The sequence below is a fragment of the Typopeltis vanoorti genome, chromosome 6 (genome assembly GCF_054136105.1).
Source record: "Typopeltis vanoorti isolate ZY-2024b chromosome 6, IOZ_Tvanoo_1.0, whole genome shotgun sequence".
NCBI classification, from domain to species: domain Eukaryota; kingdom Metazoa; phylum Arthropoda; class Arachnida; order Uropygi; family Thelyphonidae; genus Typopeltis; species Typopeltis vanoorti.
Window position 1 is genome coordinate 45,507,794 of NC_143554.1, and position 249,707 is coordinate 45,757,500.

Here is a 249,707-nt window from a genome sequence, read left to right on the forward strand (position 1 = left end):
AAAGTAATCTAATATTGATTTCCATCCTCTTGCTGCCCAAGTATATTTATGTATGTCTTTATGTTTATAGAAAGAATTCATTATTTTAGGTTATTATAAACTACAAATTCAATCAATTTTTTACCATTCCTGTTTAGAGTATGCTCTCCATATATTCCTATATTATTATTAATTTTCGTGTTTCAAATTCTTACATTTAAGTCTCCTGCTAAAATTACATAATCGTTTTTATTTATTTTATATATATTTTGTAGCTGATTATAAAAATCAATATTATCCTGTTCTCTTCCCTCTTCTGGGGCATATAAACCAATTATTGTTAAGTAGCCTCTATCTATTTTTATTCTAGCTTCTATTATTCTTTCATTCCATAATTTATAATGTTTTAACTGTTTTGAAAGGGAGTAATGAATCCAAATCATGACTCCTGCTTGTGCTCTTTGGTCTCTGTCAACTCCACTGTATATCACATTAAAATTTTCAGTTCTCATGGTTCCTTTTAATTTCTTTTTTGTTTCAGTTATTACTGCTATTTTAAATTTTCTTTCATTTAATAGTTGGTCTAATTCTATTTCTTTATATGCTATTCCTCTTACATTCCAGTTTGCTATGTGTATTATATTTTGTCGTTTCCATTTTTGTTTTACCTTTTCCATTCCAGGGTCGTTTCCTATAGATTCAATCCGATTATCTTTTTCTGTCAGCTTACTAGTAGAATTATGTTCTACTAGTAAGTTCTACTATTATGTTCTAACTATGCCATAAGGGACAATCATCTTGATTGTAAGGGAAGCGGCACTCCCATGGACCCCTAGCTGGATCTATCTCCTCTCCTTCTACCACTTACTTTAATCTTTCCTATAAGGCCTTATTAGCCAACTCTTCTTATTTTATGACCCCTATGCTATTAGAGTACTCGAGGGCCATGGGGTCTTTTCATTTCTTGCCTTATAACTATGCCCTCTCTATAAACCTTACTGTAATTCTTCTATAATCTACTCTTTCCCCCTTCAATATACCCTATTCCTCCTATGGGTTTAAATTCGGAAGAAGGCTAGTTTAGAAGCCTTAAGGCAGCAGCCCTACCATTGAACTATTCCATCGTCAGGCGAGTCCCCTGACATGGAGAACATAATTCTATTTTTAATGTATTCTTTTTTTTCCCCAGATATATTTTAATATAATTCTACAACACGCTACTGCATGCATATTGGGATTCCATTGTAATCATGCGCCCTAACTGTACGTAATTCGTAGTATTGTTTGAATTAACTGTACTGAAGATGTCCCGTGATACTTAGGACGAAATATTTACTTATTAAAAATCTTATTACTGTGGTCACGTGTTTACGTTTAGTCATTTACGTTAGTACGTTTAGCCAAAGGTTTCATTATACAATAAAGGTTTCTCTTTTAGATGTAGCACAAGATCACCACAGCCAGCAAAATGCAGATAGAAGAAATAGGCACAAAGTTCTTGCTAACCGACAAAAGAAACATTGTAGGACAAAACAAATACAGCAGGTGTTCAAAATGATCTTCGTTGCCAGAGACGCAGCTGCTGTGGCCCTTCATCAGTGACAACCTCACTCACTCTAAAATTCCTGGCTGATACCTGACGGCATTGTAGGCAAGTTTAACACGTTCTTGTAGTCCATCAACATTCCACACTGGGATAGAGCACACCAATGATTTCAAATCTCCGTACAAAAAATCTACAGGATTTAAGTTATGACAGAGAAGTCCATGTAATTGGTCTACTCCGACCAATATGTCTTTGAGGAAACCTTTGATTAAATGAAGTTACCTACCCTCAGGACTCACGTCGCAACTGAAGTGTGGAGGATCTTCACCATGGATGAACCACATGAGTCTCCTGCTAAGTCAAGAAAAATCTAGCATATCATGGATGAAGGTTTCTTCCAAGTTTTGCAAGAAGTCAAGGGATAATAGCCCCGTAAACCTGTTTGGTGATCTGCCTCTAAAAATGCCTGCCCGTATATTGATGGACAATTTTTCTATACCTTCACTGCATTAAATGAATTTGGATTTTGATTGTAGTTGTCCACGTTTAGTTGTTGTGATAATTGAAAATGCCATCTCGAGCGAACATCGCCTCGTCTGTGATAAGCATACAAGAGAGAAATCGTTGATCTCCAGGACCCTGTAGTAAAATCCACTGACAAAATGTGGCAGGGAATCCTCAGAGTGGATTTCATCCCATTCTGAGGAGGATTCAATAGCATTTCTGTTGTCACGATCATAATCAAAGCGCATATCAGCCATTTCAGTAAACGTGAATTTACCCTACATCACAAAAAGCTAACGCGCGATTGGGAAAGAAATAGCAATGGCCACTTAATGGAAAATCGAACAGCCACTCTATGTCTTGAATGTGATTCTGGTTCACCTGATTCGTGAAATTGCAACCTTGACGGATGCATTGTAAATATTTCGGAAATGTGAAGCTCTCTGACTCATTAGGACCTTTTCGTTAGTGCTGAGGTATAGAATACACCTTATAAATAAGTACTCAGCAAATAAAATCAACATTAATATTTGATACATCGACCTATTTGCTACTGCGAAATCGTAGCAAAAGATGAACTTTGCATTCCTGAAGAAAATCCATTTTTTCGGTTAACTTTTTCATGTTACCTAAACTAACACTGTTTTTATGATAACTGTGATGATACTGTGCAACCAAATCTCATTATGGGGTTGGAATCATCCACAAATGAATGCAAAACAGTTTTTAAAGTTTTGCAAGAAACATAACCAAATATTGCACTTATTAACAATGAGTTTGTTTGTGTTACCGAAATTTGAGAAATTTGCAATAATTTCATCCATCTCGAGATCGGGCTTTATGATTATTGGAGAGTTAACATGGATAATTGTTTAAAGTACCAAACTGCTTCGAAATTTTCAACAAATACAAAATTCTAAGAAGCGAGTGGCCTTGAACCAAGGGGAAGGTACTACATAAACTGCAACTAATACCAATCTATTCCACAATCTTCTTATAAGCTCCTGACCGTCAATCAAAAAATATTGTTCTAAAAAAATAACGGAACATTCGACAAACAAATAAAAAAAAACAGTTTAAAAAATGAAAAAGAAAAAAAATTCTAAAAATTAAAATCCACTCCCCTACATTCAAAAAATTTGAAACGCAGTTACGTAGAAATGCATGCAAACGACTCTACCGAACTGAATTCGATAACGAAAAAAATAAAAGAAACAAAATGAATCCGTGCATCAAATGTTGCGACAATTACAGCAACGAATTTTCTTTTGCGTTTTTATTCCTAAAATGGAATAAGCCGCATTGCGTCAGCCGTAACTTTTTTGGAAATCGGCGTGCCAGATAAGATGCGATGATCCTAATCTTAAGCAGTATTATTAAAAGTACCTTGTGTGTGTGTGTGTGTGTTTTGCTGCTCGCCGAGAGACACCCTCTTTTTGGCAGACTGGCTAACGTACTTGCTCTTCAATCAGTAGGCTGCGAGTTGGAATTCCGCCGTGAGCATATGGATCTTTGTTCGAATCTCCATGGAATATATATATTTACCCTAAATACGGTGAGTAATTTGAAACTCTTAGACGAGTTTCAAATCTCGTCTTTCCAGCCAGCAGAAAACATGTTACCACAGACTGACCTAAAGAGTTCCTCATACAGAAAGTTTCGTTTCTATTTATGAAATGACTTGTGAAAATGAAAAGTTCCTGCAGTGTGTATGTATGTATGTATGTGTGTGTGTGTGTATATATATATATATATATATATATATATATATATATATATATATATATATATATATATATATATATATATATACCGGGTGATTATAAAATAACGTCAAGTGTTCAGTGCCCTCTAGCGAGTAATGTATTGGACGAAACACACCAATATTCGGTAGACTTACACAGTGGAACATGGGGATTCGATTTAACGAAGAAAAAAATAGTACCAAAAGTCGCCAACAGGGGAAATTTTGGCACTGCCAAATTAAGTTTAGTAGGTGTAACTAATGAATGACTAAATGGCAAATGAGAGACAGCACACATCAATATCATGACGTTTATTGTTAATTACAAATGAGATTCAATATGACCACCATTCTGATGTTCCAGGAACTGCATACGGTACGACATTTTCCACAGTGGCTCGCAACATATCGGAATTGATTTGTCTCACGTGTAACGTTATTCGATCTTTCAAAGTTGGAATATCGGGTACATGTCCTTGATAAGAAATAAGAAATCCCCACAGCCAAAAGTCACAAGGTTTGAGATCAGGCGATCTCGGTGGCCATGGCATGGGAAATGCACGACTAATGATTCTTCTGTCAGAGAACTGTTGTCGCAAAACACGCTGTACCTGAAGTCCGATGTGGGGTGATGCACCATCCTGCATTAAGATGGTCGAATCGAGACATCCTCTTTGCTGCAGTTGTGGAACCACAAGGTTCTGTAGCATACTGGCATACCTGTTAGCATTGACGGAACAGGTCAGTGGTCCATTTTGGCGATTTTTCCTCGTAAAAGTATGGACCGATGATAAAAGATGCCATAAATCCGCAGCACACTGTGACTTTGGGCGAGTGGATAGGCATCTGCAGACACACGTGCGGATTAGTTGCAGCCCAAATGCGACAGTTGCGTGTGTTAATATCGCCGTTCAACTAAAAGTGCGCTTCGTCACTCCATAAAATCTGCCACGGCCATGCATCATCCACTTCCATGCGCGCAAAGAATCTCGAAGATAAGTCGATTCGTGTGGTCGCGTCACCAGGGCGCAATTCTTGAACATGACTGATTTTATAGGGGAAAAACTTCAACATCTGATGTAGGATTTTCCAAACCGTTGTGTATGCGATATCCGTTTGCCGGGATATTGCTCGTGCACTGCTGGTACCCTGCACATTCGTCATCTTCTGTTCCACAATAGCAGTTGCAACTTGTTGGTGATTGATTGGTTTGCATCCCCTGCCTACCTGCACTGCTAGAGTTCCAGTAGTTTCATATCGCCGAATCAGTTTTCGTAAGTTTGTTACGCTAATCGGTCCTTTTCGTAAATTTTTCATATGCCTAAAATCGCGAAAACAAGCACTGGCATTATTGTTCCACTGATAATAGAGTTTGACTAACAAAACACGCTCACGTAAGGTAAGAGATATCGAAAAGCAGTTCGTCTACGAATGATAAGAAATCTCACAGGCTTTCCATTTATTGCATGATCGCTCACAAGAAACGCGATAATGCAAATTAATGCATTTTACTCGGTAAACAGCGCCAAAATTTCCCCTGTTGGCGACTTTTGGTACTTTTTGTTTTCGTTAAATCAAATCCCCATGTTCCACTGTGTACATCTACCGAATATTGGTGTGTTTCATCCAATGCATTACTCGCTAGAGGGCTCTGAACACTTGACGTTATTTTATAATCACCAGGTATATATGAGAAAAAAATACTTCCAAAATTTACGAAGGGAAGTAGTAAATACCAAATGCATGGAATTTGCAAATCAAGCAACTGGACATGTGCCATGAGGATTTAAAAAGATGGAGATCAGATTTTCCCCCCTTCGTTCTGGTTGTTAATACCGTCCACAGTGATGGCATTAATCTTGCTCCCATGTGCTTTGGTCGTGAAGCTGTCCTACCGAAACAATTGTAATGCTGTTGCTCAACTTCGCGAATTTCGTCGCCTGAACAAATGTTGACGAGGTCCACTATCTCCACGTGCTCTGCGACGAATGAGTAGTCGTTCTGAAGAAACGGGATCGTTGCGAATTCAGACCTGGCAGAGGTCGCAAACTAAACAGTTCGAAACAAGTGAATGAAGTGCTACCGCCGTTGTAAAGCAGGCCACAAATAAGAGCGTTGGTTCTTGCAGTGCACGAGCTGTATTAAGACACATGGATGTGCCTTGCATTTCTACCCATTCAAGATAACGCTGATAGAGGAGTTGCACCCAGGTGACTTTCGACTGAAATTCTCTTTAACATTCCTTGCTCAAGTGGAATTGGACACTGTGTGGCCATGGATGATTTTGTGGGGAGATAAGGCTCGCTTTCAACTGAATGGAGCTGTGAACACGCACAGCCGCGTATGGACTACGCAAATCCGCAATCAATCCAACAAATTCCTTTTCATTAACCCAAAGTTACTGTCTGGTGCGGGTTTACAGCTCCATTTATCATTGAACCATTCTTCTTTGAGGACATTCGCCAGTCGGATCCTGTGACCTGCTCGGTTACTGCAGAGAGGTATCGCGATATGATAAACAGTTTTGTTGTGCCACAACTACAACAGTGCCTGTGCATGGATTTAGTCATTTCCATACAGGATGGGGTCCCTCCAGACATCGGTTTATCATGCAGGAGGTTCTTCGAGAACATTTCACGGAAGCCAGAGTATCAGCCGTGCATATCCCACTGCATGGACGCCTCTTTCACCTGATCTGATCCACCTTGTGCTTCTGGCTTTGGGGATTTCTCAAATACACGACTTATCGGGATCATCCCGATAACTTGCCAGCACAGCATAACGCAGCATGTGGGTTCTGCCGTTGAACACGCTGTGCAAAGGATGCAGTTTGTGGCATACCGAGAAGAGCAGCACATTGAACATTACAGCTCTTGAATGCATAATGGAAGTGAATAAAAATATGTTATTTATGTTTGTGTCGCTTTTCCTCTTCTTGTACACACACACAGAAAAATTACTACATCTACATTTGGTGCATCGTATAGCGCCCTTGGTGGTAAATTTTGGAACTACTTTTTTTTTTCTCAGATATCGTTTTCGTATTACGCACAATATATTGCTGAAAAGTTTCGCATCATTTCAATCAGTGGGTGGCACTCCAGAAGGCCTTAAACAGCGATACTTTAATTTCGATCGCTCTGTGTGTGTGTGTGTGTGTGTGTGTGTGTGTGTGTGTGTGTGTGTGTGTGTGTGTGTGTGTGTGTGTGTGTGTGTGTGTGTGTGTAAATTAATGTTTATAAATTTATTTTCGCCAATAACCACTTCCTTATTAAATGAACATTTATTATAAAAGCAATTCTGCGTTATCAATAAAAATATTTAACGAACAATTCCTAATGCAATGAATGATATTGCACTCGAGTAAATATCAGTCGAGTCTGACTTGTCTGCTGTTGATAATATAACAACTGAATATTCGCATTGTTGCCTTGCACAATAATGCTTGCAACAAAGTGGGCGGGAAAGAGTAACACGAGCTGCTGTTAATTATGTGCACATATACATTTTAATCAAGATTAATAACTCCTATCTTGCGCTATAACTAGCAATGGGTAATGTTGCACCGCGCGTGCAGCGTATAGTTCCAAATGATTATTGCGTGCAAATAAAACCATAGGATATAAAGGGGATTTCTTTTTCACAATCTAATTAACTGAAAACAAATATTTGCTAAATTAATTAACCATGGAAAGTGTATCGATTTTGTAAAGCACAAAATAAATTAGTTCCGTCGGAGATTATATCAACGCAATCTCTATTTTGGGTCAGATGCCTCGGCGATGTTATTTTTTCTTGAGGTAATCCTAGAAACACGATCCAGTAGAAAGAGAGACGAAGTCGAGGTAGATAATAGACGGAATTAAAGTTATGATAGATCAGTCGCATGCCAAGAAATGAGTCGGTCTTGGATTGGAGAAACTGGAGACCCGGAAGAATGTTTGTTGCGGTATAGAAGTATAACATTTAATTAATTATTAAATTATCAGTTATCAAAGTATAAACTTATTATTTGTATTTAAATTTAAAACGCATTTAAAATTTTAGTTCTTACCAGAGTCTTGCCCAATGATTCAAGAACTGCCCTTACGTAGATAACGATGACTTAGCAACAAGGCTAGAACATTTTGCCTTCCTCCTACAAATGAAAAGAAATAAAATGGTCATATCGATTGAACCATAACAACCTTAAGAGACTAACTTCCCACCTTCGATTTCGTGCAACACACGATGGTGTTTTAGGAAAATAGTGCAGTGGGCGTAGGGAGTTCCTGTGATGCTGTCTATACTCGTTAAAGATGCTATTAATCACTGGAGATAAAGAGGAGGGGAAGCCAGGAAAATGTCATGGGAGAATGGAAAATTCTTTTTTTTTTTCTGCTTTAAAAGAAACACGGCATTGAGAAAGATGTGTGATTTAAAGGGACGGTTTTATTATTATTATTGTGTAATATTTATCCCTAAAAGTTGTAATAGGAAGAATGGCACACACGCTCGCTGTCGGAGCTGCCAGTTCAGAGTTGTTCTGTCACATTGTTAAATTATTCGAAGAAATAGTTCTCAACTACTGAAAGGTGAAGCACTTAGTTCTTTTTTGTCACTTACGATTTTACAGCGTGCTCAAGAACTTCCTGTATAAATTTAGACACGACCCCCTGCAGATTTCCATGTTTATTCTTTGCCTTTGGGGGTAGGAAGATCTAGAATTGTTATGTCAGCGAAACTTCGAAACATTATAAAAGTCAAACGCATGGTCTCCTTCGAGATCGTGTCAAGTAGTGCAAAACCGATGTAACCCATCACGAGCACCGTAAGCCGTTCTAATACACCAAAAAATATTTGTGCCGTAGGCCAACATATTTCTCTTCTAAATACTTTATTTGCCTTTTATATGGGAGTCGGGGGGGGGAGATAAACCAGAGTTTCCATCTCTGTTTGCGAATGGCTGACTCACCTTTATTTCGTCTCAAACGGGGAACCCTTACAGGCGTCTTAGAAGATGAACTTAGTTCTTTCGCACTCAAAGTGCACTTGTTGTTCTTTAGACTACACTGTGAAAGCGTGAAGGGTTGGAAACTATTGTTGTGGTTGTAAATCCTTGAAAAATACTGAAAAAGAAAGCACTGCTTTAAAGAGGAGGATGAGAGAACAGAGGAGGGGAAGAGGAGGAGGAGGAAAGACGAATTAGCAGAGGAGAGCAGGAATGACATCTCCAGAGAGAGAGAGAGAGAGAGAGAGAGAGATGTCAGCAAAGCTGTTGACGTAATGTAGTTGTGCTACGAAAGATGGAGGTAAATGTTGGGTCGGTTTCGAACTCCATCACCTCGATATGAGAGAGTCGAACATTTTTTTTTATTTTAAGAAACAAGGCAGGAATACATTTTGTCGGACCAAAACAACGCCCATTTAGAAACAACGACAACATTAGCATTTAAGATGGTGATCGCAGGTGACTGCAGATGCTGATTGTTTGTACACTTCAATATTTCTTTCTTTTTTTCAAATGATAAGAGAACTATCATTAACAGATTCGATATGGAAAGGATCTGAACAATTTACATCCCATTAGAAAAGATCACACAGACGAAATAATTCTTACGAATTCTAAAGGAAGGAAGAACTTTCATCAGGGATTTTCAAATGAGTTGGCAGGTCACATACGGCGGGCGGTGACAGAGTTTTTTCCCTCGGAAACTCAGGTTTTTCTCCCCTCAACCAGGCAACCCGGCCAACAGACAAAAGAATACTTCTAAGCAGTGGTGAGCTATAAGGAGCTCGCCCGAGCCCTTTGTTAAATTTTTCTCAAATTTGCGAGCCCCTTGTTCTTCTTGTTTAATTTTTTTATTTTTTCAAAAAAAAAAAAAGAAAAATTTTTTTTTTGAAATATATTAAGTGACAAACTCATACGGTAACCTAACAAAGTGATTTTATTAAATAAAACATTATAGTTATTGACGACACCATTTTACAAATAAGAATTCACTTTTGGTAATCGCACATATAAAAAAAAAAGACTATAAAATGATGCCCCTTGATTGGTACCTTTGATGATCACTTGAAGTATAAAAACAAAAGAGAAATATAACGTACTTCAATATCATTGTTTTTAGATAATATTTATTTATTCTTTATAGATTGTTTATCATAAAAACTTCTATCGCAAACGAAAGAAATTTATTTTGTTTTTGCGCACTATTTCATATGTGCGATTATAAAAGATTTTATTCTTATTATATTTTGATAGTAAAAAAAAGTATGAAGGGATAACCTGTAAAGATTGTCCCTTTATACTTTTTGATTGACATTTGTACACAAGCTGTATTAATAAAAGTTTATGTGTGAAATACGGCTTCTTTTTTTGCTTGATGATGCGAGCCCTTTGTTAAAATTTCCATAGCTCACCACTGCTTCTAGGCAATACCTGGAAGGTCGTCATTTCAAATCTTTTCTTAACCCACACTTCAGAAAGCAAAGTTTGAACAGAAGATGAAAATTTCGAGTGAAATAAGAAACTATTATTTAACCAAAGATTATTTTCCTAACTCTGTTTTAAATCTTATTTTCGTCTCTAATTACCCTATGACATTTTTATTTTTATACAATATATAAGAAGTATATCTCCAAGCAAAATAATAATGGAATGTTAATGTAGGAATATTTACAGTCGAAATGCTCCAAGGTGGATGTAGAAAAAAATAATAAATATTTTGTATAGCAGAAGGAATGGACTTCACTTACAAATTCGTATTTTATCCCAATAACCATTGTAACGTACTTCGGGTTTCCAACCTTTGTAGGTGGGAGTCACATTTTTATTTAATATTTATTTTTGTCATTATTTATAAAATAATATTGGAATGTTTACTAATAAACATTTTTTATAATAATTCTTTAATAAACCATTAAAGAATGCTTTAATGTCTTTAAATATTATATTGTATATTAAATTACATATAAAACATTTAACATGTTGTACGGGATAATCTTTATACGCAGTTGGTGTAAAGAATTGGTTTTATTTACAATGATAATAACTCGTGCACTTATTATCAAAGCCAGTATTTTTAAAGCAATTTTTTTTTTAAAACAAAACTACTCATGCTTCATTTACTCTATCATATTTTTATATTCACATTCTTTTGGGGAAAAACTGCATAAGTGAAGTGTATTAGCTCCCTTTTTTTTATGTTATTTATCGCAACACAAAGTTGCAATAAATGAAATAAAAAGACATCAAATATTATTATTAGCAAAAATACATACTTTTAAATATGGATGAGATTTTCATGACTTGATAATAATGAAATTAGAAAGATTGCTATTCACATTTTATTAGAATTATTTTCGGAATCTCGCCGTGTCGGTATCTTTCATACCATTCTCACCTCGGGAGATGTGTGAACAACGCATGTGAATGAACAAGCTTCATCACTTTGCTTCTAACAAAAATTGTCGATAATTTAGGTCTCTTTTGTTTCACGTATTTAAATATGACGCACCGGTACACCGACAGTGCTCTATAAAACACAACAAGTAAATAAAATGCATTTTGATATTTTAACTATTAATTAATTAATAACTACATTGTTATGTCATATTTAATAGAATAAAATAAAGCTCGATAGTTAATTAGCATACTTCTGTTAGAGGTCGCTAAAATTTATTCTTTATCTTTAACACTAAAGTTGATTGTTACGTGTACTAACGCGTGCTTGAAGGGAAAATTTTACAACACATTGTTCAATGAAATCCAAGTGGTCTGCGATCAAATAATGGAGTTAGTTTAAGCGTTTATCCCGTGCATCGGAATGTTGCGAGCTAAGGTACACGCGCAGTGTAGTGTGGGCTTTCAAGTATGTTATTAAACAGTCCTCTTTACCCCACAGGGTGACTTCATTTATCTTACACTCTCACACAACACTCGCATGCCCCTATTACGGACACCCAAAGATCCAACAGGATCAGTCAGCCGTAGGGAATTAAAGTAGCACCCTGTGTTCCAGAGTATATAACGGGACATTGGTTGGGGGAAGGCGAGCGTTGCCCATGTGTTTGTGTGCGCGCCTTGCACGCGAACACGTGCCAGACCAGAGAGAATAGATTAATTCTCCCCCCAGCAATTCTGTTCTGGGTCGTCCATGTACTTTATCCTCCAACGCAAACTCATTACAACCCCGGCCTGCTACCGACCTTAGTTGATTACACACTATTCCGAGGTAGTAGGTGGTGGCCATGAGGGGGATGGAAGGGGAGGGGAAGAATGACTCATCCCACTGATAGTAGGCAAACAAAAAAAAAAAACACAATTTCAGTTTAGTATTCTTGTACGCACTCTTTTGCCTCCTCTAACATGTACATGAGTGATTCATTTTTAAACCTTTTAAGCGGTATCGATTAGATACGCTAACAATGTGAAAGCCTCCCAGTCAACTATGCACGTGATGGATGTACACGTGCTAGCTTACCATGGGATATGGTGAGAGATAACCTATCATAAAGAACTTTAAATTACTAAAAAAAGGGGGAAAAATGTGAATTCACGGTGTTTGCAAATGTATCGCAATCATATTACGATATTAATCATATCACAAGTATTGTATCGCATCCTACTAACTCAGATCTTAGTTGCGACATACAGTATTTAAATAATACTTCTCGCTAATTTCCTACATCGGATGATGACGCAACAATCAATTATAAGTGGATATTTATTCAGTTGAAGCCACAAACGACGTTATCATCGAATTCTGTTTGACATAAGTTCATGTAAGGGAATTATTCTCAAATAATGTCACGTTTTTAGTTGAGGGATGGTCTAGAAAAATGTCTCAATCTGTGAAGGAGATGGAATGAAGTCAAGACATCAAAATGTCAATCTCTTTTTGTGGTTTTTCATGTTTTTTGATGGCAAATGTAATTTAAAAATAAAAAAAACAGTTAAAAAGATAATTTACATAATAATAATTTTTTTTTCATGTCAAAATAACATCGTGAATTTCTGTTTCTATCAACGTTGTATTTCAGTAATTTATTACATTCCCAAATTCGTTCTCTTCTTTGACAGTCTTGTATTTTTTTTTTTAATGTCGGAATAAGAAATCGTGGATGTACTCGTTATGAAAGTTTTACTCCACTCAAAACAACTTTCAACTTCAAATTCCCTCCCCCCCAGAAAAAAAATAAAAAATATTTTTCGCCTGTGCTTTAAGTCAGATTTCAATACATTCTTATCAGTCGCAGTAGAAATATTGGTCGAATAAGGAGGAAAACCCAGCATCATTATCGAGATCAGTTTGGCTGTTCTGCGTTACCATAGTAACGTAAAGCATCCCTTCACACAGGTTTGGAAACAGAGCGTGCCCAAGACTATTTCGTCTTTCAGGACGAAATAGTAATAGCGAGTTTGCAAGTAATAAATGTTTCCATGCAAAAAAAAAAAAAAAAGAAGTTCGACTTGGAGCTTATTTATATGTAAAATTTATGAAAATAAAAATACAAATACACAAATAAATTTCATGTAAGTTAGTGTTAAGGGTATTCTGCACAAAATTTTCATTCTTATTTTAGATGCAAAATACACTCCGCACCTGAAAAGAAGTCCTTGAACGTGTTCAGATGCTAGTAATGTTGAAGAAAACCTTTTCAGTGAGGAATGAAATAACAACCCCCCCCTCCTGTTCTTTTTTAAGCCTGATGACAATGATGAACCCTCTTTCGACCGGTTTACTAAAGTATATAACGAATTTCGGTATTCTAGAAAATTAGAAATGTAGCATTAACGTACTATTATAAATCTATTACAAAACTTAACCACTTAAAGATGTAAAAGCAAACAAATAAATACTGATCTCGCGTCATATATACGAGGGATGTTCGAAAAGTTTGTAAAAAATAAGTAAATAAGAAAAAATCTCCTTTATTTCTCAACATGGTCTCCATCGAGGTCTACACATTTGGTCCAACGAGTTTCCAGTTTTTTCATCCCATCTAAAAAGTAGGATTTGTCAAATTGTGCAAAATAGTCATTGACAGCCTTGATGACATCTTCGTTCGAAGAAAATGTTTTCCCACAGAGCCAAATTTTTAAGTTTGGGAATAAGAAGTCACATGGGCCCAAGTCCGGAGAATACGGTGGATGTGAAACCAATTCGAACCTCATTTCGTGCAATTTTGCCATTGAGTCGGCAAATGCGTGGGATGATACATTGTCTTGATGAAAGAGCAGCACTTTTTGGCGCGTCAATCTTGGCCGTTTTTTTTTTTTTTCAGTCTTCTTTTAAACGGTCCAACAATGACGCATAATAGTTTATTGTCTTACCCTTTTCCAAATAGTCTATCGTGATGTTTCCTTGGGAATCCCAAAAAACAGTGGCCAGAACCTTCCCAACTGACAAAACGGTCTTCGCTTTTTTCGGTGCTCTTTTGCCGGACATTGTCCACTATTTTGACTGCTGCTTGGACTCAGGTGTGTAGTGGTGGATCCAAGAATCGTCTACAGTCACGAATCAACGGAGCAAATCCTGCGAATTGCGATTAAACATCGCCAAACACTGCGTTGAAATATCTTTCCGCATGCGTTTTTGATCGCCAGTCAACAATCGGGGCACCCATCGCGTACACAGCATTTTCATGTGCAATTTCGTGCACGATATCATACACCCATTCATTTGAGATGCTTACAATCTCAGCAATCTCGCGCACTTTCACTCGGCGGTCTTCCATAACGATACCATGGATTTTGTCAATCATTTTCTTCGTATTGACTTTAGTCAGGCATCCGGAGCCTCTTCATCTTCGATGGACTTACACCACGTTTAAACTCATTTATCCAAAAATAAATAGTCTTTAATGGTGGTGCAGAGTCCCCGTGAACTGCATCTAACTCGGCTTCGATCTGCGCGGCAGTCCACTTCTCCAAAAAAAAAAAGTGTTTTTTCACTGCACGAAACTCGTTTTTCTCCATTTTTATGAAAAATGCGAACACGGTCATTTTAAATGCTTGAAAAACGAGAACTACGCGTCGCACATGGCTAAACTTTTGCCAGGGGTCATGAAAAAGATGATACGTGCCAACACTGGCATGAATGAACGAATTGTTTCACTGTACCAAACTTTTCAAACAATCCTAGTAAAAACTAGGTTTCAGGGTTAGTGCGTAAAGAGTTAATCTAAGCTTAACTAATTAATTTTGAATATCCCCTCTCCCACTCCAAGAAGGCTCTTCATAAACTGTAGCGTTCAGAAATATTCCTACAAAGAATGCGACTTTTCAAACAAACAACAATGAAAGTTAACACTTCTGGCAACAATGTCGAACACGTCATAATATTTTCATGGCAAACTATGAATTTGTCACGCAGCTTTCCTTGTACTCCGTTGTGCACGTTTCAAGTCTCGGATGGGTGGAAACTAATCAATCCACAGAATGTTATGCACTTTATTCTATTCAAACACTTGTTTAGTTTCTCTAATTTAGTAAATATTTAAATTTTCCATCTCTGAGTCATTCTTTTGCATTATTGTGAACCTCCATTAATAACATCATTAAATATTTCTTTGGAATGAAATCACTTTGCGAATGGATACTGTCGAGGACAAATAACGTTGATAGGTGACTTTTGTGTAGAAGGGGAATCAACTATTGTTTGTAGGAGAGAGATAACGATAGCCAATTAATTTATTACTCCAATACCGGTCTAGGATGTCACTAAAAGCTCTAGAAGCCCCAGCTGTCAACGACAATTATAACATAAAAAGTCTCTTGAGACTGTACTCATAATGTTCCTTTGCCAATGATCTTCGTTAGAATACACGTGCTTTATGTATGCAGAAGATTCACCGAAAGACAACTCATTGCATAACAATTAATCGAGAAAAAAAATCACCCAACAATTGATCTAAAAAGAATTCATCCAACAATAGTTCATCTAATAATGGTTCAACAATAATTAATTATAAAAGTAATTCTCGAAAGGCAGTTGCTTAAACCTTAATTATGGGAAAATGATGGATTTCAGAGAAAAAATCAGTTCCGAAAAAAATTGATTGATACCTAAAATATTTTAATTTGTATTTAAATCTAAATCACTAGTTAAATTACTCAATGTGTTAATATGGAAGCAAAGAACCTAAATAAGGGCTTTTCAACTGACGGCGAGTTTACCGATCTCGTATGAAGATGGAAGAGTTCTTGATCCCGGCAAAACAGGCAAAATGGCCAGAAGTACACACGCAATCAACAGGCATATTGTAATGGCCTCATAGCTTTAGGATAATTCCAAACAATAACTTCGTACTAAATTGTAAATACTCATAATGGTGGTAGTAATTTTGATTATTAAGAACGTAACTTATTATTTCTTAAATTGTCATCTTTAATAATTCTTGTAATAAGCGTAGTCACTGCTTTTACTTCAGACGAAATTTCTATTGCATGCTTAAGGAATGAGAGCGGAAGATTGATGAGACAAGATACGACTAAGGTCTACCAATTTCCAAGTATTGTCGATAAGAGTTCCGCTTACTCCCTTTTGTAAATGAAAAGCTTTAGAGGATCGATATATTATTTATATGTAGAGTAGAGATAACATCAATCCAGAGGACGCCATCATCTATGCATAAATATCCGTTAGCTGTTGGATTTTTTTGGATACAACTTGAAAAGGAGATCTGTTTGGCCAAAAGTCTCTTTTGCAGTTTTCTTGGAAATTCGTCCGCTGTTCCCTACGATGCTCCAACCACGCTGAACTTTTTAATTTCTTTTCTTTAAATGCTAATTTTCTTCAGTCTACTATCCCTAAGTATTGAAAAGTTTGTATACTGAATACTGTTCCCACAATTTGGGTGCTAATCGTTAAGATCTAAAACTATTTGATTCATTACAGAAGAAGGCATTTCATTGATTGATGCTCCATTTCGCTCCCCCTCCCCCCTCCCCCACAGAGTTCAATTTCCGCTGCTTGCATTTTCTACAAATATTTTTGTGGTCGCTGCTCGTCAGAATTGGTATCCGTAATGCCCCTGCTATTTTTAGAATAATATTCTAAAATAAAATACACAGTATTGGATGATCGCCTGATCACGTGGGGTAAGGAGTTCTAAAGAATATGTATTCATATTTATTGTTTTTTTAAAGATATTAAGTAATTGCAAAGTATTTTTCCTAAATAAAAATTTGTTTTTATGAGAAAATGTGAAGCACTATTTGTTTAGTAGACGATTTTAAAAGCCGGTTATGAGCCTCCTAAGCTTTGCAACTTTCAAATATATCAACAAAGAAAGGACTACAAAAAAAATTAAAAATCTATAAGTCTCTAACAAGCGGACCATGGATGTAAGCCAACAATCGCATGAACAGATTAAGGGAAAGATTCAAACACAGTCGACATCCTTCCCAAAGTCTATCCGATATACAAAAGTTATCTTTTAGACCAAAGAACATGTTTGATATAGATGAGGTAAGGAGAATGAAGTCCCAGTAACAAACACGTGTTAACAACAAAGTATAAACATAGGACGGTACGCTAAAAGACAGTGTTGTACACAATGCTGAAAATGAGGTTTAGCACAGGATTAACAGAGAAGAAATGCTACAAAATAGACAGAAACAAGACAAGTCTATTCTGCCGGAGGATAAAATTTCACCTCTGTCGAAGACCGGCCATTCCATCTTCGCTGACAATCCCTTATAAATGTTTCACGCGTCCTAGAGGAGATGGTTGTTCCAGCCGCAGGGCATTGTTACTACCTGCCGCGCTATGGATTAGTAAATTAACATCGATCACTTAGAAGGGCTATTTCTGCGCTAGAAATTTTTCACCACCCATCTGGTGATGCATATTTATAACATAATCTTCTCAAGCTAAAAATAAAGTTATTTTCTTGTAAACCCACACTGACTCGCTAACGTGGCTGGTTTCCAATAACAACACCGTAGTAGCAAATGCTGACAAAAAAAGTACCTTCCTTAGATGAACACAAATTATGTTATTGGTTTCTAATCTTTCGTTAGAGGTTAACATGAAAAACATATCCCGCAGACTAACCACTATAAAATAATTACTATCGGGTCGGTTTGTACAAAGGGACTGAACTGATAGTAACTTGTCAAGTCTCCCGATCAGTTTCACATATTCCCTGCCACCTATTCCGAGAGAGAGATATTAAGTGTGCTAATTTCGTGTGTTCAGCGGCTGGTCTATATTTTTTGTGCTAATTAAAACTTTTCGCTTCCTTGTCTGTGTGCTTGCGCATATTACTAATTTCGAAAGTCATGCGCATTGCTCCTATAACGCTACGCAAACAGTTGATAGCCAACATCCTGAATATATATTTACTCACTGAAAAACACGCATTGTGTGCACTCTATTCATTATAAGTAATGTCATATTTTCAACGGAACAAATTCATCGTCATCTATCGTTTGAAACACGCAGCGCGTAACTGAGTTTTTGTTTAAAAAGAAAGATGTCCAGCCTGATGACAGTCATCTAGAACGGAAGTGGTTTTAGGAGACGAGTGTGTTCAATATTGACCGGCATCAAATGAGTAATATTCAGAATTTATGCGTAACCCACTAGTATCCGAAGAGTTCACTGAAAAACAATTTCGAAAGACAACTCATCGAACGACAATTTATCGAAAAAACAATTCACCGAATAACCAATTCATCGAAAATCAGTTCATCGAACAACAGTTAATCGAAAAAGCAATATTCTACTGATAGGTGAAAAGCAATTCACCTATCAGCAGTTAATCGAAAACACAATTCATCAAAAATACAGTTCACCGAAAAATGAATTATAAAACATGTGGGGTGAAGATGTGTGTGCAAAATTTTTTTTATTAATTGTTTTGAGAGGGATATATTTTTCAAGTCTCTTATATACGGTAAACTACTATTTACCCGACTTCGTTCGGAAAGCAATTTTTTTGTGGGGCATACTGGTTGCAGTGAATGATATCCACTGAGGCGGATAAGTTGAGATGTTAAATGAACATTTCATAAAGGATTTCATCCTCGTGAAAATAACATCCTACAGAACTTGGGAATATGAGCATCACGGGAAGTTGCAAAAATGGATGACACAAATTTCTTATGATACGAAGCTAATTTTGCTTGAACACGATTATGTGCCATCTCGCACACACCATCCAGCCAATGAGATACTTGGACCAACTGCCACGCAAATTTGGATCCATCGCCACCTGAAACTGAAGGAAAATTGTGAAGACATCACTTCTTAGAAGACGATGAAATCAGACATCGCTGAAAGATGGAGTTCTCTCGACAAAACACTTTGCAACAGGCAGAAAAATCGGTTGGAGATTATGTTCAGAAACCATTGGGTAAATAAAATTTAAGGGAAATGTCAGCTTTTGTTTCAATTAATTTTACAAAGAGAGGGTATGGAAAGTTCAGATAAACGTCTAGAACAAAAGTGATATAAAAGAAACTGATATAACCACAAGAAAGAACATACTGGTAGCAGAGTTATGAAGGAAACTTATGTTCTTATATTCAGTTGCTTTAATGTCATTTTTGTTCTAAGCGTTTATAAGAACTTTCCGGACCCCCACCCTCGTATTATATTAATTTCTGATTCTCTTTTACTGTTTAAATATATGAGTTTTTTTTAATTAAATGATGTAACTTATTTAATATTAAAAGTTAAATTAAAATATCACAATTTTATTCATTCGTGTGGTATTTCGCAAGGATTATAGAATTATCCAATCAGAGGAAAAACGTTCCTGATATGACCATATTTGGTCAAGTATCCATTTACAGAATTGAATATTTCAATAATTACACAAAGAAGACCCATTTCTTTAGCTTGCTTTTGTTTTCCTGTGTTTTATTTTATTTTTCTGAGCCTTTCTTCCACATTTTCCAACAAAAAATGAATAGAAACCCGATTTTTTTTATTGTAAACTCTTATGGAAAACAGATCATATAGGTTCTAATCTTTGACTGGGAAAGAGTTTGATAATCCCCCCCCCCACACACAAATGTCTATATAGGAAGAATAAAAACAACTTAAAGAGTCCAATTGGAGGGTCCCTATACGATAGTTGCATACTCTTGTATGCGACTATCATATCGAAGAGGCGTATACAGAATTATCAAGATGGAATCAGTGCCTGTATTTGGAATAACAAATTATATTTTAATAAATTCTTGTAATGTTTATAAAAACATTACTTTGGATTTTCGCATTTTGGGCTTTCTCAGTAAGTATTAAATAGATTTTTGTTCTCAGCCAATCTGATAGGAAGAAATCCTACTATTAATTTAAACGGGTGTATACCGCATAATTCTGTTAGCAAAAAAGACAATCTCAGTCTATTTCTAGAAATGTGGGTTTGTTAAACGAATGTCTGATTTCATTTTATACTTGAAGATTAGATCGAGTTCTGTCACGTCACAGAAAATTGGGAAATGTCTAAATGAGCCAAAACAAATACCTTAATAGAAAGAAGAAATGAAAGAAGAGTACAGAGATTGTCAGAAAGAGATTTCCAAACTCACGCTAACCTACCTCTGTCTGTCATGTTCTTAAAATCAAATCAGGAACTTCGCATTTATAGATGAACACTTTTACATCTATTGAAAAGGCTTCTCCGACTAGCAGGTTCTTGGTAAATAAGATTTCGCAGCCTATCTTAGAAAATCTTTTTAGATAAGAACCACACAACACCTGTGATGTTTTCCAGATACAAATCCACTTCATGTTAGAAAATAGTGTTGTAACATCTATTATTACACGTTACCAGCGCTGATTCGATTTACGGCATATAAATGCGTTTGTGAGGAATTATGATGTAAATCGAACTGGCGTAAAGAAATTTTCGAAAAGAACACGTGGATATTAAGAAAGTTCCATCTTCTCAACTCCAAGTTGTATAGTAAATGGCTATTTGCGTCATTTTCAAACAAATCTACTCTTATAATAGTCTACATGTAACGATAATAGTCATCTATGGGGCATTTAGTAGATTATATAGATAGACGGAGAGAGAGAGAGGGGGGGGGAATACTGTTTTTTTTCTCTCTTCGATCCTGCGTCGAACGATAGGCGAGAGAATTATGTTTTAGCACTAGAAATGGAGGACACGTCATCATTTTACTCCCTCGAAATGAACAATAGGATGTATGCATGCGTAAGTAATTGTTCATGGTAGCACTGATAATCTGAAAGCGATCAAGTTGGCGCAGATTGGATGTTATTTCTTCATTAAAAATAACGTTAAAATAAAAGCGCTTAAATCAAATTAGTGTATACTGACCATTCATCTGCATACTTACTAGAATTTAAGAGTCGGCCGTTTTAGTAACTAACTTGCATTTTACGATGCGTAAGTTAAAAGCATTTCCATTCCATTTAATTGAACAGTTTTTTTCTATAGAATCTCAGTTCTTAACAACTTAAATGAAGAACTGCCAGTTATTTTCTGATTTTTGGAAAACTGATTCTACATAATTTTGTATTTTTGCATGACTTGCCGATAGATAAGCCACTGAATGTTCACACCTGGGAGAGAGGGATGATGTACTGGCCGCATCGTGGCGCCCGTGTGAAAGAAAACAAACTTGAATAGATTCCAGGAAAGTAAATCATTTTTTAATTGTGGTCACACTCGGCGATGAAAATCATTTGGCCTGACCACAACTATATTCCACTTATTCCTATTAATAGTAATTGTAAATTGGAATTTAAGGAAGTCACTGCATCTGAGCAATACAATCTTTCCAAAAAAAAAAAAAATGATCAAGCATCTGAGCTGATTTAACTTAACTGGTATTTTTCTTTCTTTAATTATTTTTTTTTATAAATGCATTAGTGAAGCCTTATTGGCTGTCATGGTGCCCGTTGAGAAAGGTTGCTTTACTCATGTTCATGGGGAGTTTGCAAATGTGTTTGATGGTCATAATCGAAACAGTTCCGAGCTCTCTTTAAATTGATATTTTAATGCGAATGCGATTCCATAATTTATTATTGCTACAATAAACTCACGATATTTTTATATCTTAAAACAATATTTGTTCTAGAAATTTAGAAATACTGTATAATAAAATATTCACGACATATCAGAAAAAGACGTCAACGATAAAATATTCAAAAAAAACTTGCATTTGTAAAAATATTTAGAGAAAAAGATGAACTCACTGAATTTGTTGCTGATGCGCTTTTGTCTAACGAAATGATTAGTTGACAGAAAAGTCAATATTACATGCTGTGATTGCTATTTAAAATAAATCACTTAGTTGGATACAGAAAGGACTCAATTTATCATATTCACTGCCAGTTTTTGAAATTTTGAATTTTTAGTATATCATTGTAGTTTTTAGTGTAGTTATTGTACTAAAGCATTTTATAACATAATTTCAGAGATATTATTATTTTTATTACTCTTAAAAATGGCGCCGCAAACTCGTCGTAACATGCAGTGACTAAAGCTAAAGTTGTTGCTACTGAAGAGAACGTTTGTCCAGATGAACAAAAGTACTGCTGCAGTGATGATGATGATAATTTATCTGAGGATAAGTTGACATTAGAAATATCTCGATTAAAAGAAATTATTAGAAAATCGAATTGGAAAAGGTGGAAAAACATTTGACTAAACTTAGACGGGTAAGAAAAAGGATCAAAACAAGAGCAGGCAGGGAGTCACGACTTCTAGTTTCCCGGGAGCGAAAATTAAAAATATGACAAACGTAATTGAAAACGAAAAAAGAAAAGTAAAAGAAATGGTAGTTCTGGTAGGTACTGATAGTGGTGACAAATATAGAATGAGAGAGGATATCAAAGGTCTGTTGGAAGAAGCGAAAAAGAAATGTGGGAGAGTAAAAATTGTAGGATTAGAAGTTAAGAAGGAGGGCGATGATACAAATGATTTCACGAGCAGACTATGCAAAAGATATGGATGTGAGTTTTTAGACATGTGGGGTGTATTTGATGGCAGAAAAGATTTGAATAAGAATGATAACCTGCATTTGAATTCATTTAGCATCAGAAATCTATAGAAATTACTTGTTGGTATGAGACTTAATGCAGAGAGTCAGGGAAACTAGATCATCAAGGGAGGAATGGGAAAAATGCGTGTGAAAATTCATCTTTTTCATCTTTATCACGTTTGTACCAATCTATGGTATACAAACGTGATAAAGACATACATGCCTTTGAACATGGTTATGTATGTGGCGAAGGAGAGGAAAAATATGCTTTGGGTTCGGACCTTTTAAGTATGTCTGGGGAGGGAAAAAGAGAAAAATTCTAGAACAAGACCAAATAGATTGCATATCTAATTATAAGAATAGGCTAGGTTGTAATTTATTATGTCTATACACAAATACCAGGAGTATTAGAAACAAAGGGGTTGAGTTTGTAATTGCTTTATTGAATACGATGTGGCCTAAGATTGTTGGCATTAGTGAAACCTGGCTATCGGAATCAGATATGGTAAGTGGGATCGAGTGTAACGGATATACTAGTTTTAGGAATGGCAGAAGAGATAAGAGAGGAGGAGGAGGAGTGCTACTAATGGTATCAGATGACTTAAGTCCAGTTAGGGTAGAAATACAAGAAAACAATGATGGTAACAATGTCCTATGTAGCGATGAGTTTGAGTCTATTTGGTGTGAAGTGGAGAATAACAGAATGAAATATATGGTAGGCTGTTGCTACAGACCTGGCGGCTCAGGTCTGTAGGGGGCGAAGAAATACATCGCCAATTTAGCCTTATGGGTACCAAGCGAATAATCATTATGGACGACTTTAATTTTCCAAACATCCATTGGGTAGAAGAGAAATCTCATGATAAGAAAGAAGAGGAATTTATTGAATTGTTGCTGCGAGACAACTTTCTTAAGCAGCATGTGAAAAAAGGAACTCGAGGTCAAAGAGTGTTGGATTTGCTCATAGCGTCAGAAGAGATCTCTGTCAAGAATATGGCTATTTTACCACCAATTGGTGACAGTGATCATGCTGTACTTTCTTGGGAAGTATTAGGATATTTGTATTGAAACCCCGATTAAAACAGGCTACATGATGAAATACAAAGCTGGAAATTATGATCAACTTAGGAGAATACTATCTTTCATCTCCCAAGGTATCAGTTACTGAATGGGAAAATGTCAGCAATGCACTGAAATCTTTGAAAAAGTGCTTGAATGAGGCGGTACCTCAATGTATCCCTAGTTTTCGCAAAATAAATAGGTTGGGAGTGAAATGGGTGTGCAACCTTATTAAGCAAGAGATCCACAAGAAGAAGATGATGTGGAAAGAATATCGTGAGAATAAGAGTGAGAGGAATTATGAAATATATAAAGCTCAGGCCAGAAAAGTAACGAGTATTGTGAAGAAAACAAAAACGGAATATGAAAAGAAACTGGCCATGCAAGCTAAAGGCAATCCAAAAGAATTTTATCGTTATGCCGCAAGCAAAAGAAAGAATGAATGTGGAAGAATAACTTTATTGAATGCAGATGGTACACGAGTGTCAGAAGCTAAGGATATTGTTCAGTTAATGAGTGCTCACTTTGCTAAGATATATCAACCAGGTGTATGTAACATGATGCTACTGCTACGTTGAAAGAAGAGTTAGAGGTTCATGAAAATGAGGTTGAAGAGCTGTTGCATAACCTGGATAAGAATTCCATCTGTATACAGTGGGTTATACAATTGGAATTGTTTGCGAACCTCGACATGTAAAGATAAGGAAGTCATTCTGCTTCTTTATAGGGCTTTGATAAGACCACACCTGGATTATTGTGAGCAGATTTGGTCTCCCCAAAAACGGAACAAGGGTGCAAAGAAGAGTTACAAAAAGGGTGCAAAGAAGAGTTACAAAGATTATATTGGGATTTATGGGATTTAGATTATGAGGACAGATTGCGAGTAAGTTGATTACAGATTCTGGTTGACAGCAGAGAGAGCGGTTATATGATGGAGGTCTATAAACCTTTGAATGGGTGTTATAGTATTTCAACTGATGAAATGTTTCGTCATATAGAAGGCGGGGAGAGAACACGGGGCATCCATGGAAGTTGAATTTGTTCGCAATCAAGAAAGGGGTAAGAGCTAGGTTTTTCTCCCAGAGGGCAATGAGTGAGTGCAATAATTTTCCCTTAGGGGTAGTGAGTGCATCTGGTGTAAATGAATTTAAGGGAAGGTATGATAACTGGTTTGGGTGATTTGTAGCCTCTCGTGATGAGTCCTTGATTCCCTGGAGGTCTCAGATAATAATAATATCTTTTGGATATTTTTTTACTTCATCATTGGAGCTCATCTAGGAACAAAAATCAACTGAATCTGACGCAACACCTTTCAAAATTTATACCTTTTATAATTTTGTTTTATAGCAAAATTGTCCGCGCGTTTAGCCTAGTGGCTGTGCGCTTCGCAACCCTATGCCTCGGGAAGGATTGTCCTAGGTTCGATTCCCATCGACGACTTGAGGAGCTCAAGGATCTCAGCCATAGTCAAGTTAGCTGGTCTGGGAGTGGACAGCAGGGTTTTTTACGCCAGTTTAGCTGAGGTTTTTTATTCCCGCAAACCGCCCCGGAACATACACGGATTACAGTCAGGAATACTGACCCAGCCATAGGTCTGATTCGTTAGCCTATGCCGGTTCCGGAGCCCGGATAAAATTTGGGGGACTAGATGGTACCGTGAACTCTTGTTAAAAAGGGGAACGTTGTATCATCACACGGAATTTAATTTATAACAAAATGTATACATTTTAAGTGTATCATCAGCCTGCTTCAAGTGAAATTTTTCTCACACGCAGGAGGAAACGGTGTTTTACCTTTGGACACTCAGGTTTTTCATCCAACATAACATTAAGGAAAAAACGACGAGGCACTTGAGGCACACAATGGAGGTGAGATAATGCTTTTATCACTACACACTTAGGTTTACAAAAGGCTAAATTACTTGGTCAACCCAGCCATGCTTAATGAAAACTTGACATGCCGGTCCCAAGCCCGGATAAATGGGGAAGATTGAGCACAGGGCTAGCAACCCAGTCTTAGAAAAAAAAATCTTTGCTATTGAAACTGAAACGTTCCAAAATGTGATACCGGATGAAGAAAATAGAACACGAACTGCCATGAACACGAGGCACCTCTGTGAAAGCCCTTCTGGGGAATCAGAGGTGCGGAAGAAAGTGCCAGACACCTTACCAAAAGACAAGCTTAGACTGGGATGTTGGAATGTTAGAACCATGTTCGAAACTGGGAAGACATACCAAGTCTCGAGAGTTCTCGAAAAATACACAATAGAAATAATGTGATTAAGCGAAACGAGATGGATAGGAAATTAAATTAAACTCTGGTCACTTACTTAATCTACTCTAGGAACCAAAATACGAATGATCACACAAAGGGAGCTGCACTAATCATGACAAAGAAATCTCATGGTGCACTAATGGAGTGGAACCCAATATCCGAAAGAATACTAAAAGCTAGATTTAAAGCCGGCAAGCAGAACATCACAATAACTGCTATATATGCACTAACAAATGATGCGATTCAGGAAGAAAAGGATAAATTTTATAACATGCCAAAGAGAAGTATAGAAACAACAAATAAAAAAGATATACAACTTATAATTGGAAACTTTAATGCTAAGGTTGGAAATGATAATACTAATAAAGAAACAGTTATGGGAAAGTATGCAGAAGGAGAAATAAATGAAAATGGAGAATTACTTGGACTTTTGTATGTTCAACCAACTTGTAATAGGAGGGAGTCTCTTCCAACATAAAAAAATACACAAGTGGACATGGATGACACTAGACAGAAAGACAAAGAACCAAATAGACCATGTACTTATATCAAGGAATTGGAGAAAATCACTTCTGGATGTCAGAGTTAAAAGAGGAGCCAAGGCATATTCAGATCACTTTCTCCTAACAGCTACCATGAAAGTAAAAATATTTAAAAGTAAACAAACAGTGCGTAACAGGAAGAGGTTTAGAATTGAAAAACTCAAAAACAAAGAGATTAGAAATAAATTTATAACAACTCTACAGGATAAATGGGATAAACTCGAAAAAAAAGGAGATGACATAGAGGGAAAATGGACTAAGTTTAAAGACACTAATAAGCACATCACAAAAGATATTGGGATTTCGAACTAATACAGACAAGGAATGGATTTCAGAAAACACCAAATTAAAAATAGAGGAGAGAGATAGAATAAAAGAGAAACTGTTACAGACTGGTGAAAATGTTGAACAAGAACAAGCAGAAAGACACAGAGAAATTAACAAAGAAATAAAAAAGTGCAAGAAAAGATAAAAGAAAATACATAGAGAATCTAGCACAAGAAGAAGAGGATGCTGCATATATAAATGATACTAGAAAGTTGTATGATACTACAAGGAAATTAAGTGGAAAAAGAAACAAATGGATAGTTCCTATATATGGAAAAAGAAACAAATGGATAGTTCCTATATACAATAAAGAAGGAAAACTATTATTAAATGAAAAAGAACAGATAAATAGATGGATAGAATTCTTCTCAAAGAAATTTTAATAAATGACTGATGGTGGCCAGAGCCTAGAATTAAATGAACAGAATGCATCATTAGATATAAATTTGAACGAAATAACAAAAATGGAAATTACAAAAGCAATAACTCAGAGATCAAAACAGGTCAAGTACCGGGAACAGACGATATACTAAAAGCAAATCCAAAACTTATAGCAGAGATATTATATCCCTTACTAAATGAGACTTGGCAGAAAGAAGAGTGGCCTAAGGAATGGAATACCGGATTACTGGTTAAATTACCGGATTACTGGTTAGCCGATCTCATACGGAGGTAGCAGGGTTTTTTCTCCCGGAAACTCGGGTTTTTCGTCCCGCATACATACAAATCGGCCCTTCAGAACACACGCAATTTACAGACAAAAATTACTAGTTGTGGTGGTGTTGGAGTTGGGCGGTAGATGGCGTTGATGGAGATGATTCGTAGTAGAGGTTAGGTGTAGAGACAGTTGTAGATGTCCTCCCACGATGAGTCTTCGGACTCCTTGGAGGTATCAGGAATAATAATAATAATAATAATAATAATAATTACCCCCCAAAAAGGAAACTTACCTGAATGCAAAATTCGGAGCGGTATAACATTGTTGAGTGTAATAAGTAAAATACTAGCAAGGATAATACTAGAAATAATCAAAATAGAAAAACAACTAAGACCATAACAGGCAGGATTTAGAGCCAATAGATCATGCACCGACTACTTTAGGAATTATCATAGGACAATCATTAGAATGGCAGGCAAGCTTATATTTAAATTTTATCGATTTTATACAAGCTTTTGACAGTAAAAACCGATCTTCCCTATGGAAATTACTTAGAAATTATGGACTCCCAGAACAAATAATAAGAATAATAAAAAAAATTTTAAAAATGTATGATGATTTTGAAATTAAAGTAATTCATGGAAATACCCTCTCAGAACCATTTAAAAACAAAGACAGGAGTAAGGCAAGGTTGTATTCTCTCCCCTACTATGTTTTTAATTGTAGACTGGGTGATGAGAAAAGTATCTCATGGAAATACCGGATTATAATGATTATTTCATTGTAATCCATTGCAAAACCAACTCCACGATCTAGATTTTGCAGATGATATCTGTTTACTTTCACAGAAGCACCAACATATAGAAGAAAAAATAACACTTGCAGAAACTGCCAAACAAGTTGGTCTTAAGATAAATAAAAATAAAACAGTGTTGATGAAAATAAATGCAAAGCAAAATAAACAAATAACAATAGAAGAAATACTGCTTAAAGAAGAAGAAGAACAATTCGTATACCTTGGTTCAATAGTATCAATAAAAGGAGGAACTACTGAAGATATAAATAGAAGGAAACAGCTGGCTTATTCAACTTTCAACCAACTTAGAAATATTTGGAAAAACAAGAACTTGTCTATAAAAACTAAAATGAGAATATTTAACTCAAATGTGAAGGCAATACTAATGTATGGATCAGAAACGTGGATGTTAAATAAAAAAAAAAGGTAGTTAACAATGTCCAGGTCTTCCTAAACAAGTGTTTAAGAATGATACTGGGAATATATTGGCCAAAACAAACAAATATCAAACGAAGGACTATGGCAGAGAACAAACCAGAAACGCATGTTGCAACAGATACGTGAAAGGAAATGGAGATGGTTGGGGCATGTGTTGAGGAAAGAAGATAAAATAATAGTAAAACAGGCTCTAGATTGGAACTCACAGGGCAAAAGAAGATGGGGAAGGTCAAGAGAAACATGGAAAAGAACAATACTGAAAGAAATAACAAATATTAATAAAAAAAACTGAAACCAAATAAAAGCAGAAGCAAAAAACAGAGTCCGGTGGAAGACCTATGCTCCCAGGAGGAGTGAAGAGGATTAAGTAAGAAAATTACGTGGTCATTGGGCCTAATTCGTAGATGGAAGATAATACTTAATAGCCCAAGGATTCGATACAACAAATATAGCAAGAGGGGAGGAAATTTTAGCCAATTCCTTAATATTAAGAATTATTTCAAAACTTAAAAAAGGAAATATTTTGTTGTCATAAGGGTTATTGTGACGAAATAATAATAGTATTGCCTACCGTATTATCTCCTAGACGTGTCATGCGCCAAACCACTTCCGGATGATAATTTTCATTTCTGCTTTATTTTAGTTGTGTCACAGAATTAGCGAGTTTCTCATAATTATAGCAAAAGTAATTAAATTATTGACATAACAATTAAATATTATCTACGTCTATAATTATCATGAACGTAACTAGGTGACACTAATGCCATTTTTCTGGTCACTGGTTATATTTTAAAATGTCAAATATTTTACGGAAGTTCTCATTCTGAATCCGTAATAAGACGATTTAAGCACGTCAATATTCATATTATTTGCTTGCTGGTGTTTACCACATGCATCCAACTTGTTCTTTCTTTTGCATATATTACCTTAAACTCTTTCAATCAGGATTACATAAATGCAAACCTTATTCGAACTATCTTTTTTAATAAGACATGTTAACAATGCGATTTAAATGGGACATCATGGAGGTACAAGTATACTGCAACGCCAATGTTATTGTTAAATCTAAGGCCTCTGTCCCAAATCAGAAACCGAGATTTAAACAATCATTAGCCAGTCTGACAAACAAAATAACATGAAAAGACCAGCACAAACTTCCAAACCCACATTTCGTTGCGATGATTTCATTTGCTTTCGAACAATCTGAGTAATTGTCACGTGTCAAATCAGTCTAAGGTAAAGAGAGTGGAGGAGTACGAACCACGATAGATACATTGACTGACGTACACTAAAGAAGAAAGACAAGTTAAGGGTGTAATTACAAAGGGTAAAATGACAAGATAAAGAAGACATATCAAAAAACATGATGGGTGTGGGAAATTTAAAAAAAAAAAGGTCCAAAGTTTTTGAACAAAGTTTTCTTTCTAAATTTTTTTTATTAAAGTTGCTTTTTAAAATTATCATTATTTTTTAAATCTGTCATCACTTGATAAGGCGTCAGTTTTTTTTTTTTTTTTTTTTTTTAAATCCTGACGTCTTTTCAGGTAATGGCACTTACAGGAGGAAATCTCATTTAAACATGTTTCGTGTTAGACATACCAGCCAGAAAATATTAATTATTAAAATTAAAAATTATAACAAACGAATAAAACGATAGGAGGGATTTAGAAAGGCTTAATATGAGTTATATTTTTCCGAGTTACCCGAATTCATCTTATCTTTGTCTTATTACTTTTTGAAACCAACGCTTCAGACTATTCGACAATTACGGAGTAGTTTTATGGAACTCCCAGTTCTTTCTTGTCGTGGTTTCTTCCTGGGTGTGAATTCTTGAAGTCGGCAGTGCGGACTCATTCCCCCCCCCCTTACTTTGATCATGCTTAACGATCACATAACTGTAGGATCTTCCTTCTCGGCACACATCAAGAAGCTAATCTTCATTGTCCACGGCACGCATCCTACCAACCCAGAGAAGTGTCATTCAGACAGACTCAAGGTCATCGAAATCAATACGCCTTCGCAATACTATGTTCGTGAAAGAACCACACAGCTTGGCTTTGTAAGATAACAGTTTAAAAAAATAACGCAGCAGTGGAATTTAAAAAAGGTTAAACTAATACGCAGCGAAGAGGTAGATAAATATTTATACATTCCTGAATTCAAAAGACTTATAGAGTCCAATTAACTTTACTCTTGATGGGTATTTGAATATTTTAAACAAACCCAATAATTTCAAAGTCGCCATCAACCAACATGCGAAACTGAGGCAATGAAAATTATTAACGAGTATTGTGTGAGTGATAGAACGAAACTATTTGGTGTTGTCATCCGAGCAATGAGTACTTTGCAAGTGGGTGAAGACTTCTCACTGTTTTGTCGTCTATTCTGTTCGCGATGGGATTTTCTGTTCCCTAAGCGGGGGGGGGGGGGGACTGTCCCTCATTGACCTTTGTTATGAGTGCACGATTCGTTTTTTTTCAAGCAGATGGTGAAATTTTATTCCCACAACGTTCAATTACAGTCGAGTTGTGATTTTCATAAATGTCACTCGTTAGCTACACACACACACACACACACACACACGCGCCATAAAGTATTGATGGCGTGCATACTTTATAACATTTCCATGCATGATAGGTGACTTCCCATTTGTCACGTGTTCTTTATCATTGGATTTAATCCTGATGAGGGAGGCTGTAAGTCTGCATCATCTCTAACGCCAAGGTGGGGGTCGTTCGGTCTCAAACCTCCAGCGTTCCTTCGAAAAGTGTGCCCATACTGAGAGTCTCGTCCAATGAGGAGCTCGATGACGTCAGGTTCATCCAGTAATACGGAGAGTAGCCGACTACGCCGAATGTAGACCTCACCGTTGCTATAGCAACCGGAGCTAATGTAAATCCGATTTCGATCGGCACGGAGAGGCGCGGAAGCAAGACGACATATTCATTTCATGTATTACGTGTGTACGGTTTGGGTGTCGTCGCACGAGGAGTTTACCGACGTCTTACCTACCCGTCCGTAAAAATTTGGGAATCCTTTTTTTTATGTGCAATTAACGTCCATGGATATCTGTATCCGACAAGAATCCTCGCTGTGCCCATCGTATCTGCCGCTCCAAGGCCCGCAGAAAACAGTGGACTACGATCCAACCATCCCACCGTACCGTTAGGCCTAACCGTGTAGCTAGCAATGGGGACCGTGCTCAGCTTCTCTCCTCGGGAGAGAAAGCCGACGTATGGAGATTACAACTTGAACAGTTTCAGCTACGAGCAGTTGAATAACGCCAAGAATAAGGAGAAGAACATCGACAAGGGAACTACTGCCAACAATAACGGCAACCATAACATCAAGAAACACTCGCTGTTCATCAATGCCCTCAGCTGGAGACATTTCAATGTCAACAACAAGAAGAAAGCGGAGAAAAACAAGAATCTTGGTCCTCGTCAACCTCTTGACAATATCCACTCTTTGGTGGACAATAACAAGAACATCCAGAACTCGTTGACTTGCTACAATGTCAAGGCCAGCGGATTGGGTCCACTGGACGTTGTGGTAAGAAACAACAACAATGTGGACAAACAGAAACCGGCCCCTCCACCTCTCCCGCCCAAGCCAGCAATTCTGACAGCCCACAACCTGGTTCGACCCGCGAACCATAACGCGAACGGGCCTCTAGCTGCTTTCACATCAACCAGTAGCAGCGTCGGGCCTATCACAAGCACGAAGGCATTGAGTACCGTTACTGGAGGAGCCAGAGACGGCACCCATGGCGTCACTCCGAGCCCTCACAAGAAAACGGTCATCCAGGCATCCACCTCCGAACTCCTTCGTTGTTTGGGAGAATTCCTGTGTCGGAGATGCAGAAAACTCAAAGACTTTCAACCGAGCGATGCCGTCATGTGGCTCCGAACAGTGGACAGGTCACTGCTTCTGCAGGGATGGCAAGACATTGCGTTTATCAATCCAGCAAATGTCGTCTTTCTCTACATGTTAGTTCGGGATCTGGTCCGAGAGGATATCGAAACGGAACGTGAGCTTCAAGCAGTTGTTCTCACTTGCTTGTATCTGTCGTACGCTTACATGGGCAACGAGATTTCTTACCCCTTGAAACCTTTCTTGGTGGAAGACAACAAAGAAAAATTTTGGGATCGCTGTTTGCTCATCATCAATCTTCTCAGCGGGAAGATGCTGCGCATCAACAGCGAACCCGGATTCTTCACAGAGGTATTCACAGAACTCAAAGCGTGCTGTTCCGTGGCGGCATAACGTTCGTTGGACTTAGAACATAACGCGACCGTAGACATCGGAACAGATGTCTAAAATGGAATTCCAAGAACTCAACTCCATTGCCAACCTCTCACCCCTATTGCGACGGACGAATGGCACTGACATATGGATGAGGGGGTGCCAAAGACATCTTTTAGTGTTTTTCTTCCAAGTCGTTTTAGTAAATGGCCTAGTTTGAATGTGAAGTCAAAATTAGTCTATTACCACATAGCATTCTATTCTACTTCAGTAAACAAACAAACAAAGGGAAAATAGAGGACTTGGAGAATTATTTAAGACAGTGTTGTTGGAACTAATCGCGAAGCTCATCCGATACTATGTGTTCTCCGGTTATTTCTTTCTTTACGATTTGTTGAAAGGCCTACTGAGCATCTTTTGAATAATATTCGCATCTTAAACCCCTGTTCACTAACCAATACGGTAAGTGTAATGTACATAAATGATTGTTCCACTGTTACAATATTTATTCGTGTTTTTCTCGGTTATTTAAAAACCCTTTTTATTATTATTATTATTCATATCAAAACAAAATTATTATTGGAAACTCTGTTTATGCCAAATACGTACAAATTTATATGTTTAAATCCCATCTCAGTTTAAGGTTTTCAAAGATAATCATGAAGATATTCTTTCGTTATTGAATGTCACCCATAGTATGGGATGTTCAGAGAATGATCACGTGATAGCGCACTGTCCAAGTTGTCATGTCTGCCAATGACGTCACAATTAGCAAAGACAGCAGAGTAAGCGTTCTCCCCTCCCCCCTGCAGATGGATAGAATTTTCTTTTTTTTCTTTTTTTTTTTTTTAATGGGAGTTCGAACACATTTTAAAAGACGTAATTCTTAAGATTCATCTGATATTTAATTGGATATTTAGTGCTGATGTTAAACATAATTCCAATATGTATGGCCATACCATAATTAATACAATCAGCTAATTCAGATTTCTACATAAGATAATGTATTTAATAAACTACACAGTCCATATAATCAATTAAAACAGAAAAAGAGAGAGAGAGAAAAAAAAACAAAGAGAATCTTTAAAACAATGGCTTCTTTTGTCTCTTCAGCCTCTTATTTCTTTGTACCATAATGTGGTGTATCAAAGATCATCTCCGCTCATCTGCTCAGGAAGATTCACTGATAACCCCTAGTGGAACTTGACTTAATCTCGGTACTTCCATTCAGTGTACTCAGACGCAATATTGGAATATTTTTAATACGTACAGTCTTAATTATCTCATGGATAGTTAAGTATTTTGAGATGTAAATGAATGTAAAAGAAGTATCTGTTTGTTCAGAACGTAAATGTGAAGAAGTAATGTCATATTTTATTTATATGAATAATGAGTTTCAGATATCAAATGAAACCAAGCAAGCAACCTATTTTAGTGAAACTCCAAGTCCCTTTAATTCTTTAGGATACAAATATCACTTAGTTTAATTCAATTACTTTATAAGCTACTATCCTAACTGCACAAAAGTTTCGTATGTTTCATTTTAAATTTATACACATTGTCCTGAAAAAAAAAATACGCAATTCAATTACACTTTAAAGTAGAGGATAACCCAAAATGTATTTTTAAAATGTCATGTAGAAATGCACGACACGTTTAAAGTTAAAAATATCGAAAAAAATTGATAACATTCTTCCAAACATCAGATTGCTATTTTTCTAGTTTCTGACATCATTATTGAAAAGCATTGTAAATATTGTAAATAGATTTCCCACTAGTTCTTCCAACTTATGAAGATTCTCTTTTAAGAGATGACAAACAGACGGGTTAAAATCATTTCCTTTTCAAAAGCATACTTTCTGGTGTTGTCCACTATTAATTTCTTACTCATAATAATCGTAATTTCTTTATATAAGGATTAACAATAACTGGAGACATCCTGATCTTCTTAAGAGTTTTTAAGAATATAAAAATTTTAAGAAAAGAAAAAAAGTGGAATTATCTTTATGGTACAGGCAGTTAGATGCTGGTCTCTAGGTTGAAAATATCTTACTTGAAATCTTTTTTGTCAAGATCATTAATAAGAATAATATTAATAAGAACATTAACTGACATCGCATACATTAACAGGATTGAAAACGAATGTGGCAAATTTTAGACTGATAATTTTGTCAAAATCTCACAAAAGAATGGAGGAAATACATCTGAGTAATACGTCTTAATACCTCTGAGTAAAAAAAAACAGACGTAGTAAGACAACAATCACCATAGGAAACAAACATGGGAAACCAGTAGAACGTATTGCACAAAAGAAGTTCAATTTTATTTTTTGGTCATCATCAAATTAATTTCTGATAAGCATCCTCAAGGAGTGGTGGAAACAAACATTATAGTCTAAATTACGACTTTACGAATTTATTCTTCTGTGTTGTTTAGTATTTTTCGATATTTGTTCTGCTATGTGTGCAACTTTTCCATACCTGCAAGTCTACAATAAAATGACGGAGAGAGACGGATGGTGGAACGAATATGATAAAGATCTGTGTTTTTAATTTCTAAGGAGTAAAAAGGGAAGCCTATAATGCTGAGGAAGTCCAAAAAGGATCAGTTTAGAAATAGACATTAAAATATGACGTTTGTATAGAAAAAACACTTATAGTAGGGAGGTGAATGGCATATACGAAAAAAAAGTCTCTCTCTCTCTCTCTCTCTCTCTCACACACACACACACACAGTTTTCCTTGCTTATATATATATCGTTTTTGATAAACAATTCACAGAGCATATTTGTGAAACTGAAACTAATACTTTTTTTACTTAAACATAATATTGCTTTATATTAATTATTCGCCATGAATTGACAGTTTTAAATTTTAAACGAGAAAGCAAAAAAAAAGCCAAAATTTAAATTAATAATTAGAACAACAAATGTTTTTTAGAACAAAATGATTTCGCTGAATTAACAAAAACGTTTTATTATAGCCATTGAAGGAGTAACACAGTGTATTTAAAATGACAATAGCACAATGAAGGAGAAAGAACCTATAAGCTTATTTACTGTATGTCATCGATAAAAACTAATATACACAAAAGATAACACGCATTGTTATCACTCTATTTGCAAACAATGACTGTTCGATTTGTAATATTCACAACACATTAACCTAAACGATTGTTAACAGCTATGAAAACAAACAAGCAAACGACAGTTTTGCATTGTTGTTACGTTTGCATACCACAATGACAGACAAATAAATTACAAATCGACATTGTTCTAGGTTTTTGCTTAACACACAATGGGAAATTATAGATGGATTTTGTGTACCTTACATGTTTAAACACCTAACATTCAGATACGTTGACGTAATAATATTTTTATTTTATTTTATTATTGAAATTATTTTCAAACTTCATCAGAGTTATGTGTTATTTTGCAATACACTTGAATGCATACAAGGTCATAGAGTACGTCACAAGAGAAAGAACGTCTTCATGATAATTTTGAGGCCCTTGACTGTGATATTCAATGGTGTGTAATTCAAGAAAGCTCAAGCTTATATAAATATCGCTATTACCAGTCGTTAATATTGTGTTTGGTAACTGTTGGAATTGTTACTTAGTTGTAATGAACCTCTGACCCACCCATTCCTATAGTAGCAACATATTGGCCGCTATTAGCGGTAAGACAGTAAAAAAAAAAGATGAAATCCTTCTCCCTCCATAGTAAACGACAACCTATTGTTATCCTAGATACAGTCCATATTTACTACCTATAATACGTGATCAGAGGTACAGAGCAAAGCTCAGTAAAGATTGGAATGCTAGAAAAGTTCAATTGATAACTGCAAAGCTGTTTATTAAATAATTTAACCGTCTTTTATGTATAGAAAAGGCGTCCATTGAAATAACATATACCTGGTGAAGATAAAAGAAATGTTGCCTGAAACTGTATATTAAGACAACATGCTATTATGGTATTGGGTTATACTTGTGTGTGTGTATGTATGTATGTATGGGTGGGAGGGTGTGCGTGTGTACGATTATATATGTTTGAACGTAGATAGAAGGCTTAGGAATTCATTAAGTGTGTGATAGCAGTCCCAAATATGAAAATATTAATTTGAAAGGAAAGTTATCATTAATATCTAATAATATAAAAACGTAGAAAAAATTAGTTAGTAGATGTTGGATTATTACGTCACTGTATATAACAACGAATATTTAAAAATTATGCGCATGCGTGAATTTTAATCGAATATATGCTGTAATTTTGTATTTCATTTCAAAGAAATGAAAATTAAACTTCAACAATTAGTTTTAGATAAACGACAACAATTGAATATCACGTGTTAATTCATGCAATGTCATTTAAATAAACGTTTATTTGAAAATTCATTATTACTCAGTCTCGATTGTTGTTCTCTTGTAAAAATAGCTAAATAAACAGACGATTATGTGTTTTTGTATAAGTATGTTCATAGATTGGTGTTTATTTTATGAATATGTTTACATATGTTTCATGAATATTATGTTTTTATGAACAGTTTATGTTTAGAAGAAACTACTGTGTTTCTTGAAACGTGTTTTCATTGCATAAAGTAATTAACTCATAACATTTTCTAATTTTGTTTTATTATGTGTAATTATAGTTTTATATGGATATTGTGATTGTACAAAAAGGTGAAACTGAATCTTTGTAGTGTTAGTAATTCAACGGGTTAGTACTGAAAGCGAGGCTAGTTCCACAACATGCATTAGGTAGTTAAAGCCAATGATATATACTGATTTGTGCGATACGATCTCTGTGGTTTTTAATATTTAAGATATTCGTAATCCTCTTGGATAATTTAATTTAAATTCTACTTTCGTCCAGAATTAGTTCCATCCAAAATATGTTCTTTAATTTTAAAATAAAAAAAATAATTAGATGCGGGATGACACATTTAAGTGGACGTATATGGAAAGTGAAATACAGTAGGCAATGGGCTAGAAGACTTTTTTGTTACACCAACTTTATATATTCCATATACCAAGAAGACATTCTAGTAAACAGAGTAACAATTCGGAGAAATATTTCTGCAAATGTGATGTCTCATTTGAATAAGAAGCATCAATTAATTCAAAATATAATATCAAAGCCTATTATTTTAATTGATTATTCTGTTATTATAGTATTAAAATACGAAACATCTCTTTTAAAACGTCCTGTAATATAAATATTCCACTTTATTGCTATTTTTATCATTAACGTATTTTCTACATGCCTTTATTGTCTGTTATCACATATTAACACACAATAGTATTTTTCAGTATGATTGAGATAAACATATAACAATTATAAGCATGTAATTGTTTACGTCATGAAATGCTAAATGCCAAACGAGATTTAAACAATGAATTAGCACGTGTTTTCTTCTCATGGCTGCTATCACACAATGTATTGGATTGTGGCTGCTATTTATGTTAATTCATTTACAAATTTATGTATCTCTATGTAAAAGATGGTCCTTCTAAAAAAAGGCAGCTAGTACCTGTGCAATTTAAAAAGAAATATGATATAGGAAAAGTAGATAGAATTAAGAACAGATAATATATACATACGTATACATATATGTATACATTATTTAAGGTATTAGAAATAAAAAAAAGAACTGCTGTATTAAAGTTGTATATTTGAGATTTTATATTTCAATTGCTCAAAAAACAAAGACTAAATCCATCTCTATCTCAATCATACACCATGTGGAAAGTGAAAAGGCAATGAACACTCTCATGAAGGATTGCTGTTTGTCCCTACTAGGAGGATGTATGAACTTTCTATCGTTATACTTGTAAAATATAAGTATTTGTTGTATGAATCTTGTCAGGGAAGAAAAGAAAAAGAGACTGTGGTTCTATTTCCAGATGAATCAGTTGTAAGCTTAGTGTTGTAAGAAAATGAGAAATACGAAAAAAAAAACTATTATTTACAGAAAAAAATTAAATAAATACTCATACAAACTAGTTTTCCAAGTTATCATTAAGTGTTCTTCGCATTATTCGAAGAAACCTAGAAAATAGTAAATTTCCATGTGGCCTGTATAAAGATATGATTTTCTTGTGTGTGTGCGTGCGCGTGTGAGTGTGTGAGTGTGCGCGTGCATGTGTGCATGTATTGTCTGTTAGTAGGAATGTTGAATGAAATTCTTGTAAAGATGGTTTGCATTAAAAGGCTTAAGCCCATTTTGTATCATAGTGTCATTTATTATTATCTAATACAAATCTGTACCATCATAACCTGTCATGTCAGAATTAGTTATGGAACGTCGAAATAAGTTATGAAATAGCACAAATTCTATGAAAAATGCATCACACATAGAATTTGTGCTGCTTCATAACAGTTATAAAGCAGCACAAGTTACGAAATAATTATGTGCATTTTCATCAAAAGAGCTAACAATGAAAACTAAACAATATAACGCGTATCTCCCATTGTTACATTTCCTTTCTGTGTTGGTTAAGTTGATATGAAAAGTTGACAACCGGCTATCGTTTTGAATAAATAAATCACAAACAATGTACTGTTATAAGTAATGATTTTTGCAAATCTGATAGAATTATATACTTCCGTCAAACTTGGCATTCATCATGACGTTATGAAATAGTTTAAGTAGTAATTCTCATATTTAAATTATGTCCTAATCAAACTTGAAATTCATCCCTAAATTATGTGATTCTGTTAAAAGAGAGGTTTGAGAAATGTGAGACTATTGGAGGAGAGGCTGCAAACTATTTTTTTTATTTATTTGCCTCGTAAGTAAACTGTAACAATAGATTTTGTATAATCAGAAAAAAAAGAAGAAAAAAAAACGCATTTATTGTTGTATAGTAGGCTATTGTTCTGGAAGACAAACGAAAACAAACAATGCATCGTTATGTGTGCATGCGTGCGTGCGTGGTCAAGTGAGTCATTGGAATAAAATCAATGCATGTATTCAAGTTAATTCGATTGGTTATTTCGATACTTTTTTTTGTTATTGTCTACTTAATAAAATGTTATGAAATAAATAGACCAAAACAAATAACATAAATATGATTCCTTTTAAGTCAATCTTGCATCGCTGGGCTTGATGAGGAGGTTTATTTAAGAAACATACTCAACATATATTTTTAATCAATTTCACGAGACTTTAGAAAAAAGAAAACGAAGTACGTCTCAAAAGGGTATTGCCATAAACCAGAAAATGGCGTCGTGTTCTTTCAATGACCTTCCTCTCTCTCTTTCCCTTCCCACAAATCGATCGTCTGCAGAAATGCACGCATGCGCAGTACGTTGGCACAGAGTAACTCTCCTTCTAACATTTCTTTAGGGAAAAATTATAAAACGTATATGACAAATTAAATTAATTTATAATCTCGTTTAATAAAGGAAAATTATCCAATGAATTTGAATTCTCTGTTTTATTCCTTTCAACTTGAACAGAAACGTAAACAATTCTGTTTAGAGAAATTCTAGTGGAGTCACGACAACGCCTTACGCCCTCATTTCGTATAGCAGATCAATCAATAGCAGTGACGAACTCTGTTATATCCTTTCCTGCGCACACATATTTCTCCAATTCAGGGTTCATGTTTGTGGTTCAGATTACGGTTCCTGCTTGACGTAAAATGGGAGAAAAGAAAAGTTAGAAGTGGAGCCGAAATTAGCAAAAAAACTAACCATTAGCAAAAATTTGAAAAAGTGCGGAGCGAAGGCAATTTCTATTACGTTTCGGCTTCTTTCCAGAAGTGGTTAGTTAGCCTACAAAGGAGATTTTTGAACCTTTTAACTTAAAAAGTGAAATTTGCATGTTTAAGGGATAATAACAGAAGAAAAAAATCGATCTTGTTTTTTGTATATAAGTATTCTACAAAACCTAACTAAGTAATATGATGTCTAAGACATTAGCAACTGGTGTACTGGTTTTTTTATTTTTTCGAAATACAATGCAATGAAAATTCAAACAATTCATTTTTTGATATCTGAGTATGTTGCATACCCTGCAGATGTAGCTTTACTGCATAATACATTTGTCATACAGAGAAGCAACTCCTGGATGTGCAAACAATTAGTCTAGCTATTATTACAAAAATGACTTCTCAATGTTCATGCATTAAGGGCTTCTGTCATTTAATCTAATAGAGGTTAAATCAATAACTACACCACTATTATGAATCACCAATACCTTAAAGAAATCAACTTTAAAATATTCTTATGCAATAGATTCTTTTCATTTCTATGCTACAGAATAAGGAAACTGGTCTTCTCCTTTTTTAAAGAATCATATGAAATGAAGATTTGAAAATCATAGTACGCGAAAAAATATCTTTATATATACGAAAAAAAAATATCACAAACACACTGTTTTCAAATTACTAGAGTAAGTATGCTGCGTTTAGCTAACAGTGAGCATATTATTTCAGCTCAGTATTCAAAATAAAATATAAAAGTATTGAAATTAAAAATAAATATAAAACTAAAATAAAATATTTTATTTTTATTTTTATTTTTTTATTTTTATTTTATTTATTTATTTATTTTTATTTTTGGATATGGTATGAAGATATGGTATGAAGGTCAGCAAAAAAAGACAAAGACAATGAAAATAGGCAGAATTATTGAAAATGTCAACTGTGTTGTGAATGGAGAACCTGTGGAACAAGTAAAACATTTCAGCTACTTAGGCACAATTTTTACTGAAGATGGTAAATTAAATATAGAAATAGACAACAGAATCAGCAAAGCTGGTATGGTGGGAAGTCAATTGAATAAATTCATATGGAATAAGAGAGAAATTAGTCGGAAAACTAAATTAGCTGTATACAAGACAGTGTTCAAACTAGTTTTAACTTATGGATCTGGGAGCTGGATCAGAAGTAAAACACTCGACCAAAGACTAAAGATAGAGTCCTGAGAAAGATTATAGGTATGAACAGATGGCATCAATGGCAATATCATATTAAAAACGAGGATATTAGGAAAGAACTTGACATTGTCAGCATCCAGGAATGCGTTAGCAGAGCTAATCTCAGCTGGTATGGGCACTTAAGAAGAATGAGAGAGGAAAGATTAGCAAAACAAGTGTTCTCTGCCAGGTTGGCAGCAAAACGACCCAGAGGAAGACCAACATATAGGTGGATTGATACGGTACAAAGTGCCTTAGATGATAGAAGTATAAGATCTGATAATGTTGGAGTCTTGACAAGTAACAGACTGATTTGGAGGAAAATTGTAGATAGGAAGTTAGTAATGATGTAATTTTTTTTCATGTAGTACTATCATATCCTGTACACCCCTTGAGGGTACATGGCAGGAATTTGATGATGATGATGATAAAATAAAATATAAGAAATCGATTATGTTATTATGCTGTTGTTCTTTTGACCTGTGTGGAACAAAGTCGAATGTTATTTCATTTGTTGAACTATAGTTTCCAATATCCTCTCATTTTTTTAAATAAAAATGAATGCTTTTATATTCCAGATATGTTACAGCAGATCACTAGTGTTTCCTAATCCCTCCTGCCCGCAATGCCTTTGATAACCATAAAAATCGTTCTCCTTTTCCAGATATTTTATTTCAAAGTGAACAAAGTATCGTGATTTCAAAAAAGATACCAAAGAATCTCAAACAGTAGAAAAGCAAATATTAGTAGTGATCTTCATTTTTTACATCAAATATACATCATTATTCAACTGTTATCAATATAAGCATTGCAAATGTCGTTTACTACACTCCTTGGGATTCCAATTACTGTGGAATATGAAAAAGGTAGTCGATTACAACATAAATATTTAGGGATTCAAATGCATATCTATAATATTCGTTTTTTCCCTTCAAACCACACTTCCATAAGATCATGATAAGCTTGAATTTTCCCTTCAAATCAGCTTGGATGTTCTTCACTGAACCGAGTAGATATTACTCCCTGTACGAAGAACATGCAAGCAGTTCAGAATCACTATCCAATACGAAGTCGAAAGTACCACAATACAACAAGTTCACCATTTAGTACATTTAGTTACTAATATTCTGAATATCAGGATTATATCCCAGTATGTAGTGGTTCATTATCAAGCAGCGAACATAACACTATACGTAGCTATTTGCATGCATAATCCAGATAGTTGACTGATCAAAATGACTATCACAAAGTTAGAACTTCCTAAGACAAAAATCCTTATTTCAAAAATATCTAATCAGATGCCAAGCAGAGAGATTTTCTTTAGAAGAATGTAATACTTAAAACTTGATATTAGATGAAATCCTTTTAATAAATAACATATTTTACTCAAGTATTTATTATTATATAATATAAAAATCAAAATATAGGATTTATTTTGGAAGTAACAATTTATTATTTCTACTTCCGAAACGTTTAAGTGACTTTATGTTTTCTTTCTCGACGAAAACAAACAGGAAATGTTTTCAATAATTACAATAATCAATAATTTTCTATAACCACACAGTTACAGTACTCTGCTCCACTCTAAACAGTATAAAGAAAAGTTGTTGTTTTTTTTAAAAAAAAGCATACGCTGATCAATTATTGTAATGCGAACATCTAATTTAAGCAAGAAAGTCAGCTGAAATTTGGTTCATAAGCTTGTTTTTATTCTGCAAGTATTTTATACCAACAAACAGAATAACAATGCATCATCACTAATTCATTACATTTTAAAAATAAAATAAAATAACAACAATGCATTGAATGTGTGTGTGTGTGTGTGTGTGTGTGTGTGTGTGTGTGTGTGTGTGTGTGTGTGTGTGTGTGTGTGTGTGTGTGTGTGTGTGTGTGTGTGTGTGTGTGTGTGTGTGTGTGTGTGTGTGTGTGTGTGTGTGTGTGTGTGTGTGTGTCTGTGTGTGTGTGTGTGTGTGTGTGTGTGTGTATTTGTGTGTGTGTAATCTTGTTGCAAAAAAAAAAAAAGAAAGAAAGAAAGCAAAAGTGTGTTTTCGCAGTGCTACAGACTGGTAAGGATTCCATAGGAAAAAATATGCAATTAACAAAAGATAACACGAAGAGAACAAACGAAATGATGCAAGATCAACTAAGATAAGAACTCTCGCTCCAGCTATCTAGAATTAAGAGGTAAGTCCCCTTTTCCTAATTTTATTCCCTATTTTAAATAGCGAAGATGTTTATTTGCATTCTTTACTTACTCACCGATAACAGTAAAAACGGATTCTAAAGATTTGAGTTAAGTAAGAACAGCTGTGCTTAGTGTATTTCTGAAACGTGGTTCGAATCCAGTATAAGATGCAAAAAAAAAAACTTTATTCGTGTTTTTTAGCTGATGGCGAAGTAGCCTATCCACATTTACGGAGAAAGAATATAAACAGCTTAAACAAATTACGTTTATGTAAGTCTAGTAACTAGGCAACAAGCCAGTATGTTTAATGTCACTATTATGATGACAGCTGTTCCGCTCTGACCAGGCGATGCATTATTCGCAGTGATGAAGTAATTTGATAAAGAAACCTAGGCATCTTTTTAACAAATGTTATTGTAAAATGCGAGAGGCGCTGTCTGAAAATCGTATTAAGAAAAAAGTCTCATTTTCGACAGATATACAGTATTTATACCCAGCGTACTTGTGTTTTCTTTGAATTTCTTATGCGTCTTTCACTTATCACGTATACATGTGATTATTTCGGAGCTTGGCATTAGTCACGACTCACTATAGAAGAGCATGTGTTTAATTTTATCTCTTTTACTACAATATTTATCGTATTTTAAATTTTTAAATTCATTTTTATGTGATTCCCATCCACGCAAAAAAAAAAAAAATTAAATATTTATTTGATTAAAATTCGTAATATTTTATGTATATTCCAAATTTTTTTTAAAGTAAGTCTGTACACTAATTGTAATAAAAAACAGCAATACATATAAATAATTGATAAATTTTACAGCGACACAAACATCATCTCATCCAGGTGATGTTTGTGTCGCTATGAATAACAACAAAATGTAAACCAATTCTGTGCAGAACTTCTCTGTATACGTGTAAAGTATAACGGGGAAGCAACCTCTACAGGGACAGGTTACTCAGTTCAATTTAGAACTATTCGCCTTACGATGCAAAACAATAAATTGTTTCCCATGACGTAGAATTCCCCAAGAAGCATCACATTAATTATCTTTGTGCTGTTATGACATGTTTGCTTCACAAAGGTAACATTTGCTGAACCAAAATGATATATAACCTACTCTTCTGCTAAAATATTCAGGGAAGGAAGAGCGAACAACTTCTTTTATAGAAAAATGATATTTACTATTTGTATTTTATGAGATTTCGATAAAAATTTAAAATTCTCGCTTGAGTAGTTCGTGCGACGATTATTATTAATATTTAAATGCATTTCGACCGTTTCAGAAATAAAAGATATCGTTAGATATGACTTATCCAAAACACTATATTAGAATGAAACGTGATATATATATATATTTAATTTTTTTAAATGTTGATTTCCTCAGTTTCTGATGAACTAAGTACACAAACACTTAAAAGTAAACAAAAACAAGTAAACAAATCAACAAAATTAAGACTACGATTTGAATGCAGATATGTATTTGTATTTATAAATTAATGCATATCTTATATTGTAAAATATAACAGAGATTTAATATGAAAAAAGCAGTTTATTCTGGATACATAGAAGCGATAATGAGAGCGAATATATCAATTACTATACTGCAAGCATGAATTGTCACGGAATATTGCTAACAGAATCAGAGCCGAATATTAATTAAAAACAATAATATCCCATCGAGACTTTTTCAAAAACATCAGCGAGTTCTGTTCTTGTACTGTCTACAGTGGTCTGCGTACCATTGCTCTTTGTGTCAGGGACATTTGTCATTCAAAACCACACCATCTCTTTTATTCGATTTAGAAGAAATCCATCTGTTTCTTGTGAGAAGCAGAGGCAAATCTATAGTTTTTACAATAAATTTTATGATATTACATTACGAAGATTCTGATTTTATTCATTTTTTTTTTCGTTGATGAAACTGAACATCCTCGAAAGTGGTCATCATAAAAATTTCATCAAAATGAATGAATTGGTTTATGCAGGAATATTAAAGATAACTGGCAGGTAAACAAACAACATCTTCAAAATTTTCCTTGTTTTTCTTTAATATGAATAGAAAAATAATATCAGTGTATTTTAGCAGCATTAACAATTGAATCTTTAATTCCATATTTTGAGTGGAGAAATCAATAACGAATATCAATATTTAATTGGAAATTAACTGTCAACAGAGATTCAAGTGCCTGAAACTCTTAATCCACAAGCTAAATTACACTGTTTATTTTGAATGTAAAGGGTGCAATTTAGCTTGCAGATTAGGAGTTTCAAGGCGCTTAAGCTATTAATCCGACTCCTACTTCAAATTTAACTCTTATTCCAAACACAAATCCAACTCCTATTTCAACACTGATTATAATGAAATTACAGAGGGGGAAAATTACAAAGCCATCATTAAAGTATTTATATCTTTCTCCAACTGCTTAGATAAATTGGGTTTCAAGGTACTTATCCGTTTATCATTTGCTTTCTAAACGTAATATCAATAAATCTGATGGTTAATCGTAATAGACCTACAACATCTAGCCAATTTCATCATCTAGCCAATTTATTATTTTACTTTACTTAAAGCACTAGGATCCTTCCGGTTTCGATGATGCTTTTGGTTGGAAAGACTAGAGTCAGAGTTCGAATCCAGTCTAGGAAGCGAAGCACGTTTCTCAAGGCTTTTTTTTTTTATTTGAAATGAGTATGCCGGAATCATATGAATGTGGAAAAGTTTTTTTTTTTAATTCCAGAAACTTTAATCCGGCATTCTGGCTAGAATAATACGTACAGCATAGGACACTACGGGAATAAGGATTAACCACTATATCCGGTCGAATATGGATTCCAAGGCTTACATAGAATGCTGTGGGTCTAGCGAAAAAAACAGAACAAAATAAAAAAAACTATTGTTTTTCATTATTATAATTAAACCTTTTTATGAAACTGCCATTTCAGTGAAAAAAGTATCCGTTTCTGGAATGGTGTTGACTAATTATTTGGTTTAGTTGAATTGTTATTAATCTTATTAACTATGAATCCCCTATGGTACATAATCTTGAAACACTTCATCTAATTTTTGTTAATTGCAGCCAGTTTTTTTTAATTTAATCACAGTAACTCCACAGCTCTGCTTTTGTATCAAAACATCTCAAAACATTTAATTATTTTGTTCATTAATCATATTTTGTTTTGCATTTTGAAGTAGGTGATTTCTATTTTCTTCAAATTTGAGTTAAAAAATAGTCTTAAACGCTTAAGTATTTCAGAAAAATAAACTAGAAAATGTCATCCCGTTAAGATTTTTTATTATTCAGCACGAAAAAAAAAGTTACAGTTTGATTTTTTACTTACCGATAATTAAAAAATAAAGCCTTAGGTTAAACATTTTTCCAATTTAATTAACTAAGTGGAACTCATTAATTTTATTTCCTTGTGTGTGATTAACTTAAAAAAAAGTCACACATCATTCAAGCGCTTCGTATGAAATTAATAAAAAAAAGGGCTTTGAACTTCTTTCTAAGAACAATTGTTTCTTAGAAATAAAAATGCCTGATATAAAAATCAAAAGATCTTACAGAATTTATTATTCGTTCAATTAATATTTTTATTAAGAATTTAGAGTAAACATTTTATTTGTAAGCCTTTATAAAACTCAGTTCGTAGAAACACTAATGCAAAAATAACAGTTATGGAAATTAACGAAGAAAATATTTTAAAAAATTTCGTCATGCCGTTTTTGTGTAGTTAATGTCATTATCACAATGAATAAATGTAGAGACATTTCGGAATTATGCATACTTTTGGTTTTTAAATTAAGAACAAAAATATTCCAAAACATTATTTAAACTTCTAAATAAAACTTAGATTCTTATATTTACTCATAAAATAGAATACTATTAATAACTAATTTTAGAATGCCATAAAGAAAACAAGTAAAAATTAATACACCAAAAAATTCAGATAAGTAGAATTGATATTTTGTCGGCTACTGTAGAATCGAACTGGGTCGGGTTGGTCGACCGTGAGTTGCGGTGATTAATGATTAATACCCTTGGAGGGTAATGGATGGCAATGCTGTATCCAGTGAAGTTCTAACTGAGGCTTGGCTATTGCTGTTACTCTCCTGCCATGATCAGAGCTTTAATATCTCAATAACACCTTATCCCTATATGTCCCTACACTGTCCTCTACAGATAACGGGGAAGGTGAAAAGCATTCTTGCTTCGCTCCTTTACGCGAGTCATTATAAGGACTATAAGAATCGACCTACCCAGCAAATCCACAGAATTGTCGAATGCATCACCACCAGCTACAACTGGCGCCAGTGCACAGGAGCTGTTTTCCTAGACTTATCCAAAGCATTTGACAAAATCTGGCATTTTGGACTCCTGCACAAACTTATCTCAGCCGGTACCTCACTAAAAATGGTTCATTTAATCCATTCATATCTTCAGAATAGATCAATGCAAGTAAAAATCAACGGTTCTACATCCTCCCAGCGCCACATCTTTGCTGGAGTGCCGCAGGGATCTCCATGGCTGTTCTCTATATACATGTCAGACATCCGCACAATCCGAAGACTTCCATTTTGGCCCTGAATGTGGACGATACGGCAATACTAACCAGATCTCTCAGACCTCATTTCATTACCAGAAAGCTTCAAGAAAACATTCTAAAGCTGGAGGGTTGGTTCTCTAAGTGGAGATTGGAAGTCCACCCCCAGAAAAGCTCAGCCGTTCTTTTCTCAAAAAGGCCAATGTCTCCTGTAGGAGATGTGTTACTATTCAATACTATAATTCCCTGGCATACAGAAACAAATTACCTGAGTGGAATTCTAGACAAAAAGCTATCTTTCAATCAGCACACCAAGTCTGCGTGCACAAAGGAATCTAAAGCCATAGCTCAGATCTATCCGCTAATTAATAGAAATAGCAAGCTCAGGAAGAGAATCAAATTGCAACTATACCAGATGACGATTCGTCCTATAATCACCTATGCCTCTCCAGCCTGGAGCCACACCTCTAATACTAACATTATCAAGATACAAAGAGTGCAGAACAAGTGCTTGAGAATGATTCTGAACGCTCCGTGGTATGTTAGAAACAATCAACTTCAAGATACAAGTATTCCTTATATTTTATCTTTTCTACAATCCTTAGCATCTAAGTTTTTCCTAAAGACGTCCACACACCCCAACGATTTGGTTCAGCAAGCTGAAGCATACGAAGCAAACGGACATATTCAAATATAGAAGACCAAAAGCTATATTAGCATCCCATAGCGATGCATAATCTCCATGCCCATTCAGGGAGAGCACACTACTCATAAATTTTACCCTCATTGTAACCACAACAGATAGCGGGGAATATGAAAAGCATCTTGCTTCACCCCTAAAGACATAAATGTCAATTGTCAGAATCGAACCCTTGGAGGGTAATGGATGGCAATGCTGTAGTCAATGAAGTTTAACTGAGGCGCGGCTGTTGCTGTTACCCTCCTGCCATGACCAGAGCTTTAATAGCTCAATAACACCTTATCCCTATACTGTCCTCTACAGATAACGGGGAAGATGAAAAGCATTCTTGCTTCGCCCCTTTAAGCCAGTCCTTATAAGGAGACTATAAGGATAAGAATCGTGCAGTGCATTGACGCCAATTGAAGCTTGTGGTGATATATTGTACTAATCTGTATATTTGTTGCGTGGTGCTATGAAATTGGCGGAAGCCAAACTGCTCGCTCCTCAGGAAGGATATTTAGTTGGTGTACTGATTCTTGGAGTCTGGCAAGAATTACCTTCTCGGCAATTGTACCGAGGTTTAAGATGAGGCTGATTGGTCTGTAACTTTGAGGCAATCGAGGGTCTTTTCCAGGTTTATGGATTAGTATTATGTCCGCCAGTAGGAAGGGAAATATTTGTAGTGAAGGACGGAGATAATTATATTTGTCAGATGCACAATAGCTCTATGCGGTAGTAGCTTTATCACCTTGTTGGAAATACCGTCAGGTCCGGGGCCTTTTTGTTCTTACACTTCTTGATTACATCATATATTTCAGCAGATGATGTGGGTGCAATTTGAGTGGAATATGTGACAGAAGATTTGAATGAACATCTGACGTGATGGTGGATCTTGTATATGTGATTGAAATCCAGATGATCGTAGGAAGGTTTACATTGCATTTCTAAATGTTTTGCTATTGCTTTATCTGCACCAGTGTGGATAAGACCTGAATCTGTGGGGCTGTTTTCCTTGACATAGCCAGTGCATTCGATAAGATTTGGCATTATGGTCTGTTATACGAACTGATATCAACTGGTATACCAATGGGAATCATTCATCTAATCAAGGCATACCTCTCCGATAGGCGCATGAAAGTTAGGATGTGTGGGGTAGTTTCGACACAAAAACGCATCTTGGCTGGATTTCCTTATTAGCACCGATTCTATTTTCCATATACTTGTATGATATCCCGCACAAGCCATTGTCATCAATCAAAGCCCTATACGCTGATGATACAGAGATATTGGCCAGATCTTAAAAGCCGTACCTAGCCGTCAAGAAACTGCAAGAAAACCTATTGCTAATCGAACAATATTTCACCAAATGGTGACTCCAAGTGAATCCCCTGAAGAGCGTAGCCTTCCTATTCTTTAGAAGATCAATACTTCCTAAAGAGATATCCTCCTATTCAACACTAAAATCCCCTGGCTAACTGAGATCAAATATCTTCGCGTACTGTTAGACAGAAAACTGACTTTCAGCTCCCATATCAGGACTCTCTGTGCAAATACATCAAAAACCATAGCCCAGCTCTATTCGCTAATTAACAGAAACAGTAAGCTGAGCACCAGAATCAAACTACTTATATATAAATTGACGGTTCGTCCAATACTCACCTATGCTTCTCCGGCCTAGAGTCATACCGCTAATACTAATATTCTTAAGTTGCAACGTGTGCAAAACAAATGTCTCAGAATGATCCTGAACGCCTCATGGTTCGTGCGTACCGTGCAACTTCATCGCGACACAAATGTCCCCTATATTTACCTTTCATGCAGACCATAGCAATCAAATTCTTCTCAAAATCATCTGTGCACCCTAACAAACTGATCCAACTGGCTGCAGATTATGACGCAATGGACTATTTTAAACATAAAAGACCTAAAGCCATCCTAAACTACAACACCGAGGACTAATCTCCAAGCTCACTCAGGGCGAGCAATTAGCTCATAAAAATATCTCCACTCACAGTTTCTCTTAAGATAGCGGGGAATATGAAAAGCATTTTGCTTCGCCCCTTAGGTCAGTAAAGTTGTAAGAATCGTGCAGTAAGTGAAATTTCTTGTACAGATTACAACGCGCTCTTTCCTGGAATATTATTGATTCTCTTATGCAATACATTTAATAAGTAGCCGTCGCATATTTATATCCTCTTAGATGAGCATGTTTATCTTCAGCTAATTAGGCTGCTTGCCACAGGAGTAATTGAACACGTAAATCAGCACGATTAATAAGTGTAAGGAGGTGACGTTCAACCAAACGGTAGTTTAACTTAGATATTTCTTTCCACAATGCAAGTAAATCCATTGAAATATGAAAGAAGAAATATGAGTTAATTTCAACGCAGTTGTCTCATTTTATAAGCAATAATTTTACATCGAATATGTAAATATGTATTCTTCAGATTTATGAAAAAATCTTTTTGTTTTAAAAAGGTGCTTTTTCTTGCCTAACAAAATATATAAATCTACGTCTGACCTCCATAAAACACTGAGAGGCCAAATATTTTTTTTAAATGCTTGGTCTCTCATTTCAATGCTACGATATTGAACGTTATGTCCTGCTAATATTAACATTGAATTAACAACTCGCTCTAATTAATACAAAATGCATGTAAATATTGTTTGCGTTTCAACCTATCGGTTTATTAATCTGTTTAGTTCGACATACAACGTTCTTGTATTATGATTAAAAAGTTTTTTTACTGGCCATTTGATGACAGTGCTGCAGTTGGTACAACACTCCTCTACTAGATGTCGGTAGGTAGAAGCTGCTGTCATTTGTCATCCATATCTTAAGCTGCAGAATGCCTTACTGGGAAGTAATTCGTTGAAAAGTGCATTTCTTTCTCCCTCCTCCCCCCCAAAAAATCCAGACCTCAAAGAACCGCGTCTTGTCAAATTATATTTCGAAATGGGAAAAATACCATATCCCGATGTTAGCTATCCTTTCTGAGGATCAAATTATAAACTAAAATTTCCCTCCAATATTCCGTGACATATACGAGATATATATGACGAAAACGACACTGAGAATAACGTAATGTAGTATAGTATCCCCATGACAATGCTCCCGCTCACTGTGCTTTGGCCATGCTGAGCGTTGTCATCGTAGGGATAGTATACGACATACGCTTTTTTTCCCCAAAAAATTCGAGTTAGCACTGAAAGAAAGACCAGTTAATGACTGAATCATCATAATTAAAAAATGAACAATGGCGCAGAGCTCTCTATATCCAATCCCAAGGGAACTACTTCGAAAGAGAAGGCAAGGAACCGCATATAAATGCCGTTATTACAAATGTCATTCAGATTTTTTTTTAATTTATTATACTAATTTTTATTATATTAATTTATCACATACTTTGTTTTGTGTTAGAAATAACGTTGCATAATTTTGATTAGTCTAATTTTTGAACTAAAAAATTCGATTTTCATCTAAATGGAGATTCCCAGCAAATGTCTGCCCGGCCAGAGCGTGTTTATGTAAATAACCCAAGTGAAGCAATACGCACTTGAGCACTGCTGTGAAAAGAACCGAAAAATGACAACCAACAGATATTTCGAAAAGTAGATAACAATATATTCATCTAATAAAACAATTCTAGTGACAAGCGGTTTGGATAGTCAAACATTATAACTAAGATCGCATTATGTTGGCTATTTGCAAGCAATGATTTCCATAACTAATAAAATTTCCGTTCGCTTTGCCGTAGACTGCTGTTGTTCTGCAGCTTCTATCACGTAGAACACGTGGGCGAAAGCATCCCGCTGTACGACCAAGAGATGATCGAATCTGACCTTCGCAATAGCCCAGTTTAATGACTTGGAGATCATCTCCAAGCAGAGACAACCAAGACAGCGAAATCACGTGACTCGAAGATGGATAGAAAGGGCAAGGGAAGAGAGAGAGAGAGAGAGAGAGAGAGAGTTCTGCTAAAGATCATCTCCGGGCGCTTGTCTTTCGTGACTGCCCGGAAAAACGGTTCGTCTTGTGAAGATGATCCACGAATGACGCTACAAGGCTTTAAACCAGTGACGGAATATCGATTGGATTTTCACGACGTCGCTGCCGTCGCGATCAGAACAACCCTGCAATGCAGCATCGGAGAACTGCGCAGGAGTGTGTGCAAGGGACGGGAGGTCTAGGCGGCTGAATGTTAGCAAGACACTCTTCTAGACACGTGCTCGCCATGCAAGCAAAAATAGAAGTCTGGGCTACGCAACAAATTGTGCTGGAAATTAAGGAGGTGTGTGTGTGTGAGGGGGGGGGGAGCCCGTATGAAAAGCGTTTCAGCTGGAGTGTGTGCAAGGTTGCTCACTTCTGATAACCACCAATAGCAAGAGCAGATCCACTCGAAAGATATAGAGGAATACTGGAACAATAAAGACATGCACTAATCCATAACTATTCTTTCCGGATAATAGAAAATGTCTACTTAAATATCCAATCTTATCTTACATCTTTTTTATAACTGATCCAGAATTGTCGGTTAATTATCATTGCCATAAGATATCCTCCATTATCGCAATATAGTGGCTCTGGCAAAAGTTACTTTTCATGTTGTTTTTTTTTTGAGAGAGAGAGGATGTTTTTCCAATAGAAATATTACAGGAAGAAAATGCGTAAAATGTTACAAAAGAAAAATGTAAAATAATTATTATTAGATCAGCTACGCAAAATGAATAAGCAATTTGACTTATTCAAGAATGCTATTGTGAGATATTTCATTTCATGATTGCTCTGATCATTTCCATACTTGTTTATAGTAATTACCATCTATATTAATAACAACCTAAGGAAGGATCTCATGATCGAATCAATAACAATTCAATCAGTGAGCGAAAAGTTATATGTGTATGAAAAAGTGTAAAAAAGAGACACTCGAGAAAAATTCCGTAAAGAAGAGCACAAAAACTACATATACGTTTATCATTTACACAAATCGGGTTAGGAGATCATGTGCATGATTCAAAATAATTACAGTGTACGGGACAAAAAAGATGAAAATAGATTTGTTTTAAATACTATTCGAAGAAAGCTGGAATGCTTTGGGCTGTGCAATTATCCGTGATCATATTTAAATCAAATCGTATGTTTTAATATAATATCGTATAAAGTTCTTAACTTCTCTTCGAAACCTATGAAGGCATCGTTGATATCGTGAGACTGCAACAACAGTTTTAGTTATGCCCTTGGAATGCTGAATGTAATGGAGTGTTAGCAATCTTCACTAGCTTATATTCTTCCATTCTTTTTAAGGAGTCTGTTTTATGGGAATCCTACGAGGTGGCAAACCTTTCACGATTCATTGTAAACCGTTGTAAAGAAAGGTTCTAAACAGTACATTACGAGGGTGTGCTGTAAAGTTGTGGTAATCACCATGAAAGAATTGAGGCAGAACCATGTAACTTACACATTATTCCACATATTCCCCACGTGATACACGGCTGAGTTATGCGTTAGGTAAGAAGTCTTTCTACCAACCCTGGAACTTCTTCAAACCATTTCCAGTTTCCAATAAGCATGAGATTGGTCTCATATTGGATGATGAGATTCATCTGCCAGCTAAAGTCATTCACAAACATCCATGCTAGAGTGGGATTCGGACCCAAAGAGAAGAATTTTAAAATCATGCGTTCAGATTTAAAATAGCTAACCATTTGATCAATCATAAGAATAATGCCGGCATACATGCCCAATGTGAAAAAAAAAAAAAATCCACATCTGCTCCTATATAAATAGAAAAAGGTAATTAGGCTGTAAAATGAAGAAAAACTAGACCAAAAGGGGGAGAACTGTAAGGAAAATAAATAAGATTGACTCTCGTTGTTTAGCCACCTTTCGTTTTATGATTTTTGAAAGATCATTTGTGTCCATAACATAAAAAACCTCCGATAGATAAGGAAACCTTAAAATATACCATAATGCAGTTCGAAAGACACGATGCCTACAGCCACATGATATTGAAGTATTTTATCAAACGTTTTGGCTTTTTAGTGGAAACGTTTGCGTGGGTTCAATTAAAATCAAAGATGTTGTATCCTGTTTGACTGAACTTTGTAACATTGCCGAACAAGAAGCGTTTTGTCCCAACATCGAAAGCGTGAATTTTAGTCTTAATTCCAATATCATTCTACACATTACTATATCCACTTCTCAGGAGAAATATAAACGAAACATTTAATTATTTCAAATTGAGTTGTAGTTTAAACCTAACTAAACGAAGGGATAGGCACGAGATACTTTACAATCACTGTACACAAAATATGAACATGTACAGTGCTGGTACACACCCTGTACTGCATTCTATCCGTCAAAGATGAGAGCACGAAAAGTATGATGGATGGCACCACTACAATTTTTTTTAATCAAAATTGACGTAATAGACATAATCAATATGTTGTCTCTGTCTACACAGAGACAACATATTGATTTTTTAGGCAGTATGAATTTCTGATTAAAACAAAAATCTTTTTAGCACAAAACATGCTCAGTAAGTCGTGACGTATCTCCGTGTAGAATAAAAAAGGCATCGAAATAATATAACTGTAAATATAACACATATTCGTATACATGAAATGCGTACATGATAAGGAGTATCTGTAGCTCTAATGTTATCTATTAAATGTCCATACACTTGAAGCGAAATTGATGAAAAGAATTCTTTCTTTTTTCCTGAGCTTAATAAATAAGCTTCTGTTTACATAATATGAATAATAAATACAAAAAAAAATTAAAATTCGCTTTGAAATGCCACAAAAATAAGATCCATCGTGACGTAACAAATGATGATGACGCAACGTAACATTTAATAATTCCGTGTGTCTCTAACATTTCCTGAACTTCCTTCACGCAATCCATGATGTAATCGATGATTTGATCGTTGTGTTGCAATTCCCAGCAGAGCAAACTACAAGTCAATATAAAAACGTTCCTAAAAACGATTGTATACAAACATTGCATGGTGAGTTGCCCAATTCTGCAAATTCATCTAACATTTCTGTGAACAAAAGAAATCGTCTGCATGCTGGATTGGCTATAGTTTCGAAAAAAATGGATGCTGTATTCTTATCATCGTACCCTATAAAACTCCTGGAAGATTAAAGTAATATAACAAATATGAAATTATCACTGATGAAATCCGTGTACGAAACTATGCAACAAATAAAAAAAAAATCCAACTAGCATCCCTAAAATCATTAACAATATAAATGAACTCTCCACGTTTTGTTGCTAATTTAGTTGTGAAGATCAAGATGAGAATCGCTGTAATTTCCGGTTGACTGTTTCATTTTCAATGTAGCAATGAATTTCATTGTGACGTCATTGATTTGTACAGCGCGCGGTTTGACAGAACGTGAATTTCTGGTCGAGAAAATTGAAGCTATTAATTGAACTTTTATTATTTGCTAACAGAGCAAGCAATGAAATTTTCGTTGAAGCGGGAAAGTGAAATTGTTATTAATTTACGCAGTACAATCGGAGAATAGCTACCGGCAGAGAGGATGCTAAAAGAACATCCGTATTAAATTATTAGTTGTTTCATTTCAGATATTCATTTCGGCTAGGTAGATAGGGAAGCGAGAAAGTGTTGTAGATAATAATCCAGGCAGAAGTCATTAGCTTAAATAAAACGTTTAATTATTCATATGACGTATAAAATTCTGTTAAGAAAAACAGGCACGGAAATTTTACAAAACGAGAGAAAAAAAAAGAGAATTGAAAGCAGTATCCGAACTTCTTTTATTTTCGTATTGTTGAAGCAGCGTCAGCATCGGCGAACCATCTGTTCCCGATCACGGTGATTAGACAATAGCGGAAAGAGAGATTTGTAGACGTAAGAATTTCAACCCACTCGGCACACATGCTAATAACATCGATAAACTGAAATGTATTTCGCACGAAGGGAATTTTCGGAAGTAATACTTATAAAGAAATGACTTTCGCATCACCGCACAGGGATGAGACAGATGTCGGAGGAAAGTGGAGTATCGAAACGGAAGGAAAGAAAAGAGATGATTAATAGCAACTTCCTAATTCTTCAAAGAACGTATTCTTCTCCGTATATTATGTTGTTGTTTTTTTATTTAGCCATAAGCAATAACCATTAGAAGAATCTAATAGCCCCCAGAAGGACGTTAATGTGCACAAACGCAAACTTCTCCTCGCCTTGGCTAAACTATTTCCCATCATTGTTGTAGTGCTTTTGGAGTTTTTCCTACAACAATTGCAGTTACTAAAATGGTGTTACGTAAAGCTACAGAACTTTGTTCAATGCACTCACGAGACTTATATGTTGTTTGAAATAAATGCGCTCGTATGTGTACTTTTATTCAAAAGGAAAAAAATCGTATACAGCAACTTTATATGAAAGGAATGGGTAGTCAGACATTTCATTGACTTTTTAAATGTAAATAATAAATTGAAACAAAAATAATAATTTTCGTTTCGTTGTAGCAGACGGCTTGAATCTAATTGACACATTAAAACTAGGATTACTTTCAACATGAATTCAACTGCCATTTTTCTTTTTCCTGTGATGTCACTTCCGTTTATGCACAACGTACGGAAAGAGAATTACGAGATGAAATGGAAATATTTCACTAGCAGTAAAAAAATATATATAGGTGTTCTTACGCCACAAACTCCATTTACCAAATAAACTCGACTAACCCTAAGGTCAGAAGTGCATTTTTGAGCACGATGCAGATGAAACTGGCACATATTGCTCTCTGATCCCCGTGCTCCAAGCACCCAGATTTACGTCAGAGAAGAACGCACCTGCTTCTGTCGTCGATCTTAATTGTGCTGTTGCCACAGCAACCGGTGAAATGTCTAGCATATGTAAGGAAAACTAATAAGGTGTGGATTTTTCGATGTGTAGGTGGGTGTGTGTGCGCGCGCGTTTCTTCCACACTGCCATGTTGTTACTTCAAGCAATTACGGCTCTGATGGACCAGCGGAGAATATTTCTTTTTCCATTGTAGATGCTGTGGTTGTGATCAATCATTTTGTGTGATTTTATTTTCCTTGATATTTAAAATTCGGTAACTTTAGCATTTTATGGTTTCGTTTTAAAATTTAAAAAAGATATTTTGCATTTTTAATCTATCCATGCAAGCTAAAAATGCTTTAGCAAATGTTAAGAAAATGCAAATGATTGTTAAGTAAACAATGCAAACTGCATGCACACGATGTTTTTTATGAATGTAGAATAGAAAACGTTCGGTTATTACTATCAGTATTAATTATATATAAAAAGTTATTTTACATAATTAAGAAAAAATAAACAGTCAAGAATGTTGCAGACATGATTAATTTATTACTAAAGGTTTTTTACAACAGAAAAAAATCGAAACATAAAATATAAATTCATATGGCTGTTACCATACCGCATAATGTAACAGTACGTTACGGCGAGCCACATAAAAATGTCACATTGTATATGCAAATGATGGAAACGTTAAAGTATAGATTACAATAATCGGAGTCCTATAATGAAAATGATAATTTACATAAGCGTTATATCCACAGGTAACAAAACCTACGAACATGTCTCTCCAGTATTGTGTTGCAAGTGTGAATCTTCGCTTCGTAAATACTGTGATGAATATTTAAGAAAATTGCAGAATAGTAAAAGAACATCGAAAGTGGAATTCGGCATAATGCTGACGTCTAGATTGTTTTTCAGCTGTCAGACAAATCATCGTAAGTAGATCTATTTTAGTCTCAAAGGATTACAAGTAGGCGAATATAAAGGTCATCTCTAAAGTAATTGCAAACGCATAAGCTGAAACCATAAAAATGCACTGCCAATCAAACATAGGAACAGAAATAGGACTGCGAGAAATTGATCATAAAAAAGTTGGTGGTGCTATCCTTTAACATAAAAGCAAACAGTTATTTCTATTCAGAGCAGCCCTGTATTATTTTAATAGCACCTTTTTCAATACTGTTTAAATACAGCGCCCTCACTCCTTAAACTATGCAACTAAATCCTGCTAATCCGTTTGCACCGTACTACAAACACATAGTACGCATGCTCACAAAGCAGTTCAAATTTCTGGGACATTTCCAGATGACATCTGCAAAACATTGTTGACTGAGCATTGTTGACGCATATGTGGGTGGCGCACACACACACATATATACACAGCTGCCGTTGCTATTGCAACAAACGATACAGAAGCTAACGTAGCTTGGCATTTGGAAGCACCGACTGTGATTCCCATTTGCCGGTAAACCTCCATGCACATAGAAAACAAACTTAATCGCACCAGAAAATTAACATCTTAATTAGAAACGTGCCATTCTGCCTCCTTCATCAACAACGTTCATCTGTCATTTTATTTTTGGTAGCTTGTAATCGTTTCGCTGTGTATTGATTTTCCTCGCTTGGCAGTTCCAACGTCTGCACTCTTTCTACAGAAAGCAATTTTTTACGTGTTGATTCTTCTCCACTGTGCATCCCATTTCCAATAATTCACTTTATTATATGGAAGACCAAGGGTGATAGAAACGCACCAGTAAGCCAAATAAATGTATGAGATAAACGTAGAACTATTCCTAAAAGGTAGGCAGCTACCAATGACATTGCAGAATGTCCGAAATCTAGAGAGCGCATATAATCACAAGTGTTGCTTTCATAAATACTCCTTATTTATGACAGCAATAGGGTTTTCAATTTTTTTTTGCTATGTTGTGAACGGTTACACGCTCCCAAAATGTGTGTTGATCACAAAAATTAATCAACACACCGGATATTATACATCTATTTCATGATGAAATTATAATGTAAAATAATTTAGGTGGAAAACGATCATCGCAGTTCACCATCCTGCTAATTTGCAAGCCAGCTTGGTTGGTTTCTAGAGCTTCCCACATTTTTTAACCTTTAGTCCACTCACATATTAACGTACATCAGATTTTCAACAGTCTGATCCAAAACATTATGAGTTATATTATACAATATTCACCTGTTAGTCCATGCTGTGCTTTAAAGTAGTTCCTTTGTGACGTGTTGCAGCTAGCTAGTATTCATTGTTGGAAATATTTGCACACACGGTTGATATTGTGATTGCATGTTATTTTTTTTAATTAATTTTTTTCGCGAAAATAACATCGAATTTTCTTCCTATTTATTGCTAATGAATTTTGGAAGAAGAGAAAGAAGAAGAAAATAAAGTGTGACAGATAAACTTTTATGAACTTCGAATGAATTTCTTTTGGCGCGTTAAACCTTCTTTTACAAAGAATTTTATAACCGCACGATACTCAATTTTATCCATTTCAAGAGATACAGACAACATTTTTGCTTCAGACTGTATAAAACAAACTACTTGATAGAATGACTTGCAATTTCACATGCATGCTTATGACAGATGTATCAACTTAGAAAAAAAAAATTCGTACCGATATTCGTGCCATCTATGGTCGAGGCCGAGAACTTTTCAGATCATCCTCGTACATCAATGTTTTATGCAGTTTATTGAACAAGTTCTAAAACAATCTGCTTGAATATGAATTCCTTTTAAAGACTCAAAATGATTCTATAAGGAAAAACAACTTTGATCAAGTCAACATAAATGCTCAGTCCCGTCAGAATATTATAACCAATATCCTAATAGTTCGTAGGCCCTGCTCTTGTCCAGAATTTTTGCTACGCTGGGTGATATGATCTCTATAAGACCTTTAAACGTTGCAGGAGGTATGCTGTACAACCACCAGGACTGTTTCCGCTGGATCTTTCGTTCCACGTAATTCCAGATGTACTATGAAATTCAAATCCAGCGACCATTGCTAACAACTGGAAGTAACTTTTTTTTTTTTTTTTTGAGAACCACTCTTCATCGAAACTGCAACGTGGCACGGTGTATTATTTTGTTGGAGCACCGCACGCGTCCCATGAAGGATGCACCTGATCAGTGACAATAGATAACCATTACGGGTCCAAAATATTTTGAGGAAAACCTTTCTATTCCATAATGTTGCTGCCTCTTGCGGAATTTTGATTAACCCTGACATCGAGGTGATTCCTTTGCTCATATTTTCACCTAATTCTCGACCAACTGTCCACATTGCGTAGCCGTTAAAGAGATTCATCCAAAAAGGCAACTTGTTCCAGTTTTGAGTGATCCAGGGACATTTCTTAGATGCCAACTGTTGTCGATGATTAAGCGTTAACATAAGTACATGACTGGGCGTCTTCTTCAGGCATACGAAGGGAGGTGACTTGAATTGTGGTCCGGGAAACACTGCCATTCGTCTCGTTGTTAAATTGCATGGTTTTTCCGGAACTTGCACGAGACAGGGGAATAATTTGCTTTCAGCACGTATATCGGTAAGGCGTGGGCGCCCACCATTGACTCGACCAAATAAAAATATTATTCTCTTATTACTTTCGATTATTATTATAAAAACTGTGGAATCTTCTACTTTGCAGTTTTACAGATTCGCGCTCAAAAATATCGAATAAGGACATTTCCTGGAGTCAGTCGTCTTGTCAATAAAATAACTGACGAGAAATCCTAAAATCGGTTCCCACAGGTCTAGGAAATAGTCTGAAGTTCGTGCAATAGTCCGCAATAGTGTGAAGAATTAAAAAGTTATATTAGTTATGAAAAATAAGAAGTTATGAATATTAGTGTCTTTCATAGGATTCATTTTGTCTCTTTCTCACCTACACGTACTTTTCGAAGTCTCTGATCTATTCGAAGATATGACTCGATCAATGAGACGCACTCCAGACAGCTCTTACGACACACCCAAGGCCTGTAATCTGTCTTTCCTCAGAGAGAGCAAGATGCTATTAACGTTATCGTAACGTAAGGTCATAACAAACCACCAGTTCTGCCGACCTTGAGGTGAGTATCAGTTCAGTAGCGAACCGTTGTAAAACAGATTTACGGAAAGTCCCTTTCATTCCATCCCAGATAATTAAGCGAAGTCATTTGCAACGCAAATATGAAGCAATTAGACTTACAGTTGAGCGCACAACACAAACTACACTACGGGATAAAAGCAAGGGTGATCAGATATACGATTCAATAAGAATCTCAGTTTTTAATCTTTTTTTTTTTTTTGGTTGACAATTAATAAAAATTAATAAAGTTCAATATTTTTAATCTTTCATTTTTTTTTTTCATTTCTCCGAATGTGTGTAAACCTATCTGCAGATTTTTTTTAATGTAATCCTATACACGAAGGTTGTTCAGAGTAAATTCTTCATTACTTCAGTGGCAGGGCAGAAAGCTGAGGAGAAAAAATGACTTTAACTTTGACAATGACTAATTCCCACTAATGACTACACTTGCAAAGTGTAGTCATTAGTGGGAATGAATAAAGAGAAACAAAATGTATTCTTTGAGTTTGGAATTCAATTGCGAAGTGATGTTGATAGCTCCTGGACTAGTTTTAACAGATTTAGGAACAGTGATTATCCAATGATCAGTTGAACATCTGTGAGAAAAACGTGGAGTATACAAGTGAGAAAAAGATGAATCACTAAAGAGAGAATAATTTCACTCTCCTTCAATATTGAATCAAGGATTTTTAGAGTCCTTAGGAGAATCTGGGTGAAAAACGCCCCTGAAACTTTAATATGAGACTGGCTGAGTTGAAAGGAACTGATAAAGGTAACTTGCGTTCCAAATGAGAATTCGAACCTACGTGTTTCCAACTGAAGGGCTGAGTCTGCTCTTAGAAGCACTACCAAACGAAGATTTGTGATTGGTGTAGACTTAACAGTCCGCTCGGTTAGCCGAGTGGCTGGTTGCTTCTCATCCAGCCACTCGGAAACTTGGGAAAGGAGTGTCCTGGGTTCGATTCCTGTTGCTGACGTGAGGAGCTTAGGATCTTTCTCAGGCATAGCCAAGTTAGCCAGTCTTGGACATGGACTCCAGGGTTTTTCTCCTCAGTTTATCTGGGGGTTTTCATCTCGCAAGCAGGCAAATTGGCTTTGAGAACTCAACACTTCTACAGACATAGGATACACTGGGGGCATTGGGCGTTAACCACCTTATCCTTCAGTACGGTTGCGGTTAAATGAATAGAAAACCCTCGACACCGCAAGGTAAAAGAACGAAGAAGACAGTTATTTCGAAGAAATGCAAGTTGGAACGAAAGTAAAAACCTAATGGAAGTTCCTTAAGCTGAGAAGGCAGGCGATACTCATGTTTAGTCGAGAAAGATTGGAAGCTACGTTTATCCCAAGAAGTAAAATCTCACATTGTTCAGATGGTTTTGAATGGTTCCTTGCAATCTTCATCAAAAAAGAAGATTGCGAGGAACGATTCTTTTCACGAGAAATAAGACTGAATTGAGTCTTACTTGAATGTTAATTAACAAGGTTATCAGATCCCGCTGAAGAATGGTTTCAAGGTCAGAATTTATGTTTGATGATTTGTGTAGCGCAGAGGTGTCAGTCAGCATAGAAGATGACTGTTTATGGACTTTTTTATTAAGACTTAAAAAGGAATCAGCTGAGACGGTGATTTTTCTCAAGAAAAATTAATGAAGCCTCTAAATGGTGTGAGTTTAGAATGGTAAGAGGACATTTACTAAGATCGTTAGTATTCATAAAATACATGTATATCATAGTGGAAAAGATTCATTGTCGAGTGGATAGCGTATCTACTTTCCATCCAACAGGTGGTAGGAGATCGCCACCTGGTGGTGGAAATCTCCACGTCTTACTGAAAGCCTGAAATGGCTTGAAAAAAAAAATGTTTGATCAGAACAGGGAGAATCGGATTATTTAATCTTTATACTGTCCACTGCACTAGTGTACAGCTTCTAATGGGCAAGATTTTCATAAGAAATATTTATACCAGATTCCAAATATCAATTCCCCCCCCCCCTCTCTCTGACTGATTTGGCATATCAGATTTACTTGTTTTGTGTGTGATGAAACCCGACTTTCCGAGAGGAAAACCCTGTCACTCCCTTATGAGACTGGTTAACTCACTTTCATTTGAAAAGTCGTCCTTCTAACATTTTTTCACGTCCTAGTCGAACCCAGATATTTCCAAAGGACATCGTTGACACTTTCTGAGCTCTAAATGCTCGCGAGACAGGAACACATCATTAACAGATATGCGCAGGTGCGCCTATCTATTAACGGTGTGTTCCAATACCGTTTTATGTGTTATCTAAGACATAACAGACCTGCCATAGACTAGATAGCTCATCTTTAACTGAAAGATGAGCCTCATATCCTAGATGGAATTCAGAAAAATTCATTTCGAAATTGTCAACATTTTGTTTCCACCAGAAAGAACCCACGCATAGTCTTGGATTGCCATAAAAAGTTACACGAGTCATAATCCAAAACCAGAAAAGCTAATGGCAGCGTACATTAGCCACGATTACCCTTCTCATTACACAGAACTAATTTGTATCAATATTAAATACAATCAGAACGCATTAATTCAAAAATGGTCTTTATCTCAAATTTCACATTATACGGTTTAATAAAACCGACAGAATTTAATACAATTCATCGTATCATGGTAGTCTATGGTATAATATGTAGTTTAATTTAATACCTAATATGATACATCAACTTGGATGTTAAGTTTTAAACAGTTACAGTATCTTACTTCTGAAATATCAGGCAAATATCAAATTCAATACATATGTTAGACCTAGAGAAAATAATTAACTATCTAGTTACAATAATAGAATGATAAATATTTTATACGTATAATTAAATGCTTATTAAATATTATAATATATTAAATAACATATTTATAGGTTAATTAAAGGCTGGATGACAAAAACCTGAATAAAGTGTACGTTTTAAGTTTATTTTTACTGCTAGGAAAAATCCAATAACATCCCGTTTAAACTAAAAGTTATTGTTATCTGAGCGAGCTAAAAAAATAGCCTCCATCTCAAAGAAACTACAATCACCTTTTTCAAGTAATCCTGCAGATATCTTTTGTCTAAATCGGAATCGATGAAAATCGTTTTGTGAGAGTCCTGCAGGTGATAGAGGTGGAGGTGAGGCCCACACCATCAGTGATGGAACTATTTATCAAAAGATATGACGACAGTGAGAATACCAACATTTGCTGCCCTTCATACTGCTGGAAACTCGAAAGAATGAATAGAGAAGTGGGAGGTTGATAAATGTCCCGAGATGATAACCATTTTCCATTTCTTGAGAAGGTTTTATTTTCACAATTGATGCTGCTTCTGTTGCTCGATGGGACGGTTTTCACTTTGTATGAAGCTCTTGGCAGCTTTCCTTATGTCACTGAAGACGACATATTCTAGAAAATATGGTATAGAGGTAGAGTTAAGAAAGGGAATGTATTATCTGTCTTCGAAGTTCACATTCTTTGTGTAAATAAGAATATTTTCTTCTCTTTAGCAATTTATCTCAAAAAAGGAAACGGAAGAAAGTTATTATTATTTAACCTTAAGCACGCCATCATTTCAATATCTATTTAATCACAGGAAACCTGACTACTTATTTATTCTGGATTATTTCAAATATTTTTTGTTCCCCCCCCCATCTCTCTTTTGTGACGCATCTAATATATCGACTCCAGCTTAGACTCAAAAAGAGATGATGAGTCAGCAATATTGCTTTCCGTTTAGCCGAGATCTTCTTATATCACATTTCCATTCCACTGCACCGATCCCCTCATCATCTCCCTCTCCCTCTCTCCTTTCTTCTGCCTCTCTCCCTCTCTTCCCTCTATCACCACGATTCTTCACCGAACATATGTTCCGACAGTCATCCATCATCTTCTATGGGTATTTCACGAACACCCGTACATTCTTATTTCGTTAAATTCCACTTAGCATTCCGATAGTACCCCCTACCCAACCGGAAAGGAAGTTCGATCGATGGATTCTATTTGTCATGTGATAAAGGTCATTGTGGTACGATGGGCATGACAAGTTTCTCTGGATATGAACTTTTAAAGTAGGTAAAAGCGAAGCTTTTAACACGGAAAATATACATAAAATAGATTTGAGTATGTATATTCGTACATAGAAAAATAAGTCGCGTAATTATTTATATACTACTGCATTTATACAGGATATTATGAGTTGAAATATTTTTATTACATCTTTATTGGTGGATAACCGCTGATGAAAGCGACTGTGAGGAGAAATCACATTATTTTACGAAATAAATAAATGGCAGTGTTACAATCTATATTATAAAACTAGATTGCTAAATGGATCGCAAAAGGGCTATTCTATGCACGGGGATATTATTCTATTATCATACTAAATTATAAATGCAATAATAAAATGTTTTATCACAATTATGTTAAAATTCAGGAAGTGTCGAATAAAAAATACCCATTTTTTTATCTTCATTCATATTTACAATTAAATCTAATAAAAAGATTTACTGCATAATTTCTTATAAAAAACTATAGCGCCAAGTGCAGGATGTTATAGTAACCAGGTGGTCTCGTGATGTTTATAATGTGTATTGTTAGCAGAAAGGTAAAAAATATAATGGAAAATTGAACTTTGTTTTACAAGCAGATAGTTTCAAATAATAGGGTGATGTACAAAAGGGTGATTTATAAAAGTTGTTCAGTTGGAATAAAAATGATGTTAGATGATCATTTTCTGATGATAATTCTCATCATTTTCATATTTCAAAATGCTAAAACTAAGGAAGGTTTGAGGAGTCAAAAGGGTTTGACATCAAACGGTTCGGTTGTGTATAGAAGTTGATCTACGTCCACAGCTGGACAGCTATTTGGTCCACTGTTGATAGCCGGTTTTCAGACAACCGGCCAGCAACTTGAAAGGAAAGTAAATGAATGATTCAATTTTTTATTTAAAGATCGTTTATTTCGCATTTCATTAATAAACATTAATTCACAAGACATAACGAAATTTTTTTACTGTATTTTTATAAATTATTATACCCTCGGTTTTGAGTTTCACGCCTTAGTTATGACACTGCCAATGAAATCGCGCTATAACCATCGGACCGTTTCAAGTTGCTTCACTTTACCTTGAAATATAATCTCTCTCTCTCTTGTCAAATCCAAAATCTTTGTTATGGATGTGGCAGCATCTGCGCCACCTAGTGCTAATTTTTGTTATCAAAAATCTCTTAATTTTTTGAATAGGTTGCAACGACAGTCGGACTACTTATGCTTTGAATATTCAGTTTGAAATTAAGATAGAAACTTGAAACTGCTCACGATTTGAAAATCGGCAGAATAAAAATCTGAGAGCATATTCAATATTTGCTACACGAGCAAAGTAAATCGCTACGGCCCATGGGTAGAACACTAGCAAGTGCAGATAGACAAAGTGATGGGCAGTTTTTTATGTTTCTTTACACGCTCTTGTGTGCCAAGAAATTTCCCTGCAGTAATGAATTACAACATCTTAACTTCCAGCTGTCAATCATACTCTACACCTGGTCAATATAGGAAGAAAAAAGAAAATTGATCTTTTCGTTGGCAATTATCCGGTCCATTGTGTCAACACTTTTCCTCTCCCGGAATAATAAACTCGTGGCAAGTAAGGTTAGTGACCAATACCGGAAGAAATATTAGCGTGGTTCATACGAAAGTGCTATAAGGAAAAGGATTAACATGCGTAAGTGTTAAGAGAAGTTAAGTTATCAAGCATCAAGACTAGTTAAGAAGGCTTAACTACTCTTGATGCCGTAGGGTCAGAGGGAGGCGTGTATATATATATATATATATATATATATATATATGGCAGAATGATCATTGACTCGGTTAACATACATAGTTTTATGAAAAAAATTGAAGGACTAGAACCGAGATTTAATTAAAAAGGTTTTAATATAAACACACTACTAGTTTCGGCCTGTAACAGCCTTCTTCAGGTGACATTATAAAAGAAAAAACACTAAACATTGAGGGTTAAAAGACTATGAACAACACAGACAGTCTTTATACATAATTAGCATTAAAACGTTGTAGTTGTATTTGAAGCTGTTCTTTCATTTGTTGCATTGTTGGGAGAGTGCGTGCTTGCTGCATCACGTGAACGCCAGTACATGATTACAGCTGAATGACTATCTGGGAGGTTGTAGCTTAAGTTGTTATTTAGATGAACAGGATTGAAGATGATTTCTCTCGATTCCACAATTTTTCTCTCTATTTCGTCACTGCAACGGAAGATGTTTGTAGATTTTTCCCAGCAGACTTTGTGACTTTGGTTTTCATCATTAGGATTAGCCGAGAAGAGGATATGACTTGATAATGCACTCGCTCGTTGTCGCTTGTAAGTAATGTCTCTCATGTGTTCTTCCATACGCATTTCGACAGATTTGTCTGTCTGCCCGAAGTAAGGAATATCGCAGTCACATAATATTTTATATACGCCAGGGTATTTGAGTTGATGATGACAAGGTTTTGGGTGGCTAATCAAGGAACGGATCTTTGGAAGTGGAGTGAACAAGGTTCTGATATTGTATTTTTTTAGAACTTTTGCTAATTTATGTGAAACAGTACTTATGTAAGGAATAGATATATTGCCTTTGAATCTATTTGTTTCTTCTGAGTGATGTCTGGGAGGATTAAGAAGGAATTTGTTAATGATTTTCTTGGAATATCCATTAACTTCGAAAGAAGTTTTCAGATGGTTTATTTCTGTAAGCAGTTCATTTGGATCATCAAGAAGAGAACGGGCTCTATGTCCCAAGGTGGAAATTATTCCAAGCTTATGAGGAGGGAAATGATGGGATTGACTGTGCAGATATCTGTTGGTATGTGTGGGTTTTCTATATATCGATATTTTTAGTTTACCAGCAGAAGAACGAGTCAGTTTGACATCAAGAAAAGGCAAGGAATTATCCGTTTCAAGCTCAGCAGTAAACTTAATACTTTGATGTCGGCTATTGAGATGTTCGAGGAAAACCATAAGGGATTCATGTCCATGGCTCCAAACAATGAAGACATCATCCACATAACGTTTCCAAACTTTAGGTGTTAAAATAAAGGAAGAGATAGCTTTGGTTTCAAAATCTTCTAAGTAAATATTTGCAAGAACAGGAGATAAAGGATTACCCATAGCCAGTCCATGATTTTGTTTGTATATATTATCTTGAAATTTGAAGTAACCGGACCTGATGCAATGTGTAAGCAAGGTTAACATTTTTTTGGATAACAAATTCCTTCTTAATCCTCCCAGACATCACTCAGAAGAAACAAATAGATTCAAAGGCAATATATCTATTCCTTACATAAGTACTGTTTCACATAAATTAGCAAAAGTTCTAAAAAAATACAATATCAGAACCTTGTTCACTCCACTTCCAAAGATCCGTTCCTTGATTAGCCACCCAAAACCTTGTCATCATCAACTCAAATACCCTGGCGTATATAAAATATTATGTGACTGCGATATTCCTTACTTCGGGCAGACAGACAAATCTGTCGAAATGCGTATGGAAGAACACATGAGAGACATTACTTACAAGCGACAACGAGCGAGTGCATTATCAAGTCATATCCTCTTCTCGGCTAATCCTAATGATGAAAACCAAAGTCACAAAGTCTGCTGGGAAAAATCTACAAACATCTTCCGTTGCAGTGACGAAATAGAGAGAAAAATTGTGGAATCGAGAGAAATCATCTTCAATTCTGTTCATCTAAATAACAACTTAAGCTACAACCTCCCAGATAGTCATTCAGCTGTAATCATGTACTGGCGTTCACGTGATGCAGCAAGCACGCACTCTCCCAACAATGCAACAAATGAAAGAACAGCTTCAAATACAACTACAAAGTTTTAATGCTAATTATGTATAAAGACTGTCTGTGTTGTTCATAGTCTTTTAACCCTCAATGTTTAGTGTTTTTTCTTTTATAATGTCACCTGAAGAAGGCTGTTACAGGCCGAAACTAGTAGTGTGTTTATATTAAAACCTTTTTAATTAAATCTCGGTTCTAGTCCTTCAATTTTTTTCATAAAACTATATATATATATATATATATATATATATATATATATATATATATAGAGAGAGAGAGAGAGAGAGAGAGAGAAAACGCAATTCTTTTCGCTTTATGATGGCTGAGAAGTCACACTATTCTACAAAAGAACAAACTAAACTTCCCCTCCTTTTGTGAGTAAGAAATAAATAAAGACAAATACATCACCGACTTTGTAGATGGAAAAGACGTTTTCTAATAGATTTAGAGGGCATTAAAATCCTCATTTCTAAGAGCAAAGAGAAATTTAAAATAAAATTTCCTGAATTACATTCAGCCAGAACGCAGTCATCATAGGACAGAACTAATCGACCATCTGAAGAAATGCACTCAAAATGGATGTGTATTTATGCTACAAAAGTTATGGAGATACCAGTGTTTCATAAATCATTTATTTTACAAATAGTAAAAAAAAAAAGTTTGCCTTTCAGTTAGTTATTATAATGAAACTGGTCGTTAGTCTTTCTACCTCTGCTGACGTTCTAATTTTTCTTAAAGGTGCTCTTTACAGTAGAGATCGAAATCTTGTACTGGCAGTCTCGTTTCCGCAAACAACGCCCCTTAGATTATGACCTGGTGCATTCTCAAGGATATTCAGAGCGGCTCTTTCCATAGAATTTCCACAGCATAGACAAAATAGAATTAATGTTTATATAACGTACGATGTTCATTATTCTACGCACTCCCAACAAGGATCCAATCCAAATCAGGAAAAGAATCCAGACACACTTAACAACGGAACGACACATACTGGTAAATGAAATTCTATTTGTTTTAATAGCCTGGTTCGAGATTTTTCACCCCATACCACTCCTTTCCAATAATCTACTGTAGTTGTGTATAATGATGATGATAAGGTGGTTAGTTTAAACTCATCGGAATCTTTTGTTAATTAGAATTACAATTACAGCCGAAGCAACAAAGGCTTTGATTAGTTTAAAGTACTGTTGTTGTTGTTTTTTTTTTTGCCAGTGTATCAGTTATTTATTAGGGATGAAAACCCCTTCTACCTCTATTTTCAGTATTATACTCAGCTATAGTCACACCATTTAGCGAGAATATTTTTGCTTTTATATCTTTTGCCACGTGGTGTGTTACTAGGCGCGCAGTATTGGAGAAAATTGGGATGCCTATGTTCTTTTGGCAACATAAGAACATTATTTATTTATTTGATTGCTAGTGTAAAGTTTCATAACTGAATTTTGTCATTCTCCATTTAAACATCAGTTTTATTTACTTTTTGAGTTAAAGTGGGTTTGTTCATTATATATACATAGAGATTACTAACAAATTTCGTTATTTAAATATCTGATGATTAAACACCAGGGAAAAGCCAAATGAAACGAAAATTAACGCAAATGCAGAGAATACATAAAATGCATAAAAAGAATTGTTATCAAAACTAGAAATTACAAGTTTGATGTTCCATCTATTCATTGAACACCAACAGATGCCGTTTGGTCACTCAGATGCTAGCTCGGTGGTGTGTCACACCAGTCCTCGCCAGGTGGCAATGTTGAGGCTTCGACTCTCTGAAGATAGATTGGTCACTCCATACACAGTATCCATTCATCCATCTCATTGACGACCCACTTTTTTTTTCAGGAACTTTACCATCCATTACTGTCCTGAGAAGTCCTCCTTTCAATTTGTCCAAAATATTTTAACTTTCTTCTCTCAATTACCCATCAAGCACCTATCCGTTTGTCCGCCTTTCAGTATATGATATCCTCAACAGCGTTCTTTCACATCACATCTGAAAAGCAACTATACTTTTCTAATCGGACTTCTTTAGTTCCAAGTCTCACATATAAGTCGCTGTTGGAAAAACAGCTGCATCCAGAATCTTCAACTTTGTTCCTGTGGAGACAACAGATCCATCCTTCCAGATTTTAGACAATTCTCTGACTGTTGTTTCGTAATCTTCTTTTGACGTCTTCTGAACAGCACTTCTTTACATTAATAATAGATTCCAGGTATTCAAATTTGCCGACTTCCTCAATTCTTTCTTCATGAAGGGACAGTTGTTTCTCGGGAGCTTCCCTGTATGTATTTCCTTTCAAAACCATAATCTTTATCTTTGCTAGGATTGGACTGAAGTTCCCTGTTCTTACTGATCTAATTAACTGTGTCAAGGATTTTTCGTAGTTCTTCCTTGTCATTACAGAGGAGTACGGTATCATCAACATACCTCGGATCAGTCTTCCACCTATCCTAATGTATTGAACTCATCAGTGCTACATGCATGATGTCCTCAGCATAGATGAGGACATCATGTAAGGGGAAAGTAGGCATCCTTGCCTGCCTTTCCAACCTAAAGCCAGTCAGTTAATCCAGCACCTGTTCTCACCGTGGCTTCTTGCTCCGTGTACAAGTTAGCCATCAATCTGATAATATGTTCAGGAAAACCTATTATTTTCATTTTCTCCCACCCATAGTGTCACAAGCTGAATACAGTCAAAAGCTTTGGGGTAGTCTGTGAAACATATAAGCATGGGTGTCTAAATTCTTTGTTCTTTTCAATGATCATCTAAGGCAAAGGATCCTATCTCTGGAACTCTCGTCTTTCCTTAAAATTACTTGTTCCGCAGGCATCTGTGCCTCACCTTTGGCCTTAATCCTATTTAGAATGATCTTTAATAAAATCTTGCTTGCATTAGGGATTAAATTAATGGTTCTATAGTTCTTGCAATTCTTCATATCCTCTTCTTGGCAGTGGTATTCTTTCAGTTTCTAGGCCGTAATTGTGTCTCCCATTGTAATTAATCTATGAAGCACTCTTATCCCTACTGTTATATTTGCAAACCCCACCAAGAACCGAAATATTCAGCTACTATATCAATTCGAAAGATTATCCTGTGAGGGTTTTTGTTCACATGGAACTCTTCCATTCGCAATGCGAATGGAAGAGTTCCATGTGAACATAATTCAAGACGGGTATGAAGTAAGGAGCTTTTGTAGTGTTCAGTGCACATGTCAAAATACATTAACCTAATGAATCTAGATAATTCTTCCATCTCTTATTCTTGGAAGTCCTTGTGGCATGATCAGATAGAAAAGTTAGCAGATTATTCAAAGGGTAAGTTGGAAACCTTTTAAAGAGCTATCATTACATACTCGGACTATCCAGTTAATGATATTTGTCATGGTGCATTTTAGATTTGATTTCACGAGGATTCGCCACTTGTAATCTCTCCATAACTCAAAACAATCTCTCATTCCTGGAGATTATTTGGAGTTATGGATGAAGCAAATAAGTAAGGCTAATCAGGCGAGAGTATTGCGCCTGCCCAATTGGTAGGTTTTGCGGGATGAATAAAGTGAGTTTCCAGGAAGAAAAATCCTTTTATCTCCGTATGGGCGCGGCTAATTCACCTTCAGCCTAACACGGGATTCGAACCAAAGAGCATCGTCTATACCGACTTGATCATTACTCGAAACGTAAAGCTACTGGAGATAAGCAAAGAATCACAACAGACAATGCTAGATTTGAAAAATAGCGCACTCTGGAGAGGTCGAATATAAAGAAAACCGACTAAAAGGCTTTCCAGTTAAAATTATCGCTGGGAATTCGAGGTGGTCCGGGAAGGATCTGAATATTCCGTTTCTGCAAAATACAGAATTAATTTCAAGTTCTGTTGTTAATTTTATATTTCGTTTTTATTGCTTATAGGAAGAGAGCAGAACGCTAAGGAAATGGATAAGGACACCTTTCAGTGATTAGGATAGATCAAAATAAAGAAAAGTAGCAAAGAAATAGAAATTAGAGTCTGCCTGCCTGAGAAATACCCAGCACTAGCTAGTGACAGATGTGCTGTGAGCAGTTAGAATCTTGTGATTTCGGGTTCATTCCATTATTATTGAATAGCATAAACATCACCGAATAAAATATTTAAAGCATTCAAATTACTGAGCGCTCATTATTTGATTAACGAGTGTATTCTACTGTTGTCGAAATTCTGTGCAGCTAAATATGAAACCATAGTTTGCTTTCAAGGGAGACACTTTTTCAAATAAAGAAAGAAAAACAGCGGTTCTTTGCAAAAACATGTCTATTTTCTTAATCGAACAATTTCCCAGTATTATTGATGATAAGTGTTGCTAACGGCTGAGTTATGAAGATTCTTTCGTTGGAAAGACGTGGGTACAATTTTTATTGTAAAACCAGAAAAACATTGATTTTTCCCTAGGGAAGTTTCGTACCGAGGGGGAAAAAAATCAAAGGCCTTCCCTCCTTTCCTGAATATCAGAAGTTTTAATTCCAAAAAAATAAAAATAAAATAAAAAATAATAACAATAAAATAAAATAAATGTACATAAAAATAAATAAATAAATAAACAATCACAGCCGTATGGCACGGTGCATTGCCTTGCTGAAAAGAGACAATGGCCAGTTCAGTAGAAACTCCACAAAGTAGGAAATCAATATTCGTGACACCACAAACAGAGGTCAGAAGTCAAACCAGGAAAAACATACCACCACACCACCCGTTGTGATTAGGATGCCTGCATCATGGCATCCTCTCACAACGTCTCTTTCAAACTCCGTCAGTTCCCGTCTAGCAGCCGTTTCACCCGGACTCAGCTGCACTCACTTGGGAGCATCATATTCCTCCAATCTATATCAGCAATGCACCTTGTCCATGGGGATGTCCGTTGACTTCTTTCCAAGCAGTGTATATGTAGTGTTTATCTATAAGTCCGTACTGTGAGAAGTTTTGCTGACATTTATATCCCTATGCTATTGTGCCGTTATCATAAACTGTTTGCTTCAAAATAACAAAAAAATTGTATTATTTTTCTTTATCTAGCTCTCCTTACGAAGTTGATCTATTTTGATTTCAGATATCCATGCTAGTATCAGAAGGTTCCGTTTATGTCTCATCTTTATTCTTAAAGCGGGAGATTCCCAACATTTGCTTCTCATTATCAACAATTTTATGTATTAGACAAAATGACTTTATTTGAAAATATATTTTTTAATATTTGAAATAAAATAGAAATATAAATTTTTATTTGAATATCTTTACGTATAGGCCTATACTAACAAACATGTACTAATTCAATGCATTGCGACCTTTTCTTTATTTTAGAGGAAGCTGCTTCTTAGTGGGGAATTTCTATCAGTAAGCAGGCTCAAGTCAAGGCTAATAAAAGCTGCTTCTATTAGTTGTTTCATAGTTTTAATGAAAGAAACTCAACACATTTTACCATTTCCGTGACTTCGCTGCTCTGAACTTTAGTTCTATTCAGCGAAGAAACTGAATGCTATTCAGTTCAGCAAAGGAATGAATGCTTATGCAAACATTGCTTTGTATGTTTTCCTAACTAAATAAAATTTTAATAAACTTTGAGGAAATAAAAAACGGAATACATTTAATACTTAAAAGAACCTGCAGCAGAGTCTGATGTGTCTCTACGAATAGTTCTGATACATGTCAGGTGCCTTGTAACCAGTGGTGAGCTATGGAAATTTTTAACAAAAGGTCTCGCATCGTCGAGAAAAAAAAAAAAAACTTATTTCACACGAAAACTTTATTAATACAGCTTGTGTGCAAATTCCAATCAAAAAGTGTGAGACGACGATCAACCTGTAAAGGCTATCATTTTTAAACAAATATTTCATGATCTGAACATGAAATATTTGCACACAATCAACTGTGTTCATTTATCTTATATGAGAAAAGCATTATTTAAATATCAAAATATAATAAGAATAAAATCTTTTATAATCTTTTATAAAACATTTGATTGGCTATCAGAAGGGCAAAGATAGCTTCATGCGCTTATTTTATTTTCGAACTTGGGCGCATTCGTCATAGAGGAGTTGAAACAATAATTCGAAATGATCTATACACAGCCGAAGAGACTAAGTTTTGTTACGTTACCGTATGAGTTTGTCGCGCTTAATATGGGGCTCGTGTGAGCCCCCGCGAGCCCCTTATAGCTCATCACTGCTTGTAACAAACACGAGCTAGTGCTGTCTTACCAGATAAACCATTCGCAAGTGTTGTTTGCCCTTTGAGGAAAAGAATATGTGCCATGATATTAAGCAGAAGTACCAACAGGGATTCGCATCTCTACTCGATATTGTTTATCTTCTAGCTGTTATTTCTTTAAAAACAATTACGCTTTCGTTCCATTTATGCTTCGATTATACTTGACTCCAATTAACATAATAAACATCAAATTAACAAAAATAAACATCAAAAGAAAAAAATGGGCATTAAAACTTAAAGGAAAAAAAAACAAGTCTAATTCTTTGGTTTTTAAAATAACTCAAGAAATGGTGGATTTTAAACCACCATGCAGTAGTTCGAACTCAGCTCGTTCACTAGACCTTACAGCATTTTCAATCGCCAGAAGTTGATGCATCACATTTAACAAAAGCCTCTGAATTATAGCAGTGAAAATTGGGTAGTGTTAGACAGTGAGAATTTATCAAACGTACAGTGATTACCTAACTACAAAAAAATGTTCTGTCGATTGCTATTCATCAGCGAATGAAAGCTGCTCATGAGAACGAATTTTACCATCAACAGAGTTCAACAATAGACTTAAGATGTCTGCAATGCAAACTCCATCGCTGTCTTCTGATGTGAATCAAGTAGCGTACAGTAATACCAACATTAAGTAACGTTACTGCAAACATTAAAAAGGCATTTGCAGAGTTTCTTTCTCTGATTATGCAGCAACTTCCCCTTTAACAAGACAGTTAGTAGCATCACGCAAGTATAGTTATATCTTCGTTATTTTTCTTTCGTTATTGTTAAAGATATATTCCCTATTTTATTTGTATCTTTCTTTCACTCTTCCTTTTATATTTATTTATTTTTTCTCTTACTTACTTCACTGATATAATATACTAATACACTTCCTTAAGAGTGCCTTACTCAACTCTACCTAGGAATGCTTCCTTTTCGGACACTGGCAAATTTATTTTTTATTGCTGCGCCAGCCAGAGTCCTATAATATGAGCTTATTCAAAATTTAGGGAATATTCCTAGGTTAATTGGCATTCATACTAAATAGATACTGGTACTAATTGCAATCGTGGCCAATAATATCTTACTCAAACACTTTCATTCAGTTCCCTCCAGCTGTGGTGTTCTAAATTTTTGTAAGTGGTAATTTGAATTCTCGAAATCAGGCATGAGTCAGGCATATACAACTAAACATGTTTATTGGAACGAATTACGCTTTACAACTGTAATTGGAATAGGATAGTAAGCTTTTCAAAATCTCTTGCTAAGTTAGTTACTCAATGCTAATTTAACAAAACACTCGCATATCAAATTGCTAATCACACAGAGACTATAGAACATTGAAACTAGCTAACTATGTTATTCTAAATCAAACTCTTATTGCATGCTACATTAAAAATCATTTCACAACAACCCGTTACTATTCTGGTATAGATCATCTACAAAATTACAAATTCACATATAATCTCAGTCACATGCAGCTAAAATTTCACTCCTGACATTCCTTTGTTCAGCAGAATTACTCTATCTCAAAATACAGATCCTTATTATAGTCCACTATCAACTGTCCACTTAATATGAACTTAATATAATACACTCAGAATGCCTGTCTGGCATTATGGGACCCTCTCGCTCGTCCCTACTCCATCCGCTAGTCAGGAATCCTCGAGGTGAATTCAGGAACAACCAGAAAAAAGCCTCGCATTATCGCGCTCATTGCCTTATATTTCGTCCCTTCTTTTCCACACGACCCTTAGTTTTCATGCTCTCAAGATGATCCTTAAAGTCCTAGCTGCCATTAGGTGCTGTATTGTAGGGAATCCCGCTTGCGTCGTCTTCCACATGCGTTGTAGCTTGCGGCATTACGGCCGATGCGTGCGTATGTAACGACCTTGCACTCGTACTCTTAACTTCTTTGGCGACTTATTAAGTTTAAGACAGCTTAATGGGACAAGCTTATACTACTATTTCCTTATTACAAATTCATTAATCCGATGATCCTTCAGTTTAGTTTTCAACTACAAGATTTTTCTAGTGCGATTTACATGTTATTACACAACTTCCTATACAACAAAAATTCAGAGCTGTGTGCTGTTAACCAGGTATTATCTGAGTTAGCCAAATTCTTATGTTAGATTCTGAATGAATAATTTCTTGGAGTTCGTCCATTCAGGATCTAACAGTATACGAACGACTACACAGAGTTTACGCTATATGTCCACACACACACACACACATTGTCTTGGACATCGGGTCGTACAGTTTAGACTTGGCACAATCTTTTTGAGATCTCCGATGAACTAACCTAACGACGTCAATTTAGAGGAAGAAGTGTGTGCGTGTGTACGTGCGCGAGAAAAAAAATACCATACAAACGTGTAAAATTAAAATCCAAGTCCAAATTAAAACTAAAATCAAATGATTCGCATCCCTGCTTAAATAAATGCGACATTTTGGAATTATTATAATTTTTATTTAACCGTTAATATAAAGATTTATGTGAAAGTTTTTAAAAACATATCAGTCACCTGAGAAGAAGTCGCGTAAATAGAACATGCTCAGGTAGATCACATGAGCGCCTAACCGATGATGCAACTCTTTCATTATGCGCATGTGTAGAAAAACATTCTTCGTTCCTTGAATGAATTTAAAGAAATAGGGTAAGCAAAGATAAAAAAAAGTTTATGTGTTTACTCAAACAAGTTTATCTTCACCTCAGAGATAATTCTTTAAACTGCTTCCAACAACTTTTGTCAGTAACGAAAACACATTCAAAAGAGGTTTGGTTCGATGACTATAGCAAAACTCCTTTTGTACATTCAAAAAAATAATAAAAATAATAACCGCTATGGAAGTCCATTGTTGACCTTTCTCCTGCAGAAGCAGCTGTTGGGATATGCATACAGAGCAGAGCCATGTGAGGCGTTAAGAGAGCTATCGCTTGTTCAGGAACAACAAGAGTTTGCTTGTTGTTGTAGGTTTAGATTTCTTTATAAAACTAACAATGAAACGACAAACATTCCTTGTGCAATTTTACACACACACACACACACACACACTGTAATATTGATTACGCCTAGAAAGGTATACTTTGCACAGAAAAATTTGTATCTGTGATATTTGACTGAGTGCAACAATCATGCAATCCCAATGCCTCGCAATAAACTTGAATCTGCACAGGATTTTATGCATAGACGGATATCGAACGCAGATTCTATCCCTATGCATTAATTAAATCGTATCGAATTATCACAATTCAGTATTGAATAACTTATTCAAGCGACTTCCATTAAATGCTCTCTAGGAAAGAGAGAAGATAAACCACAAGAGCCTTTTTAACACGTTCATTGCCAATCACGCGATATCGCGTGTTACGAGTCCTCGCCCGTGTGGCCGATCACGCGTTATCGCGTGGACGTCGATAACTAAGTAAAAAAAAATTTTAAAAAAATTTGCCCACCACACGAAATTCCAATTTTCAGCTTGGCAATGAAAGTGTTAATCGGAACAACTTCTTCAAGTGACTATTTTCCCATGATCTTCAAGAATTTTGATATGCCTGTAAATTATTTTTTAAACTTACACTTCAGTAGTTTAGTATATAACAGCTAAAATAAGAGAAGAAGGTATTGGTTTCTTTTTAAGTAATCTATTACAATCAATTTGCTTAACAGCAATATTTAATCTTTCTTCTTTCAAGTGTCAACTGCAGGACGTAGCTTTCCACTTAACCATAATGTTATTTTCTGTAAGTACTTAGAAGTAGGTCAATGTATGATCGTTAGAAAGCGTTCTACAGATGTCTTATTATTATTGTTAGGAACAATTTATATTTTTTCGTAGTAAGAAAACTTTTTGTTCAGTGTCAGACCCCTAGATGTCGCTGACATTCATATTTCTGTTCCAAGTGGGTTAAATATAGAGAAAATTAGAGTTATTTCCCAATGGAGCCTCCGTACCTCAGTCGATATAGACGAAGACCTGGGTTCGATTCTCGTTTACGTGAGGAACCTTTATATGGTCTCTTTCGACTAAAGGTGAGTTAGCCGGTCTCATACAGAGGTAGAGGGTTTTTTCCACCGGGAAAGTCGAGTTTTTTTTGTTCATCAGGACAGGAAATTGGGCCCGTAAATACACGGATCTACAATCACACACACACACACATATATATATATATATATATATATATATATATATATTTAATCCCTCATTATGAGAGCCAACTTGTCCCCCCCAAGGGGACGGGGGATAAAGAGGGAACCTTATACAAATATTATTTTCCAATTGTAATAAATTAATATGATCGTCACCATTCCATGCTTATCTCACGCTTAGCCTAAAGGACACCATCTCTTCTGCTACAGATCTGATGGATGAAGTGTAACCGTTTTAATGGATTCAATAAAGAAAATGCATTAAGAAATCAGTTGTTAAAATTTTTTCTATGAAACTATTCACACAAAATTATACAATGCGAATATTAGACAATAATTCCACGCAAGTGCATCTTTCATTTCTATCTTAACCTTTATCTTAAGATATCGCACTATTAGAATCTTTAAACTCCGCCACACGTACAAGTTAATGTAAAGCACGAGAAGTATATCATGAAAGCACGCACACACACAGAGAGAGAGATAATGAATGTACCGCTGAGGATTGAAAGATAGATGAATATTCGGCATAATACGAATGGCAGCCATCCGCGCCGAGGACATTTGTCACCTATATGAGTCACGTCGTCCTTCCACATTACGGAACTCCCATAACCAGACGAATAACAGTTGAACAGGTATCGAAACTGCAGTGGGTTATTAGTAAATAGGATTCAAATATAGAAACCGAATGCGCTTCTTTAAAAGTTTAAATACCGGAATAAGTTTCGTAGTTTTATGAATATTGCAAAGCACGGAGACTGTGTTTTGATGAGTGAACTTCTTTGGCCCAAAAGTCGAGATTCGACGCACGGTCGATGGGAACATAAACTGCACCAACTGATAAGAACATTATTTCAAGTAATGTGTTTCATGATAGATTTAAATGTCCGGAAATGTCAACTACAGCATACACCGTTTAAGCCATTTCGATCGTTTCAAAACGATATTTCTTCTATGGGTCCATTTTCCGCACAAATATTCTTGATAACCAGGGAAATATGTAATAAAAAGCATGCATATATCTTCCTCCACAACCATCCCAGGATTGTTCGAAATTCGACCTTTTGATGGCTAAAAAACAGAAGTCGAAATCATTTCTCACAGATCGCAAATAAAAAAAAAGGAATTATTTCACTGTTTGAGAACCAATTAACAATTCATCACATGACAATGACGTGTATAATTTTAATTAAAAATTCATTAAGTACTAAATTTAAAGAATGATTATTGTATGCTTTGAAAGCACTTTGGGCACACACACACACACACACACACACACACACACACACACACACACACACACACACACACACACACACACACACACACACACACACACACACACACACACACACACACACACACACACACACACAGAGAGAGAGAGAGAGACCTAAGAGATAACCCCAAGGAGAAACACGATTCTAAATGAAGACAATGGGACAACATTCCGCTTCCTTTAACTTCAGACGCCCTAACTTTATATCCTTTATTGAGTTAATGAAAAGAAGAGTTTACAATAGTAGATATGCAGAAATACAGCACTTTTTTGGATATCCTTGCACTTCAGCAATTTGCTGAAATCATGAAGTCTGTGAAATCAGTCCTAGTCTTGACTTGAAAATAGATACCTCACTGATCTCAAGATGAAACTCAGAGCATAACAATTATTATGCTCTGAGTTAGGCTCTGATCCACCTCGATACATTCTTCTCGGCCAAAAATGTATTTTCTTCACAATCCAAAGATATCTAATGGGATTGATATCTATCGAATGAGGAGACTCAGGCAATCACCATCATGCTCCTATAGCCGTTCCTGTACAACACATGCCTTTGATATGGTGCAATATACTAATGAAGTGTATCACACGGAGAATAAATGGCCACTAAGAATGGATACACTCGGTCGGTCGGCATTGACACACACACACACACACACACACACACACACACACACACACACACACACACACACACACACACACACACACACACACACACACACACACACACACACACGTGGATCGCTATCCAACCTTTGCCCTTTTAGTATCAAGAGACAACTAAGGAATGCTGGAAAAATATGCTACTTATTTCACTATTCTATAATATTGAAACCGAAGCGGGTGGGGCCATGGCTTCATTATGTTACCACCAACGTTCTTCAAGTAGGTATGAAATACAGAAGCCAGGCCTGATCCCTTCATATCAGTCCTCAGGTACCCAATGCTGATGTTATTTTGTCTTACCTCAGCCGTAATTGGATACAATGAGTCACCTGAGGTCGAGACATCGTATTTTCTATTCAACGCAACATTCCCGGTATGCCGAAGTGTTGTTAAATATGTTTATCCTACCTAGCAGAACAATGGTTTTCGAGATACTCTCGCCGACCAGTGTAGTTCCCAGTGCCATCATCCATTAAGAGTAACTCAGATCATTACTTTTATCTATAGCACTTGATTGCAAATACCGTCTCCTCGAGTTAATGTGCGGCCATTTTAGCTGGTGTTCGTTGGTGTTATTACTGGTGGATTGCGTTCAACAAGGATATGAAGCCAATATTATCACCCTTCAGTGCAAAGTGTAGTAGTGCAAAAATATTAATTAGGAATGGATATATTTGTAGAAAATGTAAAAAAAAAAGCCTCGCTCTTCTGCTTAACCAGATCATAATATAGAACATGGTTGCCTATTTTACGAGAGACCCACGAGTTCTTTGTTTGTTGAATCAACAGTTGTACAAAGTTTTGAAAGGGATAGCGGAGCAAGTGATCAACAGTGGATAGAGAAGCAACGTCCACAAAGAGGCAATCTAATATCGGGTTCTTAAAGCATTCAAAGCGAGTTTGTATAATCCTGAAGAAAGCACCTCTTACCTCCAAGAAAATAGAAACTACTTTTATTGAAAGTAGTTTCTATAAAACTATTTCATGAAGTAGTTTTATAGAAAACTACTTGATGAAGTAGTTTCTATAAAAAACCTTACAACAATAAATTCCTTGCTTTTTTTTTTGCAGATGCAAAACAATAAAAATAATGAAGTTCAATGATATTCACATTAAGAAATTGGAGAATGTCGAAAAAGAACTATGTATTCAATTTTCTTAAAAAAAAGTAAACAAGAATTTTGAACCTAAATTGTAAAAATATTGTGAACAGCTTGCTAAACTAAGAATTGGAATGCAGTATTGTGCGTGAAAATTCATTTCTCTAGCTCATATTTGCAATTTTATTTCTTACCTGGAAAATCTCGAAGAGATTTTCCAGTTAAAATTAGGATAATCAATGAGGTCTGCGTTATTTAAATCGCAATGACTACAATACATTACTATTTATCCGAGTTAGGACGAGGAAAAGATCATTTCTGTCGTGAAGTGGGAGGAGGATTGATAAAAGTCAGAGTTCACAGTGTTTCATTTACTTAAATGTAGCACAATTGCATTTTAAGTAAATACGAAGTAATTAATACATGCGTTTTTTTAAAAATTCAAACCTCTCCGTGAACTATATGCACAGTTAAGTTTTGACCACAGTTACAAGGCGAATTACGATAAAAAAAAAAGGAAATGAGATAGTTAATATAAAGTATTATTATATTAATAAAGACTTACCTGAATCTTCTTGATGTAGCGGACTGCAGATTTCATCTCTTGTTGAGCTGTTAAACATAATTAGGCACAAGTATTCACAGCACGCACGTTCGTAATAATACTTTACGTAGAAATGACTATTATAGACAATTACAACCCGAGAAACAAAAAATCTTAATACTCATTCACATTAAAATTAAGGAAATAATTTTATGTAAAATATTAAAAATAATGTTACCAAAGAAGAAGAGAATTCTTCACCAAAAGGAATGTTTTTTTTTTTCTTTCTTTTCTTTTCTTTTCACAAATCTCAGCCACTTGATGGTAGCATTCACTTAGCAACAGATATTTACGAGTGAAGGCGAGTCCACTTCGTACTTAAGTAAGAGGGGGGGTAATGGAAGGTTTGTTGACTTATTTTTATCTTTAGCGATTTTTTTCTTAGGTCAGCATTGCTAATGAAAAAACGAAGGAAGATAAAGAACTGTGAGAATATTGATTGTTTAATATCGAGAAACGGCATTTTTGGTTGAAAGTGGAAGCATTTTCCTGCTGATTTGTTTGTAAAAACTGAAAATTAACTTTTTTTTTTAACACAAACTTGAAATATTTCATTTTGAATCGATTTTGAATAACTGATTTCGTTTAAGATGTTTAATTTTGAAAAGAGATTGTCAATTGAAGAAAGGTACTTGAAAATTAAGGAATATTATGAAATAGGAAATACTAGTAGGGATAGGAAGAGAATTCATTTATTTTGAATTAGAGACCAAACTATGACCCCAGTGTGTTAGTCACAGCATTGCGATATCCAGTGTACTGTGTTGATTCCGCCGTAGCTCAGTCGGTATAGACGAAGCCCTTAAGTTGAAAAGACTTGAATTCGATTCCCATCGGTGACGTGAGGCACTTTTATCCGATCTCTTTAGCGAAAGGTGTCAAAGGAGGTGGAGGGTTTTCCCCACCGGAAACTCGAGTTTTTTCGTTCCCCCAGAACAGGCAAACCGATCCCGTGAGCACACGGTGTGTCCTGTGTCTACAAACATAGGATACACTGGGAGGTATAGGGCTAACCACCTTATCCTCGAAGCGAAAGTGGTTGCAAATCGTAATAGGACATTCCTAATACGAACGTAACTGGCCAGTAGGCCTAACATACGTGAAAGGAGGAGTGTGTTGATTACGTGTCTTCTTATAGTTGGTTTTTCCTGTTTAATGAAAAACCCGAGTTTCAAGGAGGAAAAACCCATTGTCCCCCATAAGAGATCAACTAACTTACCTTGAGCTGAAAAATCCAAGGATTCGAATCCAGGCCTGTCCATCTCAAGGGCATCGTCAATCCTGACTGAGCTACGGAGTCTCTCATTACAAGAGAAGAAGACATTCGATATCTAGAGAAATGAGATTATCGCACTTGTTTGTATGTTAAATGAGAGATTGATTATCATAAATTTGGAGGAAATCAACAACCATTTGAAGAACGAAATTATCTATTTGGGAAATTATCGTTGCATCTTTTAGTGATGCTGTGGAGTGACTTCTTACATGTAATTTAACCTTGAGGCGGGGTGGGGGGTGGAGTGGAATGAGAAAAAAAAAGACGGAGGTCAATTTTTTCCTTTTTCCTGACCTTTTGTAATAATTCGGTGCTGCACAAAAGCTCAGAAAGAAGAAAAGTCAACAGCCTCAGTTGTTTATAATTAATTTTGGCAGATATTTTTTAATACGATAAATTTTAATTAATTTATATAAGCGTCTCATTCCTTCTGACTATATCGTTTCCTCTGTTGTGAATTACAATAACTTCCCAAGGATTTCATTGCCAATCGTTAATTTCCAGGTGTGTTTGATAGTAAAAGAACCCCGAAGTTAATTAATTTGTGGAAATAGAATTTGTGATTACGCGTGGAGGAAAATTTTAGTAGCAACTCACGTATGAAAACATTGCCTGCAGGCGTAATCCTTTTCTTAAACATTACATTTTAAGTGATGATTGTAATATCAATGATTAACTTTTGCCGATTGAGGGAAGTGTTTAAGATAACTTGTTTGTTATTCAATGTCATTTAAAGTGACGTCGCTTGTAAATGACCCAAATTAAGTGCATTATGAACTGAAAGAGTTGCTATTGTAACGTACGATTCCAGTGGCGAAATACTTGAACACCACAGCGAGAAATAGCTTTCTTAATCCACTCAAGGGCAGTGCACATGCGCAAACACCAGTTTGGCGCTGTAAAACATCGGGAGCACATGACAAATACCACTTTAAAGCGTCAATGGCGCTGAATATGTTAACATTCCTAACTTTGATCTTAGGAGATGCTACCTCAAGTTAGATATTGTAAAATATGAAATTAAGCGATCGTAAATATCACATTTTGATATAAATTATAAGGAAGTCTACACATTCCTTGCTATTCGTATAGATTTATTTTCTTTTATTTAAATGCAAACATTGCTGCACTGAAATCTAGTAAAAAATGACATTTGTTCTTTATTTTTTGTCCGGATTTTGTCTCTCCAAAGTTGTCTCCTGCAATGGGTGGCCACAAAGTCATTTTACTACAATAATAGTGTAGTAAAATAATACTACATTATTTAGACCGTAATTGCAAAAAAAAATAAAAAATAAATAAAATATATAAATAAATAAAAACAGCATCAGCATCAGGTTTCTTTGGGCAACAATTTGTAACAATATTTGTAATTTATGCCGTTGTCACGGATATTTACTGGCTTGAAAAGTTCCACGATTGGTTTCCAGAACAGGGTTTCTGGGCTGCGGAGAGCATAGCCTACCCACGGTCGAATAAATGTGGATATAAACCAGGATATAAAACATGCAGGCTTAGGCTTGAACAAATTCAAGGTTGATCAAATTTCTGCCGTTTTTCGTTAATAAACGAAAGGTCAAAGGTTTAAACGTCAGCTACTGAACCAACCTCGATGCTTCATATCAAGGTAAGAAGCATCAATGAGAAAGAGGTAGAACTAGGAGAGTCTTTACAGAGATATCATTTCAACATAAGCGGTGTTATGTTGACATGATCCGGTGTTTTGGATGAACACCAAAACAGAGGGAAAGTTTCTAAATAATAACTATGAAGCGCTATATTTAGACAGCGGTCGAGAAAACGAGATAGCTAGTGCATTCAGTACTTTTCTTATTATATATGTTTAGTATATAATAAGATATCAGTATGTTATTGTTCATACTGATATCATCCGATAGTTCAGTACACAAAGAACACAAAAGAACAAAAAGATATTTGAAATAGAAAGTGATCATCATTAGAAAAATATGTAAGAAATTTAAATAAAATCGAAGTCGAAAAACTCTCAGCGTCGAACGTACATTCAAATATCGAAATATCATTGAAGAAAAGTGACAGTTAAAATCAAGAAACAGATCTTAGAGAGAGAGAGAGAGAGAGAGAGATTCATGAAAACATTGTGGGGAAGCTATTTATAAGACAAAAAGCAAAACTTCATTGTACCCATAAAGTTAAGGAGGCAGTCTTACTAAAGAAAAAAATAAAGTGTCTAGCAAGGAAGTCACCATATGCTCTTAAAGAATACATAAACAATGTAAGAAAGCTAAAGTAGGTGTAAAATCAGCGAAACAAAAGTCATGGGGAAACGAAGAACGAAGATAAATGTAGTGAAAGTAGCAAATTGTTCTGGTGGCTGTTGAAAAAATATTAGAAATGAAGTGAAGAATACTTTAAAATAGATTAGAAATGATAAAGGCAAAGAAAGTAAGGAAAACCCTGGATATTTTGAGTAATTATCATGAAAAACAATTTTATTTATTTATTCGCATGGAGTTTCCTCCCTTTTTCTCCCTCATGGGGGGTTTAAGTATTTATGGCTGTAGATCCGTGTGTGTTCACGCGGCCGGTTTGCCTGCTCTTGGGCAGTAGGGAAAAAACCAGCATTCGCGTCCAAGACCGGCTAACTTGGCTATGGCTGAGGAAGATCCTCAAATTCCTCACGTCTTCGACGGGAATCGAACCTGGGACACTCCTTCCCCAGTCATATGGTTGCGAAGCGCACAGCCACTAGGCTAACCGCGCGGACATGAAAAACAATTAAATGTTAAGCATTGAAACAATGGCAGAATTATCCAAGAGAAGTGCAGTGATGAGTACATTTCAACATTGGAAATGGAAAAAGTTATGAAAAAGAAATATGAAATGGAAAAGCAGCTGAAGTAGATGATGTTCGACTAGAAAGGCTCCAATACGGGAGGTAAAAATTTCAAATATTTTCAATGGTGATTCTATACAACAAGTCAAACATTTTATTTTGTTAACAGCTAATAGAATAAACAGAGCAAATTATCATTTAAACAATTATCATAAAACAATAAAAATATGGCTACTACGTAGACGATATATTCATCATATGGCCAAGAACAACAGATGAACTCATTGCTTTCAAAGATTACCTGAATAATTTGCATAATAATATAAAATTTACTTTAGAACAAGACGAACTTAAGAAACTGCCTTTTCTAGACGCTCTATTAGAAGTCAATGAAAAAGATAATAAACTTTCTTTCTCAATATATAGAAAACCCACCAACACAGGAAGATTTCTTAATGCGGCCTCACACCACCACCCTTCGCAAAAAATAGGTCTAATAAAAACCCTAAGGGACAGAGCGTATAACATTTCCAGCACAGAAAAACAGAGAAATGAAGAATTAGAATATCTAACACAGATCTTTCAAAAGAATGGTTATGAACCCAAGACTATCAACAAAATTCTCCACACACACACCTCCTACAAGCATCTCTCAGAAACAAGATTTCAAAAACGCTATCACGCTTCCATATATCAAAATGTTACAGACACGATGGCTAAATTACTTAACAAATATAACATCAAAGTAGTCTTTCTGCAGCTGGAAAAAATTTCGAGATTTCTACATTCCCCGAAACCTCCTCATCATCCTTTAAAAAAACCAGGTGTCTATAAAATTTATTGTTCTTGCGGCATCTGCTACGTAGGACAGACAGGAAGATCTGGGGAAATTCGCATGAACGAACACCAAAAGGATGTGCAAAACCGAAGAGAACACAAATCAGGTCTAGCTTTCCATACCACTTCCATCGGCCACAATGTACTCTGGCAGAAAACAAACATGTCGTACACAGAAAAAACTGTTACATAAGGAAATGTAAAGAAGCTGCAAACATGCTTAAAATCCCAACACAATGCAATAAAAATCAAGGATTAATTCTCCACCAAGTTTGGTCAGCTTTAATAAAAAATATACCTCGGTCAGACCTCGGACATTATGAACGTGAACAACAGAACGTGACATCATCTAGCATTGTTTAAACTCAGCACTGCTTTGAATCTGCATTCTGATTTTTAATTTTATGAATAGTCAGACAGCTACAACTGTAGCTGTCTGACTATTCATAATTATCTGATTATTAGCATGAATTATTCATGCTAATAATATTCATAATTATCTGATTATTAGCTGTCTGATTATTAGCATGAACTATTACTAATAATTTCTCTTTTCTTTGTGTTTTAAACTTTAAGTTAACTTTTATCCCTGAAGATGTAAGTCAAACGACTTACGAAACTTATCGGGTCTTTTATTAATTATCTGATTATTAGCATGATACGGATAATTATAATGATACTGATAATTATCATTGTGTTTTATATAGCTCATTAAAAAAAAAAAGTGGTCCAATTACCCGAATATACCACGTGAACTTCTAAACCACAGAAACCTCTACTTATAAATTATGATTGTTTTGGAATTGCTGCCGAAACAACTAAGGCTGTAAGACCAGCGTCTCGTGTCTCTTAATCTCGTTCGTTCTTCTGGCCTGTTTGATGGTTTTGGGAATTGTATGAGACTGGCTAACTCACCTATAGTTGAAACAACACTTATGAAGGTTTTTAGCCTCCTAGAGGTGATTTGAACCCAGATCATTCCACCCAAAGAGCATCATCGATATCGACTGAGATACGGAGACAGCAAGTAAGGTGGGATGTGAGCAATTTTGTGAATATAAGGAATAAAGGAGCAATTATCCAGAAAACCGAACTAGCAGTACACATACACACACACACACACACACAAAAGTATAAAAATTGACAAAAAATTGAAAAAAAAAAAATTCTAAGCCCACCCACGGTACAAATATATTATAGGTTGAATAATAACCTTTAGTGGATAGTAACCAGTGGCGAATTCTCCATGCTTGCTATGCTTGCTGCGCAATCACATTAATTGAGAAAGAAGTACTATTTATTTGTTAATAAATGCATGCATTTATAAGCATTCCACTTAGGCTTTTATTTGTGTAGACAGAAGACGTCTTAAGCATGCGCGGCAATAATTGAGCTGAATTGTGTATCGAAGGCCGATGCTTGCTCGTCTAGTGAAAGATACCTTGGATTGCTCGGTTGTAGGAGCTTCCAAGTCCTCGCAGCAGACTGTGACTTCATGCGAGCGCATAGCCATTTCCGCTCCCTTCACATCGTCTTAAACACAGGCCATACACAGCCAAAGTTGCTCTAGCCAGTGAGCTTCAGCCAGCCTTTACAAGTGTGCGTGTTGCTTGGGAAAATTAAGTTACAACCAACTTTATATGACGATGTTATTGACCAGTTCATAAAGAAGAACCGTAGGGTAGAATTTGTATTCAAGTAGCTAAATTGAAAAAGATAGAATATCATTTGTAAAATAAATGTTGTATTTTTATGATTAAATGTATATAAATTTCTAAATATATAGTTTTAAATGATCAGTATAATAACCCTCGTATAACGCAGTACTTATACAACGCGGTCTAAAATTGTACTAACCCTTGTTCAACGTGGTACTTATACAACACGGTTTCGACAAAAACACGGTCTAGAAATTGTAGTAACCCTTTATCTTTTCATATATTTTTCACCTCGCGACTTAAAAATCAAATTTTATCTTCGTTAAATTTGTGTCTGCCCGTATCCCGCATGTAATTATAAGTAGCGAATTTATATTAGGGGAAATACCCTTTAGCACGCATGTACCTCAATTGTTTACCGTATAAAACGTTTATTGTTGAAAATTGTCCTCATTTCTGCCAGGAAAGTGCATTAAAAATCATAAGTATGTTCATCTCAAACTGAGCACTTTATTTTCTGGTGAGTTACATCCATAATTAATATGTGATGCTTTTTTATGCAAAAAAAATATTTTTATAGTAATGGCCACAATTTGCACTGAAAGGGAAAAAATGAATAGTGAAAAGAAAATTCGTCTCGAAGAAAATTTCTCTCGAAGAAAAAAAATTAAAATCATGGATCGGTTGAAAAATGGAGAAAAACCAGTTGTTGTAAGGACTTTGAATTTAAATGAATCAACAATCCAAACAATCAAGCAAAATGAACATAAAATGCGAGAAATGTTTATTGCTGGGTCAACCGTAAGTGCAAAGCTCGTTGCTCGTGTACGCAATTTTCTAAGAGAAAAATGAAGAAATCTCTAATGATTTTGGAAAGAAGATGCACTCAAAAGAAAATTCCTATGGATGGAAATCTTATTAAACAAAAAAACTCTCAAAGTTTATAAACATTTATAGTGCAGACCAGGTGTTCGATGCGGATGAATCCGGGTTATATTAGAAAAAAGTGCAAAAACGCACCTATATTTCGAAAAACGAAAGATCAGCTCCTGGATTCAAAGTTTCCAAAGACAGAATTACTCTACTGTTTTGTAGTAATGCATCAGGTGATTACATGACAAAACCAGTGTTTATTAACCAATCCTGAAATCCTCGTGCTATGAAAGATTCAAATATGCACTATTTTATTTTGCCTAAAACATTTATGCATTATGTGCAATGAAGTTTAAGTACCATTTGTAATTTTTATAATTTTATACTATGTATTTGTTTCATAGTTTATGTTTTCTTAACTTACATGAATTGCCTGAATTAAATAAAAATATTTTTTTGTTGGATATGTCATTGTTGTTTATATAATTTTGTTTTAAAAAAAACGATTTCAGAACATAACCCTACTTTTTTGTATGTGATCTGAGTCTCGCATAACGCGATTTATATAACGAGGCATTTCTGCGGAACCTAACATCCGCGTTATAAGAGGGTTACCTGTAATTCACTATTCCCCTAATCAGACTTCAATCACACCTCTCACTCCTTGAATGATAACAAGAGCAAGCGTGAATTTCAACACCAGCATTTGCCCTTGGTGGTAACCACATAAAAAAAAAAAAAAAAAAAAAAAATACAAGACATCTGGAAAGACTTTTAATGGGACTATATTGATCAAGTGCATATAATAAACAATTATCTCATACCAACTAGTTTCACCAACTGAGATCGTTGGCATCTTCAGGGTACATAACTGATGGTAAGGCACTAAAAAGCGAAAAAACTGTTACAAACTATAATCAACCGATTCCAATTATATTAAACAAAGAACAGAGCGCGTACAATACATGCATAGAGCGTGCATGATCTCACTTGTTGTTCTTTAGGAACGTTCTATAGTTGGCACAGTAATTCAGTTCCGGCGAGTTGAGAGATCTAATAAGGGTCTTCCAGATCACGGGCAAGATTAGTCCTTGGTTCCTGTTAAGGTTTTGTATACAGCGGGCAACTGCTGTGGCTTCTTTAAAAATTCGGGAGCGGAAGTCCTCCTCCATGTAAGGAATTGTGCTTCTATCCCACTCTATGGTATGGTTCGTTCTTGAGAAATGAAAAGCTAACCCCGATTTTTCTTCTCTGTTATTATTGACGTTACCAATGTGTTCTTTTTGCCTAATTTCAAGGCTCCTTGAAGTCTGGCTGATGTAATTCAAGCCGCACGAGCAGGTCAGAAATAAAACGGATGATTGAAGATCAGATATGTTAGTTCTGAGTAAGGTTTGCAAATTTCAGTTACCGGTAATTCAGTAAATTTTTTTATAAATATCAGTTTACCAGTAATTTACTGATGATTTCCTCCATTTCAAAAAAGCAGTATTGAAAGAAAATCAGTAAATATTAATAAACAAAAATTTTATTGATAAAGATATGAAAGTATAGATTGCAAAGAAAATATACTATTAATATTATTAATATAAATTATAATTTTTTAAAAAAATATAAATAGCCTTAAAGATAAAGGAGTAAAGACCGATGCGAAAATTTCAAAGTTGGAGTTGGACACGGGAACTTATTTGTATTTCTTATTTAAGGGTATCTGTCTGACATAAAGAAAAAGGTGATTGTTGATAATCCAAACAGCAGACTAAGAAATGAATCCCAGACATATAGAAATGTGCAGAAAAGAGGAATGACTAATAATAATAGCAAGCACCTGCTTAATTTCTGCTCATGACGTAGGAGGATCCAATAGCAGCTTTGTATTTTGTGAAAAGCGTCTGAGAACTGTCACGAGCTCAATTGTTGCGATAATGAATGTTGTCGTTATACAATAATGCTATTGTGAAGCAGTTTTTTTTTATGAATGTCTCCGAAAATTTCCTCATTTGTTTAATTTCAAAGCATAAGTGGTTTAAGTTCATTTAATTAAAGTTCAGAATCATTAAGTGTCGATAAGCGATATGAACTAAGAATATGGGTTCTTAAATGGCATTATTTGGCCAGTTGAAGCGTTTGGTTCTTTGTCCACGCGTAATATTTCGTCAATTCCTTTCGTTTATTAGTAGCAGTGCTGACCTCATAAATCAAGTGAAAATTCTTCGAAGAAAATTTACATTTAAAGCATGTGATTTCATTCTGATTCTTTTAGTGATTTTTTTAAAAAATATATGCATTGAAAGAAAGAAAAATTCATTCTCCCTTCAAAACATTTATGCCATGTTGTAAAAAATATACGAGTGACATCTATTTTTCTATAATACCGCGTATCAGTGGCAAACCACGTGATCATACGTCACGAAATAGAGGCGGACGTACACTGAATATTTGCAGTTATTACTCTACTTAATTCAGCGGGAAAAGTAGGTTCGTTGTTTTGATCGTCAAAACAACTAACGTGCTGTAGCGAGGTGTATATTAGTATATACTATGTCAGTAAACTGCATGCATTCTCGCTGGTCTTCATGCACTGAAAACCTTCTTCCTAAATAAATAAGAAACCGTTAGTTTACTTTTAGTGAAAGGTCGGTGTAAACGTTCTTACACTATGACAGGCTTCAAGCTGCAGATTATTCTATACAGGAGCTCACCAGCGAAGTTATTATGAGCTACCGTATTGGTTGCCAATCACTTTGTAGAAATTCAACTGTGGCGACATCATTAAGAGATAGAAACGTGATGGTGAAAATCAATATAAGAAACAGTTAGGCAGGGGCGAATGCTGGTCTTGAAATTCAGCTTTCTCTTGTCGGAGTGAGAGGCGTGATTGAAGTCTGATTAGCGGAATAATGAATTACTGACCATTTAAAACCATATATTTAGAAATTTGCACACTAACTTCTTTATGAACTGGTCAATAACATCGTCATAAAGGCTGAAGCTCACTGGCTAGAGTTACTTTGACTGCGTATGGCCTGCGTTTAAGACGACGTGAAGGGAGCGGAAATGGCTATGCGCGCACATGAAATCACAGTGCTGCAGCGAGGACCTGGATGCTCCCACAACCGAGCAAGCCAAGGTAGCTTGACTAGTGTCGACCTTCGATACACAACGCAAAGCTCAATTATTGCAGTGCAAGCTTAAGACGTCTTCTGTCTACACAAATAAAAGCCTAAATGGAATGCTTATAAATGCATGCATTTATTAAGAAATAAATATTACTTCTTCCTCAAGTAATAAGCTTGAGCAACAAGCATGGACAATTCGCCCCTGAGTTAGTCAGAATGCATAAACTTGTGGAAAAGCAAATGGTGCATCCAAAGCATCGTAATCACGTTTAAATAAAAATACACTATGAGTCGGCTGTTTGCAAGTATCTCTATCTGATTCGCACCTGATGAATACCCTTAAGTAGGTTGTTCCTCGCGAGTTTAATACTGCGCATGAGTATTTTACAGTTCATATAGCCATTACGTGTACATCCAACAAACTCGGCTGCACAGGAAAAAAAAAAATGTAAGGCTATTTTTACTTAGCGTGTTAATCATTTATTTTCTTTATTACATTTGTTATTAGAACCTTTAAATATCCTAAAATTAATTACATAACCTTAATTGATTGATGCGTTTTTAATTAAACGCACCTTTTGCACTTCAGCACATACATCATTAAGGAGAATATTGGCAATCTTCTGTTTTCTTAAATCGATTAAGTAATTGCACCTAAAACGTGGTTCTTCTAGGAAACGTTTTTAGGTGGGTTTCATAGCAACGTGGTAAAGCCTGATTAGCTTCGCTTTATTCATCCGCCTTAACATGCACCATTTTTGAAAGGATTTTGATCAAATTTCTCATAAAATGTATCGACCAAATACAACTACTTAACCAGAACTCGTTATACATTCTCTTCGTCTTCTTCATTCAATAAGCCTTTTCAGCATCTGAAGGGCTTACTTGCATTCTCTTTCTAGGGCTTCTTTTTCTCCTTCAGGTTAACATTTAATTACTCTTACCTCTTCCATTCGTTGTATGTGCTCAATTCTTTAAGTGCTAACAAACTCAGCTGCATGGGAAAAATAAATCTAAGACTATTTTTACTACATTAACCATCTAAATTAAAAGAACGCTAAGCATTCTTTTAATTTATTGCATTGATTTGTTACCAATTCCTTATTTCACAATTTCGAATTCCATCCTTTCTCGTAGCAATTAATTCCTCATTTCTGCTGCTTCTATTCTACTCTCATCTCTTTTCACCCTATCTAATATTTTAAACCATATAATATCGTTGGCATTCCCATGATTTTATAAAAATTTAATTGTATTTCATTTCATATTTTTGATGTTAGGCTTTTAGTAACACAGATTGCCTTGAAAATGTGTAATTTATTATCCACTTCGCCATCAGATGTTATATTTAAAATGTGTGTTCCACAGTTTGGTTTTCAATTACTGTTTTAGTTCGTATGGGATATTTACTCTCACACTTTTAGTTTTCTTTAATGAAATGTAAGTTATATGCACTATTTAGTTATGAATAGTAAACAGAAAATTCAATCTTTTTTTTTCTGTGATTTGTTTTATTGTAAATACGTCATCATTGCAGCGTTGACCATTACTAAATCTAGCTTGTATCTCTAATAACAAACTATCAGTAACAGTGGCAATAATTCTTTTATTTAAAAGCATACATCGTATACGCTGTATTTAATGAACTAATATAATTTTCACATAACATTTTATCACCATTCGTAAAAACGTATATTATTTTAGGGTTTTAGAACTGTCAGCAGAAAGTTGCACCATGTCTTAGGTTACCATGGCAGAGCTGCTGCGAACCAGCCACATCACCCCCATTCCACCTTCGACGTCAAACGACGTTTGGCGTCGTTTGACGTCAAATCTGGATGATTGGAAAAGGGAGCTGTGGTGAAGGCTCTGCTTCAGTTGGATGAGACTTGGTCAATTGATGGACGTCCCCCAAAACCATTACCTCTGATAGATACCTGGACATCCTGGACTTCATGCTTCCGACGCTGAGGAAGTACTTCGGCAGTGACTCTTGCATGTTTCAGCACGACAAAGCTCCATCCTATATTGCACTGCGTGTCCGAGACTGGATTAAACAAAACAACGTTGAAGTGTTAGACTGGCCTGATCAGAGTCCAGACCTCAACCCCTTCGAACATCTTCGGGACGAATTAGAACGCCAAATTCGCTTCAGACCACAGCGGCTGTCATCGTCATTAGTAATAGGGGGTAGCTTTGCGAGAGTAATGGAAGAATATTCATGTCGCGACGTATCAGAAATTGACTGAAATCATCTCCCGAAGGGTATTTACTGTGATTCAGGCCAAAGGTTGTCTCACTTCGTACTAGAAATGTAATTAAAACGCCCCTTATTTTTAACCACAACTATGCGTTCAAATACTTTTGTCATCATAGTGTAGTTTTATACAGGAACTGAATGATTTATTAAATAATTTCAAAGACAGTAAATCCATTGGATAGTAAGGAATTAACATGTTCAGATATGCTGACGAAACTCTTAAATTCAAGATTTTCTGAATAAAATATGGGAAGAGGATATTACATGAAGGAAGACTCACCAGAATTCTGACCTTAGCTGTTCCAGTTTATGAAACAAGCAACCGTAAAAACTGTGAAAATTATCGTGGAATAAGTCTTCTCAATAGGGTTATAAAATATATCAAAAAATAAACAAACAAGCAAATGAATTAAAGAGTCATTACACTAATAAGATAGGTGAGGGACAAAATGGAGTCCTCTCTAGGGCAGCTCCTGCGGAGTTTACTTTTTTATTTGAAATTATTAATTGAAAATCACTGAGGATACAAAAAAAAAATCCTGAATGTAATCGAAAAAAGAAGAAACTTGAAGCAAAACTTAAATAGAAAAGACGGACTAAACAAAATTACTAAAAAGAGAATAAGAAAAGAAATAAGAAAACGTAACAAACTATTGAAAAAAGTAAAAGCATCAGAACTACCATGAGAATACTACATGAAGGAAAAGCATAAAAATAATAGAAAGAATCGAAGAAATCTACAATAATTTATATAGCTCTAAACAGCCCAATCAGGGTATTGAAATCCACTACCATGTGTAAGTAGTATTTCTACTTATTTCTATTTTTTCGTTTTCTATTTATTCAATCAATATTGAATAAATAGAAAACGCTTTAAAAGAAATGACAAATAATAAAAGCCCGGAACCAGATAACATTAAGATATGGAGGAAGAGAATTACTGAAAAAGGTGCAAATGCTTGACAGAATCTAAAATCCCAGATGACCGAAACAAAGCACAAACAGTCTTAATATACAAAAAAGAGATCATACAGATCTAAAAAAGTACAGACCAATATGCTTGCTTTCAAGTACGTATAAATTATTCACCGACATACTAGCCAACAGGATGAAAAATAAACGGAATCCTCACAAACAAATGATGGAGCAGGATTCAGAAGTGAATATTCAACTAATGACCACCTCCCTCCAAACTCGTAGCCAGATAACAGAAAAAAAAACAAATGAATACAATATATTATATATTGTATTCATTTGTTTTGAAAAAGCATTTGATACAATAGAAAGAACAGCAATAATAGAGGCACTAAACTAATTCACCGAGGTATTGAAAATCCATACATACAACTAATACAACATATATACCAGAATGCACCAAGTAATATACCATTAAATAATCTAAAAGCAAAAATTAAACTAGACACACACACACACACACACACACACACACACACACACACACACACACACACACACACACACACACACACACACACACACACACACACACACACACACACACACACACACACACACACACACACACACACACACACACACACACACACACACACACACACACACACACACACACACACACACACACACACACACACACACACACACACACACACACACACACACACACACACACACACACACACACACACACACACACACAGATGCAATGTCACCAATAACATTCAATTCTTGAAAGGTCGGTATCAATGGTCAGTATGTAAACAATTTAAGATTTTCAGATGACATTGTAAACTATTTTCTAAAACAGCTGAAGAGCTAAAAGCGATGAATTCAGTACAGAAAGCAACAAGCCTAGTCTCAGCATAAATATTGAGAATGTACAATTAATGTACAACATTAATTGTAATAAAATAATGTACAACATTAATTGTAATATAAAATAATGTACAACAAAAATACAAACTACAACCAAAAGATAGGAATAGACAGAGAAATAGAAAATGTAACTAAATTCAAATATCTAGGTCAAATAAGTAACATAGATAGAAACTGGGAACATGAAATATACAGAAATAAAACAAGGAAGGAGACAATTTGGAAAACACAATAAACTTTTTAAAGAAACATACCTATCTATCTAAAAAGAAAAGCATATGAACAACGTATCATACTAATTATGACATTTGGAGCATCACAAGAAGACTGGAAAATAATTAGGAGCTGCCCAGAGAAACATGAAAAGATCAATGCTAGATATAAAAACATAGATATCAGGTTAAAAACAGGATTAAAAGACATCATTAAAGAAATGGAGATGGGCAAGACACATCGCAAGACAGGGAGACAACCACTGGACAAAACTTTGTACAGAATGGCAAGTACGAAAAGGTTCAAGAAGACAGACCACCAGCAAGGTGGAGAGATGAACTACCTCATTCAGTGGGAAACGACTGGAGATTATAGGACAGAGAAATGTGGAGGAGATCATCGTCCAGCAGTGGATGGATAAGGATTGATTATGATGGACACAATAAACCAAGACGTAGTTTATAGATTATAGCCTTTGCTCGTGGACAGAAACGTGATAAGCTATCGTGACAACTGTTAAATGCAGACGAAGATGTACTCCCGGCCAATAATGATGAATAGCAATACTCTCAGCATCATTTAAATGTTATCGTTGAAAAATTTAATATGGAAATATCAACTGTGAAAACCAAAATATGGCCTTTCACGAAAAGCTACGAATTCTAAGTAAAATATGCATTCACAATACTATTAACTTATGGGAGTGAAATCTGGACTCTGCAACTTACCTCTGCTAAAATGAAATTTATGAGAACTCTGTAATATATAATAACGTAATACACACTTTTTTTGAGCAATTTTAAAATAGTACTTATCCTAGAATGGGACAATTGAAACTGGGAGTAAGATCGATTCATTCCAGATTCTTGAAGGCTGAAAATTCTAATGTTAATGTTACAACAGTTCACTTTAACTGTAGGCGTCCGATCTCTACAGTTAAAGTGAACTGTTGTCCTATGAAATGATCTCAGTGATATATTTTTTTAAATAAGGAAGCATGCATACAATATTTTGTGACGTAATACTCAATCGCTCGATAAGTTTAACATTCTTTCGTAACATTCCTAGTCCATAACACCTGTGAAAATTTTAAGTGCCGGTGCTGTATATACAAAATAATTTTTTTTTTTAAATAATAAAAAATTATTTTTTTCCTAATCAGTAACGAATTTATTAATAAATAAATTTACATATTAAAAAATTGCTTTATTAAAAATATTTCACCCTCACCACGAACAAAACACCAATAATAAAAGTTTCGTATCTCACAGAAATAATGCGCGCAAGCATACGATACACTGCCCAACCAAGCAGTGTCGGAATGATTTGTAACGTGCAATCACAAGCACAAACGAATATCGGAGAGTCTGGCTGCGATTGGTCGATCGTGATAATTCCGACACTGCGTTAGATCGCAGTGCATTTGTTTCGTAATCTAAAGCGTTAATCGAACAATTCCAATTATCAACTATTCAATGAATATCGAAACATAAGCTGTAACCTTTAACATGTTGTACTGCATTTATATAATGTTGTAAGCATTGTTATTATTTATAAACACAAACAAAATTTAAAGTTTTCATTTTTTTCCTTGGGGATGCTGCAGTGTTGCAGTGCTCATGTACGGGCCGCCACTGCTTTCTGTGTTTTTTTTTTGTAATTAAATAATAAAACTTTTGAAACCTACGAATTACTTATTAAATGCTATCACATTTAATAAGTAATTCGTAGGAAACATTTTCCCCATCCAGCAAACGTTTTCTGGATGCAAACACTAGCAAACATTTTCCCCATCCAGCAAACGTTTTCTGGATGCAAACACTAGCAAACATTTTCCCCATCCACCGTGCGTGAAATATTCAGTTAAATATTCGCGAAACTGTTTATTATTATTATTATTATTATTATTATTATTATTTGGAAGCTTTGTAAAAGCAGCAGCACTTAAAATCACGAAAGTGCCTTTTTTTTTTTTTTAAATTCTCCACATGGTGAGTTACCTATACTGTATTTTAATATGTACTGTATTTGTATATTTATTCCTAACGATTTTCTATCCAGTACACTGCTGCCATCTATTGCACGAATACAAAAGTACAATAAATATGAATATTTCGTACTGAATTGATAAGTCTTGAAAACTTCTGAATGATGTGCCACAAACATGCTCTTCACACATTATTCAGAATATATGTACATTTGGAATTTTCATATTTTATTCTGATTACTTCATTTTAAGTTAAACAATTTTACTACATCAGTTATGAGCGATTCACAATTGAAAGCGTAATAAATAACAGCTAGATTAGCGGATTAATTAACAGAGGAATCCTTGAAATAGTATATCGCCACACCTAGTTATATTTTGGTTGATGTATGAAATCATCAAGGACGTTTTGCTCTTGAGGATCGTGTGTGTGGGGGGGGGGGAGCGAGTAGAAGAATGACAATAATTTGCCCAATTCGGTTGTCGAACTAGTCCGACATTGAATCTTAATTATATTTTGAATTTGATTCCCCCTAATGCAGCAATGGATTCAAGATTGACATTTGGTGATCATTCAGGAACAGGCAAAGGTTGAGTAGCTTCTCTTTAAAGAATCACAAACTCAGTTTAAGCTTCTCAACATCCCTTAAGTTCAGATTCTTTCACATCGTAATCGTAAGCAAGGTAAGTAAATGAATTCTCTGTTTCTAAGCTTATAATCTCCTTGTACAGACACATACACACACACAGAAGTGTCGTTTACGTTTTTCCTCCGTGGCATTTAATTCTTTTCTCTGTTGGCTGATACCTCAAGCTATAATTTCCTCTCACGCTGTTAAATGTATTCAGCAAAGCTTCGAATCACAAAATCTTTCGGTAAACTTTACGTTTCCTCTGGAGAAAATGTGCGTAAGTGCGATGTCGAAACACAAACAATCCTGTCAATAAACGTGATAAGAAATCTGAAGGCGTAACGACTCTTCCCTTCCATTTTAACAAGATTTTAATCCCTGAAGAGACAGTGCATTTCAAGAGTGCTTGGAAGTATCACGTAAGAAATAACAGTTTCATTGTTAAAATGACTCTTTTGTTGGAATAATTTAAGGAAATTTCGCTCTGCTCGAGCGATGTTAACCGAAGGTAACTAATGACCAGAAAACACGCATTTCGACAGCAAACAAATCTCAGATATTAATGCTAATTTTGCTTTGTTTCTATTTTTGCACAACGCCTAGAAGAGCATGCCCGAATGGCTTATACGAAGCAAACACCAAATGATGAGAAGAAGAAGCAATTCATTAATTGGGAAATTCGGGGAAAAGAAAAAAAACAAACAAAAAAGTTGGCATACATTTATTTTCCTTTATGTGAAGGTCACCAGTACATTACTGGTTCTGTAGTGCTGAATATATTATCACTTTTTAACTTTTAATTATTCTCATCTCATCAGTTTTAATACCAACTTCTTTGGATGATTTCTAAAATTAATACTCAAGAGCTATAGTTGCTTTACTGACGTCACCAGTTTTTTTTTTCTAAGGAACCTCTTGGTATTCTAAAAGTTAATATTGAAACCTTGCTCTCAAATAAGAAAAACAATATGTATATTCTTTTAATTATAGCGCCAGAAGTTTAAAAAGTATCTTCGGTGAAAGTCTAAAGATGTTGTAAACTAGTGTCCACTTAGTGGACATCGGCTATGCCCTTTACTTAGAAATGCTTGAGTTCGAATGCGATCTGTGACAAGAAGAACCTTAAAAGAACCAAGCTCATTGAGGTAGCATGGTTATTCTTTCCAGAACTCGCGTTTTTTTTTTCCCACAAAACCGATATATCGACCATAAGAAACGCAATTTTCAGACATGATACTGGTCTCATAGCCTGATTTTCTTCTGCCGTAAATTCCAAACAACCAACAAATCCTGAAATCTTAATGCACTAATGATGCTATTATGCTAGAAAATATTTTTTTTTCATAAATGGCAACGTTTAAAATATTCGAATAACATTTTTGAAGAAAAATGTAGTTTCTCATCGAAATAGCATAAAACCTTTTCAATGATAAATATTAAAAGCTGTTATATAAAGATCTAACAGATTACACATGCTGATTTCTATGAACCTATTTTTATGTGAATCCAACCTGCCAAAGTTTCTAAATCTATTATACATTTTTAATTGGAAAGACCTGAGTTTGAATCTGATATATGACTGGAAAAACCTTTATCACGGCTTTTCGGAGACGGTGCGTTTTCTTCCTGGAAAGTCGGTGTTTCACCGAATTTCGGAATCAGGCAAATCGGCCAGGAGAACACGTGCGATTTACATACAAATTATGTTTGTAAACACAGGGCTAACCACCTTATCTTAGTTTATAAGGTGGTTAGTGATCAGGAGATAGTTGGTGTTTAAGGCATGTTAGAGCTACTGATGATGATAATGACTGTAAATGTTTAACACCGTGGGACTAAAATGTGGTTCTTTTAGCCATTTAAGACCTCCATCTAAGTAGGGTTGAAGACTTGAAGACTTTCACAAACATCCATGCCACAGTGGGATTGGTTCGAGAGTAGAAATATCCATTCGGTTGACCAAACAGGCAAAAAACATTTGGTTATTTCGTATACTGAATATCGACTACCGTTTGACAAGTACTAAATTTTACTCTTATTCTTCTTTAGCCTCCTTCCATCCGTTGCAGGATATAGCCCCCCCCCCCACTTAACTTTCCAGTTCTGTCTATCTGTCTTTAGCCATCTCATGTCAAATCTTTGTAGGTCATTCCCCCATCTTGTTCTTTGGCTACCTTTCCTTCTCTTGGTATCCACTCAATGCTAATTTTGTCTACTTTTCATCCGGCAGTGTACTAATATGGCCATCCCATCTCTATTTACATGCTTTACAAAGATCACTTCATAATATCTTCTACTCCATCTCTCTAATTATCATCTCTCTAGTATCTCTTATTATTCTATCCCTTTTTGTTATGTGGAGCATTCTTCCCTCCAAGGCTCTCTGGGCAACACACAAACTACCTTCCTGTTTTTTAGTTGTTGCCCATGTCTCACTTCCATGGGTAAACACTGGAATAATGTATATATTAAAGCGCTTTCTTGTTAAGGCAAATAGACAAATTTCATAACAGATAATCTTTGTACAGACAAAATATTTTGTTTCCTTGTGTGATTCTTTTACTTATTTCTTTATCCTGTTTTTCGTTAAAACTAACTGACTATGGTCAGTTACTTTTAACGTAAATATAGTCCTCTGGTAAATATAGTCCTCCAGAATTTCAATACGACTGTCTGTTAATTTAAGCTCGATATGATCGGAATTCGTCATCAGTTTGGTTTTAGTTAGATTCATCTCTAACCGTTATTCTACTTTCTCTATCAAGGTCATTTAACATTGACTGAACTTTATTTTTTGCTAAAAGAAAAATATCATCTGTAAAACGTAAGTGACTGTAATTTTTTCCATTGATGCTAATTCCATAGTTTTCCCATGAGACGTTCTTAAAGACCTCTTCGGACGTTGCAGAAAACAATGTGTGATATAAGATCTCCTTGCCTTACTCCTCTCCCAATACCAAATCCCTTTCCCTGATGTTCTAGCTTTATACTGGCTGATGAGTTTGGATATACAGTTTTTAATAATCGGATGTACTTTGTTTGGAGATGGCCTGCCGTTTTAAGTTGTTTATAATTTCTGATTGATACAGAAAATCGAAGGCTTTTTTCAAAATCTATGAACACTAAATATGCAGGAAGGTTATTTTCATTTGCTTTTTCTATTACTTGATTTATAATGTGGTATGATCTATTGTAGAGAATCTTGATCTGAATTCTGCATATTCATACGAATGTTGCTTGTTCATGATTCGATTTAATATAAATGTTTTGTACATCTGTGAGAGCAACCTAGTTAGCCTATGGTAATGGATATCATCTCTGTTGCCCTTTTCATGTAATAAGATAATGAAGGATTTACGCAACTGTACTGGAATTTTTTCTGTCGTTAAAATATCACTGAACACGTCCAATACGACCTTATGAAAATATGAACCTTCTGATTTTATGTATTCTACCAATATGCCATCTTCTAGAGACTTTTATTATTCTTTACTGACTTGAAGGCTTTCCATAAATCTTCTATAACGATGAATGATTCTGTATCGGCCTCATCTAAATTTCTTTGAGATTTGTATCTGTTTCCTTTCCTGTACGTGTCCCTAAAAAACTCAATAGATACTTTCACTATTTCTTCTCTATTATATTGTAGCATCCCTTCCTTGCAGCCTCCGTAGCTCAGTCAGTATAAAATGAAAATTCGATTGAAATCATGGTATAACAATTATTGTATATATTGTATATATAATTCATTATGATGTAAATAATTGAAAAAGTTGATAATAAAGTTGTTAAAAAAAGTAGCTAAGTCAGTATAGACAAAGCCCTTTGGTCGGAAAGACCTGTGGGTTCGATTCTCGTCAGTGACGTGAGGAACCTCTATCTGGTCTCTTTCAACTAAAGGTGAGTTAAGCGATCTCATATCGAGGTGGCGAGTTTTTTCTCCTGGTAACTCGGGTATTTCATCCCTGAAAATAGGCAAACAGGTTGCGTGAACCCACACGGAAAAAAATCATAAAATATACAACAGCAAGGTATGCAACGGGAAACCACCTTACTCATAATCATCTCCCTGGTATGGTAGCATATAGCTACTCCCACCAGTCGTATAGCTGAGGGAATAAGATAGGATAGGATCCCTTCCTTATTTTTCAACTTGGAATCCTTTTTTTTTTTCTTCCATGTAACTCTTGTTTGATAATTTTAGATTTTTTTGTTTGCTATTACGTTCTGAATTGTGCTTAAAATTATATTTTCTGATATTTTTAATTTCTTTTCTAGATTTTACATTTCTACAAATTCTATCTTGTCTTTGCTACTTCTGTGTCGTTTTTTCCTGAATTCTATCCTTTTTTTTTTATTAGATCAAGTGTCCATAAAGTAAGTTTTTCTCTAGAAGTTCTATTTGCTGGTAATGATTTTCTGGTAACTTCTGTTACTGATGAAGCAATTTCTTCCATTCTCTCAGATATACCTGATTCATTCATACTTTTTCCCTTGAACATTCTTTCCATTATTTCCTCAATTTTTTCCTTATGGTTTATTATATCTTCAAATTATAGTGTGGGTTTTTTTCATTAACAATTTCAACTTCCTGAGCCTGTGTAGCTCAGTAGAAGTGGCGCTTGCGTCCTCTGAGCTTTGTTGCTCGAAGTTAGACTTAGGTTCAAATCCAGTCGCCAAATGAAGGAACTTTTTCTAAGCCTTTCTTCGACGGGTTCCCGAGTTAGTCGATCTCTGGCATGGGCAAGTGGGTTTTTCTCCCAGAAACTCGGGTTTTTAATCCTGTAAACTCAAACGAAAATCGACCACAGTACCCACATTATTTTAGACAGTAATTTAGGGTTAGGCACCAAAAGATGGCAGCACGTGTTTGCTGGTATCTTCATCAATAGCTGCCTATAATTAGTGATAGACATGGGCCAGCTATCTCTTATTGACTACCGGTGGAGATTGAACTGCCCATGCAGTCTCCAAAAGATAGGTATAAAGGCCTTGCCTACTCCCTATAAGGGAATAAAAGGTGTTGGCTGATTTATTTGTTTATTTTTAATATCTCCTTCTCGATATTTATTTTTATCCTTGCTCTCACTAGCCTACGATCAATATCATAATTAAACTGGTCGATAACAGCATCTTCTAGTAGTTCCATGTTTTTCATGATAATATAATCAATTTCATTAAAAACGTTTCCATTTGGTGATTTCCAGGTCCATTTTTGTTTAGTTCGCTTTTTAAAGAAAATATTTCCTATAAAGTCCCTCGTTTTCTGCAAATTCGAAGAGTCTTTGTCCTCGCTCTCATTTCTTTGACCAAACCTTACACACCTAAAAATCCTACACAGTTAAATTCGCCCATTACAATTTTCCAGCGACTTGTACTATCGGTGAGAGTTGGAGAGATTCTCATAGAAATCGTTAATTTCTTCATCTAAATGACAGAAGGTATTATTTGTATTACACTTAAATCACGCTGCTTACTGATTACTTTCGACTAATAATTACAATTCTTAGTCGAGAGAAATCAGAATTACAAATCTAAGAATTGCAATTCTCTGGGAGATTGTTTAAATTCAAGAATATTATTTTCTCATCTTTTATGGACCATAAGTTCAACTTCTCCTTGACTATGATCTCCTCCAGCAATATGCAAAATATAATTGTTTCATTCAGTATTTTTTTTTCTCTTCTTCTTTCAGAAAGTTCAAGAATCCGAATTTATTTTCCCCAGTACTTTACACATATCTTCTTTTTCTTTTTTCAAAGTTCTGCTCGTATACTTGGAAAAGAACACGCTGAGTACATCCCAACTATTACTCAGGATCAGATTTTTATGTTAAGACAAATAATTGGAAAATCACAGAATTTACCAAGAATACGTGTTTAAGTTCTTTATATATGGAAAATCATACGATAAAGTACTAAGAGAAAATATTTTCTAAATACAATTAGATGGGGGGGGGGGTAAATGAAACATGATATCCAATAATCCACAGTTTATATCAAAGCGATAAATCAACAGTTACAACTGGACGAGGTAAAGGAAGATGGTACCCTGTAAAAGCAAGAGTTAGAAGGAGACAATATCTCCAATCTTATTCATTCTATATCGATCATCTCATAAATGAAAGTTGAATCAACATGATATCAAACTTGAAGTTATTAAAGGCCTCGCCAACTCCTTCTGAGGGAATGAAAGGCGTTAGCTTATTTATTTTTTTTTTTATTCGGTTTGCATTCCATCTAGCGCTAGGAACATTTATAAGGACATTTCAAACGAATGGAGATTAACTAGTCTCATCTGGATATATCACGATTTTTCCTCTAGTTTTGGTGCCCAGACTATGCACTGCAACGCCTCTGGAAACCAATCTTATGCGCATTAAAGAAGCTGAGAATAATTCATTAGCCTCTCCGTTCTCCGAAGAACTAAGAAAAGCTATATGTCACCTGAAAGAGAATAGAGCTGCTGGCCCAGACGACATTCGGACAGAACAGATAAAGCGTTTCGTTCCGGTAACCATTGAATGGCTGGTGAAATTGGTGAATAGGTGTGTGTTGAATCTCTTCAGTTGCCCAAATTATGGAGGAAAGCTCAAGTGGTAGCTTTCCTCCATAATTTCCTCCTTTACTTAAACCAGGAAAGGAACCTACAGAGTCGAAGAATTTTCGCCCTGTTTCTCTCCTCTGCCACTTGTATAAAGTTTTTGAGCGAATGATTAGGGAAAGAATAGCAGCAAACATTGACGAGAAACTTATACCTGAGCAAGCCGGTTTCCGTCCCGGAAAGTCCTGCTGTGGCCAAATTCTGAATCTCATGCAGCACATCGAAGATGGTTACGAGAAGGAGCTTGTGACTGGAGCAGCATATGACACTGTTAATCACAAGAAACTGTTGGTTAAGCTATACCAAATAACTAAAAATTTTCACCTCATGAATGTAGTTAAAACCATGCTCCAGAATCAACGATTCTACGTAACTTTGCAAGGAAAGAAGAGCAGATGGAGAAATCAGAAGAATGGTTTACCTCAAGGAAGCGTAGTGACCTGATGCTCTACAGTATTTATACTAACGATCAGCCAACTCACCCAAAAGTGAGGAGTTTTATCTATGCCGAGGACACAGCTATATGCAGTCAAGCAAGGAGTTTTGAAGAAGTTGAGAAGAGGTTGACAGAAGCCTTAGAAATATTCTCAAATTACTATGAGACCAATTGCCTGAAGCCCAACCCAAACAAGACTCAGGTATGCACTTTCCATCTGGGCAACACGGAAGCAAAACGCCAGTCTGGAGAGGAAAACGCCTCGAACACTGCATCAATCCCAAATATCTTGTAGTTAAGCTGGATCGTACCTTGACATATAAGGTACATTGCCAGGAACTAAAAGGAAAAATCTATGCAAAAAATAACATCATAAGAAAAATGACCGACAAGACGTGGGGAGCTCAACCAGAGGTACTTCGCTCGACGGCTTTGGCATTGTGTTTTGCTGCAGGGGAGTATGCTGCCTTAGTGTGGGTGGTATCTGCCCATGCAAAACACGTGGATGTGGCTTTAAATTATATCATTAGGATCATAACCGGATGCCTAAGGCAACAAGCTGTATCCCTTAGCAGGCATAGTGCCACCAGGCATAAGACGTCAAGTGGCCGGTGAGATGGAGAAAAAAAAAGCAGATGACGGACGAAAGACATCCAATGTATGGCCATATCATCACGGCTTCTCGACTCAAATCGAGGCATAGTTTTATGCAAAGAACTAAACCATTGATCAATAAACCTGAGGAGCGACGCCTTGTTTTATGGAGAGAATCGGTTCAACTTCAAGAAGCCCCCATAATTAAGGAAGAGTTAACCAAGGAAAACTTAACCAAGGGATATCACGTACCCTATAGCACCAGGAGGACTCTGAACCGTCTTAGAGTGGGAGTGTCCAGATGTAGAAGTAACCTGATGAAATGGGGAGACGCCCAAACTGACGAACATCTTTTAAGTTGCTCAGAGCTAATCGATGTGTGCTCCACGGATGACATTCTGATGGTCAATGACAAGGCGATACAAGCCGCTGTTTTTTGGATGGAGAGGATATGATTGGTGTTCCGGACTCGGAAAGTAAAGTAAGTAACGCCTCTGGGCCCTGAGCGCAATTCAAAATTAAAAGAACAAAGTGATATCCTTTTTTTTTTGTTTGAAAAAAAAGAAACATCAATGCTTTTTAAAATGCCGTGCTTTGCTAGCATGCTACAAAGTGGCAAAGTCGCGAAGTGCATAAAACCTAGGATAACTGTGAAAAAAGTACTGAGACACTAAGCCTAGAGTCCTTAGAGATGAAACCCTAAGCTCAAAACAGGCAAATGTAACTTATAGCTTTTGCTAGCTGCGTAGCCTTAGCTGTGAGCTTCTTCGGCCCTAAATTCAACTAGTTTATGCAGTTCAGTAACTATATGGTAGTGAAGGTGAATACTCGAAGCGAATAGTCATTTCAAGTACTCACCTTAATTTCTGTTTAACGTAAAATGTCATACCAGTTAAAAAACTTGAAGAAAAATGGTGAGTAAACAATTCTTACTGATGCTAAACGTGTATAACACATGCATATCGTGCATAACAAATGTATAACTCGTATAACTAGTTAAAATACCTTTAAAGCTCAACAAAGCTACTCGAAAGTGATTACAGAAATGTTAGCCCATTAATATAACACATTAAAATGGCAATTTTATAAACAAACATACATTATAGCTACATGATAATATATGATAATTTCCAAATGATATTTTCACATGATATATGAAATATATCATATTATATATTTCATATATAATATGATATATAGTTACATGATAATTTCAATATATATAATAGAGATTGTTATAAGTTCGTTGTAAGCCAGAATACAATATTTGCTGATCTGTTTGGTCGAGTGGTTAACATATTCGTTCTTCAACCAACAGAGATTGTTCCCATCCCGCAGTTGCTATGACAATATTATTGACTATCTGAGGGAAGCTATCAATTTCATAGCCCAGTGTGACCACTGAAGTGCGTATTGGAGGCCGGAAGTGGGTTGATAGAGTTTATTGATATAAATTCTCAGCCTACCCACAGTACTATAGGTTTGCAAAAATATTTCTTAGATGGGAATCATATAAAAGGCAAGATTTTTTTTTTCCAATTGATTATTACAGCGTCAATCGACCTTTAGTGATGACAAACAGGGTCCTTTTGAAAGAACCTGGAATTTTTAATTCAGAAACTCTTCAAAAAGTCAGAGAACACACGTATAAGTACATACTAGTTAGAGATAGAAACGTCGCTTAAGTTAACATGTAGTTGGCCCTTGGAATGCATCCAGACTAGGGATGATGGAAAAGTACAGGGTGTCCCAAAATTCACGCAAGAGGTAATTTTGATAGAAAACACAGGTTTTAAATTAAAAATTGTAATTTCTTATTGATTCATAAAGTATACAGTATAGGGTTATGCATGGAATAGCATATCGGGTAAATGGCCTCCATGGCTTTGCTGGCACATACGCAATCTTTTGTCGAAAATTTCCATGACCGTTTGCATAAATGTGGCTGAATTTCGTTAATACAGCACTCAATTTCCTCCTTCAAGGCGTGGGTGGACGTGGGCTTGTTGACATAAACCTTTGAGTCACATGATCTGGGCGGCCAATTCAGATCACCAAAACGGGAAATTACATGACCAGGAAATGACTCATGCAGTAATTGAATTGTTTCCCGGGCTGTATGGCATGTGTCACCGTCTTGTTGAAACCACATGTCGTCCATATCCATATCTTCCAATTTAGGCACAAAAAACTGGATTATCTTGTCGCGATAGCGAGCACCATTAACTGTTATTGCCTTACCAGCCGCATTTTCGAAGAAGAATGGACTGATGATGCCTCCAGCCCAAAATCCGCACCAAACAGCGACACGTTCTGGATGCATTTGTTTCTCAGCAATCACTCGTGGATTTTCTGAACCCCAAATGCGACAATTTTGTCGATTAACGAAGCCATCAAGATGAAAATGAGCCTCATCGCTGAAGATGATTTTGTTCGAAAAATAAGTATCCACTTGTTGTTCCATAATCCATTCAACGAACTCTCTTCGCTCTGTGTGGTCAGTAGGCTTCAGTTCGTGAGTCAGTTGAACTTTGTAAGCATAAAGATGAAAATCTTTCGTGAGAATACGCTGTAGAGAGCATCTCGAAATGCCCAATTCACGACCACGGTGCCGAATTGATGTTCCTGGACTCTCAGCAACACTCTCACGAACTGCTTCGATGTTTTCTGTTGAACGACTTGTTGAAGGACGGCCAGAGTGTATAAGATCACTAATTGATCCAGTTTTCTTGAATTTTTTAAGTAATCTTTTCACAGTTGATGAAGTTAAGTCACCATTCCGACCATATTTTGTACGAAAATTGCGAACTGTAGCTGCCAAACCTTCATTATTTTTAAAATATTGCTCAACAATGAAAATGCGTTGTTCTTTCGTGTAGCGCTCCATTTTTAATAACCTTGAACTGTCAGCAGTCACGCTGTCTTTTTTTTTTTTTTTTATCGTTGGCAACACTTTACCGCACAAATGGCGCTAAATTTAAATCTTGCGTGAATTTTGGGACACCCTGTAGATTCGAGATTTCTAAATTCCCTATTAAGAAAGACAACTCTTGCTTCTTTAATTATAAATTAACGAATGCAGAACGAATACAATGACAATGATTTATTTATCATTGTCATTGAATTACTGATATGTTATCTTAAGCGATGCACATGACAGTATGAAAGTACTCAATAATTAAGTTTATATCATTATCAACAGCCTATTAACAATTTGCAATTTTCCTCCAAATTCATCTGCTATATGTCAGGACTACAACACTGCCAGAAATTATATATTAGTAATGTAGGGCACTTTAAACTGCACCAGTCTATCTACATCTTAGTATTTCTCTGGGAATAGATATCTTGCCATCTTGGTATCAAGCATCAGTTTGAATAAATATACTGCTTTAGATTAATTCTGTTCACAGATTTATGAATGCTAAGAATGTTTATTGTCTGTCTGTTCACTGGGCATCTAGAGATGCCGTATGGTCACTCCGATGCTCGATGATGTTCCACACTAGGCATCGCCATATAGTCCAGTTTGCCCTTCTGGCAGCCTCAACTCTCTGAAGATCAGTGACTCCACACACGCCATCCATCCATCTCATTGATGGTCTACCCCTGCCTCTTTTTCCAGGAACTTTACCTTCTATTACTGTTCTGAGAAGTCCTCCTTCCATTTTTTCTACGTGTCCAAAATATTTTAACTTTCTTCTGTCAATATCCATAAGGAGCCTAAAAGTTCTACTAATCTTTTCTAACACCCATTCATTTGTACGCCTTTCAGTATATGATATCCTCAACAGCCTTCTGTAATAACACCACATCTCAAAAGCAGATATCCGTTTCTTATCTGACTTCTTTAGGTTCCAAGTCTCGTATCCATAAGTCGCTGTTGGATAAACAACTGCATCTAAAATCCTCAACTTTGTTCCAATGGAGATAGATTCATCCTTCCAGATTTTAGACAGGTCTCTGACTGTTGTTTTAGCCATTCCTAAACTTTTTTCTGACATCTTCTGAACAGCAATTCTTCACATTAATAATGGATCCCAGGTACTCAAACTTGCTGACTTCCTCAATTCTTTCTCCATTAAGATACACTTGTTTCTCAAGAGCTTCTCTGTTTGTTTTTCCTTTGAGAACCATGATCTTTGTCTTGCTAGAATTGAGTTGAAGTCCTCTGTTATTACTGATCTTGTTAACTTTATCAAGAATTAGTCCTAGTTCTTCCATGTCATTACATGGAAGAACTAGGACTGTATTCATCAGCATAACTCAGATTACTGATCAATCTACCTCCTATCGTAATTCCTGTCCTGAGCTCATCCAGTGTTTCACGCATGATGTCCTCTGCATATATACTAAACAAGTGAGGCGAAAGTAAACATCCTTGTCTAACTCCTTTTCCAACTTGAAGCCAGTCAGTCAATCCAACACCTGTTCTTACTGTGGCTTCTTGTTCCTTATACAAGTTGGCTATCAACCTGATAGTGTGTTGAGGAAAACCCATTCTTTTCATTACTTCCCACAGTTTGACATGCTCAACACAGTCAAAAGCTTTAGAGTAGTCTAAGAAACACATTACCAGAGGGAGTCTGAATTCTTTATATTTTTCTATGATCTGTCTAAGGCAAAGGATCTGATCTCTGGTGTCCCTACCTTTCCTAAAACCTGCATGTTCCTCGGACATCTCTGCCTCAACTTTGGCCTCAATCCTATTTAGCATGATCTTTAATAAAATTTTGCTTGCATGAGGTATCAAACTAATAGTTCTATAATTCTTGTATGCCTTCATATCACCTTTCTTGTGTAGTGGTATGAAAACTAACTTCTTCCAGTCTCTAGGCCATGATCCTGTCTCCCATATCCTTGTAATCAATCTATGAAACACTCTTATCCTCCATTCCCTGTGGCCTTAATTAACTCTGCTGGGATTTCATCTGCACCTGGAGCCTTATTGCTGTTGAGCTGCTTAACTGCTCTTTCCACTTCATGCCTAAGTGGAGGAGGTTCCAAATCAAAATTTTCTTGGTGGGAGGACTCCATATTTTCTTTATCCACTCTGCTGTACAGTTCCTCACAGTATTCTTTCCATCTGTTTTTGATTTCCAACTCTTCTGTTAGTAATAATCCATTCCTCTCTTTGATGACATTCAATTTAGGCTTGAACTTGTGCTTTAAGTCACGAATTAAATGAAACATCCTTTTATAATTATGCCTTCTCATCTGGAACTCTATTTCTTCACATTTATTAGTATAGAACTTTTCCTTGTCCTGCTTGATGGCTCTTCTGATTTCTCTATGTAATCTCTTGTATTCTTCGGTCCCTGTGTCTCTTTGTTTTTCCAACCGCCTTCTTTTGATTAGTTCCCATGTTGAATTTGATATCCATGGGTCTGATATTATTATAGCAATGTTTATTGCTATAATAATAATAAGCGAACGCTTTTTTATTCACGTATAGGGAGTGGGCGAGGCCTTTAAACCCTATCTAGCTTTTGGAGACTGAGTGAGGAGTTCAGTCTCCATCTGTAGCCAATCAAAGATAGCTGGCCAACCAACTTTCACCAGATTTAGGATATAGTTAATTTTTACATTGTCATGGAGCTTCTTTTTCAATAGGTTTAATCGTTTATATATGACTAATCGGTTACTGTAATATGTGATATGTTTTGCACTCGACAAATGATTCTGTAGGAAAAAAAATGGGACTGCTCGTTATATATTTGTAGGTGTTTGAATGTTCCTCTGTTCATATACAGCCACCAAGTTTCAATGATATTTAACTAACTGATTATTTATTTATAAAAAGCATAAGCAGCTCGTGGGCAACCTATTCTACACAAATATAAGCTGACTTCAAAGCTTCAGCTAAAAATATGCAAAAAAATCCTTTATGGAATTTCTCTTGATATAAAAGAGAAACGATCCAAAACGTTCGCAGGTTTATTTATATCTATAAATTTCTCTGATAGCAATGCTTATTGGAATACTTGAAGCGTTAAAATCAAAACTTCTGCGGATCACATTTGAAAATTAATTATTTAATAGCCTATGTTATTAGTTTGATTCTAGTCGCCGGCTACAGAAACTTTTTATAAGCTTTTTTTCGACCAGTTTCCCGAGTTTGTCGATCTCTCCAGGTTTTGTCTCCCGGAAACTCGGATTTTTCATCCTGTAAACTCTAGAAAATCAACCATGGAACCCACACTGTTTCAGATATTTAGAATATTGTGTTAGGGTTAGGGACCATGAAATGGGTCCCTATCAGAGATGATAGCCTTGGGCTAGCATCTCTGATTGGTTTCCAATGGAGACTGAACTGCCCACTCATTCTCAAAAGAGTTAGATAGGGCTAAAACGGCCTCACCTACTCCCTATAAGGGAATAAAATGCTTAGCTGATTTTTTTTAATAGATAGCCATAGCCTTCATGCTGTATCTTTTAAAACACTCCAACTTTTCGGTTGCTTTTATAATGTTAGATATTGAAATACATCTTGCCATCAAACGCATTTAAGACAAGTTTGATTACCATCTATCATAGGTATAGAAATAATGTTAATGTTTTATTATTTTTTAAATTTATTTTTGGGTGTAACCATGTAAAAATGACACTGGCTTTCATAGCTCTAGACTTCAGAAAGAAATATCGTTATATGGTCCATTCTAGTTGCCTACTTGAAGAATTTTTCAGTTGTATCTCGATTTGTTGGATCTTTGGCATAGGCAGTTGGTTATTTCCTTCTAGAAACTCGAGTTTTTACTCCGCTAACTTAAGACAAATTGACCATAGATATTACAATTTTAGACAATAAATTTAATGTTAAGCTCACGGACACGAGATGGCGGCAATTGTGTGTCGTACTCTCCTCAGCAGATGAATACGAAAGTCATTAACCATCAGACAAAAGTTTCTGCCTTGTACAGTAGATGGGATCGCATCTGTGAGCAGGCGTTGTGTGGCAGCCAGAACAAAACAAAACAGACTTGATTCTTTTCAGGAATCTGTTCTTGGGCCACTGCTGTTTAATTTGTACATAGATGATAGGAAATTATTTGAGGGGTACCATTCAGTTGTTTGCTGGCGATGCAAAGTTGGGTTGAGCAATAGTTAATGCAGATGGTGTTAAAAATTTACAGAATAATTTGGATAAACTGATAGTCTGGGCAAAATAAGAATAGATGTCAGTTTAATGTTGCAAAGTGTAAAGTTATGCATTTCCGGGTGAAAAGTTTACCAGCTGTATACAAAATTGATGGAACCGTACTACAGGAAACTGACAAAGCCAGAGAGATTTGGTAGTGTTAATGGATTGTGAGTTGAAGTTTTAAGGGCACATAGCAAAAATGGCTAAGCAGTATCGAATTACTTTGTTACTGAAGAATACTTTGACGCCAGAGACTAGGAAGTTATTGTTCCTCCTTGTCGAGCCTTGATAATGCTCCATGTTAACTGTTGATATGGTTACCTGGGTTTCTTGGCCAACAGGAAAAGATGGAGAGAATCCAGAGGATACTGATCAAGATGATAGGGCTATGGAATTAACCTTACGAGAACAGGTTGAAGATCTGTGGGTTACAATTAATTAATTTATTAATTATCGTATGACGATACAGCGACCGTGAGTTCCCTTTTGCGGCAATGTACGGCACCATCTTAGTTTCCCCCAAATTTTATCCGGGCTCTGGAACCGGCATAGCTGACGAATCAGACTTATGGGTGGGTCAGTATTCCTGACTGTAATCCGTGTGTGTCCACGGGCCGATTTGCCTACTTGCGGGATGAAAAATCTCCAATAAACTAGCGGAAAAACCATGCTGTCTATGCCCAAGACCGGCTAACTTGGCTATGGCTGAGGAAGATGTTCCTCACGTCGTCGATGGGAATCGAACCTAGGAGATTCCTTCCCCAGGCATATGGTTGCGAAGCGCAAAGCCACTAGGCTAACCGCGCGGACTGTGGGTTACAAAAATTGATTGACTGGAGGGAAAGGGGTGATATGATTGAGACATACAAATTACTAAAGGGTTTCTACAAGATTAATGCAGAGGAAATTATTCAGAACAAGTATGGTGGGAGACTAGGAGCTATCATTGGAAATTAAGCAAGAGTGTAGTCAGCAAAGGTGTTAGAACTAGATATTTTGCTTGGAGAGTGGTGAATGAGTGGAATAGATTGCTAGAGTCTGTTGTGGATGCCATGACTATGAATAAGTTCAAAACAAAAATATGATAGATACTGCTCAAATGCTGGATAGTGCTTTTCATAATGCTTGAGCCTCCCTAGATTAGTCTAAGGCCTCCATAGAGTATCCCGTAATAATAATAATAATAATAATAATAATAATAATAATAATATAACATGAAATCATTTAACTTTGGTTTCTTTAATTATTTTATATGTATATATATATTTTTCTGTTTCCTGAACAGTCATCTGTCCCTCTACTGTCAACCATCCTAATTGTGCATAATCAATAAGATTACTGTTAGTGGTGCAATTTTCTGAATGTGATTGAGTATCGCTTTTAATTTTTCGTGTTTTTTTTTTTTTTTTTCCCGCTCTTCTTTTTTATATGTAATTATTGGTGAATTATGCCTCAGATGGTAAAATCATATCTGATTTATTTGATGTCAACATTACACACACACATATTCACAGCGGTTTATTCATCAGATCCTGTCCGGCATTAAATGAAAATTAGTTTATATCGTCGTCATTTTATTTAATTTGCGTATTAATATTGAATTATTGCGTATATTGAATTGTGCTGAATTTATCATCTAATCGATACATCTGATATGTAAGTTTTGCCCTCAATTTATTTAACCGTTCGTATAATTAAGTTATGAATTAAAATTATCAAAAACAGTTTTTCATTAATACCGAAAGAAATATAATAAATGTTTGCTTTCAGCCTAAATGCAGTGTATGCTTCTTAAATTGTATTCCGCAAGACCCAGGGATTCTCCAAATCATACTGACATTTATAACTTAGATGAGGTTTCTGAAAAATGCTTTCAGTGAATGGGGAGATTACATTCTGAGAGAAACTATGGACGTCCTCGATCATTGAACGTTAGGGGTTGTGATTCATCAGTTATTACGCACAGTGAAGACGTCAGTATTATAGTGTATTGAATTATTTTACCAATAAGAATAAACAGCATAAGTTCGATTTCTTTCGAAACGAAAATGTTAGTGGACCTATTATTGGCGTTGGAGTTGAATACTTCCAGTTTCAGCGATACAGTAAATGTACTTACGTACAAATGATCTCCCATAGATGGAACAAGTTTAGGAGATAGGCTTTTCATAGATAACTGAGAATTTGTTAAACCAAATATCCAGACTACATAGCGAGCATGGAAGAAGCATCAATCACATGACACTGGGAGAAGTAGGCAAAACACAAGACACTGGCGATTAGCAAACAAGATTACAATGAAAAAAAAGTACTAAAAATCAACAAAAACATCAAATATCACACAATACATGAAACAATAATAAAAAAGAAACCAGTAGTAAGTAAAAACCTGCGAAAAAAATACAGTATCGCTTAAATCACAACAGGCACCATGCTGGTGATGATCAGCCTGTAGAATCTACACTCCAGGGGAAGGCACCTTCCTAACGTGAGAGGGTTGAATCTCCTTATTCAAGTTGATTTGAACTCAGCCTTTTGGCTGGAGAACAGATATGCTAATCCCTTGGCTAGTGGCACACCCAGGGGGGGCAGCCCCCCCCCAAAAGAAAAAGGAAAAAAAACACTACAAAATTTTCCCAAAATCTTTTCCTAATTAAAATTCATTTTTTAATTTATGTTGTGTCTTGTCATCTATTTCTATACTACTTATGAATTAGCGATCATTGCAGATGCTCAGTCATAAGCCATATTCTCAAATCATCTACTCAACTCAGGCCTTCCCCAAGATTAAATTCTAAGTGTGCTACTGCCCTTGGCCAACTAGGCTGGTCTTCAATTACTTGAACAACCTAATGTCTTCCTGTAAATTTCATGCAGTTTTATAATAAGATTACCACAAAAACTCAACAAAATGAAAATCAAAATACAGTTAGATAAAAATAAAAGGAATTAGCTGATTTTTTTAACAGCTAACTGATGACTATATTACATTCTACAAAGAAACCAGCAAATATTATCATTTGACAAAAAAAAAAGAAAAAAAAACCCACACAGATACTAAAAGGTTTGAAAAATCACAATAATAATAATAAACCAGATAAACAAACAAACAAAACACCAGAAATCTAAATGCCAGATAAAATACGAAACCTAACAAACAATCTGACATTTTCAATGGAAAAACCCACCGTAAAACCCCATGCAAAACAAAAAACATCCATACCAGTATCAGAAAGAAACTACCAAGAAATGAAACACATTGCCAAGCACCTTAAAACTTGGTACCCACATTTCAGCTGTTGCCTTTTTTTTTTGGTATAGGTGTGTTTTTATGCATTTCTGGTGATATGTTGGTTTCAGTGACTTGAAAAGATCAGGTTAGATCTCTTGAAGGTTCCTGGCTTTTGAGAGAGGTATACCACATACATAAAGACACTCTAAATACACACACATATTACCATATTGAATGACCAAGATGAAGCATCTTTCATGTAAATAGTAACAGAAGCAGTTGATTCGAAATTTTTCTCTCAGTAACCTGAAAGAATTTTATTATTATGCATTAGAAGAAAGAGTGACTGTGGAAGAATAATTTTACTGAGTAATTTGCACCACCCTTCTGCAATGGAGTTATGATACATTCTTTCCATTCCTGTGAGATCCTGAGTAAGTTGAGACTCAAATTATACAAACAAATCCAGGGTCAAGTCAGTTTGGCTATACATTCCTTTAACATGAATGCTGATATCCCATTTGTTCCTATCGCTGAATTCTTATCCAGATTATGCAACAGCTCTAGAACCTCCTTTTCAAGCACTTTTATCTCTTCATCCAATGTAGTGGTAGCAGTGGGTGCTATTACACCAGGATGATAGATCTTGAAGTGAGCACTCACCATTTGAACAACCTCACCTACCTATTAGAAGTAGGTGAGGTTGTTCAAATGGTGAGTGCTCACTTCAAGATCTATCATCCTGGTGTAATAGCACCCACTGCTACCACTACATTGGATGAAGAGATAAAAGTGAACAACCTCATTTGAACAACCTCACCTACTTCTAATAGGTAGGTGAGGTTGTTCAAATGGTGAGTGCTCACTTCAAGATCTATCATCCTGGTGTAATAGCACCCACTGCTACCACTACATTGGATGAAGAGATAAAAGTGCTTGAAAAGGAGGTTCTAGAGCTGTTGCATAATCTGGATAAGAATTCAGCGATAGGAACAAATGGGATATCAGCATTCATGTTAAAGGAATGTATAGCCAAAACCGACTTTACCCTGGATCTGTTTGTATAATTTGAGTCTCAACTTACTCAGGATCTCACAGGAATGGAAAGAATGTATCATAACTCCATTGCAGAAGGGTGGTGCAAATACTGATGTAAAGGTTTTAGAGAAATTGGTGAGAACTCGCATATTGAAATGGATGGAACAAAATATACTTTGCAAGGAACAGTATGAGTTTACTAAAGGGAGGTCATAGCTGAACAATTTGCTCATATTTTATCATGTTATGGCTGAGTTGGATGAAGAGGATGAATACACTCTGATACTGTTGGACTTTGCCAAGGTTTGATAGAATACTACATGAAAAGCTTTTGCATAAACTAAATAATATGGGATTGGAATATAAACTATTGGCATGGATAAGGGGGGTGGCTGACAGCAGGTAGCAGAAAGTGGTATATAGGGAATATGAATCTGATTTAAGGTGACCAGTGGTGTGTTCCAAGGATCAGTCCTTGGATCATTATTGTTTAATCTAGATATTAATGTATGACTTATTTTTCACGGTATTAACAACACCACACAATTTTATCAAAGAGATGTTTTATTAACGCTTATATTTCGCTGATTTTCAACTCAGCATCATCAGAGCACAACACACTTGTCCATGCGACAGTGAGTGAGCAAAACAATATAATTGCAAAAGACAAAAGATCTAAAGTCCTATTTTTGGCACCCTCTGATGAAAAAAACAAAAAAACAACTATGCAGGAGTTTTTCTTAGGATAACAGTCTCCCAAATTTTTGGCAAATTAATGCAGCCATATTTGTTAAGGTTGGGAGAATTCTTCAAAGCCATTGCTGACTCAAAAAATAATCTTTCAGATCTATAACTACTAAATAGCACATACGTTTTCCTCCATCTAATCCTTTGTGAAGGAGTGTCCAAAGCGTGGTCTGCCAGTCCCGACTTGCCATAGTAATAGTAGCGAATGTATCTTTCATGTTCTTCCAGGTGGATGTTCACTGATCTTCCTGTTTGCCCATAATAGGCCAAGTCACAGTCACAAGGAACTTCATACACTCTTGGGTGTGCTAAAGGGTGAAGTTTATCCTGTGACTTGGCCTATTATGGGCAAACGGGAAGATCAGTGAACATCTGCCTGGAAGAACATAAAAGATACATTCGCTACTATTACTATGGCAAGTCGGGACTGGCAGACCATGCTTTGGACACTTCTTCACACAGGATTAGATGGAGGAAAACTAATGTGCTATTTAGGAGTAGTTATAGATCTGAAAGATTATTTTTGAGTCAGCAATGGCTTTGAAGAATTCTCTAATGCAACATTAACAAATATGGTTGCATTGATTTGCCAAAAATTTGGGAGACTGTTATCCTAAGAAAAAATCCTGCATAGTTGTTTTTTGTTTTATTTTTTTATTTTATTATTTATTTATTTTTATTATTTTTTATTTTTTCGTTAGAGGGCACCAAAAATAGGACTTTAGATCTTTTGTCTTTTGCAAATATATTGTTTCGCTCACTCACTGTCACGTGTACAAGTGTGTGTTGTGCTCTGATGATGCTGAGTTAAAAATCAGTGAAATATAAGTGTTAATAAAACATCTCTTTGATAAAATTGTGTGGTGTTCTTAATACCATGAAAAATAAGTCTTGAATAACCATCAACACCTAAGCTTATCTGTTAGACTATATATTAATGATATTGGAAAGGGGATGACAGGAGATCTTCAGTTGTTAGCTGATGATGAAGCATAAATAAACAGGGAAATCAGAGATGCTACTAATATGCACATTTACAGGGTTAATTTGAATAGGCTAGAAGTGTGGCAAATGAAAATGGCTATCAGTTCAATGTTAGTAAGTGTAAAGTTGTGGACTTTGTGATGTTAAGATTTCCATTGGCATGTTATATTAATGGATATGAGGTCACCCACCAATTCAGAGGAGACACAGCAAAAATTGCAAATACAACTCAGAGGAAAATTGTAGTGTTGAAACAAATTTTATAAGGTCTTGATACGACCACATTTAGACTACTATGCACACATTGGGTCTCCTGGGTTCCAAATGGATAAAGAAGCTGTGAAAATGTAAAGTTTCATTCTCCTGTCTACCAGTGTCTGGTAAACAGGATAACAAGAGGTGGTATGATAGAAATGTGTGAACTTGGGTGTTAGAGGATATTAGTTGATGAAAATTTTCATTGTATAGAAGGTGGTTAAAGGAAAGATGCATCCATGTAAGTTAAGTTTGTGTTCAGTTAAGAAAGAGGTGACAGATAGCTAGATTTTTCTCTTACAGAGCAGTGATTGGTGGAACATTTGCCTGTTGGAGTAGTGAGGGCATCTGGTGCAATTGAGTTTTTAAGAGAAAGTATGAAAGCTGATGTGTGACTTTCCTCAGGGAGTTGATGATTCCCTGAGGAAGGTCACACATCAGACACCTCCATGTGTCTGATCATAATAAAATCTAATATTAAGCACCTCTGTAGCGCAATTGGAAGAACGACGGTACATTGCGCCATTCGATTAGAAAAGGCCTAAGTTCGATTCTCGTCATGACAGGAGGAATCTTTATATGGACTTTTTCAACTGAAGGTGAGTTAGCTGATCTCATACAGAAGTAGCAGGGTTTTTTCTCCCAGAAACTCAGGTTTTTCATCCCGCATACAGACAAATCAGCCCTTCAGAACACATGCAATTTGCAGACAAAAAAAACCCAAAAAACTAGCTATAGTGGTTTTTGTGGTAGTGGTTGTGATGGGCAGTAGATGGCGTTGATGTAGGTGATTGGTAGTAGAGGTTCTGTGTAGTAGTAGAAGCAGAGAGTTGTACAGTGGGTGTGCCTCCCATGAATAATAAAAATAGTTCATTCTAAATGAAGGGTGATGAGCTGGCAATTTGGGATTTTGCTGTAATCAAATTTTTAACATGCATCATGCATTTTAAACTAATTTTTAAAGATTTTCTCAACTCTTCTTTACTAAATATTACGTTAAGAGAATAACGTAATATTTTATTAAGACTTTGTATTTTAGGGCAATGTATCATCCTTCCAGAGGTGGAGTCCGGGGAGGTGCCGATCAGTTCAGTTGGGAAAATGTGAAAGCAGACAAGCATAGAGAGAATTATTTAGGTAAGAAGTTAAACAGAAAAAGTGGAGTTGATTAATTAATCAATGTTTAATGCCAGTATGTTCCATTTTAGTTATCTAATCTTGACTACTTTCATCTTCCTCATATTCTATATATAACTGTTTGTTTATATTTTCATACAGCAGATGTGACATTTACAATAAATTCTAATAGTTCTTTGTCAGTGAACTAACTTTGAAATCACCAATTTGAAAGGAATGTACTAAATTGAAAACAAGTTTCTTAAATGTCAAACTTGCACATAAAAGATTGCAAAACTCATGGAATATTATTGCTTGGGGTAGGGGGTAAGAAGTTAAGATCAAAGTAGGAAGTGACACATTTCTTAAAAGGATAAAAATTGTATTCTTGAGGGAAAACACAATGAGGAATGATGTTCCAGAGGACAGAGATACAGTAATCTACCATTTATCTGATCTTCAAAACAAGATCTTCAATTAACCAACTCTTCTTAGATGTCAACCTAACCTCATGCAGCACCATGTAATTGTACCTTCACCTATCCAACCCTTCAGTTATCAGAATGACAAATTGCCTCCTGCTGTGGTCAGATTAACAAGTAGATTATTGTACATTCATAAGAGGAGTTCAGTAGGTATCAAGCTGGGCAATGAATGAATGTCGATTTGCAGCTGCTAATATTCTTAGTCTTGGAATAAAGTGGAAGAAACAAAGAAATGTCATCAAAATAACTATCAAAGTGACACAGAGTAGAACAGCTGAATGTCTATGAAAGAACGTTCATAGTGAACCTATGAAAGAGTCATCGCTTAATCATATTATGATCTTCTGGATAGCCAGAAAAGAAAAGAGAGCACTTGTGATGAGTGAGAATTTTTAGTTGACAAGTAGAAAAAAATTGGAATAGGAGTTTTATTTTACCCATCAGTTTTAATTACATAATACCAATTGTATGGCATGCTCTTTGTTTACCTCATCATGTGTGCTTTTTCAGTTATCACTGATTTGGTCGTATTTCATTACTGCACACCAGCCATTTGCAACATGGTAACCTAAAATAGATGTGCATTGGATAGCAGTAATTTGCTTATTTTGTATTTGAATAGGAGAAAAAAAAATTTCTTGCATGTGGGCTTTTCAGGGCCAGATATGAATTGTTGATAGTTTTTTAATTTGTTCCAAGTGCAGTGTGGGCTAGGTGGGAAGGTGGAGTTTTTGTCTCAGCCACTTTTGGAGATCCAAACGAGGAAAACAGTAATGTCTCTCTTTCTCTGATATTTAAATTAGTTAAACTTTATCAGGAGGAGTTTAACATTTAACATCAGTCTTATGCCTGTAATCTGCAGAGTATTAGAAAAGAGGTAGTTCATAAGCTGGTTTGCCTCTGCTGATTTACAAAGCTCGTGATATTACATTAGCTGGCTAAAAATCAGTTTCCAGAAAAAAAAAAAAAATCCTTTCCATTGTTATCTAAGACTGACTAACTTGACCTCATTAAGTGGGAATAAAGATTCCCATTAAATGTGATGTGAACCAGGTCTTTTTTTCAGGCAAGTAAGCATTGAATATAATCATAATAATGACCAGTGGCAGTTCGTCCATGAGGGCTGCAGCCCCTCCAATATAAAATGAAAGATCTTGTTTCATTATTGTCGTTCTTAAATTTTTATATATTTTTCTAAATTATATTAATTTAGAAAAATATATAAAAATTTCTAAATTTCTAAAAACCGTTATTTCTTGTTTGTAATACATTATCGCTTGATATTATTTTATATAATTCATTTTGTAGCAATAATTGTATTTTGCAATAGTCAATGTGCTGTGCAGGCTAGGGCTAGCATCAATACTGTCTAGTATACTCAGTGCTGTAGCTGCATTCAGTGCAGACCGCACTGCATAGTGGAGATAACACGTGATTTATGTGCAGTTTGGGCTGATAGCATTGCAGCCAGAGCCAGCGCTAGGGTCTTTGCTGCCCGCATGCAATGCTATCTAAGCGCCCCTGTAACAATCTGGGCATGAAAAAATTTAAATTATTTGAAATTTCTTAAATAAATTTTGACAGAACAGCCACACGTTGGTTCACTAAATGTAACGAACCGTGGGTGTTGATTAGGCAGGATAATCATTAAAAACCCCGAATATTCAAAAAATTCTCAAAAGTTAAAGCAAATTTTGATAAAGCCACTTCACTTTAATTGTTGAATATAATGATACAGGGATTATAGCCTTCTCACTGACCTGAATCGCTAACAAAATTAAAATGAATTTTAATTAAAGTTAAAATATATTTGAACTAAAGTTTAAAAAATTCTTCATTTTACAAGTTACTAAAATTTTTACAAGTTACTTGTAAAAAATGTTTAATAATTTTTATAAGTGGAACTATCTTTTAGGAAAATAAAAGAAACTCAAGATAGAATGAGAAAATAAGAAAAGAATTCAGAAATAATTAGAACATTTAATATAAGTATTCAAAAAATAACAACTTTACAGAATAAGAGAAAATAAATTAAATTACATAAATATGCTTGAAATTTTTTAAATTCAAATTTTAGGGTTTTTGATTTCATATTCACAAAATTAGAAATAATGGTCTTAACGTCTAATTCCGCACATATATCATTTTCAATAGCTATTAACGCCAAACTAACAAGCCTTTTTTGTGACATACTTGTTCTTAAGTAGGTTTTAATCAATTTCAACTTGATTAAAACCTACAAAGGAACGTTCACCGCCCGCTACACTAACAGGTAAGGTTAATAGTATTCTTAAAGCAATTGAAAAGTTATGGAAAGATAAATTATTGGACACAGTAAAATTAAGAATATCGAAAGGGTTTTGAATATTTAAATTATCCTTCCGAAAAATATCCCGGAAAGCACGTAACTCGTCATATAGTTCTATTGCATTTACGTCTTTATTGTCGCTGTCCTTCTCTAAATCTCTAGATCTTTCTTAAAACTTCATTATTAATTTGTAGTAATCTATACAAGAAATTGAAATTATCATATTATGTTTTTAGTTGTTCAAAACGTTCTATTAACGAACACATTGCAATGTCTAGAAGTGTATAAAACACATTGACTCTAAATTTATCTTCTGGCAATTGTGGTGTTTCGTCGTGATGCTCGTAGTCAAATTGTTGTGTCTTCTTCCGTCGTTGAACTTCTGTACCAGTTTTAAATTCTTGTTCTCCATCCACCTCTTCACTCAGTTCTTTTGCCGTTTTTAGAACTTCTTTAAAATTTGTATCTGATCGATACTCCTGTAAGAATATTTTTAACTTTCCGATAGATTCTAAATCAAGTGTAATGTTCATATTTTTGTCTTGAAGCATTTTACTCACAGGGTTTATTCTGTTAAGTAAATCATGCCAAGTTATAAGAGAGCAAATAAATTTGTAGTCCTTTATTTTAGCACATAATGTTTGTGCTTCATGCTGAGTTTCTTTATTAAGTTATATTTCCTATATTTCGTCCTAGTCACTAGGACATCTACGGGGATTACAAAAACAATTAACGTAACATATACACAAATAACAAACAATACTAAGCCCAACCACGTGGGTGACACTAAAGTCCTATCTAGGTAGAGCGCCCTCTAAGGGCAGTAGTAGGTGGCCTGGAATGTAAGGTGGGAACTCTGGTGATGAGTGTTTCCCAAATCTTCAGGAAGCTTAATGCAACCATATTTATTGAGATTTAGTTGGTTTTTGAGAGCTGCTGCTGCTTCTAAGAAAAGTCTGTCTTTCTTGAATTTGCTGTGGTGGAGCATGGTGGTTTTCTTCCATGATACTCTGTGGATGGTGTCCAAAACATGGTCAGCCAAGCCTGAATGGCCATAGTTGTGTTTGAAGATGTAAGACTTGTGTTCCTCTAGACGGATGGATGCTGATCTGCCTGTCTGTCCAAAGTACGCCAGCTTACAGGAACAGGGTACTTTGTAAACTCCAGGCAGAGAGAGAGGAGGGAGCTGATCTTTCGTAGAACGGATAAGGGTAGCCAGTTTGCAGTGGGGCTTATATGCTGTGTGTAGCTTGTACTGTTTTAGTATCTTGGCTATTTTTTCGGATGTGCCACGGATGTAGGGTATGGTGATGGCATTTTTAAATTCTTGTTGACGAGAAGGACGGGGAATGGGGGAGGAGTTGATTATTTTTTTTATGTGTTGATTATGTGGTTAAGCTCAGTAGTGAGGGCGGTTCCACTGGAACAAAGATTGTGGGCTCTCTTGGTAAGAGTTTTAATAATGCCATATTGTTGAGAGGGGTGGTGGTGGGAGAGTTTGTGAATGTCTCTGCCTGTGTGTGTGGGTTTTCTGTATACGGTGAAGGTAAGTGTATCATTTGGCAGGCGTGTGACTAAGGTGTCTAGGAAGGGTAAACAATTGTTCTTTTCCTTTTCCATAGTGAACTGGATTCTTGGATGTAGACTATTGAGATGACTGAGGAAGGAGTCTAACATGTCTGGGCCATGAGGCCAAATAGAGAACACATCATCTACATATCTTAGCCAGATAGAAGGTTTGAGTGGGGCTGAGTCTATGGCTCGTTTTTCGAAATCTTCCATATAGAAATTGGCAAGGGGGAGTGAGAGGGGGGGAACCCATGGCAATTCCCTCTATCTGCTTGTAGATTTTGTTGTTCCAAGAGAAATACCCAGAGTTAATGGCAAATGAAAAGAGATCTAAGATGTCAGAGGGAAAAACGTTTTCCAAGAGAGATAAGGTGTCAATTAAGGGAATATTGGTAAACAAAGAGGAGATATCAAAGCTTACCAATATGTCTGTCTTCTTCAAGGTTAAATTTTCTGTGAGGGCTTTAAAGTGGGTTGAGTTTTTTATATAGGAAGGGGACCTTCCGGTGAGGGGGATCAGAGAGTTGGCCAGCTGTTTAGATAGTCTATAGCAAGGTGCATTGGTAGCATCTACTATAGGCCTGAGTGGGGAGTTGGGTTTGTGGATTTTTTGGTAAACCGTATATTCGGGAGGGGGACGGGAGCGGAAAGGTTTAAGTTTTTTCATGACATCAGGGGGCCAGGAAGATACTTTTTTGAGTAAAATTTTTAGTTTCTTAACTTGTGTTTTTGTGGGGTCGTGTTCTAGCGGGATGTAGGTAGCACGATCGCAGAGGATAATGTTCATTCTTACAGTCGTTCTTAATACCAGTGAATACAATCGTAAGGTATCGTCATCACCAGAGCGGATAAGGGTAATGCCACAGTCGTTCTTAATACCAGTGAATATAATCGTAAAATGAACATTATCCTCCGCGATCGCGCAACCTACATCCCGCTAGAACACGACTCCACAAAAACACAAGTTAAGAAACTAAAAATTTTACTCAAAAAAGTATCTTCCTGGCCCCCTGATGTCACGAAAAAACTTAAACCTTTCTGCTCCCGTCCCCCCCGAATATACGGTTTACCAAAAATCCACAAACCCAACTCCCCACTCAGGCCTATAGTAGATGCTACCAATGCACCTTGCTATAGATTATCTAAACAGCTGGCCAACTCTCTGATCCCCCTCACCGGAAGGTCCCCTTCCTATATAAAAAACTCGACCCACTTTAAAGCCCTCAGAGAAAATTTAACCTTGAAGAAGACAGACATATTGGTAAACTTTGATATCTCCTCTTTGTTTACCAACATTCCTTTAATTGACACCTTATCTCTCTTAGAAAACGTTTTTCCCTCTGACATCTTAGATCTCTTTTCATTTGCCATTAACTCTGGGTATTTCTCTTGGAACAACAAAATCTACAAGCAGATAGAGGGAACTGCCATGGGTTCCCCCCTCTCACCCCCCCTTGCCAGTTTCTATATGGAAGATTTCGAAAAACGAGCCATAGACTCAGCCCCACTCAAACCTTCTATCTGGCTAAGATATTATTATTATTATTATTATTATTACCAAGGGCTACTCCAGGAGTCCTTAGACTCATCGAGGGAGGCCCTAAACATCATGTTCACACAGCTGTTCAACATTCTCACAGTATCTATCATACCTTGCCTTGAACTCGCTCACTGTCATAGCACCCACAACAGACTCTGGCAGCTTATTCCACTCATTTACCACTCTAAAAGTAAAGAACCCAGCTCTAACACCCCTGCTAACCACGCTCTTGCGCAGCTTCCATGGGTGTTCCCTAGTTCTCCCACCACCAGTCCTGATCTCAAAAATATTATCTGAATTAATCCTATAGAATCCTTTTAGCAATTTGAATGTCTCAATCATGTCTCCCCTTTTCCGCCTATCAACTAGTTTCTGCAACCCACAAATCTTCAACCTGTTCTCATATGGTTCATTCCATAGACCTGCTATCATCTTAGTCACTTGCCTCTGGATCCTCTCAACCTCCTCCCCATCAAGAAGGAACCGAGGTGACCAAATCTGGGCACAGTAGTCGAGATGAGGTCTTATCAGGGCTCAGTACAGAGGTACAATAACTTGTTTTTCTCTGCTCGTCAAGGTATTTTTCAACAACCAAGTGAGTTGATGAGCTGATTTAGCTACTTTCGCAATGTGCCCCCTAAACTTCATCTCCCTATCCACCAACACTCCCAAGTCACTGGCCTCATCAATCTCTTGGAGTACAGTTCCACCAATGTGGTATACTGCTGCTAATCTTTTCACTCCGAAATGCATAACCTTACATTTTGTCACATTAAATTGACATCCATTCTCCTTAGTCCAGAACTCTATTCTATCTAAGTCATCTTGCAAGACTTTCACATCTTCTGCATTCACTATCGCCCTACCCAACTTTGCATCATCAGCGAACAAATGAACTGTCCCACTTAGACCCTTCCCTATATCGTTAACGAACAGATTAAACAGCCGTGGTCCAAGAACAGAACCCTGTGGCACACCACTAGTCACAGGCCGTTTTTCGGACTCTACTCCTGAATAAACTACTCTTTGATATCTCTCCATCAACCAACCAGCTATCCATCTCACCAACCCTATATCCATTCCCATATGTTGTAGTTTACGGATTAGAATTCCATGTGGTATCCTGTCAAACGCCTTTGCCAGGTCCAGCAGTATCACTGTAAACCCATTTCCCTTATCCAGTTCAGCCGTCACCTTGTTATAAAACTTGAGCAAGTTACTGAGGCATGATCTACCCTTCACAATGCCATGCTGTCCTCTGTACAGTATCTCATTTTCATCAATCCATTCCTGTATTTTTCCCTTGACTACTTTCTCCAAGACCTTGACAACGACTCCTGATATGCTGATCGGTCGGTAATTTGCAACCATAGTCTTGGATCCTCCTTTATGCAGTGAAACTATTTTCCCCTCTTTCAAAGCCTTCGGGACTAAGCAAGACCTGAGACTCAGATTAAACAACATGGTCAAGGGCACTGATAATTCATTAGCCGCTTCATGCAAGACCCGTGCCGGTATACCATCCAACCCCAGAGATGTATTCACGTTAAGGTTCTGTAATAGACTATTCACCTCCACTTCATTCATCACAATTCCCATATAAACTAACGGTTCCTTCATTTTTTCAACGTCATCACCTGGATGATATACTTTTGCAAAGTGCGCGCTCAGTAACTCCACTATATCGACTGGTTCAGTGAACTCTTTACCATCGTCATTCCTTAAAATCATTTTGCCATGTACAGTTTTTTTCTTGCTTGCAGCATATTGAAAGAACTATTTGGGATTCTCTTTTGCTTGCATAGCTAGTTTCCTTTCATAATCGGCTTTTGCTGTTTTTACCACACTCGTTATCCTTCTGGCCTGTACTTTTATACCGTTCGTGTGCCTGCAGGTCACCCCTTTCTTTAAATTCCCTCCATAGTTGTTTCTTTTTTTGCAGCTCAAGCTTAATGGTGTTATTCATCCATTTAACCCCTCCTTGTTTCCCTATTCGGACCTTAGGTATACAATCAGCCATAACCTCCTGTAAATGCTCTTTGATCACTTCCCATGCTCTATCGACGTCCAGCCCTTTCAGTTGTACATGCCATGGCACTGATCCAAGCAATCTCCTAAGCTTGTCATACTTGCCAGCACGGTAATTCCACATATACCCTGTCTTAATCACAAATTTCACACCTTTAGCCACCTCCCAGGTCAAGACCTTATGATCACTCTCACCAATAGGTGGCAGCATGGTCATATTCATTACAGTCAAATTCTCAGATACTATTACCAGGTCAAGCACTCTCACACCCCTAGTATTTTCAATTACATGCTGTTTCAGATAGTTATCCCTTAATAATTGAATAAAATCCATTTCCTTCCTCACATGTGTCCTCTCCTCCTTCCAATCAATGTTACCATAGTTGAAATCCCCCATAATAATTACACTCCTTCCACTCATTTCATCAATTTGTTTATGCATACCATCTCCACCATCTATTCCATCACCTGGTCTATAGCAGCACCCAACTGTATATTTTATTCTGCCAGTATCAATCTCACACCAAATAGCCTCAAATGAGCTCCTTTCACTATCCTGCAATACTTCAATTCTCCTTGGCTGCAGTTCATCAGCTATCATCAATAACACCCCTCCCCCAATTTTATTTTCTCTGTCCCTCCTAAACATACTATAACCTACACATTCTATCCCACTAACTATATCATCTTCCGTCAGACATGTTTCACTAATGCCAGTAACCTGTGGCCAGGAAGAGCCAATCAAGGCCAAAATTTCTTCCTTCTTGTTCCTAATACTCCTGGAATTAGTATACATGAATTGCAGTGTTCCCTTTGTCCCACCCCTATCTTGATGCGTTATTTTAAATATCCCATTCCCATTTTTTGTCCTTATTGCTGGCTCAGGTATATTATATACATTTTTACACTCAACTGTCTCACTGATGTCTGGATATCCACTTCCCCCCCTCCTTGGTAGTTCTAGTTTCCCTGGTTCTGTACATCCATTTTCACTTCATTCAGCAACACTTTTTCCAGTCTCCGCACACCAAGTCCATTCAAATGCAGGCCATCCATCTTGTATAAGTCCTTTCGCCCATCATATGTAGATGATGTGTTCTCTATTTGGCCTCATGGCCCAGACACGTTAGACTCCTTCCTCAGTCATCTCAATAGTCTACATCCAAGAATCCAGTTCACTATGGAAAAGGAAAAGAACAATTGTTTACCCTTCCTAGACACCTTAGTCACACGCCTGCCTAATGATACACTTAAATTCACCGTATACAGAAAACCCACACACACACAGGCAGAGACATTCACAAACTCTCCCACCACCACCCCTCTCAACAATATGGCATTATTAAAACTCTTACCAAGAGAGCCCACAATCTTTGTTCCAGTGGAACCGCCCTCACTACTGAGCTTAACCACATACACAGCACTTTCCTCTCCAATGGCTACAGCGATCACAGTATCAAAAAATTAATCAACTCCTCCTCCATTCCCTGTCCTTCTCGTCAACAAGAATTTAAAAATGCTATCACCATACCCTACATCCGTGGCACATCCGAAAAAATAGCCAAGATACTAAAACAGTACAATCTACACACAGCATATAAGCCCTACCGCAAACTGGCTACCCTTATCCGTTCTACGAAAGATCAGCTCCCTCCTCTCTCTCTGCCTGGAGTTTACAAAGTACCCTGTTCCTGTAAGCTGGCGTACTTTGGACAGACAGGCAGATCAGAATCCATCCACTTAGAGGAACACAAGTCTTACATCTTCTAACACAACTATGGCCATTCAGGCTTGGCTGACCATATTTTGGACACCATCCACAGGGTATCATGGAAGAAAACCACCATGCTCCACCACAGCAAATTCAAGAAAGAGAGACTTTTCTTAAAAGCAGCAGCAGCTCTCAAAAACCAACCAAATCTCAATAAATATGGTTGCATTAAGCTTCCAAAGATTTGGGAAACACTCATCACCAGAGTTCCCACCTTACATTCCAGGCCACCTACTACTGCCCTTAGAGGGCGCTCTACCTAGATTGGACTTTAGTGTCACCCACGTGGTTGGGCTTAGTATTGTTTGTTATTTGTGTATATGTTACATTAATTGTTTTTGTAATCACCGTAGATGTCCTAGTGACTAGGACGAAATATAGGAAGTATTAAATTCTATTTTAATTCTTTTTGAGTGTTGTAAAAAATCCATTAAGCCTCCAACGTGATGTCCTCACAGCACTTAAGCCTCTACACACGTATTTCTTTATTAAGATTTTCATTATTTAAAATTTCAAAAAGTGCATTGTAAATTTCTTGTAACTGATATCTTAGAGGGTGGATTGCATTAATTTTACTTTCCCATCGCGTTTCTGATGGCTGTTTCAATATTAAATGTTTTATGAACTTTAAAAGGATTGCCCAACGTTTGTAAGAGAATGAAAAAAATTGTATATTTCTTGAATAATTGCAAATAAACTAATTGTATCTGCATTCAATTTGGCTGCATTGTTAATGATTAAATTTAGAGTATGAGCAGTACATGCACTTAAAAAGCTCAAGGATTTTTGTTCAGAAGCAAATTTTGGAGCCCATATTTTTTCCCTTTCATATTTGTCCCATTTTCATACCCTTGACCTCGAATGTCTTCAATGGGAATGATCTGTTTTTCCAGTTGTTTCATTATTGTTGCACATAAACCACGTCCTCTGGAATCTGATATATCTACAAAACCTAAAACGTTTTTCTTGATCTTGACAATTCCATTGTCACAGGAAACAAAGTGAATATTAATGGCCATTTGTTCAGTTTTATTTGCATCAGGTGTGCAGTTAAAATTATGGAATAATATTTAGATTTTCAAATTGATAATAAAATTGTATCCCTGATTGCGTTACTTAAAGTTTCCAATATTTCATTTTGACTGTCATTACTCAAATAGTGTACTCTATTGTTTCGTTGTAGGGCACTTTCAACATGAATTTCCATAACGGGATCAAACTTCGCAAACAGTTCGACTAATTTTAAAAAATTGCCGTTATTCCTTTCATATAAATTATCAGATGATCCGTGAAAAGCTAAATTTTGGCTACCAAGGAATTTTATAATTTCAATCAAGTTCTAAAACACTCGTCCAATGTTTCTTTTCCATTTCATACATGCTTTGAGTCTGACAATCAATAGTAGTTTTCTTTTTTAAATTTTTATCAAGTTCCTTCCATTTTAAGAAATTTTTCATGTGAGTTAAACTAGTCTCATTGATCCAGTAGGTGTGAAAAGTTTGCAACAAAATTAAAAAACAGAATTTAAAGTTTCGGAATAAATGAGCCATGTTCTTGGCACGAACTCCCCGTTTTCCATTTTTCTATTATAATACGTGTCGCCAAATTTATGACCATATGTATCTCTGGGGTATATTATATTTTTCTTTTGAACAGGCCCCATTTCAATTAAAATAACTTGTAATTTTTCATCAATATTTCCCCATTCACCTGGATCTTCTAGATTTACAAAGATTAACAATGTGTTAGTTTTGTGGTCAACTACAACTAACTCTTCTCCTAACTGTTTTTGACTTAAATCATGCGTCTTGTTATCTTGTTCAATAGTTGCAATAGTACTTTCATGCAAACTGGATGATGTGCACGGTTCTTCAACTCGGATTTCTGATGTATCAAGTTGGTTACAATCTGCATCAGAATATTTTAATATTTTAACAAATTTATTAAGAGCCCCATTTGGTGTCTTAATATCTGCTTCTTTTGCAGCATGACGTGCACTGGATAACTTTTTAAAATTTTTGATTTGATTTCTATTTTATACCCACAAGAAATTATTACACAACATGACACAGAGATGAAATAATAGTCCACACTGTCAGTAGCCTACTGAGATGCATACCATATCACTGGTTAACTAGCAACAAATGTTTTTGTACGAAAATTCGTTTCTGCGCATAAAAACCGTTCAACGTTTCACTTTAGATAGACTGCAGTAGACACAACATTCTGCAGGCAAGCATTTAGCCCTCTTGCTGCCAAATTGTAAACAGCCGGCTGATCAAAGAGGTGGCAACATACAATTTTTTTAAAATTTTTATTCGGTGTATCCAGCCTTATTTATTTTAATATTGATCATTCTAAGAATTTTTTGTTTTTATGATAAAAATTTTGTTTATTAAAAATGAACTAATGAACCGTGCCCTGGTGGTGGCACCCCCTTCGTAGCAGCGCCTGCATGCTCTGCATGCCCACTTCCGCTGGCCCTGATTGCAGCCCAAGATACATTGCTACTATATTGAGCACAAACGACACAAATTAACGTTGTTGTCATTGTCGTTATTGTAGGTAAATATTGTGGTTTTTCTTTTTTTTTTTAAATTTAATTCTAGCATTTAATTTATACCTTTGTAGAAATGAATGAAGAGAATAATTCTGTTAAATATTATTAAATTTTGTCATATTTTAGTTTTATTAATGATATACCACAAATTCTTATGAGCCACCACTGATATTAACATTAGTGTTGTTAGTAAAAGCAGGCATATTTCAAATTAATTTACCAAGAAAGATGTGCTTTAGAAGTTATATTATATAGTTGTTGTTATGTTATGTGCAGTAGAATATATTATATTCTAATGTATACATTAGATATATACAGTAGAATATTAGATATATGCATCTATTTCTTTGTTTTATAAATTCCAGCTCAAACAAGAACCGGAAACTAACAAACAAACAGCTTTAAACAAACTAATTTTGTGTGCTCTAGATACTAATAGTTTTATGGTATCATATTTTTGAGATGGATTGTAAGCTGATATATTATAACTGTCTTGTAAAACTCAATTTTTGATAGACAGAAGTAAAAAGTGATCCATCCAGTTCCTATTGTATGTGTACATCTAGAAAGGAAATTAATCTTAATGATTCTTTTTTCACTGTAAATTTAATTTGGGAATATAAATTGTTGGTATGGCTGATAGAAATTCTTGGACTTGAAATTCTATTAATCCAATATATTAAGAGGGAAACATCTTTTATTTGTCATGTGGACAAACATGAAGGTTAGTCAGTAAACATATTTCTGAACATAAGATTATATCCAACTAGTCATCATGAAACACTGTATTATTATGTAGATCCATGTATATATGTGAATATTTATTCAAGGAAAATGCTGAACCTTAATTGTAATGACTGTCTTACCATCCCAAAAGTTTGGGAAATTGTTATCCTCAACCAGTGGCAGCCGGGGAAAATTTTAAGTGGTGGTGCTGCATATATATAAAATAAAAAATAATAATAATAATAAAAATAAAAAAAAACTTTTTTTCCTAATCAGTAAAGAATTTATTAATAAATAAATTTACATATTAAAAACTCGCTTTATTCAAACTATTTCATCCTCACCACGAACAAACACCAATAATAAAAGTTTCGTATCAATAGCAATGACAAGCGCAAACGAATATAATCAATAAATAATTATATGTTATTTTAACAAAATAAAATAAGATTTACAAAAAAGTAGTTCACCATGCACACGCACCAATAATAAACGTTTCATATCTCTCAGAAATAATGCACACAATAATAAGATACACTGCCCAGATGGCAGTGTATCTAATGACGTAACGTGCAATGACAAGCGCAAACGAATATCGGCGTTAGATTGCAGTGCATTTGTTTATAAATCTAAAGCGTTAATAGAACAATTCCAATTATTAACTATTCAATGACTGTCGAAACATAAGCTGTAACCTTTAACATGTTGTATTGCATTTATATAATGTTGTAAGTATTGTTATTATTTATAAACACAAACAAAATTTATTTGTTTCAATTTTTCCTTGGGGTGCTGCATTGTCACAATGCTTATGTACAGGCCGCCACTGTCCTCGGCTCTGTTAAATAGGTTGTATGTTATTATTTTGTATCAGAGGGATTCTGATGTAACTCATGGACTCTACTGTGTTATTTGTTCAAATTTCTCACTGTTATTCTTCATTCACACTGATGATGTTTTATATGTAAAATTAAATATTTGTACAATAAATAATTTTCTACTGTGTCGTGTTTTTAAAGTAATTTCACTTTTTGTTTATGATGAAATAATATAATGTACAGATGATAGATAGATTTGCTGTATACATTATTGGACTGTTAAAAATAATGAAACATGGGGAATACAACAATGCTTCTCTGCACTTGCAGTGAAATAATCAACTAGAAAAACACAAAGTAAGATTAATTCTTCACAGCATCTGCATTATTAATTGGGTGATTCATTAGAGGAGCAAGGGAGGCTAGGTCATTAACAACAAATTTTTCAAATTCTGGAATTGTCCCAAAACAGTGGGAGGATGGATGGTCTAGGCCATAGATGGCGAACCTATGGCATGCGTGCCAGAGGTGGCACGTCAATGATTTACAGGTGATATCCTTTTATATGCTTATAAATTATTAACCTTTTCTTTTAATTGTTACAATACGTACAAGTTAAATATCGTTTTGTTTTACACAAGAGAGCAGTGTTAAATATTGTCGTCTGCGCCATTGTTATATTTTTTGCTACTTTTCCTTAAATAATTTACTTCCTTTATGAATTACAATAACTACAAGACTTACAAAATTTCCCTGACTGTAATATCTGTATCACTTCTTACGTGTTCATTCTATAAGGAAAGCAAATTCTATATCTCTTGCCAACTCCTAATTTTACTCACGTGCTTACCCTGACTGTTAAAGGTTATTCCTTACTAAAAGAAACAAATCCTCTAATTTCTTTCTGGAGCTGTCTCCTCTTCAGATATTGACAAATTTATTTTTTAAAGCTAGCCAATGTGTAAAGTGTAAAGCCAGCCAATATCTTAGAATAGAGGGGACTCTTATTCAGGGAGATTTTTCCAGACTTTTGGTGCACATAGATGAATAAATTTAGTGCTTAAACTCATAAATGCTTTACTGTGGCTAAGTAAATTCTGGTTTGCAGTCGTAACCTCTATAACAACATGTTATACCTTTCTTTCAATTTTTCCCTGCTATGGTTCAGATTAATGAGTGGTAGTTTTGATTCATATCACAGACAAAACTCAGGTATAGAAGAAAAAACATTTATTGGAATCTAAAGACATAATATACACTTAGACCAATCTCACTTTCAATTAGTTCAATGACATGCAAAATCAAACTGTATCAAACTGATTAATACTCTAATGCATGAACAATAAGTCCTTCTTTTAAGTTAGCGATTAAACACACATAATATACACATTATACACTTCCACTCAATTTTCTACCTACTGTGTTAGTCTTGCACATTACACCAGTTACAATCATCTATAATCATTCCAGACAATTTGTCTTATGGACATTAGCCACTGCTAAATAATCACTTAAAGTTCTTAAATACTGTCCATACTCGATTATTACACTACAATGATATTTTCCTTACTTTACCATTTCTTGGGGCAGGATCTCCGGGTCCGTCTGAACTGTCCTTCTTTGTTTGAATTACCTCTCGATACTTCCATAAGCCTGTGTCCACATGGTGGGTCACTATGGTCATCAGATGAAGCTATGCTCTGCACCTGGTGTTTTTCCCTCGTCTATTCTCGATCTGTTTCGGACCATTGTCGTTTCTACTGCCGGTTCTGGTATACGTCCGCGATGTTATTCTGTCGGAACTTTCAGGGAAGGAGTGAAGACAGCATATGCCGACATCGCACGCTTTCGTACTGTCAGAAATTCAGACATCGAAGGGAAAGGTGCACAGTCCGATATCATACCATCCCCAAGAAACACCATCAGGAACTTCCAGTCCACAGGAGAAGTCGAATCATCATCCAGCAAAATAGGTGAAAAAAAGCTCTGAGAAAGAGATGCAAACCCTTTTTATTTTCCCTTCACTTCCTCCCCCTTTTTAGCACCCTGTTACTCACTGCGATAGTGCCCTCTTCTTTCTGCGATCTTTTCCTGCCTGCTACTTCCTTCGTCTGCAGGGATTTCGGCACATCACGAGATCTCTAACAGCGTCTTCCGTGAAACAAATGTGCGTCGCTTTCCGAGATTGTCAATGCCTCAGGCCCGCCCGTGACCTTTGGACTACTGTTTACATCTAACTTACCCATTCATTGTATACATGATGCATTCATATAATACTAATTTATATACAAAGTTCTTTACATGGTATTACAATTCTACTAAAAGGAGGTAATTCTATTTCTATTTACAGTTAGTACTGCAAATAGAAATTTCTTCTGCTCGTGTACAAGTTTTTTCTGACTTGTTAAATCCTGAATGAATTGTTTCCTTTTAAAGGTTCTTCATTCAGGATGTAACAGCAGCTATGAAGATGTGCATATGATTGGTGCAGTATTAATAAAAGGTTGCGCAAGACAAAGGCAACCTACAATTGTTGAGTTGAAATGCTAACTCTCTTCAACCGAATTCCATAACATCTGAAACTGTCATAACAACATTCACTATATATTTCTTAGTTTTAACACATTCACGACGGGGTGTCATTTATCGTTCTGACGGAACTTCTCTTTATCGGTGGGCTAAACTCACACTAAGTTTCAACCTTTGGTTGAATTTTATTGCTGCTTGTTTGCATTTGAGCACAGGAACTCACACATGCATTATATGGCATATTTCAATTCGTGGTAGAATTTTATTTGAAGTTATCCTTTGTGATCTGTCATAATGACATTGAAAATTTCAAATGCTGAAAAATTGGACAATGGTTTTTAGTTAGATACCGTATTTCCAGTGCAACATATGGTTTTGCTTGAGTCTATACAGCATAGTTTCTGTGAGTGGGGACATGTAATTATTAGTTAGTGCCGTTTTTATTCCATCTGTCTCTAATTGCACTATTTGTTGAGAAATATATTACACAGACTGCAAAAGCCTCCATACCTTAATCAGGGATACAATAAAACTACTTGTTTTTCTTGCATCTGCAGTATAATAGCTGTTGGGGAGGGTGTATGTTGTTAACCGCAGGGAGCGAGTTATTATCACCTCAGCGTGAATATGTGTAAACGTTTTTTGTATGCAAGGCATATGCAACACTTTAATGTCTTTTTTCGTAAAGTAAAATCAGGAGTGCCAGTTATACGTGAGGGCGAATCATTTTCAAGTAAATATGGTAAGCGTTTTGCCGACAAGTTGACATCCTTCTGCTGCTTCCCTTGCTCAGCTAACTTCAATGGTGCATTACAATGCATAAATATTTTTCTCACTACTGTTATTTTTTCTTTTTTCAAACTAACTTAATGAAAATCAATTTAATAATACAATAATCAATTTTACACTGAATAACATTATAAATTTATATATACATATATATACAGTGGTATCTCGCTAATCCAAACTAATAAAAACCATGCTTGTTCGGATTAATGAATTTTCCCCCAAGAGACAACAATAACTAGCGTTTAAGACAAAAATAATTAGATTCTAATGTTACATCAATTTAATTCTGTAAATAAATTAAGTAACTGATGGAAAAAAACTACTGTACTGTAATGTAAAAAAAAATAAAAATTAATACAGCACACAAGTTTATTTTAGTAAAACATTTAGTTTGTATTACTATTATTATTATTATTATTATTTCGGGCAACTCCAGGAGTCCTTAGACTCATCGAGGGAGGCCCTAAACATCATGTCCACACAACTATGCGATTACATTCTCACAGTATCTATCATACCTTGCCTTGAACTCGTTCACTGTCATAGCACCCACAACAGACTCTGGCAGCTTATTCCACTCATTTACCACTCTAAAAGTAAAGAACCCAGCTCTAACACCCTTGCTAACCACACTCTTGCCCAGCTTCCATAGGTGTCCCCTAGTTCTCCCACCACCAGTCCTGATCTCAAAAATATATTCTGAATTAATCCTATAGAATCCCTTTAGCAATTTGAATGTCTCAATCATATCTCCCCTCCTCCGCCTATCATCTAGTTCACTTCACGCAAGACCCGTGCCGGCATACCATCCGATCCCACAGATGTGTTAACATTAAGGTTCTGTAACAGACTAGTCACCTCCACTTCATTCATCACTATTCCCATATAAACTAATGGTTCCTTCATTTTTTCAATGTCACCACCTGGATGATATGCTTTTGCAAAGTGCGTGCTCAGTAACTCCACTATATCGACTGATTCAGTGACCTCCTTACCATCGTCATTCCTTAAAATCATTTTGCCGTGTACAGTTTTTTCCTTGCTTGCAGCATATTGAAAGAACTGCTTGGGATTCTCTTTTGCTTGCAAAGCTAGTTTCCTTTCATAATCCGCTTTTGCTTTTTTTACCACACTCGTTACCTTTCTGGCCTGCACTTTATACCATTCGTGTGCCTGCAGGTCACCCCTTTCTTTAAATTCCCTCCACAGTTTCTTTTTTTGCAGCTCAAGCTTAATGGTGTTATTCATCCATTTAACCCCTGCTTGTTTTACTATTCGGACCCTAGGTATACAATCAGCCATAACCTCCTGTAAATGCTCCTTGACCACTTCCCATGCTCTATCGACGTCCAGCCCTTGCAGTTGTACATGCCATGGCACTGATCCAAGCAATCTCCTAAGCTTGTCATACTTGCCAGCACGGTAATTCCACATATACCCTGTCTTAATCGAAAATTCCACACCTTTAGCCACCTCCCAGGTCACTCTCACTAATAGGTGGTAACATGGTCATATTCATTACAGTCAAATTCTCAGATGCTATTACCAGGTCAAGCAATCTCACACCCCTAGTATTTTCAATTACATGCTGTCTCAGATAGTTATCCCTTAATAATTGAATAAAATCCTTTTCCTTCCTCACATATGTCCTCTCCTCCTTCCAATCAATGTTACCATAGTTGAAATCCCCCATAATAATTACCCTCCTTCCACTCATTTCATCAATTTCCCTATGCATACTATCTCCACCATCTATTCCATCACCTGGTCTATAGCAGCACCCAACTGTATATTTTATTCTGCCGGTCTCAATCTCACACCAAATAGCCTCAAATGAGCTCCTTTCACTATCCTGCGATACAACTTCAATTCTCCTTGGCTGCAGTTCATCAGCTATCATCAATAATTGTATGTATCTGTATTGTTGAGGATTCTGATTTAATAAAATTGCATAGTTCGGTACATAAATTAATTTGCGTAAAAATATCACTTTCTGGTACACAACACAAAAAAAAGTTTCACAAAATAACACAAAAAAAAAGTTTTTTGATTTCTTTGTAAAAAAGTCACTGATTTTCTTTGGCTTCTTGGGAGCTAAACTTTTTCGAATGCTTCTTCTGGGAGCTGCATTAGCAATAAAGTTTTGTGGAATGGCATATCATTCTGCTTAGCCCATTCTATACACATATTAAAACTGTGAGCTGCCTTTCACGTTTTACTTTTTATTTTCTTCAAGTTCTTTATCATCATCTAATTCATTCTGTAGTGTGATATTTATAATTTCGATTTCACTTTCGGTTCTACCTTTAATCCATTCCATAATATCTGTTTGAGAAATTTCAATAACTGGATTTATATTTTTAACCAAATTATGCACATTTTGAATTTCCTCTTTTTGTGTATCACTGTAGTTATACTGTATTGTAATAATAAAATAAATAATAATAGTTAAAATAATAATTATTAAAAAAATTAGTACACAAAATAATAATACGTCATAAATAAAATTTTTTTTCTTTCAATCCGCAGTTTGGATTACTGGAGGTGTCGGACTAAAGAGGTTCGGATTAGTGAGATACCACTGTATATATATTATAAATAAATTAATTAAGTTAGATTAATTTTCTGTTAATTTTCCTCCTATTAAAAACTGCCCGGCACGTCAGCAAATCAATTTGTAAATTTTTGGCATGCGCACATAAAAAGGTTCGCCATCACTAGGCTCATCTTTGGGGGGGGGGGGTGCTTATTTAAAATTTTCTACATAACTTCCAGCTTAATATCTCTTCATGCTGTGATCTATTGATTCAAACAACCAAATTGTCATATTAACAGAGGCAAATGCCTGTGCCATTTTTTTTTCACTCTAAATTTTTTTGGTAGCTTGGCTTCTTCTGCAACTTACTGATTAGGCTAACGAGCACTGAAAACAATATATACCGAATCTATACTACCATTGATATCTTATGCTATACCTGCCTGGAAACATGCACTAAAATTTAAAAAAAAAAAAGCTAAAAGAGTTCATCATCTTATACCATATGTATACTTAAAGGATACATGACAATATCTTTTGAGGCGGCTTGCATTATTGCCAGTCTAACACCGATCTGCCTGAAAATGCAAGCATTCTCTCTTATATATGAAATCACTTCTGGGAGATATAACGAAAACTCCAACATTGATCCAAATTGCTACAAATGTCCGCTTCAATTTCTAATTTACATCATCATGAAATTCCTGACAAATACCCTCAGGGGTTGTACAGGATCTTATGATAGAACTAATGAAAAGTCATATCCTCACCAACTTCCTTTCAACAATTTTCATCCAGATTAGCCTCTTATCTGTATACATTCCAGTATTATCAGATCTTATATTTCTGTCTTCTAAGGCACTTTTTACTGTATTAATCCACCTACATCTTGGTCTTCCTCTAGGTCTTTTTCCTGGTATACTGGCAAACAACACTTGCTTAGCTAATTTTTCCTCTCCCATTCTATATAAGTGGCTACACATCCTGAGATTAGCTCTTCTAACACATTCCTGAATGCTAATGATGTCAAGTTCTTTCCTAACATCCTTGTTTTTAATATGATATTGCCATTGATGCCATCTTTTCATGCCCATAATCTTTTTCAGGACTCTCATATCTGAGGTCTCCAGTCTTTGGTCAAGTGTTTTATTTCTAACCCAGGTCTCAGATCCATAAGTTAAAATTGGTTTGAACACTGTCTTGTATACAGCTAATTTAGTGTTTTGACTAATTTCTCTCTTATTCCATATAAGTTTATTCAGTTGACTTCTTACCATAGCAGCTTAGCTAATTCTGCTGTCTATTTCCAATTTAACTTTGGAAAGAGACTGCTGCTGGAAGGTAGAAAAATGAGTGCAGAGAATGATTCTGATCAAGTAAGAAGCAGTGTGAAAGAGCGGGAGAATAAGGAAGGAGAGATTGAAGTGGTGCTTATGAATGAAGAAGTAGTAGCATGAGTGTAGAGAATGAGAGAACAAGTGCACAAGACAAATGGAAACAGGGAGACTCAGGATGGAGAGGGGAACACAGTGTGAGAAAAGTTGATGCTCCAAGAGGATGTGAATGTGTGTGTGTAGACAAAAAAGGGAAGAGAATAACCTGTAATCAAGGGAAAACAGTTGGATTTGAAAAAGGTTCTGAGATGAATAAGGAGAAAAAGAAATGGCTTGAGGAAAGTATGGAGAAGTCACATCTATACCAGTAAAACTTGTTATAGGAATGAGTTGTTATGTTTGTATGAAAATGCTAGAAGTATAAGAAACAAGACAAATGAAATGGTTGCATTGATTGTTCACCCAAAAATTGTTGGGAGAAGTGTGACTTAGTTGGATGATGGTGACATTCTGACAAGAATAGAGATGGAAGGACATGATGTATTTAGTGAATATACAAACGCAAAAGAGAGGTGGAGTGCTATTGATGATAGAAAAAGAGTTGTGTCCATACAAATTAGAGATGCAAGTGGGAAATTTGCATCTCTGTGGAAGTTGTTTTGAGGAAGTATTGTGTGAGATAGAGATGAATAGAATGAAATACTTAGTCGGTTGTTGTTATAGATAGGTAATGTGGATGGTAGTGACCATAAAATGTATAATCAAATTAGTGAAGCAAATAAGAAAAGGGGGATCATTATGGATCTTAATTATCGCAGTATAGATTTCAGTGACGAGATTACACCCAGAAGTAAAGAAAATGAGTTTCTGGAGTTTTTGAGGGACAATGACCTCAGGCAGTATTAGAGGACACATGAGGATTGAGGGTCTTGGATTTGATCATCTCATCAGAGGATGTTATTATAAATTAGATTCTTTAGAGAAACTTGTGACATTAAGATTATAACATATAGACACGTTTACGCAAGAATATTATATTTTAATTTGCCAAATATTTCAGTCTGAAAATAACAGACTATCTTCAGTGGCTACATGGGAACAGTTTTTAACAAAGTGGAATACCAACAATTGATCATTCAAAAGTAGAACGAGCCGCTTGATGTTATATTGCTAAGTATTAAAGAGAGGAAAACATTTTTTTATCAGAGTAATGATTAAATTAAAGATATTAATTCACAAATTCATATAATAATCTTAATTTATAAATAACATTAGACTAATGTAAGAATTAAAGTCTTAATTTTAAAAAAAATTATATATATATATATATATTAATGTGTTATCCTAATTAAACTTTCCCATATTTTTGATGAAGATATACAGTCATTTCGATTGAAGTTAGGGCGTTGAAGTAAGGTCTCAGCACTTTCTTTAAATAAACATTCAAATTTATAGCGACATTTATGTAGGAGGCGAGTCTTGGACCAGAGGATGTTGTCGTTTGTCTCTATTCCATGCTGAGCAAATCCAGACTTATCGGATATGTTGTGCTGAATGTATGATTGATGTTCTTGAATTATTTTTTCTATAGAGAATCTTGTTTGTCCAAAGTAGGACAGATTACAGTTACAAGGAACTTGATACACACCAGGCAGAGACATAGTTGAGCATTTATCTTTAGAAGAGGGGAAATAGGTGGATATTTTGTTAATAGGTATATAAGTGACTGTTAAATCATATTTCTTCAGAATTCTTGAAATTGGTTCTGAAATTTAAGGTTCTTGAAATTGGTTCCTGGAAATATAAGGAATTGGAACTCGACATATTGAATCTTTGTTGTTTTGGATTGGCTTGTAAGAATCGAACAGATGTTGTGTACTCTTTTCGGAAAAGCCATTTAATTTCATGTGGTGTTTGACAGTTCTGTAATTCATGAGGAGTTGAACAATGAGTTCTGGCTCGTCGGATTAAACATTTTATGATTCCTGTTTTTTTGATAAGGATGATGAGCAGATTGTTTGAGAATATAACGTCCAGTGAAAGTGGGTTTTCTGTAAACTGTTGTTAGAATACCTGAAGGTGAATGGATGAGGAGGACGTCTAAAAAGGATAACTTGTGGTCTTTTTCAATCTCCATGGTAAACTTAATACGAGGATGCAAGGAATTGATTCTGGCTAAAAAGGAAGGTAAGGAATCTCTGTTATGAGGCCACACTGAAAAGATGTCATCTATATATCTCACTCAAAAGGATGGTTGAGGGAATATAGATGAGAACAGAATGTCTTCTAGATGTTCCAAATAAAAGTTGGCTAGAGCAGGTGAAAGTGGACTTCCCATGGCTGTTCCTTCCACTTGGTTGTAGAATTTGTTTTGACATAAGAAATATCCAGATTGCATCACGAAATCAAATAATTTTATAATGTCTTGTGGGAAGATGTCCGCAAGTAATTGTAAAGTCTCTTTAAGAGGTACATTAGTATATAGAGATTGGACATTGTAGCTCACCATAAGATCAGTAGGTTGTAATGAGATATTTTTTAATTTATTTAGGAAATCAGAAGAGTTTTTCAAAAAGGAGCAGGGGTGCTTAAGGGCCAAAGCTGTATAACTGAGAGGAGACCTCCACATAACCATTAAAGGAATGTGGAGAACCGACCAGGGCTTCTGACCTAATGTCCAATCCTCACCTTCTTATGGTGCAGGGTATCTACTTGGATACTGAACGAAAGAGGATGGGCTTGCAATTTGGGATTTAGCCGACCAAATTGTATTCTTATTGGTTAAACCAAAATAAAAAATGATTGTACAACATGACAAAATTTCATGCGGACTGGGGCATGGCCCGGTTAAACAAGGCCCCCATTGTTTTCGCCAGGGAACCAGGGCGAACAGTGAAAAGTCAGCTACTGGAACAAATCTGAAAACAAATCTCAACTCAACATCACCAGAGTTAAAGATCGGTATTGTCAACATAAGAAGCCTGAATGGCAAAGAAATGGAGCTAGCTGAGGAATTAGATAAGTACCAGATTGACATAATAGGGGTGACTGAAACAAAAAAGACAAAAACTGGTGAGATCTTTCTAAGCAACAAATACAAAATGTTATATTCAGGCAATGACAATCAAGGAAAAGAAGGAGTAGCCATAATATTCAACAGAAAATACGAGGCTAATCTTCTTGAATGGCAGTCAGTCTCAAGTACAGGAATGTGGGCAAATATGAGAATGGGGAACTGGACAATGAGACTTATTTGTGCCTATCGTCCCACAGAAGGTTCTACTAAGGTAGAAGTGGAGGAATTTTTTGAGGCTTTAGAAAAAGCAACTGACACAATGAAAAAGGAAAAGTTGGTCCTTGTTGGGGATATAAATAGCAGAGTAGGAAATGATTATCAGACATACAAAAATATTTTGGCAAAACAGCAAAGCTAATAATAATGGCAAATATCTATTGGATTTCTGCTCAGGACATGGACTGGTTATTACTAACACCATGTTCCAACATAAAAATGTGCACAAATTCACATGGAGAGAAGAGGCAAGGAATAAGAAAAGTCTCAATCACTATGTTATTGTTGATAGTGAGGTTTTCTTTCTGGTGCAGGACACCAGAGTGTACAGAGGATTTGAAATTGGAAGTGATCACTATTTAGTCTCGAGCAGGATAAAATTGAATTTCATATTGAAAAGAATAACATGTAAGAAAGTTTTAAAGCGAATAAAAGTTGAGCAGTTCTCAGATGTGAACTGTAGACTAAAATACACAAAGATTATTGAAGAAAAAATGAAAGAGTTTGAGAACAGGAATCAAATCTTGGAGATTCAGTGGCAAGCCTTGAAGAAAGCCCTGATTGATTCAGCTAGAGAGGCATGTGGTGAAGTTGTCTGCAAGGATAGAAAAATTAGAACTCCATGGTGGACACAGGAAGTTAAAGAGGCAGTGCAGGAAAAGAAGAAAGCAAATCAGAAGTTACTGGCAAATAAGTCAGCTTGTGCTCTTAGAGAATACAGAGACAGCTGCAAGAATGCTAAACACTGTGTAAAACTAGCTAAACAAAAGTCATGGGAGGACTTTGGCAAGAATATAGAAAATAAATATCAAGATGGTGGCAAAATATTCTGAAGGTTGTTGAAGCTTAGGAATGGAGGAAAGAGTGCTGTAAAAGGAGTTAGAGATGATAAAGGTGACATGAAAACGGGAGAAAAAGATATCCTTGAAGTATGGAGTAATTACTTTGAAAAACTGCTAAATGAAACAAGCAGTGATGACAGCACAGTGGTAAAAAACACTGACCAGGCATGCAGTCAGGAATACATATCCTTACTTGAAGTAGAAAAAGCCATCAAAGGATTGAAATGTGGAAAGGCAGCAGGAATAGATGATATTCGACCAGAAATGCTGAAGTATGGTGGTATAAGAGTCTTACAGTGGCTGCACTGCATAGTTCAGAAAGCCTGGACAGAGGGACGAATTCCTGATGTTTGGAGTAGAGCTCTCATAGTACCCATATATAAAAAGGGAAATAAAACTGAATGTGAGAATTACAGAGGTATTTCCCTGCTGAGTGTTCCTGGCAAGATCTATGCAAGTATACTTGAGAAACGGTTGAGAAGAATTGTGGAAGAAAAGATTGGTGAAGAACAAGCTGGATTCAGACCAAATAGAGGCTGTCAGGATCAGATCTTCACTTTACGACAAATAGTCGAGAAAGCACGGGAATATAACATAGATCTGTATTTAAGTTTTGTCGATTTGGAAAAGGCATATAACAAGGTGCCAAGAGAGAAGCTATTCAATACGCTACAGTTATATGGTTTCAATGGGGTATTATATCAAGCAATACTTAGTCTTTATTTGAGTTGTAAGTCAGCAGTTAGAATTGAAGGAAGTACAGGAAGATGGTTTAATGTTAAATCTGGTGTGAGACAAGGATATACATTATTCCCTCTGTTATTCATTATCTGTATGGATCACATTATGAAGGAAAGTGGTATTAAACATGATATCAAAATTGGAGATGTTAATGTCAGCTCTTTGCTTTATGCAGATGATGTTATACTTCTAAATAAATCTGCTACAAGTCTGCAAGATTCCCGATTCCCTGACTAAATTGAATAACTGTTGTAATAGATATGGTATGAAGGTCAGCAATAAAAAGACAAAGACAATGAAAAGAGGCAGAATGATTGAAAATATCAACTGTGTTGTGAATGAAGAACCTGTGGAACAAGTAAAACATTTCAGCTACTTAGGCACGATTTTTAGTGAAGACGGTAAATTAAATATAGAAATAGACAACAGAATCAGCAAAGTTGGTATGGTGGGAAGTCAATTGAATAAATTCATATGGAAAAAGAGAGAATTAGTCGGACACTAAATTAGCTGTATACAAGATAGTGTTCAAACCAGTTTTACCTTATGGATCTGAGAGCTGGGTCAGAAGTAAAACACTTGACCAAAGTCTAGAGACCGCAGATATGAGAGTCCTGAGAAAGATTGTAGGTATGAACAGATGGCATCAATGGCAATACCATATTAAAAACGAGGATATTAGGAAAGAACTTGACATTGTCAGCATCCAGGAATGCGTTAGCAGAGCTAATCTCAGGTGGTATAGTCACTTAAACAGAATGGTTGAAGAAAGATTAGCAAAACAAGTGTTCTCTGCCAGGTTGGCAGGAAATCGACCCAGAGGAAGACCAAGATTCATAAGGTACAAAGTGCCTTAGATGATAAAAATATAAGATCTGATAATGTGGAGTCTTGACAAGTAACAGATTGATTTGGAGGAAAATTGTAGATTGGAAGTTAGTAATGATGTGATTTTTTTCATGTAGTACTATCATATCCTGTACACCCCCTTGAGAGTACATGGCAGGAAATTGATGATGATGATGGTGATTTCAATAATTTCGCTATATATTTGGCTATGCGATAAGTAGGTGAATCAATGCAGTTCACTGTAGGATGAAGAGGAATATCTGTCTTGTCTATTTTAGGTAGACCATAAAATCTAGGAGGTCTTGCGAAAGGAGTTTTTAGCCTTTCAATCGTGTCTGCATCCAAACTTATCACCTCATCTAGAAGGGAATTTAATTTCTTCAGTTGTCTGTTGGTGGGATCGTGATAAAGTTCTTGGTATGTTGAGCGATCTCGAAGTAGAAAAGAAATTTTTCTTCTGTAGGTTGAAGAATCCATAATTACTGCCGCTTTCCCTTTGTCTGTTTTAGAGATGACAAGGTGACTGTTGCTTCTTAAGGAATGTAACGATTTCTTTTCAGAAGGAGATATTTTGGAAGGAGGAAGCTAAACATGATCTTGCTATTAACATTCGTCAAGTTTCTGATCTCCGTACATTTATCTCCACAAACGTAGACCAACATCTTTCTGAAATAGTTCTTAATGTGGCTAAACGCTCTACACAACATTCATATAAAAAACAGAATCAGCATTTAAACTGCAAATATAATGTTCTTATTTCTAAACAAATCAAGCCTTTCCAAGTTCCAGATAATTGGATCGTCAGCGTATCCGGTCACCCTTTAACTGGTAGTGAAATACTCATCCTCTCAAAAGAACATGATTTCGCTATAGTCCCTAAAAAGATTCCGTATCTAGATTTCCTTGTTAACATCAAATGGAACCTTAGTCATCTTTCCAGTGAAAAGGCTAATTCTCTCTGCCTAGAAGTTGCTTCTACGCTACTTAAAGCCAAGCTTCCTCCTTCCAACATATCTCCTTCTGAAAAGAGATCACTACATTCCTTAAGAAGTAACAGTCACCTTGTCATCACTAAAGCAGACAAAGGGAAAGCAACTTTCATTCTTGTGAATGTGACATCACAGGGAGTTTGGGAGCAGTGGATGATGAGAAGGAGAATTTGCCTTGACAAATTTGTTTAATATGAGTGTTACATTGGATCAAGTTCCAAAGGCGTGGAAGGAAGGGGCAAGATAGTGCCTTCCTTTTATTCAAGCATCAAATTATAGATCTATCTGTGTATCAGTTGTTGTAGTTAAAGTGCTGGAGAGGCTTGTGAGAACCAGGATCCAGAATTGGGTGACTACAGTGGTATTATCTTTGATGGACAGTGTGGATTTGCTAAAGGGAGGTCATGTTTTATTAATTTACTTATTACAATAAAGTGATAACTTCATTGGACAAAGGAGATGGATATACAGTAGTATACATAGATTTTGCAAAGGCGTTTGATAGATTATTATTATATGTGACACCTTCAGGGAGTCCGAAGACTTATCAAGGGAAAGTGTGGCAACAGCATCGAGCAATTGAACTCCTTCAAACTACTAACTGCACTCAAACTTGCTTAACTTTTTTGCGTGAGCCATTAGTAGCAGAGGCTCTACCAATCAACCAGCCTTTGCTGGAATGATAATATTACTGCATGATAAGTTAATAGCTAAACTAGAGCAGATGGAGTTGGATATTAGACTAGTGTATTGGTCAGAGATTTGCTATCTGATAGGTATCAGCAAGTTGTACATGGGGGGGGGGGGAAGCAATATCCTGGATGCAGGATATTGCTTTGAGAAGTAGAGCAGATTGTTGTGGCCTTACAAAAAGACTTGAATAGACTGAGTGCATGAGCATGGTAGTGGGGATGCCAGTTCAATGTTGCAAAATGTAAAGTTTTAAAATTTGCGAAACGAAGATGGGATGGAAATGTACACTTGGTGAGGATATATTGTTGGAGGTGGAGGAAATAAGAAATCTTGAGGTGATAGTGATCTAAAATTTAGAGAAGACATTGCCAAAAATTGTGAAAACAACACAACGAATTCTGGCAATGATGCAGAGGATAGTGACTTGTAGAAGTAAAGAGATTCTTGTCCCACTGTATAAGGCTTTGATTAGGCCACATACTGACTACTGTGCATGATCACTTGATTTTCAAAAGGACAAATAGATATTGTAAAGACTCCAGAGGCAATTGTCCAAAATAGTTTCTGATCTCTAGAGTGTTGAATATGAATCAAGGTTGAGACGATGCAATTTGCAAAGTCTAGTGGATGTGGGGAAGAGGGATGATATGATAGAGACGTACAAGTTAGAATGGGGTTATTATAGGATTAACATTGAAGAGGTTTTTCATAAAATGGTGGGATTAGAGGAGAACAAGGGGTCATCCCTGGAAACTGTATAAGGAGGATGTGAGCAAGGGAGTCAGAAAGAGGTTTTTTGCATGTAGTGTTGGGAATGATTGGAATGCATTGCTTGAGAGCATGGTGTCAGCAGAGAATTTGAATGTGTTTAAGATTTGAATTTGAATGTGTTTAACACATTCAAATTCTCTTTAATTTTTGTTACATTTGCTGGGAAGTGATGTTTGCAAACCAGAAAAAGGCCATCACTCTGTTAGTGAAAATGGCTTATCAGTTTTATTTTGCATGTAAGTTTGGGGCCCTACACATATGCTGCGGTATGTGCGTTAGAAGTCTTCTGAAGTGACTGAAAGGCGGTAAAGTGTCAATGCCATTTTCTGTTTTTATGGTTCGGAGGGAGCCAAGCAATCATGCAAATGACTGCTACTTCTGCATGTTACCACTTGTTTCAGGAGGCATCACAAGGAAAATGAAGTGGACAATAGCGTATTTGAATATACCATCTGCTCTCTGACCAGTTCTGCATGGCAAAGGACTTCCCATTCCTGAACCTCTGAAGAATTTTCCATCAATTCAGAGGACGGTGAGGATGGAGGCAAACTGATGTCAGGTTCTTCTGAGTCTTCGGCATCTAATGATGATCCATATGTTGGCCATGATGCGTCATCTGCACCACACATTCTCACACAAGAAGAACTGAACAATCTTGCACGCGATCTGGAGTTGTCCAGGGCTAAAGCAGAATTACTGAGATTAAGACTTCTACAATAGAATCTTCTCAAGGAAAATGTCTGAGTGACTTAATTTCGCACTGTCGGTTTGCACCTTACTTCCAAAAGGAAGATGACCTTGTGTTCTGCTATGATGTAGATCACCTGATGAATGCCCTTCAAATCAAACATGACCTGCACGAATGGCAACTATTCATGGACTCATTGAAATTGAGTCTTGAGGCTGTGCTGCTGCATGATGGAAACCAGTTTCCATCGATTCCAGTCAGACACACTTTCTACATGAAAGAAACCTATGACAATCTAAAACAGCTGTTAGATTGTCTTCAATACAGCAGTATGGCTGGCATCTCTATGGTGACTTGAAGGTAGTGTCTGTGTTGAGTGCAGCTGGGATATACAAAGTACTGCTATATTTTGTGGCACATCCCAGCAAGGCCTTTGTACTATGTGAAGAGAGACTGGCCTATGAGGAAATCTCTGAAGGTTGGAGAGAATAATGTGCAACACCCAGCACTGGCAGAAACATACTTTATTTATATTAATTTATACACAAAATTCTACTACCACCTTTAGACATCAAACTTGGTCTGGTAAAAAACTTCATAAAAGCCATGGATCAGACTAGATCAGCTTTCATGTACCTGGTTGACAAATTCCCTTGAGACAGTGAAGTGAAAATTAAAGAGGGAGTTTTTGTGGGTCCTCAGATCTGAGAACTCTTCATTGATGAGATGTTCAACAACCTGCTACAGGGTGATGAGAAAAAAGCTTGGGACGTGTTTCATCTGATGTCAACTAACTTCCTCGGAAATGTCAGGGCAGAAAACTACAAGGAACTGTTTGAGGACTTGTTGTCTCTGTATCACAAACTTGACTGCAGTGTGTCCTTAAAAATACACTTGCTGCATTCTCACTTGGATTTCTTCCCTGTCAACTGCTGCATAGTTAGTGATGAGCATGGTGAGTGTTTCCATCAGGAAATTGCAACAATGGAGAAACGATACCGGGGAAAGTGGTCCACTTTCAGTTTGACTGACTACTGTTGTACGCTCGCTAGAGATGATCCTGACAGCTATTCAAGTGACAGGCAAATCAACATTGAACGTAGAAGCAGACATTTATTGGTATATGATAAGTATGTATTACTCTATTATATAAGAAACTATGCTGATCTCTCACTGTATCCAGTTTTGCATTTTCATTGTCATATTCATGTTCAGTACCTTGAAATCTATAAGAAATTACTAAATTAATCTGGGGGTAGGGCATGACTTTTGTAAAATTTTATTGTCCAGTATTATCATTGGCAAATACTAGAGAGAGAGAGACACAGATAATTTGAATTTTGATATGATTTTTAAATACAGCCATATGAAATGCACAGAAATCAGAAAAAGTAATCACTTGGGAAATTATTATTATTTTGCATTGAACCAAAGAAAAGCTGAAATAACTTGTTTTACTTATTTATACATAGGTTCCAACCTCCTTCAACTATAATCATACAATTTGCAAAAGCTATGGCAGAAAATGGGACATTCAGTAGATTGTCAATAATGTTTCCCATTAAATATAAGCAAAAAAGTTTAATTATTTATAGAAAATTATATATCAGAAACTTGTCTATATTGGTGTCTTATCCTAAACATGTCAGTTTGCACTTCATGCACACAAAACACATGAAACTCAGAAAATAAAAAGAGCAACTCATCAACTAATCACAGGCACTGATTTTTGGTACTGTTGTATCAGTGCACACCATCCCTTGCTTTCTGGGGGGGGGGGGGGGTAAAACCACTGGACAACTAAGCATGTGACTCACTGCACCATCTGTATGTTTTGTTCAAAGGGTTCAGAGGTGTCCATATTTGTGACTGCACACCCAGGCTATTAACACAAATGTGATGCATTATTTATGCATTGAAAAGTGTCCTCTTCATGAAGCATTAGTATATTGTGTTTAATTTTAGGAATCATGCAAAGCCAGGAAACAATTAAGGGAGTCTTTAATTATATATTTATAGTTGATGTATATAAAAGCTGTTATATATATGTACAGCTTTTATTGAATAGAAAAGTAAAATAACAGTCGTAGTTGTAATGGTCAAACATTGTGATTAACAAAGCATTGAATTGACTCCCTTTGTTATGGGAGTGAAACGCTCACTCCCAAGGGCATCATCCTTCCTAATGTCCCCATTTGTTCAGACCACTACTTTTTCTCATATCTGTGGTCTCTAATATTTGAGCAAGTGCTTTATTTCTACCCAACCTCTGAATGTTTGTCTTTTATTAAGGTTTCATTGATCTAACAGTTGGTTAGAAAGACTCTGGTTGAAATCCCATTTAGAATACAAAGCACCTTTATCGGGGCTTTTCAGCTGAAGGTACTCCTCTTTAGCGGAAAAGCTAATATGAGGTGGTAGGGTTTTCATTCTCCAAAATATGCAAGCCTGCTAGTAGAAACACACAATTTACACAGCAGACAATGCAGATATGATTAATTGCCCTATTATAAGCAGTAATTGGGTTTCAAAGAAGCCAAGTTACTTGGCCATCACAGGCCATTCAGCCTAACATGGAAAGAAGGAAGATGGGATAGGATAACTTGATAGTAATATTTTAAAGTGGATATTGGTTCTCTTCAGAAGCCAAATAGAAACTTACCTGGTTTTAGAATTTTAGAATGTAACATTTTCTGATATTATAGTTGCATAGTTCCTTTCAGATACTGCTTGTAAACTATAATTTAACATGTTTTTCTTCTCCTTGCAGGACATTCTTTAAAGGCTCCAGTTGGCAGGTGGCAGAAGGGCAAAGACTTAACATGGTATGTCAAGGACAGGAACCAAGAAAAAGAAGAACAAAGACCAATTTCTGAACTAGCTGCAATAAAACAAGCAGAGGAGGAAGCAATGCTTATTGCACTGTAAGCTTTTTATCAGTGTGAAATGGTTTGTAACTAATTGCATTTAACTAATGCTGATTCTCTTCTGCATGTGTTTTATGTATTAAATATGAATCTCTTCCTTGGGAAAATTATCATTCCTCATCATCAGTTTCCTGATATGTATCCTCAAGGGGTGTTCAGGCCATTGACAGCACTACATGATTACGTTTACATTGTTATTAATCTCCTACCAACAATTTTTCTACAAATTAGTCTATTACTTGTCAGCACTCCAATAGTGCTGCATCTAACATTTTGTTCTTTAGGCATTTCTGACTGAATCAATCCACATGATCTTGGTCTTCCTTAGGGCCTTGTTCCTATCATCTTGGAATCAAGAACCTGTTTTGCTATTCTTTCCTTTCCCATTCTGTTTAAGTGACCATACCACCCTTGACTAGCTCAGCTAACACATTCTTGAATGCTAAGAATGCCAAGTTCCTTCCTAATGTCCTCATTTGTTCAGACTGCTACTTTTTTTTGCAGAAGTTGGTTGATAGGGGAAAAAGAGGGAATATGATAAAAACATTTAAGTTGCTTAAAGGGTTTTATAAGAGAGATGCAGGGGAAATGTTTCAGCACTTGGCTAGAGGGGACCAGAACAAGGGTCATCCCTGGAAGTTGAATACAGGTGTGATTAATATCACACCTTTATATTGCTTGGAGAGTTGTGAGTGAGTGGAATGGGTTGCCAGAGTCTTTTAATGGGTTCAAAGAGAGTTATGATAGATTGGGTTTCCTACGATGAGTCTTCAGACTCCATGTAGGTGCCTGTATAATAATACTTTTCTTGTTTCTTGCATCTTCTTTCCACGTGAACTTTGCACATTTTCATGTTGGAACACGGTGTTAGTAATGACTAGTCCATGTCCTGAGTCAGAAAGTTCAGCTTGTACCCCTGTAGTCTTTTTGGATACCACTGGGGGTATGTGCACCACACTTTGGTAAACACCATCCTTTAGGATTATTCATTTTTCTAGTATTGTCTGATTCATTGTGATAGTATTATCCTAATCTGCTTTAGTTATAATAAAATCTAAATTCTATTTAGATTTTAAGGAACATTTCTAAGTCAGATAAGGGTAATATTTATGATTATTTGAACTGTTATCAAAGTTTCAATGAAAACAGACAAACGATGGTTTCTAAAAGTAAACTTACTTATAGACACTTGAAATCGGCTATTTGCATTTAAGTGTGAAAAAGAGAAAGAAGTTTGATTCAGTATAGAGGCAGTAAATTGTAGTTTCAGTAATTTCTTTTATTCATTCTTACATATTAGCAATTTTAGATAGATTTGCAGTTGGAATTGTATTTACATATTTCTCACTGTGAGCCTACCTGAGTGCCTCAGTGTAGGATTAGTGAAGGATGGGAAGAGCAAGAGGCCAAAAAAAAAAAAAATGTTTGTCATTGCAATGGAGGTGCTGAAAAGTCATTTGCCCAGCTGAATTCCAAAGTTTTTAAGGATATTTATTCACTTAAAAATTGTAAAATTGTTGTAATAAATAAGATATGGTTGGATGAGGACAATATCCTGACAGTAATAGAGATGGAAGGGTATGATGATTCTCATGAAAATATAAAGTGCAAAAATGGGAAGTGAAGTGCTATTGATGATAGAATAAAAGTTTCGACCATGCAAGGTAGAGATGTATAGGGGGAAATAGTGGTACTTGTTTGAGGCATATGGTGTGAGGGAGAGGTGAATAGAATGATATATTTAGTTGGATATTGCTATAGACCAGATAATGTGGAGGGACAAATAGGAAAAGGGTGATCGTTATTGGCAAATTTAATTATGATAATATAGATTGAAATGACAAGGTAGCATCTGGAACTAAAGAAAATGAATTTTTCGAGTTTTTGAGGGAAAACCACCTTAGGCAGTATGAAACAGAGGACATGCAAGTATTCAAGAGTCTTGGATTTGATCTCATCGGAGGATATCATTATTATTATTATTATTGTTATTGTATGGTATCTCCATGAGTCTGGAGACTTATCGTTATAGGTCCTTAACTAACTGCTACACGCACGCACGCACGCACGCACACACACACACACACACACTCTCTCTCTCTCTCTCTCTCTCTCTCTCTCTCTCACACCTCTCCTTAAACTCATTCATGTCAGGGAACTCCAAACTAATTCTGAGGTTCTGAGATACTAGAAATATAAGGGATTTGAACCCTGTTGTCTGTTGAAGAATCCTGAGGTGTTGGAACATAGGAGTCAATTACCTGCTGGATTTGATTAGGATTGTAACCATTAAATTCCATTAAAGTTTTGATAGTGTAAGCTTGAGCAAGAGGAGCACACATTATGTGCAGTATTAATTAAAGACTTGATAACACCAATTTTTTTGAGAAGTGTGATGAGCAACTTTTGATGAATATATCTGAGTAAAGATAGTTTTTTGATAAACACTGGTTGATAAATTACCAGAGGCTGTGCATGTAAGAATGATGTCCAAGAATGGTAAATACCAGCCTTTTCTTTTTCCATAATAAATTGAATGTGTGGATGAAGGCTATTCAGCTGTTGTAGGCAGGTGATAAGTTCATTTTCAAAATGAAGAACAGTAAAAACACATCATCAACATAATGAAACCAATGAGAGGGTTGGAGATGAATGGATGAGAACTAGGTATCTTCCAGATGGTTAAAAAAATAGCTTGCCAGAGGTGGAAACAGAGGGCTACCCATGGCAGTGCCTTCATCCTGTCTATAGATCTTGTTTTTCCAGCTGAAATGTTCTGATTCTATAACAAATTGAACATCAGGAGGGTAATCATCACGTAGTACAATAAATTAACAGTGTCAGATAATGGAATTTTCGTAAAGAGGGAAACAATGTCAAAACTGACTAACCAATCTGACTCTTGTATTTGAATATCCTTGATTTTATCAAGAAAATGTGTGGAATAAAGGCCTTTTCAAAGGCCTATGAACACCTTTTCAAAGAAAGATGCAAAGCCCTTTTACTTTGGACAAATCTGAATTGAAATGATTGTTCACCTCTCCCAAAAGTTTGGGAGATTTTCATTTTATGTAACCATCAAAAATAGTTTTAATAATATTATTTATTAATATATCAATTTCTAGCACATGGCAACAGTTTTTAATTGGTAAACCGATTGTTGTATGTATCTTGTATTCCTGTTTCTTTAATTTGCTTGTTTCCATGCACTGATGATGTACTTTTATTTTCGATACAAAATATCTGTACTTTCATTTCATTAAAGTTAATTATTGTGGTTATTGTGTAATTTGTTGTTTATAGTCATGCCAGGTAAAGAATGATGGTAACAATATCCCATGTAGCAGCAAGTTTGAGTCTATCTGGTGTGAAGTGGAGGCTAACAAAATTGAATTGCTATCGAATTGCTGTGGGACAGCTTTCTCAAGCAGCATGTGAAAAAAGGAACTTGAGGTCAAGGAGTGTTGGATTTGCTCATAGAGTCAGAAGTGGGGGGGGGGGGAGTCTCTGTTAAGAATATGGCTATTTTACCACCAATGGGTGACAGCGATCATACTTTGATTTCTTGAGAAGTATCTAATTGTATTGATACTCTAATTAGAACAGGTTACATGTTGAAATTATGATCAACTTGGGAGAATACTATCTTTGGTCCCATGGTATCAGTTACTGAATGGGAAAAATGTCAGCAGTGCATAGGAATCTTTGAAAGAGTGCTTAAATAGGGCAGTATCTGAACGTATCTCTAGTGTTCGAAAAATAAATAGGTTGTGAGAGAAATGGATGTGCAACCTTATTAAACAAGAGATCCACAAGAAGGTGATGTGGAAAGAATATCATGAGAATAAGAGTGAGAAGAGTTATGAAATATACAAAGTGCAGGCAGAAAAGTAACAAGTATTGTGCAGAAAGCTAAATCAGATCTGAAAAGAAATTGGCCATGCAATCTAAAGGCTATTCAGAAGAATAGAGTCAGATGTAGGAGGTATGTATTAGTTTCTTTTAATTAATATTCCAGTATATGTTGTAAATTCCTTAAATAATTTAATAGCTATTCAAAAGAATTTTATTGTTATGCCACATGTAAAAGAAAGAATGAATGTGAAAGAATAACTTTATTGAATGTAGATGGTGCTCGATTGTTGGAAGCTAATGAGATTGTTCAATTAATGAGCGTTCACTTTTCTGCTACATTGGATGAAGAGTTAGAGGTTCATGAAAATGAGGTTGAATAGCTATTGCATAACCTGGATAAGCATTTGTCTATAGGAACAAATGGAATATCAGCCTGTTTGCTGAAGGAATGTTTAGCTGAATTGGCTAGGCCTTTCACATGTTTGTATAACCTGAGTCTCAGCTCAGGAATGATACCACAGGAATGGAAGGAATGTATGATAATTCCATACATGTATGAAGATTTTAGAGAAGTTGATAAGAACTCGCATACAGAAATGGGTAGACAAACATGCTATACTCTGCAAGAAGCAGTATGGGTTTACTAATGGAATATCATGTTTTAGCAATTTTCTCATATTTTATAACAATGTTATGGCTGGGTTGCATAAAGGGAATGGATACACTATGATAATGTTGGATTTTTCTAAGGCATTTGATAGGATACCACACGAAAGGCTGTTGCATAACCTTTCCAAAGACGGCTTGTGACTAGTGGTGTGCCGCAGGGTTCTGTTCTTGGACCACTACTTTTCAATTTGTTCATTAACGATATAGGAAAGGCTCTGAGAGGAAGAGTTCACTTGTTTGCTGATGATGCAAAGTTGGGTAGAGCAATCGTGAGTGCACAGGATGTCAAAATTTTGCAGGATGATTTGGATAGTTTGGAGGACTGGGCCAGGGAAAATGGATGTCAATTTAATGTGTCAAAGTGTAAGATTATGCATTTTGGAGTGAAAATATTAGCAGCAGTATATCACATTGGAACCGTACTCCAGGAGATTGATGAGGCCAGGGATTTGCGAGTGTTGGTGGATAGGGAGTTTAAGTTTAGGGGGCACATTACAAAAATGGCTAAATCAGCTCATCAAATCACTTGGTTGCTGAAAAATACTTTAACAAGCAGAGACAAACAAGTTATTGTTCCACTATATCGAGCCTTGATAAGACCCCATCTAGACTACTGTGCCCAGATATGGGTGCCAGGGTTTCTTCTTGATGGGGAGGAGGTGAAGAGGATTCAGAAACGAGTGACCAAGATGATAGCAGGTCTGTGGAATGAACCTTATGAGAACAGGTTGAAGATTTGTGGGTTGCAAAAATTGGTTGATAGGCGGAAAGAGGTGATATGATTGAGACGTTCAAATTACTGAAGGGTTTCTATAGGATTAATCCAGAAGATGTTTTTGAGAATAGGACTGGTGGTGGGAGGACTAGGGGCCATACATGGAAGCTGGGCAAGAATGTGGTTAGCAGGGGTGTTAGAGCTAGGTTTTTTACTTGGAGAGTGGTGAACGAGTGGAATAAGCTGCCAGAGTCTGTTGTGGGTGCTATGACCATGAATGAGTTCAAGGTGAGGTATGATAGATACTGTGTGAATGTTGAATAGTTGTTCTTGACATGATGTTAGGGCCTCCCTTGATGAGTTTATCGACTCCTTGGAGTTGCCCGAAATAATAATAATAATAAACTGGAGAATATGGGATTGGAACATAAACTCTTGACTTGGACCAGGAGATAGCTGACAGACAGATATCAAAAAGTGGTATACAGTGGGTGTGAATCTGCCAGATTTAAGGTGACTAGTGGTGTACCTCAAGGTTCAGTCCTTGGGCCATTATTGTTCAATCTGTACATTAATGACATCAGGCAGGGTCTAACATCAGATATGCAGTTGTTTGCTGATGATGCGAAGATAGGCATGGCACTCAGGGATGCTACTGATATTTAGCACTTACAAAATTATTTGAATAGGCTGGAACTTTGGGCAAATTTTCATTTGCCCAAAGTTCAGTTTAATGTTAGTAAATGTAAAGCATGTACTTTAGTGTGATGAGATTTCCAGTGGCATATTGTCTTAGCCAGGTTATGCTACAAGAAGCTGAGGTGGCAAGGGATCTTGGTGTATTGGTGAATAGGAATTTGAAGTTCAAAGGTCACATAGCAAAAGTTGCAAATACAACTCAGAGGATAATTGTGATGTTGAATATGATATAGGCTATAAACTTTTGAATGGGTGTTATAGGATATTGTCTGATGAAATTTTTCATTATATGGAAGGTGGGCAGAGATCCATGGAAGCTAAATTTGTTTACAGTCAGGAAAGGGGTAAGAACTAGGTTTGTCCTCTAAAAGAGCAATGAGTGAATGGAATAATTTGCGTTTAGGAATAGTGAGTGCATCTAATGTGAATGAATTTAAGGGAAGGTATCACAACTGGTTTGTGTAATTTATAGCCTCCCTTAATGAGTCCTTGACTCCTTGGAGGTCTCAGATAATAATATCTACATCATCTTTATCAGCTATTGCTTTCCACAGTTTTGCATCATCAGCAAACAGCTGAATATCCCCTCTTAAATCTTTCCTTGTATCATTGATATACAAATTGAAGAGTAATGGCTCTAGTACAAAGCCCTGAGATACTCCACTAATCACTCTCATTCTCCTAGAGCACTAGTTCCAAACCTTTTTTGGATCATGCCCCACCTCAATGCCTCAATGATTTTGATTCCCCCACTAGCATAATACTCAACCAAGTTCTGAAAAAGTATCATATGAATAGGTACTTCAAATAAAAAAAGGAACATAGGTAAAACTGTTTTTAATTTGACTTTCTTCAATGAATATAAATCAAACTTAACTTGGGAAAATAAAATCCAAGTTAATGTGATCCTTGAGTTTGATGTCTGCTGCAGGGAGTTTTTATTTGAGGTACTAATTTAGTCAATTTCAATCTCAAATCCCCATAGTTTGTAATATCCAGACAATTTCTTTTTTTTTCAGTAACAGTCATTTACAGCACTAAAGCCACATTCAACTAAATATTATGATGGGAAGGGCAACAGTAATTTTCTTGCAAAACTAGTTGAATTTGAGTAATTCTTTTCTGTCTAGTGACAAAGCTATGCCATTGTTCCTTTTATGTTGAATAAAGTTCTAATAGACTCATCATTTTGCATTTCTGAGAGTTCTTCTTAATACTGCATGGCCACAACAATAAAGTCCACTAGCATTGGCTGAGTTATCCAAGATGGAAAATTAATTTCTTTTAAATCAGAAAATCTGTCATTTAAATCACAGGCCATTTTGCTCAGGTGATCTGCAATAACAAGTACAACAGTATTAGTTACTTCACACTTAGCCTTTGCATCAACAAGGGTCTTATTTGTGCCTTGTAGTTGCTTATTTAACATATTCAGCTTTTCAAAGAAATCTGTCAAATAACTCACAAATGCTTGCTCATCTACTGTTTGTAGGAGTTTCATTTCAGGTTTGTCATTCAAAAACTCACTAAGAATATCAAATAGTTCCATGAATCTTCTCAGGCAATTCCCCTGTGACAACCATTTCACCTTGGTGTGAAGCAGTAGTCTTACATTGTCAGCAGTTTTATCCTCACAAAATTTTTTTGAAGAAATGCTCATATTTGGCATTAGCTTTGATAGTGTTGATACATTTTATAACTGAATTCAATATCTCATTTAGAACAGGTGAAATTTTTTTTGGAAACTAAATTTTCTCTGTGAATAACACAATGCACAAGCAACATTTGAGGATTGTCATCCTTCATTAATTTTAAACAGCCACTTTTCTTGCCCATCATAACAGGAACACCATCTGTAGCACAAGATGTAATATTTTTCATTGATATTTGAGCTTCATATATCTATATGAAGCTCAAATATCAATATATACAGAACAACATCTCTTCAGTAAATTCACCATTGTCAATATATCTTACATAGCCATCAGTACATCCTCATTGTCTCTTACAGTTGATTTATCCATCTGTATTGAGAATTTCCTTGAACTTAACTTTTCAACAAGTTGTGTTTCCATATCTTTAGCCATTTCATCTATTCTTTTGCTAAAACAGTGTTATTGCTCAGTGGCATTCCTTTTACATCTTTGTCATCATTTTCCAGAACTGTTTTGAGAAAAGTTGATATTGCTGGCTTAATTAAATCCTCTCCTATAGTATGATTTTTTCATGATTTAGCTGGGAGAAGAGAAATTTCATAACTAGCTTTAAGTTATGAAAGTATGATTTTGGGTAGCAGTTCGTACAAAGAACAATGCATCTATTGTTGATCTTTTCTCAAACTTCTCCTTCTCTATGTTCACTGGGCATCTACAGATGCCGTATGGTCACTCCGATGCTCAGTGATGTTCCACACCAGGCCTCGCCATGTAGTCCTGTTGTTTGCTTTTCTGGCAGCCTCAACTCTCTGAAGATCAGTCACTCCACACACGCCACCTATCCATCTCATTGATGGTCTACCCCTGCCTCTTTTTCCAGGAACTTTACCTTCTATTACTGTTCTGAGAAGTCCTCCTTCCATCCTTTCTATGTGTCCAAAATATTTTAACTTTCTTCTGTCAATATCCTTAAGGAGCCTCAAAGTTCTACTAATCTTTTCTAACACCCATTCATTTGTACGCCTTTCAGTATATGATATCCTCAACAGCCTTCTGTAACACCACATCTCAAAAGCAGATATCCGTTTCTTATCTGACTTCTTTAGGTTCCAAGTCTCGTATCCATAAGTCGCTGTTGGAAAAACAACTGCATCTAAAATCCTCAACTTTGTTCCCATGGAGATAGATCCATCCTTCCAGATTTTAGACAGTTCTCTGACTGTTGTTTTAGCCATTCCTAAACTTTTTTCTGACATCTTCTGAACAGCAATTCTTCACATTAATAATGGATCCCAGGTACTCAAACTTGCTGACTTCCTCAATTCTTTCTCCATTAAGATACACTTGCTTCTCAAGAGCTTCTCTGTTTGTTTTTCCTTTGAGAACCATGATCTTTGTCTTGCTAGAATTGAGTTGAAGTCCTCTGTTATTACTGATCTTGTTAACTTTATCAAGAATTAGTCCTAGTTCTTCCATGTCATTACAAAGGAGTACTGTATTCATCAGCATAACTCAGATTACTGATCAATCTACCTCCTATCGTAATTCCTGTCCTGAGCTCATCCAGTGTTTCACGCATGATGTCCTCTGCATATATACTAAACAAGTGAGGCGAAAGTAAACATCCTTGTCTAACTCCTTTTCCAACTTGAAACCAGTCAGTCAATCCAACACCTGTTCTTACTGTGGCTTCTTGTTCCTTATACAAGTTGGCTATCAACCTGATAGTGTGTTGAGGAAAACCCATTCTTTTCATTACTTCCCACAGTTTGACATGCTCAACACAGTCAAAAGCTTTAGAGTAGTCTAAGAAACACATTACCAGAGGGAGTCTGAATTCTTTATATTTTTCTATGATCTGTCTAAGGCAAAGGATCTGATCTCTGGTGTCCCTACCTTTCCTAAAACCTGCTTGTTCCTCGGGCATCTCTGCCTCAACTTTGGCCTCAATCCTATTTAGCATGATCTTTAATAAAATTTTGCTTGCATGAGATATCAAACTAATAGTTCTATAATTCTTGCATGCCTTCATATCACCTTTCTTGTGTAGTGGTATGAAAACTAACTTCTTCCAGTCTCTAGGACATGATCCTGTCTCCCATATCCTTGTAATCAATCTATGAAACACTCTTATCCTCCATCCCCTGTGGCCTTAATTAACTCTGCTGGGATTTCATCTGCACCTGGAGCCTTATTGCTGTTGAGCTGCTTAACTGCTCTTTCCACTTCATGCCTAAGTGGAGGAGGTTCCAAATCAAAATTTTCTTGGTGGGAGGACTCCACATTTTTTTTATCCACTCTGCTGTACAGTTCCTCACAGTATTCTTTCCATCTGTTTTTGATTTCCAACTCTTCTGTTAGTAATGATCCATTCCTGTCTTTGATGACATTCAATTTAGGCTTGAACTCATGATTTAAATGAAACATCCTTTTATAATTATGCCTTCTCATCTGGAACTCTATTTCTTCACATTTATTAGTATAGAACTTTTCCTTGTCCTGCTTGATGGCTCTTCTGATTTCTCTATGTTATCTCATAGTATTCTTTGGTCCCAGTGTCTCTTTGTTTTTCCAACCGCCTTCTTTTGATTAGTTCCCATGTTGAATCATTGAATCTAATATCCATGGGTCTCTTGGTTTTCTTATTGGGCCGAGATACGTCTTTGCTGTATCCTGTATTATCATCTTGACTCCTTCCCAAAGCATTTCTGGTGAGATTTCCTCATTGGTCTCCACAAAATCATCCAGCTGAGTTGATGTTTTTTCTGTGAATCCACTAGGAATTACTCTAACATCCAATCTAGTGGAATGTGCCTGACCTAGAAGTTTTTGGAGTCTTAGTCTTATTTTGGCTCTTACCAGCTGATGGTCTGTACCATCTGCTCCAGGACAAGTATGCACATCAGAGATGCTTGTCTTCCACTGCTGGAGAGCCAGGATGTAATCAGTCTGGTGCCTTGACCTATCGATGTTAGATGTCCAAGTATAGGTCCGTCATGGATGTTTCTGGAAGCAGGTATTGGTAATACCTAATCTGTTAGCACGGGCAAATTCCAGCAGTCTTTCACCATGGGTGTTACGTTCACCCAGACCAAACATGCCACACTCCAGCCTGACTCTCATAGTCTTTCCCACTTTTGCATTTAAGTCTCCTAAGATGTACAGTATGTTTCTCCTTGGTAGGCAGTCCAAAACAGTTTGTAAGTTTACATAGAATTCTTCACTCTCTTCTTCAGGCCTATCCGTGTAGGGTGCATAAACTACCACAATTGATACATTGGTAGGCTGAGCCTTAAGTCTAATGGAGAGTATCCTATCATTAATGTGATTATTACCAAGAAGGCTTCTTGCCTGAGCTGTCTTCAGTATCACAGCTACCCCATGATGTTTTGAGTCACCATCTGAGTAAATAACTAGCTTACCATCCTATCTTTTGAAGTGACCTTCTCTATTCCATCTGGCCTCTGTAATTCCCAAGATGTCAATTTTATACATATCCATCTCTTTACAGACAATCTCAAGAGTACCCATCTGTAAACCCCGGACATTCCATGTGCGTATGTAAAATTCCTTTCTAAGATTAATCTTATACATTCTGTGTTGCTCATTCACAGTATCACTGACTTTTGATGGAGACTGTAATATACTTCTCGAACAGGACCCTCTGCCTAAGCCCTGAACGCGGCTCCGATTATTCTGTGTGACAACCGATGCAGCATGAGATGCGTTATTAGGCACAATCATGGTAGCATTTTGGAGTGAAGCCACTGCAAGAAGAAAGTGGTAGGGTTGCAGAGGCCTTTTCCACATAAGATGAAATAGCAAAATAGGAAAGATTTTGCTATTTCCCCTAGTCCTTGAATACTCTAATGATATTGGAGGAAGGTAGCAAGAAGAAAAGAAAGAAAGAAGGAAAGAAAAAAAAAGGAGGAAGACCAGTCTACAGATAATATAACAGATGTATATTACATGAAGTAAGGCATGGTCCAGCATCAGGTACCTTGGGTTTGCCATGCCCGTACTTACTAAAGTGAGCCCTTGAGGACAACTTCTCCTTTAGAAACTTAAATTGGTTCAAATCATAGTTCACATAAGTGCTATGTTTTGCCTTCAAATGTGCTTTGAGATATCTTTTTTCATTGATTCGTTGGTCAAACAGTATTCACCCAATAGATATGGTGACCATTCATCCTTAGCAGGGCCAGTCCGAGAGTATCTGATGCCCCTAGGCAAAGAAAATTAGGCCACCCTATACATTGTCTCTCTATATATATTTTGTCATACTCACACAAGCACACGTACACCTACACATGTGGATATTTATAAAAAAGAATATTATTATGAACATTAAAAAAAAAGTATAAATTAAAACCAATACATTTGTATACATATATGATTACTCCTAATATCTGTATAGCAAGAAAATTATTACATCTTTATTAGCTTCAAATTATAGACCAATCTCTGTGTTTGCAAGGACCATGATCCAGAATTGGGTTGACAATGGTCGCATTCTCTTTGAAAGATAGGTGTGCTAAAGAAAGAAAGAGCATGTTTTAAAAAGTAATCTGCTTACTTATTACAATAAAGTGACATGTGCTTAGATTTTGCAAAGGCTTTTGATAGATTGCCACATGATAAGTTGATAGCTAAATTGGATGAGATGAGTTGGATAATTGATTAGTGCATTAAATTGGAGATTGGCTAGCTGATAGATATCAGCCATTTATATATAGGGGAAGTAATATCCGAGAAGAGGAAATTTACCAGTTGTATGACTCAAGGATCTGTTCTAGGACCAGTGTTGTTTAACTTGTATATTAATAATGTTGGGGGAAGGTTTGAATTGGTGATATTCAGTTGTTTGCAAATGATACAAATTTGAGAAAAAACTCTGATGAATAGAACAGGTGTAATGGCTTTAGAAGAGGACTTGAATAGACTGAGTGAATGGGCATGGCACTGGGGTTGCCAGTTTGAAAACAAAGATAGGATGCAGAGTATGCAGTTGATCTGGATGTATTGGAGGAGGTGGAGGAAATGAGAGATTTGGGGAGATGATGTTGGATAGAGACCTAAAATTTAGAGTACACATTGTGACAACAGCATAATGAGTTCTTGGAGTGATGCAGAGGACAGTGACTTGTAGAAGTAAGGGGATTCTGGTTCCATTGCCCTTTTTAAAGCCTTTTTTTTTGGTCACCTGTTTTCAAAAGGATTAAGAGATATTGGAAAGTGTCCAAAGTGATTGACTAAGGTAGTTTCTAGTCTCTGGAATGTTGAGTATGAAGACAATTGAAAAAATGCAATTTGCATAGTATAGTAGATAGGAAAAGGGGAAGGATGTGATAGACTTAAGTTGGTATGGGTTTTTTTATCATATTAACATGGAGGAAGTTTTTCATAGAATGGTGGGAGCTGAGGTAGAACAGTAGGTTATCCCTGAAAACTATATGTGTGGAGTGAGCAAGCGAGTGAGAAACAGGTTTTTGCATGGAGAGTGGTAAATGATTGGAATGCATTGCCTGAGAGTGTGGTGACTGCAGAGAATGTGTGTGTGTTTAAGGCATGGTATAATGTGTGCGTGACAGAGGAACCTCCCATGGATAATAATAATAATATGTATGTACAGGGTGTTCGGGATAAATTTGACATATTTATAATTAATTATATTTTTCCGTAAGTTACATGTATTAACACACACTTCTCTTCATTTAAAAGTTTGGACCCTTCTTCATTCATATACAAGATGTCAGAAAGGATGGATAGCTGGAACCCACCTGAATCATGGAAGAGAATAACTTGTATCATGATGATTCGTGCCCGCCATCAAAATAAGGATATTACGACTGCTGCCCAATGCTCCCTGAATACAGTAAAAATAATCAGGCATGAACTAGAGACTTGCAATGGTGACTACGAGGATGTAGCAAGAAGAAAGATCCCTAGCAGACGATCTGATTGCGTTCGTACAGCAGAATTCCTCGCAAATCTGCAGGAACAGGTGTTGAAGAACCCTGGCATTGGAATTCGGGCTTTGTTCGTGGAGTTGCTAACTGTAGTCAAGCCCTGGATAACAAGGGGAGCCAATGGTAGGCCGTATGTATGGCAGCAGGATTCGGCCCCTTGCCACACCTCTGGGAAAAGTCAAAAATGGTTGTCTGAAAATTTCTACGACTTCACCAGTCCAAATGTTTGGCCTCCAAACTCCCCAGACCTTAACCCCATGGATTATTTTGTATGGGGCGCAGTTGAAAAAGACACCAATCGCACTTCCAGTAATACAAAAGCCCAGTTAATGGATAAAATTAAAACAGTTTTTGCGGCCCTTCCCAGGGAGACTGTAGCATCAGCTTGTTCGAGGTTCCGAAGCAGAATTGAAGCTGTGATCGATGCTAATGGTGGTTATTTTGAGTAAATCTTGTTGATAGTATTGTAATTAACTCTGCCTGTAATGTTTTTTTGTCAATTCATTAAATTTAATAGATACAAAGAAGATTTTCTTTTTCCTTACGAAACTGTCAAATTTATCCCGAACACCCTGTATGTATGTTTATGGCAGAATTCCCTGATGTCCAGTGTTGGAAGCCACTCTAGAGCCTCCTTTGGCACTTTATGTTTCTCCTGCAGGTCGTCATGGAAACGACAAATGGGGCAGTCACTGATGATATGTTTTATAGTCTATAGGATATGAATGCAGTCACAGTGAGGGCTACTTGGCATATTCCATTTATGTAGGAGATAACCGCATCAGTCCTGATTCTGTTGATAGTTGTCCATATTCTTCTAGGGACGATGAGGCCGGTCTGGCAGCTGCAGGGGTCTTTCACAAGAAAGCCATTTGTTGGCAAGTTCATAGTCCATTGTTGTTTCCAAATGTCGTGAGTCGAAGATGTTGGACCAGAAAAGGCTCTGATTATGTCCCATAATGGGTGCCTTGACTTCAGTTGGGGTCGAAGAGGATTTGAAAGGGTTGAGTGGTGAGGCAGTAAAGAGTTATTTGTAATTTTCTCTAGTTCTTTTAGTGAAGCCTGCCTTCTTTGTATACATTTGACCCTTGAACAACATGGGAGTTAGGGACGCTGACCCCCTGCTTTGTTCAAAAATCTGCATATAACTTTTGACTCCCCAAAAACTTTATAACTACTAATAGCCTACTCTTGACCGGAAGCCTTACCGATAATATAAACAGTTGATTAACACATATTTTCTATGGTACGTATGTAATTATATACTATATTCATACAATAAAGTAAGCTAGAGAAAATAAAATGTTATTAAAGAAAACTGCAAAGAAATGAAAATACATATACAGTACTGTACTGCACTGTATTGTATTTATCGTTACTGTACGTTTACTTTGTCTGTTTTCAAGATGAGCCATCTGTCAGTACCTACATCAGTATTGTCTTATATGATACAAAACATTGTACATGTTATATGTATTACTAACACTAGATATCAACAATGAAAAGATAATGTGAAAAAGAAATTGTTCATATTTATTTACAGGTATAATGATTCATGCATCGATAACAAAGAAGCAGCGATATGATTGCTTTATGGTAGCCTAGTGTAATCAATACAATTGCTTTGCGGTAGCCTAACCTATACTCTGATGAATGAATCGTTATAAAATTTTTATTTTATGCTAATTAATTAACTAATTAATAACAGTTAATTTTATGCAATTATGATTTAATACTGTGTCTTTATGTTTGTTTACATTTCTCTCGACTGCAAATAAAATGTATGGTCTATAAGTGTTTTTCATAAATTTAAATTTTTTATAATAGATTTGTGTATATTTTATGGTAGTAAATGATAAAATACGCAGTTCGTCTGTGAGTTTTTTCACATTGTCAAAGTCTCTAAAAAATTTCAAATATGTATTTATTAAAATAAAAATGTGTATAGTGTACCCACTCAGTTCAAACTTGCGTTCTTCAAGGGGCAGTTGTATTTGGTGGGCTATGTTGGAAAGCACTGGTAGCCATGGCAGAGGGGTGGATTTCAGGGTCCCATTAATCATGCACATGGTTATGTTAAGTTGGAAGTCAATAATGTTTGTGTGAACACTTCTTTCCATGACTGGTGCACAGTACTCTGCAGCAGAGTAAACAAAGACCAGGTCTGAGATCCTAAGGTCTTGTGATAATGCTATTTCTAGGTTTTATTTTGCTTTTTACTTTCTGAATGTGATTTTTGTAGGTCAGACTTCTATTCAGGTTTACTCCAGGTATTGTGGATGAAGATCACTTGACTGAGCTTGACTGAACAGAAGAATAGGTTGAGTTGGCAGTTTACCTCCTTGTTGTTAAGATGGAAAGGTGTGGACACTGTTTTGGTGGGATTTGGCTTTAAGTGCTACTGCTTGAAATATTTTTCGAGAGTCTACAAATCTGTGTTCAAGGCATCCTCGGAGTTGAAAGAAGGCGATGGTGAAGTATCACCATGTCATCTGCATACATATATTTGCTTGATGATGGAGAATAGGACTGACAGCTATGCCTTTCTGTGCTGACCAAGGTGTTTAAGGAACTCAGGAAGGAGGCCATCAGCTCCAGCAGCCAGAGATCCTTTTCAGTATAACTCTTTCCAGGAGTTTGTAGGTTGAGCATGAAAGGGCAATTGGGTAAAGGTTTCTAGCAGAACTGGGGTCTTTCCCCTGGCTTTGAAACTGCAATTATCTTAGATTTTCACTAGAAGGTTGGTAGTTCTCCATTAAAGATGGAGAGCAGGACTGACTGCTTTTCTGTGCTGACCAAGGCATTTAAGGAACTCAGGAAAGAAGCCATCGGCTCCGGCTGCCCTTGCCATTCTTGGTATGTGATAGGGCTTCCTGGATTTCCTTTGTTGTGATTTTGATACAGAGGTTCGAAGTTTCAGGGCATAAGGATAAGTTTGCATCTCAGTGTAGTTTCTATGTCCTTCTTTCTGGAGGAATTTAGATTAATCTTAGATGTTGAAAATAAATGGGATGCAACTTGGTCTGAAGTCATCTCTGGAACTTAGTTCTGCATCTCCAAGCTTTCTCAGTAGGAATCAGCTTTTCTGACTAGATTTAGAGAAGTTGAGTTCTACCCTGGCTGATAGCCATCTCTCTCTTCTGTTTTCGTCCAGGAGCTGTGTTAGTTCTTTGGCCACTAATGGGTCACCAAATTCCTCTTGCAGGGCTAGCATATCTTCAAGCTCTTTGCTCCAGCAAGATGTATAATAGGGCCAGAAACCATGGGGGATGGTTGCTTTGGCTGCTGTTTTTACCAATTTGATAAATCTGGTGTAGTTTTTCCTTCTTCTGTAAAGTTTATGGAAAATCAGTTTCTTAAACTCTTACTTATTTAATTACGGTATGTGTTTTCTGATCCTAAACAACAGTCTAATTAATTCTGTATGCGATTCCTGACTGCAATTGAGCAAATTTTCTGATAATTTAGAACGTGTACATAGTCAGCAAAATAATAACATTTAAAGTATTAATTTGAATCATAATTCTCATACATAAAGCAATCAGAATTAAATGTTTTCTGTATTAATATTATATGTTTATTTATTTGTTGTGTTGATTGAAATTTTTTCCTTAGGGGTCACAAACCTGCAAAGCGAGAGGTGCAGCGACTTACCAAAGAGGTGTGTATATCCTGTGCTTAATGCTTCTGAAACTGATGGTATAAATAAATGTTTATGATTTTTTTTTTTTTTTTTTGTCTTTTGGTTTTCATTCTATGCCATTTATTCTTTCAGCTAAAGTTAGGAATATTTTTCTCTTTCCATTGACCATTTTTTTTAAAAAAAAATCTTCTAGGTCATTATGTAAAACCTTTAAATCACTATTAGTAATTCATTATCATTAAATTCCTGACTTGTGTTCTCAAGGGGGTATATTAGCATACTGTGATAATACTACATTAAAATTTTAAATTATTACTAACTTCCTATTGACAGTTTTACTTCAAATTAGTCTGTGATCAGCCATGACTCTAGTATTGTCAGATCTTTTATTTTTTCTCTTAAGGCACTTCTAACTGCATCAGTCCAATTAGATCTTGGTCTTCCTCTGAGTCATTTTTCCTGCCATCTTCACATCAGATACCTGAAACTAGATATTTGCTTACATATACTGAATGATAGGAATGTCAAGTTCCCTCCTAATATCTTCATTTTTAATATAATTCTGACATTGATGCCATCTGTGGTTTCCAGTTATTGAACAAATGTTTTACTTCTAATCCATTCTTGAGATCTGTAAGTTAAAATTAGTTTGAACACTGTCTTGTATATAGCTAGTGTTAGTGTTTTGACACTAATTTCTCTCCTACTTCATATAAATTTATTCAGAGACTTCTTACCATACCAGCTTTGCTAAGTCAGTGACTTCTTACAGGGTGCAGTGGATGTTTTCAATGTTTCTGCCTATTTTCATTGTCTTTGTCTTTTTATTGCTGATTTTCATTATTCAGTTTTGTTAGAGGAAATGGAGATTTGCACTGGATTTGTTTACAAATATAATGTCCTCTGCATAAAGAAAAGAGCTAAGTTTGATATTTCCAATTCTGTTATCATGTTTCATACCACTTTACTTTGTAATATGATCCATATAGATGATGAATAACAGAGGGGTAATGTACATCCTTGTTTGACACCAGATTTAACATCAAGCCATCTTCCTGTACCTCCTTCAGTTCTAACTGCTGACTTATACCTTAAACATAAACTATATACAGAGAAAGTGAAGCTGTTCAAAACTCTACAATTATCTCTCAGTAACACCATATAATTGTAGACTTTTGAATAGCTATTCTCTTGGCATTTTCATGTGCCTTTTCCACATCTACAAAATTTAAATACATATTCTTATTATATTCCCAGGATTTCTCTGGGTATATAATGTGCTGAAACATTTCCCCTGCATCAATCCTATAAAATCCTTTAAGCAACTTAAATAATTCAATCATATCCCCTCTTTTTCTCCTATCAACCAAATTATTAATATTATATGGGCACCTCCACTGAGTGTGAAGACTCATCTAGGAAGATCCAAGCTATCCACACAATCTGTCATACCTCACCTTGAACACATTAACAGATAAAGCACTCACAACTGACTCTGGCAACCTATTCCACTCATTCCCAACTCTCTAAGCAAAAAAATCTAGTTCTCACACACCCCTACTAACTACACCTTTATTCAACTTCCAGGGATGACCCCCCCCCCTTGTTCTGGTCCCTCCAGCCAAGTGCTAAAATATTTCCCCTGCATCAATCCTATAAAATCCTTTAAGCAACTTAAATATTTTAGTCCCCTCTTTTTCTTCTATCAACCAACTTCTGCAATCCACACATCCCCAATCTCCAGATCTTCATAGGTAACATTCCACAAAACACTCGCCATCTTTGTCACTTGCCTCTGAATCTCCTCAACCACTTCCTCATCCCCAAGAAACTCAGGAGACCAGATGAGCACAGTAATTCAGATGTGGACATATCAAGGTCTTATAAAGAGGAATAACAACTTCCTTATCTCTACTTGTTAATGTGTTCTTCAATAGCCAAGTAATCTTATGGACTACCCTAGCAACATTAGTAATATGTCCTCTAACTTTAACTTTGTCTACCACCATCCTTAAATCTCTAGCTTCATCTATTTCCTGGAGTACAGTGCCATCAATGTAATACATAGCTTGTAATCTATTTATCCTAAAATGCATAACTTTACATTTCTCGGCGTTAAATTGACACCCATTATCTTTTGCCCATACCGACAGCCTATTTAAATCATCCTGCAAGCTCTACACATCGCCTTAATTAACTATTACTTTATCTTTAATTTCACATTATAAGCAAACAACTGAATATTTCCTTTCAGTTTATTTCCTATATCATTTATGTACAAATTTAAACAGCAATGGTCCATCACTGAACCTTGTGGCACATCACTAGTAACCTGTTTTCTTCGATTCTGTCCCTCCATATACCAATTTTTTATATCTGTCCAGCAGCCACCCCCTTATCCACTTAACCAATGTCACGTCCATCCCCCATTTGTTCTAATTTGCATAACAGAGTTCCATACAGTATTCTGTCAAATGCCTTTGCAAAATTCAGCAGAATCATCTGTGTAGCCATTTCCTTTATCCAACTCTGCTGTCCTTTTTCTTCTTCTTTGAATGCCATCTCCTATCAGAGGTCAGCGACAACCTTGACATATTTTGAATAATCCTCAGCCACTCTGAACAGTCCTTCAGAGCTCATGCCAGTCCACGCTGATGTCTGCGAGCCAAGATTTTCTTCATTTTCCTTATCATCTGCTTCGATTTATCTTTTCTTTTATAATCAATTGAAGTATCTTATATTTTTCATTATGAAGCAGGTAACCAAGATATGCAGTTTTTCTTCTTTTTATGGTATCTAAAAGTTCACTTGATTTCCCCATTTGTTCAAGTACTTCTTGATTTGGACATTTCTGCTATCAGTTTCAAGTCTTTTTATTGATGTTGTCTTCAAGGTCCAAGTTTTTGCACTATACAGCAGTACAGACCATACATGGCATTTAATCATGCATACTCTAATCTCTAAATTTAAATTGCAGTTACACAGTGTTGATTTCATCAGGAGAAAATTTTTTCTTGCCATTTTAATTCTAACTTTTATTTTCATTTCTGGATTGCATTCTTCATTTAACCAGCATCCGAGATAATTAAATTTTGTCACCTTTTCTGTTTGTTCCCCGTTTTAAGAAAGTGCTGAATTAAGAGTTGGTTTCTTGCTTGTGGCTCTGAATTTAGTTTTGATGATATTTATTCTTAATCCCATTTTTTCACTCTCTTCATTTGCTAGTTTGAGAAGATTTTGAAAATCCTGAATATTGTCGACCAGAAAAGCTGTGTCATCAGCATATCGGATATTATTGATGATTTCACATTTACATTAACCCATTCTCCTCTTCCTTTTAAGATTTTTTGAAATATGGCTTTTGAGTATATGTTAAAAAGGAGAGGTAACAGTACACATCCTTGCCTTACTCTTTGTTTGATGTTAATGGAGTCTGTAATAATGTCATCAACTTGAACAGATGCCTTTTGGTTCCAATATAAGTTTGCGATGATCCTGATGTCTTTACCATCTACTCCAATTCTTTTTAATAATTTAATCATTTTCAATATGTTGGACTTTGTCAAATGCTTTCTCGAAGTCAATGAAGCAAATGAATCCTTCCTTGTTTGGGTCAAATGTTTTGAATAAGATTTGAGAACAGAAAAGAGCCTCTCTCTTTCCCAAACCGCTTCTAAAGCTGAATTGGGAATCACTGATAGTGTCTTTACATTTTCTGTATATCCTTTTTTGAATTATTTTCAGAAACATTTTGAGAACATGACTCATTAGACTGATCATTCTAGTCATTACAAGTTTTCGCATATGCTTTTTTTAGATAGCATAATGAAAGTCGACTATAACCAGTCTTGAGTGATTATGTGTTAATCTAATGATTAACCACCCTATTCCACTATTATTTCCACAACATAATTTTCTGTAGTGTCCTGTGTCTGTCTTCATGTTATATGTATTCTTCTGGCCTGTTTTGTAGGATCAAAATCCCAGGTTTCTGGTAGAAAAGACCTTTCCACTTCTAAATATGACTAACTAACTCACCTTCAGATGAAAAGCTTGGATAAAAGTTCTTTGCATCCTAGACAGGATTCAAACCAAGGTCTTTCCAGCCAGGGTCATCATTGACTGACTGAGCTATGGAGGCTTTACTTCATGATTAAGTCTATATTATTATTAACCCTATCAACAAATTTGTTGATTTCCTTAAAATTTATTAGTTGTTACTACTCCAATATTGTCAGACTTTATATTTTGTTTTTCTAAAATAGTTAAAACTTACACCAATTCATCTAGATCTTGATTTTTTTCTGACATCCTGGCATCAAACACCTATTTACTAATCTTTGTTTTGATAGGAGCACTACTGATATAAGAACTATTATTCTGCTTCGTCATCTCACATTTTATTTGTTGGTAACAATTTCAAACATCAAATTTTATCAGTAGCTAGATGGAACAGCCATGAATAGCTCTTTCTCACCAAGTACAAAATTTCCTTATGTGTAATTTCTTCAAATGTGTCACTTTAAAGAACGGTATGTTTCTGCAGCTTTGTGTTTGGTACCATTTTGTTAATGATGCCTTTGCCATATTGCCTAGCTCTGAAGATGAACTTCAAATTTTCCTTCACAAGATCAACATCAGTACATTAAATTTACTGTGCAGATGGAAAGTGACAACTCTTTAGCTTTTTTTTTTTTTTTTGAGTGTCTCATACCTTGTCTTCCTGACATATCTCTGTGTTTTTTTTTTCTATTTATAGAAGACTACTTTACCATAAAATATATTCTTATTGACTCTTTCTAGCCTTCCAGAAATTTGGCATTATTTAACCTGTTGTCCATTGAGCCTGTGTCATTTCTTCAAATAGTGTTAGTGCATGAATGTAATCACATATAGACTGATCGTTCTTTAAATTGCTATGATATATCCATCATTAATAACATACTAAATAATTATTTGCCAAAACAGCCTCTGATGAGAATAAAAGTCATGTAACTGTTTTTTATGTCAAAGATATTTCTGAAAGAATGGTATTCGCCCATTAAAATTCAACTTTCTGCTTTTTTTTCTTTTTTTCTCTCTTGTTCAGAATTTAATCTCCTATTTTCCTTTGACCAAAGAGTTATTCCAGGACTCTTCCTAGTATGTACAGAATTCCTTGTCCATGCAGCCTCATTACTGTTTTCAGACTGTTATTCTTCTTATTATTATTATCTTCTTGACCTCCATTGAATCACAAGACTCATCATGGAAGGTCAACACTAGTCAGTTTAAAGTCTGTCATACCATTCTTAAAATTCATTCACCTTTTTCACGTTTACCACCCTATCAGGTAATGCATTCCATGCTCCTGTCACTCTATGCAGAAACCTTACCTTCTTACTCACTACTTTGTTGGTTTAACCCGAAAGTTAACCAACAGCTTAAATGACTTAATCACATCCCCCCCCCTTTATTTCTTCTATTCACCAAACTCTGCAGTCCACAGGTCCTCGGTATGTCCTCATAATCAACATTGTACAGTCCTGATATTTTTATTACCTGTCTCTGCATCCTTTCCAAGGTTAATTCATCCCTTCAAATCCCAGTCACCAGATCTGAGCACAGAAATCCAGATGTGGTCTCATCAAGGCTTTATATGATGGGACCACCATCCTTTTATCTCTTGTAGTCAATGATCTCCTTGATATTATAGCAATGCTTTGAGATGTCTTCACAACCTTTCAGTATGCCCTCTTAACTTCAAATTTCTATCTACAATTATCCCAAGATCTCTTGCTTTCTACACTTCTTCCAGTTTAACTTCATGCAGTATGAAGCATTCCATCTGTGGATCCCAAATTTTAAAACCTTACATTAAGTTGCATTAAACTGAAATCCCCATTCATTTGCCCACCTTTCGAGTTTATTCAAATCCTCTTGAAGAGCCAAAAATGTCAGCACTGTTACTAATAACCTTCCCAAGCATCGCATAATATGCAAACAACTGAATATCTCCCTGTAGTCCCATGACTATATCAGGCATAATAGTCCCAGTACTGACCCCTGTGGAATTCCATTTGTAACTCTCCTTCTCACTGATACTGCTCTGCAATATTCATTACAGCTCTCTGATATTGATCAGAAAGCCAGTTTCTAATCCAGTTAACTAAGGTGATATTCAAACACATATATTGCTAAATGACCAATTTGGCATGTATGGCACCCCTCCAATGCCTTTGCAAAATAAAAATTAAAAAAATGTATTTTTTTTTTTAAATTTTATACAGCAATTTTGTTACTCAATTGTAAAAGATAATCAGATTACTAAAACAAGACCATCCTTTATCACATCCATCTTGGCATACATAAAATGATATTGCCTCATCTGTCCAATTCTGTATATGAGTTTTCACCAATTTCTCCAAAATCTTAACAAACACAAGAAATACAAACAGACCCTATTTTGATTCTTCCATTCTGCCACCACCACCTTTATGCAATGGCACTATCTTACCATCCTTCCACTCTCTAGCAACCTGTCCCATTGCAAGACTTTCATTAAACAGCCAAGTTAACAGCACAGTCAGTTCCATAGCACATTCCCTTAAAACACATGGAAATTTCATCAAGTCCCCTGCCTTACTGATATTTCCTCTTGCCCTTGCCTTCCTATCTCCCTTGCTCTATGATGCCCTTTTCTGACACCTATGCTCTTTCTTTTCACACACACACACTGCATCTTCTTCTACATCTCTAACCTCCTAATATCTTCATTCACCTGCCTCAACTCGGTCTGACACACACAATCATGGCCATTAGATATACCATCTCTCTCTCTCTCTCTCTCTGCTACACTGCCCAAGGTTAAATCCATGTGTACATCTTTAACATTCTCTCCACCCTTCAACACATGACTAGTATCCACAAATCAAATTTTACCCATTTCTGAAGCACTAGCTCTGCCACCATTAAATCCCAAGATCAAGATACTTATGTCCCTCCATTGCCTCCATTTCATGCACACATATGCATTCCTGTCCCTCACCTGCACATTTTTAAACAATGGAATGTGTACATGCCTCATGTGTAGCAAGCTACGAAAATCATCAACTATGCTACAAATAATGTAGTCAGTAAATGGTGATGGATTTGGCGACAACATATTAGAACTGGTACTCCCAATGTTGAATATGATTGATATAGTTGGATACAATACTGAGACAATAACATCCTAACAAAGGACCACACAGTCATACACAAAAATCATCAATTTCAATAGTGCAAGCTTAAAAAGCACTATTGAAAAATAGTGCAAGCTTAAAAGGACACAATAGTATCCTTTCTTATTACTAATACTTATCTTTCTTTTAAGGATTTTTCCCTATTAATTTCATATATTTTTTGTATTTATTTTTACATAATTTGGAAATCCTGTTCTAGACCAAACATTGAATTTTTCCAGTAAGTGGGACAGTAGTGACACACTGGACAATGAAATTCTCCCACTTGAAGACAGTTACAGACATTAGTCATGGAGTATAATATAACAAGATATTTATATATAATTTTATTTCAGTTAGTCAGAATGTTTTAGATTCATATTCGTGATGATGCATTAACTTCAAGGATTAACATCTGCATATTCAAAGAATGAAGCTCAATTATAAAAATAATAAAACTGTAAACATATAAATATATGTACAAATAGATATAATTTTCTATGCTAAGTAATTCTCCCCAAGAAGATCTGACATTGATATTTCTATAGAACTACAATTGGTAATTTTGATAATCATGATTATCATCAGTTATTTTAATACTCTCCTAGAATAATAGTTCTGACAGTAGATTGTAAGTCCTCTTCATTGGTTAAATCCACAAGACCTGTTAAAGTGGCTGAACAGATCAATCCGATGGTAATTTGGATAAAGTGGTCAACCCACAGTTTATTCATGGTGTTTTCAAGTTAAGTTAGCAAGCTTGTTCATAAGCCAGCTTCCTAGCTTTGCTTGAAAAGCCATATATTCTCCCTTGCCAGGCAGACTAGGTCTCTTACTAAAGCAAACAAAACATGATGAAACCACTTTTCCCAAAGACATCTAATAGATTTCATCACATCATTAAAATGTGCTGTGTGCAAATGTCAGCAGTTGATATTACTACTACAGCTACCAAATTAATGAAGATACTGTTTCCTTTTTTTATTTTTATTAGATGCTAAGATATAAAATCTTAGCATCTGCCATTCTAGTAGAATATCCTTGCTTGCATTATTGTGCAGTTAAGGAATATTATGTACAGTGTGTTAAAAAAAAAATGCAATCCATAAAAGACGTTACATTACTGATAGGAAACATTACATTACTGAGCCATGCATGAGTCTACATGATACCTGAGAAGAATTGTTGCTGTATATATGTCTGAGTGAATCATACTCTTGTATGTGAAGATTTAAATACATGCAAACATAATGACAGTTACAAACAACAACACTGCAGTACATCTTTGGTTTCCTGAAGGTTCGAAAACAGGAGACAGGAACCATACTTATGTTCTTAGTTGCTTCACCATAGTATTCAACTACCAACAAGTATATAAAAGATGACTGCAGATGTTCTGAGAAGTTTCAAAAATTTATTTACAGAAAACTGAATAGCATATAGAAATGAAACTACTATCAGAAGAGCTTTGAAGTTTTGGTATGCTGTTGGATTTCTTTGATATTGTTATTTTATTCACATTTTTGCATTTTCCTTGATAGAAATTGTTAATTGAAGTTTTTCATTTGTATTCCTTCTCATTATGGAAATAAATTTGGGACAGATTTGCCTGCTTGGTTGGCCAAGTTGTTAGCCTATCCATTCTCCAACCAACAGGATACATGTTTGAATCCCATCATAGGCATGGGTGCTTGTGACTTTTTTAGGTGGGAGATGAACTTCATCACCCAGTATGAGAACACCACCATCCTGATTATGGGTAGCCTGAAGTGGTTTGAGAAAGTACCTTATTTGGTTTCCAGAGAAGGATTTCCAGGCTATATAAATAAATAATAATACAAAAATTATACAATTTATAAAAAAAATAAATAAATAAAAAAAGTCCTTAGTCCATCCACATTACAAATATATTGTAGGTTTACAAAACACCTTTCGTGGCTTCCCCAAAAAATATTTCATCTGCACCAAGAGACTCCATCTTGTCACAACAAAATTCATAATATAACACTTGTTTGAAGTAATGCTTTATGACAAAATGGATAAGATATTTTCTCGGAATCTTCATGCTACTTGATGACTGCTATAGATACATTTTGTTGCACTCAATTAATAGATTCTGCAGTGTATACACTACTGAACACTGTCAACTGTATATCCACTGCTTTCTATCTGTTTTGAACTTCTTTTATGCAAGTGTAGATGGTGCTTTGAATTATCCATAGTATCTTGAAATTGAGCACTCACTCTTTTACTCATTGAACCAAAGGATACTAGAATTATGTAAGTTATTTAAATGCTGTGAGTTATATATCTGTATGTATCATTTAGTTTCTTAAAATAAATTTAACTTCTGATAATTTGTGTTCTGTATTCCTATAGCTGTTGGCGTCTGATAATATTTGAGCAGTATGCTTGGTATAGCTGATTGTACCAAAATTCCAAGGGAAAAAGTTTGAGAAGTGTGAAAGATGAGTTAAGTGAATGGAAGAGATGAATGCAAGGCAAATCAGAATAGGAGTGAGAGAGAGTTATGGGAATATAGAAGAGGAGAGAAGAGAAACAGTAGAAGAGAGGGAATGAAAAAGAATTATGGGAATGATAGAAGAGGAGAGAATAGAAACAGTAGAAGAGAGGGAATGAGAAGAATGCAAGGGAGTGCTGGAATCAGGGATAGAGAGATGCCAAGATGGCAGCTAAGTAGGGGAACACGGAGAAAGTGTTAGAGGAGAGAGAGAGAGAGGGAGGGATGCAGGTGAGCAATCAAGGAACAGAGTGGTAAGAGATGTGATGTATGGAGACTCGATGATGTGCAAGATAGAATGCCAGAGGAGTGTCTGCTAGAGAAACAATGGAAAGTGTGGCTATGGCAATTAAGCAGGGTAAAAGGGTGGATGAGATGATTGTGATGGTGGGCACGAATGACTTGAGCAGCAATGTAAATTGGTGGCAAGAGATCTGAGATTCATGCTTGAGGTCGTACAGAAGAAAACTCATGTGTATGTGTGTGTTGCCCAGGTATGATAGTGATGAGCTGTGTAGAAGAGCATTAATAATGAATAGCATGATGGTCAGAATGTGTCGAAAGAGAGACCTGGATGCTTGGAGGGCATTTGAGGACAGAAAGGAACTGTATGCAAGAGACTGTTTGCATTTGAATGAGGAAAGATATAGGCATCTGGAGAGATTCTGTTCTCTGAACGAGTCGGTGTGTCAATGCAGGTCAATAGAATTATCAGGGTGGATAGTAGCAGTGGTGGCCTCTTGTGAGGATAGGTGCTTAGAGTCAGGAGAGGATAAGGATAGATATAGAAACAGTGACATTTTTATGCTTTATGCTAATGCCAGAAGTATCTGGAATAAAGGATATGAATTGGTGGTGCTGATAGCATCAGCCTGTCTGAAGATTATTGGGATCTCTGAGACGTGATTGATGGAAGATAATATAATAACAGGAATAGAAGTAGCAGGGTACAGCATTTTTTGAAAGGATGGGAAGGAAAAATGGGGGTGGTGAAGTACTGCTTATGATAAGTGATGACTTATGTCCTCTCAGAGTAAAGACTTTGGAGGGCAGTGACGCTAATGGTTTTGAAAGCATATGGTGGGAGGTATAAGTGGGCAAGACAGGATATTTTAGTGGGGAGTTGCTACAAGCCAAAGAGCATACAGGGTGAGGAGTAGGCGATGTTTAGGCAGCTGAGTTTGGCAAGTGCAATAAGAATGATTGTTATGGGAGCTTTTAACTATGACAGTGTAAATCAGGAAGAGGAAAATGCATGTAGTAATAAGGGAATGGAATTTCTAGAATTCTTAAGGGACAAATGTCTTCGGCAACATGTAATAGAAGGAACATGAGGTTCAAGAGTATTGGATTTGGTCATAGCATCAGAAGAGTTGATTATAACTGAAATCTAGATATTAAAAACAACATGGTCACTCTCCCAACTGGAGAGTGACCATGTAGTTTTGACTGGGAAGATGAATAGACATGCAGGAGTATCAAAGAGAAGGAATATACGTGGAATTATAAGGTGGGTGATTATAATAGTCTTAGATATCAACTTGGGGGCAGTTACATGGAGGGAGGAATTGGAAGGGCGAGATATCATTAGTGCTTGGGAAATTGTGAAGGAATATTTGTTAGCAGCAATAGTAAGAAGAGGACACAATTTGGTGTAAAGTGGATGACAAACAATATCAAACAGGAACTGCAGGTGAAAAAGAGGTGATGGAAGAGATATAAGGAGAGGGGTGTAGAGCAGACACATGAAGAATATAAGACTATGGTAAGGAAGACAAAACTGGAATATGAGAAGAGATTGGCCCTAAGACCCAAAGAAAATCCTAGGGAATTTTTTAGCTATGTGGCCAGTAGAAGGCGAAATGATTGTGGATAAAAATGGGAATAGAGCAGACTGATGCAGAGGACATAGTGGAGTTGTCCAATGAACACGTTATTGGAGTATTTCATTCTGGAGAAGTAGGTTTTAATAGTAGAGGGATAGGGTAGATTCAGGGTTTAGAGGTGCAAGAGGAGAGTGTTCAAAATACTGAGTACTCTGGATATCAGTAAAGCTGTGGGACTGGATGGTATTTCACGAGGTTTTGAGAGAATGTGCTGAAGAACTGACAGCTCCATTAACCTAGCTTTTCAATGAAAGTCTTGCTACAGGAAAGGTACCCAAGGAATGGAAGGCATAAGGGCTGTAGCAGAGTGGAAGTTTCAAATTATAGACCAGTTTGCATTTCATCAGTGGTTATGATCTTGGAGAAATTAGCGAGGGGCCATATACATCATTGGACAGATAAGGGTAATGTTATCTGTGTGAGTCAACATGGATTTGTTAAGGGGCACTCTTGCTTTAGACAATATATGATTGTCTTTTATACAAACACGACAAGCGGTTAATGAGGGAAAGGCATATCTGCCATTTTTTTGGATTTTACAAAAGCATTTGACAGGGTGCCACATGATAAGCTGATATTTAAGTTGTAGTACATGGGTTTAGATGTCAGGTTAGTCAACTGGATTCAGGATTGGCTAACTGATAGGTATTAGAGAGTTGTGTATGGGTGGGGCAATATCAAGGAGGCAGAAGGTTACAAGTGTGGTCTCACAGGGCTCAGCACTGGGACCTGTATTTTTATCCTTTATATCAATGACATTGTCAGTGGATTGCATGGGGATACTTAGTTGTTTTGCAGATGATGTTAAGCTAGGAAGGGTTATTAGTAATAGTGCAGATGTGGCAGCCCTGCAAGAGGATTTGAGTAAACTAAACAGATGGGCAAATGAATGGGGATAACAGTTTAATGCAGCAAAATGTAAAGTCTTGAAGTTTAGGATACATCGATGGGAGGCAGCATTCACTGGTGGAGGAACTGCACTGAGGAAGTAGGGGAAACAAGAGATCTTGGTGTGACGATTGATAGAAACCTGAAATTCAGGGAACATATTGCAAAGTTGGTGAAGGTAACCCAGAGGATTACTGCAATACTGAGAAGGACACTGACCTGCAGAGATAAAAGAGTTGTCATTCCATTGTATAAAGCCCTGATCAGACCACACTTGGACTATTGTTCTCAATTTTAGTCCCCAGGATTTGACGGGGATAAATTTACTGGAAAGGGTACAGAGGCAGATAACAAAGATGGTTTCAGGACTATACAATGTTAGTTATGAGGATCGACTGAGGCATTGTGTACTGCAGAGAGGAGAGATGATGTGATTAAGTCTTTTAAACTGTTGAGAGGTAGTTACAGGGTTGACAGTGGGAAGTTCTTTTGCTTGATGGAACAGGGGGATGGAGCGAAGACAAGAGGCCATTCCTGGAAGTTATGAAAGGAAGCTGTGAGCAAGAGGGTGAGAAGTGGTTTCTTTGCATTGCCTGATAGAGTGTGAGCACAAACGGTCAATGAGTTCAAGGAGTGGCATAATAGACTTTGTGTTTTCTAGGAAGGACTTCCCACGATGAGTCTTTTGACTCAGTGGTGGCCTGAATCATAATAATAATAAAACTATTGTAAGTTATTTAAATGTTGTTAGTTATGTATCTGTATGTATCATTTAGTTTCTTAAAATAAATTTAACTTCTGATAATTTGCTTTCTGTATTCATATAGCTGTTGGTGGCTGATAATGTATTTGAGTTATTTGCTTGGTATAGCTGATTGTACTAAATTTCCAGGGGAAAAATTCAATCTCTGAAAAAATAAATAGTAGGTAGGAATAATTTTACAAAAGTATTTCCAATTGTCCAGAATGCATAAAAAAGTTAGGAAAATATAGTACTTGGTTTTAAAATAGGTATTATAGTATCTCTTCAGATATCTGACAAACGTCAGCTCGAAGCAAGTAGCACATTTTTTTTTTTTTTTTTTTTTTTTTTTTTTTGCTGCTATAGAGTACCATGCTAGTTGATATTGAGTATGAACAGCAATATATGCCATTGTGTATTTGTTATTGGAAATTGTATCCCCTAATAATAAAAGTAATTAGATAGTTAAGTAAGATTAAGAATACATGCATCAAGCACAAGTTTCCTTTTTTTCTTGTCTTATGAGTTTTGAAGTATAGTATTGGAACTTTTTAGGGTAAAAAGTAGTGTGTACAGTTATAATTTGTGTTTGTGCAATTATTAAAATCCCTGGTTGTGGAGATCAATAATGATATCATTACTGATCGTTCTATGAAATTCTGTATGTAGAATGTACCTACTATTTGAACTCAGCCTTAACATCTATTGCTAATAGGTTGTAGGTGTTGTACTAGGTTTTGCATATTTTAACATTACAGGTAACCCTCGTATAACATGGTACTTATACAACGCGGTTTCGATATAAAGCGGTCTACAAATTGTAGTATAAGTTGTTGTATAAGTAACCCTTGTTGAACGCAGTACTTATACAACATGGTTTCGATATTAGACAGTCTACAAACTGTAGTAACCCTTTATCTTTTCATATATTTTTCAACTCCCAACTTAAAAATCAAATTTTATCTTCGTTAAATTTGCATCTGCCCGTATCGCGCATGTAGTTATAAGGCTGTACATGATTATTAAATTACTTAAGGAATTCACAACGTAAACTGGAATATAAATTAAAATAAACTTTAATATATACTTCCTATATTTCGGCAATGTCACGTTACCATCTTCATGGGAACTTAAGATTAAGACACGTGCATGCAGGCACTAAAACAGCAAATGAGGTAGAAGTGAGGATACTACTGTTTTTTCTAAAGTCCCGATGGTGCCCCCTAGTACAGCCACTCTGGGCTTGCAGACCATGCTCTGGATACTCACCACAGAATACGTTGGAAGAAAGCCACAGTAATATACCGCAGCAAATTTAAATTTGAAAGACTATTCATAGAATCAGCCTCAGCCCTAAAAAATGTGCCAAACCTCAACAAATTTGGATGCATGAGAATGTACGTCTCACAAATTTGGGAGACGTACATCATGAGAACATCAGCCCAATGCCCAAGAATACCTAATATGGCCTGCTAGGGGGGGGCACCATCAGGACTTTAGGAAAAACAGTAGTGTGTTTTTCTCTCTTCTACCTTATTTGCTGTTTTAGTGCCTGCATGCGCGTGTCTTAATCTTAAGTTCCCATGAAGATGGCAACATGGCATTGACGAAATATAGGAAGTATATATTAAAGTTTATTTTAATTTATATTCCAGTTTATGTTGTTGTGAATTCCTTAAGTAATTTAATAATCAAGTAGTTATAAGTAGCGAATTTATATTAGGGGAAATATCCTTTAGTATGCATGTATGTCAATTGTTTACCATATGAAGTATTTATTGTTGAAAATTATCTTTGTTTCCTGCCAGGAAAGCACATTAAAAATCATAAGTGTGTTAATCTCAAGCTGAGCACTTTATTTTTTGGTGAGTTACATACAATATGTAATGCTTTTTTACGTAAAAAAAAAAAAAAAATTTATAGTAATGGCCACTTAGAGGGCTTTTGCGATATGGTTGAAAATGAAATTAGTGAATTAATTAATGGGAAATAGATTTAAATGAGGAGGAACTGGTACAATTAATAGATGACTTCGAACCAAATGGCTGGGAAGTTATGCCGAATATTCTGATTGTGATGAATCCGTTAAAGAAATTAGCAGAAGGATTGGACTTGGCAAGAAAGTTATTTTATGGATAATGATTCCTCAATGGAGAGCTCCGGAAAATTCATGAGACAATTGAATATTTGTTTAGCTCCGTAATATGAACTTAATAAAAAATTACAGCATAGTGGTAAGCAAGATCTTATTACTGACTTCTTGATAACTAAACCAACCGAAGGATGCAATGAGAATTATACTAATGATGTCCAAGAGATTTCAAGTGATGACGACGTCCAGCCATTCGTAAATAAAGAACATCTACGAAATGTTAGTTTTGAAGAGAGTGATGACGATTAAAATATACACTTTATTGTATTTTGCCTAAAACATTTATGTATTATGTGCAATGAAGTTTACATACAATTTATAATTTTTTATAATTTTATACTATGTATTTGCTACATAGTTTATTTGTTTTTTTTCTTAACTTACATGAACCTGAATTAAATAAAAATATATTTTTGTTCGATATGTCATTGTTTATATAATCTTAAAAAACAAAACAAAAAAAAACATGATTTTGGATCCTAACCCTACTTTTTTCTATGTGATCTGAGTCTCGCATAACGTGATTTATATAACGCATCATTTTTGTGGAACCTAACATCCGCATTATATGAGGGTTACCCGTATTAACTTTTCAGTATTGGAAAATGATCAATAGACAGACAAGTTAGATTTTTTTTATTTTATTTTTTGTAAAATTAAGGAATATTGCTCTTCAAAATATCCTGGTTAGGAGTTAAAAGATAGGCCTGAAGATTGGCCTAGCATGGAAGTTTTAGAAATATATCATTTCAGAGTCAGAAGATCTTGTTTCTTAGGAAGAACACACTAACAGTGCTATGTGTGTGTGTACATGTAAATGCATAACTGAGTTACTGAGTGAGCACTTTGCAAAAGTATATCATCCAGGTGGTGACATTGCAGAAACGAATAAACCAGTAGATTATACGGGAATTGTGGTTAATGAAGTGGAGGTGAGTAGTCTATTGCATAACCTCAATGTCAATACATCTGTGGGATTGGATGGTATACCAGCTCGTGTTGTACGAGAAGCAGCTAAAGAATTGTCAGTACCCTTGACCATATTGTTTAAATTGAGTCTCGGGTCTGGGTTAGTCCCGAGCGGGTGGAAAGAGGGGAAAATAGTTCCACTGCATAAAGGTGGTTCCAAGACTGCTGTTGTAAATTACCGACCGATTAGCATATCAGGAATCATTGTCAAGGTTTTAGAGAAATTAGTCAAGAAAAGAATACAGGATTGGATAGATGAAAATGGGATATTGTATGGGGGACAACATGGTTTTGTGAAAGGTAGATCATGCCTCACTAACTTGCTCACGTTTTATAACACAGTGACGGCTGAACTGGATAGGGGTAATGGGTTTACAGTGATACTACTGGACCTTGCCAAGGCCTTTGATAGGATACCACATGGAACCCTAATCAGTAAACTGGAGCAGATGGGTATAGATATAGGGTTGGTGAGATGGATAAAAGGGTGGTTGAAGGAGAGATATCAAAGAGTGGTTTATTCAGGAGTGGAGTCTAAAAGACGTCTTGTGACTAGTGGAGTGCCACAGGGCTCTGTTCTTGGACCACTGCTTTTCAATTTGTTCATCAATGATATTGGAAAGGATCTGAGAGGAAGTGTTCACTTGTTTGCTGATGATGCAAAGTTGGGTAGAGCAATTGTGAGTGCACAAGATGTCAAAATTTTACAGGATGATTTGGATAGTTTGGAGGACTGGGCTAGGAAAAATGGATGTCAATTTAATGTGGCAAAGTGTAAGGTTATGCACTTTGGGGTGAAAAGAATAGCAGCAGTATATCGCATTGGTGGAATCATACTCCAGGAGATTGATGAGGCCAGGGATTTGGGAGTGTTGGTGGATAGGGAGTTGAAGTTTAGGGGGCACATTGCAAAAGTAACTAAAACAGCTCACCAAATCACTTGGCTTCTGAAAAATACTTTAACATGCAGAGACGAACAAGTTGTTGTTCCTCTGTATTGAGCCTTGATAAGACCCCATCTGGACTTCTGTGCCCAGCTATGGGCGCCAGGGGTTTCTTTGTGATGGGGAGGAAGTGGAGAGGGTCCAGAGACGAGTGACCAAGATGATAGCAGGTCTGTGGAATGAACCTTATGAGAATAGGTTGAAGATTTGTGGGTTGTAGAAAATTGGACGATAGGCGAAGGAGGGATGATATGATTGAGAAATTCAAATTACTGAAGGGTTTTTATAAGATTGATCCAGAAGATATTTTTGATAATATGACTGGTGGTGGGAGGACTAGGGGCCATGCATGGAAGCTGGGCAAGAGCGTGGTTGACAAGGGTGTTAGAGCTAGGTTCTTTACTTGGAGAGTGGTAAATGAGTGGAATAAGCTTCCAGAGTCTGTTGTGGGTGCTACGACCGTGAATGAGTTCAAGGCAAGGTATGCTAGATACTGTGTGAATGTTGAATAGTTGTTCTTGACATGATGTTAGGGCCTCCCTCGATGAGTCTGTCGACTCCTTGGAGTTTCCCGGAACAATAATAATAATAATAAGTGCAGCAGCATATCAGAAGTGATGATATATATCACTGTCATGATGATGAATTACAGTGGCTGTTAATTTTAACAGTATTACAACCTCTCACTTCCTATTCAGTATTTCATTTCTGGCATTTATGAGGGTGGGCTGAAAAGTTCTCGGCCTAACAATGAAAAAACAAATTTATAATTTCAAATTTTTTTTTTCAACATAATCTCCCTTAAGACTAATACATTTCTTCTAGCGATGCTCCAGCACCATTATCCCGTCCTCCCTGTAGTGCAGTAGTTCTCAAACTTTTTCGGGCCACCGCCCTCTCGACTCCATAAACTCATCGTCAGTGCCCCCCTTCCTTACCTGACCCCACCCTACATTCAGAAAAGCGATTCACACAACCAACAAGGAACAGTAATAACATTTTTAAAACAAATTATTAATTTACATTTATTTTAAATCTAAAAAAACATTTAACTTTAATAGCAACTTTACATTAAAATCTAATAAAACATTGTATTATAATCTATTCAATAGCATCTATTGACTTGAATGTTCAGCAAATCCTTAATGTGATGGATGGGCTTCATGGAGTGATACCAGTTTTCCTATGTCTGGTTTAATATCACTTAGCAGGAGTCTTAAATCTCCACATTGAGTTATCTGGCGTCTATTTCTTTGTTTCGAAAGAAGTTGCATGACCACACTAAAACCATGTTCCACCAAATATAATGTTGGAAATGCAACAAGGAGCTTCTTAATTACTCCCCACAGTGAAGGATAGTGAGCAGAGATCTCTTTCTGCAACGAAAACTCTTGATAAGATTTCTTAAATTTTGGCTTCAGCTCAAAGTCATTTTGTAGCTCAATTAGTTCTTCCTCCATGGCTCCCACTACCTCAGTATCGGAAAATGGATTTATTACCCAATCTAGAACTTCCAATGAAAGTAGATCCTTAAATCGCTCAGTCATATCTTCATGCAGCATATTCAAATGGTCACAGTAAACTTGCAGATCACCAGTTTGCACCCTACGCTTTCCATCTAACTCAGACAGGGTGGGAAATTAGTAGAGCTCATGACGGCATAGGTTTCACTTCAACAGATTTAACTTTGAAATAAATGTTGAGATAGAAGTTTTGGCCTTGATTAGATTGATATCATTGCCTTGCAGCTGCAAATTAATTTTATTAAATTTCGCAAATATATCTGATAAATAAGCAACATCATGCCTGAATAGCTTTGAGTTCATCACTGGGCAAAGCCTTTTTGTCTTCAAAAAACTCTACAACAATATCAAAAAGATCATAAAACCGTCTCAAACAGTTGCATCTTGACAGCCAACGAACTTCAGTATGGAGCAGCAAACTCAAAATGTTCATCATTTTCATCACAGAGCTCTCAAAAAAACTGTCATTGATCGCATAGGCTTTAATGCTATTCACTGCAGTAATGACAGTGTGTAGTGAGTTGTGCAAGCGATTACCTGAGTTTTTTGCAACCAGATGTTGGCGATAAATGACACAGTGAACGGTAAATGTATTTGATACTGCTTTTTTCAAGTAGGCAACAAACCCACTGTAGCGACCTGTCATTGATGGTGCTCCATACCTGCACAAGAAAATATGCTAGTAAGTGGGATTTCCTTATCTTTGAAGAACTGCTCAACAACACGAAATATTTACTCCCCTTTAGTGTATGTATCTAGTAGCTTTGCAAATAACTACTTTTGAACCAAACTTTCTTCCTTTACAAAAGAGCACATAAGCTAAAAGCAAAGATTCATCATCTAGTTGTAATGCAAAGTCTGTTGTCCTTAACATGCAACCTAATGTTTCTTCAACATTAGCAGCCATTTCATCTACTCGCCTTTGCACAGAATTGTTGCTGAGAGGAATCATCTTAATTATGTCGTATGGCAACTTATGTAAAACAGTACTCAGAACCTCGCTAACAGCTGGCAGGATGAGTTTCTCACCAATCATATGTGGTTTTCCAGACTTTGCAATCAACAATGAAATGTTGTATGATGCATTCAAACCATCAGTATTTTGTTGTGAAGCATTGCAAAACATGCTTGAAACTGTTGGTCGCTTTTGAAATTTGCCTCTCAGAGATTGAAAGAAAGTTAAATTCTTATTTACCTTGTCAGGATGTACCTTCTTCAAATGTTCACTTATTCTGGAAGACTTCATAGCCTCATTAGAGAAGACCCTTTCACATAAGGCACATTGCCAGCTGCTGGTTTGTTGGTGCTGGTATGCATCCATATTTTAGGTATTTAATGCTATACTGCCTACATTTCTTCTTTGACGTATCTGCATCTGTTATTTTTATTCTGGGACACGCAGAAATAAGCGTACATATATTTTGAAAGCAATTTTTGTAAATAATAAACTTTATCTTTATATCCTCACAATATAACATAACCTATAATTTGCCAAGCTGTGACATAACACTTACATAGTTAAAAGCTTCACATTTTTTTTTCAGTAAACAAGAATATTGGAAAATACATTATAACACACTCAATACTATTAGTGTAAAAAAAGGACCCATTTCAGAAATTACCAACAAAAAACTCGAAAAATGTCTTGGAAACAACAACAACAATAATAATAATCAAACAGCAACAATTAATTATTGCATATTTCAGCATTTTGCAGCACACCTTCAACTCCCACCTGATGCCTCCTTGCCTCTTAGCATCCCCCCCTAGATAATCCCACCACCCACTTTGTGAACCACTAACTGTAGTGGTTCTCAGTAAGATCTGCAAAATACCCGTCTACAGCTGCAATCACCTCTTGATTTGAATTAAAACGCTGACCAGCAAGGAAGAGTTTTAGTTTTGGGAAGTCAGAGGGAGCCAAATCTGGGGAATAGGGTATATGTTCCAACAATTCATAGTGCAGATCCCTTAATTTTCCCATTGTCAAAACATCTTTGTGGGCAGGTGCATTGTCCAGATGAAGGATGATTTTTTTCTTCTGCAAACCGGGTCTTTTCTCGCGAATTTTTTCGTCTACTCTGGTTAAAAGATCGGAATAATATTCTCCGGTTATTGTTTTACCCTTTTCAAGATAATTAATAAACAAAATGCCTTTAGCATCGCAAACACCAATGTCATGACCTTTCTTGCTGATGGAACCAAATTGTCTTCTTTGGCACTGAACAACCGGCTTCTGTCCACTGTTTTGACTGCTGTTTGGATTCTGGTGTGTAATGGAGAATCCAAGTCTCATCCATAGTAATAAATCAATGCACAAAATCAGTTTTCTTCTTGTTAAAATGCTCCAAGCACTGGTCAGAGATTTTCATGTGATTGCATTTTTGATCTGCTGTGAGAAAGCGCAGCACCCATCTTGCTCAAAGCTTTTTCATTTGCAATTCTTCATGCAAAATATATTTTACATGTTCTTTTGAAATGCCTATAGTCTCAGCAATTTCACACACTTTGACTCCCCAGTCATCCAATACTATATTGTGCACTTGATCAATGATTTCTGGTGCTGTTTTTTTGGACGTCCTTCACGTGGATTATCTTCAAGGCTGGTACGGTCATGTTTAAACTCGTCAGCCCATTTCTTAATTGTCAAAAATGAAGGAGAAGAGTGCCCATAAACGTTTATGAACATCAAATGCAAATCTTTTGGCATTACACCTTTTTTTACAAAGAATTTTCTAACCTCACGATACTTAGTTTTATCCATTCCAAGGGATACAGACAACACTTTTGCTTCAGATAGCTGTATAAAGCAAGCTACTTCATAGAATGACTTGCAATTTCACATGGATGCTTATGACAGATGTACCAACTTAGAAAAAAAAAATTGTGCTGATAGTGCTGCCATCTATGGCCGAGGCCGAGAATTTTTCAGACCATCCTCGTACACATTAAGTGACTTCTCAAACAGTGAGTGAAATAAAACTTTTTATAACTGATTTTTTTGTTTAATTTTTTAATTTGGTTCTTCTTCTTCTCTTCCTTATATGTTCCTTATATGTTCTGCATCCCGAGATGTTCTTTATTAATTTCAGCCAGGTAATTCTTGGTCTTCCAGGTCTTCTTTTTTCAGTTGGAAAAGTATTGATTAGGACGTTAGGAAGTCTGTCTGCATCCATGCGTACAGTGTGTCCAAACCATCCCAGTTGCTGTTTTCTAATTTTTTCTATTATTGTCTTTTTATACAATAGTTCTTGTCTGACTGTGATGTTTGTTTTCTTTTCTATCCAACTTGTTCTATTTATTTTTCTTAAGCATTTCATTTCAAATTCCAGCAGTTTTGTCTCCTCTCTTTTTTTAACTGTCCACGCTTCTGCTCCATAGATGACTGTTGGTATAATTATTGCTTCATATAATTAGATTTTGGCTTGTTTAGATATCTTGTTTGTTTTCCAGATTTTCTATAATTTTCCCATGGTGGTCGATCCTATTGCTATTGTTTCTGTTAGTTTTGATCCAAGGTATATGAAGTTGTCTACTTGTTCTATTTTTTTTCCGTTTAGGGTGGCTGAGATGGTAGTTTTGTTCCTCCCTATTTTCATCACTTTTGTCTTTTGTATATTTATTGTCATGTCATATGTTTTACAGGTTTCGTTTAGCTTGTTGATCAGCTTTTGTAGTTCATTTGGGGTTCTTGCAAGAAGGACAAGATCATCTGCATATTTGATATTATTTATGTTTAAACCATTGACATTGATTCCAGGCTCATTGCCTATTGCTTTCTTTACAACTTCTTCTAGATATATGTTGAATAGGCATAGAGATAATGGGCATCCTTGCATTACTCCTTTTTGGATCTCCATGGGTACTGTTGTGAGTGTGTCCTTTTTAATTATTGCATTTGTCTTAGAGTAATATTTTATCAGAAACTGTATTATATATTTGTCTATTGCTTTTTTTAGTAGAATTTTAAGAAGGATTTCTCTATTGATGTTATCGAAAGCTTGTTTAAAGTCCACAAAACAACAATATAGTTCTTTATGGTCTTCCCAGCTTTAATTTGGTTGTATGAAGTAAATATGAATATTGATCTCGCCCAATTATAGCCGAAATGAAATAAAATAAAATGAAAATATTACATTATTTGTAAGAATAAAGAAATTAATGACATGAAAAGGAATACTCCTTATCCTTGTTATTATTTTGATACCGATAAAATGATTTATAGAATGTGTTTCATTTGCAAAAATGGAGTTCTTCATAGTATTTCCTTAATGAAATAACACAGTAGTTATTTATATTTTGACCTTGTTGCCTGTAAATGGTAATACAATGTAAAAGAAGTATGAAATTGCATGTATTACAGTTTATCTAATATTATCTTTCTGTGTTAATGCAAGGAAATGGCTGAAGTTTTGAAGCGGGATCATAGTGAAAACGATCTCCTTAATGTTGATCGTGTGAAAGGCGTTGGCACAACCAGGTATGTTTATCTAAAAGAATATCCTTAACTACTTCATATTATCATTGTCATCATCAAATTCCAGATATATATATCCTCAAGGGGTGTACAGGATATGATAGTACTACATGAAAATTTTACATCATTACTAACTTCCTATCTACAATTTTCCTCCAAATCAGTCTGTTAAATGTCAATACTCCAATATTATCAGGTTTTATATTTCTGTCTTCTAAGGCACTTTTTACTGTATCAATTCACATATATCTTGGTCTTCCTCTGGCTCTTTTTCCTGCCAACCTTGCAGAGAACACTTGTTTTGATAATCTTTCCTCTCCCATTCCATTTAAGTGACCATACCACCTGAGATTAGCTCTGCTAATGCATTTCTGGATGCTGACAATGTCAAGTGCTTTTCTAATATTCTCGTTTTTAATATGATATTGCCATTGATGCCATCTGTTCATTTCTAATCTTTCTCAGGACTCTCATATCTACAGTCTCTAGTCTTTGGTCAAGTGTTTTACTTCTAACCCAGCACTCGGATCCATAAGTTAAAATTGGTTTAAACACTGTCTTGTATACAGCTAATTTAGTGTTTTGGTTAATTTTTCTCTTATTCCATATAAATTTATTCAGTTGACTTCCTACCATACCAGCTTTGTTAATTCTGTTGTCTATTTCCATATTTAACTTACCATCTTCACTAAAAATGGTGCCTAAGTAGCTGAAATGTTTTACTTGTTCTATAAGTTCTTCATTCATAATGCAGTTGATATTTTGAATGTTTCTGCCTATTTTCATTCTTTGTCTTTTTTTAATGCTGACATTCATACCATATCTACAACAGTTATTCAGTTTAGTCATGGAATCTTGCAGAATTGTAGAGGATTTATTTAGAAGTATAACATCACCTGCATAAAGCAAAAAGCTGAGATTAACACCTGCAATTTTGATATCAGGGTTTAATATCACTTTCCTTCATAATGTGATCCATATAGATAATGAATAAGAGAGCGGATAATGTACATCCTTGATTTAACATTAAACCATCTTCCTGTACTTCCTTCAATTCTAACTCCTGACTTACAACTTAAATAAACACTAAATATTGCTTGATATAATGCCCCATTAACACCATATAACTAAATAGTGAAAACGATCTCCTTAATGTTGATCGTGTGAAAGACGTTGGCACAACCAAGCATTTGGAATAGCTTCTCTCTTGGCACCTTGTCATATGCCTTTTCCAGATCTACAAAACTTAAATACAGGTCTTTGTTGTTATTATTATTATTATCTGAGACCTCCAGGGAGTCAATGACTCATCGAGGGAGGCTGTAAATTACCCAACCCAGCTATCATACCTTCGCTTAAATTCATTTGCACTAGTATGCACTCACTACCCCTAAGGACAAATTATTCCATTCACTCACTCTCTCTGGGTGAAAATCCTAGCTCTTACCCCTTTCTTGACTGAGAACAACCTTAGCTTCCATGGATGCCCTTGTGTTCTCTCCCTGCCTTCCATATAACAAAAAATTTTATCATTTGAAATGCTATAACACCCATTCAAGAGTTTATAGATCTCTATCATATCACCCCTCTTTCTCCTGTTAACCAGAGTCTGTAATCCACATACTCGCAAACTGTAATCATAATTTAAATCCCATTATCTGGATATAATTTTTGTAACTCTTTTTTTGCACCCTTTCTACAACTGCTTTATCCCCTTGGATCCCTGGAGACCAAATCTGTGCACAGGAATCCAGGTGTGGTCTTATCAAAGCTTTATAAAGAGGCAAAATTACTTCCTTATCCCTACATGTCAAGGTTCGCTTCAACATAGCAATTATCCTCTGAGTTGTATTTGCAACTTTTGCTATGTGACCTTTGAACTTTACATTTTTATCCACCAATACACACAGATCCTTTGATTCTTCAGTTTCTTGTAGCATAACCCTGCTAATATAATATGCTGTTGGAACTCTAATCACTCCAAAGTGCATAACTTTAAACTTACTAACATTAAACTGATAGCCATTTTCGTTTGCCCAGATTTCCAGTCTATTAAAATCATTTCATAATTGCAGAATATCAATAGCATCCCTGATTGCCCTGCTTGATGTCATTAATGTATAGATTGAACAACAATGGCCCAAAGACCGAACCCTGAGGTACACCACTGGTTACCTTAAATCTGGCAGATTCACACCCACTGTATATTCCCATGATTTCTCAACTATCTGTCATAAAGTGAAAATCTGATCCTGACAGCCTCTATTTGGCCTGAATCCAGCTTTTTCTTCACCAAGCTTCTCTTCCACAATCCTTCTCAACTATTTCTCAAGCATACATGCATATATCTTACCAGAAACACTCAGTAATGAAATGCCTCTCTAATTCTCACATTCAGTTTTATTTTCCTTTTTATATATGGGTACTATGAGAGCACTACTCCAAACATCTGGAATTCGTCCCTCTATCCAATCCTTCTGAACTATGCAATTCAGCCACTGTACGACTTTTATACCTCCATACTTGAGCATTTCTGGTCGAATATCATCTATTCCTGCTGCCTTCCACATTTCAGGCTTTTGATGGCTTTTTCTACTTCAAGTATGGATATGTATTCCTGACTGCATGCCTAGTCAGTGTTTTTTTACTACTGTGCTGTCATCATTGCTTGTTTCATTTAGCAGTTTTTCAAAGTAATTACTCCATACTTCAAGGATATCTTTTTCTCCCATTTTCATGTCACCTTTATCATTTCTAATTCCTTTTACCTCTTTCCTCCATTTCTGAGCTTCTTCAACAACCTCCAGAATATCTTGCTACCTTCTTGATGTTTATTTTCTATATTCTTGCCGAAGTCCTACCATGACTTTTGTTTAGCCAGTTTTACACAGTGTTTAGCTTTCTTACATTTGTCTCTGTATTCTCTAAGAGCACAAGCTGACTTATTTGCCAGGAACTTTTGATATGCTTTCTTCTTGTCCTTCACTGCCTCTTTAACTTCCTGTGTGCACCATGAAGTTCTGAATTTTTTATCCTTGCAGACAACCTCACTACATGCCTCTCTGGCTGAATCAATCAGGGATTGCTTCAAGGCTTGCCACTGAATCTCCAAGGTTTGTTTCATGTTCTCAAACTCTTTCATTTTTTCTTCAATAATCTTTGTGTATTTTAGTCTATAGTTCCCATCTGAGAGCTGCTCAACTTTTATTCGCTTTAAAACTTTCTTACATGTTGTTCTTTTCAATATGAAATTCAATTTCATCCTGCTCAAGACTAAATAGTGATCACTTCCAATTTCAAATCCTCTGTACACTCTGGTGTCCTGCACCAGGGAGAAAACATCACTATCAACAATAACATAGTCAATGAGACTTTTCTTATTCCTTGCCTCTTCTCTCCATGTGAATTTATGCACATTTTTATGTTGGAACATGGTGTTGTATAGCTTTTTCCTTTTTCTTAATTTTATTTTGTACATTAACTACAATTCTATCGATTCTTTATTCTTGTACATCTATTTTATATCCTATCTGCTGTGCGGTTTATGTTATAACCTTTCTTCTCAAATACAACTACTTTAACCCTTGTACTATATCTCATTGATACACTCTATCAGGTAACACGTGGTACCTCTGAGAGACAATGGAACTTCCTCGAGATCGAGGCAGTACCAGAGTATCAGAGTGTCTGAGATTTACCCCTCTTAAAACGCCAAGAAATTTTTTTGTTTCGCTGCGCCACTTAGCGCTATTAGATTAATTAATATTAACAACCAAAAGGTAATCTCAGGACAGTACTTAGTGATACCAATTAACTCTGCAGACGTGACCAAAATTTACTCTTTTCAAATATCCTGCATAGGTTCATATTAATACTTTATAAGCGGTGCATCGGATTCCAGAAATCACAGAAAGTCTTTGGTAGAATCAAAAGCAAGGTTTATTTTACTCAAAGATTGTTACACATAATAACACTAAATTAAATCCCATCTTAAGGGAGCTTCAGACAAGATATATAAAATTCGAGCACTACTATTACACTTATAAAACATTATACAGTAGCTTCCTAGAGTAAGAATTATATTAATCTCTGCTAAAACATTAGTCATGTACTATTATCATATTCAATCTAAGACTCCGTAGCTTTGTCAGACTACACAAGATAACATTCATATCTTTCACAATCTCTTTATATTATGCCAATTCTTTACTCTAAACATATCCTTAATTTCATTCAATATAATGGCGAACTTAAACACAACGATATATAATAAATATAAATTCAATATCCTTCTCAAGTCCTAGCAATATAATCTTATCCAATATCATTAATGTTCCTTTTCCATTACATGTTAACTTGGCACATATTCAGTTAAATGCAATTAAAGTTTACTTATCTTCGCCTTTGGTTCTTTAGAGCTCCAGAGGTTCACAGGAAACTGGCCTTCTGTGGACTTGCCAGACTTCGTTCCTTCCACGGAGAATATGGCCGCCAAGACCGTAGCTGCCTATCGGATCCGTCCTCCGACATCGAGGACACACACGCCCCACGCTACCACACGGGAACCGAACACCAGGAAATCCAGGGAGAGAAAAAGCCTTGTCTCAGGGTCACATGACCCTTATATTTCCCTCCTTTTTCTCGGCATTTCTCGCCCTTTCGATATTTGGCGAACTTTTACGTCATGGCGTCCATCGTCTGCCCTGCTTGTTGCACGTACTATGACGTCATTGTTTACTTGGGGCGAACTCTCCCTTGCATTACGACTCTGTAACCTTTGGACTTGACAACCCCCCCCCTCCCCAACTGTGCTTACATTTTATAATTCTTTTACACAGGTTAATTTCTAAAGCTCTGGTAATACTTTACATTTTCAATACTAAATTAAACACGTTCGCGAATGGCACAAAATACATACTTAATTAACCTTTTCATGACAGAACATACTTGATTTATATATACATAATACTTATTCTACACTTAGAGGCAATTTACTGTATTTATCTCATTCTTTTGTTTGGAAGAGCATGTTAGACTGTGATAAGATAGGAATACTTAATTATCCACTCTATCACGATCTAACAATGGTGTTCGTAATAACCAGTCCATGTCCTGAGCAGAAATCCAACAGATATTTGCCATTGTTATTAGCTTCTCTTTTCTCCAAATTTTCCCAAAATATTTGTGTATGTCTGACAATCATTTCCTACTCTGCTATATAGATCCCCAACAAGGACCAACTTTTCTGTTTTCATTGTGTCAGTTGCTTTCTCTAAAGCCTCAAAAAATTCCTCCACTTCTACCTTAGTAGAACCTTGTGTGGGACCATAGGCACAAATAAGTCTCATAAATTGTAACAACTTCCCTCTCTATCTAAGATATGGCAAAGTCTTATTTTAATCACAAATCAATAATTTTTTTTAATAGCTAATGAATTATCAATATTGCAATATTTCCTCAGTTTTCTGTGATGGCTAAATAAATAACTAAAGCATAAAAAATAGATAAATCTATGTAGTTCAGCACAAAGCCAATATCTGTAAATTATGTGCATTTTTTTTTACTAACCAGCCAAATGTCATTCAACAGTTTTCACATTGTGTTGTTTTATGTACAACATCATTGTACATATTGATTATACAAATTGCTTTTCAAATCAATGCATCGTTTGTGTTCTGCTTTGTAATGAACTACTGTCGTCACTAATAATGACCTGTAATATACAGTCTGATATGAAATATACAACCTTAAATAAATAGTATTACTTAAATAATTAAATTACTCAAATTACTAAAAAAAATACCTTAAATACTTAAATAATTAAATAGTATACCTTAAATAAATAGAAACTTCTCATGGCATAAGTAGCACTTTGTTTATATTGCTATTTAGGCCATGAATCAATGCAGTAAGAATCAATGTTGGTGAGGTTTTTCTTTGGTTAAATTTTGTTGTTGTTTTTTATGATTTTTTTAAACTTTTTTTGTGGGAGGATTTTGTGATCTGCAGTAAAGTCATGTTTCTTGTTGATGGGTCATCAACAAGACACATGACTTAAATGATGATGACTTGTGATTGATTAAATGTGAGAGGAAAAAGATAAAAAGGTAACAGACAACAGCCTATACAGAAAGAACCTAGTCTGCTGTCCACACACAGCCATGACAGTTCCCCCTGCAACCACTGCATTGGCCTTAGTCCATTCACAGACTGACAAAGTAACTGGCAGCATGATTTGACACTAGTTGATTGGGAAGTCTGTATACATTACTAAGCAGATTGGTCCTTTGTACTAACCAGCAGCAAACTTGTGGAACCATTTTATGCTCTATCAAATGGGGGTAGGTGGAGATCTGGGCTGACTATAGTGTAATTTAACAAACTTTCTGCAGATGTATTTGGGAAGAAAGAAATGTAGGTCTACTACAGATCGACATTTTTTCTTTCTTCCCCTTACATCTATTCTACTATTCTAGCTTGAAAAAAATTTCTCAAAAAGATTAAAAAAAAACAAGTAAAATGCCATAAAAATCTAATATTTATCTATCTGACAAACATATGTAACTGAAACATATATCACCATTTGCATTTATTTATTTATTTATTAATCTCTTTTACAATTCAGCTCATTTAACGTGAACCCTTTCACGTTAAATGAGCAGATCTGTGTATGAATATACCGAGATCTTATGCCAGAGAATCGAAAACCTTGTACTGTATATTATATTCAATTTTATTGAATTATATGTAGGTTTTTTTTATGACTAAATAATAACTAAAGCAAAAAAATAGATAAATTTATGTAGCTCAGCACAAAGCCAATATCTGTAAATTATGTGCATTTTGTTTTTTACTAACCAGCCAAATGTCATTCAACAATTTTCACAGGATCACTGATCATATAAAAATGCATCTCTTGATAAATTAATTTTAATTTACAGTGAAATTAACTTCTTAAATTAATTGTTATTGAAAGATCTTTGAGGACACCAAGTTCAGCTTTGAGTGATCAAGTAGGACAGGTCTACATTCTGCTACTAGCTGTGAGTGGATTTGAATCCCACTGTTTTATTGACTGGTTGATGGTGATCATTGCTTCACCTGATACTGTTACTTCAGGCTTCTGAGCAAGGGAGATGATAGATATTTTTAGATTAGCTAGGATCCCTGTTCTGGACACTAATCAGTATTTTTCACCTAACCTCTGGTTCACTCATGACACTTATGTACTATACTGGAAAGAGTGTTGCTGAATGAAGTGAAAATGGATGTGCAAAACCAGGGAAACTAGAACTACCAAGGAGGAGGGGGGGGGGAATGGATATGCAGATATCAGTGAGACAGATGAGTGTAAGAATGTATATAATGTACCCGAGCCAGCACTAAGGACAAAAAATGGGAATGGGTCATTTAGAATAACGCATCAATATAGGGATGGGACTAAGGGATCACTGCATTTCATGTATACTAATGCCAGGAGTATTAGGAACAAGAAGGAAGAATTTTTGGCCTTGATTGGCTCTTCCTGGCCACAGGTTATTGGCATTAGCAAAACATGGCTGACGGAAGAAGATATAGTTAGTGGGATAGAATGTGTAGGTTATAGTGTGTTTAGGAGGGACAGAGAGAATAAAATGGAGGGAGGGGTATTATTGATGATAGCTGATGAACTGCAGCCAAGGAGAATTGAAGTTGTATCGCAGGATAGTGAAAGGAGCTCATTTGAGGCTATTTGGTGTGAGATTGAGACCGGCAGAATAAAATATACAGTTGGGTGCTGCTATAGACCAGGTGATGGAATAGATGGTGGAGATAGTATGCATAGGGAAATTGATGAAATGAGTGGAAGGAGGGTAATTATTATGGGGGATTTCAACTATGGTAACATTGATTGGAAGGAGGAGAGGACACGTGAGGAAGGAAAAGGATTTTATTCAATTATTAAGGGATAACTATCTGAGATAGCATGTAATTGAAAATACTAGGGGTGTGAGAGTGCTTGACCTGGTAATAGCATCTGAGAATTTGACTGTAATGAATATGACCATGTTGCCACCTGTTGGTGAGAGTGATCATAAGGTCTTGACCTGGGAAGTGGCTAAAGGTGTGGAATTTTCGATTAAGACAGGGTATATGTGGAATTACCATGCTGGCAAGTATGACAAGCTTAGGAGATTGCTAACGAAAGATTGCCAGAAAGGTAACGAGTGTGATAAAAAAAAGCAAAAGCGGATTATGAAAGGAAACTAGCTTTGGAAGCAAAAGAGAATCCCAAACAGTTCTTTCAATATGCTGCAAGCAAGAAAAAAACTGTACACGGCAAAATGATTTTAAGGAATGACGATGGTAAGGAGGTCACTGAATCAGTCGATATAGTGGAGTTACTGAGCGCGCACTTTGCAAAAGCATATCATCCAGGTGGTGACATTGAAAAAATGAAGGAACCATTAGTTTATAGAGGAATAGTGATGAATGCAGTGGAGGTGACTAGTCTATTACCGAACCTTAATGTGAACACATCTATGGGATCGGATGGTATACTGGCAAGGGTCTTGCGTGAAGCGGCTAAAGAATTATCAGTGCCCTTGAACATGTTGTTTAATCTGAGTGTCAGGTCTGGTTTAGTCCCGAAGGTGTGGAAAGAGGGGAAAATAGTTTCACTGCATAAAGGAGGATCCAAGACTACGGTTGCAAATTACCGACCAATCAGCATATCAGGAGTCGTTGTCAAAGTCTTGGAGAAAGTATTCAAGGGAAAAATACAGGAATGGATTGATGAAAATGAGATACTGTACAGGGGACAGCATGGCTTTGTGAAGGGTAGATCATGCTTCAGTAACTTGCTCAAGTTTTATAACAAGGTGACGGCTGAACTGGATAAGGGAAATGGGTTTACAGTGATACTGCTGGACATGGCAAAGGCGTTTGACAGGATACCACATGGAATACTAATCAGTAAACTACAACATATGGGAATGGATATAGGATTGGTGAGATGGATAGATGGTTGGTTGATGGAGAGATATCAAAGAGTAGTTTATTCAGGAGTAGAGTCCAAAAGACGGCCTGTGACTAGTGGTGTGCTGCAGGGTTCTGTTCTTGGACCACTGCTGTTTAATCTGTTCATTAACGATATAGGGAAGGATCTAAGTGGAACAATTCATTTGTTCGCTGATGATGCAAAGTTGGGTAGGGCAATAGTGAATGCAGAAGATGTCAAAGTCTTGCAGGATGACTTAGATAGATTGGAGTTCTGGGCTAAGGAGAATGGATGTAAATTTAATGTGACAAAATGTAAGGTTATGCATTTTGGGGTAAAAAGATTAGCAGCAGTATACCACATTGGTGGAACTGTACTCCAAGAGATTGATGAGGCCAGGGACTTGGGAGTGTTGGTGGATAGGGAGATGAAGTTTAGGGGGCACATTGCAAAAGTAGCTAAATCAGCTCATCAACTCACTTGGTTGTTGAAAAATACCTTGACGAGCAGAGACAAGCAAGTTATTGTACCACTGTACCGAGCCTTGATAAGACCTCATCTCGAGTACTGTGCCCAGATTTGGTCACCTTGGTTCCTTCTTGATGGGGAGGATCCAGAGGCGAGTGACTAAGATGATAAAGGTCTATGGAATGAACCATATGAGAATAGGTTGAAGATTTGTGGGTTGATAGGCGGAGGAGGGGAGATATGATTGAGACATTCAAATTGCTAAAGGGATTCTAAAGGATTAATTCAGAGGATATTTTTTGAGATCAGGACTGGTGGTGGGAGACCTAGGGGACACCTATGGAAGCTGGGCAAGAGTGTGGTTAGCAAGGGTGTTAGAGCTGGGGTCTTTACTTTTAGAGTGGTAAATGAGTGGAATAAGCTGCCAGAGTCTGTTGTGGGTGCTATGACGGTGAGCGAGTTCAAGACAAGGTATGATAGATACCGTGAGAATGTAATCGCATGGTTGTGTGGACATGATGTTTAGGGCCTCGCTCGATGAGTCTAAGGACTCCTGGAGTTGCCCGAAATAATAATAATAGGTTTCCAACCTTTTGTGGATGTTGTTGGCATTAAAACAAAAATTTCATCACATGTTTGTAAGAGGTAGTACAAAATAAGCTACCTCTTACTTGTCTTTCAAATCAACATTCAAGGTATCTTCTTTGTGTTGATTTGAAACCACTATTGTATGGTCTTAGTCTAAAAGTTTGGTCCACATGAAGGATAGGAGGCCAGCTTGTGCATGTGTGTGTGTATCAACAAGATAAAATAATTGCAGTTAATTGTACAATAGGTATACTTATTTTAGTGGCATATCCAAATCTGACTTCTTATGAGATGTTGAAGCTGGAATGTATTATTTTTCTAATAAAGACGAAAACTTTTTTCAGTCTTAAATGATAGTCCAGACCTTACTTCAGTATATCAGAATTCAAGCATCATTAAAGTAGCATTATCTGTAATCTTAATATCTGTTGATTCCAAGGGCAACTTTTTACCTACTTAAAATCATTAGCTACAATATAGGTCAGTACACTATGCAGTTAAATAAATACATTGCTTATTTGAATTATTGGTTGGTGATTGCATGAAGTCCATGAAGTAGATATTTTGGTGAAGAATAGCATGTAATTTTATATGTAATAGAAATGTAACTTCTTTTGTATCTTTTCATTTTAATTTGGCTTTTTGTGCATTTTATTTAGTGGACGCATGTCTATGATGACTAAAGTAGGCAGTTCTAATACAGAAGGAGTAACTTTTGTGGGATTATCTGACACAAAGAATGCAAATGAAATGATATGTGAAGAGTACAATAGTCCTTCAGACTGTATAAAAAAGGAGCCAGGAGAAAAAAGTTATAAGTCACAGAATAGGTAAATAAATTTATGAATTTCATGTTTATATATAAAATAATGGGATTCGTTTTCGAATTAATCTAAAATTGATTCACAAAGAAAATTTACATTTACAACATAGTGATGTGTTAAAAATTTCCATTTTTAGTTTGCTGTACGAGGGTGATCTGAAAAGTTCTCAGCCTCACAATTAAAAAACGTATTTATAATTTCAAAATTATTTTTATTTTCCAACATAATCTCCTTTAAGACTAATACATTTATTCCAGCGATGCTCCAGCACCATTATTCCATCCCTGTAGTGGTTCTCAGTAAGATCTGCAAAATACCGCTTTACAGCTGCAATCATCTCTTGATTCGAAGAAAAACGCTGACCAATTAGGAAGAGATAGAAGTCAGAGGGAGCCAAATCTGGGGAATAGGGTGGATGTTCCAACAATTCATAGTGCAGATCCCTTAATTTTCCCATTGCCAAAACACCTTTGTGGGCAAGTGCATTGTCCTGATGAAGGATGATTTTTTTCTTCTGCAAACCGGGTCTTTTCTCATGAATTGTTTCGTCTAGTCTGGTTAAAAGATCAGAATAATATTCCCTCGTTATTGTTTTACCCTTTTCAAGATAATTTAATAAACAAAATGCCACGAGCATCGCAAAACACCGATGCCACGACCTTTCCTGCTGATGGAACTGACTTTGTCTTCTTGGCGCTGAACAACCAGCTTCTGTCCACGGTTTTGACTGCTGTTTGGATTCTGGTGTGTAATGATGAATCCAAGTCTCATCCATAGTAATAAATCGATGCACAAAATCAGTTTTATTCTTGTTAAAATGCTCCAAGCACGGTTTAGAGATTTTCATGCGAGTGCATTTTTGATCTGCTGTGAGCAAGTGCAGCACCCATCTTGCACAAAGCTTTTTCATTTGCAATTCTTCATTCAAAATATATCCTAAACGTTCTTTTGAAATGCCTATAGTCTCAGCAATTCCACACACTTTGACTCGCCGGTCATCCAATACCATCTCGTGTATTTCATCAACAATTCCTGGTGGTGTTACACTTTTTTGGACATTCTTCATGTGGATCATCTTCAAGGCTGGTACAGCCACTTTTAAACTCAGCATCCCATTTCTAAATTGTTGAAAATGAAGGCGAAGAATGCCTATAAACTTTTATGAACTTGAAATGAATTTCTTTTGGCATTAAACCTTCTTTTACAAAGAATTTTATAACTGTTATACTCAATTTTATCCATTTCGAGGGATACAGACAACGCTTTTGCTTCAGACAGCTGTATAAAACAAACTACTTCATAGAATGACTTGCTGTTTCACATGAATGGTTATGTACTAAATTAGAAAAAAAAAATCATGCCAATAGTGTTGCCATTTATGGTCAAGGCCGAGAAATTTTCAGACCAACCTCGTAGTTAATAAAGGTGATGTAGGATGCTTGCAGGATGATTTATATAGGCTGATAATATGGGCAGACCATAACAGATGCCAATTTAATGTGGAAAAGTGCAAGCTATACATTTTGGGATAAAAAGATTATAAGCTGTGTACCACATTGAGCTAACTGTACTCCAGGAAACTGAAGGCAGGGAGTTTTTTTTGGAGGGGATAGTAGAAAGAGAGTTGAAGTTTAGGGAGCATCTTACTGAGGTAATCAATGTAGCTCACAAGATTACTTATTTATTGAATTCCATACTAACAAGTAGAGAAAAGGGAGTTATCATTCCTCTTTATAAAACAGATACATCACATCACATCTGGATTACTGTCAGGCCTGGTCACCTGGGTTTCCTGGTTATGAGGAAATGGTGGAGAGATCAAGATGGTGAGTGTCCATGTAACATTGAATGAAATATATTGGAGTTTCTGAATAAAATTCTATATATTTTTTATTACATGTGTAAGCCATGAAAGCTATTTAACTATGTCTGGTACAAATTTTCCATTAAAACTATTAAGATGGTGAGTGGTCTGTGAAATGCCCCCATGAAGATAGATTGAGGGTTTTTGGATTGCAAAAATTGGTTGATGAATGAGTGCATATGATTTAAACATTTAAGTTAGCTAAAGGATTTAATAGGATTGATATAGAGAAGTTACTTAAAGGATTTAATAGGATTAATACAGAGGAAATATTTTGGCAGTTGGCTAGAGGGACAGGACAAGAGGTCTTCCCTGGGAATGAGTTGGTAAAAGATGAGTCATTAATCAGTCTGATTGCTTTCTTCTGTATTGCATTGAGTATTTTTGTGAAACTCTTAGGAGCACTGTCCCAAATGTGTGAACAATACTTGATGAACAGACAGATTTGTGATTTGTACAGGATTAATAGCTGTTCAGAGATGAAGTACTGCCTTGAGCAAAGGAGGAATCCTAATTTTTTTTGGATACGGAGGAGGCAATGGTTGTGTGTTTATGCCAAGAGAAGTTTAATGGGAGGGTAATCCTGAGGAGAGATCTCATCTATACCTAGAGATACGATTCTTTTTTGTGGAAAATATGCCAATTGATATTTTGCATATAATATTTTTTCCTCATGACAGTGAGTTATTTTGATTATAACTATTGTCACTTCTTGATATATATATCCTCAAAGGGTGTACAAGATACTTAGTGCTATACAGTTAAGCTTCCCATCAACAGTTATCTTTTAAATTAATCTGTCTTATATCATTTCTTCAGTAACTGTCAGATCTTTCATTTTGATTCTTCTAAGGCACTGTTAACTGCATCAATCCACCTAGATCTTATATTCCTCTGAGTTTCTTTCAATTAATAAATACATGTTTTGCTAACTTTTCCTCTCCCATTCTGTTTAAGTGGCCATTTATATTAACACTTCACATTAACACTGCTCGCACATTCTTGAAGTTTGATAATTTGAGTTCCTTTTTAAAAACTTTTTAAATAAAATTCTGCTATTACGCTATAAGCCGAACTCTTGTATCTGAGTTTGGTCTTCAGTCAGCATCATTCAGGTTCAGTTACACTCTGAGTTAAGTACATAATGCGTTCCATAAACCTTTATGTAACTCAAATTTTATGTAAGTCGACTTTGTAAATTATATACATACAATAAAATGTTCAATGGCTACTCATACTGCTTACATTAATTTTTTTGCCATTAATCAGATATTTTTCATTTTTGGGGTGATTAAAAAAAATTCAATTATAAAAAAAATATCAATTGTATTTGAATAATATACATACTGTAAATATGAAAGTATGAAAAATGCATTAATATAAAAGAGTATAAAAACAAACTGAAATATTCACTTTTCAAATAAAAAAAAATGTCTTGTGACGGCTAAGTTGGCTGTTCTAAGAAATGCTGTTCTGCAGGAAGTTTTAGCCTTCGATGTTGAAGGCTGAGGGTATTTGGGGTTGTCTGAGTTGTCATCTTGACTTTGGTGTGAACGGCATCTCACAAACATGTCTAGAGTAGATTGTGTGGTCACACACTTCTTGTCTTCGTAGATGGCCTTGTAGCTAGACATATCAGAATAGATATAGCAGAATAGATAAGACGCTGCGCAAAGCCACAAATGTGTTCATACGTGCTAGTAGATTTATTACGTAACTGCAAATTTACATAAGTCGCTTGTTACGTAACTCGGGGTGTAACTGTATTTCTAACCCAAATCTTAGACCTATATATATATATATATATATATATAAGTTAAAATTGATTTTAAGCTGTTTTGTATGTTGTTTATTTGGTGTTCTGGCAAATTTCTGATTCCATGTACGTTTAATCAGCTCCCCACCACACTAGCATTGCTTATTTTGTTATCTTTTTATAAATTTAATTTGCAATCTTACTAAATATTGAACCTAAACAGCTGAAATGTTTTACTTGTTCTGTAGGTTCCCCATTGAGAATGCGTTTGATGTTTTCTGTTCATGCATTCTTTATGGTTTTGTCTTTTTTATTGTAGATTTTTATAGCAAATTTCTTATTCAAGTTACTCAGTGTTAGTTATAGAGCCCTGAAAACTTATACTGGATTAATTTAGGAATATAACATCAGTTGCATAAAAAGCTGAGTTTGATATCTGATGTGTTTGATGTCAGGTGTAATGCCACTTTCCTTCATAATGTGATCCACAATGATGATGACGAATAACAGTATAGAAAATGTATAGCCTGCCCTTTTCTTATTCTTGATTTTACATCAGGATAGGGTGTTATATTCAGAGAATAATGATCAGGGAAAAGAAGCAGTAGGGATAGCATTCAACACCAAACATGAAGATAAACTGCTTGAAATTTAAAGTAGCATTATGTAGGCAAACTTCAAAATGGAGAAATGGACAGTGAAACTTATTTGTGCCTATGGTCCCACAGAAGGTTCTACTAAGGAAGAAATGGAGAAATTTTTGAGTCATTAGAACAAGCAGCTGACATAAAGAAAATGGAAAAAGTGGTTCTTGTTGAAGATCTAAACAACAGAGTAGGAAATTAATCCTGGCAGACAGGTAGAAAGAATTTGGAAAAATTTGAAGAAAAGGCAAGACTAATAATAATAGTCAGTATCCTGGAATTCTTTGCTCAAGATATGGTCTAGTCTTTACTTACATCACATTCCAGCATAAAGATATGCACAAGTTCACATCAAGAGAAGACACAAGTAATAAGAAAAGCCTCATTGTGAATGTCATATTTGATGTGATATCTTCATAGTGGTTCACGATACAATAGTGAACCACTTTTGTATCGTGAACCACAGGATTTGAAATTAGAATTGACCATCACTTAGCTTTAAGTAGGATAAAAATGATTATCACATTGAAAAGAATAGTGTAAGAGAGTTTTAAAAATAATTGAAGTTGTGCAGCTTTTACAGGTAAGCTGTAGCTCAACTATACAAACATTATTGAAGAAAAACTGAAACAATTTGAAAATAAGAACCAAACCTTGGAATCTTAGTTGAAAATTCTGAAGAAAATATTGATTCAGCTAGGTAGGCACGTGGTGAAGTTTCCTGCAAGGACAGAAAAATAAGAATAACCTGGTGGCCACGAGAAGTTAAATAAACAGTGCTGGCAAAGAAAAAAGCATACCAAAATTTCCTAGCAAATAAGTCAGCAGATGCCCAAAAAGAATACAGAAAAAAATGTAAGAGAATTAAGCTATGTGTAAAAGTAGCTAAACAAAAGTTATGGTAAGACTTTGATAAGACTATAGAAGATAAATGTCAGAAAGATGGCAAAATGTTCTAGAGATTATTGAAAAAAAAAAAAATTAGAAATTGAGGAAAGCATAGCGTGAAAGGGATCAAAGATGATAAAAGTGGCTTGAGAACCGAAGGTTGTTATTCTAGATGTCTATAGTAATTACTCTGAAAGACTGTCAGATGAAACAAGCAATGACAGAACGTAGTAGAAAATAATCAGAAGGAATGCAAACAGGAGTACATATCAAAACTTGGAAGAAAAGCCTATCAAAAGCCTGAAAAATGGAAAGGTAGTTGATTTTCAATTACCGTAGATGATTTTCAACCAGAAAAAATCAGATATGGAGATTTAAAAGTTTCATAGTGGCTGCATTTGCATAATTCAGAGGACCTGGTCAAAAGGTCAAATTTCAGATGATTGGAGTAGAGCTCTCCTCATAGTACCCATCAGTAAAAACAGGATTAAAATTAAATGTGAGAATTATAGTTTTTCTAATAAGTATTCCAAGTAAGATTTATGTTAGCATACTTGAAAATAAGCTGAAAAAATTATGGATGAGAAACTGGGTAGAAAAACAACTGAATTCAGGCCAAATAGAGGTTATGAAGAGCAGATTTTCACTTTACAACAAATAGTTGAGAAATCATGGAAATATAACAAGAATCTGTATGTAGAGCTGAAAAAGTCATATGACAAGGTGCCCCGAGAAAAGTTTCTCAAAACACTACAATTATATGGGGTGAAACAGAGCAATACATAGTCTATATTTAAGTTGTAAGTCAGCAGTTATAATTGAAAGAAATATAGGAAGATGGTTTGATGTAAAATCAGATATAAGATAAGGATGCACATTATCTCCCTTATATGTCATCTATATGGATCAAATTATGAAAGAAAGTCACAGTAAACCTGATATTAGAATTAGAGATATCAAACTTTGCTCTTTGTTTTATGCAGATGATATTGCATTGCTAAACACATCGAGTAAAAGTCTCCTTGATTCTCTATGAGAAAGTTAGCAAAGGACCAAAACTATGAAAATGGGTAGGAACTAGAAAACTATAGCTGGATTCTCAATAGAGAATTTATAGAACAAGTGAAATCTTTCAGCTATTTAGGCACACTTTTTAATGAAGATGGCAGATTAAATTGGGAAATAGGCAACAACATAAGCAAAGCTGGTATGTTGGGATCCACTTGAATAAATTTATATGGAATAAAAGAGAAACTGACTAAATAAACATGCGAAAAACCACAGTAATAGTTTTTTTTTATTACTGTGGTTTTACGTGTGTTTATTTAGTCATGAATTCTCCACAGGCTTCTTTATATAATCAAAAGAGAAACTGTCTTGTCTTAAGCTTTTCATGAACCATTGAGGTTCTTTAGCTGTGAACTTTGCAACCGTGACCTTCTCGAGGATAACGTAGTTGGCCCTATGCCTCCTGGTATGTCCTATGTCTGTCAGTGCATGTGGGGCTGGTTTGCCTGTTCTGGAGTATGAAAAACTAGAGTTTCCAGGTGGGGAAAAAACCCTACCTCTGTATGAGACCAGCTAACTCACCTTTAGTCAAAAGAGACCAGATAAATCCTCACGTCACTGATGCAATCGAACCAGGTCTTTCCGACCAATGGGTTTTGTTGTCTGTACTGTTCTTGAGAGATACTTGTGACATTAAATTAAGAAATATAAACACATTAACACAAGAATATTTTAATATTTGCCAAATTTACTGATGAAATGAAACCTCTCTTTAGTGCTTAGCAATGTAACATCACACAGCTTGTTCTACTTTTGAATGATCAATTTTTGTATTCCACCTTGTAAAAAACTTTCCAATCAAGCCACTGAGCATAGTCTGTTAATTTCAGACTGAAATATTTGGCAAATATTAAAATATTCTTGTGTTAACATGTTTATGTTTCTTAATTTGTCTATACTGACTGAGCTATGGAGGCTCAAAAGAGAAATTAGCTAAAACAATAATCTTGCAGTATATAAGACAGTGTTCAAACCAGTTTTAAGTTATGGATCTGAGAGTTGGGTTAGAAATAAAGCACTTGTTTAAAGATTAGAGACTGTAGATATGAGAATTCTGAGAAAAAGTAGCAGTCAACAAATGAACATTAGGAAGGAACTTGACATTGTTAGCATTCAATGATGTTTTAATCTGGCTAGTGTAGAGTGTTATGGCTACTTAAACATAATGGTAGAGGAAAGCATAGCAAAACAGGTTCTTGATTCCAAGATAGCAGGAAAAAGACCCTGAGGAAGACCAAGACCGTTTGGATTGATTCAGGTAGACAATCTTTAGAAAATCAAATTATTAGACACGATAATATTCATCATCATCATCATCATCAAATTCCTGCCATGTACCCTCAAGGGGTGTACAGGATATGATAGTACTACATGAAAAATTTACATCATTACTAACTTCCTATCTATAATTTTCCTCCAAATCAGTCTGTTACTTGTCAAGACTCCAACATTATCCGATCTTATATTTCTATCGTCTAAGGCACTTTTGTACAGTATCAATCCACCTATATCTTGGTCTTCCTCTGGGTCATTTTCCTGCCAACCTGGCAGAGAACACTTGTTTTTCTAATCTTTCCTCTCCCATTCTATTTAAGTGACTGTACCACCTGAGATTAGCTCTGCTAACGCATTCCTGGATGCTGACAATGTCAAATTCTTTCCTAGTATCCTCGTTTTTTAATATGATATTGCCATTGATGCCATCTGTTCACGTCTCTAATCTTTCTCAGGACTCTCATATCTGTGGTCTCTAGTCTTTGGTCAAGTGTTTTACTTCTGACCCAGCTCTCAGATCCATAAGTTAAAACTGGTTTGAACACTGTCTTGTATACAGCTAATTAGTATTCTGACTAATTTCTCTCTTATTCCATATAAATTTATTCAGTTGACTTCTTAACATACCAGCTTTGTTGATTCTGTTGTCTATTTCCATATTTAATTTACCATCTTCACTAAAAATCATGCCTAAGTAGCTGAAATGTTTTACTTGTTCCACAGGTTCTCTGTTCACATTGCAGTTGACATTTTCAACGATTCTGCCTATTTTCATGTCTTTGTCTTTTTATTGCTTACCTTCACACCGTATCTATTACAGCAGTTTTATTCAATTTAGTCAGGGAATCTTGCAGGCTTGTAGCAGATTTATTTAGAAGTATAAGATAGTCCGCATAAAGCAAAGAGCTGACATTAACATTGCCAATTTGACATCATATCTAATATCACTTTCCTTCATAATGTGATCCATATAAATAATGAATAATAGAGGGGATAATGTACATCCTTGTCTCACACCAGATTTAACATTAAACCATCTTCCTGTATTACGTTCAATTCTAACTGCTGAATTACAACTCAAATAAAGACTAAGTATTGCTTGATATAATGCCCCATTGACACCATATAACTGTAGCGTTTCGAATAGCTTCTCTCTTGGCACCTTGTCATATGCCTTTTCCTGATTGGCAAAACTTAAATATAGATCTTTGTTATATTCCCATGCTTTCCCAACTATTTGTCGTAAAGTGAAGATCTGATCCTGACAGTCTCTATTTGGCCTGAATCCAGCTTGTTCTTCACCAAGCTTCTCTTCCACAATTCTTCTCAACAGTTTCTCAAGTATACTTGCATAAATCTTGCCAGGAACAGTCAGTAGGGAAATACCTCTGTATTTCTCACATTCAGTTTTATTTCCCTTTTTATATATGGGTACCCTGAGAGCTCTACTCCAATCATCGGGAATTCGTCCCTCTGTCCAGGCTTTCTGAACTATGCAATGCAGCCACTGCAAGACTTTTATACTACCATACTTCAGCATTTCTGGTCGAATATCATCTACTCCTGCTGCCTTTCTACATTTCAAGCATTTGATGGCTTTTTCTACTTCAAGTTTGGATATGTATTCCTGACTGTATGCTTGTTGAGTGCTTTTTACCACTGTGCTATCACTGCTTGTTTCATTTAGCAATTTTTCGAAGTAATTACTCCATACCTCAAGGATATCTTTTTTCCCCGTTTTCATGTTACCTTTATCATCTCTAACTCCTTTTCTGCACTCTTTCCTTCATGTCTAAGCTTCAACAACCTCCAGAATATCTTGCAACCTTCTTGATATTTATTTGCTATGTTCTTGCCAAAGTCCTCCCATGACTTTTGTTTAGCTAGTTTTACACAGTGTTTAGCTTTCTTACATTTGTCTCTGTATTCTCTAAGATTACAATCTGACTTATTTGGCAGGAAAACTTTTGATATACTTTCTTCTTTTCCTTCACTGACTCTTTAACTTCCTGTGTCCACCATGAAGTTCTGATTTTTCTATCCTTGCCGATAACCTCACTACTTGCCTCTCTGGCTGAATCAATCAGGGATTGCTTCAAGGCTTGCCACTGAATCTCGAAGGTTTGTTTCGTGTTCTCAAACTCTTTCATTGTTTCTTCAATAATCTTTGTGTATTTTAGTCTGCAGTTCACATCTGAGAGCTGCTCAACTTTTATTCGCTTTAAAACTTTCTTACATGTTATTCTTTTCAATATGAAATTCAATTTTATCCTGCTCAAGACTAAATAGTGATCACTTCCAATTTCAAATCCTCTGTACACTCTGGTGTCCTGCACCAGGGAGAAAACATCATTATCAACAATAACGTAGTCAATGAGACTTTTCTTATTCCTTGCCTCTTCTCTCCATGTGAATTTGTGCACATTTTTTATGTTGGAACATGGTGTAAGTAATAACCAGTCCATGTCCTGAGCAGAAATCCAACAGATATTTGCCATTATTATTAGCTTTGCTGTTTTCTCCAAATTTTTCCAAAATATTTTTGTATGTCTGACAATCATTTCCTACTCTGCTATTTAGATCCCCAACAAGGACCAACTTTTCCGTTTTCATTGTGTAATTTGCTTTATCTAACATATTAAAAAATTCCTCCACTTCTACCGTAGTAGAACCTTCTGTGGGACCATAGGCACAGATAAGTCTCATTGTCCAGTTCCCCTTTCTCATATTTGCCCACATCACTCTACTTGAGACTGCCTGCAATTCATGAAGATTAGCCTCGTATTTAGTATTGGATACTATGGCTACTCCTTTTCCTTGATTGTCATTGCCTGAATATAACATTTTGTATTTATTGCTCAGAAAGATCTCACCAGTTTTTTTCTTTTTTGTTTCAGTCACCCGTATTATGTCGATCTGATACTTATCTAATTCCTCAGCTATCTTTATTTCTTTGCCATTCAGGCTTCTTATGTTGATAGTACCGATCTTTAACTCTGGTGATATTGAGTTGGTGTGTGTGTGTTTTCAGATTTGTTCCAGTAGCTGACTTCGCTGTTCGCCCTGATTCCCTGGTGAAAACAACGGGGGCCTTGTTTAACCGGATGACGCCCCAGCCGGCATGAAACTTTGTCATGTTGTACCATCATTTTGGAGGAAAATTGTTGACAGGAGATTAATAATAATGTAAACCTAATCATGTAGTGCTGTAATAGTGGCATGCACAGTCCTTTAGGATACATATCAGGAAATTAACGATGAAGAACTTGCTGTTCTGACTGCTAACTTACAACTTAAATGTAGGCTGTATGTTGCTCCTATTTATACAGTATAATTGCAGAAAAACTTTTCTCTTGACATCTTTTCTGTTTTTTCCATATCTAAGATATAAGTTATAGATGCTAGCTATATTCCATGGATTTTTGACTATTTCTCTAAAATTAAAAATCTAGTTATGATAGTACCTATATCGGTTTCCATAAATTAAAGATAAAAGAGAAAAATCATAAAATCTCTAAAATGGTATGATAAATTTTTATGCATTTCAATGAAAAGAAGTATGATATGAGATGTGGAAGACTCTCAAAAAATTGTAAATGAATAGTTTAATTCTATAACAAATGGGTATATGTAGACAGTGGTCAAAAACAAGAGATCAAAAATGACGTTGAAGTGCTACATTAAGGAATGTGGTAATCCCACCTCACAACAATATAATGCTCAGAATGATGTTTCATACTGTTAATAATGAAGCCTCAGGTGCTCATTATTAATAACCATTGCTCCTGCAAAAGCTCCCCTAAATCCCTCAAGGTATTTTGTTGGCGGGGGGGGGAGAGTAGCAACACATCTGTGTAGAGAGCATCCCAGACATGCTCAATAGGATTAAGTTCAGGAGATTTGGCTAGCCAGTTCATATGTATGATCATCTCTTTTTTTTTTTTTTTGATGATATTCGTCTACTACCATATTTACTCAAATATAACTTGTACTTCTTTTCCCCGAAAATTAAAGTTAAAACGTGGTGTGAGATATATGTGGGGATTTTTGGAAAAACTAACTACTTCTTCTTCCCCTCTTTTACCTTGCAGTATCGAGGATTTTCTATTCATTTAACCACAATCGTACACAAGGATAAGATGGTCAGCCCTGTGCCTCCCTGGTGTATCCTATGTCTGTAGAAGCAATGAGTTTCTCAAGGCCAGTTTGCCTGCCTGTGGGATGAAAAATCCCACATAAACTGGGGAGAAAAACCCTGCAGTCCATGCCCAAGACCAGCTAACTTTTGGCATTGTTTTCCTTTCGAATATTACGTAAGGAGGCAACTTTCTTCCATCTGTAGTAATTGGAAACATGATTGTGCATCGCTGTTTAAACTTTTTTGGTTTGCAAGGTAAACTTTTTAATTTAATTTTTTGTAAAGTAAATATGGTAAATAAGATATAAAACTTAGCTCTATGAAATGAGAATTATCGTCTTATAAGATAATTGTCATAGAAAGATATCATAGCTATAATTCTTAAGCAGCAATTATGATGGTTTGGACACCTCCAGAGAATGTCCTTTCAAAGATTACTCAATATAGTCTTGAATGGGATCATTGAAGGAAGACAATCAAGAGGCAGACCAAAAAGAACTTCCACAGTTGGAAAAAATAATAAAAATTTTAAATGAAGAGTCAAAACGTTTCGGATGAAAATCAATCTAAGCAAAACTAAAACAATGAAAATAGGAAGAGATGGGGAAAAAATTTCAATAAACTTAGAAAATCATATACTGAACAACTAAAGTAATTTACATATCTTGGCAGTCTCGTTCTCATAACCTTGACAACACAGAAACAGTAAAATACAGACTTAACAAGGGATGGTCTAATATGAATAAATTGAACAAAATATGGAAAAAATACACATTTCAAAAAGCTTCAAACTAAAACTCTATAAAACAAATTATTATACTTTCAGCAACATATGGAGCCAAGAACTGGACACCCAATCAGAAAGACATACAGAAAATGAGAGCATTCAAAATGAAATGCTTAAGAAAAATAAATAAGATTCACTGGTGAGAACTCAAAAAAAATAAACAAGTCAAACACAAATTAAATTATAGAAAAGATGTCATAACTATATTTCTTAAACAGCAATTAAGATTGTTTGGACCCCTCCAGAGAATGTCCTTTCAAAGATTACTAAATATAGTTTTGAATGAATCATTGGAGAAAGACAATCAAGAAGTAAACCAAAAAGAACTTGGCTACAGTCTGAAGGAAAAGTCACAATTGTCAAGCTTCAGAAGGATGTTTCTCAAGTTTCTCTATGAACAAATCTTTGCCAGATGACAAACATTTGTTCATAGAGGACTCAGTCTGTCATCTGATGGATGAGAAAGAAGAAGGATAAATTTCTCTTCTGCTATCGCATCTGCATACGGATGAACATAGGGGTTTGTGACCTCATCTCTATAAATTGCTGCATTTATGCTTCTGCTAGGAAACACATGTACAGGTCAGTGTGTCCACTTACCGAGCTGTTTCCCCAAACCATCATACCATCTCCACTTAAGTGTTCTTTTCATAGATATTAACGGGATGATAATATGTCCTTGTTATCTCTAGATCAAAGTCCAGGCATGCTCTGGGTAGATTTGTTGCTGCTCTCTCTCAACCCCCCCCCCTGCAACCTCTCCTAAACTTTGAAGAATTTAGATGAGCTTTGCACTGCTTGTTATCAATGTTCCCTTTAAGCTGTGCAACATGTGCGCACGCGCACACACACACACACACACACACACACACACACACCACTCAAAAAAATGGAGTGCATGCACACACACACACACACTAGTAATTATGGACACAGAATTTTTGCTTTCAGAATTTCTATTTACAGTCAGTAATTTTTAAATGTAGTATAAAAACGAATTATATTATAAATCATATTTGCTACTTATTTGAGCCCTCTGCAGCTCAGTTGGTATAGATAAAGCCCTTTGGTTGGAAAGACCTGGGGTTTCGATTCATGTCCAAGACGTGAGGAACTTTTATCAGGTCTTTTCAACTAAAGATAAGTTAGCTGGTCTCACATGGAGGTGGAGAGATTTTTCTTCCCAGAAACTCGAGTTTTTCATCCCTCAAAACAGGCAAACGGTCCCATGAACACATACACATTTACAGACTTAAAATACTTAGAACAAGGAAGGCAACAGGAAACCACCTTGTACCATAAATATTCCATAGTCAAGTAACATATCCCTACCCCACCAACCATATGGTTGACGGAGAAACAAAACAAAATGTCACTTATTTTATTTCATAATTTCTTCAATGTCTCCACTCCAATATTACTCTAACCCAGTGGTCGCCAAAGTGGTCGATATCGACACCCCCAGGGGTTGATATAACATTGTTAGGGGTCGATAGAAAAATATAAGACATCATTGTACGGGTAATATTTAATTCAGTTAACTTGGATTACCTCCATCCTGAATAACAACGCAATTAAGAGTGAATCGTGGGAACAGTGACATGAATAGGACCTGTAAAATGGAGCAAGGTCATGAAAATAGTTATGGAGGCCAATCAAGTGGGCTAGAATGACATATTTACCAATAAACAGGTGTGTGGTTCCTGCCCGGCCAGTGTGGCAGCGAGATTGAATACGTGTAAGTATAAGTAAATAAGAACCACGCACATGTTGATCCCAGTCTCATTTTTGCGCATCGACATACAAGTAAGTGTTAATGTTCTAAAATTCATCAACATACATATTATAATCCAATTGTTATCCATTCACGAACTGAACTTCTCTATGTTGAAGAGTTCAGCAGGACTGGTAGTAATACCAGTGATATTACTAGTTATAGTAGTAATAAAAGTAATATAATAATATATATACTATATTATACATATAATAAACACTGTAATAACTATAAAATAAACAATCTAAACACTCACCTAAACGTCTTTTTTGCTTCCTATTATAATTACATAATAGTAAAATAGAGGGGGTCGATAAAAAGTCGAGAAACTCTCGAAGGGGGTCGACGGTCAAAGAAGTTTGGCGACCCCTGTTCTAACCCATTCCAACTGAATACATTCTAATTAGTTACTTTTAGCCTGCAGCACGTGGATGACTCTGACATCACAATTTGAGGCATGTTTGTTTAGAGTGTTTACTGTCTAGATGGTATACAGTCACTTGAACTTGTGCAGACAGTGATGAATTTTTGTAGCTATGTGGAGTTAAGCAAATTAATTTGGTGCTCACAGTTTTACAGGTTATAGCTAGCTATCTCAAAAAAAAAATTAATTAATTAAATAAATGAAATAAAACAAAGGGCATCAGTAATATCAGAAATATTATATTAGTGGTTTTAGTGCATAAACTTTCAAAATGTCACTGTCAAAATTAAAGTGGAAACAAACTGAGAATTCATTTAAATTTGAGTGCCTGAACAAATATGTTGAAACGTTAACATCACCATTAAAGAACAATATGCAAAATGATACAGCACACATTTAGTCTGGGACTGGAAACTTGTGTATAAAATTTTTATACACATGTGCTAAAAAAATTAGAGGGAATATTAGTTATTATTACCAACTGAGTTCCTGGTCACCATTATAAACAGTTGAAACATCGTTGTGAGCAGTGTATTGCAGGGTTGACCACTTTCCTTATTGAGGCACTTTGACAATCCCATTTGATCCCTTGTTTTTGACCATTGTCTTTGTGTACCCATTTGTTACTGAATTAAACTACTAATTTAAGATCCTTTCTTTTAGGTATCCTTTCAACTAGTCTCCAATAACAACACCTATCAGCTTGTAAACTATAACCCAACTAACAGAATAAAGAAATAAACTGAGAAATTACTTAAGTCCATCACTTCTTGGGCATCAGACACAGTGAAAAAACTTATACCCCATTATGTCCGTTCTCCCAGAATATATGGTGTTCCTAAAGTACACAAACAAAACGTGCCGCTTCAGCCTATAGTTGAAGGAATAGATAGCCCTAATTATCACCTAGCCAGGAAATTAGCATCAACACTCAAGGAGTTGGTAGGTCATTCCCCCTCCTATATAAGGAACACACAACACTTTATAAACAAAATTAAAAACATAACACTCAGCAAAGATGATTTATTAGTCAGTTTCGACATCTCTGCCCTTTTCACAAATGTCCCAATCAATGACACAATTCTTTCCTATGGAACAAATTTCCACCTGACATTACAGCCCTATTTGTCCCCACACTACGTTCCAGTTACCTCATGTGGCAAAATAAATTTTACCTACAAAAAGAAAGTATAGCCATGGGCTCACCACTATTCCCCCCCCCCAATCGCTAACTTTTATATGGAAGCATTTGAGCAAAGTGCTCTTGATTCCTTCACTCTAAAACCTACAGTGTGACTTAGATACGTTGACGATGTTTTCATTATCTGGCCACATGGGCAACAAACATTAAACACATTCCTTAGCCACCTGAACAAACAACATGAATGCATGCAATTTACTATTGAAATTGAAAATCAGAACTCACTCCCTTTCCTGGATACACTGGTCACACGTCGTCCTTCAGGCAATCTATCCTTCACGGTCTACTGCAAACCCACACACACACACACACTGGCCAATACATACATGCTAAATCATACCCCTACCCATCACAAAAATATGGAGTGATTAACACCTTTAAAAACAGAGCTATAACAATTTGCTCTAATCAGCAAGCTCTTAAAAGAATTAAAAATTATTAGCAACACATTTATAAATAATGGCTATAACAAAAATACTATTAATAAAGTTCTTCATAAAACTTCATCAAAAAAGAATTTAGATTACAGTAAAACCATAGCCATCCTATATATTAAAGGGTTATCAGAAAAAATCAACAGAATCCTACACAATTATAATCTCAATGCCACCTTTAAACCATTTACAAAACTAAAAAACATATTTTCAACTCCTTTAAGGATCCTCTCCTCCCATTAGCACATCCTGGAGTTTATTGCATCTACTACACCTGTAACTTACCTTATATTGGTGAAACAGGACGTACAATCCCTATATGTAAAAAAGAACATATAACACACATTAAATATCACAATTTTGGTGAAACAGGCCTCTCAGATCACGCTCTCAACACCTTACACCAAATTGATTAGAAAAGTACCCGCTCTTTACACCATACAAAAACCTGGTATTAAAGAAAATATAAAGAAGCCTGCGAAATTCTGATAAACCACCCTAATATCAACAATAATAGTGGCATGAAAATTCCAAGAATCTGGATGCCACATATTCCGCCTACTTAATACTTAGTATCTAGCATACTTTAGGACTTTAAGCAACCTTTAAGCTAGTATTGGAAACTATTCCATACCAACTGGTTGAAATTTAAATGTGTAATCATTTTTTAATATATATATATATATATATATATATTAAATATATATATAATTAATATATAAATGATGTAGTAAAATGTATTAAAAGTTGATGTAGTAAAAGTTTTTTTTTTTTTTTTCACCAGAGGTCAGGCCAATAATTGTTATAACAGTTGGTCAGTAACTTTAGCAAACCATGTAGATTGTAGTGCAGCATGTTTCTCTGTATATAGTGTACATGCTCCAGAAGATGACCCTGATATGAAGGTCGAAACGTCAAGTGTTGATTTTGGTTTATATTAAACTAAAGTTTTACTCAAACACGGTAGTTGTCTCCATAATTTTCCCAAAATGTGTACTAATTTAAAATATTTGTTGGTGGTTCTTTCACATTTCATATCTACTGCTTTTCACTGAATTACATAAAAATTCATCATACAGTTTTTGAGTTTTCATGATTCTTCTCTTTGTTCCTTAATTTATGAAAACTAGCGTATTTGGTCTGAATCCAGCATGTCTAACTCTAGTTTCACCTCCACAATTTTACTGAATCATACTTGGTAAACAGAGTTTACCTAGTATGATTTAGTCAAGCACACTTGAGAAGTGGCTAAGAGTACATAGCAAAGAAATTGCACTGTAATTCTCATATTAAAAAAAAAAAAACACTAATGCCTTTGATTCCCTTATACAGAGTAGGTGATGCCTGTAAACCCTATCTAGCTTTTGGAGACAGAGTGGGCATTTCAATCTCAACTGGTAGCAAATCAGAAATAGCTGGCCCAAGGCTATCACTAATTATAGGAGCAACCGATGAAGAAACGGGCAAACAAGTACTGGCATCTCTTGGTACCTAGTACCTAACAGGATGTGTTACTGTCTGAAATAATGTGGGTTCTACAGTCGATTTTCTTGAGTTTATCGGATGAAAAACCCGAGTTTCTGGAAGAAAAAGCTCGCTTGCCCGTGTCATAGATCGACTAATTTGGGAACCGTCTAAAGAATGGCTTAGAAAAAGTTACTCCAGTCGGCAACTAGACTTGAACTTAAGTCAATCTTTGGGTGGCTTATCACAGAGAATTTAAGGCACATGCCTGCTATTCAGTTTTTTTTTTTTTTCCCCATTGGATACTATGAGAATCCTACATCATCCAGTCATGTGAAATTCTACTTTTTGAAGTATACATAGCCACTTGTAAAGCTTTATCTATCTATATTTGAGCAACCTCAGTCAGATATCATTTACTCCAATGCTTTCTATAGTTAATAGAAAACATTAAAGTAAATGATATCTGACTGAAGATTTCTGGCAGCTTTTCTATCTCCAGTATTGAAATACACTCATGATTACATTCCTCCTAGATATTTTCTACCACTGTTCTGTTATTGCTTATCTCATTTAATGATTTTTTTTAAAGTAATTACTCCAGAGCTCCACAATAATGTCTTATATTTATGCAAGTTTCAAAAATCTCATGTGAGTGTGCTGGTAGGGGCAGTGTGTTCAATACCATAAGGAATTTATGATGTCAAAAATAATTAATAATATTGGGTTAATTTCTAGTGGTTTCTTCTTTTTATAATTGTCTGGTTGAGTTTGCTTGTTTAGTTGAGGAAAAGGTTGTTTATTTTTATTGTACATTATTTGATATGGGTGCCAATGCACATCAGAACAATGGCAGGTGAATTTAATGAGATTTTTTTGTTGTTGTTGTTGTATGTGGGTGTGAGAGTGAGAAAGAGCTGCATTCTTTACGATTGATGAAAGATTTATGGAAGGAAAGTGAGGTTATTAGTGAGTGGTGTGTTGGAAGTGTTTGGAAAATTAGTTCCAGATGACTGGGAGAGAGTAAGAAGTGTGACAGCAGAGTGGTAAACAACAAATGGTGTGAAAATGCATGTTGGCAAGATTATAGATGAAAGTTCAATGGTTGAGGGTGAATAACGTATGAAAAAAGAGTGGTAGAAGATCAGTCACAATGTGGTTTCAGTAGAAGATAAAGCAGAATATGAAAGAGGGATAGTAAGGAGAAGGTTTTGTATGATGAGTCTGTACTAAGAGGAGTGCTTGATGAGAGAATGAGAGCATGATGAAGTGTTTTTACGAAGTGCAAAGATCAAGGATGTTAATGAAGCTTCTAGGATGATGAGAGGAAAAGAGAGAGATAATTGTTTTGACAGATGTGAATGTTCTGGAAGATGACAAGTGTGGCATGCAAGAAGATGAGTTGCTGGAACAAGCAAAGAAAAAGGACAAGAGTAAAAAATGTGAGTCTCCTGCTGTGGTGAGAGAGAGGGAAATTGAGTAAGGACTTTGATCACAAATGAGTCAATGCATAAATTGTGCAGTTAGTGGATGTGTGAAGTGAATTTGATATAGACCAGAGAGAGAGTTAGTTCTTCAGTGAGCTGCTAGTCAAGAAAACTAGAGCTCTTATGATATAAGTGGGAAAATGATCAAAAATGCTGAATGTACAATAGTTTCTCAAGTTGCAAAACTGAAGAGCATAGTCAGTACATGGCATAAGGATGGTTGTAGGATCAAGGGGATACTGCTGTTTATGTTTACTAATAACAAGCATTTGGAATGGAGGAGGGGAGTTTTGGCATATGTAAGTTCAACTTGGCCAAAAGTTACAGGCATTAGTGATGCTCATCTGCAGAGGATGAAATAAGAATAGAAAGGGATATAACACTTTTAGGATACATAATGGGAACTGGATGAGGGGTTGCTAATGATAGCAGAAAAATTTCAGCCAGAAATTGTAGCAGTTCAGCAAGAGATCAAAGGTCAGTGCATTTGAAGATATCTAGTCTAAGATAGAGGCAAACAGGACAATAGGTCCAAAAACTAAATTCCATTTGTATATATAGTACAACTGGCAGGAGTAAAAAAGTATACAATGGACATATTGTCAGTTCTCAGTCTGTTAAAACCATCATGTCATAAATTAAGTAAGAAAATTGAAATCTTGTTTGAATGCCAAAAATGTTAGCCCAGCTGAAATTTATTGGTACATTAATGAAGTATATGCAGAAAATGTTATAAGTAAGGGCATGGTAAGAAGATGGTATACGATGTTCAGTGAAGAGAGGATGAATGTGCATAATGAAGACTAAACTTGCGTCTATCAATAATTACTGCTGATCTGTGCTTCCAGGTGAATGAGAAGAAAGGAGATTCAAGAAAATGAAAGATTTGTTGTTTTTGAGCTCAGCACACATTTCTCATTTGTTACTACACAAAATCATTACGGAACACTTGCAGTATGATGATCACAAACCAAAATGCATGGTGGCAGTACTGAACTTTTGGGAATAGTATCATAATGAAGGTGACAAATATTTAAATCACATTATAACGGGAAATGAAAGTTGGATTTCTCACATGACATCAACGAGTAAACAGCATTCATTGCAGTAGTAGCATAGTGGATTTCCAAAGGCAGAGAAATTCAAGCAGATATTTCCTGCAGGAAGATTATGTTTTAGGACAGATGTAGTATCTTGCTTATTGAATTTACACTTCAAGGAATAAAAGTAAACAGAGATGTTTACTGTGAGACTGAAAGAATTGTGTCATATTTAAAACAAAAGACAAGGACTCCTTAGTGGAGTTGTTTTGATTCCCAACACATGATTCACACTGCTGCCCATGCATGCCAACCGCTGAGACGTTTCAACTGGTAAAGCTTCCAATACCAATCCTAAAGCCCTGATCGTGTACCACCTAGTGACTTCCCATCCTTTCTTGAATAGATCTTTAGCAACTCAACAATTCCATGGTGATGGGATAACATCATGAAGACAACTCTGAAGGATCAGTCCAGAACACTGGCAATAGACTACTTTGGAGGAGATACAAAAACTTGTGCACCGATATGACATGTGTCTCATTGCAGGGTGAATATGTGGAGAAGTAGCAGACAGATGTAAACTTGTGATAATAAAATAATACAGTAATCTCTCAGTTATCTGATCTCCAAAACAATAATTCTTCAATTAATTGACCCTTGAATGTCAACTGACTTCTGGTATAGCACCATGTAATTGTATTTCAGTTATCAGAATGGCAAATTGCTGTTTGCTATTCTGATAATTTGAAGATAAATGTTATAGATTATTATATTGAAAATGGCATTTCATTCATTTACAACCATTTGAAATTTGTTTATGGACAAACCCTCCTTGTTATTATAGTCAGTTTTGCTGTAAGCTGGAGGTGGGGTGTGCATGGAAGGATGTGGGCAACGTGCATTGGCAAATTAGTATAATGAGCGTGTAGGATGAGTAATTACTATGGGGAACTTCAGCTGTGAGGACTAGATTGGAAGGAGGAAAGAAAATGGAATTCATACAGATACTAAAAAGTAATTACTAGAGATAGCATGTGATGGAGGAGACTTGGGATTTGAGAGTTCTGGATTTGGTGCCACCATTGGAGGATTTATTAATATTCAGCATTGCTTCTAACTGAGAAGGGGTGGGAAGAAATAATGCAGTCTTGACCTGGTAGGTTGCCAAACATATGGAATTTTCACTTGAGAAGATGTACATGAGGAACTGTGAGCAGATATGCATTGTACCGCTTCAAGCTGTCTCCTTAATTTGTCACAATCGCCTACTTTAAGGATGCAGTATCAGACTGCATACATTGATATTCTTTTTTGAAGAGCTAGAGATTATAGTCTCTGGGAAATGCTTCATGGGAATGGTTTCAGAAAAAGAGTTAAATGGAAGGAAATACAAATGGTATTATCAGATTTGATGGACTAGTAGTTCAACTGTAAATAAATGCTGTGCAGCTGATACTCGTGTTATTGTAGGTTTAGCAGAAATATAGGGAATATTTGCAGAAGAGATACAAGGAAGAAACTGACTATCTGTGAGACATTGGCTAAGAGAGTGTTTGAATGAGGCGTTGTTTGTTGTTATTAGTCAAACTGCCTTTTTCATTAGTAATTTTTAGCAAGGATTTTGGTGCACCACCCCAAATGTAAGAGCAATATTTCAAGGTTGGGCATCATGCCAAGTTTTTTGGAGGTGATTTTTGTTCCAGGAAAAGCCAGGAGGTAAGTGTCACTCCAAGAACAGAGTTTTTCAGTTGAGCATTATTAAAGGTTAGAGAGAGAGTTGTCATTACCCCATTAAAGGATGGTATTTGAGATCAATGTTTAGGACACTATTTGTAGAAAATATTCAAGGTTTGTGATATAAATAAGAGGAATGTAGAGTGCTGTCATTACCAAAACCGTGGATATGGTTTGAGGTCAATGAGAAAAGGTTGTGTTGTGGAAACATTGACGATGATTAAGTTATTGCCCAGTAGAAGAATGCTGGTGAAGTAACAGAGCCCTGAATCTGAGAGAAAAGGTAATCCAATTGAAAAAGTGGATGCAAACTATGTGATGTCTAATCTTTAAAAGTACCTGTGGCATGACTATAAATAATAAATTATACGATAGCCACAGTAATTAACTTTAATTACTGTGGTTATCGTATAATGAAATGAAAGTAAGATATTTCATACTGAAAATAACAGTATATCATCAATGCATAGAAACAAGCAAATCAAAGAAATGGGAATACAAGGCAGTTGGTGGTTTATCAATTAGTTGCGAAGTTGTGAAGCCCTTTTTACATCAGCCAAATCTGAATCAGAACAATTGTCTCTCTCTCTCTCTCCCCCTCAAAATTTTGGGAGATTCTTATTTTATACATCAGTACATCATCAACAATACATACCTTGTATTGTTGATGATGTACTGTTATTTTCAGTACGAAATATCTGTACTTTCATTTCATTAAAGTTAATTATTGTGGTTATCATTTAATTTATTGTTTGAACTGTATGGTTCATCTAAGTACAATAAATGTATGCTAGTCTTCCGTTAACTTGATGTAATGATCACAGTCTAATTGCATTAGAAAAATTAGAAAACAATGATTTCCATATAGGTTGATTGTTTGGTTGGTTAATATTGATTGATTGGTAATGCTATAAATTTGTTCTTTTCTTAAATGTATATCTGAATATTCTATATCATATATCCCTCTTTCCTCCTACCCCCTCAATGTCTAGTATGGCTGACATCTCCTTCATTCACATGGTCATCATATCCATATTTTACCTTATATAAAATATGGATATGATAGTTTCACATCATATCCATATTTTATGATGTGAAACTAAGTCAGTCTCATGTGAATTTACTAGTGAATTGAGTAATCATAGGTTGGACAGTTGTGATTTCCTTTAAATAGTGCTTTTCTTAGAGTTTTTTTTTTAATTCTATTTAGTGATATTAAATTGATATGAATATATCTTTCCAATTTGGATCCTTAAAATATGTATAAATTTTCCAGTGAATATATCTTTCCAATTTGGATCCTTAAAATATGTATAAATTTTCCAGTCCTTTAGTTTATTTCTACTTGTTCTAATGATCCCTATATTTCTTAAGCCGTACTTTTCCTTTCTGAATTCTATTCAAGTTAAACATTCATTTGTATCTTATACCCTTTTCCATAATTCTCACAAAAGAAGCATTTCATTTTGTCTGTATGTGATTTTCTAGCTATCACAGTTGAAGAAAGTGTGTTTTCTTCACCTGTATCATCTGGTCAGTGCTCACTAAGGCTTTATAACCATGATAAATAACTATTATTATAATTATGACAGCATAATAATGAACCTTCTCACTATAACAAACATTTGAAAATTCCTTTAGCATTAGTGGGACTCTGGCTGTTGTAAAGGAAATCAGTTAACCTTCCACCATGATGATTTTTTTTTTTTTTAATATTTTGGACTGGTTTGTCATAGAATAAGTAGAATGACAGTAATTTAGTTTTATCTTATATTTTCTATGGTAATATTCTATGCTGTAATTGTTGGTTTACAATACTGCAGTATTTATTTATTTTTTATCTTTTCTAGAGAATATAGTGAAACTAAGTCTAATAAGAAAAAACATAAAAAGGAGAGAAAACAGAAAAAGAAGAGAAGAAAGCATAAAAAGAAATTGCCATCAGATGGATCTGATTCTGAAACTTCTGATTCTTATTCAGAGCATAGTGATCAATACAAAAATAACAAGAAAGAGAGTGATCATACTAATTCATATAAAGAAAAACAGTTACAAGCAGATAAAAAGAGAAATAGGAATTCACTCGGCTTTTCAAAATTTCCCTCTCAACAGTCTAAGCAGGATGTAAATATAATTTCTGAAACTCCTGAAAGGAAGAAAAAAAGGCATGATTCAAGTTCTGGTAGTGATTCAGATAGAAAAAGGTATATGCCATATTTGAAATTACATTCTGGTCATAAATCTAATAAGCATAACTTGGATCCAAAAAATAACTATAATTCTGAAAAAAAAGAACATAATATAAGGTTAAAAAGTAAAGCAAAAGTCAGTTCAGCTAAATATGATTCTGATGCAGAAATGTCATCTGATGAAAATATTAAAGAGGTGTGCAAATCAGATAAGATGATTACTTGTGACATTAAAAAAACTCACATGTCTTATAATAGAGAAAGAAAAAGATATTCTGATTCAGAAAATATAAATAATAAGAAGCATAGCAAAACTTTATCGTTAGATAGAAGATGGAAAGAGGATTTAAGTTCTAATGATGAGGAAACACATAGAGCAAAGAAAATGGAACAGGTACATATGACTTCTGAGAAAGGAAGGAAAAAGTATGCAACTGAATACTCATTTTCAAATAAAAAAAATTCAAATGCTACAACAAAACATCTAGAGGATCAAAAGAGAAAAAGGCATGATAGTAGTTCAGAGTGAAGAATGTTAACATTAATTATTCCTGAGATTGTAGATTGAGTATTTTCTATTCATTATATGCATTTCATTGGTAATTGATCAGGTTTCATACATAAAAAAAATAATAAATTGTTTTTTAAAGAGAATTTTTTAACTTTCCACTTTGAAGTTGTTGCAGTATATACAATAAAGATGCTAGCAGTTGATTCAGCAAACACTGCTGAACAAACTGCTCACCAAAAAAACTCCTGACCAGAAGTACGATGTTATGGTAATAGAAGTCTACTATAGCAGGCTATCCACTGTAATGAACAATTCCTAAGGTCCCTATGAGTTTGCTATAGTTGAGAGTCAACTGTATTTCTTTTAATGTTTTTTCACCTTTATAACCAGGGCCAGATTTAGACTAGCTGAGGTCCTAAGCTATACAAAACCCAGATGCCCCCTACTGTTTTAAATTACATCAGCTGGTCTCAGAAAAATTTAAAATATATACGCCTTTTTAATATATGAAAATATATTGTCTTTTAATTTTTTTTAAAAAATGATAAAGTATGCATTTACAAAATCACAGAAATAATTATATAATTAAAGGGTTTTAAAAACGACAAATAAAGCTCAAAAAAAAAAAAAAAAGAAGACAAAATATCTCATTCACTTTTACAATGCACCAAAATTATTTTAATGTTATATTTTGTATATTTAAAATTATTTAGAAATTGTCATTGTGATATGTCTGACTTCATTTGAGTGATTTTTCTACGAATATATTTTTATCAATTTTTATATTTTTTTGTTTTTTTTATTTGAGGCCCTAAGCTGCAGCTTTTTTAGCTTATACGTAAATCCGGCACTGCATATAAATCTGTTTTTGATTACTACTATTTTTTTTTTCCTTAGTTCTAATGATGAGATTCTGCTCATTTGTTTGTTGACAGAATGAAATTACTTTTCAGCTGATTAGTATGACTTACAATTGAATTGTTGTACAACAGAATTTTTTTATTAGAATTTTCTTCAAATATTTCTTCAGTTACTGAAAAAAATACTGTACATGTTCTGCTCAGTATCTCCATTTATAAATCCCATTCCACTTTTTCGCAAAGTTATCAGTATTTACCAGTGGTGCACCCAATGGGGGGGAAGGGGCCCTATCCTCCCCCAAAAGGGAAAAAACACTAGAAAATTTTCCAAAAATCTTTTCCTAATTAAAATTCATTTTTTTATTTATGTTGTGTCGGGTCTTCTATTTCTATACTACTTATGAATTAGTGGTCACATAAGGTGGGAATACCGTATAGCTCTTGGGAATCATGGCCGCTGTGAATGCAAGGTGGACGAAGTAGTGCTCAGGCGGACCAAGTGCTACTTTGTTTAGCCAGGCCAGAGGAGATCAAGGGTATCATGTATTGGCAATCACTGCAGATACTCAGTCATAGGTTATATGCGATGTGTAGTGTGTGTATTCTCAAATCGTCTACTCAACTCGCCATCCCAAGATTAAATCTTGAGTGCTTTTCCCCCGTCCCTCAAGATTAAATCCTGAGTGTGCCACTGGTGTTTACTGGAGAGGGTGGCTATCTTAATTTAAATTGAACCATTCTGTTTGTTTTATTTCTTGCCACTTTTATTACTGTTATCTATAAACATTGTTTTGCAGAGGTAATATGATTGTAAAGGGAAACTAAATGTTAACAATTTCCATATCTGCAAGTAAAACTAATTAAAAATAATTGATATCTTGATGGTAATCCCTGCACTATACCTGGAAAGTGAACTGGTTCAGAAAAGATCAAGAGTGTTGAAAGAGCAGATAGGATTATCTGGTGTTCTGGTTGATAGAGATGGACTTGTTAAATGATTGCTTATAGCACATAATTCCACATAGGCCTGAAAATGTTACTTCAGGGATAAGGCAAAGAAGATAATTTTCAGAATTTGGAGAGCAATAAAGTATGTTTTTGGTTTAAGTTATTAATCATGGAAGGTTTTGAGACATTCAAAACATGGCATGTTCAGCATACAAGGTCTGCTTCAAGCCATTTGTAGACCACACTAGTCATACATTGGTCAATATGCAACAGAGGTACAAATTCTGACCATCAAAACGTACCTCATACCATGATAATACAACATTGGGCAGATGAGGGTAATGTTACCTGTGCGAGTCAACATGGATTTGTGAGGAGGTGCTCTTGTTTTAGTGATATGCTAGCCTTTTATAATAAAATTACAAGAGCAGTAGATGAGGGAAAGACATATACTGCCATTTTCTTGGATTTAGTGAAGGCATTTGACAGGGTGCCACATGATCACATGGGTTGCAGCACATGGGTTTGGATGTCAGGTTGGTCAACTGGATTCAGGATTGGCTGTCCGATAGGTATCAGAGAGAGTTGTGTATGGTGGGGCAGTTTCAAGGAGACAGAGGGTTACAAGTGGGGTCCCACAGGGCTCAGTACTGGTACCTATATTGTTTAACCTTTATATCAATGACATTGTGAGTGGATTGCAGGGGGATGTTCAGTTGTTTACAGATGATGTGAAACTGAGAAGGGTTATTAGTAATAGTGCAGATGTGGTAGTCATGCAAGAGAATTTGGATAAGCTAGACAGATGGGCAAATGAATGGGGGTGTCGGTTTAATGCAGCAAAATGTAAAGTCTTGAGGTTTGCGATGCTGCATGCTCTAATTGGAGGAGATATATTGGAGGAAGTAGGGGAGACAAGAGATCTGGGGTTGATGATTGATAGAAACCTGAAAGTCATATTGCAAAGGTGGTGAAGTTAACACAAAGGATTGCTGCAATAATGAGAAGGACGCTGACCTGCAGAGATAAAAGAATTATCATTCCGTTGTATAAGACCCCGATCGGACCACACTTAGACTGTTGTTCTCAAATTTGGTGTCCCCAGGATTTGAAGGAGATAAATTAACTGTGAAAAGGGTACAGAGATGGATAACAAAGACATTTTCAGGACTGTACAATGTTAGCTATGAGGATCGGCTAAGGGAATGTGGATGCAGAGTTTGGTGGATAGAAGAAGGAGAGGTGATATGATTGAGACTTTTAAACTGTTGAGAGGTGGTTACAGGGTTGACACTGGGGAGTTCTTTTGCTTGGTTGAACAGTGGGAAAGAATGATGACAAGGGACCATCCCTAGAAGTTACAAAAGGAAACTGTGAGCAAAAGGGTGAGGAGTGGTTTCTTTGCACGGAGGGTGGTTGAACCGTGGAATGCATTGCCTGATTGAGTGGTGAGAGCAAGAATGGTCAATGAGTTTAAGGAGTGGTATGATAGACTTTGTGTTTCCTAGAAGGGACCTCCCCCATTGAGTCTTGATAGACTTGTGTTTCCTAGGAAGGACCTCCTGTGATGAGTCTTTTGACTCCTTGGAGGCCTAAATTATAATAATAACTTACTGGTCCGGACAGTGGAAATCATATATGGGGTGGGTTCATCAATTTATATTATTTATATTATAAACCTGATATATCTGCTTGATGCAACAGGTATTTCTGTTGAATTGCCAGACTTTTTTTTATTATTCTGACCAGCTGCTGATACCACAGAAGCTGCTTTCAAGTGACATCAGTGAGGAGATGACATCCTGTGAACGTTTGGGTTTTGGAACCCTTGTATTGGGGGGGGGGGGGGGGCTAAAACACTTAGAACAAAAATTATATTAAAGCAATTGATATAACCATGAGAAAGAACATATCTTAATACCCTCTAACCCCCATGTTTCATCAAATTGTAATAATTTGTTCTTTTTCCTTTAGGATATATAAGGAGACATGTCAGAAGTTTTGAAGAAATTCGAAGACACAGAGGTGCAGTCTGTCATCAAGTTTTTCATGCTACAAGAAACATCCACTGCTGAGATTCACCACACTTTGTGTGAGACCTTAGGGGACTGTGTGCCCCAGCATATCCAACAGTTGCCAGATAGGTGACCAAGTTTAACTTGGTCACCCATCACACAAAACTTGGCATCCTGACATAAGCCATGGTCCCAGGTCAGGAAGACCTTCAACAGTTATCACACCTGAAAACATCGACATAGTGCATGTCATTGTTTAGATAAGAGATTAATCACCATTTGCTATGAGATTATCTCTATAACGTTTTTTTTTATATTTTTATTCCGAGTGTTTATTATTACACAAGGATTCAATTCCGATTGGTACAATGACTTTTAAATGTTTCTTTCGGAATCTGGAAAATCACTGACTCAAGACCAAATACAAAAAATATACACATTTAATAAAACTAAAACAATATATACACTTAAAATAAAATTACATAACTAACTACAAAATTAACTGGATCCAAGGCCTTCTAAAATAAATCTACACTTTAGAGATTTTCTTATCCAAAAATATTAAAATCACCCATTCTCTGACTCTATTACTGGATTGTTTAACATATGCTTTAATCACATCTACCAGACTAAACACCTTGTTTTTACAACAGCTAAAATGTTCATAGTCAGTTTCTTTGTTAGGGCATTTTCCGAAAAATTAAAATTTTCTTCTTTTTTATAGAATCCTTTCTTATCACCTTTTTGTAGTATACAATATTATTCCTCACTGAAATATAAATACTCTTACTTCTTGCAGTTCAATTTGATATACAATTTATTAATTTTTGTACTGGAGAAAAAGTTTCTTCTATTACTTCAAAAGCAACATATCTAAGTTGAGCTAATTCCGTTGCCTTTTCCAGTAAAAATAACAAATATATCAGATGAAACTTTCCAATCAGCGTTTCCTTGAACATTCCTTTAGAACAGTGGTCGCCAAAGTGGTTGATATCGACCCCCCCCCAGGGGTCGATATAACATTGTTAGCGGTCGATTCGGGCTCAGGGGTTGATTGGGGAACGATAGAAAAATATAAGACATCATTGTATGGGTAATATTTAATTCAGTAAACTTGGATTACCTCCATCCTGAATGACAATGCAATTAAGAGTGAATTGTGGGAACAGTGACATGAACAGGACTTGTAAGATGGAGCAAGGTCATGAAAATAGTTATGGAGGCCAATCAAGTAGGCCAAACTGACGTATTTACCAATAAACGGATGTCGGTGGTTCCTTCCCAGCTGGTGCGTATATGGTTGAAGCTGGTTTCAGTCATGTTAATTCCATTTTAATAAAACAAAGAAATAAGCTAGATATAGCATTCTGTGGCGATTTAAGGCTGAAACTTACTAATTTTAAACTCAACATTTGTAATCTTGTTTAAGATTACATGATTTCGTGACTCTGTAGCAAAGCACACCCTTCACATTGACAACGTTAGTAAATTGCATACTAAGTTAATAAAAGTCTTATTTTCATTATTTAAATGAAGGGGGATATTAAATCCCACATTATTTCAAAGCCAAATAAGAAACTCAAAGATCGGAATCAAAGAGTTTCATGCCAAATCTGGGATTTAATATCCCCTTCATTTAAATGATGTTACATCGCCGAAGTGAAGCCCATTGGCTCTTTTATTTAAGTCTTATTTTCATATATAAAAGGAAGATTGTATCATTGTTATTTTGTTATCTAAATTAAATTTTATATTTTACATATTATTTATTCCTCCTATCAAATATGTAATGTTAAGAAGGACGTCAAAAACAAAAACGTATCCCTTTGACATTAAGCCAATATAATAATATATACTATATTATACATACAATAAATACTGTAACTATAAAATAAACAATCTAAAAACTCACATAAGCATCTTTTTTGCTTGTCCTATTATAATTACGTAATAGTAAAATAGAGGGGGTCGATAAAAAGTCAAGAAACTTTTGAAGGGGTCGACGGTCAAAGAAGTTTGGCGACCCCTGCTTTAGAACACCGACTGCAGTATCTTATTTTATTTACTAAATACTTGTTGACAGTCTCAACTCCTCCAGTTTAAAAACTCTTAGTTTTACTATTCCTTTTCGGATCTACTATTAATATTCTTTCGACTGTCACATAAAACTAAATAAACTTCATAAGAACAAAATTTCATTGCTCTGCGTTCTTAATTTCCATCAGCGCTCTCTCTCTCTTGTTTTTTCAGTTACTTCGATACCGAACTCTCTCTCTGTCAGCTATCAATTGCCCATCAAATTAATCGGTGAGCATGTGCACTATATGTAAGTGGCAAGCAAGAAATTACATATAATGGCTAACATGTTGTCTCCGTTAGCGTAATGAGAATGTCTTTACAATACACAAATCTCAACAATTTTAAGTTACATCTGGACATGCAGGAGCTCTCAGCAAAGTAGGTCACCATTTGTTTGAATGCCAACCGAAAGATATTTTGGTTGCAAATTTTTTATTCGTATTGTGACAGTTGATGAAACATGGCTTCATCACCATGACCTAGAGACCAGACAATAGTCAATGGAGTGGAAATGCAAATGTATGGTCAAAAAATTTCTCGAGAAACTGAGCAGAGGCGTGTTGCTTTTGCAGGACAACACACCTGCTCGCACTGCTCATGAAACCTAACAGACAATACACAAATTGCCTTTCAATGTCTGCCTCGCTCACCCTATTTGCCAGATCTGGCCCCATCTGACCATTTCCTGTTGCCAAATTTAAAGAAACACTTCAAAGGAACAAAATTTACCATCAATGATGACATCATATCTGCAGATGAGAACTGGTTGGTGCAACAAGTGTGGGACTTTTTTTCTCAGAAGATTGCAAATGATTCAGCAGCATTGTAACAAGTGTGTAACATTTCTGGGGAATATGTAGAATAATGTGTAAGTTACATAGTTCTACCTCAATTCCTTCATGGTGATTATCACAACTTTTCAGCTTACTTTTGTATCTGTAAAAATGCAGCAGTGACTTGTTATGTGGGATATTGTTTCCCTACATATTTTGATGTCGCTCATGGCAGTGCTGCTTGTCATTCCATCTTCTTTTCCTTAACAAGTTCATCAGGATGGTCACTTGCTACCATCAGTGAGTTGGTTACTTGTTAGTTACTAGCAGCTCATAGGACATGTCATGTCTGAGACGAGATGCCTACTATTCAAATACTGGCAGTCATGCACTTTGTGAATGCTGTAATTTTGTTAATTTTTCCCATGACTATAATACTGTAGTTTTTACAACCATAAAACCAAGTGCATTCTGGTAACATATGCCACATGTATTTATACAGCAGTACGAATGCTCAACTCTTGACAAGGATGGCTGTAATTCAGTGTTATGTCAGTGAGTGTAGATTTTGGAGATGTTAATGTCAGCTCTTTGCTTTATGCGGATAATGTTATACTTCTAAATAAATCTGCTACAAGTCTGCAAGATTCTCTGACTAAATTGAATAGCTGTTGTAATAGATATGGTATGAAGGTCAGCAATAAAAAGACAAAGACAATGAAAATAGGCAGAATCATTGAAAATGTCAACTGCAATGTGAACAGAGAACCTGTGGAACAAGTAAAACATTTCAGCTATTTAGGTACGATTTTTTCTGAAGATGGTAAATTAAATATAGAAATAGACAACAGAATCAGCAAAGCTGGTATGATGGGAAGTCAATTGAATAAATTCATATGGAATAAGAGAGAAATTAGTTAAAACACTAAATTAGCTGTATACAAGACAGTGTTCAAACCAGTTTTAACTTATGGATCTGAGAGCTGGGTCAGAAGTAAAACACTTGACTAGAGACCACAGATATGAGCGTCCTGAGAAAGATTATAGGTGAACAGATGGCATCAATGGCAATATCATATTAAAAACGAGGATATTAGGAAAGAACTTGACATTGTCAGCATCCAGGAATGTGTTAGTAGAGCTAATCTCAGGTGGTATGGTCACTTCAACAGAATGGGCGAGGAAAGATTAGAAAAACAAGTGTTCTCTGCCAGGTTGGCAGGAAAACAACCCAGAGAAAGACCAAGATATAGGTGGATTGATACAGTACAAAGTGCTTTAGACGATAGAAATATAAGATCTGATAATGTTGGAGTCTTGACAAGTAACAGACTGATTTGGAGGAAAATTGTAAATAGGAAATTAATAATGATGTAATTTTTTTCATGTAGTACTATCATATCCTGTACACCCCTTGAGGGTACATGGCAGGAATTTGATGATGATGATGATTAATTTTGTCATGTTCATTGTCTGAATGGTTAACCTATCTGGTCTCTAACCAACATGCTGTAGGTTCGAATCATGCCATGGTCATGGATGTTTGTGTCTTTAGGTTGGAGATGAATTTCATCACCTGGTGTGGGACCCTTGCCAGCTTACTGGAGGCCTGTAAAGACTTGAAAATGTTCTATTTTTGGTCTCTGGAACAGGGTTTCTGGACCAGGTAAAAAAAATAAATTAATTAAAAAAACGTTAATTAATTTTTACCAGATCCAGAAACTACCTCTCTAAAAGTCAAACAGTAATTTTCAAACCACTTCAGGCCTCCAGTAAGCAGAGTGATGGTCTCACACCAAGTGATTAGTGGGATTCAAACTCGCAGCCTGTTTGTTGGAGAGCAGATATGGTCAACTAGGCCAGCTTATATATATTACCTGTTTACATATGATTATAGATCTGTTTATATTCACATTATGGATATTTATATACACTGCTAAGTCTCCTAAACAGTGAGATTTTTAAAAATTGTAGTTTGCAGCACGTGATTTATAACTGTTTTATATTTAATTTGCATTTCAGCTAACTTAGATGCACTGATCCCCCACATCATCCTTATTGGAACCAGGATAAGCTAGTCACCTTCAATGTTACCAAAACAGTCCTACCTTTTCTCTCCCAAAAGTGATATACGGACACACACATTACCAGACAAGATCAGATCACTCTCTTTGGGCCAACATTTACCTCCAGCCTCACCCGGCACAAACACATCAATACTTTCCTCAGCCTCTAAAAATCTAGGAACTCTTTTCTGCTCAAGAAGCTGTTATACCCCTTCCCCCTCAACTACTAACCCTTCGAAAATCCAAATCAGCTCATCCTTAGAATACTGTGCACACATTTGGGTAATGTAGCCTTCCTAAAAATTCTTGATGCTGTCTAGAGGAGAGCAGTTCAGCTCATAGATGACCTTTCCCTCACAGGCTCACTTTAGACTGTATTTTCAGTAGTGTCTCTTCTATAGATACTTCCATGTTCACTGCTCCAGTGAATTGGCAAACATCATTCCTCCACTTGCTGTTGGGCTTGTTAAAACAAGCGCAGCAATTGCCTTACATCTCTTTTTAGTACAACTGCAAACACATCAATGCTGCTTCTCCTCCTCCTCCTCCTCATTTATTCCATCTACTGCTGTTCTCTGGAACAGCCTTTTTCTTAATGTGTTTCTCAACAACTTCAACCTCCAGCTCTTTAAGAAAAATATCAATAGATTTCTTCTTTCTCAATTCTTATCTACACCCCATACATGATGCTGATGTGCTATATGTTCTTGTATCTTTTGTGTGTGGGATAAATAAATGTGTGTATGCTTGTGTCCATGCGTGCATGTTCATGTGTATCAGTGAACAGAACACGTGACAATAACAGAAGTGTTGCAATATTGGATGTAATTTTTCAAAAATATAGAGGAGAATGTGTATGAGAGAAAAATCTACTTCACCAATAATCTTGGCCTTAAAAATGAATTATGTCCACCAGATCTTTGTTTCTTGGAGTCCCCACTTATAGAGCTTACAGCAACTGCCAACCACCTAAACTATCCAAACTGTAGTTTGAATGTTATTTCCATTAAAAAGGACATTACCCGTGATTTTGTCGGAAGTAACATTCCCAGTAAGAATCTTTATGATTTGCTCTAAGTAAAATTTTCTTGCTACAGTTCATTACATTCATATATTTTCTTTTTATTCACCAAATTTTGATGACTTAGACATCTTTATGCCCTAAATTCTGTATTCTCACTATTCAAATAGCAAAGTCTCCTTCCTTAATGATTTCATCACCTAGAAGCAAAAATTACCTTGATGTCATGGTTAATGGAAACAGAAAGGGAACAGTAGTACTAGTATTGAGATGTTTTTCCTGGGAATCTTAGAGCTCTGATATCCATGGACCTGTAGTATAGATGCTGATCAGGCACATTCCTTCATGGTGACAATCTTCTCAAATGGCACATAGGTATGTCCAGCAGGTTAATACACTATGCCACATTGCCAATATCATTTGAGAGCAGTTTGTCAAACATGATAGCTACTTCCATATGCAACTGTGTCAGAGAATTTAGCAAATTAGAATCCCATAGAACATCTCTAGGATTACATTGGGAAGATCAGGCTTTTATTCACCCCCCAAACTTGCACAACTATGGGTAAAGAATCCTGGTAACAGCTACCTCCTGTAATGTTCAAATATCTTATTGAGTCCGTATCACTTTGCTGATTGAAAAACTCCAGTTTTTGGAAAGGTAAATCCTGCTATGCCCATGTGGGACCAGCTATCTTGCCTTCAGTTGAAAAACCTTTATAAAGATTCTTATGCTAGACAGGATTTGAAACTGTCCATCCAGAAGAACATCATCAATACAGACTGAATTATGGAGACACTTCCTTGAAGACTTAAATGTTCCATCATGATCAGCAAAGTTAGTTTGAGTTTAGTTTGAATTATTCTTGTGTGTTCAGATCAGTTTGCCTGTTTTTCAGGATAAAAACCTAAGTGAAAAAATTCCGTGGAGCTATATGTCATTTTCATTATGATGGTGCCAGAGGGAAAGATATCAACAAATTCTACTGTTTTCCATGGTCTGATTTCTCTTTCTGCTCTCAGACTCTAACAGTTGCCATTAACAAACAGCAGAAATAATCTTTGTTATAATGAGGCCTCCATCCCTCATTCTGCCTGACTTCCCTAACCACTGCCCTCATGTGCAAAAGCAATCTAAGATCATTTATATCTTAAGTGGCTGAAGTGAAATCCCAACTTCATCCCAACTACTGCTATGCAGTAGTTGGGATGAAGTTTGGGTTTAATATCAGTAAAAACACTACCAAGAACATGACATCTTGGAAGAGCAGGTGAGTAAGGCTATAAAACATCTCAAGAAACAACAAGAGTCTTGGAAATGACAAGGTGAGATGCTAAAATATGGGGGAGAATTGGTTGTAAAAGAAATGCATAAGCTATGTAATGAAATATGGAGGTCGGGGTATGCCCCCAAAGAGTGGAAAAAATCAGTCTTGGTTGTTCATAAGAAAGGCAGTTCTTTCGAATGCACTAATTACAGAACTATTTCACTAATGAGTCATCTTGGCAAAGTGCTGATGAAAATACCTACAGAATGCTTGAAGGGTCATATGGAAGCAGTACCTTTGACGGTGTAGCATCGAGGCAGCCTTCCTCACAGCGCGGCTTAATAAGGTTGCTTGCTCAGCCATATTGCGGTATGCGCCGTCACTATGAATTATTAGTGTAGCAAGTGCAGAAAGAAGTTTTTCCAAGCTTAAACTGATTAAAAATTATTTGCGAACAGCAATGACCCAAGAAAGATTGGTTGGTCTAGCAACTATATCGATAGAGGCGAACATAGCATATAATTTAAATTTAGAACTTATAAACAGTTTTATTGTGATATCCCCATAGAGCAAACATTTAATTAATATTATTATGTAATCATTTTGCATTGATGTTTCTCTTGTAATAAAAACGAAATAGCAATTGGAGATTTTCTTATATTTTTGTCTTATAATCCATCAGGGGCGATATTTAATTGTTTGCCTCAGGGTGTGATCTAATCTGGCGACAGCACTGTATGGAGGCACATCTTCCTGATGAGCAAGCCGGATTTCGAAAAGATCCAAGTACAAAAAGATATACTGCTGCTTAATGCACTTCCAAAAAACATTTGATAATATTGACCAAAATATAACATGGGCTGTCTTGGAATCTTATGGTGTGGACAATAAATTGATCCACCTGTTGAAAGATATAAACAGCCAAGCACAAGCAACAGTCAGGATAGCAGGTGTGATTGGAGATTGGTTTCCAACCAGTCAAGGCACAAGACAAGGGGACCCAATATCACCAATCATTTTCGTCACACATCAGGGAAGAACACTAGATAAGATTAAAGAAGAAGGTGAAGATGTTTCAATAAATGGCATGAGAATAAACTACGTCTGTTTTGCAGATGACATCGCCTTGATTGAAGAAGATGCAGTGAGGCTGGAAGAGACATTGCAAACACTATACACAGGAGGAAAAAGATATGGATTAAATGTCAATTTTGAAAAAAAACTTAATGATATTCAGACAATGGGCATTACTGAACAAAGTTACCATAGACAGATTTCAACTGGAAAATGTGGAACACTTCACACATTTTGGATGCCACATGACATATGATTTGGATCCAAAATAAAGAGTTAAAAATTAGAATAGCCAACTATCTTAAAAGCCATGGACAAAGTATGGAAGAGCTGAGCTATAAAGATACACACTAAGCTACGTATTGTAGAAACCTGTATCTTCGGCGTCATGCTCTATGGATGTGAGGCCTGGGCACTTCTGAGGGAATCTGAAAGGAATATATTAGCATTCGAGAGGAAGTGCTATATAGAAAGATCTTGAGAATAAGCTGGATCGAGAAAGTGAACAATGAGGAAATAGACGAATACAACCAAAAGAAAACCTGAACCAGAAATTAATCAAAAGGAAACTTGTCTCTTTGGCCATATATGTAGAATGAACAATGAGAGGAAATTAAAAACGCTGCTGTTTGGGATGATTGAAAGAAAGAACAAAAGAGGAAGACCAAACAGAGAATGGGGCAATATCATTAACAATGGGGAAATAATCAAATGATGCAGACACTCTGTACACAAACTGAGTCATCTTGCGCAAAATAGAATGCAATGGAAGAATCATATCAAGATGGTGTCATGCTCTATGGATGTGAGGCCTGGGCACTCCTGAGGGAATCTGAAAGGAATATATTAGCATTTGAGAGGAAGTGCTGTATAGAAAGATCTTGAGAATAAGCTGGATCGAGAAAGTGAACATTGAGGAAATAGACGAATACAACCAAAAGAAAACCTGAACCAGAAAAAAATCAAAACGAAACTCTTCTCTTTGGCCATATATGTAGAATGAACAATGAGAGGAAATTAAAAACGCTGCTGTTTGCGATGATTGAAAGAAAGAACAAAAGAGGAAAACCAAACAGAGAATGGGGCAATAGCATTAACAATGGGGAAATAATCAAATAATGCAGACACTCTGTACACAAACTGAGTCATCTTGCACAAAATAGAATGCAATGGAAGAATCATATCAAGATGGCATCAGACACCAATGGGTGTTGAACTCATGGTTGTCAATTGACTACCAAGAAATCCATATCCAACTTTGAAGAAGACATAGGCTGAAAAGTTGCTTCTATGTAGTGATTGGGCCTTCTGATGCTTTGCCAACATCCATTAGGTGCAATGCTATCTATTTTTGCATTACTACCCTCTCTTACATCGAGATAATGAAATTGTGACATCCAAAAATGAAGGTTCGAAGAGCTTGTTACATGCCTTTGGCAGAAAGATATCAGAATAATCCTTAATGTCATAAATATGATCATTTCTGCAAATTATATCTTTAGTTTAATTTTTTGTCCAAGTGTAAGCAAACAAAGTTTGCTCCTGAAGTATTTTCAGAACTAGGGCAACTCGTGGTAAAGGTGGTATAAGTTCTGATCACTTGCTTTAGCATCCCATAATGCAAAGCACATATCCTTATGGGTATGTATAATACTATGCATTATGGAAAGGGTCACTACCCAGACTGGTTTCGACCTTTATTGAGGTCTCGTCAGTGGGAGCCAGACCCAGAGGTGATAATGCAGACGTCATATCACCATATACCAGTTGTCAAAAAGTGTCAACATCTTTTTAAAATTCTTTGGATTAAAGATAGTTGATGGAAGTGTTTTCCCTTGACTATGCTACGAATTATATATTTTGTTTGATCCTTTATCCAAGTGTAAGCAAACAAAGTTTGCACCTGAAGTATTTTCAGGACTCGGGCAACTCGTAAAGGTGGTTCTGATCACTTGCCTTAGTGTCCCATAATGCAAAGCACATATCTTTATGGGTCATTCATTCATTTCGTATGGTGATTTAACGGCCATGAGCCCCTTTTACAAGGAGGTACGGCACCACCTCAATCCCTCCTATTTTTATCCGGGCTCAGGACCGGCGTAGCTGACAATTCAGACCTATGGCAGGAGGGATTGTTTTAAGTATTTCTGACTGTATCCGTGTGTGTTCAAGGGGCCGGTTTACCTGCTTGCAGGATGAAAAACCCTGCTGTCCATGCCCAAGACCGGCTAAATTGGCTATGGCTGAGGAAGATCCTTACATTGTCAATGGGAATCGAACCTAGGACACTCCTTCCCCGGGCATATGGTTGCGAAGTGCATAGCCACTAGGCTAACCACACAGACCCCTTATGGATATGTATAATGCTATGCATTATGGAAAGGGTCACTACCCAGACCGGTTTTGACCTTTTTGAGGCCTCGTCACTGGGAGCCAGATCCAGAGGTGGTGATACTAAGGTGGTATGACTTCTGCATTGTAACGCAGAAGTCATATCACCATATATACCAGTTGCCAAAAGCTGTCAACACATTATTAAAATTCTCTGGATTAGAGATAGTTGAGGGAAGTTTTTTCACCTGGCTATGCTACGAATTATATATTTAGTTTAATCCTTTATCCAAGTTTAAGCAAACAAAGTTTGCACCTGAATAAAGGATTAAACTAAATATATTCATAGCATAGCCAAGTGAAAAAACTTCCATCAACTATCTCTAATTCAGAGAATTTTAATAATATGGTGTTGACACCTTTTGGCAACTGGCATATGGTGATATGCTTCTGCATTACTTCCACCTTAGTATCACCACCTCTGTGTCTGGCTCCCACTGATGAGACCTCAATAAAGGTCAAAACCATTCTGGGTAGTGACCCTTTCCATAATGCATAGCATTATACATATCCGTAAGGATATGTGCTTTGCATTATGGGATACTGAAGCAAATGATCAGAACTTATACCACCGTGCCATGAGTTTCCCCAGTCCTGAAAATACTTCAAGTGCAAACTTTGTTTGCTTGCACTTGGATAAAGGATTAAACTAAATATGTAATTCGTTGCATAGCCAAGTGAAAAAATTTCCATCAGTGATAATTTCTGATCTAAAATGGCATTTCTCCAGCTCTGCAACATTTGTTCTCCAATTAATATTCCTTCCTTATCCCATAAGCTACCATATCATAATTATAAGCAGCAACCGATAAAGAGACTGGAAAACAAGTGTTGCCATTTGATAGTCTCTAACAGTGTATGTTATTATCTGAAACAGTGAGAGTTCTTAGACTAACTATTTGAAGAAGTTCTTAGAAGAAGTTACTCTAGTCAGCAACTAGACTTAAACTTATCCAGCATTAGTAAGGTGGGGTGTCACAGACTGCAAACATTTTAAATTGAATATAACTTTTTAACAACGCGTGGCAGTGAGTCATGCCTCAGTATAGCTGCTATAACCTAGCTCCCATAACCTGCTACTCCATGCCATAGATGAGAGCATGTTGCACACAAGCAAGTTTAGTGTGGGACCCCACCTTACCACTTTTGTTACATTTTCCCACCTTACTAATGCCGGGTTAAGTCTTTCTCAGGCGGCCTAGAGATTGGCAATAATCTGCCAATTGAATCCATTCAAGGGCTTGGAAAAAAAAAAACATTGCAAGGTATTCAAAAATGAACATTCTTTAGTTCCTCAAAAGTTTTCATTTAATGAACTATATTATTTGTCACTTCAGTACATGAATACAGCACTATAATATGTGAATGTTGTAATTTTTAGTACTGTAAATCCTGACTAATAACAAATTAGGTTAGTTTTGGATTTGTGGCCAAAGCAACTGCAGCTTGGTGGATAAGGATGATAACTTTTAGGAGAGATACCAGGCTATCTGGGCCAGCAAGATTTCTATCCAAAACTCAGGTTTTTTCATATGATAAAAGAAAAATACACTAAGTTTATCTTTCTCTCCTGAAAAAACATAAGGGGATTATATTGGCCAGATTACACATTGGCAGCAGACTATGGAGATAAAATTGTCTTATCATATACAGTTTCTCTGCTGTACTGGCTTTAATATCTAAAGGCGAGACTTTTTTTTTTTGTTACACTAATCCAGTAAATGACTCGATCTTTAATTGAAGGATCCCCTACATATTACTTAGAACAGCGTTTCCCAAATGGTGGGTCACAACCCCGCACCGGCTCACAAAAGCGGAATGCTGGGTCGCCAAAAAAAACTCTTGAAAACCTACGTGTTTCGTTTTGGGGTTTTCTTTTTTCACGAAACTCTAAAATACAAGTAAATGGTGTTTAATCGGGACCTAATGAATAAATAATTTAATTAATAGTTTCACATTTCACAGTCTCTTTGTTCGCGATAAAGTAGCTCAACTAATGGCGGGGGAGCACCCATTTTAGCAGAAAAAGCGGTAAAATTTCTAATGCCTTTTGTCACAAGCTATAAGTGGGAAATAGGCTGTTCAACACTGGTTTTTCTAAAAAATAAATATAGAAACCGATTGGAAGTCGAACCGGATTTAAGAATAACGTTATCATCTTTTCCTCCAAACCTGAAGTTTCTCATTAACAAACAACAACATCACACTTCTCATTAATAAATTATTTGGGTTTAGTTTAATTTCTTTTTATTTTTGTAAGAGTAAATGCTTCTTTATTATAATAATAATAAATGAAAAGTCTATGAACATTCAAATCTGTTTTATTTTACCTATTGGCCATAAAAATTTTAGTGTGTCACGAAGATGAAGTATTAAAATAACCCGCCACGGAAAAAAGTTCGGGAAGCCTTGAAGTACATAAACTGCAAAATGGATAATAAAATTATAAATAAAAACAATAAAAAACAACTTTTTACATACGTGGAAAATATATC

The 249,707-nt window shown here is 35.9% G+C and overlaps 2 protein-coding genes across 2 annotated transcripts; both read left to right on the top strand.

Annotated features, from left to right (window-relative positions):
• Positions 1-32,014: 32,014 nt before the first annotated feature.
• LOC150105423 (cyclin-dependent kinase 5 activator 1-like) lies at positions 32,015-33,091 on the top strand. The gene is made up of 2 exons (XM_090393955.1): positions 32,015-32,511; positions 32,602-33,091. The coding sequence occupies exons 1-2, from the start codon at positions 32,015-32,017 to the stop codon at positions 33,089-33,091; spliced, it is 987 nt and encodes a 328-aa protein (XP_090250081.1).
• An 84,777-nt stretch (positions 33,092-117,868) lies between these two features.
• LOC150105424 (uncharacterized) lies at positions 117,869-232,860 on the top strand. The gene is made up of 7 exons (XM_090394801.1): positions 117,869-118,166; positions 123,806-123,903; positions 156,511-156,664; positions 173,845-173,890; positions 197,097-197,179; positions 207,872-208,042; positions 231,868-232,860. Coding segments are annotated over exons 1-7 (1,422 nt in total). The 5' UTR covers positions 117,869-118,164; the 3' UTR covers positions 232,736-232,860.
• Positions 232,861-249,707: the final 16,847 nt, after the last annotated feature.

What these genes read in the sequence shown, in the direction of transcription:
- LOC150105423 (XM_090393955.1), top strand. Translation starts at nt 32,015, where the DNA reads ATGGGGACCGTGCTCAGCTTCTCTCCTCGGGAGAGAAAGCCGACGTAT. An exon ending in GGGCCTCTAGCTGCTTTCAC is followed by an intron (nt 32,512 to 32,601) that starts ATCAACCAGTAG and finishes CCATGGCGTCAC; the next exon opens with TCCGAGCCCTCACAAGAAAA.
- LOC150105424 (XM_090394801.1), top strand. An exon ending in GAAGCAATGCTTATTGCACT is followed by an intron (nt 156,665 to 173,844) that starts GTAAGCTTTTTA and finishes TTTTTTCCTTAG; the next exon opens with GGGTCACAAACCTGCAAAGC. An exon ending in AAAGGCGTTGGCACAACCAG is followed by an intron (nt 197,180 to 207,871) that starts GTATGTTTATCT and finishes CATTTTATTTAG; the next exon opens with TGGACGCATGTCTATGATGA.